The 228,952-nt window shown below is 47.2% G+C and overlaps 6 protein-coding genes across 11 annotated transcripts; 2 read left to right on the top strand and 4 right to left on the bottom strand.

Annotated features, from left to right (window-relative positions):
* Window positions 1-3,559: 3,559 nt before the first annotated feature.
* Window positions 3,560-80,857, bottom strand: ACACB (acetyl-CoA carboxylase beta). Its single transcript, XM_037510998.2, has 52 exons — window positions 80,205-80,857; window positions 65,078-65,210; window positions 63,586-63,724; window positions 60,726-60,839; window positions 60,449-60,526; window positions 59,147-59,245; window positions 58,062-58,171; window positions 57,833-57,943; window positions 56,505-56,714; window positions 56,025-56,195; window positions 54,887-55,048; window positions 53,289-53,452; window positions 51,494-51,644; window positions 51,295-51,398; window positions 50,257-50,338; window positions 47,788-47,933; window positions 45,916-46,066; window positions 44,209-44,343; window positions 43,584-43,730; window positions 42,107-42,295; window positions 40,065-40,165; window positions 38,254-38,342; window positions 38,036-38,160; window positions 34,971-35,084; window positions 34,691-34,804; window positions 34,136-34,225; window positions 32,363-32,481; window positions 29,518-29,655; window positions 28,983-29,082; window positions 28,780-28,887; window positions 26,642-26,698; window positions 26,358-26,399; window positions 25,147-25,362; window positions 23,673-23,828; window positions 22,358-22,561; window positions 21,409-21,564; window positions 19,322-19,444; window positions 18,957-19,226; window positions 18,468-18,565; window positions 17,520-17,640; window positions 17,108-17,218; window positions 16,191-16,334; window positions 14,656-14,776; window positions 12,922-13,018; window positions 10,918-11,014; window positions 10,156-10,291; window positions 9,044-9,221; window positions 8,569-8,681; window positions 6,841-7,004; window positions 6,057-6,227; window positions 5,813-5,949; window positions 3,560-5,120 (listed from the first exon to the last, which is right to left on the bottom strand). The coding sequence occupies exons 1-52, from the start codon at window positions 80,846-80,848 to the stop codon at window positions 4,994-4,996; spliced, it is 7,377 nt and encodes a 2,458-aa protein (XP_037366895.1). The 5' UTR covers window positions 80,849-80,857; the 3' UTR covers window positions 3,560-4,993.
* Window positions 80,858-99,566: 18,709 nt separating this feature from the next.
* UNG (uracil DNA glycosylase) lies at window positions 99,567-109,225 on the bottom strand. Its single transcript, XM_037510999.2, has 7 exons — window positions 109,035-109,225; window positions 108,239-108,445; window positions 107,577-107,672; window positions 105,121-105,218; window positions 104,631-104,719; window positions 103,753-103,931; window positions 99,567-100,867 (listed from the first exon to the last, which is right to left on the bottom strand). The coding sequence occupies exons 1-7, from the start codon at window positions 109,155-109,157 to the stop codon at window positions 100,727-100,729; spliced, it is 933 nt and encodes a 310-aa protein (XP_037366896.1). The 5' UTR covers window positions 109,158-109,225; the 3' UTR covers window positions 99,567-100,726.
* On the top strand, window positions 109,089-115,151 carry ALKBH2 (alkB homolog 2, alpha-ketoglutarate dependent dioxygenase). 3 transcript variants are annotated; one of them, XM_054695283.1, is made up of 6 exons: window positions 109,089-109,219; window positions 109,562-109,687; window positions 111,838-111,913; window positions 112,202-112,645; window positions 113,646-113,844; window positions 114,836-115,151. In XM_054695283.1, exons 4-6 carry the CDS (start codon window positions 112,369-112,371, stop codon window positions 115,140-115,142), a joined length of 783 nt encoding a protein of 260 aa, XP_054551258.1. In that variant the 5' UTR covers window positions 109,089-109,219; window positions 109,562-109,687; window positions 111,838-111,913; window positions 112,202-112,368; the 3' UTR covers window positions 115,143-115,151. The 3 variants fall into 3 exon arrangements, with proteins under 3 accessions (XP_054551258.1, XP_037366897.1, XP_054551259.1); XM_054695284.1 differs by lacking the exons at window positions 109,089-109,219; window positions 109,562-109,687 and adding an exon at window positions 111,685-111,706; XM_037511000.2 differs by lacking the exons at window positions 109,089-109,219; window positions 109,562-109,687 and having other exon boundaries at window positions 111,664-111,913.
* Window positions 115,152-116,967: 1,816 nt separating this feature from the next.
* USP30 (ubiquitin specific peptidase 30) lies at window positions 116,968-135,436 on the bottom strand. 3 transcript variants are annotated; one of them, XM_054695285.1, is made up of 14 exons: window positions 135,336-135,354; window positions 134,138-134,427; window positions 132,322-132,431; window positions 130,885-131,067; window positions 127,047-127,150; window positions 123,490-123,588; window positions 122,861-122,906; window positions 121,694-121,788; window positions 121,016-121,075; window positions 120,469-120,555; window positions 119,792-119,872; window positions 119,466-119,685; window positions 118,235-118,355; window positions 116,968-117,675 (listed from the first exon to the last, which is right to left on the bottom strand). In XM_054695285.1, exons 3-14 carry the CDS (start codon window positions 132,419-132,421, stop codon window positions 117,411-117,413), a joined length of 1,461 nt encoding a protein of 486 aa, XP_054551260.1. In that variant the 5' UTR covers window positions 132,422-132,431; window positions 134,138-134,427; window positions 135,336-135,354; the 3' UTR covers window positions 116,968-117,410. The 3 variants fall into 3 exon arrangements, with proteins under 3 accessions (XP_054551260.1, XP_037366899.1, XP_037366898.1); XM_037511002.2 differs by lacking the exon at window positions 134,138-134,427 and having other exon boundaries at window positions 122,861-122,903; window positions 135,336-135,436; XM_037511001.1 differs by lacking the exon at window positions 134,138-134,427 and having other exon boundaries at window positions 135,336-135,436.
* Window positions 135,437-154,198: 18,762 nt separating this feature from the next.
* SVOP (SV2 related protein) lies at window positions 154,199-205,879 on the top strand. The gene is made up of 16 exons (XM_037509860.1): window positions 154,199-154,233; window positions 167,488-167,648; window positions 170,001-170,086; window positions 171,155-171,253; window positions 173,816-173,887; window positions 178,714-178,838; window positions 186,551-186,614; window positions 188,348-188,473; window positions 190,509-190,637; window positions 192,705-192,778; window positions 194,557-194,633; window positions 198,296-198,403; window positions 199,041-199,152; window positions 200,039-200,120; window positions 204,536-204,625; window positions 205,673-205,879. Exons 1-16 carry the CDS (start codon window positions 154,199-154,201, stop codon window positions 205,877-205,879), a joined length of 1,647 nt encoding a protein of 548 aa, XP_037365757.1.
* Window positions 205,880-208,910: 3,031 nt separating this feature from the next.
* Window positions 208,911-226,923, bottom strand: DAO (D-amino acid oxidase). 2 transcript variants are annotated; one of them, XM_037511004.2, is made up of 11 exons: window positions 226,787-226,923; window positions 220,067-220,269; window positions 218,749-218,863; window positions 218,421-218,497; window positions 217,612-217,677; window positions 216,626-216,680; window positions 214,905-215,009; window positions 213,979-214,061; window positions 212,357-212,474; window positions 211,602-211,700; window positions 208,911-210,512 (listed from the first exon to the last, which is right to left on the bottom strand). In XM_037511004.2, the coding sequence occupies exons 1-11, from the start codon at window positions 226,844-226,846 to the stop codon at window positions 210,381-210,383; spliced, it is 1,113 nt and encodes a 370-aa protein (XP_037366901.1). In that variant the 5' UTR covers window positions 226,847-226,923; the 3' UTR covers window positions 208,911-210,380. The 2 variants fall into 2 exon arrangements, with proteins under 2 accessions (XP_037366901.1, XP_037366903.1); XM_037511006.1 differs by lacking the exon at window positions 226,787-226,923 and adding an exon at window positions 224,928-225,024.
* Window positions 226,924-228,952: the final 2,029 nt, after the last annotated feature.

Here is a 228,952-nt window from a genome sequence, read left to right on the forward strand (position 1 = left end):
CTTCAGCCCCCTGTGAAACTCTTTTCCCCGGGCTTTCTCTGGCGTCGTTCGTCCTCCCCTAACCGCGCCATCCCTGAGTATCGCCACCACTAATATCCCTGACTTCTAGGCGCAGGTGTGCACACTCGCACATGCGCACACACCCAAGCTCAGGTGTCTAGAGCCAGGCACACGTGCCCTCCACAGGAACAGGATCAAGGCCGCAGGTGATAGCCACAGAGGCCAATGGCGTAAATCCTGATCAACTTCGTTTACCCTGCAACAAAGGACTCCAGTGTCACCGTGTCTTCCTGCCGTCTTTTCTCAACTTTAGAGGGCCTGGCTCACACCCTCTAAAGCCTGCTGGTTCAAAGAGGAGCAAAAATTCCCTGAGTTTACACAGCTGGGATTCACTGATGATCTGCGGGTGCTCCTTCTATGCTAGACACCACCAGCCTCGCTCCTGAAGAGCAGTTGGTGGAGGTTTAGGGGAAGGAATACAAGGTCTGGTCAGAATTAGGAGATGAGGTGGTGGGGTCAGAGGTCACCTCCCGTGGACACTGCAAGTCATGCCAACTCTGCTTTTCCTGTGGGAATGCGTGCTGGAACTTCCACCTCACAAGTCACAGCCCCGAGTCCAGCTGGAACAGGACAAAAGCCAAACTGGCAGTGGAAACACAGACAACTTCTAAGCCAAAAGGAAGGAAGGCTTGGTCACCAGGGCAGGAGCAGCAGGGTGGACAAGGTGGAGGTGGAGGAATCACCCACCATGTTGGAAGGATGCAAGTCAAAATGTTCAATGACTTTTGAGTTAAAGTTACTTCTAGGCTCCACCCATTAGCTATTATAAAAGAATAAAATAAAAACAAATATTGGTAAGAATGTAAAGTCAGAATGCTTGTGTACTGTTGGTGGGATGTATAATGGCACAGCCACCGTGGACATTATAGAACTTCCTTGAAAATCAAAACAGAAATGCCATATGACCCAGCAAACCCACTTCCAAAAGTAGTACGGCAGGGACTTCAACAGATATCTGTACACCCATGTTCATAGCAGCACTACTCACAATATCAAAATGTAGACACAACCCAAGTGCCACTGACAGATGAATGGATCAATAAAAAGTAGTATATCCACACAGTGGAATATTATGCAGCCTTACAAAGGAAGGAAATTCTGACACCTGCTATAACGTGTATGAACCTTAAGAACCTGAGTGAAATATGCCTGTCACAGAAAGACAAACACTTATTATTCCCCTTACATGAGCTACTTTGAGCAGTCAAATCCATAGAGACAGAGAGTAGGTGGTGTTACCAGGGGCTAATGAAAGGGAGAAATGGGGAATGTTTTATGGGCCTAGAGTTTCAGTTTGAGGTGATGAAAATGCTCTGCAGATGGTGGTGACAGCTGCTCACTGTAAATGCACTTAATGCCGTTGAACTGTACACTTCACAATGGTTAAAATGGTCAATTTTATGTATATTTTACCATAATAAAAAAACTAAAAATTACTCCTAGGCCCTTGGCTTGTCTTCTGCAAAAGGCTGGAGACATACCACAGCATCAGTGCCTCATAAGGCAGAGAACATCATTAGAAGTGACCCTCACCTCACCTTCCAGAAAGGAGCCTCCTCTGCCAGATGGTTGCTCTCCACCTCCCTGCTTGGCTCGGCAACCAGAGGGATGGAGGGATCCCTAGGAATATAAGTGCTTATGACTGTATATATGCACAAAAGGGGGGAACACTGGGACTATGGAACCACAGAGGGGCATCCTCCAATCCACCAGAGGCAGCCAGGGAAGGTTGCCCAGAGGACGAACCATTTAAGCTGTGTTTTTTTGTTTTTCTTTTAAATATTTTATGTTTCCACTTTTTTTTTTAAGATTTATTTATTTATTTATACAAGCACTGGGTACAGTCAGAAGTGCGGGAGGGTGAGAGAATTCACCAGAGCCAGAGCAGAACAGGCAGACTGACGAAGTACACAGCTGAGGGGAGCAGCGGGCGGCAGGAGAGGTCTGAGCGCCATGTGGGACCCTCGCCGGCAGCCGGGGATCGAACCGGCACTGCAGAGGCTGCGGGCAGCTTCGCAACCCAGGGGTCAACCGCTGCGCCACCAGGGAGACCCGTAAACTGTGTTTTGAGCGGTGTGTAGGAGTCAGCTAGGCAAAGGCCTGGGGCAGCATGGTTCTGGCAGAATAGCCTGTGCTCATTGAGAGGTGAGAGATGAATGGATAGTTCAGTCTGGCTGGTGTGTGATGATAACAGACTGGGTAGGAGATGGGTGGGGGTAAGTTCTGGAATCACATGTCAAAATAAGATGGATTGACAGCTTGAGAGAGGGCTGGATGGACAGATGGACAGATAAGAGGTACAGGTTTCCCCTGCTCTTTGAAAGTGGACTGTTCCTACTTGGTATGATTTGGTAGGTTATTTTGGGGGAGTTTGAGAGCGCTCAAAAATGTTTCCAAATAAATGGTAATAGTGTTCCCAGACCCAAAAATAATCTACCAAATCATAGCAAATGGGAACAGTCCACTGTTGGAGAACAGAGAAAATCTGGGAAGCAGCTGTACATGCAGGCAAGCATGCATGATGACACCAAGTGTGGGTAATTGGGAGTTTTCTGTGAATTAACTTTTTGGTGTTTGGAAATTTTTCATAACAAAAAGTCACCCCAAAAATGACCCTGGAGGGAAAAAGATCCATTGGCTTTTCAAACTGAGGCAGAAATAAAGTGTGTGTGCAGGGGAAAGGGAGAGAAGCTGGGAGGAGTCAAACAGAATGCCAGGTTTGGGCACCTTACATTCATAAGGTGGATAAGCCTGAGGTTTCATGCAGGAAGACAGGGTTCATCCAGAGGTTTTAGGGGTCCCCAGAATCTACCCATCCTGCGAGGGATTGGTTTCAATGATGATGTGAGGACTGGGGTTCATGAGTATCCTCGTGATGCCCTTTGGCTGAATTAGCCAGGGAAGGAAAAAAGAAGCCCATTTGGGGCAGTGTTCTCACCTTGCAGGAGAAAATCCACACAGGGGTTCCGGAAGCATGAAGGAATACACAGTGGACTGGGTGAGGTCGGACTTCCTGGCTGTGTGACCTCTGCTCATCTGTTAGCTCCTCTCTGAGCTAGGCTTTCTCATCTATAAAAATGAGAGAGGAGCCACATCTCAAAGGCTCATGGGAGCTGCATGGGCGAGGCCAGCATGGCAAGGAGCCAGGGACCACCATCTTGAGCCTTCCGCTTGCACCTGCCCTGCCTACCTGGGCCTCCATCTACAGTCAGTCCTCCCCAGAGTAGGGATATGCCAAGTCCCCAGAGAGAGGAAAGCTGGTGGCACAGGGAAGCTACTTCCAGCTGACTGTCAATGGGCAGAGCTCGGCCTTGGCTACCCACCCATAGCAGCCCGTGTCCATTTTGGAAATCTAGGGGAAAAGACTCTGCACCCCACCTGCAGCCTTGGGGATAATACTCAATCAGAGCTGTGTCCGCCTGCAAGGGGAGCTCGCTTGGGAAGATGAGAACTCCAGGGAATGGTCCAGGGAGGCAGCCTGCCTCTTCGGGTCCCAGTAATAAGTCAAGGCCAAGTGCTTCCTTCAAAAAATAATTTATTCCACATATTTCCTGGTAGGTTCCTCTGCCCCCATTCCTGGGGAGCAGTTAGTCATCAAACTGTCTCTCCCTTCAAAACCAAGGGGGCCTCCCCCACCCAGGAAACACTCAGTTCCCAAAGCAATGTGGATCCTGTCCACCCACCTTGAGGGGTCAACGGACAGTTTGTCCTGCTCCCGCCCTCCGCGGCCCCGGCACCACCTGCACTTCCAGGGCCGTCACTGCTGGTGGCAGACGAGGAGACATTCTCAGGCAACCCCGCGGTGGGGCTTCCCCGGTCGTTGGCCTCCAAGTTGGCGTAACATTTGCTCTCCTCAAACTGCCCAACACAGGAGTGGGGGTAGCCAACTCCTTCCTTGGCCAACACCCTGGGGCACAGCGATGGGCCAGACCGAACGTGGGCCCGGGTGTTGCGCCGCCTTCAGAGCCCAGTGCTTGCGGGCACTGTGCAGAGACCCCCCTGTGCAATGGTGTGGTCCCTGTGATCCAGTGCTTGGGGTCCAAAAGCTCTGCCCCCTCCGGCTTGATCCCGCCAGAGACTTCATGGCAACTGGTGAGGGGGTGACAGTGACTTCCAGGGGCTGTCCGAGGAGGGCGGCAGCAATCACAGTGGTGAGCAAGCTGGCTTCCCAGGGCCTCTGTCCTCCCGGCCCAGGCCAGGGGGTCAGGCCAGGGGTCCAGGCTAGTCCTGTAGTTGGGGAGGGACTAGTCCTTGTTCTTTCTGGAGGGGACAGGCAGGCAAATGCCCCAGAGCAGTGGCCACACAGCTCTTTTGCTTTCCCAGCTCAAAAAAGGTCTGCTAGTAAGCAAGGCCGGCCAATGGGGAGTGCCTGGGACTCATAGGTGCCCTTTGGGGAACAAAATACCATTTTCTTCTCAATATAAAATCACCCCTACTCTTTCCTGGGCAACTTGATAGAAGTGGAATAAGCATCGTTACAAAAATAGATTTTCTCCTGTCTTGTCTTTACATTTCTTTCCTTCATATACTTATTCTGCTGGGATACAGAAGATGCTAATACCAGGAGCTGGTCTCAGATTAAAAAAATAAAAGATTCCATGATCTGATATAAAAGGAGCCTAAAAGAACACCTGGGTCCCACCTGCCAGGTCCCAGAAAGCAAAAGGAAGCTGGGGTGTTTGGGTTCAATTCATTGATGCAGCAAAAATTTTGTCTCAAGGGACAAAACAAAGAGAACTTTCTGACACGGAGCAGAGGCTACTTCTGCTTGGAAGGGACACTCCTGAGCCTTTTATTGAGATAGGAGTGAGTTTTGGGCTCACAGCCCTGCAGAAATGCCCAGGATTGTTTTAAAGCAAACCCCCAAATTCCTGGGGAGAGCCTGCAGTTGGTGGATCAGCCTGTGGTCCTGGGAGAGGCGGCTGGGCTGGGGTCAGGTGGAGGCCGGGTTATCCATGGTGGACAGGAGGTGGGCCACCTGGGCCCGCTCGGCCGGGCTGATGTGCTGGCTCATGTGCATCATGCAGTCGACAGCCACGTCAGGGTTTTCTTGAATCAGGCTGCAGGGGAGGGGCAGGAGGGGGGATTCATTCCCGTCATGTAGTTCATTGAGCCCCAGGCAGTGCCTGGAATCACTGGGCAGGGCTGGGCCACGTGGCTGAGCAGGGACAACCCAGGGCTCCCATGTCACTTCCCAACGTGGTCACCATGCGAAGGACAGACCTCTGGGGCAGGAGGGAATAGGGCTTGGGGGCTGGGGTGCCTGGAGGAGCAACAGCTGACCTGGCTGTTACGAGCTATGTGACCTGAGCCGTGGCACTTGCCCTGAAACTCAGCTTCATCCTCCAAAGGGGGAGGTGCTCCACTACCTACTTCACAGGGGACCCCAGGGGACTAGGGGGAAGCAAATCCTCCAGAAAGACTGGCAGAGAATGGGACCCAGCAGCCCAAGGCCTAGTAGTTCAGAATGTGGGTTTCCTACCAAACATGCTCTCGCTGTGACCCTGGACTAGTCACCCTACATATGCCAGCAAGAATCCTGAATCACAACCATCCCACACCCTCCTCATAGCATCCCAGGCCCTATGCTGGGGAGCAGCCGCCTCAGCACCTGTGGTTGTGCCGAGGCCGGGGAACCATGGGGTGCAGTGGATCCAGCAGCTACTCTGGGGTCAGGCAGCTGGTGGCCTATCCTGGCCCCAGCCTTGGAGGTGCCCAGCGGGTGGGTAGGCACGGGTGGGCAGCCACTCACCTGCGGATGGTCTTGAGGACAGAGTCGCGCTTCAGGTACTTGATATTCTCGTGGATGGCGGAGCGCAGGCCGTCCTCCACCTGCCAGTGCTGCTCCAGCCACTGCACCACCATCTGGTTGTTGTCCCACAGGTAGGCCTGGGGAGTGGCAGACGTTGCTTCAGAGAGGGACCCGCTGCTGGGTGGGCTGGCACCCTGTCCCACGGTACCTGCTGCCCCCCACCCCCGCCCTGTCCCGGGCCCACCTTGACGGCACCCTCTGTCTCCACAAACCAGCGACGCAGCATGGACTGGATGTGCACGTGGCTCAGGTCGCTGCTGACCCGCAGGATCTCCTGCTTGACCTGGTCCTCTAGTAGGAGGCGGCGCAGGCGCCAGTACAGGAAGGTGCGGGCTGTCTTCCACTCCAGGATGTCCTGCGGACACACCCAGGTCTGAGTCCCTCGGGAAGGGCCAGCAGGGTGGCCCTCTGCTGGACATAGACTTTGTGATCATCCCATCTGACAGCCAGGAAGCTGTGGTTCAGGGAGGTGGGGGCACCTGCCCAGGGGAGGCAGGGCCAGGATTCACCAGGGCTCTGGACTGGCTGGCCAGAGGCAGCTGAGGCAGGCTGAGGCCAACTGGGAAGCAGCACAGGACACAGGCAGGGGTGGGGGTAGGGGAGTAGGTGACTGTGGGGTGTCTTTTTGGGGGAAGGGTTGATAGAGTGGGGATGCAATGGTCAGTGGTGGGTGAATACTGGTTCCCAAATCTGCCCTAGCAGTTAAAAACACACGCAGAGATTAGACTGCTGGTCCCCGACCTTCCCTGCTTATAGGACTCTCCTGGGGATGTGACAAAACACCGATGCCTGCCATTCACCCCAGATATTCTGATTTAATTGGTCTGGAGAGCCACCAGGGCACTGGGGTCTTTTGAAGCTCCCCAGCTGATTCGACCCATCCTGAGGCCACATCCCCCCACTTGTTGGAAACCTGGCGACCTCAGGGTGGGTCATTCACACCCAGGTGGGCAGCTGCAGGCGCTTACAGAGATGACACCCTTCTCCAGCATCCGGCCCGGGGTGTCGTGCAGGTCGGCAAACTGCACCGCCACCTGGTGGTAGATGGGCAGCAGCAGCTCCTCCCGGGCCTTCACCCGGCCCTCCAGGTCCTTGCGGTCCATGTCTGAGAGCTCCGATGATGATGCTGATCCTGTGGGCAGCATACAAGCAGGTCAGGCCTTTGCGAGGGTAGAAGTAGGGGTGCTTTTTTTTTTTTTTTTTATAGAGGCATGCTTTATTTATTTATTTGTTTGTTTGTTTGTTTTGTTTACACATGCACTGGGCACAGTCAGAAGCGCGGGAGGGTGAGAGAATTCACCAGAGCCAGAGCGGGGAGCAGAGCAGGCAGAAGGACCGAAGTACACTGCTGAGGGGAGCAGCGGGCGGCAGGAGAGGTCTGCGCGCCATGTGGGACCCTCCTCCGGTGGCCGGGGAGCAGCCGGGGATCGAACCGGCGCTGCAGAGGCCGCGGGCAGCTTCGCAACCCAGCGCTCAACCGCTGCGCCACCGGGGAGGCCCAGGGGTGCTTTTTTTTAAAGGGGGCACAAAGCACAGTTTTCAGGACAGCCTCGGCTTCAACTCTAATAGTACCCCTGAATCAAGCTGCAATTTCAGCAAGAAACTGGGCTCACAGTTGCAAGACAGTATTCAACATGCGACTTTAAATCTTCCCCCTTTGGCTAAACCCCCGCCTGTGCCAGTAGACGACCGGTTACTATTGTCAATACGTATTTTGAAATATAATGAGGGAGACTGAGACCAAATATAAGTGTGCCTCATTTTAGTGTGTGTGGCAGATACTGCTTTTTTTTTTTTTTTAAACAAACTGAAGGTTTGAGGCAGCCCTGCCTTGAACAGGGGATCGGCTTCACTTTCCAACAGCACACGCTCACTCTGTCTCTGTGCCTCATTTAAAGTCTGTGCATTGTTGTTCTTTTTATTCACATAATGCTACTGCGCGCTTAGACTACACAATAGTGTAAACACAACATTTATATGCACTGGGAAGCCAGAAACTTCACATGACTCTCTTTATTGCAGGGCTCTTCAACCGAACTTGCAATCTCTGTTGTGCTGATAGACAAATTCATTCAAATATGCAAACTAGCAAAGCTCACCCAAGAGGAAGCAGATAGCTTGAATAGTCCTATATATATTAAAGACTAGATATTATTTGGTCCTGTATGCACTATTTGTAGTTAGGAACCTTCTATCAAAGATTCAGAGAAATCAGGCATTATCTTGACACCAAATGAGGTAAAGAAATTGCACACCTACACCCACCCACCCATCCCCTCCACAGACATAGTAATAAATCTAGTGAATGATATAGTAAAAAAGACTTTGCCACCTAATATGGACATTTAAAGAGAATTACATCTAAGGTCATAATCGTGAAACAAAACCATCCCTCAAAATTGATAAAATAAAAAAAAACTTATCTCTGGAAACTCTAAAGTGACATTTTGCTACCAAGATTTTGAAGTTTCTTATCAGCCCTAAATACCTCAATTGTCATGCCTTGTGTGTGCTGAGAGGAATTCGCTGTTGTATAAATATTTTAATGCTAACGGGGTGAACGTTTAAAATATCTCACAGTTCTTATAGCTGTGTTTGCTTGGTATGCATTTATTTGTAACACACTGGAGCTCCCCAGGATGGAGAGGCTGGTCTCATTTGACCCCTGAGAGGTGATACAATTTGGACCTTCTCACCTAGCTGTTCCACGAGCTTCTTGTAAACTGGGTCGATCCTTCTCATGGCCTTCATCAGGTCTTTCTTTCGGAACTTAATCTCCACTGTTCCCTCAGGCTCCAGAACACCCCCCCTAAAAAAAAGAAGAGGCAGGGGTGGGGTTGGTGAGGTATCTCCCAACAAGCAATAGCCAGGAAATGTGGGGTAGAGGCAAGAGAGCCAGGAAATCTGGGATTCAGTTATCAGCTCTTTCACAGACTCACTGTGTAACCTTGGACAAGTCACTGGCCCTCTAGTCATCTGGTTCTGTATACATCACGAGAGGGACTGAATCAACTTTTTAAAAGTGGATGCTCATTTCAGATTAGTAAAACTGTAGGCTCTCTATCCTTCACCACACCCCGACGACCCCGGTCAGTGGCTCAAAGTTGAGGGGGCCTCAGGATTGGGAGTGAGAACAAGAAAGGCTAAGCCAGATGAGGGGGAGACACACACCTGCTCTCTTTGTCTGCATACATCTCGATGCACAGGGGGTTGATGGTGGAGTCCACCACCACCCAGGAGCCACCCCGGAGCTCCGCATAGGGTGGGATATAGATCAGGATGGGTTGCTTGTACTGCCTCAGGCCATCCACAATGTAGGCTCCGAACTTCAGCACCTGGTCGTACATGTCTGAAAAGCAAAGCAGCCACCAGAGAGTCCACCAGTGACTTTATACCCAGCACGCGCCCATGCAAACCCCACAGTCTTCATGTCCTGGGTCCCGAGAGCATGCTCAGCTGGGAGCCTTCCCAGCACCGAGGAAAGAGGACTGGGCTGTGAGGCAGGAGCCAGTCTGGGCTCTGACCATTCCCTAAGTGTCTGTGTGACCTTGGACAAGTGACCGTCCCTGCCTGGGCCTCAGCGTCATAGCGCACAAGCAATCTCAAAGATTCCTTCCAGCTCTGACTCTGAGATGCCATCACTCATGACTGCACCCACCCTACTGTTCCTACCTCACAAACCTTCCTCTCCCAGCAACACCACGGCCCTTCCCTCCGGCCCAGAGGCAGTGTGCCCCTCATTTTCCACCAAGATGCAACCCTCCAAGCACCGGGCACCCTTGGTGGTAACAATAAAGGAAAATCAACCACGATCACACAAGAGCTAATGCCAGCAGCACACGAATGGCTCATAGAATCCTTCCCTTGGTCCTCTGAGGCCTGTTTGGTAGCCTTAATCCCTTCACAAAGGAGGGAAACTGAGGCTGGGAGAGGTCACCTGGCTAACAAGGGTCCCCACAGAGGGCCAGCCTCTTGAAATGTGCTAGGCAGCTTGAGTAGCACTTGGACGAGGTCAGGTCACAGCAGCCTCTAGGAAGGCAGGGCACGTGCGCCCTCTCGTCTCACCATAGGGAGGTGGCCACATGGGAACCGGCTGTGTCCTGGGGTGCCCCTGCTCTCCCTGCCCCTTGTGATGTGACCTCCAGCAAGTCACCCCAGGAGCCCTCAGTTCCTCCTTTGTAAAATGTGCCATTACCGGAACTCCTGGCTGTTGGGAGCTCAGCTAAGACAGTGGGATCCTATATTTGCCTGCAGCTTCAGGCACCATGGAGAGGTGGCCTTACCTTTCATGCCACCAGAGAAGCCCCTCCAGTTGGCAAAGATCATCAAGGGTAACTTCTCGCGGTTGAAATCCTTAATGGCCTGGGCTGTCTTGTAGGCTGAATCTGGGAACCACACCTGGCCCGCCTGCTGAATTATCTGGAACGCAGAGCCACCCGGGTCAGATCCTCTGTGCAAAGTGGCTCAGGACACGAGGGCAGTTGCTCGAGTCCAGCACTGGCATTGGCACCAACATGGAGCCAGGGCTCAGCTACTACTGGCCTTGCTGGACCTTGCACAGCAGCCCCTGGAGGTTCCTGTTGCCCCATGTACAGGTTCATGGCACCAACGGTAGAATCAGCCACAAAGCCAGGCCTAGGAACTGCCCTCGGACTTCTGAGCTCCTCTCAGCATGCGTCATGTTCCCCCCACAGCAGCCCCCGGAGGTTCCTGTTGCCCCATGTACAGGTTCATGGCGCCAATGGTGGAATCAGACACAAAGCCAGGTCTAGGAACTGCCCTCGGACTTCTGAGCTCCTCTCAGCATGCATCATGTTCCCCCCACAACAGTGACAGGGCCCAGGGCATGAGATGGGAGGCATTTCCAGAAACCTCTATCATCCTCTGAGGAAGAAGCATTCCACAGAGAGTGCTGCAAAATGGGTACCGAGCCTCTAGAGCCAAGGACCCCCTGACTCTGCAGCCAAGGCAGTCAGGCAGCCACCAAGGCACACTCTCGAGAGCTGAGTCTGCTGAAACAGCAGCCCAGAAACCCTTCCTCTCACCTTGGCCTCAGAATCCAGGTTGGCAGGGTCTGCGGGCACAGCCACCTCCACTGTCCGTGTCTCCACAGCGATCACTCCAACAGGGATCCCCCCCAGCCTGCAAGGTGGGGCACAGGTGAGCCAAGTGCTGATAGCACTGCCAGGTGGATTCGGGGCCAGTCGGGGCCACTCAGCCCTGGCTGACATTCTATGGGTTTTCTGGGAATGGGTAGCCATGGCTGGACTGGGGGTATACGGAGGACACCCCTCTTTCACTCTGGCAGGTAATTTTACTAGAAGGCAAAGAAGCAGCTCCAAAGCATTTAGGCCTCACACATTACAGGCTGGAAAGGTACTGTCAATGCTCTTGTTGGGGTGCTAGATTTTGTGGGTGGGGAGGGTTAAGCCAGGTCAGTCCACTAGAACTTTCCATGATAGTCATGTTCTACGACTACATTGGCCAGTACGACAGCCCTGAACGTTATGTGCCTGTTGAGCACTTGAAACATGGTGAGTATGTCTAAGGAACTGAACATGTATCCTCTCATTTTAATTCATTAACATTCAATTGTCATATGCAGCCAGCAGCTACCACAATGGACAGCACAGATCTAGAGGCCAAGTCACAGCTGGAAAGGGTCAAGGGATGTGAAAGCTGAAAGAGATTTAGCTTAGGGGAAGCCATGATGGCAGAAACCACCCCTGCTTGCTATGGGCTGGCCCATGTTGTGTGCATCAGTGGATTATTCTCATTTAGTCATTCAACAACCCTACAGAACTGGGGGATACGGAAGAGCAGACTTTACATAAAGAAAAGGCTGCCATATGAAAGAAGGAATAGATTTAATCTCAGTTTTAAAATAGCTTTTATTTATTTTTTACCCAGTTTCTCGGTTTATTGTAGCCTAGAGTGCTGCTGTGCCGCTTTCTCAGTTCATCCGTCTCTGATGCAAAAGTGCCTTTAAGTGACAACGCTGGGACACACATCTTTAATGACCCCATTTTTCTAAACTATGCTTACAAATTAAGCACAAGTGTGGATTTCAGAATCATCCCTCCAAGAGTCTCTTTATTCTGTGATGAGAGAGCTGTATAGAGCCTATGACTTGGCTCTAACGTGCTCCACCCTCTTGCTGTCAGTTTGGATCTCACAGGAAGTGGGATGCTTATATTATATTATCTGTACTTCTACAGAAAATATGTTTTAAAAACTAACGCTTGAGGAGAAGTGGCTCAGGGCAGATGGAGGCTCAGCTGTACTGAGGTCCCTAACAATAGTGACAGTGACAATCGCCTTAACCACATGTCAACACTCATCACCTTGTAAGTGTCTGACGTATATTATCACTTCTACTCCTCACAACAATTCCCTGGGGATAAATCATCACCCCTACTTTACACATGAGGATGCGAAGGCCCAGAGCACACTTGACCTCAGGTTTGATGTGGCAGCTAGGACTTGCAGCAATTACCTCATGCCAGGACTCTGAGGGGTCAACTCTGAGGCTGCTGCTGTGACCTTCACAACAGGAGGAACTTTCGGGCAGAGGGAGCTGTCCACAGAGGTGGAGGAGTGAGCTGCTCGGCTCTGAAAGCTTTGAGCATCTGAGCATCCCGCCCATTGTGCACACACCAGCTTCCACTGCTTGCACCCCTGCTGAAATGGGGGTCACAGTTGTATGTGCAGTTTTTTGGGGTGACACACAAATTCTGATCCCCAAAGAGATACAAGGCTGCTGGGGCTAGGAAGCCCTGCCCCAGGAGTGGACACCAGGGGTAGGGGTGCCAGCCCCCAGCCAGAAGTTGGTTGAGGGGGCTTCTATGGCCACAGACGCATCTAGGTTTTATGACGTTCATCTTCCAGAAAACCATGTCCCAAATTGCTTTTCCTTTCAGAAAATCCTGAGGCCAAGAAGAAAGTGTTCCTGGGGGTGATCTGGAAGGAAAGACTTTCCAGCCCAGTACCTGGGGGTCCCAAGATCTGGTAGGCCAGGTGCATGCAGCAGGCCCTGTCCTCAGGCTTACCTTGCTCGCCCTGTCACCACAGTCTGGGCCCAGGGTGCCATGATTTCCTTGAAACTGCCCTGGTCAAAGAACCCGCTCTGCCAGGATCCCTTCAGAGCTGTGGGTAGAAGGACAGAAGGCCAGGTCAGGGGGCTGGGTTGATGAGGGTTTCTGGGCTACCTGGCAGGGCATATTGCCCCATAGTCTAAGATAAGGAAAGCTGCTTTCCTGGGAAAATTGCACTACCCTACACCCCAGTCAAAACAACCATACCAAAAACAAAGAAGAAAAGGCAAAACCCAGGGCAGCAAGAAACACACCAAGTCAGGAACTCAATCCACATGGAACCTCCAAATACATGGGTTCCCACCAAACACACCAGAATCCTGACAAAAGCCTCTGCCTCCCTTGGTGGCAAGGGGAGCAGATGGACACCTGGGAAGGCGGGGCTGCAGGAAGAGGTGGCCCGCCTGGGGAAAGTCATTCCTGACCTGGCTGGCTGCCTGCCACTTAACAGGCACTTAATTTCATTTCCCAGAGAGAAAGAGAGAATATGAGGACGTCAGCTGCAGCTGTCCCTGGAGGAAATGGAGCCTTCAGTTCCTAGCATGGTGGAAGCGACCATCCTGCAGACAAGAAGGGCCAGGCCGCCTGAGGGTCTCAAGTTGCAGGAGCGGCTGGCTCCTGGGACTGAAGCAGCCCAACTTCAATGTCAGGGCTGGTCCGACAAGATGGAGAAAACTGTCAAGATCAAACCAGCACCTTCATGGTCACAGGCAAGAAAGCCCACGAGAAATGGGAGACAGAGAAGCCACAGGGCCACCCTGGAGGGCAGAGTCTGGCATGGTCCTGGCGGCCACCTCTACTGCACCATGTGGCTGGATGAAAAGGCTGAGGCTAACGGTGGTTGGTAGCACGTGAAATTCTAGCCTAGGGATTATAGTAACAGGGGTAGCTCAGCTTTCCTGTTCTGTTTGCTCAGAATATAACCATACACCTCCAGGAGGCAAGCCAGCCCCTTTCAGAGAGAGACAGAGAGGAGATACTGTCAGTGTGGATGTGCATGTGTGCATGGATGTGGAACAAGCTAACCTGCCCATCCCAGGTGAACTCACTTATGATTTACAAGAGCACCCTTGAAAAGGGTTAGCCAGATAGAAAAGGATGAAGGAAACAGAGAGGCAGTCTTCCATGTGAAGTTTCGACACTGGATTTTCCACATATGCAATCACGGTGTACTTTAGAAAAGGAAGCCGTGGGGCCTCCCTGGTGGCGCAGGCGTTGAACGCAGCACTGTGAAACTGTCCAGTCTCTGCAGTGCGGGTTTGATCCCGGTCAGCCAGGGAGATACATACATGGCGTGGCAGATCTCTCCTGTCTCACCCGCTGTTCCCCTCAGCAGAATATTTCTGTCAGTCTGCCTCTTCTGTTCCTCGCTCTGTCTCTGATGAATCCTCTCACCCTCCCACACCTCTGGCCTGTACCCCGGTTCTTGTATAAATAAAAATAAATCTTCTTTTAAAAAAGAGGAAGCCATGGCCTCTGCTGCACCTCTGTCAACTCCAGACCAGAGGCTGTTTCCATTCTTTCTTGTCAATAGTTCAGGAAAAGCAAAGAGTTACTGCCCCTGAAATTTATCTCAAGTGTACCTGTCTGAGATGAGTGACCATCAGCACTTCCACCTAATGTTCTTCTGTCCAGGACCAGACAAGAAACCCAAGACCCAAGCATCAGGCAAAATGCATTACAACTTACTTGGGTGAGGTCTTCCTGAAAGCATCCATCGGGGGTCGTAGGGAGCTCTGGATGGGATGAATTCAATTTCTCTGTCAATGGGGTCAGTGGCTGTGGTGATAGGGACTGGACTGTGGTTATCCTAGGAAAGAAAAACCAGGTCTTCAACTCAGTCTCCCTTGCCATCAACAGTGCCTGTGATCTGCTCCTTGCCCAGCCTCTTCTGACTGCTATGCCTGGATACAGCAGTAACCCCTCTCTAGGATTTCTAAAGCCACCGTTCTGGTTGAAAAATGTCAGACAAGGACTGGCCATCCCAGAGAGTCTCTTGAAATCTAGTTTATGGACTCCTGGACTCACTTCAGGGTGCAGATAGACTCCATGATGCTAGGAAGTAAAAAAGAAGGCACAAAGGCATTGTTACAGCTACACAAAGCCAGATTAAGAGGGAAGGTGGGGGAAAGAGGCTGGCTGCAGACAGTGATGAGCTGGCAGGCAATGGGAAAACCCACCGCAAGGGAGTGGGAACGGACATTTATGATATTTAGACTTGGGGTTCTTTTTTTTAAAGATTTATTTATTTATTTATTCAAGCACTGGGTACAGTCAGAAGCGCGGGAGGGTGAGAGAATTCACCAGAGCCAGACCAGGGAGCAGAGCAGGCAGACCAACGAAATACACTGCTGAGCGGAACAGCAGGCAGCAGGAGAGGTCTGCGCACCATGTAGGACCCTCCTCCGGTGGCCGGGGAGCAGCCAGGGATTGAACCGGCGCTGCAGAGGCTGCGGACAGCTTCGCAGCCCAGCGCTCAACCGCTGCGCCACCAGGGGTGGCCCTAGACTTGAGGTTCTTGACAGAGATGTAAGATAATCTGGTCTCTGGAAACTACCTTTTAGAAATAATTATCATGAAGACCGACAGCCTCTCTCACTGTACAGACCGTGTGAGTCAAGTTAATCAAGAACCATGTTCGTTAGTTTCTCTTCTTAAGCTGCTGGTCAGTAGATGCCCCGTGAGCCAGAGAGGATGAGGATCACCCTCACTGAGCAGTCAAAAAAAGGACTCAAGCATCACGTAGGTGACACCTTGTTAAAGAAGCCCGGCCCGAGGCAGCTAACGTCCACATTCATGAGTAGCATCCGGACTATCACTCCACTTACTCATCATGAAAACACCACAGGGGAGTGCCAGTTATGCCACCTTACAGATGAGAAACCAAGGCTCAAAAGATTAAGAGACTCCCTAGGAGACACTGCTACTGAGGAGGAAGCCAGAGATCAAAGCCAGGCCAACCACAAAGCTTGAGGGATCACTATGGTCAAGAGGCAAATCACCCCTTCCTAAAGGCTCGACCAATCATATCCTGATGACTGAATTTTCTAAAAAGTAAAGTACAGCTGTGCAGGGCTGGGTGTCAGTAAGAGAAGAAGAAAGAAAAATGAATCCCAGCGACCTATGCATTGCTCCCTGCTCCCTACCCTACCAGCCCACACTGCAAATGAACTTGGTGGCAGAAGTTGCTGGGATTGTGTGCATTGGGGTGGGGGGCACTGCACCTTTGGCATGTAGGACAGCCACTCCAGGATGGTGTAGACGCCCTCGAAGTCATCTGGTACGGTGATGTGGGAGACGCCGTTGTAATGCATGATCTGCACTCCACCCAGCTGGTTGTTGGACGTGTAGACCTCTCTGCCCAGGACCTGCTCTGACACAGCATGGTTAGCAAGGTCCCGCCTGGCCCGGGCCTTCTGCCACTTGGAAATCACCTCCTGGGTGCTGCTCAGCCCAGGTGGCACATAAGCGTGGCTGGGGAGCTTTCAGAAACCCTGCGGTTGGGCTGCACCCAGACCCATGACATTAGGATCTTTGCTTTCTTTTGCTATTATAGATAATTCCAATGTGCAGCCCAATTTGAAAATCAGTGATCCAGCAAAGTCCCCCAGGTGTTTCTGATGCAGCAGGTCTGCAGTGGGGCCTGAGAACACACACTGCTGGCAAGTTCCCAGGTGCTGCTGCTGCGGCTGGCTCAGACTTTTGAGACCCTGGGTGGGGTGGGGGTGGGAGGGCGGATCTTAGCAGATATCATATGACACAAGCTTTAGAACACGTTTCCATACAGTGAAAAAGAACACCAAGTAGCACATTCACTAAGTGTCTACCACGAAAAGACCGGAGAGGGAAACAGTAGACCAAGTTACATTCGGAGCAACAGTCCTTTTTCTTTGGTCTTTTTAAAATTTTCTGCAATGTGCAATGCCATCTTAATACATTTTTAATTGAATGATTTAAATTTGCTTAAAAAATGTAATGCAGAAAGTTAGTTCTATCAAAAGAGCTTAACATATAGATAGATGTATATACACACACATGCTGCAAACTGGATAAATAGTAGGACTGAAACAGGTTTCCTTTGAGGAACCCACCCCCGCCAATCAGGAGACAATGGGAATGTTAAATGACCCCTGGCCCGCACCTTGTTGAGAGCACTGGCTCCTGTGAGGATGATGTGGGAGTTTTCCACCTGGATCACCCGCTGGCCCAGCCTCACCAGGTAGGCCCCGATCCCAAGGGCTCGGCAGGTCACCTGGGGAGACAGGATCCTTTCTGAATTCCCGAGGATAGCCCAGGAACCCGCTGGGCACACATGGAAGTCAGAGCTTGGCCACGGCAATTGATTCGGGGCCAAACAACAAAGGCAAAAAGCCTGATCCTCAGGCTCGCCTGGCCTTGGCCTCCTGTCCAAGAAGTGTTTCGAAGAAGTGTTTAAAGATAGAGCAGACAATGGCTCATTACAAAGGGCTCATTATCTCTTTACTTTTGTAACTATTTTGAAGTTTCATAATATAAAAGGTTGAGGTATAAAAGAAAAACTAGGGGAAACTCACCAAGCTGATAGTGACGATCTCTTCATACGCCAGGGAAGACTCCCCCGCAATCATGCCTGAGCCCCTCAGATTCTCCACGCCCAGGCCATCATCCTTCCCAATGATATCCGTGACCACATACCTTCAAGAACCAAAGACTGAGGTCTAGTCGAGAAAAATCCAAGAGGGATGCATAGCCCAAGACCAAAGGCAGAAGGAAGAGAAAGGTGAGGGTAGGAAGGTGACAGCAGGTACAGGCAAAGGGAAAGCAGGGGTCTAGGGCTTTCATGATTGGCCCAAAAGTTGCCAGAAAGGCAGGTATGGCACCCCCATTCGTCACCTTCCAACCACAGACGTCTGTTTGGAGGTTGTTTTATTGAAATGTCACCCCACCTAGCATTCCTCCAAAGCAACCTAGGATCCTGTTAGATCACATTAAACAGTGTTTCTCAAGCTAGCTTGGTCATGGAAAATTTTCTCTCTACCTCTCACTTCTCATATCACCAAGTAACCAGAAAACTTAGCCTAGGAAATTCTGATTTACTCACTAAAAAAAACGAAAACAAAAACAAAAAAAAGGCAATATTCCCTGGAAAAGATAATCTTTGGCATTCTTACCAGGCAGAGCCCTCACCCTGCCCACACCTGCACAGCTTGCCAAATGACAGTGGCATCACTTTGGCTAATTCAGAGATAGGCCGTGAGCCTGCAGCTTCTGGGACATGGTGGGGGAGAACCTAACTCTGGTTTTGTGCAAGGGGTGACTCATTATGGACTGACAAGGATGGGCTCACCCTGGCCAACACCCCAGGTGTCTAAGTCACCTGTGCCCACCATGGAGTGCCACAGGGCAGCGCCACCATCCCACTTAAAAAGATCATCCCAAACCCAGAGACAGAGACGATTCCCCATTCACTGCTGAAATTCCCTGCAGGGGAAATGAGTTCCCCCGCCCGGTGAGTTCTTTACCTGGACTCTCCTCCTTCCTCGATGTGTGTACAGTGGATGGAGTTCAGAGAGCTGATTTTGGTGTAGTCTTGAGGGGTCAGGTAGAGGTATTTAAATCCCTTAAGAAAAAAACAGACTTCAGTGAGGTTCTGAGTCTAACCCCTGCTTTTAAAAATGTCATGTTAGCAAACGGCATGTTTACCACAGCATGTTAGGAACCTGTTACCTTGGTGAATGTTAACACCACTGAGTCACAGGTGGAAACTGGAGGTCTGTGCTGTGGGAAACGCTAGCCACTCATCCTCACCACACAACCTCACGGGTTTGCCCTGACCCAGGGTTTCTCAATTAGTTTCCTAATTACCACCCTCTCCTAGGATGCCCGTTTATGTGCTGTATGTGTATCTGTGTTGAAGAAATAAAACGTAGGATTCTTTCTACCCCCACCCCCACCCCAAAATACAATGCTAGGTAAGGGGAATCACACCCCTCCCTGGTGCTGTGACGTACTTTGAGGGGGTCTTCTGGGTCCACCCAGGCCACCTGGAACATGTGTTTGATCTCCTCCGCGAGGCCAATGCGGGCCCCACTGTTGGCTGCGAGGTAGATTCTGGGGATGCCCTCTGCCCGGGCCATCTGCGATGCCCGCACATACAGAAGGTCTTCCCCGGGGCCGAAGGACCCGATGCGGAAGGTGATATCGTTGCTGATGACGATCACGTCTCGCCCTTCTGGATATTCTCGGGTCTTAAACCTCATTTTGAAGGCCACCATGCCCACCTGGGGAGGAGGCGGGCACACGGGAGAAGGGGTTCGTTCTCTCAGGTGGGGAGTTTGGGGAAGGGCCATTCCAGCTCGGCTGGCTGTGTTCTCACCTCGTTTCCTCCGGGAAGCCGGTTCATCTCCACCAGCTGGCCCTGTGGGTCCAGCACCAGCTCTGTGTACGTCAAGATGTCTTTGGGGTACTGGTCCGGGGAGCCCCACAGTTTAAAGAGAGCCTGGAGAGAGGGAAGGAAAGAAAAACCTGAAGTCATCAGTAGGGAGGTATATTTTCTAGTTCTGTTTCTTTTATCAATTATTAAAAGTGCACAAAAATTCAGGATAATAAATATATGAGCTCTCATCTCATGTTTTTGTCAAATCACAATTTTTTTTCATAGATGCTTAAGTGTGGTGAAGCTCCTGGTGTACCCCTCCCAACCCACTCCCAGCCTCCTTCCCACCAACCCCCAGGTACCCATCTTCCTGAATTTGCTCTCTCTGCATGCTGTTGTGTTTTAATTTCACCCTATATACATCCATTAAAAAAATAAAATGTTGGGGCCTCCCTGGTGGCGCAGGGGTTAAAGTCAGCGCTATCAGGCTATCTGCAGCCACTGCAGCATAGTTTGATCCCTGGCCAGGGAGCGACATGGCACAGCAGATCTCTCCTGTCTCACCTGCTGCTCCCCTCAGCAGTGCATTTCAGTAAGGGAATTCTTATAGGGGAATTCTCTGTTCCTTGAAAGTTTACAAAAATTGTTATAAAGTCACCAGAACCCAATTTTAGTGGTGAGATTTTTTTAAATTATTATTTCAATACTTATAATGCTTATAATCTATTTAGATGTTTCACTTATGCTTGTGTCAGCTTTGATAAGATATGCTTTTCTAGGAAATTTTCCATTTTAAGTTTTCAGATTATGGGTTTCCTAAAATATTCTGCTTCCTTATCTAAATGAAAGGGGACAAGCAGCTCTTTCTGAGACAAGCAGCGCTTGTGTCTATGCAAATGTCCTTTATTCGTCTCTCCCTTTTTTTTAAATAATAAACCTGCACTTTCGGATGTTAAAAAAAAAAAGAAAAGAAAAGAAAGGAAACGAACTTACTCCTAGTTTGTCTGTTTCTTGCCCTGTGGCCCTTGAGTTCAGAGGACACAGACAATGACGTTCTTAGTCATAAAAGCTCCCATTTATTAAGCACCGACTAAATACATATATTTCTTATAACAACTTGCAAGATGAGTATTATTATTATCCTCGCTTTACAGAAGAGAAACTGAGACCCAGAGAGGTGAAGGGACTTGCCCAGGGACAGATATAAAGCACAGGGAGACCCAGGAGACAAGCCCAGGTCTGGGGGACCCTAGACAGCAGCTTTTCCTACTATTCTGCAGCTCCTATGCTGAAGGCCACTGTCACCTTCTTGTCTACAGTGGAAGGTCCACGACCTGTTTCATAAACATCATTCACCAGCAAGGGACAGGGATGTAAACAGCCCTCCAATGCCAGTGTGTTCAGTCTCCTTCAAAGGCCCTACCATGTTTGAAAAACAAACAAACAAACAAACAAACAGCTGGCCTCCCCTGGTGGCGCAGCAGTTGAGCGCTGGGCTGTGAAGCTGCCCGCAGCCTCTGCAGCACCAGTTCGATCCCCAGCCACCAGCAAGGGTCCCACATGGCACGACAGACCTCTCCTGCTGTGTCCACTGCTCCCCTTAGCAGTGTACTTCATCAGTCTACCTGTTCTGTTCCCCGCTCTGGCTCTGGTGAATTCTCTCACCCTCCCACGCTTCTGACTGTACCCAGTGCTTGTATAAATAAATAAATCTTTAAAAAAAAAAAACAACCAAAGGCATAGAAAAGGCAGTTGAAGGAAATATACTAAACTGTTATTGTAGTCATCAATGGCAGAGAGATTAATTACACATGGGAGAAATTTCATTTGCTTACTCCTACTTTTTTGAATTTCCCAAGTCTACCTTAATAATCTTCCCAATTTTCTTTATTTTCCTCTATTTCTATACCATTATTGGAATAAAATCTGGTTTGTTTAGAAAAAAATACCAGGAACTCATCCCCAGTATTAATTTCTCTCTTGACGAGGACCTAGTTCTGTAGCCGGGGCCGGGGGGCGGGGGCGTGCAGTGCTGGCGGCCCCCAGAGAGGACCCAGGTGGTGGTGCACCTGAGCTGCTGGACTTGCCTGCCTGAACATCTCCGGGAAGTCGTACACGTAGGTGGTCCCCAAGGACTGGGCCTGGAACCGCTTGGCCTGCAGCAGGTCCTTGGTGACGTAGGGAGTGTTGATCAACATCCCGTGCTGGGGCCCCTGCTTGTTGCCAAAGGAGTGAAACATGATCTGGACCAGAAGGAAAGAAAGACAGACAGTAAGGAAGACCAGCCTCAGAGAAGCAGTCTCTAGCCCCAGTGATTTCTCCCCTCGCCTCAGTGAAAACGCCACGGTGGCGGGTGGGGGAGGCAAGCAGGTCTCATCACACAGCCGAGTGCCAATCTCCTCCCCTTTGCCACGGTGGTCCACCAGCACCAGGGGCGAGTGTGGTGACGTGGCTCCAAAAATGTATTAGAGTACAACACACCCAAACAAGACTGGGCGTGAAAGTTGGCGAAATCTGAATGAAGTCTGCATTTGAGTGAGCGTGACTGTACCAGTGTCAAATTTCCTGTTTCCACAAGGTCCTGAGTTATGTAAGATGCAATCACTGCACACTGTTACTATTTTTTTTTTCTCTCTACTATTTTTGCAGCTTCTAGAGAGTCTTTCAAAATAAAACGACATATGTGACTGCCAGTGGGAAATTTAATTCTCTTTTTCAAAGTCTGTTCTTAAAACCTGATTGGGGTAAATATCCATTTCCCTCAGTGAACCAATCTGAGAAATTGATTATAATCAACCACGCTACTCCACATTTTATCTCAAATGTAGTCCTAGAATGGATTAAACTTTGCATGCATCCTCCCTGGGAGATTGCGCTGGGATTTGGAAGCTAACACGTTTATCATAAAACGCAGAGGAGCGACCCCACCCCAACACAGCAGGTGACATGGGCACGGTCATCCCTTAAACCTATGGCTCGCTCTCCCCAGCAGCGGGCCTCCCTTGGACCTGCGCTTGGGGGCCCGCCCCGCCTTACGTTTCCGGATCTGGGGTCAGTCACTTCTTCGTAGAGGCTGATGTCCAGGTAGTAGCCTGACTCGTTGGTGATGAAGAGGCGGATGGGGATAGCATTGCCGGCTGTGGACTGGCGGATGTTGATCTTGACCTCGGCCTGCAGCACACGGAGCTTCCACAAGCGGCTGCCGTAGCGCATGACCATGGAGCGCACTGACTCCTCGATCTGCCCCATCACAGCGAATGCAATTTCAGAGCCTGCTCTGCACATACCTGCTGTCATCCTGGCACTTAGAATAGTGACACAAGCTACCTACTGCATACAAAATGGCTGGGACAGGGCCTCCCTGGTGGCGCAGGGGTTAAAGACAGCACTATCAAGCTGTCGCCAGCCACTACAGCAGGAGTTGGATCCCCGGCCGGCCAGGGAGGTGACCTACATGGCATAGCAGACCTCTCCTGTCTCCCCGCTGCTCCCCTCAGCAGTGTATTTCAGTAGATCTGCCTGTTCTGCTCCCCACTCTGTCTCTGGTGAATCCTCTCACTCCGCCCCCACCCCACCTCTAGTTTATACCCCAGTTCTTGCATGCATAAATAAATAAATCTTAAAAACAAAAAACAAAAGGCCTGGGACATAGTATGTATCCCACAACTATTCTCTAATGATAACCAAAGGCATCTAAAGCTCATTGTGTCATTCCAGCCTCAGTTTCTCAGAGAGGTGAGGTTCATATCTCTCTTTACAGATGAGGGAAGTGAGGCTGGTATATGAGAGCGAGTGCCTCCACGTAACACCATTTCTCTCTCCCACACATCTTAAGCATTTTCATCTCTGGGAACTATATGCTCTGATGGAGTTGGGGTATCCACATGGGGCATCTGCACCCACAGACGCCAAGCTGATGTACCAGGACTTTATCCCAGAATCACTACCATGCACTCTCTCTCTCTTGTGAAGACCCAGCCAATGGAGAAGGCCCAGGTTCTCACTCCCCTCCCACCCACACACCCAGGTTCTCACTCCCCTCCCACCCACCCACAGGGCCTAGAATCAGGAGGGGACATTTCGTTTTGCAGCATCTGCACTGCCCTGAGGGCAGCGTGGCTGTGAAGGGTGAATACCAGAGCACTGTCTCATGGGCAGTGGCTAAAACGTGCTCTGGAAATAAACCATGGAAGGTTATTCTCCACCTGAGCACCTGGGCTCCAACAGGCACATGCCCGTCCTGTAAGTCAGGTCGCGGGTGCCAGGAGGTACAGCCCACAGCAGCAGGTCACAGAGTGCCCCGGGGCCCTGTGAAGTGACACCCAGAGCCCGGCAAGAGCCCTGGTGAGACCTTGGAGGGGTCCATGATGACAGTGGGCACGAAGTTGAGGAAGATGTGGTTGCAGTCGGTGCGCACGCTGGTGTTGTTGAACGCCACTTCCAGCTCATCCATGGCTTCCAGCAATAGCCGCTCACCCTCGTTCTGCAGGTACTCAAAGGACGCTTCCTGCCAAGGAGGAGGAGCAGCCGCTGAGGCGGGAGGCAGAGCCCACCCCCTCTGTTCAGTGTCTCTCCCCACCCCACCACCCGCCTGGGCATGCCAGCCGAGGATGGCAGAGCCTGCCAGAGGCAAAGGGACAGCAAAGACTGTCTGGGGTAGTCACCGTGTCCTCTACTTTCCATGTTACGCTTTGACATCTGTAGCCCGGTGGACCCTGGAGGGGCGGCCCCTCCCAGAAACAGTAAGTGACCCTCCCATGAACACACTTTGCAATGCAAACTGGCCACCCCAGAGCACACGTCTTCTGTCTAAGGCTCACAGGCTCTAGGCCCTATCCGCACAATCCGCCCACCTGCCCTAAGCACCGCAGTGCCAAGTACCAGCCAACTAGAGATGGCACCTGTGCTCCAGAGCTGGCTGGAATCGCTCCAGCCACCCCTTCTAAGCCTGCTTACCCTGCCTCATCCATTCCTTCCCACAGAAGCCACAATAAAGGCTCTTGTCCAGTGTCCCCCTCTTCCTTTGCTTCTGGGGGCACCTTGGTGCTTCCTCTGTGACAGGGCATGTGCCCTCCTCTTGGGCACTGTGCGTACTGACCTCTCCTTTCAATGATAACTGTCTCTCATGTGTCGGCCTCCCCCTACCTGAATAATTTTTTAAAAAACCTATTAAGGTATCTAGTAGACTGAGGCAGCAAAAAGCCGAGATCAGCTTAACATCCACCCACAGGGCGTTAAAGCTTTCCACCCATGCTACGTCCACGCCAGGAAATAGCCTGGACCGTCTGCATTAGCATGGAAAGTAGCCTGCGAGTAACTGGACAGCAAAAATCAAGTCTTCAAATGATCCACCCACCCTGAGCTCCCAACAGTAATGTGACGTCTACAGTTCCTCATATAGAATTAGGCCTAGAAGAGTCTCCACCAAGGCTGACCCCTGACAGCCAGGCTTCTGGGTCCTTCTTGATTTTTAAAATTACTACTTAAAACCACTTTTACATACCAAGTATTGCTTGAGATTTTCACAATGTAATCATGGCTTATTTTTTTTAATGCAAGAAATAATAAAAATGATCACACAACCAGCAAACAGAAGAAAGCCCCTGAACAGTATCTCTCAATCCTCTTGCACTAAGATACACATGACACCAGCAGGGACTTGAAAATAACAACCAAAGGCACAGTCTGACTCCCCCCTACCCCCTTGTGGGTACAAGGGGAGGATGGTGTATATCCAGAACATCCTGCCTGCAGCCCAGGGCATGGCACAAAGTGGAGGGGGAAGGCCAGTGCAGGAGAGGACAGCCCTCCCTGGGACATTTTACCTTCGTTATCAGGTCCGAGTGCCTGATGATGGCGCGGATGAAGAATCTGTGGTCCGTGACTTCAGTACCTTCCTTCACCCTGGCAGCGCCCAGATAAAGGTGCATCTTGTGGTTGGCACAGGGCACAGCGGTCAGATCGAAGTTCCGCATCCGGTTGAGCTCCAGCTGGAACGCCAGGGCTGGCTCCAAGTGGCGGTAAATACGATCTTCTGCAAACTGCAGACCAACCAGAGAGTGGAGACACAGGACACATGTGAGATTTGATGTTGAGGCCACCCGCATGCCTGCCTGACCCTCGCCCCGTCCTGCAGACCCTTGGAGGTCTCGGGTATAGCACCTGATTGTGAGCAAGCCCCAGGGCTCAAGAGCTTCAGGGGTTTGCTAATGTAGGGCAGTCCTGAGCACTGCAATTTGGGGGTACAGCCTAATGCTCCGAGCTCATCCTCAGCACCTGCCAGCACTGCCAGCCTGTTCTGGAACAGCTCAGAGTATTTCTTGAGCAGTCGCTCAAGCCTATATCTCTTTGTGGAAGAGGAAGCAACTGACAGTGCTGGAGACGTGAAGAGAAAATGAAGCATCTAGAGAAAGGATGGGTCTTAGCTACACATCAGGCATTGGAGGAATTAAAATCCCAATCTCTGAATTTGGTGAAGGCTTGAATCTATGTTGGGAATAAGCCCTCTGATTCCAGAAGAGGGGTCAGAAAATTCTTAAAGGGCTAGAGAGGAGATGTGTTAGGCAGATGGACCACATGCTCTCCTCAGTCATGTTGATGGTGCAACAAAGCCCCCCAGATGATCGGTGATCAAATGGGGCGGTCGAGTTCTGATAAAATTTGGATTATAGAAACAGGTGGCCAGTCTACAAGCCCTAGTTTGCCAACCAGTGTTTGAGAAGAACCTAAGAAAGAGAGGTTGGGAGCACCATCTTACTGAATACACCAGCAAGTAAAAAGTGGTCCGTTTAGCTATTCCCTGAACGAGAGAGAAACCTGTAGCAAAGGCTGAAAGTTTGGGAAGCACAAGGTCCTGAGCTCCAGGGAGGAAACAAGAGGTTGTCATTGGAAACGTAGTCCCAGAGGAAGGCTGGAGTTCACACAAACATTGCTGTGTTCTAGAATGTGGGGGTTCCCAAAGGACCAGGAACTCTGCTCCTCGTGAACATCAAAGATAGCAGGAAAGAGGGAGCAATACTCCAGCATCTGCTCATACCTCGTCTCGTGCTCTGAATGTGAAAAACTTGGGAAATTCTTTCTGTAAAAAAGATATTCATACAAAAGACAATTAGAGCAAGCAAGACTCACTTAAATATCTGTGTACTTGTTCTGCGATTTCTAAGGCTAACCCTAGGTGCTTCTAGATGAAGCCTTTGAAAGCCTTCTCTTCTCCAGCCACTGATCTCTTCCACCCCACGCTGCAGGACAGACATCAAATCAGTGGCATGGAAGCTGGGGAATGGAAAAGCCTCGCAGAGATGGGCTGAGATTTGGACTGACCTCTTGGGCAATCAGGAATGTGAGTCTCCGGAGTCCATAATCCACGAGGATGTTTTTCTGCATTAAAAATGAAACACACAAAATAATAGTCATCCGTGTAAAGGAGGGACATTCTGATATGTATTCCCCATGGACAAACTTTGAAAATATGCCGGGTGAAAAGATCTCAGGCTGTAGGATTCCATTTGTGTGATATAATGAGCAAATTCATAGAAAGTGGATTAGTGGTAGTCCGGGTTGGCAAGGTGAGGGAGGTGAGAGAGGACACAAAGGTTCTTTTGTGGGTCAGGGGTGGTGAAAATGTCCTAAATATAATCCTCACAGTGATGGTGACACAACTCTGGGAATACACCAAAAAGCAGTGAATCATATATTTTAAATGGGGGAACAGTGTGGTATGTGAATCATAGTTAATAAAGCTGCATTTATTAACTATGATTTAACATAATTAATATATGTACACTCAACCTATATTTAATATATAATATCTATTTAATATATACATTAATATATTTAATAAATATAACTACACTTAATAACTTATATACACCATGTTTTTAAAACTATTTCATACCATCTTCAATCAAACTTGGAGAAAGGAAACTATTAAGTATTTTTTTAAAAGACAAGTTGAACCAAAAAAAGCCAAGAGATTACAGACCCGATGATTTCATTCTTAGGGAATTTAACAACAGAGGAAACGAACCCATGTTATTAGAAGTCAGGACAATGGTCAGTTATTGCTGGGGGTAAGGAAAAATATCAGGGGAAATAAATGGTCTTGGCCCATTTCAGAATGAGGCTCAACGACACACAGAAGACTCCTGAGAGACTGCAGGCTGGAAAGAGAGCAGGGTCAAGGGCACGGTGAAGTGGGGTCTGATGGGGGACAACCAGCCTGCTCACCGGAGCCTGATTTTTGGTTCTCAACTATCAAAGGATGTGTGTGTGTGAATGTAAGTGTATGTGCAAATGTGGATGTATGTGTTTGTGCAAATGTGTACACACAGATCTGCTTTAAGTAAAAAATGTTAAATCATATAGAAATGTATAATGTAAAAAAATATCTCATTAGACAGGGGCCAAGCTGCAGATCCAGTAGGGACACCAGCCGTGTCCAGGAGAAACAGGATGAAGGGACGCAGGCCAAGACCTCCACAGTGGGTGCTGTGGCTATGGGTTTTGTTTTAAAACCTACTTTTAAGCTTCATCTGTTCCTTAAATATTTTTCAGAATGAATATCATTACATAGTTGATTAAGGAAATGCTAAGTTACAGATAGCAATGTCCTAAGCTTTCAAGACATTACTTGTGACTGGTCATCATTCTCCTAACATCATCTATCCAGAGAGCACCAGGCCAGGTCCTCTGAGGGATGCAAAGGGGTGTCCCTTCCATGGTAGGAACACACAAAGAAGCAACTGAAAATTCCTACATGTTCTTGAAGTTCAGACCGAGAGAGGCTGGTAAAGGCAGGTAAAGGACTAAGAGCTAGACAGGAAGCCCACAGATTTGATTAACTTATGAGCTACAAATGTCAGTATTTCATTTTACAGATGGGAAAACTCACAATCAGAGAGGTCAAGTAACCTGCCCAAAGTCTCACAGCATCTGTTTCTACTACCCACCAAGCTGCTCCACATCTATTTGTAGCTGAGGTCCTGGAGCACACATAATAGCTGCCCCACTGCCAGGGTGAGAATATGCTGGCAGTGGTCACCACGTGTTTATACAAGCAACTTGTGGTTATTTGCATACATGATTGGTTGTTAATAAACTCAGTTAATAAAACTGAGTTTTCTGGGTTAGTAAAACAAAAAACTCCCCCTAAATCTAAAACTATTTATTGAGTGTCTGATGTATTGGTGGTGTGTTCATCCTTTGTCATTTAATCACTGCAACACCCTGGGGGAGAGAAATGCCATCCTGTTAGTGGGAAGACGTGGAGGCCTGCCAGTGGGCCAGCTCTGCCCACCGTCACCGTGACGAGTGGCAGCAGCTCGAGGATGGGAAGCCAGGGCTGCACACGGAAGAACTCAGCAGGACTGCCTCCCCAAGACCACTTGGGGGCATGGGACACCTCTCTTTTCAAGAGGCACCCCTTCCTCCAGGGGCCAAACCAGGCCACACGAACCTACCTTGGACTGCACGAAGGTCCGCAAAATCGGCACCAGCTTTTCATCCTCTAGGTGGTCTGAGCACTGGATCGCGACGTTCAGGATGTGAATCGGCTCCTCTCTGAGGTTCTGGGAGAAAAAAACAGGGGCGGGCAGTAGAAAGGTTTGGGGGTACCAGCCCATGCCCATCCCCTCCTAGGCTTGCTTCCTGCTCAGATACTTACCTTGCTGTCATCCTCAGAAAAGAGGGAATTGCGGACCTTGCTGAAGAGGGGAGTGTCCCTGGGCACGTTGGCGAAGCAGGAGATGACCTCATCAAAGTTTCTGGGGGGTAGAGGGCAGAAGGGAGGGTGAGGGGGACTGTCCCACATGGTTGCAGGTCAGCCCCATCCCTCCCTTTTCCCCAGCTACCCTCTGGGGGCTCATCCAGCTCTGCAGAGCTGTGTGGCTCCAGACTAGGTCCCAGGATCTCTGATGGCACATCCCCAAGAGGCAAGAAGATGGCACAGCTGGACACTCCCCTTTACTGGCTGGGAGACCCTCACTATGTCGCCTCATCTCCCAGTCAAAAGAGGAGACTAAAAGTAACCGCTGCACCTCCTAGGGCTGCTGTGAAGTGGCACAGGTAGGAAGCATGTGGCCAGGATCCAAATGCAGGGAGGCTCATACAAGAGCCTGCCTGCGTGGGAAGGCTGACTATTCACTAGCTTCCCCACCCATGTCAGCCGCTCTGCTCCGGGTATTTGGGAGACTCAGTACCTGGTGAAATCCTCAAATCTCCTGAAGGCAACCATGGCCCCCATCCGTTGGCACAGAGGGGAGAAGCCGCTGTCCATGAAAAGCTCGGTGCTGTGCCTCACCAGGTCAGGGTTGGTGATGCTGATGGGCACAGTCATCCTGCAGGGGACGGAAGGGGGGATGAAGCCTGTTCACACATGTGGCTCCAGGAATGATCCTGCCCCAGAAGCTTCCAGGAGTCACACCAGCATAAGAGACCCACCGCAAAGGGGTTTAAAGTAGGGGATGGAGGTGCCTGGGGTCAGGGCCAGGGACTGAGGAGTCTCATCTGATTCCTCAGGACCTGTTGTGGACTCCACAGTGAAAGATGCATACAAACACGGTCCCCCAACATGGTCCCCCAACAGTGCCAAGGTGTGATGTTGTGAGGTCTAGTGAGAAATATGTATCTGACCTCCGTCCCCATTCCTGGCACAGAGCTCCTACGCCCCTTGGGATTTCCTAAACCATGAGAGGACTAAAGGTGTCTTCTGTTAGATGGATGAGGGGATTTCTGCAAATCACTTAAGGATGGGGGTTGGTTGCCAAGGGAACTGATAGTGATTTGAGGCTAGAACTTTCAGCCCAACTCCTGATTTCTAGGAAGGGGAGAGGGCTGGAGGTTGAATCAGTCACCATCCCTTGGCGTTGGACCTAAGTCCCAACTACCCAAAACCTGGCTGGCCTCTCATCTGACCTCCCCTGGCCAAATTCACCACATGCCTGGCTCTACAGGCACGGGTGGTACAGCCTATGGTGTGGCCCAGCCAGGCTCTCCCAGAAGGGAAGACTTCCCTCTGTGTGGCCCTTCCAAAGGGCGGGGTGGTGGAGTCAGATGCAGGCAGAGTCCCGTCTGAGGCACTGGCCCTGACTATGCTTCTGATGCTCCCTGACACTCCCACCGGGAAGACCCAAGGTGGTCAGGAAAACCCTCCAGGATGTTCCCCTGGGTGAAACAGGATGCTGTGTCCACTCTGAGGGACACAATCAACAACCTGCTACACATGTGGGTCTTCCTAACCAATCAGGCAGGGCCCACAGGCTGGGCAGATGCCAACTGACAGCTGAGAAAGGAAAGGAATTCTTCCTCAGGGGCAATTTCAAGAATCTTTACAGTGCCCCTCCCACAGCACCCAAAATGGTTCCAGGCCACAAGCAGTCCACTCTTCTCTCAATTGGGCAAAATGTAATAATTCTTTTGTGGCTAGAAAATAGGGTAGAAATCGATGATGAGCAGGAAAAGAAGGGACTGATCAGAAAGCTGTCCTCTTCCTCATCCTTAACAGAATCCCTTCTTTCTTCTTAAAACCAATGGAGAGACAAACAGAGTTTTTAAATCCCAACAGACCAGAAAATTCCCTGTTGCCCGAGTAGGTGTAAGTTTTGATCAACTAAATGCCCAAATCACAATAAGACTGTTTTAGTCACAAGCAAGGCCTTTGAGACACCCGGGAGAACCAGAAACAGGGACAAGGAAGAGGAAGAGCAGGCGCCAAACCCCAGGGAGACAGAATTACTCCAGGAGGCGGTATTGCACTCTACCTGACCAGATAGGGACTTCGGGCCCTGGAATAAAATGGGTTAAAAAAAAAAAGTGAGTGAGCATGGAGACACACCAGGGCGTCCCCAGCTGAGAATATCATGGGGATTCGATTTTGGATGTGGAGAGGCCAATGCGAGCCCCTGCTACTGGCTGTCGGGTTCTCTCCCTGCTGTGGAAAGATCTCTGGGGTGAAAGAGGTAACTGCCCTTGTGAATTTCCCCATGCCCATTCCTTATACTTTGATATTCATGTATAACTCAAAAATAGATAGTGAAGCTTCTAAGCAGTGTTTGTGAGCTCATATTTATGAATTCTTCTACCAGATTTTTCACTCAATATTGTACGGGTCACTCCTGTATACTGAGCAGCTGAGGTTTGTTTCTTTTCATGGCAGTAGGGTATTCCATTACCTGGCCATATCACAATTACTGATTCATTATCTTTCTGAAGAATAATGAGGTCCTTTCCAGTTTTTGATACTACAAACAATAGTGTAGTGAACAATCTTGTATGTGCCTCCTCGTGCTAGTGTATGAGTTTCTTGAAGGTAAAGAGCGAGGAATAAAACTGCTCAGTCATGAGGGAGAAAAAAGAATTCGGCAGTGAAGGTATCACCAGGGATCAAGTGGGCAGCTCAGCCCATGTCAAATAAAAGGCCCCAGGGCTCGTCATCTGTGAAACAGAGATGAGAACAGTTTTGGCTGATACATAGTGAGGGCTGAATCAAGCAGTGGAATGTGGAGGCACTTATCACAGCACCCAACCAACAGCGTGCTGATGGACAGCAGTAAGAGTACCAGTCACACTGTTCACAGAGCTCCCCAATACTCATCAACAACTTTCTGTGTGCCAGCCACTGCCCTAAACACAGGGAATGGCTTATCTCATTCACTGGTCCTAATGGTCTAGGACTATACCCGCCAATCGAACTGTCCGTGGTGATGGAATATTCTAGAACTGCACTGTTCAACACGGCAGCCGCTGCACACTTTAAATGTAGCTGGTATGACCGAGGAGCTGTATTTTTTCATTTAATTTTTGCTTGCATTCATAGTCCGCATGCTGGTAGTGCTTACCACACTGGACAGTGCAGTGTATGAGGCAGGCACTAGTTTCTCTCTACTTTATAGATGAGAGACTAAAAATGTGGGGAGACCCTACATGGGGAGTATAGTATCCCTGATGTCCCCCCATCAGTGTAGCGCTAGGTCCCTCCAGAGACAGGAGCACAGCAGTCAGGGGGAGAAAAAACACAAGCCGCCTCCGCCTTGTGCCACTTCCTACCGGTTTGGGTGGGAGGAGGGCAGCATGAACTGGAATTCCACCACGCAGGTGCCGTCCGGGAGCTGCCGGTGCTGCAGGCTGTTCAGCTCATAGGCGATGTAGGCCCTCCGCACATAAACCTAAGGAAGCAGCACAACGAACACACTCTTAGGGGCAGCGTCCTCAAAACTGGAGGGAATCAGACAGAAGGGATCCCAGGAAGGACCCCAAGGTCTCTATGCAGAAGTTAACAGTAAATGTGCCTGCTGAACGAGGACCAGATCGTGAAGATGTGGTCCATCCCCCCCAGGGACACTATTCGCCACAGGAAAGACCAAGTGTCACCACTTACAGCAAAATGGAAGGTGCTCAAGGGGATTAGGTGGAGGAAGGCAAGTCCGAAAGGTAAAGATGAATTTTAGATGTTTTCGAATGTAAGAGTACAAGGGATCACAGCAGATAAATTAACAAAGCAAACTAAAAACTAGTGGACACTCAGAAATGAACTGAGGTTTCTGAGGCTAAAAGGGAGGAAGAAGGAGAAAGGGTCAGAGGGTTATAAGGGATGGTGGTTGGGAAAAGAAGAACGTAATTATAGATGTTAAAAACATAAATTTAAAAGTTTAAAATATTTTTAAAAAGCAAGTTTGCTCCCATTTCAGAATGTTACTGTCTCTGCAAAGGGCTAGATGGTAAGTATTTTAAGCTTTGTGGCATTTATCATTTCTATTGCCACTATTCCTTTCTGCTGTTGCAGCACAGAAGCAGCCACAGACAACATGGAAATGAAATTGGAACACAGCTGTGTTCCAATAAAACTTTATTTACAAAAGCAGTGGGCCAGATGTAGCCTGCAGCTATAGTTTGCTGAGTCCTGCAAGGCTGTCCAATAGAAATGGAACAGAAGCGGGCACCCTGGTGGTGCAGTGGGTTGAGTGCAGGGCTGTGAAACTATCCGCAGCCTCTGCAGTGCAGGTTCGATTCCCGGCCGGCCAGGGCGATTCCCAAGGGGGAAAACTGCAGGCTCACAAGCCCAAAATGGTCTCCATGGAGACACAGTCAGGATGGGTGACTCACAGGGTCTACAAGACAGCAGGAGAGTGAGTGGGGGACACAAGGGAACAGAGACCCTAAAGTCAGAGGGTGAAGAGATAGAAAAACCACCAGAGTCAGTCAAGTTGAAAGCACCAGACGTGACCCCATATTTTCCTGAAAGGTTTCTGAAAGTGCAGATTAAACACTCTTGACTCCTGAAACTAACTCATACCTCTCTGGCTTGAATTCAGCAAGACTGCCTAGCTCTACTCTGGGTTTGGCTGCTGGTGCCAGCCTTCCCTGCCCCTGGCACAAACTCACCAAGGTTCCACTCAGCTCCCTAGTGCCAAGCAGAAAAGGTCAATCAAAGGTCCCTAGGACAGGTGAGCAGGAACGCATGGACAAGGTGCCTCAGACTTGGCTCCCGGGGGTTAGTATTTAACTGGGCCCTGCCGCATGAGACTGGAACACCACATGAGATAGCAGTGCTTACTGGCAAAGACTCTGCCCTAGACAGACCTATTGTGAACACTGGCGCTGCCACTTCCTGGCTGTGTGACCTTGAGCAAGTGGCTTCACCTCTCTGAGCCTCAGTTCCCTCCTCTGGAAAACAAGGACAGTGACAGTCCCTGTCTCATGGAGAGAATGAGATCACGTTGGCAGGGCATGTGGGCCGGGGTCAGGCGGCATCAAACAACAGGGGATGCTGGAACTGGCCTGCACAGTCCTGGTGCTATCCTGTGGGCTTCTCCTGCTTACCTCCAAGGATGCCATGCACACGACTTTGTTAGTGTGATAGAAGAATGTGGGCAGGACGTCAAATATGGTTGTTTCCGAAAGGATTAATTTCTACAGGAAATGAAAAGGGAAAAATATATGGTAGAGAATTTTAACCAGAAGAGCAGAGGGCTGGGGGCAGGTAGGAAAGCCCCAGGCCCAGCGACTTGGAAGTGGGAACAGCTCTGAGAGACAACACCTGGGCCTAGCAGCTTGTCAATGAGCCAGAGTCAGGCCCGGTTAGACTGGAGGCTTTGGTTAGACTGGGCCAGGTGAAAGCACAAAGCTTCCCAATATGCTCCATCACACCCGAATGTTTTAAATTGTACCCACCAGACGAGCCTTGCTGCCTGGCATCTGTCCAGCCTGCAGGCTGAGTTCCCCACCCACCTCTCTGGGGGCCTCCCTGGAAGTGCCCCTCGGGTAGCCCTGACCATCCTGGGTTCTGTGGCTGCACCAAGTGTGAGCACACGAGGGCATGGGCACCTGCCCCCAATCTGTGCTCCGTGGAAGGTGGAGCGGAGGAGATGGCCTCACCTTGAGGTTTTCTGGGCAGAACTGGTGGCCGTACATGTCGATGGCAGACAGGAAAATGGACTCCACCTGGTTGTGCCTCAGCTCGTAGGAGGGGAGATGGGAGGCAATCAGGACCTGCAGGGAGGGGGGGAGGGAGGGGTCAGGTGAGCCAAACTCACAGGGGAAGCCAAGGGCCTGGGATGACAACAGGGTGCTGCGTGTGCTGTGGGATGTTCACAGGTGAAGGATGGCCCCCCAGGCTCCCCTCATGCACAGTGGGAACACAGCCCCATGCCCCTACCTGTCTGGCTCTCAGGGCCACTTTGCAGTGCTCACTTTTGCTCAGCTGCGTGAGCTCATTGAGGATGGAGGTCAGCTCGTCCGACAGGGAAGGGTCTGGGCCACAGAGTTCATCCTTTGGGGGACAAAAAGTGACCCCAAATGGCTTTTCTCCACCAGATGGAAACAAGCCAGCATTCAGCCTCGGCCAGGGCACCTCACACACTGGGCATGGCCTGATACACATTCCCTTACAGATGTCCTCATTCATTCATTCAAGCACCCAGTCACCCACCCCAAACACACCCTGAAGCCCTGGTAAGAAGAAAGACACAACTAAGCCTCTGCCTGCAACACTCTAAACAGTGCTATCAGGTGACTCCTATGTGATACCCAGTTCTCCCAACCCTCTGAGGAGTAGAGTGCATGATCCCCATTTTACAGATGAGGAAACTGAGGATCAGAGAGGCAACACACTTTGCCCCAAGGCCATCTAGCAAGTGCAAGGCAGAGCCAGGTTCCAGCCAGGGTTATTCTGTCCCCTAGGCCTCTGCTCTTTGCCTCATACGCTGCTGCCTGACTTAAGGGTTCACAGCTTCAGAGAAACTGTTTAGTCAAATCCCAACAGAATAAGGACCACACAGGAGGCTCAGGGTAAGATGCTCAGAGGGGAAGCCACTCCCTGGCAGCCCCAGGCTGCAGGGAGCATCTGGGTCTGAAGGGGTCAAGGGTGGTTTTTTGTGGGAGAAGCGGAATCTGCCAGAAGTAAAATGATGGCTTCTATGTGTGTCCTCTATCTCTGCTTCTGAACCAGGCAGGGACCTTGCTGCTGGAGACCAGGGCTCTGTGCCACCAGCCTCTGCATCTCCCCTTACGCCCAAATGCAAGAGGAGCTCAGGACTGAGCGGCTGGGACCTAGGATGCCCGAGCACCAGGCCTGCCGCCCTCACCACCCCCCCATGTCAGTTGGGACAGGAATTCTCCAGGTGGCGGGGCTGTGAGTCATTTATTCCACACTTGCTTCTGCCTTTCCCTGATTAGAAGGAGCCCACCCTGTTCTTATGCTCACAGACTTTTCAACATATCATCTGGCCTGTACCCCAGTTCTTGTGTAAATGAATAAATTAATCTTTAAAAAAAACAAAACAAAACAAAACAAACTTCATCCAAAGGAGGAATTTTGCAAAAGGTTATATTATTTTCACAATGAAATTCCCTCCCAAGCCACTATCTACTTGGGACTAAGTTTCCGATCCTGGATGTGTACTGCCATCACTTGGAGAGGATTTCACAACTACAGAAGAATTCAAAGTCAGTACCTTGAAAACCCCTACAGTAATCATTCCAATTCACCAACCAATTGTTACACTTTTGCCATGTTACCATGTTTGATTTTATGCATATGTGCACACACACATATACGCACACTGTTTCTGAATGTCAGTGACAGACACCAGGGTCCTTCCCACTATTTTAGAAGTTACCTCCTTGAGAAAACAGATCTCCTAGCTAAGTAGAGAACCATTAAAACACCCAAGAACCTGAACAATAATGTAATAATATTATCAAATATACAGACCACATTTAAGTTTCCCGTTGGGGATGCTGTCAGGCACTGTGAGTCCCTGGGCCCCACCCCCAGAGACCCTGATTTAAATGACCAAGGGGGGGGCCTGGTGTTTGTAAACCACCCCCCTCCCCCAACCCCAGGGGATTCTCAAGGCAGCTGGGATCCAGAGTAGCTGCAACAGAGATTTTAAAATGCTTCTTTATAAAATACACTATTTATGAATCCACTGTATTAGAGTGTTAACTGTCCTATGAGCCAGGCCCAAATTCGGTCCAAGTCTGTTGTTATAAACATTGTTTCAGAGGACACAGCCATCCTTACTGGTTTGCCAGTTGTCCACTGCCGCTGCCAAGCTGCCCAGGCAGAGCTGAGAAACTGTGCCAGACATGTGGCTACAAGCCCTGATGCTTACTGTCTAAGCCTTGACAGAAAAAACATCTGCCAACCCCTTCCTGCTAAAAGGCAAGGCCAAGTCTCTCCCACTAGCTGCTGATCCTACATTTTCCAAGCCACATATGTGACCCCAGATCAAGAGGAAAACTCTTTAGCTGTGAAAGTCTGTTAATTGAGGAGGAGAAAAAAGAGCAAAGAAATTCCACACCTGTCCAAGAAGGCCAAATGGTAGCCCCACCACAAGACTGAGACTCCAACATCCTGACTAATAGCTGTGCCAGTCTGTGGGCTCGAACTGCAGCTCTGCCTTTACAAGCTGGTGGGCACGTGACTTGGACCTGTGACTTTACCTCTCTGTGGGCTGCCAAAGGGAGGTGAGAGCTGAAACCACCTCCCAGGGTTGCTGTGAGACTTACATGAGTTAATATTTGTAAAGCAAATCAGGAGCACCTGGCACACAGTAGGTGCTCTGTGAATGGTACACATGATCTCCTAGACAGCAGGCAAGCCATTGAGGGTAGCTAAAACAGCCTGGACCAAATTTGGGCCTGGCTCATACCACTCACACCTTGGTACTAGTAACAATTTTTTCTTTTTTAATACAAGAACTGGGGTACAGGCCAGACTCACAGGATGGTGAGAGGATTCACCAGAGACAGAGCAGGGAGCAGAACAGGCAGAAGGCCCAAAAACACTACTGGGGGGAGCAGCAGGTGAGACAGGAGAGGTCTGCCGTGCCTGCCGTGCCATGTGGGACCTCCCTGGCCAGCCAGGAATTGAAACGGTGCTGCAGAGGCTGCGGACAGCTTCACAGCGCTGCGCTCAACATGCTGCAACACCGGGGAGGCCCTCTAGTAAAATTTTATTGGGACACTTGCTGACATTGTACAAGGGCTATGTAAATAGCTATAAAACCACCCAAGAACCTGGTAATAGTGTAATAATATTATCTAATATACAGACCTAATTTAAGCTTCCCATTGGAGATGCTTTCAGAACGTGCAGTTGGTCAGAGATTTATGATGGACAAATACTAAAATATTTACTCTCTGGGCCTTTTCAGAATAAGTATGCTGGCCCCTGAGCACCCCACGCTCTGGGTCAAGGGGCCCCTTTCTGCTTACAATCAACATGATCACCAGCTGGTTCTTCTTGGCCACCTGCGCGTGGGAGAAGATGCAGTCCAGCACCTGGGACATGTCCGGCTTCAGCTGCTCCCTGAGGTTAATCACACACTTGTCGTAGTGGGCTGGAGGAAGACAAAAGGCAGGCCATGCAGGGGTGAGGTCTGGGTCCCCTCCTGCCCGGTGGGCTGGTTACCAGTGCCAATGGTGACCCTCACCTTGTTGGAAATGGTGCTCGACGTGGAGATACCTCCTCAGGAGATCCAACACCACAGCCTTCATGTAGCCGCGGGTTCCGCTGCGGTACCTGGAGAGGGAGGGAAGGGACCTAGTGATCAACCTGCTGCCTGGCACACCCCAACATCTCCAGCCGAGGTTTTCATGATTTCCAAGTGGAGAAAACAGTAAGAAAGGGCTTGGGGGCTGCACCCGCTTGTCCTTGGCCAAGGGAGGAAGGTGCTAGGGAGCTCATGGGCAGCAACTCTGCAGGCCAAAGAGGGCAGTGACCTGCCCGAGTCAGGCACCAACCACAGGTCAAGCCTGAGCCTCTGGGTGGGCCTGGCAACCCCAGAGAGCAGGGCGGCCCTGGCTGGGGTGCTCACGGTGGGGCTGCCTGCACACGAGGTCACAGATAGCTTTCGGCTAACCGTGCAATGCAGACAATTTGGGAACAAGGCAAAACTTGAAAGACATTTACCAAAAGATTCCTGTCTGAGTTTCACTTCCCTTTTAAAACCAGATTCTAAGGTGGTCTGTTGCCCCTGCCAGCAACATAGGGGGAGCCGGAGGGGCTGGTGTGTAGCGAAGCAGGTCAGAATGACAAAGACGAGTATCTGACATCTACAGAGCCTTGGGCACGACAACGCAAAAATACTTACAAAAACTAGCGGACACTGATGAATGAAGTCAGGTTTCCGAGGCCCAGGGGGCGGGGGTAAGGGAGAGAGGGACAGAGGGATGGTGGTGGGAAAAGCTGAACCAACCATGGTAAAAAATAAAAGAAAATAAAAAATGAAAGAAAATAAAACCAAATTTTCTATCCTGGATGTTCCCCCAAGCATTTCCTCTTCCAAATCACTGCTGAACCCACAGGCGTGAATTTCGTGGGCGATGTGACACCAAGTTTTAGGGACACAGAAACCGGCTTACCCCACCATCACTAAGTGACGACAGGGAAGAATAGGAACCTAAAACACTCGGGTCCTCAAATGTGACTTCAATTTAATAAAACCACAACACAGAACTCAGATATCTGAATTTGATGCATGACTCATTTGTTCATTTCTCCTAGGCGTTTCTCTGAAGCCACAGATGGGTTTAAGGTGAGCCACTGCGTGTTCTGGGGAGGGGCACCCTTCCCAACCGTGAGCTGTGAAACTCTCTTTGTGGGGAACCCTCACAAAAATCTCCCCCTGCAGAGGTGGGCCTTGTGCCAGTCCCCATGAGCTAGAGGAGCCCCCACTCCCTGCGCCTCTGATCATGGCACCTGGCAGAGTCCACCTGTCTCCATCCAGAAGGTCTCCGTCCTGTCTTTATAAGCACAGCTTCCTCGCTAGGTGAGATTTGCACACAGAGTGGCTGTTCTTTTTATCATCAGAGTAAATGTCCTGCCTACTTGCTACTTAAGATACAGTACCAATCCCTTATCAGCTTTCCGCAATGACCCCCCCCCAAAGCCACCATGGAAACCCACAGAGTCCCTGGGACAGACAAAGCCCTTTCCTCCATAGTCTCACTTCTCACTGCATCAGCACTTAACAAGGAGCCCGCTCCAGCTCAGGACAACCTGTGTGTGGCAAGTGCCTTTATTTCTAGTTTTAAAACAGGCAAAATGAGATTCTCAGACATTCGGTGCCTTGCTGGGGATCTGCTCTTAGGAACAGTCATGGTGGGACACTCATAGGGGTCTTTGGATCCCATGCCCTGTCTCTTGTCCTGCTCTGAGAGCCCCAGGGTGCCACCTGGCCCAGCACAGGGAATAGTTCCGTGTGAGAACCCCACCCCACCCCCAAGGGCCCAGGACTGGTACCTCTGGACCAGCTGCACGATGCTCTGGGTGTTCATGAAGAAGGCCTCCCGGTCAGCCTTGCGCTGCAGCGTGGCTGCATGGCAGTCCAGGATGGTGGCTATCTGGACAGGAGGACAGGACAGGTATGGTCACACACACCCCCTCCCCGTACAGTTCAGCTGCCACACACCGTCACCGGGAGGCCTCACCACGGGCTCCCATCCAAGAGGCTCATTCAAAGACCAAAATTCCCAGCCTGCAGTCCTCTAAGCCACCCAGAATAGCCCTGGTCACCCCACTCGACAAATTGCTTGAGGAATTCAAGAGCTCAGAATGATAACAATCACATTAAAATGCACAGAACTCTTTTTATCATCGCAAATTACAATGATACCTCTTCACAGATCTGGATTCTTTGGGGAAAGAGCAGGGAATTTCCAACCCCAGCGAGAATGAAGACATTGAGTAGGGAAGGTCCTATTTTTATGTCATTTTAATGTCATTAACATGCTGTTTATGACAACAAAGTATTTAAAATCTTTTTTGTTTAATTTTTTTTTAAAGATTTATTAATTTATTTATACAAGCACTGGGTACAGTCAGAAGTGTGGGAGGGTGAGAGAATTCACCAGAGCCAGAGCGGGGAACAGAACAGGCAGAACAACAAAATACACTGCTGAGGGGAGCAGCGGGCACGGCAGGAGAGGTCTGCGTGCCATGTGGGACCCTCGCTGGTGGCTGGGGATCGAACCGGCGCTGCAGAGGCTGGGGGCAGCTTCACAGCCCAGCACTCAACCGCTGTGCCACCAGGGGAGTCCCTAGTTTAATATTTTTAAAGAAAAAACATGTGTCGGTGTAAGTTCCTGGAAGGTACTTTTCTCAAACTGGGGTCCTGGAGAGATTTGTTCTTAGTACTTTAAAGTTGAAATATAATTCACATACCATAATATTCTCGCCATTTTCAAGTATACAATCAATTCAGTGGTTTTCTGTATCTCTACAGACCTGTGCAATCACCACTATCTAACTTAGGAGACTTTTTATCACCCCAGAAAGAAACCCTATTACCAGGTGCAGCCACTCCCCATCTCTCCCAACCCCCAGTTGCTGGCAACTACCCATCTACTTTCTTTCTCATGGATTTGCCTGTTCAGGACATTTCATGGCAATGGAATCCACAAGGTTCCACTGCTGTCAGGCTTCATTCACTCAGCTTCCTGCCTTCGAGGTTCTTCCACGTGGCACACAGATCAGTACCATTGTCTGGAGTGGCTGAGCTCTGGGAACAACCTGACCTCCACTGACCACTGACCCCCAAATCACTCACATGTGGGAGGCGTGAGAGCATGGTGGCAGCCTTTCCACCCAGACATAACAGGAAGTGAGCGGCAGAGGGGGCACTTCCAAATGCCCGACACCTTTAAAATGCTTGCTAACTTTCTTTTCACAAACCCTTCCCTTTTGCAAAGCAGCAGCGGCAGCTCTTCTGCCCGCGTGTGACTATGCAGGCGCCTCTCTTTTTCTTTCTCCTTTTCCTAATAAACCTATTCTTTTAAAATGTAAAAAATAAAATAAAATGCTTGATGAAAAGCAAGCCACCTCCCCCCAAAAGAACAAGTCAATGTCGAATGACTAGAGATATTTTCTACTACCCTGGAATGACTCCTGTTCGTAAAAATATTACCTAGACCTTATGGGTGCAAGTGATCACCTATAAAATCAGGAGAGGACCAAAGCTACCAGTTAGAAAGAAAAACTCACTATGGTTTCCGATTATTTTGGCCAGTACGTGTTTGGGAAACGCTTGCTGTCTTGCACCAACGGCTCACTCCTCTTCCAAACCTGAGTTTGATGCAGTGAGGAACAGCAGCTGTGTTCATCTAAGCAACTGCTGTTGGGGGGATGTGATTCTCCAGAAAAGGAGGGAAAGAAAGCTCCTGACCCCCAACCATCTCTGGCTGTAAGTGGTCTCACAAAGGCTGACTGGACTGGTGGCCGAAAGTAGAGACTGATGGGTGCTGAGCACCCAGCAAGGCACCCGGCCTGGCTGGGGGGGCACCTACCTGCTGGCTGGGGAACTGGCACAGCACCGAGGTGATGTTACTGGCATACTGGGCCATCACCCTGCGGACCGCCTTCTCGACAGGGGCGGGGATGCGGCCCGACACGCTGGTCATGATCTCCTGCAGCTCCAGCAGTGGCAGTGATGGGTGCCGGAGGGTCATCATGAGCTTCTGCACCCACTCCTTCAGCTGCAGCAGGGACCAGAGCATCAGCCTGAGGGCTTAGCACCTAGCCTGATAGCTGCTGGAGCCTCAGGGGGTGGGTACGGCCACCCACTGCTGGCATCTGACCAACACATTCAAGCTACCCAAGCCCTATGTGCTCAAGTAGTCCGAGATCTACCCCCCAGCAGCCTTGGGAACTATCCAGAGTGGAACAGCCCCCTGACCACCTGGGGATGCCCAACTACCCCACCCATCTCCCTTTCCATGCATTCAGAGAGCCTGTGTGCTGTGAGGGTGTAACAGGAGGGCTGGTGAAGAGCTAAGCTTTGTAGGGCTGTTCGCTTACTGCTACACCCTGTTCTAAGACCTTTACATGTTCATATTGGAGCCTCAAACCCCATGAAGTAGATATAAATATGACCTCATTTTGTCGAGGAATACAGAAAGGTTACTTAAGTGACCCAAAGTCATCCAACTGGCAAGAAGCAAAACCAGAGAGCAAACCCCAGCTATTTTGCTCCAGAGACACTTAACAGCTGTGCCACACGGCTTCTGGGCACTCAGATGGCCGACATGCTGGCCCCTGAATGAGGAGGATAATGTGCCAACTCCATAGGGTAGTTGTGAGGTTAAAAGTGAAATGATGCAACACTAGCAAGTGCAAAGACTAACTCCATATTGCCACTAGAGCAATCACACTTAGGCAACACAGCATAGGGGTTACGAGCAGACTCTGAAGACAAATGGTTATGATTCAAATCCTATCTTTCTCTCTCCTTGTGTGAAATAAGGCAAATTTCTTAGCTGCCCTCTGCCTCCATTTCATCAACTATAAAATGAAAATATCAGCTCCTATTCCATAGGTTGTTGGGAGCATTAAATGAGTTAATGATTGTTTAGTGTTTAGAGCAGTACTTGGCACACAGCAGGCACTAGACAAAGGGCGGCCATTACCATCAGCACCATCACTGTGATTTGCTATTCTGAGATGGAATGTGATGCCACAGTATTATCCATATTGGTGTCAGGTTTGAGGTCACAGGTCTTTGGCAGGTGTCTGCAAATTTGAGAACTTACAGGTTTCCCCCAAAGACAGATTATCAGGATTGTAGCTGATGTGATTACCAATTTGAAGTACTTATTTGGTAAGATTTAGTAGGCACTATTTTAGGGTCTGCTCAAAACTTTTCCATCTAAGTGGGCTGACTGTTCCTGACACAGACCTCTGATCGCTCAGAGTTAACCCTTCTGGCTCTTCACAAGGGCCTACACATGTGTGTGGAGGACACCCCCACCCTGCACAGGAACCTACCTTTATGCTAAAAATAGGCTCCGGCAGACAGTAGCCACTCATGATGTTGGTCAGGTTTTCCAAGACATTGTGGAAGACCTGGTGCAGTTTCTGCCCAAGGATGGGCAGGGTCTGCTGGGGAGGGAGCTCTCCTGTGAATGGCTTGGCCTGAGGAGACAGAACAAGAGACCTATACAATCTTCTCAAATTTTTCCATAAATCTAAAACTGCCCTAAAATAAAATCTAGTAAAAAATTTTAAAAGGTCAAAGAAGACCTGCTAGGTCAGATGACATGAGTCAAAGCTCGCAGGAGGTAAGGTAGGAGGCTGATAAACGTCCACGGGAAGGTCCTTCCAGGGAGAGGGAACAGGCTGTGGAGTGGAAGATTCTGGAATATTCAGTTAAGCAGGAGAGAGGATGAAGCCAGAGAAGGAAATGGGAGACAGCCCATCTGGGGTCTTGTCAGTGATCAGAAGAGCTTAGTTTTACTCTAAGTGGGATGGAGTGCTGCTGAGAGCTGAGCTGGGCGCATTTCTGCACCCATCCCGCTAGCTGCTAGAGCCTCAGGTCGGCTCAGCTCACTGCACAGGTGGAGGCCCTGAGCTCACCTGAGCAGTTGGGGAGGCTGTGCCTGGTGCTACGTACCGAGTGCACTTTAGAAGGGTCATCAAGTTCCAGCCGGGCCACCATGCAGCCAGCTTCTAGCACGGCCCCCGGGCGCTTGATGTACTGCACCCGGCCACTTTCCTGCACATTCAGAGTCATGATCATCTTCATCACCTGTTTTGCGGAAAGAAGCAATAAGAAAGAGCCTACTAGGGCTGGCCTGTGTATGTGACACCCAGAGTGACCCAGAACTAGCCGCTCTGGAGCACAGACTGTCATTTAGATAGAATGACTCCCCAGGCAGAGTCCAAGCGGGAGTTGGAGGAAACTGGCAATTGCTGGAAGCCTGCTGTGTGCCAGGCACAGTACTTGTCACAAATCAGCACCACCTGCACTACCAGCCAGGGAGGGAGGGGTTTATCGTGCCCATTCTAAAGACATGAAAACTGATGTTTATTTCTAAAGAAAGGGCCCTGTCTGAGAAATACACACTGGCCTAAAGGGTAGTGCATTTTGAGAATGGCTCCTTTTTTTTTTTTTTAAAGAATTATTTATTTAGGGCCTCCCCTGGTGGTGCAGCGGTTGAGCGCTGGGCTGCTAGGCTGCCCGCAGCCTCTGCAGTGCCGGTTCGTTCACCAGCCACCGGTGAGGGTCCCACCAAAAAAAAAAAAAAAAGAATTATTTATTTATACAAGCACTGGGGTACAGGGCAGAGGCATGGGAGGGTGAGAGAATTCACCAGAGACAGAGCAGGGAGCAGAACAGGCAGAAGGACCAAAAATACACTGCTGAGGGGAGCAGCAGGCGAGACAGGAGAGGTCTGCTGCATCATGTGGGAATCTCCCTGGCTGGCCGGAAATCAAACCGGCGCTGCAGAGCCTGAGTGGACAGCTTCACATCATGGCTTTCAACCCACTGCACCACCAGGGAGGCCCGAGAATGGCTCCTTTTTTAAAGGCAGACTGCAAACCCTCTGAGGGTGCTTGGTGAAATGAACAGGCTCTGGGTACAGCCATCAGTCCCTCCCTGGCCGGAGCCTGTATATGGATGTGTGAGTGTGGACTGCAGACAGGACAGTGTTCCTTTTGTTCAGAAGCCCACAGCTTTGGTACACAAGGCAGCCAGGCCTGGGCTGGGACCCCAGGAACACCCCCGCCCCTATTACTTTGTGGTCTCCAGAAAATGCCTTTCCCTCTCTGAGCTTCAGTCTACCTCTCTTGTAAAGTGGGGAATAAGAGCAGGAAGCAGAAGACTAACCAGCATTAGCTCCTGCTCTTGCTGTATTTTTACTGCCTGTATCATTATGGTGTTCCTGGGCAGCATGGAAAGGCAGGCTTAGCCCTGGCTTTATGTGACCTGCAGAGAATTCTTGGCCTGCCTGGGGATCACATCTATGCCTATCTCCTGTGGTTACCTGGAAGATAAAAGGAGGCAAGACATAAAATGCTTCCATCAGAGTCTGCCACAAGGTGTTGGCAAAAACACTTTTTAATCTTTGCTATCACTGTTATTTTATCAGTGCTTGTTCATCCTGCAGGAAGTATATAGATTTTTGAAGTTTTCTATTTAAATACTGCAGGGAATTTGAGCTGAACCCCACATCTGGCTCCCTTAGGGATTTGCAGGCAGTGGCCCAGGTGAAGGGTCAGGCCCATTTGCTTAGGTGCAGAAGCAATGCCAAAGGCCCTCCTTGGGGAGCGGTGCTGAAGGAGGCCCGGCCCCAGCCCCACCCCCATGAGCAGTCACCTCCATCTCAGCATAGCTTTGCCCCGCCTCCACATGGCCTCCGTCCTCCACCATGTACTGCATCAGCTTCCCAGCTGAGGTTGCTCTCAGAACTGTGGGGTCGTTCTCCTTCTCAAACACGCATGTCCTGTTGCCGATGGTAATTCGGTAACTGGGAGAGAGGAAGAGCAGGGAGGAAGGGAGATTGGAGAACCCAGCGGGCCCGAGTCAGGCTTTTGACAGTACTTTCCCTTCCTAAAGGTGGCCGTGAGTGTGCCCCTGCGTGAGGTTTGAGGGTCTCCATCTCCCAAACCGTGGCACTTGACTGTCATCACAGAGATTGGGAATAAGTCAGATGAACCAATGGTTGGACACTTTTCTGGAGGAAAACTAGCACTGGGAAAGCAATCAATAAATCTTATTCAATAAATACTGCAGGGAGGGGTCTGTACTAGGGATGAGCAGCAAGAGGGGGACAGATGACTCTGCGAACAGACTCAGGAAAGCTGTTAAAAAGCTGAGAAAACGCCCAGGGGTTCTCATCAAAGGAGCAATGTTTTTCCCTTTCTCTTGTCTTCTTACGGCATCTATCTGAGGAGACAGGTCTCAGCTGGACCTCCTGTGGCCATCACTGCACCACACATGGGAATCAAACCTTCACACTGTCCTAACTTAGTGCATGTTAATTATTTCTTAGTAAATCTGGGAGGAGGTGGAAAGGGGAACCTTAAAAAAATAAAAAAACATACAAATTGGGCCTCCCCAGTGGCGCAGCGGTTGAGCACTGGGTTGCGAAGCTGCCCGCGGCCTCTGCGGCGCCGGTTCGATCCCCGGCTGCTCCCCGGCCACCTGAGGAGGGTCCCACATGGCGTGCAGACCTCTCCTGCCGCCCGCTGCTCCCCTCAGCAGTGTACTTCGGTCCTTCTGCCTGCTCTGCTCCCCGCTCTGGCTCTGGTGAATTCTCTCACCCTCCCGCGCTTCTGACTGTACCCAGTGCATGTATAAACAAAACAAACAAACAAACCAGCAAACAAATAAATAAAGCATGCCTCTATAAAAAAAAAAAAAAAAAAACCATACAAATTTACTGACTGAAAGTCTGCACCTTAACATTGAACTGGGGAGAGCTTGTCCCATGCCTGAGCCTATAAGGATCTTGCATGTTCTTACCAACAGAAAATGGCTTCCAAGGAGGCCATAAAACCCTGTCCTGGGATGCTCTAGTCCACCTTCTTCAAAAGATCAAGGACTGGGCAGGGACTAGCCACTCCCCAACTGCAGTTTTCTCAGGCCTGGGGCCTCTGAGTAACCCCAGGCCCACCCTCCCTGCCGTGTCCTTGGTGGGGGTCTGTGCTGCCTGCTCAGCCAGATGCTCTACATTTTTCTTGTTTAAGCTCCATGTGTCAGATACACTCCAGTGGGGCTTTCGGGTCTTTCTGGTGAAGCCTCTGTGCTAAGACCATCCTGTGTCTCTCCCATCCAAGCACATGGCAGCGTTCCTGCCCCTGTCCACTTGTTTGCTGTGACATCTTCCCTGATAGGCCCCATGGTCCTGACCAGAGTTCTAGCCCAACACCTAGCCCAGCGCTGGGACAAGCAGATGCTCAATAAATAGGGACAGGAAGGTCTCTCCTGAGCCTTGCTCAGATGACTCAGACACCAAGCAGCTGGCACCTCACCACAGCCTGGCAGGCTGCAGAGCCGGGAGCCAGGTCCCATTCAGCTCCATATATTCCCTGGTTTCTAGAAAAGGGCCTCCTGGAGCCTCCTGTGGCTGCCTGCCAGCTGCATGAAATCCCAGCCAAGAGTGTCTCCCTGAAAAGCAGTGGGATTTACAGGTGCCTTGGACTGCAAACAGACCCCCAAGGGCTAGCTGGCCCTGCACCCACATACCTGTCCACCTCTTCTTTGATGTAGGTGGTGTAGCTGTTCCCGTTGTAGGACAGCAGCAGCCCACCATCCGTCAGCCGATGCGCGTCGATCTCAATGTGACAGCCATTCATGATGAGGACGAACATGGTCAGGGACTGCCGGGCCACCTGGGGGGACAGCCTTCATGTCCCCACCTGAATTCAGGAAGCCAGTTTGTCCCTGTGCCCCTGGGCCCCCCAACCATGAACAAGGTCAGTGTCGTGCATGTTGGGAGTGCCTGAGTGGACACCTCGCCTCTCCAGTGCCAGCCCTCGCTCACCCAAGGGAGCAGCTGACAACAGAGAGAGTCTAGAGTCAGCGCCACACCAGCCCTGGGGAGGCTAGTGGTCTCTGGCCCCAGCCTGCCCATCTCCTGCCATGGCATGCCCTCAGGTGCTGGGGGCTCACTTCTGATTCCCTTCTCCAAGCATCAGCCCCAAGCAGGGTCATCCTCGGGGACAAGAAGTGGTGTCTCACACCAGGCAAGGCAGCCCTGTTCTACACCAGTGCCCTGGATATGGACTAGGGCTCTTTCCAAGGGCAGAAAAAAGCCCTCAACATTAGAGACAGACATGCGGGCTGAACCCCAACCTGGACTCTGCATTTCAGCGGGAAGTACTGGCAGCATCTGGCCCTCAGTTCAGTCTATGTTCTCACTCATAAAAATAACACCCTAAAGAGCCCTCACCTTCATGAATACATATATTGTGACAAAAGATGGCAAGATAGTTTCAATTAATGCAACATTCATATGTCAAGGTAACTTCACTTCTAAAGTAACACTTAGGACCAATCTAGCGCTCCAATAACCTTACAATAGAATACTCTAGACCTGCCCCCATCAAATATGGGAGTGCCCAGCGGCATGTGGCTATTTAAATGTAAATTCACTAAAGTTCAATAAACTGTGAAATTCATCTCCTCAGTTACACTTGCCACATGTCAAGTACTCAACAGCCACAGGTGGTCCCATACTGGACAGCAAGACACAGCACATTTCCATGGAACGTTCTAGAGGCAGTGCTACAGACCAATCTGAAGTTGAAGAAAATTTGTTAATAACATAAGAAACTTTATGCCACAATAATATCAAAGCATTTGTACCAGAACCTCAACTTCGTCAAGGTTGAGGCATCAGGAAAAATGAGTAGCTGGTGGGCCTCCCTGGTGGCGCAGGGGTTAAGTCTGAGCTATCACCACCATTGCCTGAATTTGGTCCCCAGCCAGGGAGCTACCCACATGGCACAGCAGACCTCTCCCGTCTCGCCCGCTGCTCCCCTCAGCAGTGTATTTCAGTAGATCTGCCTGTTCTGCTCTCCACTCTGGTGAATCCTCTCACCCCCGCGCACCTTTGGTTACACTCCAGTTCTTGTATGCATAAATAAATAAATCTTTTTAAAAATGTAACCCTGAAGTTACATGGTTATGTAAATAACTGGCAAAGTTTGAAAAAGGAAACCTGCCTCAGAAGCAAACTTGAGCTCTCCTCCCTCCACAGAACATGAGATTAGGAAAGTGACCCAGCGGATGGAGGCTTGCTGGGGAGACTGCCCCACGGGCCACCCTGACTGCACCCATCCTCCCTCTATGCCCACACAGCTCAGATACTCCCTGACATGCTCTGCTAAATTGACACTGGATGCTCAGGAAGAGTAACCACCCACTTCTGATGGAGAAAGTGACCCTGGGTCAGCTCCAGGGGCACCAGCAGAGGACCAGGAAGAGATCAGAAACCTACACATTGATTCCTGGTGCAGACAGGGCAAACCAAGCTCATGGCCCTGGGAAGCTGGCCCAGACACTCCGCCAGTTCAGCATCCTGCTGACCTCTGTGCTGGATCAGTGTCCCCTCAAATTCATGTCCTTCCCAGAACTCCAGAGCATGACCCTGTTAGGCAGTAGGGTCCTTGCAGATGTAAATAGTGAGATGAGTCACACTGGACTAGGTGGGCCCTAAATCTACTGACTGGTGTCCTTCTAAGAGGAGAAGAGACCACAGACACAGTCACAGAAGGAAGACCACGTGAAGACATATCCAGAGAGGTGTCCACAAGCCAGGGGACGCCAGGACTGCCCACAAGCACCAGGAGTCAGGAAAGCATGGAGCAGATTCTTCCCTGAGCCTGCAAGAGACCAGGCCCAGCCCGCACCTTGCTTTTGGACTTCTGGCCTCCAGAACTGGGAGGATAAAATGCTGTTGCTGGAAACCAGCAGTGGGTGGGGACTTGGTTACAGCAGCACAGGAAACCCACATATGCCTTGTGTGAACTGTATGTTCGGGTCTACATGCTATGAGACCCCAAGGGTTTAGTCTCAAGGTCACAATGGAAACGCATGGGGAGGGCTGGGACCCAAGCACAGAAAACGCCTTCCAGGGATGGCTCACTTCAGAAATTAAAATCCCCTCACCCTGCAGAGCGTCGGAGACATCCTAAAATCACCAGGCCTTACCTTGAGAATATACTTAACGCCTCCGTAAATTAACTCCACGTCCACAATGTTCAGCAGAGAGTCTGCGGGGAGGACTTGGCCCCTGAAACAGAAGACAGGGCTGCGGTCAGCCTTGGGAGAAATAGAGGACTCCGTGGCTATACCCTGGACTTTAACACTCGTCCTTCCTAAGCACTATCACACCTGGCTGGGCTGAAAAAACTCAATCTAATGAAAAGGCAGGGAATATGGACAATGCCAAGAAACTGACATTCTTTGGAATCCCTGGTGAGGGATGGGAAACCTTTAAAGGACGTCTCAGGAGGCAAAATCTACAATGGGTTCATCTCAGAAATAAGTCATGGGAGAATCCTGCTACCCGCTTAAGAACTAAGCCAGCATGCAGGCTGCCCTTCCATGCACCCAAAAGCTTGACAGTCAAGGGCCAAAAGCTTTGATCCTGTTATTTCTTTTTGGTAGTTCTTTTGCCTTCCCCAATGGTGCTCAACTGGGGGTGATTCTGCCCCCACCCCAAGACATTTGGCAATGTGTGGAGATAGATTTGGTTGTGAAGACTTCTGGGGAGGAGAGAGGGTGCTGTGGATGGGGTCCCAAAATGCACAGGACGGGCCCCACAAATAATTATGCTGCCAAAGACGTCAGTGTGCTGAAGCTGAGAAAGCCTGCCCTGACCTCAGAGTGTTCTGGTCCAGCTCACCAGTCACTCTGATTCAGGCGAGGGTTTGGGAAAGGAAAATTTGTAGGCAGGACCTATGACGTACATCGCCTCCTCTCAGAAGGACTGATGTCGGGACGGACCTCACGCTCACTGGCACAAGCGCACGACTGTGTCTGTATGTTGACTGCTGCCTTGGTCTTCAAATGCCTCCCTAGGGATCTTCCTAGCCAGCTGGGATTAACCCAAGAAATTTCACAGGCAAGCACATATAGGATTCACTAACTACCTGGGGACTGATTTGCCCCCAAATAAAGCACTTTCTGCCTTGCCCGCCACTGACACACACCCTGAGAGGGAAGAAGCAGCACCTGCCCACCTACCTTTCCAGCGAGTGTAAGAAATCCGTCATGCAGGTTCTGAACATGGCATCGGCCACGTTCAAGGCTCCACACACCACCCCGAGCATGATATCTGGCTTCTCGGCCTAGGAAAGACTCTGAGCTTCAGCATCCACGCTGGCCAAGCCCAAGGGGAGCTGGGAACCCCCACCACCCCAAAGGGAGACATGCAGCTCCCCACCTGCACTTTCTGGGCAATGAGGTGATCCAACCACCCAGTGTCGATGTCGTTGCTCTGGAAGCTCTCGGTCTCCAGGAGGTTGATGAGATACTCCACCGTGGTCCTGAAGTCGCCTCGGATGGACAGCTCCTTCAGAGCCACCACCATGTTCCTGGGGAGAAGGCAATGGATTAATTTCCAGTTCAACAGAGGTATCAACACAACATGATTAAAAAGAATTATTTGAAGCAGGCAAAGAAAGTCCACTCATCAAAATCACCAAGCTCACTTTAGTTCATCGCCAAGGGCCCCGGCTCAGACAGACTTTAATGCCTTTTAAAGGCAGTGTTCTCAACATCCTTGGGCTTTTTTCATTCCAAAGGACAGTTAACTACCCATACAGGAATGTTTCATGACAAGGTGAACTGGCTTTTACCTTTCTATGCCCAAGTTCAGGCAGGAGAAATGGAAGAAATGGGTGTTATGGAATTTAGGCACCCCTTTGTCAGTGTGGGTTTCTCCAGGAACTATATATGAGGTTCAAATTTATTTATTTATTTATTTATTTATTTATTTATTTATTTTAAGATTTATTTAAGATTTATTTAATTTATACAAGAGCTGGGGTACAGGCCAGATGCACAGGAGGGTAAGAGGATTCACCAGAGACAGAGTGGGGAACCGAAAGGCAAACTGATGAAATACACTGCTGAGGGGAGCAGCGGGCGAGACAGGAGAGGTCTGCCCACCACGTGGGTTGCTCCAAGGCCGGTGGGGATCAAATCGGCACTGCAGAGGCCGCAGACAGCTTCACAGTGCCATGCTCAACCTCCTGCACCGACAGGGAGGCCCCTCAAATTTATTTATTTGAAGATTTATTTATACAAGAACTGGGGTACAGACCAGATGTGCGGGAGGGTGAGAGGATTCACCAGAGACAGAGTGGGGAACAGAACAGGCAGACTGACCGAAATACACTGCTGAGGGGAGCAGTGGGCGAGACAGGAGAGGTCTGCTGAGCCATGTGGGTATCTCCATGGCTGGCGGGGATCGAGCCGGCACTGTGGAGGCTGTGGACAACTTCACAGTGCTGCACTCAACCACCTGCGCCACCAGAGAGGCCCTGAGGTTCAAATTTAAAGGAGTACCCTGAGCACATACCTTTTTATTTTTAAAGCTATGATACTCTATATCTTTATTTATTTTAAATTTTATTTTTATATTCCCCATATAATTACAACCCCCTTATTTTGACCCAAATCCCTCATTTCCCCGTCCCCCACCCCTATAGAGTGTCTCTGGTTCATAGTTGTTTGTTGATTTTGATATTTTCTTTCCTACAGTTATTCTTTTTCCTGGTCCCTTATTTAAGTTTTCTAGATTCCTGCTACGAGTGAGACCATCCGGTATTTTTCTTTTTCTTTCTGGCTTATTTTGCTGAACATGATCCCTTCCAGCTCCATCCATGTTACTGCAAATTGCATGTGTTTATCTTTTTTGAATGCTGGATACTCTATATCTTTAAACCTTTGTAATCAACTGGAACATTCTTTGGAGCTACTTTGGTTGACCTATAATAAGCTCAGAACCAAATAGCTTTAGTGAGCTCATTCTAACTCATGGCTCTCATACAGGGGGAAAGGGCAGAATGTTCTTGGACTTCAGCATCGAGTGTTTGTAACAGGGTCTGCTCTGTGATTCACCTCCTGTGAGCTCCTCTGCTGCTGCATCCGAAGCCGCAGGCTTCAGGAGGGAAAGAGGGAGGAGAGGAGGAAGACAGACAGGAGGAAGAGAGGAAAGAGGCTGAGATACTAACGAAATGGCCTCTTCCCGGTTCTCTCCCCAGGAGAAGCAGTGCCCAAACTGGGAATCAGCAAATTCGTGTAAGCCACCAGTAGCAGCCACGCTAAAATAACCCCACACATTCTTGTTGCTGCGGAAATTCAGTTCTTGGACCGTTCCAGAGCTTGGCTTAAACCCCTGGAAGTGGAGACAGAAAATGCAACATGCAAGAAATTGTTAGCCCAGATACATTTTCATCAGAATTAAGTTCCAGGAACCCCCACAAACAAAAGTTTTGTATGATCAATAAAAGCTTGACACTTCTCATTAGTGTGGGTGTATCTCTCGGTGAGTGTGGCCATGTGAGCATGTCAGTTTCTATAATTTGTACTAAAACAAACTTTAAAGAAACCACCACCGAGTTGGGGTGGGGTGTACAGACAAAATATGGGCAAGTGTTGATCACTTTTGAACGGGGTGAAGGTATACATTCTGACTTTATATGCTTGCTATTTTCAATTATAAAATGTATACATAAAAGGGCACAGAGGCTGGATTTCCAATTGTGGATTATGAGAAGCAGGTCAAGACATCCGTGTCAGTGCCTGCTGCTGCTAACGCACACCTGACTCCCTTTTTTTGGCCAGGGAAGTGACCTCCTGTTAGCCTCAAAGCATAATTTTGTGAAAGGAGGGGTGGGTAAAGACCCCCTCTCTGGAATTAGGTTCTTTTTTTTTTTTGTGGGACCCTCGCTGGTGGCCGGGGAACGAACTGGCACTGCAGAGGCTGTGGGCAGCTTCGTAGCCCAGCGCTCAACTGCTGTGCCACCAGGGGAGGCCCTGGAATTAGGTTCTGAAAGTGAGTGATGGAGGCATTTGTTTGACAGAGGTGCCTAGAGAGATGGAAGGTTCCAAGTGCCCAGTTCATGTCCACACCTGGTCCTCTGTCCTCCCAGGCATGGGTGAATGAATCATTATCCCTTTGAGAAATTGCTATTTTGCTTGTCCACCAACCACAGCTGGCTGATTGTTTGCAACCAAACATCCCAAACTAATACAGATCCCACAGCTCACAATTCTTTCATTAAAAGGGGGAGGGAAAAAACAACCAAGCTCTCTTATCCCCAGTTTCTTGATGGTAATCATGAAATAATTAAATTATGCCAGTCGATGGTGATTATATGATAACCACCCACTAGTAAGCATGTAAGCTGTGATCAAAGCCTATTGGATGGATTTTGAGACACAAATAAGAATGAATCCCAAAGAGATTCCTGATAAGAGACCAGACTGCATTAATGTTACAGCAAAACATTCCTGAGGCCAGATTTTTAAGGACCTGGACTCTGGACCCTGTAGCTCATCCCAAAGATCAATGCGACCTTTACAACCCACCAATGAGGGGGCAGCAGGTCCCAGGGGGAAGGCAGGCAGGTAACCCCAACATCCTGACCTCTCATATAGGGTGGTGTGGCCATGTAAGTAACTGAGGAGGTGTGTGGGGACTGGCCTGGTGCCTGGCACACACGACTCATCAGTAAGCTCCAGGTTCCCATGCAAGCTTAACACTGGGGGTCTGTCCCACACTGGGGAGACTGGAGATGGCTGAAGCCCAGGGACCCCCACAACTTGCCTCATCTGGGTTTTCACTGGTGATTCTGGCTGCGATTACGTGTCCTCGGGCGAGGGGAGGGTTGGCAGGGCTTTCAAAAGAAATGGGCGTCACCCCCCACGGTGACTCTCCATACAGGAGCCGTATGTCCTTCAGCCGGTGCAGTGGCACCCCCATGGCGATCTGGAATCAAGAAAGCCGTCCCCGTGTCAGTCCCACAAGAACCCGGCCCCGACCCCCAGGACAACGCCACGTGCTGTGAAGGAAGGGGTGCAGCACGTGATGTCAGACACACTGGGCCCCTAATGTGCACGCAACTGTGCCATATGGTAGAGGGAGAGACAAAGAAAGAAAAAGGCAGGAGGCTCGACTCTGCCCCACAAATAGTGTCACTGGGAAAAGAAGTGACATTTGCAAAACATCAAAGGACAAGCAGACACAGTCAAGCACCCACAACAATGACTGGGTCAAGAACGGCCCAATTATGCAACAGTGGTCCTGCCACCAGGGAGCCTGGCATGCAGTGCGCTGTGCCATGGAGGCCCGTGCAGCTACTCCATGGTGTTCCATGACAAGATCGCCCAAGCACGCACATCACAGAGCACAGGCTCCTTGTGTGTCAATCAAGAACCAAGATTCTTAGTGCTTAGGAGGTAAGGAGGAACCCCAGGCACCTGCATAATCGTGGCTTTGTGAAGGATGCAGGGCAAGATGGGCTTGAGGCATAAGTGAGAAAAATGATGAGCACCAGCTTGGCCACAGGCTCAGATTTGACAAGCAGCGTTGTCTTATGTGGCCCACTGGAAGGACCCAGCATCCCTGGGTGATGGCCAAAATGCTGGAGTGACACTAATCAGGAGGAAACAACCAGATCAATCCACACAGAAGGACATGCTGTCTGAACTCTTTACAAATGCCAAGGTCAGGGATGAAAGAACAAGGCTGAGGAACTGTTGCCAAAGAAAGACTAAGGTGTCAAGACTGTGAAATGGAAGATGCCTGCAGTCCTGGATTTAACAAGCAAACAGCCTGAGCTGACCGGTCTCAAAGCACTCACACACCACCAGGCCTCCCTAGGGACAGCCACCACGAGATGGGCAGGACAGGGGACCCCACCCTGAATGGAAGAAGCCCTGGGGCCTGGAGCCCGTCTCCTCGCCTGAAGCTGGGCGGCCGGCAGATTGACGTCTGCGATCATCTCTGTGCAGGGATGTTCCACCTGCAGGCGGGGGTTGAGCTCCAAGAAGTGGAAGCTGCCATCCTCGCTATAGAGGTATTCCACGGTTCCCGCGCTCACATAGCCCACGGTCTTGGCCAGGCGAACGGCACACTGCAAAGGAACAGAGATGGAGGGTTTCCGCTGGTTTTCTCAGGCAGTGGTGATGGCTTATGAGTTTCCTAGCCAGATACAGACTGAGGACAAGTGGGTGTCAATTACCTTAGGACCACAGAGATCATACGCGGATAAACCATGACAGCAGAAACTGTCTCTGTGAAAGGCCTCCAGAAGCTTCTTGGTCACCCACCCCATGTTGGCAAGGCAAGACCGCAGAAGCTCTTGCTGGCCCTGAGCTGAGATGTCCTCTCGTCTGAAAGCTGCCTGCCCCTTACCCCTGATTCCTGGCTCTGCAGGACCCACCTGCTCCATGAACTCGAACACGGCTGGCGTGGCAATGGTGGCTGGAGCCTCCTCGATGATCTTCTGATGCCGCCGCTGGATGGAACAGTCTCGTCCAAACAGGGATACAGCATTCCCGTACTGGTCGGCGAGGATCTGGACCTCCAGGTGGCGGGCGTGCTGGGCCAGCTTCATGAGAAAGACAGGGGAGCCCGGGATCTCGCTCTGCACCTGGAGGGAGGCAGAGTGGCTACTTGCCTGGGAACCAGGGCTGGGCAGGAGCAAAGTGATGACGTCCACGAACTCACTGTCCTTTTAGTTTTTTGTCCCTCTCTCGTGACATTATATTCTCATTGTTGTTTTAGGTCAATATTGTGAATATACATAATGCAGAAAGTGAATCTCCCCCGTAACCCCATCTCATAAAGATAATGCATCATTAAGAGTTGGGGATAAACTAGTTTTCTAACAATATACAGCTTCCTTCTACATTTTTTGTAGAAGAAAATATAGAAGAAACAAAGTGTGTAGCCTGAATGCAAGTCTTTAAAATATATATGTGAACAATACATATATGGGAGAAAACCTAGACATAGTAAAATAGATGGATTAAGAATGGGAAACTAGCCAGTGTAAATTTTTTTTAGACATGGCTAATAATAGATCCAATGTTTTTAAAGTGAAAAATCAGCTACAAATAAGTGGGTATAAATTATTTCCTACAATAAAAAAACTGATCTTCTAGAAATGTTAAAAATACCAAGGTTATTAAAATTGCAAAATATTTTATCTCTTGGGGTGTCCCTGGTAGCCCAGGGGTTAAGTCTCAGTGCTGTCACCACTATGGCCTGAGTTCAATGCCTGGCCAGGGAGCTAACCCACATATGGTATAACAGATCTTTCCTGTGTTACCCACTGCTCAGCTTAGCAGTGTATTTCAGTAGATCCCCCTATTCTGCTCCCCAATCTGTCTCTGGTGAATCCTCTCACACACCCCTGCCCCACACCTCTGGCCTACACCCCAATTCTTCCAAGCAAAAATAAATAAAATTTAAAAAAAATTTCATCTCTTGATTGGCAAAGAGAGATGCTGGCCCTTCTACCTGTGAGATCAGTTAGAGCCAGAATGATTCAGAGAACTGACCATCTAAGGAAATGGCGTCCATATCAATACAAACAATGGAATTCTCAGAGTGAAAATGCACATTTACGACAGCAACATTCCAACTCCCACAAATGTCCTCTCAATTCTGATAGAATCATGCTGATGGAAATAATCTGGTGGCCAACAACTGAAGAAAAAGAATTTCCAGAGACAAAGGGAGAAACAGACAACAAGAATGGCTCACTTGTCTGAAAAGGATTGGGAAGTCCTCAGCACCCTTGGCCTTCCGGATTCCTTTTCCTCCACCACCCTCAGAAGCTTTGATCATCAATGGAAAGCCAATTTTTTCTGCTGCCTGTGGAGCAAAGGACACAGAGATCTCATTAGAGGGAAGACAGCTTCCGCTCAGACCAGGACAATGAAAGCTTCTGGCACCCTGCCCCCCACTACCGCCCACCCCAGAGTACATTTACCTCCAAGCCCTCATCTATGTCTTTCACACAACCCTGGTCATAAACATCTTCCGGGACACTGATTATTTTCCCCTGCTTCAGATCATCTTCTGACCACTCCACAATCAGACCTAGAGAGTCAAAAAGAGAGCTGAATCCTCCCAGGGAAGGCACAGACACATTACAGAGCCATCAGGCCTCTCCTCAACCAGGCTGCCCTTGCAAGATCCAGCCGCCACACCGACAGAACACAGCATACAGACACCACCCTTCAGTTTCCTGCTGCAGCTTTTAATTTGGGGGACTAAACTTTGAATCGGAAATCAAGCTTAAGAAATTCAGAGTTTATAAAAAAATTGGATTCTACCCTAAGAAGTCATTTATATATGAAACATTATTTTCTAAGACCCTGTGAAGAGTCAAAAAATAACCTTTCCATTCCAAATTTAAAATTCACTCTTTAGAGGAAAAAAAAATCAACATGAATAAGAAATTCCTAAATCTTTTTCCCATTTACTTTAAAATTTATCCTGGAAATTCCACTCTTTGAAATTTATCCTAAGAAAATGATTAAAATATACATAGAAATTTAGCTATAAGATTATTAAGGCTCAGTTACTTTCAATGTTTTAAAAATTAGAACAAAATTAATGGAAACAACCTAAATGTATAACTGCAGAGAACTGGTAAATAAATCATGGTACATCCATATAACCTTTCCATTCCAATCATATGTAGGTACTGTAAATGCGGTAAACTATACTTATTGACTAAGGAAGATTAGAGAGGAAAAAAAGCACAAACAATTCAATAGTAAATATAAGATCTCTGATTTTTTTAAAGGGTGTGCCCAGAGAAAAGGCTAGAAAGGCAAGGCGCCTAAAATATAACAAACATTGAACACCTGGTCATAGGATTATGGATGATTTCTATCTCTTTTTTTAATTCTCATATTTTCTAAGTTGACTACAGCAACATTCTATTACTTTTCCAATAATTAAAAAGAATTTAAATGAAAGAATAAAAAAGCATGTTCCCCCCTACCCCCCACATTAAGCAAGAGTAGGCTGAATAGTTCCCCCAGACCGAAGCTCAGGGTCCCTTACCACTCCCACTCCAGGGCAGCGTTGGAATCTGCAGCGTCTGAGCCACGATGGTGGAGGCGATTTTATCTCCCAGGGCCCACATGGCTTCACTGGGAGGGCCTGAGATGGCAGGGACATGGCAGGAAGCAGAATCAAGTGAGCAAGAAGACCCTCACAGTCAAAGAAAGTACTCAGGTCCCAGCTCTCAAGGCATTTAACATTAGGTTGGGGAAGAAAAGAATCTGCCTGTCTGTTACTTCATCTCTGTCAACTCCCAATACGTGTGGATTGTAAACAGGGCCTGAGTTAAAACCTAAGCTACTGTGGTATACACAAAATTTACTTTAAGGGAGAAGGCAAAAGGTTAGACCAAGGAGTCAAACTATCTCCTCAAAAAACTACACCACAGGTTAGCAAGTTTTCTAGAACAACCCAGACAGGAAACATTTTCAACACCACGATCTTACTCTCATTGATACTTAGCTTTGCCAGTATAGGGAGAAGCAGCCATTGGCATTACATAAGTGAATGATCAGGACCATGTTTCAATAAAACTTTATTTATAAAAGCAGGTAGTGAGTAGGATATGGCCTGTGGGCTGTAGTTTATCAGTTCCTGGGCTAGACCCTCAACCTCCCCAGGAGTTAAAAACAAGAATTATGAGAGTCCATATCACAGCCAATCAGTGAATATTAACAGAGACATCAGCAGGCCCAGGTAACTACAGTAAGGTGAGTACTGGGTGTTGAATTGCACTGAGCTACTTCACACATGTGTGTATTGTGGCCCAGAGGTAAGGAACAACAAGATTTACTATGGTAAATGATGTCCCTAAACTATGCAAGGATGTCAGATAGCACAACTGCACCAAGTTTATAAATACAAAGACAAATCCCGAAATAGATATCGTAGACAATGAGTATCACTTTACCAAATAAGTAGCAGAGATGAGGGTCTCTTGTCCCAAGGGGTTAGGATATCCTACAGGTCTGAGACACCCCAAACACAGCTATGACCTTATCAGAAATATGACCTCTGATCCTGGTTAGAAATCTGAACATGGCTGGCATTTCATGCTGGGGGGTTCTACTTATCCCAGCATCATTCCACCATGGGACCATGGCAATGGCTCCTATTTCCCTGAGCTGACAGACCGACTTGTGCCCTCCCACTCCTAGATTTGCTCTTCTGACCATGAAACTGTGAGGTGGGAATATCAAACTGACCCCCACTTTACAGGGCTGCTAGAGGAAGAGAATCTGACCCAGCAGAGTATCCCATCAACACCCCAACCCCCACATATCTGATAAAGATGCACTCTACCTAAGAAAGCAATCTCATGCTTGTGCAGGAGCTCTGGCAGCTTGGGGTTCTCGGAAGCGTGGCCCCAGCCAGCCCACACTGCCTGCAAACACAGAGAGGTGTGAACAGAGGTCTTCCTTCCAGCATCACCTCCCAACACACACTGGGAGCTCTTCACTGGGTCATGTCAGTTCTGGACTTTCCAGTCTCAGAAGATCCAGCACCCCACCCCTCTGAACTGGGTGCTCAAGTTGCTTCAGAGCTCAGGGCATCAGGTGACTGGGGAGCCCCATCCAACATGCCTGCACTGGGATTCGCTTGGCGATGTCCACAATCAGCTCCACATTGGCATAGTTGTTGTTGTTAGGTCCTCCTGGGACGGGGACGTACTGATCTGCCATCTTGATATACTCTGGTATGAAACAGGAGAGGAAGGAAAAGGGAGGCCTGAGAGCCCGAAGTGGATGGCAGGGTGTCTGCAGGGTGCAACTGCGTAGCGCCACGGAAAGGCTAGCGAGGAAGATTCTATGGCAGCAATGGACACAAGCACAATAATTGAAGAAAACCGAATGTGACTTTAATTATGTGAAAATACACATGCATCTGGACTAGACCTAGGAGGGACAAAAAGAGAAAGCAAACTCACGGGGTAGTGGGATTAGCGGTGGGTTTTTGTTTTCAATTCCTATCTCAAGTCTATCTTCATACCGTTTTGCCATTAAAAGAATATAATGTTACCTGTCGAGGTGTGAATCTGTATGCTCAAAATTTTATAGTTTTGTTAATGAATGGTAAATCAACCAAATTTGATTTTAAAAATATAAAATTTGAAAAATATGCTGTGGGGAAAAAAACCATAAATGTTTTTGAATTGTGGTGAAAAATACCTAACCTAAGAGTTACCATCTAAATTATTTCCTGAGGGTATAGTTCAACAGTGTGAATCATATCCTGTTGTGAAACAAGAAATTTTCATCTCGTGAATCTGAAACTCTCTATCCACGAAACAACTCCTCGCCCTCTCCATAAGGTCCTGTGATTTCTCTCCAGCACCCTGACTGCCCTGGGTTACCCCCAGACAGGGAATCACACAGAATTTGTCTTTTTATCATATCTTCAAGGTCCCCCAGGTGGCAGCAGGTGACAGAACTTCCTTCCTTTTTAAGGCTGAATGCAATACAATGTTTTATTTTAAAATATTCAAGCTGGGCCCTCCTGGTGGCACAGGGGTTGAGTCTCAGCACCATTAAGCTATCAGCAGCCACTGGGGCCTAAGTTTGATCCCCAGCCAGGGAGCTAACCCACATGGCGCAGCAGACCTCTGTCTTGTCTGCTGCTCCCCTCAGCAGTGCACATCAGTCAGTCCACCTATTCTGCTCCATACTCTGTCTCTAGTGAGTCCTCTCTCACCCCCCACACCTCTGGCCTGCACCCCAGTTCTTTTTTTTTAAACATTTTATTTATTCATGTATACAAAAACCCGGGGTACAGGCCAGATGCACAGGAGGGTGAGAGGATTCACCAGAGACAGAGCGGGGAACAGAACAGGCAGACTGACTGAAATACACTGCTGAGGGGAGCAGCAGGAGAGACAGGAGACGTTTGTCCCCCACGTGGGATTCTCACCGATCAGCCGGGATCAAACCCGTGCTGCAGAAGGTGCGGACAGCTTCACAGCGCTGTGCTCAACCGCCTGCGCCACCAGGGGAGGCCCACCCCAGTTCTTGTATGCATAAAAATAAATCTTTAAAAAAAAAACAAATAAATAAAAAATAAAGCAAAATATTCATGCTCCTCAAGGCAGACATTCGGCATCAGCTAGGCAAAGCGTGAAAGTGTTCCCGGGACAGTGTACGGGCCTGTGAATCCTTTGGCTCAATCCCAGGTCGAGTGTGGGCGCCTCTGTACCATGGAATCCTCTAAGGTCCCGAGAAGGAACAATGAGGGGTTTTGTGTGAGGACCTGGACAGAAACCCAAGGGTGACTTATCCCCCGCCCGCCTGCCTCTGGTGTTTCTGTACCACATGCTGGCAACAGGGGAGATGTGCGATTATATTACAAAGTGAGGAGTCAGAGGAACTCCTTCTCTTTAATGTTGGATTAATAAGAAAACAGACGTGCTAACACGGACTACATCATGCCAGGACTCAGAGAGATGTACAGGAGTGGAGACCTAGAGTTTGGGGTGAGGCCTGCTCTGCAGAGTTCAGGGATGGTAATAGGGGTGCAGGAGCACTATCAGTAGAAAGCCCAGCACATTCCAAGCCTCTGTGACAAGCCCAGGAGCCACGGAGGCCAGTGTGACCCAGACCCAGGATGGAGCGTGAGAGACACAAGGTGGGAGAAGGAGGTCAGCAGGGCCTGAGTAGGGGTCTGGAATTTCAGCTGAGCATGATGGGGGACGCCAAGGGATAACTAAGGCTGTGGACTCAGGACAGAGTTCTATACTTACCTAGGCCCCAGATGGGTGGTAAGACCCCTGTCCTGTTTGTCTTGAATGAAAAGACAGAATGACTTCTGTCCCCATGCCTCAACAACCTCACCTATAAAGCCTGTCCTGATTGTCTTGAATGAAAAGGCGGCCAAGGCTGAGCAGGGCAGTGCCCAGGGCCTGCACACCAGAAGGATTCAGGGAATAGGGCTGGAGGCAGCACTGCAGCTCTGACACGTTTAAGGAGGGGTTGACGGGACCTGAGTTGTATTTTATAAGATCATGTTGGCTGCTATGTAGACACAGTCTGTGAAGGGACAAGGCTGCTCAGTGGGTAGGGGCCGGGAAGGAAAGCATTTATAGAATGATCTATGTCAATACCCACAGATAAGTACATGAATGAATGATTGATATACAGTATATACAGTTGTGAGAAAAAACAGCTGGAGGCAAAGACACCCATCTGCTGTAATACAGACATTTCTCAAAGGGGGATTTTCACTTTTCACATTAACCATCTGCATTTTTCTAAGGCACATAGGTTGTTCCCGTATCAGCAGACATTTTGATTAAACAAAGAAGCAAAGGCAAATAAACATGGGCTCATAAGAGAACCCTGGGACTATGTCTGGAGTCCAGGATGGACTTGCCCAGGTGGTGTGGAGGAGGTGAGGCCTGGTAAGGATGGGGTGCGGGGGGTCAGGGGGACGGGAACCAATGTATGTACCTGCGTTGGCCTTGAGGTCCTCGGGAGTCACCATGACCACAAACCGGACAGCCCTCTCATTCCGGAACATCTCATAGGCCCACCTGCGGATGGACCGCATGCACTTCACAGCAGCAATGCCATTGTTGGCGATGAGCACCTGGGCAGGGAAAGTGAAAAGGGGCGGGGGCTGCACATCTGCCTGTACTGGAGGCTGAGTGCTGTGACCCATATCACTGATGCAGAGCCTCCTTTGATACCTGGAGCACATCATTTCTCTTTGTATTCCTACAGCACATAGCCCTGCACAGAGCAGGTATTCAATGCTGGTTACATAATGAGTGACTGGATGGACAGATGGATGGATGGATGGATGGATGGATGGATGGATGGATGGATGCAAAAATGGGAAGGATGGATGATGGCTGGATGGGATGGGATGGGATGGATGGATGGGTGATTGGGATTGATGTATGGATGATGGGAATGGATGGATGGATGGAAGGGTGGGTGGGTGGGTGGGTGGATTATAGGGGTTGATGGATGGATGGATGATGGATGGATGGATGGATGGATGAATGGATGGATGGATGAATGGATTATAGGGGTTGATGTATGGAAGATGGGAATAGATGGATGGCAGGGATGGATGGATGAGCAACTGTTTATTCCTTTGTTGATGACATGATATATCTATAACTGTACCAATCTGCAGTATAATGTATTTTACCACCATAATTTCAGTCCATCCTCATAACAGCCCTTTAAAAGAGGTTCTATTATTATTCCTACTTGGGGTTAAAGACATTAAAACTCCAAGGAGTTAATGTCCTTGGAGAACGTGGCAGAGCTGAGCCTCTTCCATGTTCTTGCCTGTTTTCTGATCCGCCCCTGTGGCTGCCTCCACATCCTATAAGTTAAAGGTCCCAGATTTGGTATGGAGGAACAAAGAAGCAACAAAGAAGAAGGGACGCTGGCATTAATTCTCATTCTGTCATGAGACAGTATGACTTCGGGCACATCCCTTCCCACAAGCTTCATCTTCACATGAGGGGCTCACACTGGCCAATCTCCTGGCTTAGTTTCTAAGAAACAAAACCAAGCTCTACTTTTCTTGCTTAAAAAAAAAAGCTTCTGAGGCCTCCCTGGTGGTGCAAGGGGTTAAGCTCTCCTCAAAGGAGCTATACACCCCAGACATCAGGGCTGGGTTTTATGATTCCCTCCAACTACCTAGAAAGGTTCCTCGGGGTCCTTGCAGGAGGCTCTCGGGCTCTCTGAGGCACCTCTGTGAAACAGAGGGAAGAACTTGCTGCTCCCTTAGGGTGACACGCTCATGAGATCAAGCACCCAACTCGCAGCAGGTGTTCACAAAAGTGCTCGCAGCAGGTGCTCACTCAGCAGGTGCTCACAGGACCTTTCTCTGCAGCATGAAGATTGAATCTGAAGCTGCGCCTGCACCTCCAGCTGGGAGGAGGGACCCACCCCACCTAGATCCCTAGGACCTCATCTATACCTTCTCGATGACCCGATCCCCGCCAAAGCGCGTGACAAACTCAGCTGGGGAGGCCACGGTAAAGTCTCTGTGCAGGTCCAGCTTCTTCTGTTCTCGGCCCCTCTTCACCAGGTGGAGTCCTGACATGCTGGGCCTGTAGAGGGAACAGGACAGAACCTGAGTGAGGAAGCCTGGGGTGCTTGAGGGTCTAGAGCTGGACAGCTAGGAAATCGACACCCTAGAGAAGCCAAGGCCTGTCAGAGCCTTTCGGTTCTGCCCTCCCTTTCAGAGACCCCAAGGCATCTCACAGGGAAACTCAAGAGGCCAAAGCAGGAATGAAGCAGGGGCCAGCCCAACATGCCCCATGCAGATTCTTAATCTTAAATTCACACTCATTTTATATACTCATGATTCAGGACCTCAAATAAAACTAAAAGGCTGCAACAGGAAGTTTCAAACCAGGGAGGAAGTTCACATGTTCCAGTACTTTAGACTTGCTATACAGTATTAGTATCTTTCATGTACTTTTCTGTATGCCTATATGAAATATTCCAGCAATTCCACTCCTAGGTATTTACCCAAAGGACACAGAAACATCAATTCCAAAGAACACCTGCACCCCTATGTTTATAGCAGCACTGTTTACAATAGCTAAGCTTTGGAAACAGCCCAAATGCCCAAAAATAGATGACTGGATCAAGAAGATGTGGTACATATATACCATGGAATATTACTCAGCATTCAAAAAAGATAAACACATGCCATTTGCAGCAACATGGATGGCGCTGGAAGGGATCATGCTCAGTGAAATAAGCCAAAAAGAAAAAGAAAAATACCGGATGGTCTCACTCATAGCAGGGATCTAGAAAACTTAAATAAGGGACCAGGAAAATGAATAACTATAAGAAAGTGAAAATCAAAATCAACAAAAACTATGAACCAGAGACACTTTTTGGGGGGTGGGGGGCGGGAGGGGAGGGATTGGGGTCAGAATGGGGGGATTGCAATTGTATGGGGAATATAAAAATAAAATTTATTAATTAAAAAAAAATAAAGTAAACCCATTTGGACAATAAAAAAAAATAAATAAAAAATAAATATAAAAAAAAAATAAAAAAAAAAAAACTGAAAACACACCAATGTATAACAGTAAATAGAAAAGTTCTTGCTCCACTCCTCTCCAGAAACCCACACCAGAGGACACCCCTGGGTCTCTCTCTGGCATTCACACACCTCCACGGTTCTGAACAATGTGTGAATTATCTTGGGAGTCTTCCACCCAAGACACCGTGGTGTCCTTCCCATCTGGAGAGGTGAGGAACTAGCAATCTCATGCAGCCATCCCATCCACTCCCTCCCCCGACTGTTCAATAGAGGGAGAGCTGATCCTGGACACCACAGCTTTCAATCTGCAGAGTCTATTTATATGTGGATTCATCTTATAAACAGATGACATAAATTTACAGTTAATCAATACCCTCCAGCACTGTAAGTATTTTCTCTCCCTTCTGAGACTGTTAATAACATTTCCTTTTCTCTAAATTGCTTTATTATAAAAATACAGTGTATACATACGACATACCCAGTACTTGTCAATCAACTGTTTATCAATAAGACTTGTAGTCAACAGAATGCTATTGTTTTCGGATCATCAAAAATTATACATAGGGCCTCCCTGGTGGCGCAAGGGATTAAGCACAGGACCGTGAAGGAGCTACCCACATGGTGCAGCAGACCTCTCCTGTCTCACCCGCTGCTCCCTTCAGCAGTGTATTTCCGTCCTTCTGCCTGTTCTGCTCCCCACTCTGTCTCTGGTGAATCCTCTCACCCCCCACACCTCTGGCCTGTACCCCAGTTCTTGTATGCATAAATAAATAAATATTTTTTAAAATTACACACAGGTTTTTCACTATGGATGGCAGGGAGAGTTGATCGGCATCCCAATTCCTGCGTTGTTCAAGAGTTAATTGTATACTGCAATTTGGTATTGTTAGTAAATGGGTGCTTTGTTCATTTGTGATCAGTATTCACATAAGAGTTATAATATACATGATTTTCTTCTTTCTTAGTGTTTTTTCCTGGAATTAATGATTTTTTTCATTTGCTTGGTTTTCCTCAAATCTATTAGTAACTCATCCCACTCCTAATAGCCTCCCAGTACACATCAGACAATCAATGATTTCCGTTATTTCTCCATCAACAACACCCCTCCTGAAGACCTTAGTTCTCCTTGAACCCGACTGGCTGTCATTCTCTAGACTTCATATCCAACCATTATTCTGGGGTTTCCCCTTACTGAAATCCTTAGTGTTCCCCTTTGCCTTTTCCTGGGGCTTGATCCCTAATTTGGGAAATCACCTCGCTCTTTTTCTTGGTGGACTCCCTTGTTTTGCTGGGGCATATTCTCTGGTGGTTTCATCTGGCTAAGAGGTGGTACAGTGGCAGTGGAAGAAAAGGTCACAATGATGCCCTCAACACACCTGCCCTGGTCCTGGCAGTACTGGGCTCCCTCATCACTATCACCCTGGAGATTCTCTTTCATTCTATTTTGGATTTCTGTTTCCTGTCTTCCACATGTAGTTGTTCTTTGGTTTATTCTCTTGTTTCAGTGGAAGACATCCTCTAGTAGCTTTCTAAGAAAAGGTATGGGGAGGTGGGGAGGAGGCAGAGGGTAAATGTTTTTTAGCCTTACATGTTTTAAAACTGTCTTTCTTCTGGCCTCACATTTGACCCTGTCATTGTGTACGGAATTCTGGAAGCGAAAACCTTCTCCTTCAGAGTGTTAGAAGACTTGCATCATTTTGTTGTGGCTGCAAAGACCCTCTGATCTTGATCCTTTGTGAGTAATCCCCTTTCTAATATCCTGAAGCTTACAGGATCTTTTGTCTTCTACAATTTCACAGGAGTGTGGCAGGTAAGTGTCTGCTTCCATCAAAGAGCCTGGGAACCTGTCAGACTCCTTCAATTGTAAACATACTCAGGAATTTGTCTTCAAATATCTCCTTGGTGGCAGGGACTTGGTCCCAGGTCTTGCAGGTATCTTCTCTCCTTCCCGGCCAAGGCCTCTCAAGCAACTGTGCATTGTCGGATCCTCAGTCTGGCCAAAAGGCATCCTCGCTTGAGTCCCCTCTTTGTATTTATCGGAGCTGGAGGTGCTGGAGCTGCTCTCTGTATCACATGTCTGGCTTTGTTCAATCCTGGTGTCAGCTGGATAGAAAGAATAACCCAGAACCCTGGCACAGACTGGGTCCCAATGATCACCAGCAGTTCTACTCAGTGAATATAGATGACAGCAAACTAGAGAAATGTTTGAGAAGCCTTAGTTACTTCCTCGTGACCAAGAGCAGGAACTAAGAGCTGATAAGCAGCTGGTAAGGCTGGCTGGCCCTCAACTCCACTCGGGGTGACCTGGGAGGGTTGTGTGTTAGGGGATCCCCAAGCATCACTAGAGTCTCCTCCCTTGCTGGTTCAGTTCCCCTGAGAGAAGTCTTTGGGTTTCTGCCTGGTGATAAAGATTGGCTGGAGCCTGGGGAGGGGAAGGAGGAAGAGAAACTGGGTGGGATGGGTATGGGGGGCAGGGCAGGCTTCAGGATTCAGCAGCCTCGCAGACCTTTTTCTTCCTCTCACCCTCCACCAAGGCTTGCCTCTCTTCTGAGAATAAACTGCCTGCTTTCCTTTGGGGGAGAAATGGGCAGCCTCCAGAGTAGGTGAGAAATCTGGGAGCGTCTTACCCAATCCTTCTCATTTTGGCACCCCCACTTTCAAGGCTGCCACTCCCCACATCTCTTGGGTGCATATCCAGCAGGTTCTCACTCTCTTCATCGGTCCTCTTGGTCCTGTTAAGCCAGTTATTTCCTGTCCATCTGCTCTTTGGCTTCCAAAATGCTATTGCTGATCTTCCTTCCTGTTCTGGGGTTTTATTTCTTTAAAAAAAAATCTCTTGTCTGTCATTTGGTGTGGCTTAAACAGGAGCAGAAGCAGGTATGCACATTCAGTCCACTCTCAATCTGGCAATGGGGTACGAACCTGCCAGGGCCACCTGCCAGCAATTAGCCTAGAACGCCTGTGTCCAGCAACTGTGTGATCAGGCACCTTGGAAAGCCGGAATGGCTTTGAATGGCTTGTGACCCTTGAATGGCTCAAGGGGTCAGAAGTTTCAATGAGAGGGACCTCCCTGGTGGTACAGGGGTTAAGTCTCAGCAATATGAAGCGATCTGCAGCCAAAGAAGCATGAGTTCTATCCCTGGCCAGGGAGCTACCCACATGGCATAGTAGACCTCTCCTGTCTCGCCCGCTGCTCCCCTCAGCAGTGTACTTCAGTGGATCTGCCTGTTCTGCTCCCCACTCTGTCTCTGGTGGGTCCTCACACCCCCCACACCTCTGGCTGTACCCCAGTTCTTGTATGCATAAATAAATAAATCTTTAAAATGTTAACAGCAATTATCTCAGGGTGGTTGAATTATGGGTGGTCTCTGTTTTCTTTCTTTGTTTGTATTTGTTAAATTTTCTGCAATGATATAGTATTTTCAAGAAGTAAAAGACAATCACTAATTTTGCAATGAGCATGCTGAAAGCTGCAGTCATTCTGGTCTCCACTGGGCATTCAGTAGCCTCATCTAGAAAACGGAGACGGTGACATGACACTGGGTTGTGAGGATTAAATAAGCTAGTACATGGAAAGTTTTCTGGAACACAGCAAACTCTATGTTGTTGTTTCAATGCAGTGTTACCAGGATGACCAGGCTGCTGATCTCCCAACTCAACCAAGAAAGTCATCAGGCCAGTCCTCTGCTCAGGGCCTGCTCCCTGTCGTCCACCATCCCCACCTTGTCCAGGCCTTCCCCCAATGGCTGGCTTGATCCTTAGGCTTCAAAAAGTGTAAGATGTCTCATTCCATATACACAAATGTTAAAACTTTAGCAAACACAAAAAAGCCACAACAGAAAACTCAACCAGTCAGGGGGCCTCCCTGGTGGCGCAAGAGGTTAAGACGCAGCACTGTGGAACTGTCCGCAGACACTGTAGCATGAGTTCGATTCCCTGATTGGCCAGGGAGCTGCCCACATGGTGTAGCAGACCTCTCCTGTCTCACCCGCTGCTCCCCTCAGCAGTGTATTTCAGTACTTCTGCCTGTTCTGCTCCCACTCTGTCTCTGGTGAGTCCTCTCATCCCCCACATCTCTTGCCTGCACCCCAGCTCTTGTATGCATAAATAAATCTTTAAAAAAAAAAAAAAAAGAAAAAGAAAACTCAACCATTCAAAACGTACCATTACTTGACCTGGGAAATACCATTCATGGCCGCCATTTTAATTCCCGAACCAGTGATGGAGACCCAGCAACGGGAGGGTCACAAACCCTCAACAACAAGGTAGGAGGATGACACACAAGCTGCTGCAATGACCCGTTTTGTCCCTGGGCTAGTGGCTATTTTTATTTGTTTTTGACAAGGTTGGAGGCCAGCCAACCTCGGCTCTTGAGGTCTGACCTTCTGCCAGCATTTGCTGCAAGGTAAGTGTGGAGGCTGAATGTTCCATCGTGACATTGGGAGTATGGTATGATGTTAGCCAAACACCAAACGCGTCCGTTGTCCAGGCACGAGACCAGGCAGAGCAGCACTGGGAAGGAGGGAGGGTCAGGATTCTCCCACGTTCCTAGGGATGGGGCACGGAGGACTTCTCACTGAATCCCCACAGCCCTGTGCAGGGGAGGTCATAGCCTCCAACTCATGATGAGGAAACCAAGTCTCGGAGAGGCAAAAAGATAACTGAGATAAATGGAAGAACCTCTTTAAAAAACAAGTGCTAACTTTTGAGAGACAATATGTATAATGGGGGGAGAGAAGATTTTGCTCCCCAAGGAACAGACAACAATATTTACAGGCATTTTTGGGTCATCATATGGGCGGGGGGTGGGGGTGGGGAACAGGGATGCTACTAGCATTCAATGGGTACAGGCCAGAGCTGCTGCTGCTAAACATCCCACAATATGCAGGACAGGCCCCACCACAAAACATCAGAGGGTCCCAAAAGTCAACAGTGCCAAATGTCAACCAGCTGAGAAACCCTCAGAGACGAGACTCATCCTTCCAGGCTCTGAATGCACAATTTACTACTTATGACCTGTGTATTCTTGGGTAAGGTGCTTCACTACTCTGTGCCCTACCTTCCACATATGGAAGGCATATGGAAATCATATTAACAGGATCTGCCTCATAGAGCACATGTCCAGGCTTCCACATGGGGCCTGGTCCACAGAGCTCTGGACACTCTAGAGCCACTGGAGAGCTGTTATAAGAGCCCCAGAGTGGGGCACTGGGCTATGGCCCTGGCATTAACCCACCCTCAGGTCCCTTAGCCTCCCCTTTCTTTGGTAAGGCTGAGAGCCAATGAGCTGCTGGAAACGGAGGCTGTACTGTCACCCCAAGCACGTGAGCAAGAAAGGACATTGCACAGTCTAGGAAAAGGTGGTAACCTAGAACTCATCTTTGGGCTCCAAATAAATGGACCGCTGGAAATTTCTCAGGCCACCATGTCCTTGGTGCCTCTTGAGACGGCCACTTTGGCGAGGCTGGGTGTCAGCAAACCAGGTCCATGGGCCTGATCCAGACTGCCATTTACTTTCGTACCTCCCAGAAGAAAATAATGGTTTTCCCATTTTTTAATGGTTGAAAAAAAATCCAAAGAATGTTATTTTGTGACACTTGAGAATTATATGAAATTCAAATTTCAGGGTCAGTAAATAAAGTGTGGTTGGAAGAGAGGCCCATTCGATCACACCAACAGTGGCTGCCAGTGCAGTTGACAGCAGAGCTGAGTCATGGTGACAGAAACCATAGCCATAAGCTGAAAACACCGTCTACCTGGCCAGTTAAGCAATGAGTGTGTGGACTTCAAGTTAGGCAATGGTTTCCAAGTCTGACAGTACACTCCATTGCACGCAGAGCTGTAAAAGACACTGAGGCCTGGGACCTACCTGAACTAATTAATCAGCATCTCTAAGGGGGAGGGGACCAGGCATCTACATTTTTGAAAAGCCCTCCAGGAAATTCAAAGGTGCTGCAGGACTGAACCACCCAGAGAATCAACAACCAGGATTTCCACACAAACAGCAAAATTCCCACTCAAATGGGGCATCCAGGGCTCCCTGAAAACCAGGTTCTCCACGCTGCCTCTTCCTTCCTAAATTGATTCCTCCCCATTCAACTCAAGTATCTTCAGAGAAGCTCTTCTCCAGTTCCGACCCCCCTTTCTTTTTCCCTTCTCTTAAGCCAAGTCCAGTGTGCACTCCGAGGGATGTGGGCATCATGTGACCTTGCCTTTCTATGCATTCTGGCTCCTCAGGAGACTGTCCAGGCTTTTAGGACCAGAAGGCAAATGTGTCTTGACTCTGGAGGTTTCGTTTGCAACAGAAATTTGTCATCACCGTAATCAGCTTTGAGAATGTTTATGCTGACCCAGGACAGTGCTCAAGGCCAGTACCTGCTGAGCGCTAGACTCTGGCGCTGAACTTGTTAGGACCCTGCTAGGACCAGCCCCACTGACAGATGGGGAAACCAAGATTCAGAAATTGATGCACTTGCCCAAGGTCAGGCACATGGCTGGGTTACAGAGTGGAGCTAATTCCATCTGTGTGACAACTTTCAGCTAAAAGAAGCAGCATGTGGTCACCCAATCAAGCATCTTCATAAATATGGTGGCTGCCAGACCTCAACTTGCTCAGAAAATTGCAATTTTTTGAAAGTTTATTCTTTGGGATTAAAATGGTTTGGGAAAAGTATTCTCGTGGAGGAAAATGTATGATTAAATGTGATTCAAGATTTATATGCTAAACTTTTTGTGTAAATAGCTTTATAGATGAGGAAACCCTGTACTCTTTGTCAGCCCCTTGGACTACTGTGGGCATACCCTATGACTTCGCCTGTTTTTGCCAGGGGAGTTAGATTAGGGATCCACACATGGAAGAAATGTGACCTCTACGCTCCATGAAAAACACCACACATAAGAAAGACTGATTCAGACATGGGACTCCTGCCCCCTGCACACCATGGAGGGCCCCCCATCAGCTGTCAGTCTCCTCTGCAGAAGAACCAAAGAAGTGGAAGGTCAGCCTTCCTCCTGGCGGTCTGGCTGCACGTCTAGGACTTGTCCCTTGCCTTCTGTGAACCCCCATTTATGGAATGAAACAACCAGTGAGGCCCTTCCAGTCCCAAGAGTCCTCACCTTTCTGGCATGTTCATGAGCCTCAGTAACTAGTGACCAGCCGAGTCCTTTTGTCTTTCGACTAGTCCTACATTAGGAGAGGCCTCTTATTTTTGAAGGAGTCTATTGGAGCAGGTTGTGCTCCTAAAGTAGAGAGTCTGCATATGAATTCTGGACCTGCTTTCACCAGCACTTTCCTCATCTTCCAAGGAAAACACCCACTTAGTGCCCCATGGTGGTGATGCAAAGGTGGCATGAATTCCCCCACAAAATATTCAGCCTGGAATACTGAAAGTATCCCACCAATGGTAGCAATTATTGCTGTTACCACCTATGGGCTTTGAATTTGAATTACCAAGAAAACACCTAGCTCTCCCACTGGATCAAGAGTTGCCGAAGGCCAGAGGTCATGTTTCCCAAAATTTTGCATGTGCCTTCCTGCTACAGATTCAGGTCATATACATGGGAGGTGTGCAGGAAATGTTTATGGACCAGGTGAATATATCCTGACAGGAGAAAAACAGATGGAGACAGACTTAGCTACAAGGCTGCTCTTCACTGTGCTATTGTGTTAGCAAAGGGGGAGAAACAACCCAAATATCCACTATTTATAGGGGGTTACTTCTACATTTTAAGGTGTATCCTGTCATAGGAACACTGTGGGCTCAGTGAAAACCATGTTGTAGAACCAAATGTTTTCTATAAAGAATCAGGAATTTAAAACTTTAGGCTTTACAGCTAGGACAGTCTCTGTCCCACTACTTTATTCTGCCACTGAAGCCTGAAGGCAGCCAGAGATAATACATAAGTGATGAGCATGGCTATGTTCCAATAAAACTTTATTTGTGATAGACAATGACATTTTGTGTCATTTTCATGCCACCATATAGTACTCTTCTTTTGCTTTTCCCCCAACCATTTAGAAGGAAAATCCAGGCTTTACTCACAGGTCATATATAAACAGGCAACAGGCCTTTGAGCCAGATGGTGAAAAATGTTGAGTCAAAATAGAAGTTACAAAGTGTTCCCTATGCAGCAGGTCTGTAAATTAAAACACCACACTCACAAGGCTGCAAGGATATACAGCAAGTGTTCAATATCACACAGGTGGGGAGATTACAGGAGATTGCTGTTGCTTTTTGATTATCTAAAATTGTCTGCATTTTCTACAACAAACTTTGCATCATTTTGGCAACTTTTTTTCCATGCAGTAAAATGAAGACCAAAAAGAAAATGAGCAAAATCACACAGGTGGGGCCAAGAAGCGCTGGGGCAGGGAAATGCCTACACACTACCCTGCTCAGAACATAACCTTAAGTTTGTTGCCTGCTCAGATCCACACTGATTCGACCCCCTCTTCTCAATCACTAGACTTCAGACACTTGCCTTCCAGGACGATCACTTTTATCCAGGGGGAGTAAGAGTGGCAAAGAGGGGCCCCCTTCAACCCTGAGGTACCTGCATGCTCCTGCTTCTTCCTCCCATCAACACCACAGCCTAATCCGGTCTCCTCTTCCACCGCCTAGGGTTTGCAAGGCGCGGGCTCCATGCCCCCAAAAGGCTGCATTTCTTTGGGTGCGAGCGGAAAGAGAGAGGGTGGTGCTAAAAGGACAGAGAATTTGCGCTGCCAAAGTTTGTAAGATAACTGTAACCGTCATTAAAACTGCAGGCTTACTTACTTTACGATCAGGGAAACAGACCTTGCACTTGGCAGGACTCATGTTGACCGTCCCGCCGGCCCATCCCAGCAGACTCCTGCTGGGGTACAGAGCATGCACCACCCGAGACCCCTGGAGCAGCCCCGGGGCCTGCGGCCCAGCGGGACCGCCAGGGAGCCGCCAGCTCCGCGCTGCGCTTCCTCCATCCCGAAACACGGCCTGCGCACTAGTGTCCAGGAGGGCGCGCCCGCCCAGGCCCCGCCCAGGCCCCGCCCCCCGCATTGCCCGCCCCTGTCCGGGCCCCGCCCCGCCCCCTCGTATGGCCCCGCCCCTGCCCGGGCCCCGCCCCGCCTCCTCGCATGGCCCCGCCCCTCCTGGCCCCGCCCCGGTCCTGGCCCCGCCCCTTGCCTGTCCCGCCTCCTGCCCCAGCGCTGGCTCCGGACCCGGCGAACTCCGACCCGATCCCGCCCCGCGGACCCACCAATTGCGGCTGACTTTGAGCACCCGGCAGTAGTGGCCCGACTTAAAAAACAAACAAACAAAACCCCCTTTTCGCTCCCCCCCGCCGGGTGCCGCCCCCTGGGCGCAGGAGAAGGTCCTGGGTGCGCACCCCATATATTGGCCGCTGGAAGAAACTCGCCATTAATTTGCTTGAACACACACAGTGTGAGGCGAGGGGAAACCCGGGTTACAGTGTGGGTCGGGTGTCAGCACCGTGCCTGGTGCAAAGCCCCGTAGTCGAGTTAACGTTTGTTTTGCACTTTCCAAGGTCCTGTTTGGGCTCGGCCTTTGGCCTGGGCTGCCAGAGAAAGGCTCGTTCCCTGCGCCCGGGGCGCGCGGCTGAGCAGCTCGGGGCCTCTCGTCACGGGAGCGCCTCCACGGCCCTTGTCACCCTAAATAAACTTTTTTCTGGTACGGCTAACAGTTACTGTTCTTTTGTGCCTTTGTCTCAATACTCAGGACAACCCTATTGGTTTTCTCCCCATAATACAGATAAGGGACCAGGATCCAGAAATGTGTGTGGTTGAAGGTGACAGGATGAATGAATAAATGCTTCTCGGTGTAGTTAAATTAAAAAGATCCAAAGAGGGCCTCCCCGGTGGCGCAAGGGGTGAAGATACAACCTATGACGCTATCCGCAGCCACTGCAGCACCAGTTTTGATCCCCGGCCAGGGAGCTACCCACATGGCGCAGCAGACTCTCCTGTCTGGCCCGCTGCTCCCCTCAGCAGTGTGTTTCAGTAGACCAGCCTGTTCTGCTCCCTACTCTATCTCTGGTAAATTCTCTCACCTCCCCACACCTCTGGCCCTCAAATTCTATGCAAAAATAAGTAAATAAAATCTTATTTTAAAAAGAGAAATAAAATAATCTCTTTCAATATAAGATGGGGAAATGCTACATTAAGTATAAAGCAGAAGAGGATGGTTTTCTAAAACAGGATACTGATGCTTAGAGGGGGGTAGTAGGAAGAATGTTTGGTCAGTCTTTACCCTGTATTCATTAAATAGCCAACCTCCCCCAAATCTCAACATCTAATCTCAAATGGAACATGGCAAAAGCAGGGACACCTCTCTTCCCAGCTCCCAGAAAACATCTTAGGAGTTAAGGAGATTTGAAAATGGGGTTTCTGCCAGTTCCTTCTTAAATTAATAAATGAATAAATAAAAGAAACCTTTATAAAAAGATTTGTGGCATTCCATTTAGGGACAAATAAAAATATAGCAGATTAAAGTTTTATCACCTGCTCACTATTTGGAACTGATGAGAATGGAACAGGAAGAAGCTGGGAGGTGGCCACTGAAAGTCATTACCAGGAAAGGGAGGGAGAGGCAATGTCCCAGGTGTCAGTTGGCTTTCCTGGTGTTCCATCCCCCCAAGGCAGGGCCTCTCCTTCATGCCCAACCCCTCATCAGCCTCTGAGGGCCAGGGGGAGGAGAGGCCCCTTTGAAGATTGCTACCAAAGAGCTTCCTCCCAAACCACAAAATTAAGCATGTGCATTTTCCATCAGTGCCCAGCTAGTCTCCCAGTTGGTGGCCTGGCAGGAAGAGGCCAGTGTGGGCCACAAGGTGACCTTGCAGGTAGCACAGAGGTATGTGGCTCCCAAGGAAACTGCCAAAGGCAGGGAAGAGTCACAGACCAACATCCCATCTTTGCTGTGGTGAGCATGGGGCCTTGGAACAAACATACCCAGGCCTTAGTTTTCTGTCTATGAAAAGGGGAAGGAGTTAGATCACGGCAGCAGGAACATCCCAAACCCCAACTCCCTGCTTCTATTTTATAGAAACTTGGCCTCAAAATGTAGGCGATTTGCCCGAGGATACAACCCTTCAGCAATATATCAGGAAAGAAAATAAGAACAAAGGAACTTCCTAGATTCTCAAAGGGACTCTTTCACCACATGTTTCCTTGTGGCCAGGTGGCAGGCACCTGGCCAGCCTGCCCCCTGGTACTCTATGACCCAAATATGCAACTGGCATTCCCCAAGGGCCCAGGATAAAGCAATGTCACCTTGCTTAAAAGAAAAAGCCCTCCTTAGTGTCCTCCTCAGTGACCTGGGGATTAAGTCTCAGCACTATCACCACCATGACCTGAGTTCGATCCCCAGCCAGGGAGCTGACCCACATATGGTGCAGTAGTTCTCTTCTGTCTCGCCCACTGCTCCCCTCAGCAGTGTATTTCAGTAGATCCACCTGTTCTGCTCCCCACTCTTGTCTCTGGTGAATCCTCTCACCTCTCTCCTACACCCCAGTTTTTCTACTAAAAAAACAAAACAAAACCCAGTAGTGGTGCTTCACAAAGCAACACTCAGAAGGGTCCAATTTTTTTTTTGGGGGGTACACAGAGGGGTCTCCCTAAACATCCCTTCAGAGAGGCGTCTCAAGTCTCTCCAGTGGGTGTGAGCAGAAGGCCCATGGGGGCCACAAAATACAAGGCAACTGAGACTCCCCAAAATGCTGAAAACTCAACAAGTTAAAAGAAGAACACCCCACCTAGTTTTGATATCATGAGTCCCTCAGGCTGGAAAGCATAGCTTCTGACATCATTTTTATTTAGGTACCACCAGAGGCACGGGCCTGAGAGTAAACATGTAAGCCTTGACTCCCTGGAGCTGTTTCTGCATGAGAGTATCATTCTGAATCATTGAGAAACAACAAACACATGTAGGTCCCGGAGAATCTGAGATCTCTGGTGTCTAGTAGGTTAAGTGTATTAAGTGCATTTTTGATTTACGATATTTTAAATTTAGTATGGGTTTATCAGGACATATCCCATCCTAAGTCAAGGAGCAATTATAGGCGCTGTGCCTAGTAGCTACCATATTGGACAACACAGTTCTAGAACATCCCATTCTAGAATATTCCATCATGGCAGAAAGTTTTGTTGGTCAGCTATGGTCTGGCTTAAAAGTTGCCTCTTTCAAGAAGAGTTTTTCCATGACCTGACCATATCTTTCTAAAATTGATCCCCTCAAGAAAAAAAAAAAATTAATCAAAAGAAAAAGAAGCAAATTTAAGCCCCAAAATAAAAAGAAACAAAACAAAATTAATAGATGCCCTCAGATATGTCCTCTCCTATACCATATCTCCTCCCTGGCATTGAACAAACTCAGAAACTATCCGATGCATTTACCCTGTTGATCTGTACATTTCCCGCCTCCCTGCTAGACCATGGGACTTACTTTCTGCTGCAGTAATTGTGCTAAATGTATCTCATTATCCCTCCTGTTAGAGACCACCCAGCAGCCCCACCTTAAACATCCATTTCAACACAACCTCTGATAGTCATCAATTTGGGTGAATTGGTTTAAGAAGCTGCTTTTCCCTAATTCCTGCCAAAACTGCCACATTGAAAGAAAGCTGTTAGGAAGGGAGAGGATGTTTGTGATCACTGGAGGGAGGACACTGTGGGGACTGCAGATATGGCCTTAAAACTGGGCTCCGCCACTTCCTTGCTGTGTGATCTTGGGAAAGGAACTTCACCTCTCTGAGCTGTGGTTTTCTCATCTATCAGCGGAGATCCACCATTATCCTGTGGTGCCTTGTGCCATTATTATAAGGAATAAATGTATGTAGAAGGGGGATGGAAAAGTGCTGAGTGACTTCGAGTGCTGGGTGAAGTGGGTGCTAGTGGGTGAAGGACAGGCCCAGGAAAGGAGCTGGGGAGGAGTCTGCTACTATTAGGCACCTACTGTGTACCACGCCTACTTTACAAGAACATTATCCCATTTCATCCCTTTACTGTTTTACAGATGAGGGCTTGAGGCAGGGAGAGGTGAGTGCCATGGCCAAAGTCACACAGCAGGGGGTGGCAGAGCCTGGATTGAACCCAACTCTGCCTGACTCCAAAGACTCTCTGTACCAGAGTCTGAAGCCTTCTTGTACATTAACCCTTCTAGAAACTCAAAGGATGAGTTTGATGGTAGTCAGTATACAGAATACTTGGCTGTTCTTTCGACCCTCTCTCCTACTTCTGCTCAGAAGGGTTAAGATTAAGCTCACCTGGAACATGTGTCTACAGAAGAACCCACCTTCCAGTCCAGGTTTTCCTCACTTTGGCAGCCCAAGAGGTGCTTAAAAGAATAGCCAGTAAGATTCAGCCCCCAGGGAGGAAGATCAGTCAGGAAGGCTGGGAGCAGAGTTCTCATCGGCTGGCAAAGTTCTGGTAGGTGGCTCCCTCCCTCTCTCTGCTCTCCTGTATTCCCCAAGTTTTCTACCTTTCCCTGTAACACAGGAGTACATGTGGGAAAGGTGATAACAAACAAAGCCAACATCTGCATCCCTGGGACAGTCCCACCAGTAGGTATTTGCTCCCAATAATGAAATTGATAGAAGTGGTTACAGTGTGTTTCTCCTTTTTTAGGCATTCCTGGGGCAGGGGTGCCTTTCAATTGTTAATTACCTATTGAATAAATGCATAAAAGAATGAGTGAATGAATGAATAAAGGAATGTCCCTTCAGAAGGCAAGAAAAGTATCCTCTAGGCTCCCACCATCCCTACGGCTCTTGCCAGACTTAGCTCATTTGGCTTAAATTATCACTAGTTACATGCAGGGTCATCTCCCCCAAGTAGACAGTGATCTCCTGGAAAGGTGGGTTTTTGGCAAGGGACCCTGTAGATGCAGTAGATGCTCAATAATTGATTCTGAAAGCGGGGGAGAAGGGTATGTGTTCTGCTTTTCACATGGTTACCTTCAAAGTGTTGGCATAAGCTGAAGGCTTGACGGCATGGGGAAGGGTGCAGACCCCACCCAAACCCTGTGCCTCCCCATTACTACAAAGGATGTGTTACCTTATAGAGGGCATGGGCGTCTCAGACTCTCCTGGGGCTGGAGTGACCTCTATGGACAGGGCACCCAGGCTGGCCCGGCTACTCTTCCGGGAAGATACTCGAAAAGAGCCTGTGCTAGGGTCCTCATCAGAGGAGTTCTCTTCAAAGGATCCCAGGATGAAGTTGGTCATCAGCTGCCTCTTGATGTGTGCCTGCTTCTCATCTTCTTTGGAGAGGGATTTGGCTCGTTGGCCTTGGGGTCTGGCTGGGGAGGCCAGGCCATTGGTGTCTGGAAACTCCAGGCCTTCTGTCCCTGTGCCATTGGAGTGGCATGCTGGGGAGGCGTCATCAGGGGAAAGGGAGTTTCGTGGGGGCTTCTGGCGTGGGGGTGGCCGGGAGGGTCTTTGCCGACGGGCATCCTTAGGATCCTTGTGGGAGGTTAGTTCAGCCTGGTCAGGAGTCTTTGACAGAGACCTGTTGTCCTCATTTTTCTGCAGCGGCTCCCCTGAGTTTTCTGAGACGACAGAGGGCTCCTGGCTTGGGATAAAGTTCACTTCCGGTTTACTCTTGGCAACTGGTGTGGAGTCTGTCATTTTCCCCCAGATTTTTAACCAGGAAATGGTCAGGCAGCAGAAAATCAGACAAGACAGAAAAAGCAGGATCATTCAAAAAATCTGTAAGGAGGAGAAGAGTGACATTTTAGAGTCTATGTGATAGAGTGATTTTTGTCTTGAAGGAGATACTGAGGTGAGGGGCGGTCGGGGCTATGTGTATTCAGCTAAGAGAGCTGGGGGGTGAGCACTGGACAGAGTAGAGAAGGGATTCTCCTCCTGGTCCTGCCCATGACATGCTCTGTGGTCTTGTGCATTTTCCTTAACTTTTCTGAATCTAAATTTCTCACCTCTAATTTAGGTATACTAACAGATGCTCAGGAGAAATCATAAACATGCATGTGAGAGAGAAGTGAAATTATGTATTTAAAGAACTCTGGCCTGGCATCATCATTTAAAATATCCAAAAAATGGGGTGTCCCTGGTGGCTTAGGGGTTAAGTCTCAGAGCTATCACCATGACAACCTCAGTTCAATCCCCAGCTCTCTTAGCTGAATACACACAATCCTGACCGCCCCTCACCTCAGTATTTCCTTCAAGACAAAAATCATGTGGGAGCTGACCCACAGGGCGTGGCCGACCTCTCCTGTCTAGCATGCTGCTACCCTCAGCAGTGTATTTCAGTGGCTCTGCCTGTTCTGCTGCCCACTCTATCTGTCTCTGGTGAATCTTCTCACCCCCCCCCCACACACACACCTCTGGCCTGCACCCCCGTTCTTCCACACAAAGTTAAATAAATAAAATCTTAAAAAGAAAACCCAAAATATTCAAAAAATGGCAATAATCCAAAAGTCCATTAACTGATGAATGGGTCAACAAAATGTAGTACATCTGTACAATGGAATATTATTCAGCCATAAAAAGGGACCAAAGTACTGATCCATGCTACCACATGGAGGAATCTTGAATACATGATGCTGAGTGAAAAAAGTCAAACAAAAGATCACATACCATATGAGGCCACACCATGGATTCCATGAAATATCCACAATGGGCAAATTCATTGAAATAGAATGGTTGCCTTGGGCTATGGGATGTGGGTGATGGCTAAAGGATACAGAATTTCTTTTGGGGGGGTGATGAAAACATGTTCATGATCCTGTAATGCTGTGACTATACTAAAAACCATTTAATTGTAAACTTTACATGAATGAATTCCATGGAATGTGAATTATATCTTTAAAAATCTGCCATGTATAAAGACTAATCTCAGGGCCTCCCTGGTGGTACAGGGATTAAAGATGGCATTATCAAGCTATCGCCAGCCACTGCAGCACGAGTTCGATCCCCGGCCGGCCAGGGAGCTGACCCACACGGCACAGCAGACCTTTCCTGTCTTGCCCGCTGCTCCCCTCAGCAGTGTATTTCAGTAGATCCTCCTGTTCTGCTCCCCACTCTCTCTGGTGAATCCTCTCACACATACACCCCCACACCTCTGGCCTACCTAGACCCCAGTTCTTGTATAAACAAATAAATCTTTAAAAAAAAAAAGACTAATCTCTCACCAAATTTATATGAATAAAGGATCTGTTGCTTCTGTTATGATCTTCATCATTATCACCAGCATCATTGTATTATAGAATTATTATCATGATCTATTATCATAACCCTCATTGTGGACTATGACAGGAGAAGGGGTGCCTTAGGTTACTTTCTCCACAGAGCTGGCACAGCCGACGACGGGCATACCGACACCTAAGCTTAACAAGACCAAAGAAAGTATTTTGATCCAGGGTCTACAGCAGTGGCTACTAGAGTAAGAGTATAACCATGGACAAAATTCTTTTTTTTTAAGATTTATTTATTTATACAAGAACCGGGGTACAGGCCAGATGTGTGGAAGGGTGAGAGGATTCACCAGAGACAGAGCGGGGAACAGAACAGGCAGACTGACTAAAATACACTGCTGAGGGGAGCAACAGGCGAGACAGGAGAGGTCTGCTGCACCGTGTAGGTTGTGCCAGGGCTGGCAGGGATCTAACGGGCACAGCAGAGGCTGCAGACAGCTTCACAGCACTGCACTCAACCTCCTGTGCCACCAAGGAGGCCCCCAAAATTCTTTTTTTGGATAAGTAAGTCCAGATTGATTTCTAACCCATGCCTCTTCCCTATTAATGAATAATTGTTATTTAAAGAAAATATTATTATAAAGCAAACAAACAAGAATACAATAGTGTATATGAAAATTTCTGAACGAAATTTGCATAAATATATTCTAGAAACATTGAAGAGGCAGGGCCACAAAGCCAAAGCATGTTAATTTAGTATCTTAAAGGTATTTTTGTTTAAAATTTCAACACAATGCTCTTATGGGAAGTTGGAAAGTCCTCAAGATTTCCCAGAACTACAGGATCCAAGTACTTCTTGCACAGTTTGGGCAACAGAATTTGCTGGAATGTTATCAAGAGTATTTTCTAGGTAATACACAGTGTCAGGAAGATTTTTTTCCTTTTAATGTCATCGAGTTTATTTTTAAAGGAAAGCAGTCAGTCAGGGGTGGTTCAATGTCAATCAATTAACCAAACCACATTAATAAAGAGGAAAAAGCCATATGATTATCTCAACAGATACAAAAAAGCCATTTGATAAAAATCCAATATCCTTTCATGATTAAAAAGAAAATTCAGAAAACTAGGAATTGAAAGTAACTTTAACACAAATCATTGTTATGAAATTTATGAAAAATCTACAGGGGCTTCCCTGGTGGCCTAGGGGTTAAGTCTCAGTGCTATCACCACCATGACCTGAGTTCGATCCCTGGCCAGGGAGCTGACCCACATAATGGCACAGCAGACCTCTCTGTCTCGCCTGCTGCTCCCCTCAGCAGTGTATTTCAGTAGATCTGCCTGTTCTACTCCCCACTCTGTCTCTGGTGAATCCTCTCAACCCCCCAAACCTCAGGCCTACACCCCAGATCTTCTACACACACACATATACACACAATCTACAGCTCACATATATTTAATCGTGAAAAACTGAATGCTTTTCCCCTAAGATCAGGAACAAGACAAAAATGCCCGCTTTCATCACTGCTATTTAACACTGAAAGTTCTAGCCAGGGCAATTAGGTAAGAAAAAGAAATAAAAGGCATCCAAACTGGAAAAGAAGAGGTAAAATCATCCCTATCTGCAGATGACATGATTCTATATATACAAAATTCAAATAATAAACAAAAAGAAGCCCACTAGAAGTAATAGACAAATTAAGCAAAATTGTAGGGTACTCAACCAATTTGCAAAAGCAGTTTTGTTTCTATACACCAGCAATACACAATCTGAAGAAGCAGTTAGGGAAACAATTGCATCCAAAAGCATAAAGGAATTAATCTAGGAATAAATTTAACCAAGGAAGGTGAAAGACCTGTACACTCAATACAAAACATTGCTGAAATAAATTAAAGAAGACCTAAATGAACAGAAAGGCCTTCCATATTCATGAATAGGAAGACTGACTATTGCTAAGAAGGTCATACTACCCAAAGTGATTCACAGATCCATATGGAACTGTAAGGGATCCTAAAAAAGCCAAAATTTTTTAAAAAGAAAAAGAAAAACAAAGACATACCCTCCAGTTTCAAAACTTACTTGAAACTGCAGCAATCAAGACAGTGTGATACTAACATATATACATAAAGATATAACAATATACATACACCCAAAGAACAGAATTTGCAGAAAGGAAGAAAATACCTGCAAGGCACATATCTGATAAAGGCCTAGTATTCTACATATATAAAGAACACTTACAACTCAACAACAAAAAGACAAACAACTGGATTTTAAAATGACACAGGTCTGGCATAGATATTTCTCCAAATAAAATACACAAATGGCTAATAGTTTATGATAAAATACTCGACATCCTTAGTCACTATGAAAATGCAAATCAAAATGACAAAATGCCACCTCACACTCAGTCGGAAGACTATAATCAGAGAGAGAGGGAAGAAGGGAGAAAGAAGAAAAGTAGAGAGAGAGGGGGGCAGAGAAGGGGAAGCAGAAAAGGACGGAAAAGAAGGGTTGAAGTAGTGATCAGAGGGAAGGGAAAGAAGGAGAAAAGGGCAGGAGGGAGGGAAGGAGAGTAGGAGGGAGGGTGAGTATATCTCAAAGGAACCCCAAAAAGAGATGAACACATGTTCATAGCAGCACCTCAACTTTCTAATGCTTAAGCCTTGTTCTTGATGTTTGGGGTTCAAGAATTCTTGGGGGGGGGGGCTGTTCCTGGCGCTGTGGGATGTTGAGCAGCATCCCTGACCTCCCCCACTGATGGCAGCAGTACACGCCCCAGCCCCACCCTCAGTTGGGACAAGCCATCATCTCTCCAACGTTGCCAAATGTCTCTGGGAGACAAAACTGCCCTGGAGTGGGAACCACTGGTCTTAATTCTTATATCTATTTCTCCTGCTCTTCCTGCTCCTGCCTGCTTCTAGATGGTGAAGTGGGAGTTTTGGGGGACAGGGTCTTTTTCTTACTCTTCTCTTGCACAGAAAATCCTCAAGAAACATTTTTTAAAATAGCAAGAAAGGTTAGAGTCTTGACACTGCTGGCTCATATATGGCTTCAGGACAAATTTTGAAATTAGTAATTGGCAGACAGCAATGCTAAAAATGTTGCAAAGGCAACCCCGGCTTCCACAGAGATGCCAACAGGTCACAGAAAATGGCCTATTCACTGTTCCCCCCGGGATTCAGAGACCCTGGAGACATACACCAAGTGCCATTCATTTCTGGATCCACGTGTCCAACTTGGTGTCTGCAACATGTAGGCATTCAAATGTGTGCATCAAATGAGTGAAGAATCCATGCACATGCCTTGAGCACCCACTGACAGCTTGAGCCAAAGTGGAATTTTGAGTTCAGGCCTCATTTATGAATCTGCAGTCAGCAAGGCGAGGGGAACAAGCAGTGTATCCACGGCCGTTCTGAAGTAGGCCCAGCAGAGCGCCTTGCATGAATGTGGCAGTTTTAGGCTAGTCTTTTTTTTTTTTTTTAAATATTTATTCATTCATGCATACAAGACTGGGGTACAGGCCAAAGGTACGGAGGGTGAGAGGATTCACCAGAGACAGAGCAGGGAGCAGAACAGGCAGACAGACTGAAATACACTGCTGAGGGGAGCAGCAGGGAGACAGGAGAGGTCTGCTGTGCCATGTGGGTAGCTCCCTGGCCAGCCGGGGATCAAACTCATGCTGCAGAGGCTGCGGACAGCTTCACAGTGCTGTGCTTAACCCTTTGCTCCACTAGGCAGGCTCTAGGCTAGTCTTAAATACGCACATTTGAGATTGTAAGATATGTGAAAGAGTAAATGCATAAAATTGGAATGCTGGGCATCACTCTATCCCAACTTGAGCCCCTACTGCTGAGAGAATAAAAGAACATCAAGGCAAAAACATGCTACCATGGATTGGGGTATAAGAAACCAATTGAACTAATCAATTTTTGCATTATGGTGACTTGCTTAGGAAACCCCAGAGGGCTGGGGCAACGATGGCTGATTAGAAATGTGGACAGGAGAGACAAGCGGTGCATGGAGAGGGATCAGAGGCACGCAAGGCGGATGGGAGACCTTTAGGCTGGTGGAGGAAGCTCTCATTAGAAGTCCTATGAAAGCGGTAACCAGCAATCCTCTCTGATTTGGCCCCCTCTGGATCTCTGCAGATTCTCTAAGATCTGCTATTATTCTGATAGGGCCAGTGGCTCTAACACCCAAACCTGACCTAGCAGGGGTCACTGGCACAGAAAACCTCAGGTCTTTCCCTCTTCTTTGCAGAGTAATGACCTCAGACTCAAAGACATTAGATGAGAACTTCTCCCAAGTACGTAGGGACAAAGAGGAAGTGCTTGAAAAAGCTCCCCAAAAAACTCTGGGCCTGTGTCCTCATCTGTAAAATGGGGATACTAACTCTTGACCCGGGTACCTCCCTTGGGGTTGCTCTTAGAATAACTTACATACATATATAGCACGTGCATTCACAAATCACCCAGAGAGCAGACTGCCTTCAAGTTTCCAGTCCTCACCAATCCTCAGAACCACTTGGCAGATATTATTATTGTTGTCGTCTTTATTTTACTCCCACTTCATTGTTTGGTACTGAGGCTCAGCGATAGTTTTCAATAGATTTCATTCAAATCCAGGCCCAACAGCTTTCCCCACCACTGAAACGGAGCACAAACACATTCTGTAAAGCAGAAGGCATCACAACGAGCATGTGGATACAATCTCTCAACCGGACACCTGACCAACAGAGCAGCAGAACAAGGTGTCAACTGCAAAGGCAGACACGCAGGATTATCTAGAAGGAACACTGGGCATGAGGCTCCATGCCGTGAGCAGAAAAGACCAGAGAAGCCCTTCCTGTGATCCTCTGGGACCATGTCATGCTGAGCTGTTGCCCTTTGCTCAAATAACCCAGCTGACCCAAAAACCAAGTGCCGGCCAAAACTATTTTTATTTCTTGCAAACCGAACCCAAGCAGCAGCTGCCTGGTGCCAGAGCAATCTTGGTCCAGGCCATAAAGAATACAGGAAACTGCAGGGCTCCACAAGTGCTGGCGAGCGGCCAATCGAATGCTAGAGAAGGAGGGGGCCACGAGTTGGTTTCTAGCTCCCCTGCCCCACCCCCCCTCATGCCTGGCAAGGTCTTCTAGGGACAAGGGGGCAGAATGTCAATGTTAAACCAGCAACCCCATTCCACACTCAGATTTCCCCCCACCAAGAGCAGCTCACAGTTGCCTGAGCCACTTACCGTCACTGGAGATACCAGCACCGGCTCCATTCTCATGTGGGTCTGACAGGCACCCACAGGGTGACTAAGGGAACCCAGCCCACGGAGTGTCACCTTTCAGTAGGAGGCTGGTGTCATGCATCAGGCCACGGGAGGAGGAGTTTGGACGGGACTGTGCTCCAATACGGGTGAGTGAGTTCTCCCTCAAGCTGGCAAGCAACACGCCCTTATCTGTCACCCGCAAACATAAGTTATTCTCAAAGGTCCTCGCTTGGCCCTCCCCTGACCTCAAGTTCAGGTCCTTAAGAGCCTACCCACACTCTCAGGGACTCACTGGCCCACAGGGCGGCCTCCCCCAACTTGCCACATGCTTGTACTTAGGTCTACTTGGCTGCTCAAGCAATCTTCCCCTTGCCCAATGTTATGCTTCCAGAATATGTTTTAAATGCTCCTGAATCACAACAGCCTCCTGTTCCTCTGTGTAAATCTGGCAGGTGCCTGCCTGCAGGGGAGAGGACATCCCCTTAGAACCTGGAGGCAGGACAGAAACAGAAGCAAAAGTGTCAGCACAAAGAATGGGTGGCCAAGGACCCACCAGCTGGCAGGTGGATGATGCAATATCTTTTTGCAAGTTCAGAAATCTTAAGTATGATAGAAGCAGCCACCTGTGCCTGCCAGGACATCCAAAGCTATCTGGTAGACATGTTTAAAAAAAAAAAGATTTATTTTTATTTATTTATGCATACAAGAACTGGGGGTATAGGCCAGAGGTATGGGGGTGAGAGGATTCACCAGAGACAGAGCGGGGAACAGAACAGGCAGATTGACTGAAATACACTGCTGAGGGGAGCAGCGGGTGAGACAGGAGAGGTCTGCTGTGCCACGTGGGTCAGCTCCCTGGCCGGGGATTGAACTTGTGCTGCAGTGGCTGCCCATAGCTTCATAGTACTGAAACTTAACCCCTTGTGCCATCAAGGTGGCCAGTCTGGTAGACATCTTAACTTGTGCTCCAGGAGACGGGGCTGGGGTTATCACAGGTCACAGTGTTCCCCCAAAAGTCTTCTGCTCCCACTGCTAGACTAAGGGGTGTGGGGACACTTGGGGATGGGCAAATCCCATGTCTCTGTTTTATAGGTAAGCAGAGGTCAGGGGTCCCATGTGAAATCAGTGACCCAGTCATGACTAACACCAACAACACCAGCTCCTGCCCAGGGTGACTTCTGTACTGAGGCATCATTCACTGCAACTCCCCTGTTCTTGAACACCTTGCTGGGGGACTCTGAAATTAGCTGGGTTCACATCTTGGCTCTGCCACCTACAAATGGAGTGAGTCTTAGGCAAGTCCAATGCCCCCTCTGGACCTCACACTGCTCATCTGCAGAGCAGGGCAAGGTTATATCTACAGGAAAGAGTTGTCGAGAGTCCAGTGTACCCAGGCGGGGCATGGAGCACAGAGCTGGGTGCACTTCACATGCTCATCACCTTAGAGATCGCCAACGGTGATCTGCGTAAGGGTATCAGAGTCAGAAAAAGCCCCGTCTGGAAGGCAGTTCAGGGAGAACTCCGGGAGAGAGCTAAGAACAGGAGATGTCTGCTCTGGGCTTTTGAAAGTTGAGGAGTAGTTGACCAGGCCCCTAAGGGGCAGAACAGCTCAAGCTGAATTTGCTCTTTGTACTCTTAGATAGTGAGTGTATAAAGCTACTGGCTGCAGATGGGAGTCCTGCCAGTCGCTAAGCCAGGAGCAGAGATAAGCAAATTGGTTGTATTATGAAAGATAATCACTTGTTTTCTTCAATATTTTTACATCTGAAGACATGTAACAACCCTCAGATAATGGGGTAGGAGGTGCAGCCTCCCCCGCTGGGAACGCTTGAAAAGCAAGCTCACACCTTGGTGTCACCCAAGTACCTGCCTTCCATGGTGGCTGTGACTGGGGATGCAGGTGCCAAGTCAGGCTTTCTTGCCCCAGAGGAAAGAAAGTTCAAGGAGAGCACAGGAATTGCAACTCAGCTCTCAGGAGAGGCCCTGCTCTGTTATGCTACTACTGACTGACTGATTATACTAACTAAGCGCCTTATGCTAATAAGAGCAACACCACCGCCTCCTGTTTTAACATCTCAGCTTCAAGCTCTCAGGCCTCACAGAGCCCTATGAGTGAAGTGTAAGTTATCCCTATGCCACTTCACAGTATTATTAGCCCATTTTGCAGATTGAGGTGCAAAGTCTTTGTCCCTGCCTGCCTGAATCCAGACCCCAGCTTTGCGAGATGAGCAGGCTGTTGATTCAATGCATTGATTGGCCACCCTCGTGGGTGGGTGAAATCAGAAGCCCCGAAGGGAGGTCAGCAGTTCTCAAACTTTGCACATGTCAGAACACCTAGACTTTCAAAGGTCCCAGCAATCCAGCTGGAGTAAGCACAAAATAGCTGTTTCTGTGATTTTTGTGCCAAATCCCACCACCTGACTCTAGTGTGGAGGAGGTGTGCATATCAGGGGCTGTGATTTGGGAACTTTTTAAGAAAAGTTTGTGGACTTCAGTTTTTTTCCCCTAGTCAGGAAAAGGCACAGATGATGCAAAGTCACAGGGTCTCCATCGACTGCATCTGCAGTGGACTGAAATACATCAAATATATTTTAAAATATCATGAGGTCATGATGTTATTCAAAGCAAAGCCATACAACCTGGTCAACAACACCTTGGGAGATTGCTCTGGTAACACTCATTATCCTGCACGGTGACTTTCCAAAAAGAAAAAGAAAAAGACTATAATGGAGCATTTACTCTGCCTTTCCTGTATTTCAAAGTCACCAAATGGTTGAAGAAAAACCTTTTTTTCTCTAAAGAAAGTCATCTATTAAAGAACAGTGACAACTAAAAAGATGCAGAAAGATAGTGGAAGTAGAAGACGACCTTAGCAACTGTGACGAAATAATAACCATCTAGGCGCAGATCAATGGCTCGGAAAACCATTTAGTGGCAGTTGTCAGGGAACTTACAATGGAGTGCATGCTGACACCCCCAAACTCACTGAAAAGTCAGCATGGCCATGGGTGGAATAACCTGACAAATTCTTGTTCTTGAGGGGAGCGTAGAAAGCACACAGCAACACCTTCAGTGTTCTTGACAAGGATTTGCAGCAGGATTAACTCAAGTCTCTGGACCTAAATTGGTGGCCTAGGGGGTTGAGTCTCAGCACTATCACTGCTATGACCTGAGTTCAATCCCTGACCAGAGTTATACACATGGCGCAGCAGATCTCTCCTGTCCCCTTAGAGTGTATGTCAGTAAAAAAAAAAAAAAATAAAAATGAAAAAAGCAAAGTGCTAAATTATTTATTTTATGGAGCAGGAAATGGGTACTAGATTAAGGACTCATCAGTAACTGTGTTGGTGATAATCGTGGCAGTGGTTTTTTTGTTTGTTTGTTTTTAAGTTCTCAACGTTTTTTAGAGATAGGCACTAAAGTCTTTATCTTGCTCTGGGATTTGTTTGAAAAATACTCCAAAAACCCAGAATTCTAGTTTAGGGGGAAGTCTTTAGGGGGAACAGGGACAGATGTCTACAATTTATATGAAGTACATAAAAAAAAAACTAAGATAGCTAGGAGGACAGACAGATGACAGAGCAAATGCAATAAAATGGTAGAGCCCAAGGGGTAAATATAGGTGCACTTGCCGTAAAATTCTTTCAACTTTGTTGTATATCTGAAAGTTTTTATAATAAAATGTTGTGGTAAAACACTGGATAAAGGGGTGTGTGGGTAACTGAAAATAGAAGAGCAAAGTTATTGAAGGTGGGGAGTGATTACATAGGGGTCAGTGCTAGTCATTCTCCCTCTGAATTGTTTTATAGGTTAGCCTTTTTTAATATACAGTTGTTTTTTTAAATACAAAAGGCAAAATGTAAGGCACCCTGCCTGCTGATGAAAACCTCAATGTTAATAGTAAATATTCATTAGTTACTATCTTCCCGGCAGGCTCTGTATTATACAATTTATAATCATTATCTCATCCCACTCTATGAGATCAGTATCATCAGAAATCTAACTTTATTGAAGACGCTTAGGGTTTGAAAAGTTAAACTTGAGCCCTCCCTTGTGGCACAAGGGGTTAAGACACAGCATTATGAAGCTGTCCTCAGCAGCATGAGTTCGATCCCCGCCCAGGGAGCTATCCACATGGTGCAGCAGACCTCTCCTGCCTCGCCCGCTGCTCCCCTCAGCAGTGTATTTCAGTACATCCCCCTGTTCTGTTTCCTACTCAGTCTCTGGTGAATCCTGTCACTCCCCCGCATTTCTGGCCTGCACCCCAGCTCTTGTATGCATAAGTAAATTTTTAAAAAAAAGTTAAACTTGCCCCAAGCCACCCTTGCAGTGAGCATTTGGCGTCTCGCTGTACTCCTTCCTGAGGCCCACGTGGCCGAGGTGATGTGGCCCGTTCCTTTTCTGGTCATCTAAGACCCTTCAGTCCTTCTGCACTTGCTGCCCCATGTTCTGGAATGTTCCTCTCATCTCTAGCACTTATACACTCTGCCCCCAAGCATGATTATCTTTTGCTCCTCTGTCTTTGGCTCCCATATTCCCAGCTCTCATCCACCCGACACCTTTTGGGAGGCATCTCTACGACACGTCCTTCCCTTCATGGGGCTTATACATGCTGCTACCACGCCGTTTTCTCCCCACTCTGCTCACCCATCTCCCCCGAGGGAATGTAAGCTAGCTGAGGGCCGGGGCTGGCTCCACCTTGCTCTTGGCTCCCCAATACAGTGTCTAGCACACAGCAGGGTCCTTAAATCTGATGGATACACTGAGGTCAGCGCTGAGCTCAGGTGCACCAGACTGCCCAGTCCAACGCCCCTATCTCTCAGGAGTGTCCTCCTACCCCAAGGAAGTGTCAAGGTGAGGCACCGGGCAAGCACCTGTATGGGCAGTTAAGCCCATCAATGTCCTACTCCCCCTACGGTGATATATAAGGGGTGTCTGGAGATGTCACCCAGAAGGCCCGGGTTCCTGCTCTGTGCCGTCATGGCTCCCTGTTTCATCCCTCCCAGGGCTCATCACAGGGTGTCAAGTGCGAGGTCGTTATCACAGGCATCCATGTCTCCTCTGCCGAAAGTCAAGTCTGTGAGGGTAGATGGGGCTTAAAACCCAGTTCTACCCAGATTGGTTCCCGCCCCCACCCCCTTTCCCAACAAGTAGATGTAGCTTAAACCCTGGTAATTGACTTTTCCTAATGAAAAGCAACGTGCCTGACTGAGGGTTCGTCGCAAAGGCAGTCACTTCAGAGAAGGCAGCTTGGATAAACAACTATGCAGCTAAGAGCCAGGCAGCTTCCACCACTGAGGTTCCCTTGTTTTAATTGATTTTGATAACCATTTGGGGACTAGCTTTTTTTCCCCCTTCTTCTATTCTTTCTCTTCCCCACTGTTTATTTCTGTTCTAATGCTTTAAATTCACCAGTAAAGTGATCCCCTAAAGCCCCAGGCCCCTACCCTCAACTCCAATAAAACAGAAGCCAAGCAAGGGCTCTCTCTGGAACTCACTGTGGCCCAGATGTGCTGTGTAATTTCCAGGTCTTACTTCCAGTTAAATAAGCTTTTTTTGGTTCAAAGTTTCCTTCTGGTTATTGCTGAAGGACATCTTGTAATCATAACAAGAACCACAAGGACTAGTTCAACTACAACATCGGTTGCTGATAGGCTGAGACCTGAACTAAAGAGCAGGCTTTTGAAAACAAATGACTCTGGAAATAGGGGTCTTTTGTAAATCCAGTTCAGACAGTGGGAGATATGTGGCAATCTTCTAACAAACCAAGGAGATTACTGAATAATAAAGATTAATTTTATTGAGTACTCACTACACACCAGTCTTCGCTGTGTGTTTTATGTCCATTATCCCTTTAATTGTTCACAAAACTATTAAGTATGTGATCCCATTCTGCAAACGAGAGATGAGGTGAAGGGGAATTCTGTTGCCCAAGGGAAGTGACAAGGCAAGGAGGTGAGTTGGGATGGCTAAGGGGTGTGCTTGTGTGCACACACATGTGCACCTAATTTCCTTACCTCTTCTATATACACCACCTCCAAGGCTGAGTTAGTGCAATTTTCTAAGTTAGTGGGTCTCCCTCCTCTAGAACCCTCTGCTACTCACTCTTCTGCTACAATCCACCCAGAACCCTGGAAACCTGAGCCCTATTTTACGTGTTTATGCACGAGTGTGTGGGCAGAAATACACACACACCTATAGAGTCCTGCTTCTTCCAAGATTCAGCCTCCCTAGATTCTTAAGGGAAATGAGGATGACACAAAGTGAAAAAAATTGTTCCATATTTCCCAGTAGTGTCTGGAGGATTCCAGTCCGAGAGATGGTCCCCATCCTTGCCACATTCCAAAATCACATCTCGGAGTCCCACTGCAAGTTAGCACATCACCACCTGGGAAATCCTTCTGGAAAGGGACATTTTCTCACCATGCAGCTAATGTCTCCCTAACTAATGGGTGCCAGAGCCCGCGTCCACCTCCCATGGCTGGGATTGTGAAAAGGTCACCTCCTTGCTTGTAATAGAGAGGGAAATACCTGCCAACAGGGTCTTTCCAGCAACTCTACTCTATTGAGCCCCAGAGATCAAAGTTGTCTTCTGCTCTCCCTCTGACTCAGGATTTAATTTGATTTGAAAAGGCAGAGTTGTAGTTAGTTCACAGAAGGGCACAAACCCCAGGCTGTTTGAGTGTGGTTGTTTTCTGGGACCCCAGCAGGGAAGGGAGCTGTTTGGCCCAGGTCTTCATCCTGGGACTGACTTGGATGGAGGCTCTGCCATTCATCCTTGACCCTGGAAATTCTCCAACCTTTGGTTTCCTGGTCTGTGAAATGGAGTAATAACAGTTCCCTCCACGGACTGTTCTGGGGTGGAATCAAACATCTGGAGCATGCCAACTACTCAATAATCCATATTCTCCAGTGCAAGGAGCCCAAAAACCCTAGAAACGAGCACAGTCTGCCTTCTGGAGAACTGCCTTTCTCTCTGCAATATGCGTACTATTAGCACAGAGAGAGCAATTAGAATAGAATGTGAAACAGGCACAAACATTTAAGTAAAATGCTAGATTTCTGCCCATGCTTCCAAGCTTCTCCAGGTCAGATGCACACTCCTCTGAAATAAGGAGTCTCTGAGTCAAAGTTCAGAGGGAGTTTTAGAATAAGTTATGCCAAAGTTCCCACAAAGATAACACTGAAACCTCCATTTCAAAAGATTTAAAATATTTCCCTACAGAGAAAGCACATCTCATGTGATACTCTAATTTGTCTCAGCCCTAAAGATGATACAAGTACCAGTTTACACAACCTCTGAGCAGGAGCAAAGCCACCTCCTTTGTATAAACATTAAATACCTCACCTGACTCCTCAAATAAAGACCGACATTAGGGATATTTCCAGCATTGGGTACGGGCTTTAGGAATTGACCGGCTCTTTCCGTGTAAAACTTGAGAAGTTGCTGAAGAAATGTTTTGAAAAATCTCGTAAGAAACTGTCAGAGGGAGGAAAAGTCCATTTATAAAACTTTGTTTTTAAATGGAAAGTGCAGGTACTCCCTTAGTCCTAGGCACACCTGGGTGGTCAGTCACTTTAGCTACAGAATAGTCCCCTCATAGTCAAATAACACTAATGACCGTCATGAGAGATAGAACTATGTCTCCGGTGAATGCACAGAATAAACGGTCTTGGAAGAGCAAGGGTCTGGGAATTTTTACACCAATGTGTGCCCAGCAGCTCCTCAAGGAGGGGGATCAACAAATGGCTGATGCAGGGAGACTCAACCCTATTTTCTGCTATTGACTTCTACTTTTTAAAAGTTGAAAATCACATCTTCCTAGAATGCAGGATCACTATCAAGGCCGTAGTCCTGGAGTCTGCTTATAAAACATGAACAATAGTTTCAGAGCTCGGACAGTTAAGGTATTTTTCTGTAAGACAAGTTTGGAGGGAGGCAATCACAGAACTGCTTTTAAGTAAACTGAAAAATTCAATCTACCATTTCGGTTTATGTAACTGAGGAAAAGAGCTCGCAAAGGGATTCCTAGCAACATAACCATTTACAGAAGCAGACAGGCCTTCTCCTTCATCTACAGCATATTTCCAGCCTTTGGATCAGCTTCTCTCAAACAACTAGGACTGTTGTTCCCCTGGAGACCCAGCCAGCAGCCTTTGCGTCAGTGCCATTCTCTGCATTAAATGTCCATTCACAGGACTCCGTTTCTATTGACCCCAGGCAGGGGCGGGCTCACTTACCACCGTCTCTCCACTTTGTTTTTTCCATGTCCTCCGGGTTACATTTTCCAGGTTCCTTGTTTTGCTAAAGGCCAGAATCTAAGCCGGCTAACTGCTCACTCCTGTGGCTTGTAAATGTCACTTTTAGATTAACTGGCCTCTGCTGTTTAAAAATATCCCAGAGCACTTAACCTTCCAGGACAGCAGGGAGGAAGCCAGCACCAAGCCAGTGGCCGGGCCCTGTCCCACCAGGAAGGGCTCTACTTCTCACGGGCAACCCCGTAACTCACTTCATTTCAAAATTCTTAGATATCTAAGCCATGAGGTGTTTAAAGTCCACGTTGTCGTGAGCAACAAAAACAAAGTTGTTTTGGTATTCCTATGTACATGCTGGAAATTAACTGCATATGGAATGTTGGGCTGTTTGAGAAATGGCTCCTGGAACCAGCCCCCAGTTTAGGTTTGGATGGTTTAAGTTGATTGCTATCAGATTATCTGGCTTTCTTTCCTTTTTTTTTTAAAGATTTATTTATTTATACAAGCACTGGGCACAGTCAGAAGCGCGGGAGGGTGAGAGAATTCACCAGAGCCGGAGCGGGGAGCAGAGCAGGCAGAGGGTCTGCGCGCCAGGTGGGACTCTCCTCCGGTGGCTGGGGAGCAGCCGGGGATCGAACTGGTGCTGCGGGCAGCTTCGCAACCCAGTGCTTAACCGCTGCGCCACCGGGGAGGCCCTATCTGGCTTCTTTCTGCAGAAAGGGTTTGGTAGAAACCTCTCAATGGAAACGCTACTCCAAGAATGCTTCCTAGTTCTTGTGACTGGGGGGAGGGGAGTTGTTTGATGCCCATTCTGGGCTGCTGGCTCTTGCTAGAGCTGAGTGGAGACCAACGGAAACCAGTACACCCAGCCGTTACAGTGTGTTCTGCCACTGGGGAGGGTTGGAGCATATAGGACAAAGGTCACCTCCAGGTCCAAACAGGAGCTGGTGTTGGCTGCAGGAAAGCAGAGGCCACACAAAAGGGCATTGTGTGCTCAGACAAAAGGTAAGAGTTTCAGCAACTTGGTGGCCCCATTTTGCTAAGCCAGAAAGCACCTTACAAAATAGCCAGAGCACTGAATCTGTGTAAAAGTGGTTTAAATGGCAGCCATGACAGGTGTGGCCTTCCCCTGCCCACACCCCCACATCTGCCAGCTTGTCGCCAGTCTGCTTCTTGGAAATTTTCCCACTGGACTTGCAAGCAGAACACACACTCACTACCTGTTCCCTGTGGTCCCTGGAGGCCTCGGTATCATCGGCTGTAACCTGAGATATTCAAGTATTTTACATAGGAGTTGGAGGATGAAATAACCCAGGTGGAGCGCTCAGCACAATATCTGCCCTCTAAATTGTCGACAAGCCACAGCCCCATGCAGATGTTGACTGTTACATGCTTCTACCCAGAGTAGCATGAGCCATTCTCCTTTAAATGGGGCCTCTTTCAGAGACAGACCTGGCCTTCCATGTTTCTGGGAACTTATAAAATCCTTCCTTGATGACTACAATTAATTCTGATCCTGGCGGACTGTCAACTATTGGGCTTTGAAATCAGGTTGACATGAGTTCAAATTCTAGCTGTTTCCTGTGGTTTTGGGCAAGTGGTTGTTTCCTCATCTAACTTCATCATATGGTGGAGAAAATCCAATGATATGGCATATACTGAGCTCCTAACATAGTGGTATGGGGGAAGAGGCATTTAATAATATCTTTCTCATAAAATTCATTAGTTTCAACGAGACCACACACACACACGGAGAATTTCTGGTGGCTTAATTTCTACTGACACACTCCTATTTTTACAAGTGTTTTCTAGAGGTCAATGGAAGGCTTGAAACTATTCATAAACTTTTCCCACCAAATACCAGAATAGAAAAATACATTTCTTCACACAGATTGAGAAAGTCATCCATGTCAAGATAACCTCCTCCTTCCCCCATTAAGTGACCACGTGGCCTAAGGAGTGCTAACTTGTTAAGGAAACCTGAACCCCCCCCCCCCCCAAATAGTGACATGAGGACACAGGAAAACACTCCACAGAGAAGCAAAGAATACAAAGCACTGCCCTCCTGGTCTGCCCTACTCACCAGTATTTGCATTCCCAAACATACTTCAAAAATTTAAAAACTGCTTCCAGCTGAGATCATCATCATAGTCACTTCAGGTTGTGAGACCCAGATTAAGTGTCAGAAGAACTCTAAATGGGAAGAGGCTGTCTCCAGCAGGCACAAGTTCCAGTCTCTTCTTAGCTTGAGTTACTGCCAGCTCTCACGCCAGGACCCTCTAACATAGCCCAGAGCCTCTACCTATGTTTTCTTGCTCATTGTTATGGTCTGACAAGGATGAAAAGGCACTGTCTCGCACGTACACCACAAAGCTTGCTTCTTCAGCCCCAAACCCTAAGACTTTTTATGCCAGGAGTAAAGCACGGCAGGAAGCAAATTTTAAGAGAATTTAGTCTAATGGTAGCTCGTCTGACCTCGCCCCCCTGGATTCAGACCAAAAACAGATAGTGACTTTCATGCGATTAATTATTTAACAACTTGAGGTCTCTGGGACATTTTGCATAACTGACTTCCTTGTGTTATCATTTCCGAAAGTCCTCAGCAGATGCCCTCCCTGACAAGGAAGGAGACAGGAATTATTTTTGGCTGGATTCTCACAGGTTCCCACAGGGAGAACTGCCCAGTGAGGAAAGATGGGCAGTCAGAGTTGACTTCTGGGTGGAAGCACCTAGAACAGGGGTCCACATAGTGGCTCCCAGGCTGGGAGAGGTTTTTACATGTTAAAAGCTTGAAAAAAAATTCAAGGATTTCATGACACATGACAATCTTACTAAGTTCCAACTTCAGTCCACAGTTTCAATGAACACAGCTATTCTGCTTATTTACATTTTGCATGCAGCTGTTTCCTCTACACTGCAGAGTTGAGTAGTTCCCACAGACAGAATGACTGCAAAGCCTAAAATATTTACTATCTGAGCCTTTATAGAAAAAGGTCAGGGTTAGAATCATAGCAAACTTTAGTGTTAAGAAAATGACAACTACATAACCAAGAGTCCATCAAAACAAGGGGTCCCTTTTAGAAATTTGGTGATTAAGTTTGCTTCTTTCTTGGGGGTGGCTCATGGGCCATGAGATGCTGTTCCGTGTCCTCTGCACTTCTGAAGTTCTATATATGACTCAAAAAACACACATTAGTTTGCTTTTGGCATTATTTAAGGCAATTCAGAGCTGTTTCCTAGAAGTGGCAAAGCCTGACAAATATTTCCTCATTTCTCCCTGGAATGTGTCCATTCTCCCCAAACTCACCTGAGGGCAATTAAGGATAGATTTTTGTCTGCATCTTCACTTGGTGAGAGCCTGCCTGCTGATGGCACAATGTGACCCCCTTTTCAAACCTTAAGAACATTAGGGCCTGGAGAAGCAACATCTCAAGTCAAAAGTTTTCATCTTGACAGTCCACCCCAGCTCTAGAGCCGAGTGCCCGGCCATTGGGCACCTATCTTCCCAGTGTCCTTGCCCCATACATAGTCTGGAAACACCAGCAGTAGAAACAGGGTCTGGCAGGCAGGACACACAGCCACAAAGGACATGCAAAGATCCCGATACTTCCTAGTTCAAAGTGGCCCCTTTAGGGTCTCAGCAGACCCTGACCCCATCTAGACACCTTGTAGCCTTTGGGAATCAGAGCCACCCCATCATGCCCTATAGGTGCCTCTCCCAGGGAACAGGCTCAGGGCTTACCAAGGTAGAGGGGTGGGTGGTTCCATCAAAGGGAAAGGCAAGGAAGACCTGGGGCTGGTTCTTTCCCATACAATGGTTACCAGGCAACCCCTGTCCCATGGGGGGCGTCCAGGGCAGCCCAAACACTTCTGCAGACGCCAGGGCCCAGAGAGGAAGCCCAGGAAGAGCACTTGGCACAAAGTGAAACACCAACAATCTTTATTACCAAACAGGCAGGTTTAACTCTCACTCAGCTAAGAGCAAAAACTATTACTACCAGGATCTAGGAGAGGTACAGAATAAAGATTGTCTCTTAAACAAGGGACTAAACAAATATATACATCTAATTAAAGGAAAAAATTCTCCAGTGTTCCAAAAGCAATTTCAGTTTATAAAACATTTCGCAATCAACGCTGCCTTAAAAACCCCAAGTCAGGATAAACCTAAGAGAAAACATTTCCTCTTTAAAAAAAACAATAAAACCCTTTCTCATTCCTGTTAAACTTTCACAAATTATTCCTAGAAACACCCACAGTAAAGCGTAAACATAAGCCAGCTCACCTCCGCCTGCTCATCCTTTAGGATCATTCCTTGGGAATGTTCTTCTCGACTACAACCAGGTGGCTGATCCCCCAATTTCAGGGCTAGATTTTTTGAAGCTTTCAAAAAAAAAAAAAAAAAGTCCCCATGATGCTTCCTTCTGGAGGCCTGTGGCTGTGTGGAAGACCAAGGGAAGCTGTGGACTTGGCTGGCTTCAAAGACCATCCTGGGGCCAAGGGAGGCCTTTCCAAATAAAAAAACTTAGCCCCTTATAATCTAAGTCTGATCTAATAGGTAAAAATGAGTAGCAACAGGCACCAAAAGGGGCTCCCCTCATCCCACTTTTGCTATTATGCAGGCTAACAGAGGGGAGAAAGAGTATCTGACCTCATCTCCTTTCTGAGGAGCTCAACTGATGGCTTGTGTAGGCCAAAGCCATGCTGCACAGACACAGGCGCGTGCTGCCATCTTTGTTTTTTTTGGCTGGATGAAGCCGCTGCTGCTGGGCAGCCTGGCTCACGGCTGCGGAACTGAAGCTTTCCCTTTTATACAAGAGTGCTTAAGAATTACCAGGGAAATCATTTTTTTCAACTCAACATCTTAACTGGCAAATACTTCAACACCAGTGGAGGCCCCGACTTGGTGCAGGGTCACAGATCCTTCCAGTTGATGGGTTCCTTGCCAGACTTCCGCAGCAGCTCATTGGTCTTAGAGAAATGTCTACACCCAAAGAACCCCCTGTACACAGACAACGGGGAGGGGTGAGCTGTCTGCAGCACGTGGTGCCGCTTCTGAAAGAGAACAAAAGAGAGAAAGGTGACATATTTGGAATTTTTTTTTTTAAGATTTATTTATACAAGAACTGGGGTACAGGCCAGATGTACAGGAGGCTGAGAGGATTCACCAGAGACAGAGTGGGGAACGGAACAGGCAGACTGATGATATACACTGCTAAGGGGAGCAGCAGGCGAGACAGGAGAGGTCTGCTGCGCCATGTGGTTTCTCCCCAGCCGGCCAGGATCGAACCCACACAGAGGCTGCGGACAGCTTCACAGTGAGGTGCTCAACCACACTTGTATTTTAAAGAGTAGCTACCTCTGCTGGGTTCTGAGGATGCAGAGCCCCAGGCTCAGCTTCACGTAAGCAATTTTTAAGAGTTCGTATGTTATAACTCAGCACCAAGCTGGCATTTGCTACAGGATGCAGGCAGATAAGGGGCTCACTATTGTACCACTTTCATCAGATAAAATTTACTGTTAAGTCCCGGGCTATAGAAACCACCTAACAAATCCGTTTTCCAAAACATCCCTGCCTTCAAGGAGTTTAGTCCAGGAGGGACCCTGATTGAAGCCAGCAGCGCAGTGTGGTGAATATCATAGTCTAGCATTTGAGTCCTGACCCTGCCACTCAGCTGTGTAGCTGCCACTCCGCTACCAAGGGGAAGTCACTGAACCTCAGCAAGCTGCACTTCATTTCTCATTGGGAAACCGGGAACCTCAGTAGAGCCTCACTGGTGTCACTTGTGAATTACTGTTCAAGAATCAATGATGCAGTGTCTGAGAAATGGCAGTCTGGCAGGCAGTACAGGCCCCTGGAGATGTGAGCTGTGCTGAGCTCTGAAGGATGTTAGTCACCTCTGAAGGAGGAAAGGACCTCCACCCACTGGGCAGAGGAAGAAGGATGTTCAAAGGCAGGCAGGGGCGACATCTGGGGGTTCTGCCAGTCTGGAGTTAAGGGTAGAGAGAAGGAACTGTGGCTTTCCTTAGTCCAAGCTTGTCAGCCTCAGCCATGGCCTTCCAGGGAGAAGGATGAACACTTTGGGCCAGATGAGATGATGGAATGAAGCAGGCAAAAGCAGCCAGGCGGGGGTTGGTCTGAGAAGACTACGGATGAGTGACTGGGGGAGTGGGGGACGGAACAAGGTGGGAAGGATAAAGGAAGAGCAGAGGTGTAGAATGACATCTTCTTTCTGGTTGGACAACTGGTAGACAGTGGTACAGAGGAACAAGTTTAGGGGGCAATGGAGGAGGAAAGGTGACTTTCACTGGAGAAATGTTAGGTCTAATGTACTTATGTGTTACCAGGGGGCTGAATACCCAGATCCTGTGCTCAGGCAACGCACTGGGCTGAACGCGTCGCTTGTTTTAACCATCAAGATAGTTTAATGGCTGTTGACTTTCAGCCCAAACCATGTTGAGAATAATAATAAAGATTATGAATATACTAACTAGCTAGGAGCTATGAATATACTGAATATGACCATGACCCGTAAGGCAGAGACCTGCGATTACTCCTGCACAGACTTCTTAGATAATCGGCTCTCCGCATATGTGCATTCACGCCAGACCTTCTTTCTTTTTCTCTTCTTTGGGAAAAGAAAAACACCTGGAATTACCTTGTCCATTCACACAGTACATTCAACTCAACGGAGAAAGCTGAATTTGACCAACACACTACACTGCTGTTTGCTTGTATGAGCATAAAAAAGCAGTATCTTAGCATAGACATCATGCCTTGTTTTTGAACAAGTGAATCTACAACCTTAAGAAAAAATACCCAAGTTAAAAAAATGAAGACAACTCCATCTAAGAGAGTGAGTCAAGTCTGTAGACCTGAACTGCATCACTGGCTTAGAGGCCTCATACTCCTGGGGGCCAACCTGGCAGGCAAGTTCTATCCCATCTCCACTATCACTGTAGCTTTGGGCAAGGAACTTCATCTCCAGGAGGTCCAGTAGAAAAGGGGGTCCGTTGCGTGCCTACTCTTACTGTCTTTGCGAATATGAACCAGATGCTTGCATGCAAAGTGCTTAACTGGGTGCATGAGTCAGGCGAGAGCCTCACTATACTTGCATTTTCCGATAACTAGTTACCTCCTGCTGATACACAAGAACCTGCCAGCCCACTTCAGTCCACCCCTTCAACTCCACTTAGTGAAGGGCTTCCTCTGGAGTTCCCCCCAACCCCCCTTCACTCTACCATTCTCCACCAAACCACCACCATCTCTAACCTGTCCCTGTCACCCAGAGAGAAAGGACAGTGGTTCACCCCAGAGTGGCAGCAGCTAACTGTGAAGAGGACTGGGATTTTTTAGGAGGCAAGGTGACAAGATTTACTGGTGACTTTTTGGTCCTTCACAAAGCAACCAGCTATGTAAATGCTTTTCAGTACATGAATGGAGGAGGTGGGAGGAGGTTGGGGGAGGACGCAGGGAGGGCAGTTATGAAGGTGAAGGAATTGGTTCGGTGGTGCTGGGCATAGGCTGGCAGAGCTCACTGCCAGCATTCTTGTGGGCACGTCACTTTTGTAATTAAACTAAATACTCCGAGTTTTCTATATACCCCCAAATTTCTGAGAAACCATTAATTTTGTTCATTACTTATTGCACAGTTTGCTAAATGAATGGTACCTGGGGCCTGTGCATCTTACTAAGTGGGGCAAGTTTATCTCCCCCTTACTAATAGCATTAAATCAGAAAACAGCTGTTTTCTTACACAACTAGTCATTCTTGTTATCTGTCTGAATTTTGCTCAATTTTCAATGGGAATTCTAACCCTAACTGCAGTATTCTTAAAGGAAACTAAGATTCATTTAATGATATGGATTTTCCAGGACCACATTGCCAAGGATTCCTAGAATTCTCTTAGCTGGTTTCAAGTGTCAAAAAACAAACCTACCCTATCGATGGCACTGCCCTTCTTCTGAGCATATGAGCCCCAGAGCAAAAAGACGAGGCCACTGGAGTTCTGATTCAGCCAGGACACAACTGCATCAGTAAACTGCTCCCAGCCTCTCTCCTTATGAGAGTTGGCTTGATGTGCCCGGACAGTGAGGACAGCGTTGAGCAGGAGAACACCTACGAACACACACGAAGAAACAGGTTAAAGGTAAGCGGAAATTAGTAGGTCCAAACACCTGGCGGCGGGCGGGTGTCACCATGTGACGAAACCACGCTGGTGTAGGCAACTGAAATTAGGTCAGAAAGAAAAAGCCTGACAACACGACCAGCGGTTCACCTCTGGGTGAGATTAGTGGGCTTTTTATGTTCACCTCTGCCCTTTTAGCATGTTCTGGAATTACAACAGCGATATACATTCTATGCATAGTCAGAAAAAATTTTCCTTAAGCGGTATTAAATAACCTCAGAAAATAACAAAAGGAGGCCATAAATGTCTCACTGACACAAAAACCTGACAGCAAGAAACTGAAGAGTAAATACTCTTCCTCTATCCTGGCATAGTTTACTTGCTAAAGAATATTCTGCAGGTAGGTATTAAACACATAAACCTCTTGTGTGTTGAAATGAACAGAATGAGGCCACTGTACGAATGGCCCGGAGTTCAGGGAAGTGAATAAACATGAAAGAGTAACAACGAATCATGAGAGAGCACTGGCTGCAGGATAAAAAAAATCTGATGTTTTCTGACTCGCATAAATCCAGCCTTTTTATTGGTGCTCTCAAATTCTTTATGACCATCTTTTACAAATAGGAGGCTGGAAAAGACAAAACTGTTGACAACCCACCCAAAACGTACCCAACCACACGGTGGTTTACCTTGCTTGGCCCACCCAGATAAATCTCCGTGACCAGGATGAACGAAACCATCTATGTCTGTAGACAGCTCTTTATAAATGTTTTCCAGACTGAAAGCAAACAGGGAGAATAATACAAAAAATAATTTAAAGCACAATTGTGGAAGCAGTAACCTCCAACACGATGTGAACCACAGCCTGTAAAGACGGTCTGAGAGAGGGCACTAATTCATGAGCAAGTGCCATGTTCCTCCCCACAGGTAAACCTGCCCAAGACCTTGACAGCTACTGGCATGGAGTGGGCAGGGGTCAAGTATGCTGGCCCCTACCTACAGTGCACAGGACAAGCCCTTTCCCCCACAAAGATCCAGCCCCAAATATCTACAGTGCCAACATTGAGAATCTTGTTTGAAAGGCTAGCGGAAGTTCCCCTAAGTTGTACTTATAATCTGTAAAGTCTGCATCTGAAAGTAATCACAATTGGCACTGAGCCATGTGTAAAGCAATCATACCTGGGTGGAGGTGGAACAGGTCTTTGAACACTAAAGCAAAGCCCATGAGCTTGACTGGGTCCATGATAGGGATCCTGTCCCAGGATGACAACTTTTACCTGTGAATACCAGGTGGCAAGAAATTAAAACAATTCCATGGTGTAAGCTGTTTAAACGAACACCTGGCTTACCCTAACCTTGATAGGCTATACAAAGGGACATGCTAAGGGCAGCCCCCACCCCCCCAAGGGAGCAACTCAGGCATCATTTGTAATTATCTTTCACTCAAGCAACCTGTGGCACAGCCCTAACGCATAACACAGGTGTTTGAAACAGGCTGGGGCCGACTTTGCTTTTACCCTCTTCATTTTCCAAATTCCCGAAGTGCAGCCACCAGCAAGATACAAAATGGTTAATCGCTTCCCAGGCACCCCATTCCATTCAGGCTCAACCATTTTAATTACCTACACATTTGCTCATCACCCTACTTTTGCTTTTTTTTTAAAGATTTGTTTATACAAGAACTGGGGTACAGGTCAGAAGCACGTGGAAAGGTGTGAGAATTCACCAGAGACAGTGGGGAGCAGAATAGGCAGATGGACCGAAGACACTGCTGAGGGGAGCAGCGGGTGAGGCAGTAGAGGCCTGCCACGCCATATGGGTTTCTCCCTGGCCGGCCAGGAATCGAACCCGCATTGCAGAGGTTGCGGACAGCCTCACAGCACAGCGCTCAACCTGCTGCGCCACTGGGGAGGCCCTACTTTTGCTTTTCATGTTATATATTTGGCACATCCTTCACACCACTCACTGCAGCTTAAGTACTGATGGGCAGTGACCTTGTTTCCCAATTTTTTCCAGTACAAAAAACAATGCTGTCAACACCCTATTTCATATGCCCTCATATATGGTTGTTTTTATTTCTGTGAAAGACATCATAGTGGGGTTGCTGGTCAAGGATAAGTGCATCTTACATTTTCACATGCATGTGCCAAGTTACTTTTCAATGCATTGAAGCAATTCAAATTCCTAACCAGGAGCATATATAGATGCCTACTTCCCCTTAGGGCTGAAACTAGAAGAGAATGAGGTCAGGTCAAAGGGCCGTGGGAGTAGGTGGCAGTGAAAATTAATGAGGTGCTATCATGGCAACCTTAAGCAAGTTCTTTAGACCTATGTCAGCCACCTCTTGTTCATTCTCCTGCTTCTGTCCATGGTGCTCCTTCTTAAGATGTTCTCTCATACACATTATCCTTCAAAATCCAGCTTCAGGGGACATCTATTCAGTCGTGGGTGCTCACACCACCCCCAGCACACTGTCTACTGTCCCAGCAGGGAAGCTTTTGGGCTCAGGGTCAGGTTCCCTGGTCCTGGACAAGCCTCCAACGGCTCACTTGCAAAGAAGTCTCACTGGGCCATCTGTCCTCAGAAGTTTGACGTCCCTTTCTTATTCTTCCCGGTTCTGTGGATTATGGGCAAGTTCAAAGCAGAACATACTATTCAAGTAGGGCACAAAATAGTACTGAGTTTAATCGGAGTCAGTTTTGTTTTTTTCCCCCTTAACATTGAAAACAAAGCCATATTCAAAGTTCTGGCTCTAAAATGAAAAATTGAGGTTTTGCTCTATGTTATCCTTTTCAAGATGGCTTACTCACCTATTTAATTTCTATTTGATTCAACAGATATTTATTACGTTGCAGGACTCCTACCTTCAGGTTAGAAAACAGGTGAGGGAAAAGGCTAAGAACAAATGTGAAAACCTCCAGTGCAAGCAGAGGCCAAACTCATCAAGGGTTTTAGAGGAAAACCAGATCACAATGGTGTGGGGATCAGGCTTCAGGGTGCTGGATGGTTTTCAAAAAGACAGAAGTGAGGACAGAGCACTGCCCAACTCTGAGGTGGGAGAAGGGGAGGGAGGCAGGGAAGTATGATGTGGCCATACAGTTCACACAGCCTGAGCCGTCAACAAGCTTCCGGACATGCCCAGCTGCCAGTCAGCAGCCAGGGTGTGGAGTGAACCAAAGCAAAGGGATCTGGCCACAGGAGAACAAAACTGTTCAGGCCAGGTCAAGAGCCTGAAAACTCAATGAGTCAGAAAGAATAAAAAAATGACAAGAACAAAAAGAACAAAAACCAACAACTTGCGGTAGATACCCGCAAGGTAAAAAGACTCAATAGCTGCATACCCATCACCACCACCCCCTCCAAGCCTGGCATGTAACTGGTTTCAGGACTGACTAGAAATGGGGACAGAGACACATGGTCTGTGTACACGACTTTCTTTCTAGCTGCCTAAACAGTGCATAGTAATGGTTTGAAAGAGTAAAGATAGGCCCAGCCAAACTTTGCAATGAATTTTATTCATTCCTGAATTATGGACAGTGGCCCTCACTAAGGAATGACTCAGTGTCCCTAATTAAGAAATACTATTTGATCCTCTCCTCCTCCTTTAATGAAACCCATCCACAACCTGTACTTACATCTCTTATGTCACACATCTGAGTCCAGGTGAAGACTTGGTGGGGGGGTGGATACACAGTGTGGTGCTTTCTTTCTTCTGCAACAAATCCCATGAGCTGATTTAAAGATAAACCAGATTTAAAATCAGATACTCAGAAGGTCTAAGAATCCAGCCTTTTAATCGCACACTCTACTTGCAAGCCAAAGAATTCTGTCTGAAGTGTGAGCCAGAGCTAGGACTTCGCGATTTTATATCCATATTCTTTTGAAATAAAAAACAACAAACAAAAACTACCTGTGCCCCACCCAGATGGATCAACCCCTTCAATTCCCTGCCCCCCTCTTTGGGCGGGGTCAAAGTTGATGGACCCTTTGGTATCCGGTTGGCGCCAGCCCCTCCCTCCCTCCTTTCTCAGGCTCGGCCCGGCTTCCTCCAGTCGGGCTTGCGGGGGGGGGGGGGGGGGGGCCAGGCCAGTCTTCCCCCGCAGCAGTCTAACAAGAACGGCTCAGGGGAGTCGCGACGTCTTCCAGGCCTTTTATAAAGTTCAGCAAATATAAAGGTGCGAATTTAAAGCACCGAGGCGCTGCCCCCGGAAGCAAGGCGAGCATGGAAGCCATCGCCTGCAAGCATGAACGCGGGCTCGGCCTGCCGTGCTCACAAACACGGGGCTCGGAGCCTTACCTTGATGAAGTACGGCTTCCCGAACTCCCCGCTGAGCTGCTTCTTCCAGCTCTCGCCCAGCCCCACGGGCACGTTGCGCGCGGCGAGCCTCAGCAGGGCGGCGGCCTTGTTCCTCTGGATGCGCACCAGCTGCTCGGGGCTGAGCGGCGACGAGGGCGGCGTGCCGGGGTCCTCCTGCGCGGCCCGGGGCCTCTTGGCCGGGCTGGCCTGCAAGGGGCCCCCGCAGAAGAGGGTCGCGGGCTGCAGCGGGCCTCCCGCGGGCGCCCGCAGCTGCCCGGCCCAGCGCCCAGCGCGCGGCACAGCACCCCCATCCCCGCGGCTTCGGGCCCGGCGGGCGGGTCTCCGCACGGCCGCGCTCCAGGAGCCAGGGGCGGAGCCCCAGCCCGGGACTCGCGGCCCCAGAGTCCGCGTTTGCGGCTCGCAGGGCGGGCGGGCGCGCGCGGGCTCGCGGGAGAGGCGGCCGCGGCCCCAGCGCCCCGCCCCGGACGCGCCGCAGCTGCGGCCCCACGAGGCCTTTTCGCGGCAAAACCCTCCCCTGAGGCCCCGCCCCTCCCTCCGCTGATTGGCTCCGCCGGGCCCGAGGCGCGTCCCCATTGGCCGGCGGCGCAGCATGGCCGCCGGTGGCGCGCCGAGGCGCCTGTTTTGAACACGTGTGGGCATCACGCCGCCGGCGCGCCGTCCCCCCGGCTGAGGCGCGGCCCGCCGTCCCCCAGACGCGCGGGGCGCGGGGCCCGCCGCCCTCGCCCGCCCCCCTGCCCTCACCCCGGCCCCGCCAACGGTCCCCGCCGCGCCTCACCGCCGCATCCCCGCTCTCCTCAGTTACCGCCGCCACGCCGGCCCCCGGCTCGGGGCTGCGGGAGCACCGCTTCCTGACGGGCCCCGGGGAGAAGAAGGAGTACAGCGTCTTCTGGCCGATCATCCCGGTGCCGAGGAGGGAGCGCCGCCCGGGACCCGCAAGGCTGGCAGCCGCTGCCCAGTCAGGTATTGGCGCGAAACGCCCCGCGCATGCTCCGACGCGGGGTCTGGGCGGGGGCGGCGGGGGCCTAGTGCGCATGTGCGGGAGGGGCCGCCGGGCGACGCCCCCCGCGCCAGGTGGGGCTTGGGGGCTGAGGGGGCGGGCGGGGGACGCTCATCTGTTGATTTTCATTCATTTTACGTGTCAGGTCTCAGCCTGGGAGCTACCCCCCCCCACACACCTCTCCGCTGTACAAGGAAGATTAAAATACCAACCCCCCCGGGAGGCTGTGGGGGTGAAATTAGCGTTAGGCTGGTATTTGCTGCTTAGATGATCTCATCGAATTTTCACTACCTGTTTCACTGAAGGCAAACTAACATGAGGAGCAGTCGGACATTTTGTCCAACCTGTGAAGTCTGAGGAAGACTTGAACTGCCGCCATGAAGGTTAAACTCTCAACTACTGATCCTGCAAAAGACAGCGCCGCACCCCGAGTACGTCCACCCAGGATCCCCCCACCTTGAACCCCACATCCAAAGCATCAGTAGGTCCCCTAGGTCCTGGCCCCAAAGGGAAACCCCCGTTCAACTGGTGCTCTCCATCTCCCGGCCACAATCCCAACTCGTCTTTTTCCTATATAGTCAATTTTTTTGAACTGTGAATTACATCCTACAGCTGAAGTCCAGGTTTCCTAACCCCCAGCTTCTTGCCATGCCCTCCGGCCGCTTTCCTCTCTGCGAAGCCCCTACTCTATTGCTTTGACTCAGCCTGGGCCTCAGCTCGACACTGGATGCGTCTGTATGTCCCTCCTCATGTCTCTGCATCGTTGCTCGATTGTCTCCCTGCCTGGGAAACTTCTCAGCCCCAGACTCTTCCTCTCAAAGGCCTTCCTCTCCTGCCCCACTTTCTGGCCGGTCATTCTATAGCTTATGTACTACTTAAAATTATCTGTTTATTCTTGTCTATTTCGGTCTCCATCTCCAGAATGTAACCTGGGTGAGAGCAGGGACTTCATCCTTCTTGTTACTGTTGCATTAGCACCTAGGACAAGGAGCTTGTTGTGTAAGGGGAAAAGCTCATAATTTAAAATCATTTGCTCTTCCAGCCACTTTGAAAAACATTTCAGTTTTGTAGAAAGTGAAACGTGCACTTACCATGTGCCCCAGCAGGCCCACTCCTAGGTATTTTCTCAAGTGAATGAAAATCTGTAATCACAAAAGCTTGTAGATGAATGGCTACAGTGACTTTTTTTTCAATGAAGTTTTTAAAAATTTTTAATTTTTTAAATTTTTTTTACTGGATACAGTGACTTTATTTGTGATTGCTCAACACTTGAAACAACCCAAATCCATGGGTGGAATACTACTCGGCCATAAAAAGTAACAAACCACTGGGCCTCTCCTGGTGGCGCAGCGGTTGAGCGCTGGGCTGCGAAGCTGCCCTCAGCCTCTGCAGCACCGGTTCGATCCCCAGCTGGCGAGGGTCCCACAAGGCGGGCAGACCACTCCTGCTGTGCCCGCTGTTCCCCTCAGCAGTGTGTTTCCTGGGTCTTCCTGTTCTGTTCCCCGCTCTGGCTCTGGTGAATTCTCTCACCCTCCTGCGCTTCTGACTGTACCCAGTGCTTGTATAAATAAAAAAAAAAAACTTAAAAAAAAGTAACAAACCATTGATACAAAAAACATGGATACATGCCAAAAGCATTATGCTAAGTGAAAGAAGCTAGACACAAAATAAATACCCGACGATTTCATTGATAAGAAATTCTGGAAAAAGCAAAACTTTAAGGGGAAAAAAAAAAAATCAGTGGTTGCCAGGGACACCATACCAGAGAATTGTTAATAGCTAAGAGGCTTGGGGGAATTTTGTGGGGTGGTAGAGCTTTTGCATCTTGATTGCAGTGGTCACACAGCTGGATACATTTGTCAAAATTCTCAGAATTATACACTAAGAAGATTCAGCACAAAGCCCTCTATCTCAGAGCTTTCATTCCGTCGAGGGTAACAAACAAAACATTATGAATAATAATATAACTCAACATGTATTTGCAGCATATACACACTTCACATGAATCCTCTGGTTTAGCCCTCATGGAGCTCCCTGGGGTGAAAGTTTTGTAAATGCTCACTGTAGAGATGGGTATGTCAAGCCCAGCGAGGTTAGCTGACCTTCAGGAGATCACACAGGGGGAAGAGGAGACAGAGATGGAAGCCAGGGAGTTTGACGACAGGACTTATGCTCCACCTGAGATGATATGCAGGTGGCTCAACTCCCTGTCAAGACACCAAGTTAATTCTCCGGGAGACACGACACCAAGCAGCAGGTGAAATTGAACACACCTGCTGCTTGCCATGCGCCCAGAGGGCGGAAGGTGGCGCCCGAGGCCGCCCAGAGCTGGCTGTGCGCGGGGCCTGCTCCCCGGCGGGCGGGCGGGAGGCCCCGGAAGCAGAGCCGCCTGCAGGGGCGTGTTTCCCTCCGCCCCTTCCCGGGGTGTAGCGGGGTTCAGAGCAGAGCAGGTGCTGAGATTTGAAAGGGAACCTTCTCCACCCCGACCCCCTGCTCGTTACGGGTCTTATTTTCTGCCAGTCCATTCGTGCGTATGTATGAGCGCGTGTATATTTAGCTTTTGACTCAAGCCCGCTTGCAGGTTGCTGTACTTCACCTATTTTAATGCTGGCGTGAAAAGGCGCTGCAGACACGGATCCTTCTTCACGGGGTGAAAGGTAGAGACGCCGCCTTTCTGCGTGACTTTGGGCAAACCCTTGCCCCTCTCCGGCTTCAGTTTCGCCATCTGTAGAGTGAGGGTTTGGGTTGTAGTTTCCAAATTTGCTCTGGCACGCGAAATCCCGGGGTGGGGGGGGTTCTTTAAAAATTCAATTGCTGGGGGTGGAAGGCAGGCATTTGGGGTTTTTTGGCGCCAGCAGTTGATTCTGATGCAAAGCCACCCTGGGAGCAGGACCAGACCTACCTCCCGAGGGGCACTTCCAGTTTAACTTCTACTTCCGTCCTAGGACGTGGGGTCAAACTTTTAAAAGGAAACTTAAAAGAGTGAAAAGGAGTTTTGCTGTTGAACACTGTGCTGAACAGAGATCTTTGCAACTGGAAGCTTCGCATCGACCTGAGCAGCCTCTCTCCTGCCCCCTCACTGGCTCCCAGGTCTTTGTTTTGTGGAGACAGAATGGACAGATTCCTGGTGAAGGGGGCTCTTGGGGGCCCTTTGGGAAAAGAGGAGCAAGAGCAGAGGGCAGAAGGCCCAGGTGAGTTGGCAGGCCGCGAAGAGTGTGGCAGGAAGAGGCTCAGGAGAGAAGCCCCTGGGAGTGGAGCTGACGGGGCAGCGCCCAGCTGGCGGCACATTCGAGCCCAGGGTCTGGACTGTGACTATACTGTCCTGTTTGGCAAAACCCAAGCCGATGAGATTTTCCGAGAGTTGGAGAAAGAAGTGGAGTATTTCACAGGTAAGGGATGGCGGTGTGTGTGTGGAGATTGGGCAGGAATGTTGGAAGTTTATTTGATAAAACCAGTGGGAGAATCTGACTCGGGAGCCTTTAGATACTGATGATCTGGTTCATGGAGTTACCTCAAATTATCTGGGCCAAGCACGTTAATAGGTGCTTAGGATATGACCTTGGGAAAAAAACATATGATAACCTCCGGGAGTTGACAGATAGCTGGAGTGCATCACTACCTGGCTACTGATTAGACTCATCTGGAATGGTTGGGGAAAAAAAGAGACTGGATTCTACCCAAGACCAGTTGAATCAAATTAGAAAGGGGGTGCAGGCTGGGTATCTGTGTTTTTTAGAAAGCTTCCAGGTAATTCTAACGTGCAGTCAGGGCTGAGATTACTACACTAGCAGGAGAGATGGCAAATAACCAGCGAATTCCTCCAGAGGGTGTTCAGGGCATCACCAGCCTGGAGGACTGGTGTGAGAACTCAGACTGCTGGGCCCCACTTATCCCCATAGCCAAGTATCTGAGGAGTTTGAGTGACATTGATGATGCAGGTCCAGGAACCACGAGAGGGGGCAGGGCACTTGAGGGCATACAGAATCACCCGAGACTCAGCCTGTAGCCTGAGTGGCTCACTCCACCTTGCAGCCCTGTGCTGAGTCCCCTAAGTTGGCAAAGTCACCCTGGTGTACGACTGACAATCTTGTTGGCACTTCAGTCTTTTTATTTTGCTCCTGCTGTACTTAAGGCAATTACAGTGTTAAACACACATATATACTCGCATATACACACACACACACTTGACCCAGAACCTGGTTTCTCTAAGTGTGAGATGGGAATCCCTGTTTTCACATGGAAATTTGAGGTGGCCACATTGATTTTTGAGGAAGAGGTTCTCAGGGCATCAAATACTATTCCCGTTTTATTTCCCTCTGGCCCCCAATCCCTGGGATGTTGGGCACTCACCCACCTGCTTTTCTGAGCAGCCGTGTCTCCTGTGCGCAGGTGCGCTGACCAGGGTGCAGGTGTTCGGGAAGTGGCACCCCGTGCCCAGGAAGCAGGCCACGTATGGCGATGCCGGGCTGACCTACACGTTTTCTGGACTTACTCTGTCTCCCAAGCCCTGGATCCCAGTTCTGGAGCGAGTCCGGGATCGTGTTTCTTTGGTGACTGGACAGACCTTCAACTTTGTGCTTGTCAACAGGTGATACCCTACCTACTTTTGACTTTTTTTCCCTAGGCCATGGACTGTCTTTGACACATCATCTGTCTGCCCCCAGAGGAAGAGTAGGAGTCCACCCAGTTTTATTCATTTGTACGATGAGACGTCTTTAAGCACTGGGGAAGTTGTGGTGGAGCAGCAGGGTCTTCAGGGAGTTCATGGTGATCGACTGGTGAACAAGCAATTGAACAAGATAATTGACATTGATCAGTGACTTGGAGAAAATTAGACAGGTTGATTTGACTAAGAATGGCCAGGAGGAAAGGATCTGGGTTTTGGGCAGGATTACTAGTGACATGTTGGGTTGGTTGACGGTTTTCAGGGCTGCCCTGAGCATTGTAGGGTTTGGAGCAGCATCCCTGACTGCCACCCCCTGGATGCCAGCAGCAGCCCCTCCTCTAGTCATAGCAGCCCAAATGATACCAGACATCACCCAGGCCCCTGGGGAGAACTCTGGGTTTAGGGGAAGGTGGGTAGAAGAGGGCTGACTGAGGTGGTGACCCAGGAGCTGGTAATCGAATGGAGAGAGTGAGCCATGCAGACACGTGGAGGGAGAGGAGCAAGAGCTGAGAGTATCTGTGGAGTAGAAATCCCACTGAAATCGTTGGAAAGCAGCCAACGAGGAAAAGGGGGGGTATGGGATGAGCTCAGAGGTGGGCATGGTAGGACTGTGCATGAGTATGGATTTTATTCTAGATGTAAGGAGAAACTGTGCTAAAGGTTTGCATATGCAAACCAGGACTAGATGTTTTTGGCTTCCTTTGGTGTGTTAGGCTTTAAAATATATATTCAGACAGGGCTTGATTAAGTGAATTGCTTCAGGCCCAGCTCATCTGTAGAACTAGAAGGTCCCTCCAGTCCAGGCAGCAGCACAGCAGGGACAGCGCACCTGGAGCGCCACATCATACGGTGAGAAAGCAGGGATTCTGGGTGTTGGTGCATCTCAGGAGCTGTGCTCGCTCTCTTGTTGCAGGTATAAAGACGGTTGTGACCACATTGGTGAGCACCGAGATGATGAAAGAGAACTAGCCCCAGGAAGCTCCATCGCCTCGGTCTCCTTTGGGGCCTGCAGAGACTTCTTCTTCCGGCACAAGGATTCTCGAGGGAAGAGCCCCTCCCGGAAGATGGAGGCTGTCAGGCTTCAGCTGGCCCATGGAAGTCTACTTATGATGAACCCCCCAACCAACACCCATTGGTACCACAGTCTGCCCATCCGAAAGAAGATTCTGGCTCCGCGGGTCAACTTGACATTTCGTAAAATTTTGCCTAATAAAAAGTAAAAACATTTTAAGTGTTTGCATTTTTCATCTCTTCCTTCTCTGCTTGGAGGAGCTGGCATTTACGTTGCCAACAGGGCACACAAAATAGGTTTAATCAAGATTCAGGGCTTATTGTATAGCTGTGCAGAACTTGGGAGAATATATCAAATAGGTAAATGATGAAAGAATACCAGTTGATTTTTTTCCTAACAAAATGATTCTTTTATTGCTATGTTACACGGCAGATACAAAAGGGAGCTTTAGCAAATACATAAATCAGCAGTTATTATGGCATAAACTACTAACCGGTTTTTGTCAAAAAAAACCAAAACCCTACTTTGCAAATAACTTAAAACCAGAAATAAGATTATCTGGCTATATATAATGTCTAATAATTTACAAAATGAGGAAGTCAGCTTTAAGGTCAGGTTAAGAGACTTTACACATCATTCACATTTACAACCTTGACCCAGACCCTGGCCCCCTGACCAAAAATCTGCTTACAGGGAGACACTCGCGCTCCTTTCATGCTGGCATCTGTCTTTCATGGGGATTTCAAAGAGCAAGCAGTGGCCGAACAGCAATCATTCAAAGCTACAGCTTTGTGATGCAGTTTACAGTCACGGGACTGGACATTAGCTCCACCAGTCTCAGGCAAAACGGGTATACTCGCTCCAACATCAAAGCCAGGATCTGAAACGGAATCCGAAGGGCGTCAGGCAGGACTGGCTCGGACAGTTCCGCTGCTCCTTGCATTCTGACACCCAGCCTTGTGCAGAACCTTCCCAGCACATCCTGGGGCGGATGATGCGGGCTCAGGACACAAGCTGGGAGTGGCTGCCACCTGGGCCTCTGCACTTTTTGCTGCCACCAAGGAGCTGTCAAGAAGTGTCCATGGGCTCACCCCACCAGAGGAAGCGCGGCTCCCCACTCCCTCCGGTGACTTTTTGGATTAGTGTGATTCCAAATCTCTTGGAAGAGTCTTTGAATTTGATATCTTTTAATTAAAAATCTAGCTAATAGATGCTACAGTGTCATCAAAATTCTTTGACCTCGGGCTGTGTTATGCAACTGATCTGAAGAGGGAAGAGACTGCTCAGTACTGTCTTTGTATCAGGCTGCTGGAAACCAGTACATTGAGAACATGGACCCACAGCAAAATGAATTAGAAGTCAGCAGTAGTTTTATGTTTTAAAAAAAAATCAAAAACTTTCTTTTGGTAGAAAGGGTTGGACTTTGATGGTCATCAAATCTAACCCTTTCCTTTATACAAATGAGGAAATTGGTCCAGAGAGACGGCAGCCCTGAGGTCCCACCATCCTTCTGAATCAGCTCTCACAGCAGGGCAGGGATCATCTGCGTCGCCCCCTGCTCCAACCTGTAAACCTTAAGAACTCTGCACAGGCAATAAATAAATAGCTGAGAATAACCATTATGATGGATCTTAGTGTAAGAAAGGGGTGTCTAAGAGCAGAGGTGTTGTGGGCATTGCAGATGGGTTCAATTCTGGCGACTCACAGTTTTTATAATAAATTATAATCACATCAGCCCAGTACACAAAAGAGAAAAGCGACAAGCCGCGTGTCACAAATGACAGAGTGGTGAAAGAATTTCCCAAAGGGGCAGATTTGGCAGGATAGCTTTTACTGCCTACAAAGAATTAAAAGGTTAGAAAAAGACATATAAAAAGGGAAGGCGTGTTCTTCAGGCATCTTGTAACTGTACTTTGCCACTCATTGAGTAATGTGGAAGGAACAGAGCTTCTGAAAAACTGTTTCTATGACAGTCAAGTCATGTAATATTCCAGAATGTAGGTGCTATAAAAGCAATCAAAAGTGAAAGGCACTTTTTCTTCTAAATTGTTGCCTTTAATAATTTCATTCTTTTTATGGATCTGCTTATTCAAAATAAAACATCTATGCTGAAACATCAGGATTAGATGGCTAACTCCCCTCTAAGAACACCTAACATTAGAATGTAAAAAAAAGTGGCTTCTGGAGACTGATTTAATTTCCTGTATCAGGTGATTAAAAAGACACTCCAGACATAGTAAATGCTTTTCTAAGAGGACGCTGATACTCTCCAAAGCATGCTAGCAGAGCTGCTCAGGGAGCCTGATTTGGTTTGCGTTGGGGCCTTGGGCTCCTATGTGGGGTCTGCTCTTAGAACACACCAGAAGGCTGCAGGATTCTAGTGGGGCTGCTTGCACACACACACATGAGATCTGAGTTTGCCTTTTTCCGGCCAGTTTTGACAGTGCCATCATCTCTAGCTTTGGGGCCACAGCAGTCATTCTTCAGACTTGTACTCCCGACTCTGGTGCTGCATCTTGGAGAGAACTCGCTCGTAGAACAGCAGGTATGCGCTGGAGGACAGCACCTCCTGCAGGCTAGCCTTGCGGACAGTGTCATCGGAAACCCACAGCCACTGGTTGCTGGTCGAGAGAGGGTTCTTTGCTGAAGGTGGGGACCGTCGGTAAGTCACAAAGTGTCCAGAGTGCATGTCTCCGTGGTGGACGACAACTGCCATCAACCGAAAGAGGTACATGGAGGAGCTGAACGGGAGGAGCAAAGGCCAGTGGCTTACAAATACGACAAAGGTTTATAGGCAAAAACAAAAAGAATCACAGCTGTCCAAAGATGGATGGTAAATGGTATGTCCATACAAATCAGGACTTGATAAACCAATAGAATACAGGCCTATATCTACTGGCATGGCAAGATGTCCTGTGAGTGTGTCCTGTGCATATGTGTACACTTGTGCGCTGGTGCACACACGCCTTTACAGAGTAGACCTGAGAGACTGAACTGGAAATCTCCAAGTAGTATCCCCAGAAATTTAAAACTTTCTTATTCATTCTTGATATATACGTCAATACATGTGTACACACATACGTATTACACATATGTATATTTATGTACTTTTATAGTTGTTTTTAAGATGATGTCCATTTTAGACAAAAATAAACAGGAATGCATAATGGTGAAATCCCACCTTAAACCAAAACAAAAAAAAATGCGATCTAGATTTCCATTCATTTCTGAAAAAAAGCTAATTTTGGAAACCAAGAGAAACAGCAGCCAACAAGCAAATAAGTTTCTAAAGAGCCTCACCTGTGGTCTGGAACAACAGGAAGGCGGAAGGGCATCGGGGTTGGCAGGGTAGGCAATAAAGATGGGGAGCAGGAACCATTCATAAAAATTGGTGTTTTGGGCGCCCCCGGCTGATTCAGAACTGCAAGAGAAAAAAACAATTAAAATTAGCAGTGGCTTTGGGTAAACAAAACTTTGAAATTTAACTCCCCAGAAAGGCTAGAAAGAGAAGACAAATAGTTTGCTACTGGCCCTTAACCACAGCCAACATACTCCCAACACAAACAGACCTGCACCCCAGCCGAGACAACTTGGGGCAAGGGCAAAGGTCCTTGATTTAAAACAGTGGCCAAGGACTGAGCCCGCTCCTGACCCCAGCTGTTGCCAGCGTTAATCTAGTGACCTGCTGAGAAAGGGCAAAAGTCTCTCCGTGAATAATGTCCGGCCAGGTCCTAACGGTGGATGCCAAACTGGGAAAACAGGAAGATAGTACTAACTTGACTGGGAGCAGCTGAAGGTGGTGAGTTTAGTTTTGGAAATCTTCAAGTCAAGTGGGTGATCCTCATTCATTCAGAAGACACCTTTACAAAACTGTTCCGACGCTACAGCCCAGAGTTTTTCTCCCATGGGCTGTTTGCCCCTGGACTAGTCATTTAACCTCTTGGGGCCTGTGTTTTCTCATCAGTGGGACTGAGGGTGGTGGTAGCTACCTTGCTTCACTGGGTTTAACCTCACATGAGGACAGTAATGGAATTAGGTACATAAGTAATTCTGTGCAGAAGTATAGGCACAAATATGATGCTCAGTGACCTTTGTTCAGTGATAATTAGCCCAGACATTTCCTCCCCACCTTTCCTATATAAAGAGATGACTATTGGGAGCCGGGGGAGGGAAAAAGAGAAGAAACTCAGTGGAATGGAGGGAGCCAGCTGCTGAGTCAACAGACCGGAAAACAAGACTGTTTGCTATCTTAAGCTTTTCTTCCTATATATTTGCATCTGTTTTTGAAAACGATATATACTTTCATTTTTAACTATGTAAGCAATAGTTTTTAAAACTATACATCTCATTACTGAATGATTTTATAACTTCCTTTAAGAAATCATCCCTCTCCTGCCCCCAATTCTGTTCTCCGGAACAAATGTGACTCCTGAACAGGCCTCGCTCTCGTGGCCTGAGGGACCGGAGGTAGTGGCGCCCCGTTCCATCTCTCTGTGTGGGTCCTCCCGCCTCAATCCTGGGGGGCACACACCTGACTTGGGGGCTGCGGGCCGCTCCTGCAGTCCCAGCGCAGGGCCCGTGTTCTCGTTTAGCTTAGGGCTGTGTTGCCCGGGCTTGTGCCCGAGGAGGTGATACTTGTAGATGTCCATCATCAGGAATTCATTAAACTGCACGTGTTCGTGCCGCTTCAGCGGCGTGCCGTGGCTGGACCAGCTCAGCCGCTGCAGATGGATGCATAAGCACTGAGGGAGCTGTGAGGGCCGGGGTGGGGGGGAAGACCAGAAAGAGCTGTGTGTCAGGAGTGGGACACTTGGGGTCCTCAAAAGCCAACCCGCCCCGGGATGTGCTGGGACTCACCTTCCCTAGTTTTAACTGTTTAACAAAAGTGGTCCTCTGGTGTTCCACCTTCTCCCCATTCAATGTCCCTCTGGCTTCAATCTGAAATAGAAGAAATGACATCTCTCTGTAGCAATTCTTAAACAGGGACAGCTATGGAGAGCTGCAGGTCAGGCTGGGGTTACACCTGTATTCACCTGGCACTTGACTTCTACCTGCTGAAATGAACAGAGCTGCCCAATTATTTATGAGTTGTTTCCATTCATTCCTTTTAGTCATTAACATAAGCAGTAGAAGGAAGATAAATGAAGATTCACTGAAACTTTGGCACTGGCATGTAACCTATTCTGTGTCTTTAAAAATTCTGTTGCACACAGTTCCTTTGATTCAGAGGGTGAAATCCATTTGCTGCAGGGAGTCAGGCAGGCAGTGTAGGCAAAAAGGCAGGATGTGAGCAGGTGGGCACAGAGGGGATTGTAGCAAAGCCTCCAAATTTTTTCTTCAAACACTCTGTGGATCAAAGAAGTTCATCTGGGAAAGACACTGGATGGCTGGGTTCTCAGCCAAGTTAGGCAGAGGTGGCGGTGGCTGAAATGACCCTCCAGGTACAGTCAGAAGAGCATAGGGCCGCGGTATGGGAAGCGCTATGTCAGGAGACACAGGTAAGCTGGGGGTGGAGGGGCGGGGTGAAAGCATACCTTTGTACAGTTGTCACAAACAACATCCCGCACTGACTCTGATGAGATGAAGTGGTGAAGGCAGTGGTCCAGGGTCAGTGGATGACCCTACGGCACCAAAGAAGAAAGTTCACGATGACAAAGGAGCAGCAGACCCAAGCTATTCAACGACGGCAGTGAGAATCAGAGTTTTATTTTTGCTTACACAGCTTATAAAGTTTCACACACACAACTGAATGTTTCCTGAACAAACGGGAGCTCCAGAAACCCTAGCCTTGCCACTGGGGACAGATTCAAGAGTATGAGCACATAACACTGCAGAAAATAATGGACTTCCATACTGTTTTAGATAGTTTTGAGTGTGAGATTTGTGTGTGTTCAAAAAAGTCAAAATTCTGCAGCGGAGAAAAACCTTCCACCTTCCTTTCAACCCCCAAATCAGGCCATGGCATCCCACATTAAAACTAAGATGGGCTAGCTATGTCTGAGTACTATAAAATGCCTCCAAGCCCTTTCAAGCTCAAATGTTCCCAAACAGACCCCAAACAAGACCTCAGTCAGTACATACCCACGTGGCAGCCGGGATACTGAGTGACAGGCTATCAAAGGTATCAAATCGAACTGGACTCTGAAACAGATATTGCAGAAAATCCAGAAAGGAACTTAGTTTCAATTCAAAACTTTGTAGATGGGAAGATACATGCCTATGAAACAGCTTGAGTATTTAGATGCTTGACATTAACACAATGACATGATATACTTACCTAGAAGCAAATTCTATTAAAAACAACTTTGTATAGGGCATCCCTGGTGGCCTAAGGATTACGTCTCAGCACTATCACCTCAACAGCCCACCACCATGGCCTGAATTTGATCCCCAGCCAGGGAGCTACCCACATGGTGCAGCAGACCTCTCCTGTCTCTCCTGCTGCTCCCCTCAGCAATGTATTTCAGTCAGTCCACCTGTTCTTTTCCCTACTCTGTCTCTGGTGAGCCCTTTCACCCCCACCCCCACACCTCTGGCCTACACTCTAGTTCTTCTACACAAAAAATTAATAAAATCTTAAAAAAAAAAAAGTTAAAATAAATAAAAACAACCTGGTAAACCTAAGAGGCACAATAACACTAAGGGGTGCAGAGCCCAGGCAGTCACAAACCCAACACCCATCTACTCTTTCTAGATCTCTTTCATGAAACTCAAAAGGAAACCTCACTAGAAAATCGCCAGTATTGGTATTGTGTTTACCTGGTGTTCACAGTGTTTGCAGACCATATTACTAGTAAGTCTTCCATGGAAAGGATGCTGAGACTTCCAGTGATTGGACGTGGGATGAGGTGAACCTGGAATACAAAGCATCTTTTGATGTGCCACCAACCTCAAAAGTTACCCTCCTTCTTAGTAGGTGTAGAAACTCCCTCTTCACAAAAAAAAAGTTCCTGAAAAGTAAACTGAAATAGCTTTCCTTACTGACTTCCACACAAAAACACAACCCATTCCCTCCACATGAGTATTTACACCAGGTCCTTAAGTGCGTTTTTTTTGTATCATGGGTGGTGAAGCCATATTTTGAAAAGAAATTAGTGTTTAATAATGTCTTTTTTTAAAAATTCCCCATCCACCTTATAAACATAAGCTTAAAATGTTTGAGATGTGAAAGGAAGGATATCATGAGTGACTATTTCTTCAAGATAAACTCCTGGAAAAATCAGAATAAACAAGTTCTAGAAAATGGGATTTTCTTTGGAGGGTGATATGCTAGTTAGAAACAAGGCCCTTGAGTGGGGCAGTGAAGGGCTCCAACTCGGTTTTGCTGCTTCTTAGCGATGTGCCTCGGAAGTCTTCCTCTTCCTAAGGCTTGGCTGCTGGAAATGGGGAGAATTATCCCATTGTCCCCAAAGCCACCAACTTCATAGAATTGTCATGAAGCTTAAATGCAATATTACGGTGCCTCGCACAGAGCATAGGCTGCAAAGGTAAGTGTTCTTATCACTAGTGATACACAAAGGATATATCCTTTTGTAATGCGTTAAGTCTTAAGAAAACAGTTATTCCCTTTCAAGGAAGACTGTGACCATTGGTGGTGAAAGTGGGCCAGAGTGGAAATGCTGAGGACGCGAGAGTTTCGGCTTAAGTTCCTCACAGGATCACTTCAAGGTGGCAAAAAGAAAGCCCTTGTTTGAAGTATAAATAAGATCATTTAGGGAAAACTGAGCAAGGCTGTGGTGTGAGGGAACAACTGATGCTGTTTGCCAAGGGAATCATTTAAAGCTGTTTCTAAAACACAAGTTCCTTTGCAAGGACACACAGTTCAAGTGGGACTGGATGTCACTAGGAAAAAACCCTTTTAAACAAGCAAGCCTGTCATATCTAAAGAGCATACGCTTATGTGTCCCAGTGCGTGGGAAGGGCTACCTCTTGTGCGGCAGGTTATTTCTTGGGGGATGACTTCAGACTGCTGCTGTAGGGAAGAAAAGAAACAGACTAAAAACCCTACTGCAATTCCTTTTACCCCCCAAGCCCCAATCTGAACTCTGACAAGTTTCTGTGCTAATTGTGCCACTAAAAACCCACTTTAAACAGATTTCCAAAAGCAGCTTTAATGATCCCCTCTGGTTGGCTACTATGCCTGTTTCTTCATCAAATGCAACTGAAACACATTTCTCTCTGGAACACTCCCCCCTTCACTGGTTAATTAGTCAACTCTCTGAGATTTATACTGTTCCAAGGAAACAAGGATTCAGTTAGCATTCCTGAGGCTCCTTGCTCCCCTGTATTAAGCACGGGGGAAATGACATTCTTTCTTCTCAAAGCCAACACAAATTGCAGGAGTGAATTGTTTTCGAGAGCCTTGAGATCCACAACCTGAGTCACTTGCTACAAGGCATGGAATCTAAGCCACACCCCCTGCTCCGCTCCCACTACTGAATTTTATGGAACCCGTCTTTGGAGTTTACAGTTGTATAAAGATTCTACTTGCGCTTCCTAGACCTATGAGACATGCACAAACTACCTAAAATGTATTGGAAATATTAATGATTTACCTCCAGGAAATGCACATCAAACAAATGTGTAACCCGGGGCTGCCGGTCCCGCTCATCTTCCAGTGAGGAGGTGATGACGTGGAATAATTCATGAGCATCCTGTCAAAGGGCAAAGCATTCTTCAGAGAGGCCTGAAGAGGCCAGGGCAGCATCAGAACCCCTGGTAGGGACCCCTAGGCAGACCAGCATGGCTAATGAGGGCACCTCCTCAAGGCCCAGCTCATCATACAGAAACAGTCACGTCGTAGATGATTTCACAGTAAAGACCCTGGATTGAGAGTCCTGGGGAGAGAGCAGGTAAGAAAGCTGGGTGCACTGCCCCCTGCCAGCTGTTCTAAGCTGTTTTAATTTTACTGAGACGGCCCTGACCTTCACTCCACCTGCCTACTCTTTTGTGTGAGAAGATCTGCCATAGTAACTGTTTTGAAGGGCACAGTTCCGGCGTTAAATCCATTCAGATTACTGTGCAGCCATCACATCATCTCCAGAACACTTTCATTGTCCTCAACTGAAACTCCAGGTCCCAGCTCCCTTCCCAGCCCTGGCAGCCATGTGCTCTTTCTGCCTCTAGCCTGACTCCCCAGGGTGGACTCAAGCCACTGGCTGACTGTCCTTGAGGTTTGTCCAAGTGTAGTAGGTAGCAACATTTCCTTCCCTTCCTCCTAGGCCAAATGTTATTTCATTGTGCGCGCGCGCATCCACACACACACACACACACACACACACCACATTTGCTTATCAGTTCATCTGTTGATGGACACTTGCATTGCCTCCATCTCCGGCTGCTGTGACTCGTGCTGCTGTGAACGTGGGGGTTCACCTGCCTGCTCCCCGCTCTCTCAGGCATACACCCAGAGTGGAGCTGCTGCATCAGGTAGCGGGGGACTACTCTTCACAGACCCCTAAAATGCCCTCTCCAAAGAGCCAAAGCTACAGCTCACTTGCCCGCCATGGGCAGGTCTCTGAAGGTGTCCATCCTGGCCTGGTCTCCACCCAGGGTCACCAGGGTGACCTCTGATAAGGGAAATGACTACTCTTCTGCTCTCCACCCCTCTAAAGGCTTTCACACCTAGAGCAAGCCCCTCTGAGCTGGCCTACAAAGGCTGACCCCCATCTTCCCTCAGTGCTTTCCCTCACACACTGGGCTGGGGCCCCACGCCTCTTGGCCCAGTGAACACAACAAGCCTTCCTGTCTCAGTATCTGCATCCTTTATGCACTCTTGGCCTGGGATGCTCTGCCTTCCTGGGGGCCTCTGCAGATCTCTGTGGAAAAAGCACCTGCTCCCTGAACCCCTCTCCTCCACTGTTCTCAGGCCAGGCCCAGCCAGGAGCCCTTCTTCCCGGCTTCCAAATGCTGCACCGCTGTAGCTGTTTTAAGGCTGTTGCCTGGCTTGTTCCTCTGGAACACTCTTCATAGGCCTCCCTCCTTGTAGGTGTCACATCTCAGCTGACCCCTCACATTTCTAGAAGAGTTGTTCTTATCTAAAGTAGTGCCCCCTGCCCCCAGCTCTCTGACACTCACATCTGTCCCATCACCACATTTATTTTGTTAACACATCTTGAAATGACCTGCTTACATTGTCACAGGAATTCCAGTTCCGTAAGAGCAGAACTCTCAAGTCAAGTTTGCTGCCTCAACTCCAATGCCCTCGAGTGCCCAAGGCAAGTAGTGAACAAGTATTTGCTGCAAATATAAATCAATCTCCTCCTAGGCTATGAAAGGGGGTTGGCCAGAGAGAAATGGAGGTCTGAGGATAAACCAGGCAAGACTCTTACTCTCTAGGGACTCACAATGCAGGGGGTAGAAGAGGCAGCCCACCTATTATCTAGCAGCACAAGGCCACACCCTCTCGAGACCAGCAAGCCCTGGGGGTCCGGAAAGGGAGGCTGAAAGAGGAACAGCCCAACCTTGGAAGCTCTGGGAGCTTTCCCAGACAAGGCACCTGGGCCAATCCCAGAAACAAGCAGGGTTTCACCAGGGAGAAAAATCCCAAAGAGAATAGAGTCAAATCCAAGCCCTATTCTGTCACAGTCAGCTAATTACTTGGCCTTGGAAAAAGGAACCGTCCAGCAGAAGGGGGTGTAGCTGGAGAGGACACACTTTTCTCACTTGTAACCTGAAGGGGCATGTGAGGATTAAATGAGACCATTCACAGAAAGCAAGCATTCAGCCCCGTGCGCTCCTGCCCTCCACAGCTAGACTCTCCGGAGTGGCTGAGAGTGGGACACTAAGGTCCATTGATTAGAACAATGGTAGTGAGTAACAGTGAAGACAGGGCTCCGGGCTAGATGCTCTGATGCCTTCACAGGGAGGAAGTTGAGACACCCCGTCTCTTTTGCACACACATTAGAGCACAAGGGGGCTCAGGGAGAGCTGCCTCTGGACCAAAGACAATGGAAATACCTTCAAGGAGTAACTGGGGCTTAAGAGGGTCTTGGCTGAAAGACAGGAATTAGAAAAGGCATCTGATGGCCATGGGGACTTAGACCTCAGTCACTCAGTTTAGAGAAGAGCAAAATGCCACTAATTATTTCTGGTTCTAGAGGAGGATTTGAAAATGATTTTCTAAATGGAAAAATATTTCAACATACAATTGAGATTGTATTAGATTTATCAAGATGCATTGTAATATGGTATAAATATGCTTAAAAAGTAACACATGCATGGCTTCAGATAGTGTGATAATAGGTAATTGTTTAAAATAAGGGGAGCGAGAAAGCCTTCCCCCTACACTTGCCAGTTTTTAAGTGCCTCACTTCAGCACCACAGTTTGGGGAGCCCAAGGGCTGTCTCCCACTGCTCTGATCCAGTGTCTGGATGGTGGAGGCAGAAGCAGCCCCCACAAGGCTGGAGGAGGCCTTCCTGGAAGTGCTGCTGGGGCAAATATACCATTAACCTATGGAAGATACATTGTCTCTAGAACTTCACTCTGGCCCCAGTCTCAGTCTTGCTGCTGGGCACAGCCACCTGAGGAGGATGGGCCAGTACCAAAGAGGGCAATGAAGCCAGAATTGTAGAAAATGGGGTGGTTGGGGGGCTGGAATAGAGCCCTGGAGTTGCACATGATGGCTGCTGGAGGTTTGAAGCCACTTTAAGCTAGCCTCTGATGGCTGTTTTTGCTTTTTTTTTTTTTTAATCAGGGTGTGGTCCAAAAAAAGGGTCTCACCTGAATATCACTGCCTCTGAGGTGAAATCACCTGCCTCTCCCTCCAGAACAAGTGTCCCTATCATCCACTGAAATGCAAAGTTGCCCTCTGGCAGCTATGAGTATGCTCTACCCTGCTAATCCTCCATCCACTGGGTGAAAAGGAGCTGTGTTTCACCTCTGACAAGAGTAGGAACTTAGTTCACGATCTGGTCCCAGAACACTCAGGCTATCCAGACATCAAGTAGCAGGAGTGAACACTCAGGTCAGGAAACTACAAGGTCAATCCTGGGGGTTATTCTTCCTGAGATGATAACAGGGTTGATTTTCCGCCATCACTGGAGGCCTGCGCCCCAAGTCATCAGCGGGAGAGGTTCTCCATACGAAGCCCGTTTTGAATATTGTGTTCACCTGTTCTTCAAATGAAGAGATCTGCCATCTGTACATTCTTAGAACATCCAATAAGCAGCTTGCATCCAAGACCTCATCATCAGTAACTTCTTGGCAGGACAAAGCTGGAAGCAAGAAACGTTAACAAGATTATTAAATTCACCAGCATAACAACCAGCCAGAAAGCCTGCACAGCGTGACATGCCACGCTGCATAGGTGTGGGGATCTTTCAAACTGCTTACTACCAGTGTCACAAATGTCAGTGTGAAGAAAGGGAGTACTACTGGGTTCCACTGATGGTGTGTGTGCTTTTTAACTAATAACTTTCAGGCCCCCCTGGTGGCCCAGGAGTTAAGTCAGCATTATCAGTAAATCTGCCTGTTCTGCTCCCCACTGTCTCTGGTGAATCCTCTCACCCCTGCACCTCTGGCCTAAACCCTAGTTCTTTGCCCCCCCAAAAAACCAAACTAATTTCTTACAAGGAGTTCAAACACGAGCACGGGCACCACGGAGGAGGCCCAAGCCACGGAGGAGGCCCATGCAGCATTCCTGACTAGATGACCTTCCTCACCAGCACTCCTGAATCCTTCCGTAGCCTGCCCAAGAACACCTGATAAAAGGTGACCAGTGAACATTAAAAATTAAAAAAATGAAGTATGGTAGCGTGCATACTATCCAGACACGCAGTTTGTGACATGGGGAACCCCTACTCTCACCTCAGAACTTGGTGATCAGGGCACTAGAAAGAGTGGTTATCAGGATCTGGGGGTAGTATTGAATGGGCAGTGTTTCAATACAGGGTGGTGAGAATGTTCTGGAGATGAAGAGTGGGATGGTTACACAACAATGAGAAAATGCCCAGTTATTCAATGTTATAGAGCTGTACACTTAGTGAAGAAAATGGTAAATTGTGTTATGGTTATTTTACCACAATTCTTAAAAAGAGGAAAGGGCTATGATCATGCAATTCACAGAAGACAAAATTCAGTAGACCAATAAACTCTAAAAAAAGACAAAAAGGGGGCCTCCTTAATGGTGCAATGGGTTCAGTCACAGCACTATGAAGCTATCAGCAGTTACTGTGGCACCAGTTCAATCCCCAGCCAGGGAGCTACCCACATGGCACAGCAGACCTCTCCTGTCTCATGCACTGCTCCCCTCAGCACTGTATTTCAGCCTCTGGTGAATCCTCTCTCTTTCTTTCTTTCTCTCTCTCTCTCTTTCTCTCTCTCTCTCTCTCTCACACATGCACACACACACACACACACACACAACCCCACATCTCTGGTCTGTACCCCAGTTCTTGTATGCATAAATAAACAAAATCTTTAAAAAAAAAAAAAGCGAAAGGGGTAGCGTTCTGTATACCAAAATGGGCATTTCTCGGTTACATATTATTATGTGGATATGAAAAAACAAACCAAACAACACAGAACTCCTCAGATATATACACTTAGAAACAGATTTAAGTGCACAGAAAACAGCCAGGAAGTCACTTACACCTGACTTTTGGGAAGGAAGGAGAGGACTGGGGGGCTGGGCACTCCAGCAAAGGGCCTCCTGTAATGCCTTTTTTTTTTTTTAACAAGGAGAATGTATTCATGCATTACTTGCATAATTAAAAATTATTTCTACAAGCCAAATTAAAAGACACCGAGAAGTGGAAGCAGAGAGGGGAGCGCGTCCAGTCGGGGCAGCTTGGCTCCGCTGGGTCACAGAGGTGGGGTCAGTGAGGGGCTCGGCTGTGGTGGTGACAGCTCCCAAGCCTGCACCCCGACACCTGTGCACGCGGTCCAGCTTTTCACACAGCCTCTGGGATGCTATTATTTTTTACAGGGTAGTAAAAGAAATTATTTTCTAATTGCTTCATCCAGAAGAGCAGAAATTGCTTGATAAAAATTTCTGGGTCAAGCTAAGATCACCTGGGAAACACCTCAGTGAAGCAATACATAACTGAGTATTTTTTAAATCCAAATTTCTTCTAACCTTGAGAGTAATGTATTCTTCATGGTGAAAGTTTCAGAAGTATAGTTTGTCTGTTTTTATTTTATTTATTTTTTTAAAGATTTATTTATTTATGCATACAAGAACTGGGGTACAGGTCAGAGGAGTGGGGCGTGAGAGGACTCACCAGAGACAGAGTGGGGAACAGAACAGGGAGATTGACCGAAGCACACCACTGAGGGGAGCAGCGGGTGAGTCAGGAGAGGTCTGCTGGCAGGCTGACTGGCTGGGGATGTGGCTGAGGACAGCTTCATAGGTTGCGTCTTAACCCCTTATGCTATCAGGAAGGCCCTGTTTCAGTTTTTTAATGTTCTTGAACTATCGACTATATAATACCTGAGTAGCAACTGCTAACATTCAGATCTTTCTCAGTCCAGCCTATATCTGTGGAAGTTTTTGCTTCGCTGTTGTCAAATTATATTATTCTGTGAATCCTGTTCTTTTAAGCTTAATATGACAGCCTATGCCCTCTTTCAAATGCAGACACATCACAAAGATGATTCTTAAGAGCTCTGCAATATTACCTTTGTTGCGTAAGCATTCTATTGCTGAACGACTTACATTCTTTCCATCTTTTCCTGATTAGAACTAGCCATCTGGGCCGCCCTGGTGGCCTAGGGGCTAAGTCTCAGCGCTATCACCTCCATGGCCTGCGTTGGATGCCCAGCCAGGGAGCTACCCACATAGGATGCAGCAGATCTCTCCTGCCTCGCCCGCTGCTCCCCTCAGCAGTGTATTTCAGTACATAAGCCTGTTCTGCTTCCCACTCTGTCTCTGGTGAATCCTCTCATCCTCCACATCTCTGGCCTGTACCCCAGTTCTTTTACTAAAAAAAAAACTAGGCATCAGAGATCTTTGTGCACCCAATACTGTTTCTCAAATCTTGTTTTGTGGTATGGTGTTGGGTTATTAACAATGTTATGGAGGGGAAAAAACAGTTCTGTGGTCCAAAAATGTGGTTAATAAAGCTAGGTGACTTCTTAAAACCTTATCAACCTCTCCAGGTTGTGCCTCTCCAGGTTGAGAGGCAGGCTTCCGCCACTCCTGGACTTGTTTGTAGAACTTGCATTTCAGGCCAGTAAAATGACCATACACATTTCTAACTATTTCCATAAGACAGGCTGACACACACGGAATTTCTAGGTCAAATAGGACTGAACATTTTGCAAGCTATTATGATGTTGCTCCAAACTGCCCTCCAGAAAGAGTGGCCTAAGTTACACCCCAGCAGCAGTGACAATCACAGCCTATGATCAGGTCAGGATTGTGGATTTGATTGTCAACCTTTACTGACAGGCCAAAAAAAAAAAAAAAAAAAAAAATTCTACTATGTTACCTATAGTTCTTTGATTATGGTCATACTGAGTACTTGAATTATCTCAATATCATTTGTATTATTTCTTTTGTAAATTACTTTATTCCCTAAATGAGGACACTTTTTAATGTTTTTGAACTCAAAGTACCTCAATCAAAATGCTTAAGAGACATATTTTTTTTTTGTTCCTAAAAAGTTGTTACTGGGGCCACCCTGGTGGTGCAAGGGATTAAGTCTCAGCATTATGGAGCTATAGGCAGCCACTGCAGCACGAGTTCGATCCCCAGCCAGGGAGCCAACCCAAGGGCGCAGCAGACCACTGCTGTCTCGCCCACTGCTCCCTTCAGCAGTGTACTTCAGTGGATCCACCTGTTCTGCTCCCTACTCTACCTCTGGTGAATCCTCTCACCGCCCCTGCACCTCTGGCCTACACTCCAGCTCTTCTACAGAAAAATAAATCAAATCTTAAAAAACAACAACAACAAAAAGAAATAAAAGAAAATGCGTGCACAATCCCCTTTAAGTTCCCAACTAGATACCTTTCAGGAGGTGCAGCAGTGTTAAGGATAAATACTGGTGTGGCGGAGGCTCCTTCTGATCCTTGCTGTACTGTGTGGTAAACTCTTCCAGCCACTTGATGAAAGCTGGGCAGGCAGACAAGCCTTGCAGGAGAGAGTTCATGAAGCAGGTGTTCCCTAAGTTGACGAGGCCAGGCACAAGCCCTAAATAAAAGCAGGGGTGGGGAGGACAGAGGAAGAGAACAGCACATCACATTGGACCAGCTCTCTCTAATTTCAGACCCAGAAGTTTCACATGGGAGCCTTGAATCTGAAATCCCAGTGTGAAAGGTCCTTCTCCACAGGGCCGGGGCCAGGCACTCTGCCCACGCAGGGCCGGTCCTACTGCTGCTCCTTCAGGAGACTGTAAGGACAGGGCCCTGTCGTGGGTTAAGTTTGAAACCCAGCACAGTGCCTGCCAGCATGGTTTGCAGTGAATGTGCAGAAACACTTAGTAACACTGCTCTCTCATTCTCTTTCTCTCCTTTGATAAAAAAGCACTGTTTTTCAGGAGCAAGGAAAACAATTGTTCTTTTGTTGCTCCCTGTGACAGCAATTTTGTTTTTATAATTGGTGGGAAAGCCACCACGATAGCAATTCTGCAGAGATCAACAGAGTCTGACAGACTTTCTTCTTCTACTTTCTTATAACTGTTTACCATTAAGTTGTCAACCATGTGCAAAAGAAGAGAGGCTATACATGAATCCCGATCACAAACATTGCCAGATTTTACTATGATCAACATTTATTACATTTATTTCCCCCCCCATCTTTGTTATGGAATTTTAATCAATATAAATAGAGAAACATTTAGAAAAGGGAGTTTTTTTAAAAAGAAGGAACTAGGGGGCCTCCCTGGTGGCCTAGGAGTTAAGTCTCCATGCTAGCACTGCTGCTGTGGCCTGAGTTCAATCCCTGGCCAGGAAGCTGACCCACATGGCACAGCAGACCTCTCCTGACTCTCCCACTGCTCCCCTCAGCAGTGTATCTCAGTAGATAAGCCTGTTCTGCTCCCCGCTCTGTCTCTTGTGAATCCCCTCACCACCCACACCTCTGGCCTACACCCCAGCTCTTCTATGCAAAAATAAATAAGTAAAATCTTCAAAAAAAAAAAAAAGGAATAGATTTTTGTGTTAATGAAGAAACTAACCTGAAACTTACTAGTGACTAGTAGCTAGTCCGGAAAACCACAATGTAACAGTCAAGCTGCCCCACTTTCCTAGTAAGACACAACTGTCATATTAATGACAGCACTCAGACAATAAAAATAACATTAAAATTAACTTATGTTTAAAATAAAGTACTACTTCAAAAACTGAGGAATAAGAAACAAAAAATTCTCCCTCCCCCCTTGTACTGTTTTGGGATGACAGGGTTTGTGTCAAGTCTGCAGACTGTGATGCCATGGCTCATTCTTACCTTTTCTCCGCTTCTTTCTTTCTGTGATGGGGCCCCAAATAACATATATCCCTGCTGCAAGAGCAGCAGCAATTCCACCTATAACACCCCAGTTCTTCATGACTTTGTATCTGAAAAAGAAAGTAAGTTTACTGTCATCCCTCATCCAAACACAGCATGTGTATAAACAGACTGGGGGAGAGAAGTGCCATTTTGTCCAAGTAACCCAATGACCCACCAAATACCTAAGCTCCAAGTTAGAGTAATCAGCAGTAACAGGATTATGTCTTGAAAATCAGCATCTTATAGACATTAGGTTTCACTGAGTCAGGGCACAACCTTCCAATGCCCCTCGCGCTCAGAGAAGAAGCCAGAGTTTTCCTCCTGCTCTGCCATGCACAGTGCTGCCACACTGGCCACCACCGTAGGGCCTTTGATGGCTGCTCTCTCTGCTTGGAATGCTCTTCTTCCAGGTCACCACTTGGCTCCCTCCCTCATCAAGGAGACCTGCTCTAAATGGATTAGTAGAACCTGCACTTTATCCCCTTTAACCATGGCATCTGCCAACTTCTAACACGACACTTACTCACAGCGCTTGCCTGTCTCCCTCAACTAGAACGCAAAGTCCCAGATGGCATGGATCTTGGTTTTGCTGACATATCCCAAGTATCTCAATGATGCCTGGCACGTAGTGGTCCTCACAGTATTTACTGAATGATGGGATACCAATGAAAACATATAAAAGTTGATTTATCCTTTAGAATATTAAATAGGGAGGGGGCATATGATAGTATAAAATGTCTACTATTTGAAAATGTTTGAATTTCTTAATTTTAGACTTGATGAACACTGAATTTAATTTTTTACTACAAAAGAAATTTTACCGGCAATTAAAACAATTTTATACAAAATTAATGTATTTCCACTGAATAGGGCCAACCATGTATGTGTTGATGTGTGATATATTCCTGTACAGACATGTTACATGTATATGTATGCAATATTCTTATTTGGATCATGTTAATATGTGATCTTAGGTCAGTCAACATTAACTCAGCAAAGAGTCACTGATGATGACTCAACCAACATTTGAGGGTCTTACAACAACCAACATTTTCATAACTGATATGCTACCTAACTGGTAATGAATTTCAAATAAACCTTTGTTCTCCTAAGACAGAGACAATAAAATGTGAACATAACTTGGTTAAGAGATTGGAATCACATCCAACTTGTTTAATACTGGCTTTGCTAGCCCCTAGGGCATCATTTCAGCAACTAAGCCTCAGTTTCCTCATCTGTGTAACAGGAACTATCACAAGTCCTGTCCCAAAGGGTTGTCGTGAGGATGAAGTAAGTGCTACTGGACAAAGAGCATAGTGCTAGTTGCTATGATTATAAGTTTCATCTTAGTGTCACTCATGAAAGTTATTCTTGAAGTTTCTCAATGCACCCTTGTATAGATGTATACACAACAGGATAGCCACAAAAGTGCCTGGAAAGACAGAAAAGAACCATCACTGAAATGCTTAGCACTTTATAAGTGCTTTAAAATTCCCCCCATCAAACACTAATATTTAAGGAGCATGACTCTTTGCCAGGCACTGTGATAATCTGATCTCATCCTCAAATCAATCCTAGGGACATACATCCTACAGTCATTTTTTTTTTTTTATGGGTTAGGAAATCAGGAGACACAGCCAACAAGGTCAAAGTGCACAAGGCAGCGTGGATCTGAACTCATGCCTACTGAGCTGCCAAGTCTGTGCTTAAATCCACAAAGCTCATGAGAGAAAGTGAAGGACAGAGTGTTGAAGGAATGGAAAAAAGGACCTACCTAGGTCCTGAGCAGGGCGTGGACAAAAGAATCCCAGGGCAAGTGGTTAATCTGGGAACCCCATTACTCTGCAAAATGACAACATAAGGAGAGCAGTGGGGCCTGGGATTGAAAAGATCTGGCTTCTCTTCCCACTTCTGCTATCAGGTCAGGTGCAGCATTATGGGCAAGGATGACTTCAGGCCCATCTCTCATCTACAGATCAGGGCGTTGGACAGGAGCGCCACTGAAGACTTCCAGCTCTGCCTTAATAAGCTCTTTACACCTGCTCCAGTTCCAGAGGAAAGAAGCTGACACGAACAACAGGTCTGGGTCATTTAGGGTCAGTAATGAGGGGTGGGGGTGATGCTTAGCTGTGAAGCCTAGAACCCAGAGGGAAGGCACATAAGAGGATGGAAATATGGCCCCTCATCAGAATGGGGACCCACACAATAAGGGGTTCTAGCAGGAACAGGTGAGCCTTAGCAAGACTGGAGCCTTAACAGGTTAAGAGATCCTGACTGGTTTAGGGGCCCCTGCAAGGTAAGGAGTCACTAGTAGAATAGGGGACCCATAAAGAATAGGGGATCCCTGGCATTACTGGGGGTGGGGCTGACAGGAACAGGCATACTGGCAAAATGGGATGGGCAAGTGGAGGCAGTAGGCCCAGGGCACTCACAGCATTGTGAGAAACACTGCAGGATTAATTAAGCTTGGCAAGATGGGGGACCCCTGACAGGTCGGGAGCTGACGTGACTGGGGGATCCCAGAAGAACCTGGGGCATTCTAAAAGGATTAAGGAATCCTAGAAAGATTCTCCTGGAAGGTCTGCAAGGCACTAAGAGGAGGTGGGGGGGCCTTAAGTGGGAGGTGGGGGCTCTGAGGGAATTCGGGACACTGACACGCCTGAGGGTCCCGGGAAGTTCTGGGAACAATGCGAGGACTGGAGGCGGCACCGGCAGGCAGCGGGGGGCGGTCGGGTGCAGTGACAGAATTTGGGGAGTGCAGACAGCATTGGCATTGCAGAAGAACTGGAGGCCCTAGAGGTCCGTCGCCCTCCCGCCTCACGCCCTGGGCCTCCACGCGCCCGGGACGCACAAGTCACGGGAACCTCCCCCCGGCCCTGAGGACGCCGACTGGGGCGCGAAGAGGCCGCCCCAGGCCCAGGTTGGGGCTCCTGGTCCTGGCCTCTCCGGCCGCCCCGCCCCCCAGAGCTCACCTGACGGCCGCTCCGGTCCGCAGGAAGCGCTGGATGGCCCTGTCTGCCGCGGTCACCGCCGCCTGGGCCCGGGAGCTCAGCATTGCGGCCGCGCGGGAAGCCCGCACCGCCCCGCCGCTGCCCTAGAGCACCGGCCCGGGCCCTGCAAGCTCCAGAGGCGGCGGAACCCACGGCCAGAGTCCCGGCTGCCAAGGGGAAGATAGGGCGAAGGACGGGCTCCCGGCGAGACCGGAAGCAGTCGCTGCCGGAGAGCAACAGCCGCCGGACCACATCTTGTGTTTCCTGTTCCTCCTTAGCAATGGGCGCCAGCGTCAGTTGCTAAGGGTCGTCATGTGACCTGTGGCCGCTTAGTTTTCCTGTTTTTTCCTGGGCTCTGTTAATACAGATACCCCGACTCCCAGGAGGGAACCTAGGTCATTTTAATTTTTCGGTGTGAGGAGGGCGGCCCCCCTCGAAAGAGTAATCAGGCGCTGGCTACCGTTTGTTATTATTGTCGTCAGAATGGAAATAGGTCGCAGAGGAAGGGCCTCTAATAACCAATGTTGCCCAGCGCTGACGGTATCAATAGAGAAACCGTGGCCTCCAGTAAATAGCAGGCACCATACTTACTGTCTATTTCAGTGCATTGCTAAGTAGTTACAAGAATTATTCACAATCTTCTCATCTACCCCAATACTACCCACATTTTACAATCCAGGAAACACGGACTTTTAGAAAAGCAGTAGGTCACCTGACGAGACTTGTAAATGGTGGAAACAAAAATTGGCAGTCAAGTCTGGTGTATCCAGAATAGTTGCTGTCCAAACAGAAACATAATGGGAGCTACATTTAAACTTTTCTAGTAGCTACTGTGGAACCAAGCATAAGTATTCTTAGCATTGCTTTGTGTAACTGCCATTTTAGAATTTTAGGTTTTGATGGGAAAAGACTGCATTCCAGAGATAGTTTGGACCCTCACTCCACCCTTACTCTCCGGTCACCAATGAGGGCAAGCTTGCTGTAATTGGAGCTGCAGGTTGGAGCTGCATCTTGGCCTGGCCAGTCAGCTTAGAATGATAGCCTGGCAAAGTTGGAGAACGCATCCTTGTAGCCAATGAGTAACTGCCAGCACAATTTAACCTTATTAAAAGACCCCTGCTTCCTTTGTTCGGGGCTCTCAATATCTGCCACTGTGTTGGTAGGTGCCTTGAATCCGGACTCGAGTCTGAAATAAACTCCCTTTTGTGTTTGCATCAGCTGTCTTTGGGTTCTTGGAAGCTATGCTCGCGGAGTCTGCTGACCTTGGGCACAACAGCTACCTTAAAATAAAAAGCAGGAAATGAAATCAATTTTAATATCTTTTGCTTGACTTTATCACTATCTCTCAACGATTGTCATTTCCATCTAAAATTCATTAATGAAATAATTTACTTTTTAAAAAATATTTATTTATGTATAGAAGAAATGGGGTGTAGGCGGGCGAGACAGGAGAAGTCTGCTGCGCCATGTGGTTTAGCTCTCTGGGCTGGGATGGAATTCAGACCTCAGTGGTGATAGCACTGAGACTAACCCCTAGGCCACCGGGGTTTGAACCAGTGACTTTCTATGTGCTCAAAATTCACAGATGACCAGTTGTTACTGATGTCAGTTTGATGAGGTTTTGGGTATGATGGTTAAAAATATGCATTTAGTTACCTGGGCCACAGTGCCCAGATACTTGGTCAAACATTATTCTGAATGTGTCTGGGCGGATGGGTAAAGGAGAGTCCTGGAGCCCTGGGTGGATTTTACAGGACTTTAATGCTCTCTCTCACTTTAATGCAAATCTTTCCGGCCTCTCTCTGGCATTCTCTCAGTCTCCTGTCATCTCGTGGTCTTGCCTCAGAGTGGTCCTCCCATGTGGGAGTAGTTTTCTGAGAGGTCATTTTAGCCGTCTCTCTGGGCACAGGTGTGAGCATTTACACTTGTGCATACCCATGCTTTCTGGGTCCAAGTGCCCCAAGCCCATGCCTCTTGGCCTGGGCATCCACATAATGGTGAAAGGGTGGGGAAAAGCCCGATTTGTAACTCATTTACCCTACAAACAGTCTGTAGAAGTTGATGCGAAGTTTGAGCTGAGAAGGCTTCCCTCTTCCCTGGGGCATTCTAGAAATCTGGTGCTCCTCTCCTCAAATTTTCCTCTTACCCAACACCCTCCTCTCAAGCCCCGAGGGGAAGACTAGCCTGAACAACTGGTCCAGGTTGGCAACTCTCTCTCCACTTTGGGGAGCTCTTTGGGGCCTTTTGTAACCAGTGGCAACCCGTAGCTAAAGCCATAGACTATTATAGGTGGTGCCCCTTGGAGGGGGTTGCTGGTAAAGATAGATAGCCCCAAGGAAAATGCTGAAAGTGGGTGGAGCTACTGGTAAGTGATATAAATGACTGCAGAAGGGGGCTCCTGAGCAGACTTGATGGGACAGTGTTTGTAGCGTTTGGGGTTCACGGATTTGGGCCCCCGCCGCGCGGATCTTTTAAAAGGCTGTTGTGGCTGGCAGAGAAGACAGGAGACCCAGAGCCAGGCTCTTGCTGAGATGTGTAAGTGTGGCCCCTTGTAGGGTGGTTCAGCTGCTATTGTTTGCAGTGTCACTTGTCTGGTGCTGCGGTGAGGCATCCCACCACCTCATGGAACATCTCCTGTTGTGTTGGCTGCTGACTTCATGAGTTGGAACCTAATGTAGTCTGGCTGCCACGTGTCTGCAGTGGCAGGAAGACGCCATCTTAGACACGTGGCCTATTGTTCGGGAGAGGAGCTCTGTGTCCTCAGTGGCGGGAAGATGCCATTTTCACTGCTTTTGTGCAGGACTGGGAAACACTGGACACAGTTTTAGGTGAGGTAAAGGCCATTATTGGCCTCAGGAACTCTTTGTTTTCCCCTGGTTTGTTAAATAAACCCCTTTGTTGCTGTGCCCAAGGCCTGAGTAGCCTTGCAATTGTGTGCCCAGGTGAAGAACTCAGACAGTGACCGGTAAACTATTTGGGCAGTGTCCGTGGCCAGTTTAGTGCCCCTTGCTTCCCTGTATCACTTTGTCCTCGGCTTTGGGCCTGAGTGTCCCTGCTGGAAAAACCAGAGGATCCTTTCACATGTCTGACATGCCTGCTTGTGTTCCCAGGTGGGGAGAATAAAAACAGGAGGATTCTAGCACCGGCAGAATTTTTTTCCTTTTGTGGTTGTTTCGGAGATGAAAACAAAAAAATAACAAAATGGCTCAAAAATGATAAACTCTGCCTCACACAGCATTTCAGAACTCTCCTGGGTCCTCAGTTGCTGGTGGATTTTCCCACATCTTTCCTCTGACTTCACTGTTGACCCTAATCAACAACGTATTCTTGGCACAGGTTCACCCTCCTTCCCAGATAAAAGCTGGGATTGACCCCGGGACCAGAACAAGGTGAGGTGAAATGTTTAGAAATCTCTTCAATTTCTAAAGGTTGAGCAGTGGTGAGAAGGATTTCCTTGGTAAAAAAAAATGCCCACCTTCATTGTTCAAACTGGACCCTTTGGTGGAGTGAAAAGATGTGTTACTAATAATTGTTAGCTGGAACAACAGGACTGTCTCCACATATGGGGGTCACCCTGGTTACAGGGCTGAAATAAATAAATCCTTAGTTTTATATTGATATTAAACTTATAGCTGACTGGCCATTTAAATTTACGTAATTCATCTTTTTCCTTGGGCATGATGGTTAAAAATATGCATTTAGTTAACTGGGCCACAGTGCCCAGGTACTCAATCAAACATTATTCTGAATGTGTCTTTTAGGGTATTTTTAGATGAGATTAACATTTAAATAAATTTAATTGTTTAAATAAATGTAAAAGTTTAATTTTATCCAAACTTGTTAAAATTTAACATTTAAATTGAAATTCCTTTTTTTAAAAAAGTATTTATGTATTTATTTATACAAGCACTGGGTACAGTCAGAAGCGCGGGAGGGTGAGAGAATTCACCAGAGCCAGAGCCAGAGCCAGAGCAGGGAGCAGAGCAGGCAGAAGGACCAAAGTACACTGCTGAGGGGAGCAGCAGGCGGCAGGAGAGGTCTGCGCGCCATGCGGGACCCTCCTTTGGTGGCCGGGGAGCAGCCGGGGATCAAACCGGCGCTGCAGAGGCTGCGGGCAGCTTCGCAACCCAGCGCTCAACCGCTGCGCCACTGGGGAGGCCATAAATTGAAATTCCTTTTGAGGAAAGCAGCTTGCTCTCCCTGGTGTGGGTGGGCCTTATCCAGTCAGTTGGAGACCTGAATTAAAAAGACTGACCTCCTCCAAGCACAGGAAATTCTGCTAGCAGGACATTTGTTCTGGAACTGTAACATCACCTCTTGGATCTCTGGCTTGCTAGTCTACCTGCACATTTTTGACTTGCTAGCTTCCAGAGTCACATGAGCCAATTCTTCATAATAAAATAGACATGTATAGATTATACAGAGAGAGAGACAAAGAAATTTTATATCTACACAGAATCAATAGGAATTTATGTATAATATATGTAGGATTTTATAGGATATATGTATGTACCCACACACGCACACACACACACATCCTATAAAACCCTGGCCAGTTCACTGGATTTCACAATTGCCTTGCCAAGTACTTGCTTGTGGCTAGACCCAGAGCCTGTGCCAAGGACCTATGCCCCATATTATCCTCCCAACAACCCCATCATGTAGGCTGTGTTAAATTTTCTATTTCACAGAAGAGGAAACTGAAGCCCAGGGAACTGAAATGACTTGGCCAAGGTCACACATTGGGTTTGTGACCAGGCTGGCTATCGGGCAAGTTCTAAGGTCTCTGGTGGTCATGAGGCCTGTGTTGTAAGCTGAACAATTATTGCCCCCAGCTTGAGCCCATTGGGATGGGGCTATCACTGCTACCTTGGTCATCTCAGTTCACATTCCTCCCAGTTCAAGGGCTCACCTGGGCACATGGGGCAACCTAGCCCTGGCTCTAGTTGGGGTTCCGTTTATTCCAGAGAACTAAAGGAGAACTAAATGGTTCCGTTTATTCCAGAGGACTAAAGGAGTAGTTGTTAAAAAGGCATAGAGACTCTTACAACTTTTGAAAAGATGCTCAAACTGTTAGAGGGCAGGGTGAGGAGCACCTCAGGACCCCCAAACCTGTATGCTCTCAATGGATTCTGCCATCGGCCACATCAGGACAAAATATACTCTAGTGCTCAAGACCTTCAATGCAAAAGAACTTGAATATAATTAGTGTGCTATAAAGAGATGAGAAAGGAAAGAATAGATTAAAGAGTTTTCACACAGAACACCCAAAGTTACCCATCCCCTTGTAGGTAAATGCCCAGTCAAACAGGGCTGGCCTGAATCAGGAGAGCTGAGGCCCAAAAGCTTGCCACAAGTCTAAGGCACCTCTGGTGAGAACCCATAGAAAAGCAGCAGAAGGGGCCAGGCAGGTCTCGGACGAAAGGCTCAAAATCAAAATCAAGATAAAGGCTGCCATTGTCAGTCTCCCCACGGGTCTATTACCCACGTCTTTTTAAGTGTCTCCTTCCATGTCCTCAAAGTCCGTGATATCAGTCTAAGGCTGAGAAGCAAGCGCGGCTTCTTAATATGTTTCTCTGCAATATGTGCCTCTTCCAGGTCTCCTTGATCCTCTCCTTCCTCTCTTCTCCCAGTTTCCTCTCCAGCTTCTCCTCCTTGCTCAGCTGCACCCTTCCTTGGATGGGGCAGGGAACCTTGAACCTTCTCTTTCCCTGGGGACCGCCCTGTTAAAAAGCTTCTTTGCAATGAGATCCATGCAAATCAAAACTCCAATGAGAAAATTTTTCTCCAGTGAAAAAATATGATCCTACATAGTGATGATGAATATATAAGGAAACAGGCCCCCTTGGGCATCCCTGAATAGGTGGGTACCATTTCCATTTTGGAAAATTTGAAATTTCTTCATAAATTACAAATCTGCATGCTGTGGGACCTAAGTATTAATTGTGTATAAACAGATTCACTTCAGCACTGTTGCCAATACTGAAAGATTGGAAGCAATATAAATACCCAGCAAAATTATGGTAACTCTACTTAACAGAATACTATGTCCTTAATAATGAACCAGCTTTTTGTGTACCAATAAGGAAGATTCTAAGATGTATTATTAAGAGAAAACAGTAAGGTAGAGGCTGATGGGACAGAATGTAATGGTTTGTGTGAGAGGATAAAAGATTAAAGGTTTATGACTAGAGAGATCATCAAGAGACTAGGAACACTGCATACCTCTAGTAAGGGGACTGTGTGACTGAGGACAGGGAAAGGCATTCTTTTGTCCTTTGTGAATTTTGCACTGTGTGCATGCATTATTTATTTAAAAATAATTAAAAATTTAACACTTGGGAAACATGGCATCCAAATTGACATTCCTTCTGGTCAATGTGCTCATTAGAAGCTTATAAAAAGCGAAATCCGTGCCACCTATTAGGATAAATATGATCTCAGATTTGTAAAACAATACCTAAGTATGAGTATCCCTGCATCAAAAAAACAACTGTAAAGACGTATTTCCAAAGTGGTAATTCTTTATGGTAGATTAGTAGTGATTTTTATTTTCTTCTGAGTACTTTTCTAGATTATCTGAATTTCTGCAGTGATCATTTATTTCTTTTAAAATAAGAAAAGCCTGTTTTAAGAAAAGACTATATAAATTTGTTTTTCTTTATACAGTGGTTATAATTTGTTACAACCTTTGGGGCCTCCCCGGTGGCGCAGCCGTTGAGCGCTGGGTTGTGAAGCTGCCCGCAGCCTCTGCAGCGCCAGTTCGATCCCTGGCTGCTTCCCGGCCACCGGAGGAGGGTCCCACATGGCGCGCAGACCTCTCCTGCCGCCCGCTGCTCCCCTCAGCAGTGTACTTCGGTCCTTCTGCCTATTCTGCTCCCCGCTCTGGCTCTGGTGAATTCTCTCACCCTCCTATGCTTCTGACTGTACCCAGTGCTTGTATAAATAAATAAATAAATCTTTAAAAAAAATTGTTACAACCTTTGTAATTCAGATCCATGTTTTCTGGCTGATCTTCAGTTGACAGAGATATCCTAAAACGCAACTTTTCAACTCATCTTCTCTCAGATCCTCACAATAAGCCCAACTTTAGCAGCTCTTCAATATAAATCCTTCTTAAAAGTAATTAATTTGCAATAAGTAATTGCAGTGTTTGTTACCTAAATTCCATGATTAATCTGTTCATACTTTGCATGTATTCACTTTCTTAAATCAGCAAGCTCTTACAGCTTTTCAGGAACTTAGTTATGGTTAATGGAGCGTGCTTCCTCCTATTTGATTTTAATCTATGTGTTGTCAGGCAGTGACCGAGTTTCTTTTCTTTTGCACTTTAAGAATGGCATTGGCTTCAAAGTCCTCCTCTGTTCAAACAAAAGTCTTTAGCACATTGCTTAACATATGATCTTAAGGAATCACACAGTCTTGTAAGTCACAATTGTTTCCTTTTCTGATCAAGAAGGCTCTAAACTAAAGAGGACATCACAGGCCAATTCATTTGACTGATAAGGAAACAGACCCAGAGAAGTTAATTGAGGCAGAATTAATCTCTGCCATCAATCAAACAAGTAGTTCCATTTATTGGCAGAGACTCTGTGTTCTGTCTCTAAGTTCTTTTTTGAGATTTTGACAGTGTGGAATGATATGGAAGAGAAGCTAAGTGTGGTAGCCAGCCTCAAGATATCCCCAAACACATCTCATATCCTAATGCCCATTCCATATAGAATAAGGTTGACATGTGTAACCAAAAGATTGTGAGAATGATGGTGTGTGAATTTCAAGTCTAGGTGATAAAAGACTATGTTGTTCCCACTTTGATTTTTCTTGGACAATTCATTCTGGGAAAAGTCAGGTGCCATGGTGTGGAGGTAGTCAGGTGACCCTGTGGAGTAGTCCATTTGGCAAAGAATCTAGGCCTCTTGGCAACAGTCATCACCAACTTACCAACCATGTGAGTGTGCCATCTTGAAAGTGGATCCTCTTGGGGCCTCCCTGGTGGCATAGGAGTTAAGTCTCAGTGCTATCACTCCAACAGCCTGCGTTTGATCCAGCCAGGGAGCCAACCCACATATAGCACAGCAGCACTCTCCTGTCTTACTTGCTGCTCCCCTCAGCAGTGTATTTCAGTAAATCTGCCTGTTCTGCTCCCCGTTCTGTCTCTGGTGAATCCTCTGATCCCCTCCGTCGTGTCTCTGGCTTACACCCCAATTCTATGCAAAAATAAATAAAAATTAGAAAAAAAGAAAGTGGATCCTCTGGTCCCATTCAAGCTTTCAGATGAGACTGCAACCCTGACTGTATCTGACAGCAACTTACTGCGAGACCCTGAGTCCGAACCACCTAGCTAAATTGCTCTTGGATTCCTGGTCCACAGAAATTGTGTGTGATGATATACATTTATTTTTTTTTAAATGCTAAGAGTTGAAGTAACATATTGTGCAACATGAAATAATCAAAACAGTAGGAACAGTGCTCCTCAGACTATAGACATTAGATTATCTACCTTAAAATACCCCAAGTTGCTATTTAAATGTGCAGTTTCCTGGCCAAATGGAAGAGAATATATCAGCATGATGCATTTTGACATGCTTCCCTACTAGTTCTCATGGATTCTAAAGTTCTCCCAAATGTCAGCTATTTGGGTATTTAATACAACCTTAATATTTGTTGCCATATCCAGGTATCACCTTTACTATTTTAGTTTGTGTCATTTTAAAACCTACAACTTTTATTATCATTTACATATTTCAGGAAAAAGGAATGTAGCAAGACAAAGTTGCACTAACTTTTTTTGTTTGTTTTTGTTTTGCTTTTAACAATTTATGTGTACAAGAGCAGGGGTGTAGGCCAGAGGGGTATGTTGGGGGGAAAGGATTCACCAGAGACAGAGTGGGGAGCAGAACAGGTGGATCTATTGAAATACACTGCTGAAAGGAGCAGAGGGCAAGACAGGAGAGGTCTGCTGTGCCATGTGGGTCAGCTCCCTGGCCAGGCTGCCAGTAGCTTCATAGTGCTGCGTCTTAATCTCTTGTGCCACCACTTTTTTTTTAATGTACTAACTTTTTTTTTAATGTAGGTTTGTACATGTCACTCTATTTACACTTGGGAGCAGACTCCTTGGGAGGATTTTTGCATCTATGTTCATCAGAGATATTGACCTGTAGTTTTTTTGTTTGTTTGGTGTGCATGTGTGTGTGCGTGTGCGCGGGTGTGCGCACGCGCACACTTGCACGCTCAATGTCCTTGTCTGGTTTCAGAATCAGGTAATGTTGGCTTCATGTGGAAGAGTTTGAGAAGGATAGATATTAATTCTTCTGTGAAGGTATGGTAGAATTCACTATCATATGTCCAACAAGGGGTTAATATTCAAAGTATACAAGGAACTCATAAAACTCAACAGTAAAAAAGGAAACAACTCAATTAAAAAAATGAGCAGATGATCTGAATCAACACTTTTCCAAAGAAAACATACAGATGGCCAATAAGAACACAAAAAGATGTTCATCATCTCTCATTATTACAGAAATGCAAATCAAAACAACACTGAGATATCATCTCACACTGTGAGAATGGCTGTTATCCAAAAGACAAGAAAGAACAAGTGTTGGAGAGGAGGTGGAGAGAAGGGACTCTTCTACACTGTTCCTGAGATTGTAAATTGGTGCAGTCATTAGGAAAAGCAGTATGGAGAGTCCTCAAAAAATTAAGAATAGAAATTTCATATGATCCAGTTATCCTCCTTCTGGGTGTTTAGCCACCAAATTTTAAAAACCACTAATTCGAAGATATACACACACACACACACACACACACACACACTCATGTTTATTGCAACACTATAATAGCCAAGAGTTGTAAACAGGCTGGGTGCTCATCAACTGATGAATGGATAAAGAAGTTGTGGTACACACACACACAATGGAATAAGAAAATAACTCACAAATATATAATAAAAAATGACAAGGGAGGGCCACCCTTGGTGGCGCAGGCGGTTGAGCACAGCACTGTGAAGCTGTCCACAGCCTCTGCAGCACAGGTTCGATCCCGGCCAGCCGGCAAGAATCCCACATGGCACGCAGACCTCTCCTGTGTCACCCGCTGCTCCCCTCAGCAGTGTATTTCGGTCAGTCTGCCTGTTCTGTTCCCTGCTCTGTCTCTGGTGAATCTTCTCACCCTTCCATCTCTGGCCTGTACCCTGGTTCTTGTATGCATGAATAAATAAATCTTTAAAAAAAAATGACAAGGGAATGAAAAGGGCATACTATATATATTTAGCACCAAAGAAAGGAGTAATGAAATTTAAACAAGCATAAAACATACTGAAAACAAGGGAATATGGCAACAGTTTACAGGTGAAATGATGGCAGGAGAGCTATGGAAACTACAACAATGTAAGAAAAAAATTAATAATAAAAAAAATAAATTGAAAACAATAAAATGGCAATGCAATTTCTATATGATCAATGATTATATTAAATTTAAATGGATTAAAACCTCTTATCAAAAGCCAGAGATTAGCAGAATAGATTAAAAAAACATAATCCAACTACATTCTGTCTGCAAGAGCTTCATTTTAGATTCAGAGACACAAATAGTTTGAAAGTAAAAGAATGGAAAACATAAAAAAAAATGGAAAACATTTTGCCATGCAAACTGTGACCTAAGAGAGCTGGGGGCAACCATCCTAACATTAGATAAAATAGACTTTAAGACAAAAAAAGTTATTAAAGACAGAGAAGGACATTTTATAATTATAAAAGGGTCAACTCATCAAGAAAATGTAGCAATATGTGTAAGCATACATGCACCTAAGAGGACCCCAAAATATACCAAGAAGACCCCAAAATACACTGTGTAATTAAAGGAAGAAATAGACAATTTGACAATAAAGTTGAAGACTTCAGTCTCCCACTCACTCATGGCTAGAACAACGAGACAGAAGATCAGCAAGGAAACAGAAGAATTGAGCAATACTGTAAACCAACTGGATTTAACAGACATCTATAGGACTTTCAACCCAACAGCAGAATACACTTTCTCCTCAAGTGCACATGGAACATTCTTCAAAACAGACCATATGTTAGATCCTAAAACAAATCTCAATAATTCTTAAAAGATTGAAATCACACAAAGTATGTTCTCTGATCACAATGAAATGGAATTAGAAATCAACAGAAGGAAATTTGGGAAATTCATAAATACATGGAAATTCAACACATTTCTTCATCATCAATTGATAAAAGAAAAATGAACAAGGAAATTGGAAAATACTTTGAATGAAAACACAAATATCGTGGCGGGAAGGCCATCCTTTTATCCATGACTGTTCAGACACCTTAAACTGATTCTTCTTGAGAACCGCTTCCCAAGGTCTGGCCAGGAATACTGGCTGCTGACTCACTACTCCCTCTTGTTTATTCCCCCGGAAACACATCATCTGAGAGATCACAGTTTGATGAAGAGAGTTTGTCTTTTGAGTCAACTGCATGGGTGTTCTCTCTGCCCTCTTCAGGACTCTCTAGTTGCAATGAAGACATCTTGCAATTCATGGCAGTAAAAGACATAGAACCAGGGGACTTGGAAGTTGGGCACCTTTGCATATTTTAACAAGGGCTTAACCTATTAACCACGTCTCCCCTTCCTGCCAGCTTCTCTGGCAACCAGGGGGTAATTAAGAGTTGCCAGCACAATGCCAAGAACCTGGTAATGACTCGGGGGAGGTGTCATCCTATCAGCATGGATAGCAGAGCAGAGATCCACCACCCAAGATTAATCTTTCTCTTTTGGATTTTTATACAATTTCAGTTCCAAAGGAGAAAAGACCCCCTTTAAAATTTCTTTATGGTCAGAACTAGCAAGCTGGCCATAGAACTGAGGCATACAGCCAAGGAGGGGGTGGGGAGAGGCAAAACAGGTGAGGGATGAACACAAGGGAATATGGTGATTATTCATGGGTGATATGGTGGTAGGAGAACTGTGGGGACTATAATGATGTAAGAAATAAATGTAATAAAAATTAATTTCTTTATGCATTTAAATCCTTGGGTTTCCTTTTTAAGTGAAGTGCCATTCTTTTAACTAGTAGAATATTGTCTGGATGAAAATAGGATTTAGACCACAGTTGATTGAAGAATGCTTATACATAACGCAAGCTTTTTGTATTAAGTCTTTCAGGTTAAAGGGCAGCTCGTTACTCTATTCCAGCCTCTATTTTAAAATATTAACTTTTGTTTTAAGAATCCAAGGGGGGATATCATGATGCATTGTTGTCATATGAAATAAAACCCATCTGTCTTTTGATGTGCCCCCATTTTCCAGACAGATGGATGATATTAGCTGGAAGCAACTGCCTTTGTAATAACAGTTCTAGCTGCTCAGGATGTTTCCCAGATCAGAGGTACAAATACGGGCCAAATCTTTCTTGGCTGATAATCCCATCCAGATAACTTTAGATCTGGGGTTTTCAGAGTGCACATTTACGGCAAACTGATTTTTGTCACAAGTACAAAGCATCTCAATAGAAAAAGGATAGGATTTTCAATTGGAGGGCCTTCCTGGTGGCCCAGGGGTTAAAGTCTCAGAGCTATCAAGCTATCACCAGCCATTGTGGCCTGAGTTCAATCCTGGCCAGGGAGCTGACCCCATGGCGCAGCAGACCTCTCCTGTCTCGCCCACTGTTCCCCTCAGCAGTGTATTTCAGTAGATCTGCCTGTTCTGCTCCCCACTTTGTCTCTGGTAAATCCTTTCACACACACCCCCTGCACCTCTGGCCTATACTCCAGTTCTTGTATGCATAAATGGACAAAATGAATCTTTAAAAACAAAAAAGATTTTCAAGTGAAACTGGAATTATTGAATACTTGTAGTAATATTAACTTCAATTGGTACTCATACCTTACACCAAAATTGATGTAAGATGACTCATAGGCCAAAAATTTCAACCTAAAACTATAAAATTTACAAAAGAAAACAAGTTACAAAAATTTTTGTGACTTGGGTTGGGAAAGATTTCTTTCTATGCTACCAAAAGCATAATTCATAGAAGAAAAAAATGGTAAAGGTGACTTCATCAAAATTAAGACCTTTTCTTTGAAAGAGATTAAGGAAATGAAAACAAAAGCACGGACTGAGAGACGGTATTTACAGATTACATATTTGACGAAGAATTTGCCTGTACTGTGTGCTTCATGCAAATGTGTGATGTCCATAGAAAGGGGAAGTTCCAGGTCCCCTCCCAACCCTAAGCAAGGGGTAGCTGAGCAGTGTAGAAGAAGCTGGAAAAGACTGGGAAAAGGTCTTAGGAAGAGGAAGAAGAGAGAAGACCTAGAGGAGGCACATGGAGCAGAGAGACAGGTAAAGAAGCTGCACTTGCTTCTCAGCCTTGAACTTGTTACCAAGGACTTGGGGCACATGGAACACACATTGGTATGTAAGAGACCTGTGGGGAGGCTGACAATGGCAGTCTTTATCTTGGCTTGTATTTTAATTTTGTTCCTTTCCTTCCAGACATGCCTGGCCCTTTCTGCCCCTTCCCTAGAGTTCCCTACTAGAAGGTGCCTTAGACTTGTGGCATGATTTTGGGCCTCAGTGACCCAGCTGGGGCCATACCTCTTTAGCTGGGCATTTACCCATGAGGGGATGGGTAACTTCTAGTATTTAGGAAACTATTTTAATTATATTCTTTCTCTTTACTGCATACCAATTATGTTAAAGTGGTTTTCTATTGAAAGTCTTATTCACTAAGAGTATATTTGTCTTTATATGATAGATGGTGAACCCATTTAGAGCAGGTAGGTTTGAGGGTCCTGGTGTACCTCTCAGCCTGCCTGCTAACAAGTAGAATCATACAATACTTGCCTTTTTGTGCTTGGTTCATTTTATTTAGCATGCATGATGCTTTCTTTCTTTTTTAAAAAAGATTTATTATATTGGTTTATGCATTTAAGAGCTAGGGTGTAGGTCAGAGATGCAGGGAGGGTGAAATAATTCACCAAAGACAGAGTGGAGAGCAGAACAGGTGGATCTACTGAAACACACTGCTGAGGGGAGCAGCAGGTGAGACAGGAGAGGTCTGCTGTGCCATATGAGTTAGCTCCCTGCCTGGTATCAAACTGGAGCTGCAGTAACTGTGGATAGCCTCATAATGCTGACACTTAACCCCTTGCACCACCAGGGAGGCCCTAGATTAATGTTTCAAAGCATATTTTGTGTTGTGGCAGCTATCAGAATTTTACTCCCTTTCACGACTAAATTATATTCCATTGAATGGATATAGTACATTTATCCATTCTGTTAATGGGCAAGTGGATTGTTCTCAGCTTTATGCTATTATGAATAATGCTACTATGAATATTGGTGTATAAGTATTTGAGTTCCCGTTTTCAATCCTTTTGGGTCACATACCAAGAAGTGGAATTACCAGATTATAGGGTAATTCTATGTTTAACTTTTTAAGAAACCCAAGGCGGTCAATTTTTTTTAAAGATTTATTTATCCATGTATACAAGAGCTGGGGTACAGGCCAGAGATGTGGATGGTGAGAGGATTCACCGCAGACAGAACGGGGAACAGAACAGGCAGATTGAGCAAAGTACACTACTGAGGGGAGCAGCGGGCAAGCCAGGAGAGGTCTGCCGCACCATGTGGGTTGCTCCCCTGCCAGCTGGGGATTGAACTCGTGCTGCAGAGGCTGCAAACTGCCTCATAGTGAGGCGCTTAAACCCCTCCACCCCATGCCACCAGGGAGGCCCCAAAGTGGTCAATTTTTAAAAAGTGTTTTGTCTCAAACAAGTGGAGAAAAAGTGAAGATGTCATGTTCTGGAAAAATCTTACTTAAATGACTCAAAAAGATGGATGTAGGCATGACAAAGCCACTGCTTTTGAAGATGTCAGCCTAGAGTTTGGAAATACATGATCCATAAATATAATGGAGAAAAGTAACATTTTTAAATGAATTGCTTTGTGTAATATGATATAGACATTAGAACATTTTAATCTAGTTTTATAAAATAAACTATTAAATTGTCTCAAAAACTTATTTTTAAACCTTCTATTTAATATATTGCCTACAATGGGAGGTTGAGCATATATACAAATCATTGACCAAGCATAGGACTATCCATTACCTTGTTACAATATTGTGAATTATAGGAAAAATCATATTGGCCATTTAGAAGACCTAAATATATCTGTCAAATATACTTGATCTTTGTCCATAGTTCCTGGCTCACAGGTCTCAAAATTCTTGGAATTTCCTAAGTGTTGAGAGAAAGGTGTCTTTTATTATGTAGATGAGGAGACTTTTGGAAACATTTAAGGGGGCAAGGGTGGGGAGGGGGGTGGGCTGATGGCCAAGAGAACAAACCTACTTTCAGGTTCACCTTCCCTTCCCTGCCCACCCCACCTCCAGGGAGAGGAGAGGACCCAGCTCCTAAAGGTTTTGGGACCCAGCCCCGAAAGGATTGAAAACAGGACTCAGGCAATAAATGGCCAATGATTTAACTGATTGTGCCCATGTAATGAAGCTCCCTTAAGCCACCTAGCAGATGGAGTTCAGGAGATTTCCAGGTTGGGAAGCAGGTGGAACCACGGGACAGTGCGGTGCCTGGAGAGGGCCTGCAAGCTCCACACCCTTCCCTCCCCTTGTTCTGTGTAGTTCTCCTTCCATCTGGATGCCCCTCTGTATCCTTTAACGTCCTTTGTGATCACTCAGTAGTCTAGGGAGTGAACTGGTTTTCTGAGTTCTCTGAACCATTCTAACAAATTAATAGAACCTAAGGGAGATGGCAGAACTTCTGCTTATAGCCACTTGGTAAGAAGCCTGGGTAACAGCCTGGGCTTGGGTCTGGAGTCCGAAGCAGAGGGCAGTCTTGGGAGAGTGATTCCTTTACTTGTGGAATCTGAGACTGTCTCAGGTTTGTGATTTGAGTCCTCTGACACCTTGCCGGTATCCAGGAATTGCTTGATGTTGGGGGGAAGAAGCCTCCACACACCTCAGCTGTGTTTTGGGTTGAGGTATCTATTTACTTGTTAAAGTCTCACAACAGTTGGGTATCACGGTCGCATTTTACAGATGCAGCAAATGAGTCTGAAACCAGTAAATAACTTGGCTAGTTGATACAGGTAGAAAGTTCAAGATCCAACTCTATCAGATTTCAAAGCTGGTGCTCATTGTATGGTGGCCAGGGTTTTGCCAAGGTGATAGGCACTTGGTAGGGTAGGGAAAAATACATACACTGGAAAAAGCCACTGCCCCCCCACTTCTTCCCCCCTCCCCTTTTGCCACCTTCAGTCTTTTCAGCTACTGCTTTTGGTAGTTGGTGCCATCTTTTTAATTAAGTTGCTTATTTGGCTTTCTCAATTTTGGGTACTTTTCTGCAGATTTCCCTAAGTTTGATGATTATGTAGTTTTCTCCGATACCACTTCCCCTTCCTACCCTGCAAAGGCCAACTAATATATTGAGAGAGTACCAAAGGTATGAGTGGGGGAAGAGGAAAATCATGACAGTTAACACTGCTTACGCTTGGCCTAGATACTTATTCCTTTACCTATATTTTATCCTTTTCTCTCACTGCCACACCCCAAGTAGGCAGTTATGTATCCCTGTTCTGCTGATGGGGAGACTCAGGCATAGTCTCCTCTGGAGACTGTGGAGAGTTGGAAATCTACTCAGCGCCATCCAACTAGTGAGAGGCGCAGCTTGGAAAAGAACCCTTGGGGCTGATTCTGGTCTCACAAAGCTCCAGTTTCAGCTACAAACTTTCTTTTATCCAAGACAACTTGAATGGTCTGAAAAATCTGACTTGGCTAGAAGTATTGAGAAGTAAATGAGGGACAAGTAAAGTAAGAGCCTTCAGAGATATTTGTGTACCATCTGGACAAGGATCCAGAATGCCCACCACCTTTTCCCAGCTATGCAGCATCCAGTTACTGACAAGCATTTGGGCTGGATGTCTTCAGGTTAGTGCCCATCTTCTGAGCCAATCAGCTGTGCCAAGGAATCATGTGATACCAAGTGTAGTACTTACACTGCAGGGGTGGGGCAGACTTCCCTGGATACGAGTGTGGAGGAGCAAGCTGTGATTGACTCCCCATTATAAAGTCAGAAATACCCATGAATAAGTTGGTACTAAACTGTCATTGTCCCAGGCACATAGTTGTTGCTCAAATAATATTTTCTGGATGAATTATGGAGTTTTAGTATCATTGTATAGTTGGTTTTTTTGACATTCACATTGTTTCTAGTTATCCCATTGGATTATGTTTCAATCATTCAAATTACTCCTACTATTTCCACAATGGGTTGCTTTCTTTTGTGTATCTCCAAGAAAACCTAGCTCTTAAGAGTACGAGCTCTGGAGATAACACTGCTGGATTTTAATTCCAGGTCAACTCTTTGCTGTCTGAGTGACTCTTTGCATGTTATATGTCCTCTCTCTGAGCCACGTTTTTGTAACATGGGGATAATCTCACCTGCCTCATAGGGTTATTGCAAAGAGCAAGGGACAATGTTGGTGAAGCACTTTCCTGGGTGCCTGGCACACACTCAACCTTGGATTTTCAACAAATCCATTGGGTATCCATTCAGGGCCTATTAATCCCATGTATGCTTGACATGAGATTGTTTCCAGTCTGTTTTCTTGCACCCCCTCCTCTCACACACATCAACAATTAATTGAAGGGAATAAAAAAGTGTTCCCTCTTCTTTAACTGCCATGTGCCCTTGTAACCATTCTCACATTTCTTGCTGCTGCCATCACAGGTCATCTTTGTGGTTCTCTTTTCTCTGCCGCTGATGGATTTCTCTGCAATTCATTTGTTCACATGAGGCCAGAAATTCTCACTTTTGGCTGCTGGAGAGCTTTAAAAAAAATACCCAGGTCAGGCTCCCACCTTCAGATTGTAGGTTAAGTTCATCTGGGGGTGGAGTCAGCTCATTCTTATGCGCACCCTGAATTTAGAACCATTCATTCAACAAATATGTTTGGAGCTCCTTCTTTGTGCCTGACTCTGTTCTAGGCCCTTAGGGATACATCAGCAAACTTTTATGAGGCTTAAATTCTGAAGGGCAGCAGGCATTCCAGTGGGAGAGGGGTGTGAGAACCACTGAAAGAGAGGGCTAGGTCTTGAAGGCAGGGATTTTGTTTTATTCATTTCTGATTCCCCAGAGTCAGGGCTCAATAAGGCGTGCTTTCAACCTTCTCATACTTTGTTTACGTTTCTTTATTCATCTCTCTTGATATTCAGCTCCATGATGACAATGACATGTCCAACTTATTCTCTGTCCAATGGCCCATGCCTGTTCCAGTGCCTGGCACACACTAAGTGCTCCAACAGTACTACAATGTAGGAATACATAGAATTTTTTTTTTCTTCTCTATATTTGTTACAGCAGCCTGGGTCTCAAGAATGTTATAAGGAGAACAGCATTAATGAATCCCTACAAATAAACATTTAGAGAGGCGTCGTTAACCAAGGAGTACGTTACTGGTACCTCGACAGCCATTTCACAGGCGGCGTGCCCTATAGGCACCTCAGTAAAACACCACCAGCCACAGAGAGCCTGTAAATTCCTCTAACCAGAAGGGCTCTCCCCGCCCCCTCTCCCCGCGCAGCTTGCTCTGCCCTCCACCTCCTCCCTCCGCCCACTCTCCCCGCGGTCTCCTGGCGGCGGTGGCTTTGTCTCGTGGGCTGGTCCCTGACGGCTCCCTCCCCCGAACAGCTGCCACCCAAGGGAGGACGTGGTGCGGGAGCTGTCCAGCACCCCGGTGCTGAAACCCCGAGCGCTCGTCATCCACCAGCACCATGTAAGGGCCATGAAAAGGGCTCGTCCTGGCGCAGCGCGGACATGGAGGAGGACTTATTCCAGCTAAGGCAGCTGCCGTGAGTATCCTGGGGGCGAATGAGAGGCAGACAGGCTTTCCTTTAAAAAATGGAAAATCTGCAGGGGGGGCATCTCTGCATGGTTTCTTGAATTTAAAGGGGACCGTTTCAGAGGAGAGATTTAGGCCTGGAGGAGACAAGCCATTTTCCTACCCCAGCAGCCCAGCTTCTGTATCTCTGACTCAGTTCCATTTTTTCAGATCCGTCAGAATCTTATGGGGGAGCTACGGGTGTTAGGTTTTCCTTTTTAATTGCTCTCAATCCTGAAGGGATTTTGAGGTCTGTGTTTTAAGAAAGCCTTCGCTGCTGTTTTTGAAATGTGAACTGAATTGATGAGGCTGTGTGATGACATCGGTGCTTTCCAGCCTTTTTCCTGTGCTGTGAAATTCCTAATTTTTTGCAAGGTCTTTTGGAAGGTAAAGCTACTGATGTTGCAAACTGGTTTCTAAAAGCTTAGATTCCTTGCTAGAAGGGAAGCTTGGGCAAAGTCCTGTTGTTTATGAAGTGTGTGAATGAGAGGGCTGGGCACTGTCGCTGAAACCTCTTGCCTTCTTCTGAATGAAAGGTTTTTGTAACAGCTAGAGTGAAACGCGCTGTGGACAGCTCTCCTTGGGAAATGAGGACTATGCCGCTCAAAGGATGGGGATCTTTAAAGGATACTAAATTTGCTCCTAAAATCTTGGGAGAATACAACCCAGCGGTGGAAAGGACAGGGGCCTTAGAGAGAGGGGCTTATCGATTCCTCCTACCACAAGCCAATAGTGATTTGTTAAGCATATTCCAGTAGTATGAGATGGGGCATTAAAAGGAACATTTCTGGGGATTTTTTTGTTTCAGTTTTTAGAATCACTCGCCATTTGGTTAATAAAAGTAGACACCATTTGGATTTGTTGGCAAGGATAAATTATTGTTAGTATAAGTGTATTTCCTTGAATTACATTTTTATCCCCTCTCCAACCACTTAGGAATTCTCCCAAGCGACTTTTGGTGTGACTGATACAGCTCTCTGAGGCTGTGTGTACTGAAGGGTATTGTAATGTTTACTTCTCAATCAATGTAAAATGAATTTTCATTTAAAAATTTAATTAAAATTTATTTTTAAACTTTTATGAATTGGTCCACATGTAACATGGCTTATGTAATGTAGCACTATTTCACAATGCTAAAGGATGCTCAGTTATCATATCCAGAGGTGAATGTTTAAATACATAAAACTATAAATATCTGAGTATAAATCTCTAAAAGAAAACATATCACCTTCATTGAAAATAAGTGTGTTGAAAAACCATCCTATTCAAAATAAAAAAATAACTTAGAAAAAAAATAACTTAGAATGCGAAATATGCAATTCAGGACTCAGAGAATATAGATCCTTATTGGAACTGCAGATTTACTGAGATAAAATTTCAAATAATATGAGTATATATGAACTTTGAAAGTTACTCAAAGATTCACGTATATCTAAACCACTAACATACAGCCAGGCCGTAATTGTGACAATTCCTTCTTTAATAAAATGGTAAAAATAATATGATTGCAATTTAAAAAATAGCTTCGTTAATATATAACATGTAGTAACATGTACATAGGTTAAAGTTTAAAAAAAAAAGCACAAGAATGTAAGTGGATGTCTCTCCAACCCCTAGTGTTAAGTTTCTTGATTATTCTCTGATATTTTAAACACATAACTATGTGTAATCTCTATCAGAGGAGCCAAATTGTTTACTGGTTAGGAACAGTGACTCTTGAGTAAAACCAATTTGGGCTCAAATCCTGACTGTGCCCTTCCTGTCTGTGTGACTTTGAGCAAATGACAAATCTTTCTGAGACTCAGTTTCTCTGGCCAAGAAATCGTAATAATATTAGATTCATAGAACTACATAAAGATTAAATGAGACAATGTGTGCAAAAGTCCCGGTCGATACAAAGTACTCAACACACACTAGCTAATATTAGGATTACACTGAAAAATCATTTATAAATACAAATTAAATAGGCTCCCTATCCTGGACTCCCCACAATTTTAATCTGTAAACCCCAGATTCTATTTGAATGAAGTCAAATTTAGCCTTGAAATGTGTTGACCTTGATTTATAAAAAAGAGTAAAGTGAAAGGAACAGCCATGAGAATCTGAGTGGGTTACAAATCACGACTTAGATGTTTTTTAAACCACACCCTGCGTATATATGCACAGATTGCAGGCAGCAGGTTTTCTGAGAGCAATATGGTTTTTCAAAAAGAGTGCCTTGTAGGGCCTCCCCGGTGGCGCAGCAGTTGAGCGCTGGGTTGCGAAGCTGCCCGCGGCCTCTGCGGCGCCGGTTCGATCCCCGGCTGCTCCCCGGCCACTGGAGGAGGGTCCCACATGGCGCGCAGACCTCTTCTGCCGCCCGCTGCTCCCCTCAGCAGTGTACTTCGGTCCTTCTGCCTGCTCTGCTCCCCGCTCTGGCTCTGGTGAGTTCTCTCACCCTCCCGTGCTTCTGACTGTACCCAGTGCTTGTATAAACAAAACAAACAAATAAATAAATAAAAAACAAAACAAACAAAAAAAAAAAAAAAAAAAAAAAAAAGAGTGCCTTGTAGAGGGTTGGCAAGAATGGACGTTGGAACTGGCTCAGTCCCATGGGAGGCCAAGTGTTAATAGATTATAAGCCACTAAGTAGTTTACAGGGTCATAGGAGGGAGGAACGAGGATGAGGGTGACTAGGAAAACAATCCTCTCTTGAACTTGGGGGCATCTTCTCATAATTCTAGCACAGTTATTTGAGACCACAGGCAGCCTTTGCTTTTCACCTGCTGTCTACTCAGGCAAAGCACCATGTCCAGGAAATACGAAGATTTGGTATCTCGTTCTGCCTTATTATGTGACCTTGGGCAAGTCAGACTTCTGGGTCGCTCCTTTCTAGGATAATTTCTTCAAAGACTGTTTGCAGACTACTTTGGTTGCTCATTCATTCATTCAACAATTTACTTGGGATATTCTAGGTATAAGGGAGTCTCCAGTCGAATAAGATGGACATGATCCTTGACCTTGAGCAACTCACAATGTAGAGCTGCACTGGCCAATACAGCAGCTGCTCACCACATGTGGTTTATTTCAATGTAACCTTAAATGATGTAATTTGAATATGAAATAATTTATAGAAGATAAAATATAAAGTAGCTTTATAAATAAAATATGTGAAATTTGAAAAATTGTTCCCTTAGTGGCACTAATCACATTTCAAGTGCTCAATTGTTACATATGGGTAGTGGCTACCTTCTTGGATAGCACAGGTCTAAAACAGTTCCATCACGCAGAAGGTTCTAGTGGACAGCACCGGTCTGGTGGAAGAGGCAGACATTGAACGCATAATTGCACAAATAATTATGAGATTTGTCTTATGTGCTGAGAAGCACAAGTGCATGGCACAGAGAGACTAGTTCTAGACGGGGAGGGTGGGTCAGAGAGTTCCTTGATGAAGTGACATTGGAGTTGAGCCTCCCGGGATGTGTCGGAGTCATCCAGGAAAAAAGATGGGCTGTGAAGACTTCCAGGCAACTGCATGGGCAAAAGCCCTGAAGTAGAAAAGAGCTTGGTGTGCATCAAAATCAGGCCAGTGGCGCATAATGAACAAGTTACTCAAGGGAAGGCTACAAAGATTGACAGGGACCAGGCCATGGAAGATCTTGTAGTTTGTCACAGAATTGGAACTTCGTCCTGTGTTTGCTCAATTTACTCTGTCTCTCCTTTCTTACAAACCCTGAGCTTAAGTCTGTCACCTCCAAGAATCTTCCTCTGACTTCTGGCCTTAATCAGTAACAGGTGGAAAAAGTGTGGGTCCTTAGTCAAGCCGAGCTGGGTTGCAGCTCCACTCTGTCACTTACCATTTGAGTGACCTTGGACCTGAGGCTTCATCTCTGCAAGGCCCGGTGCTTCTCTGTGAAGTCAGGCCAGAGTCTGCATGGTGGCTGTTGCGAGGATCTGGGACACCATCACTGGGAAGCTCTCAGCACAGTGTCTGGGTTCTAGTAAGGGCTCAACTGGTGATGCCAGTGTTATTTGTCTTCCTCCACTCTGGTTTTGTTTCCCTTACCCTCCAACTTGTTCAGACAGCATCTGGAAGTCATGGTCTCCTTTTAGAACACTCAAATGTCCTAGGGAAAGCATGTGTTCAAGCTTCAGCTTCTGAACTTTCCCTCACCCAGCACCTCCTTCAGCCTCAGTCATCTCAGGCTATGGGAACTCCATCCATTGCATCTGCACCCAAAACTTTAAAGTCAACTTCGACTCGTCTTTCTCTTATATTTCACCTCAATCCATCAGGAAATGCTGACATGAAACCGCATCCAGACTCCCACCACTCTCTGCATCCTCTTCCACCTGGTTTGATTTCAGTGGTCGTCTTGCTGGTCCCCTTGCACTATTAAGGTTTAGCAGCTTAACAACTGAGTTCACCTCGAAAGCTCAGATTGCTCTTGTTTCATCACCTTTGTCTTTCTGCTTCCTGATGCCCTTCCATGAAATCAGGGAGGCTGGGAGAATGCCATCTGACTTACTGCTTACCTGACTTTAAATTGTCCCAGGTGGGGCCTCCCCTGGTGGCGCAGCGGTTGAGCGCTGGGCTGTGAGGCTGCCCACAGCCTCTGCAGCGCCGGTTTATTCCCCGGCCCCCGGTGAGGGTCCCACAAAAAAAAAAAATTGTCCCAGGTAAACTCTTTGGGTCTCTGGTAACCCTGGGAAGGATTGATTTTTGAGTTCTCAAAAAGTTAGAAGCGGGTTTTGTTTCCTCCAATGAGATGACCTCTGCATGGAGATATAGGACCAGAGTAGGTGGCTAAGACACATAAGAATTCCTGGCCAAGAAGGGATGGGGGTTGTTACCCTTTAGGGCAAAAAGTAGGACATTCTTGTAATAGCCCAGACTTCTGAGGGCTAAGTCATCAAATCCTTTTAAACCCCAAACTCAATGTTCCTTATACGCTATTATTTCTTTTTTTAAAAAAGATTTATTTTTATATATATATTTATTTTATGCATACAAGAACTGGGGTACAGGCCAGAGGTGTGGGGGGTGGTGGTGAGAGGATTCACCAGAGAGAGCGGGGAACAGAACAGGCAGATTGACTGAAATACACTGCTGAGGGGAGCAGCACGCAAGACAGGAGAGGTCAGCTGCACCATGTGTGTAGCTCCCTAGCCAAGGATCGAACTCGTGCTGCAGTGGCTGGCAATAGCTTGATAGTGCTGTCTTTAACTCCTGCTTCATCAGGGAGGCCCATATTTTCTGTATTCTGATATGTTGATGTTTTGGGGCCTAGCTGACCCTAGAGGGACTGCCATGCCCAGGGTTAACCAATCCTTAGAGATAGTAAAAGACCTGAGTGCTTTTCATGTGCAAACCAACACGCCAGAGACATTGCACCTGCCCTCACACCCCAAGGCCAGGCACCAGACACCTGGGGACAGTGCCCATGCCCCAGGGCCTCCTGAAATTATTCAAGACTGCCCATCACTGCCTGCTTACTACGCCTCACCTGTGCTTTTCGTGGACAGGAGAGTTGGAAGAGGAAATGTAGGCTCAGCTCTTCCCTACATTCCCCCCCATCTCTGCCTCCTGCTGACCTTGGTGCTCCCCCATATGGCCCGAGGTGTGGCGAGCCTCTCCCCTTGGGGTCTGTGAGTGGAGTGCAGCCTAACTTTTCAGCAGCAGGACAGTCATCTCCTGATCTTGCCAAGCCTAAATAATAATAAAGCCTATCTTTTGCTACACTCTCCTCAGTCTATTTCTCCTTTTATGAAAAAATATGCACGAGTGAACTCCCAAAACTCAACCCTGATGGCCTTGCACCCTTCCATCCCTCCTGAAACATGTCCCTGGCATCCCTTGGTCTCAGGATAGCAGAAAGTCCTCACTGTGGTTGCCAGAGCTCCGCGTGGCCTAGCCGGTCCCTCTGAGTGCCACCCTTTGGTCTTACCTCTAGGTCTTGGCACTAGGTGTTTGCTCCACTGTTGGCCCCACATCTGCATGGGGTGCGCCTTGTCTTCTTGACCTCAGCCTCCCCAGGGAGGTCTGACTATGCCTTCCTCCAATTATTCTTTGTCTTGGCACCCTTCCAGGTGCCATTCATTTGCATATGTATAATGATTTCTTTGTTTATTTGTATTTTGGCATCTCACCAACTAAGGCATCCACTTCCTGAGGGCAAGGGTAGTGTCTTCTTTAGTTTCCCTTTGCATCTTAGCACTCAGAGCATAATCAACACTTACTGAAATGCTAAATGACTGTGCCAGGCTCTGCAAGGTCAGATGCTGTCTCTCTAAGAGCTCCTTTAATCTCCATGGCAACCCGTGAGGTGAGGTAGGAATTCCCCTTTCCTTTCTACCTGGGAGGAAGCAGAGACTCAAAGAGGTAAAGTAACCTACCTGCGGTCACACAGCTACTCAAAGGGCATGGGCAGGGAGATTCAAATCCAGGTCAGCCTGTTTTTTTTTTAATATTTATTTTTATTTACTTATGCATACGATAACTAGGATGTAAGCCAGAGGTGGAGACAGGGGGTGAGAGTAATCACCAGAGAGAGTGGGGAGCAGAACAGGTGGATCTACTGAGATACACTGCTGAGGGGAGCAGCGGGCAGGATAGGAGAGGTCTGTTGTGCCATGTGAATTGTTAGCTCTCTGGCTGCTGGGCCATGTGAGTTGTTAGTTCCCTGGCCCAGGGATCCAACTCATGCTGCAGTGGCTGGTGATAGCTTGATAGCGCTGAGACTTTAACCCCTGCACCACCAGGAAGGCCCCAGGTCAGTCTGTTTGCCAGAACTGGGCTGTCTTCTTTGCTATGGCAGGTCTCCTCTGCATGCTGGACACTAAATACCACTTTGCAAACATCACCATTAGATTTAAACTTCCTTTCAGTCTAACAGATTCATGAACTTGGGAGAAAAGTTCTAAAAACTTAGATGAAGTGAGAAAAAAGCTTTCTTATCTAAAATAACATGGTCAAGTCTCAGACTCTAATTGAAGGTACTAAGGTAAATTACATGATGGTGCAAACAAGATCTTTAAGTTGACAGCTATTTCCCTCAAGCTTTTCTCTCCTTTAAATAGCAAAATTATGTAAAATAAATGTTCCCTGCTATTTTGGTAAATTATAAGCTATATATACACAACAAATGCCAAGAAATTGTGAGCCAGCCTGCTTCGAAGCCCTCTTATATTTAACACATGTCACTGCTATTTTCTTTTTCTTTCATATCCATTTTTTGTGCTTGGGAAATTTTGGCTCATGTAGTTGATAAATACTTTTAGGAACCCGACTGATTCAAAATGTAGTCTGGCTTTCTGAGCATAATTTGATGTCAGAGGTCTCTCTTTATATCTGTTTTAAAACAAGTTCTAATGAATAAAGGTGCCCTGGCTTCTAGTGGTTGGCCAGTGAAGGAATGTGAACAGATCCTGGTTTATAACTGCAGGGAGCTAAGCCACTTCCCTCAAAGTCACATTTCACAAAGGTCAGTGTACTCTGTGCTCAAGGCAGGCTTGAGTGAAGCTGAGCTGAAGGGAAGCTAATATTTACTCTAAACCCATGGTTTTCCTGTTCATCAACCCAGCTAATCTTCACCACAGTGCTGCAAACTATAGTTGTCTCCATTCATACACAGATGAGAGCCTGTATAACATGTTTGGCAGATGCTACAAGATCAGCTATCAATGCACATGTTAAAAACTGCAAACATTGCAGAAAGATCCAACTAGAAATGCAAAAAAAAAAAGAATACCTTCCCTTAAAACTTCTCAAACCCCCCTCCCAGAAGCAAACTTTCTTCTTTCTTTCTGGGCTTATTTCACTTATCATAATGTCTTCAAAGTCCATCCATGTTGTAGCATGTGTCAAAATGGCTTTCCTTTTTAAGGCTGCATAGTATTCCGCTGCATGGACAGACCACATTTTGTTTATCCTTTCATCCACAATGAACACTTGGATTGTTTCCACCTCTGGCTAGTAGATGCAGATCAACAGATCAACTTCAAAAGATTTTTTTTAACATTTCCTTAAATGAATGTGCCATCATTAATTATTTCTTTCCTGATGATTATTTCTAGTTTTGTATTATTTCATGCAAAGTTGCTAAGAGTATGCCAGCACCAGAAGGGAATATAGCAGAGTGGCTAGGAATGGGGACTCTGAAGGCAGGTGACTTTGCCAGTTTGGCTACTGTGTGACCTTGGACAAACTCCTAGCCCCTCTGTGCTTGAGTGTCCTCATCTGCAACATAGGGATAGTGAAAGTGAACATTAAATAAGATAATCGCTGTTAAGTGCAACCTAACAATCCATATTAGTTGTTATTTATAGGGTAAATCATTGCCTGCTTGTGTCTCTCCTTACAATGAGTTGTAGAAGAAGGCTTCAGGGTGGGAGCTCAAGACATTTAAAATTTTCAGATATGTCTTGATTACCTTCTAAAAAAGTTTGCAGTGGTTGCTATTAGGCACATAAGGAGGCATGCAGCCCTGGATGGTTGCTGAAGAGAGGTTATGATAAAAACAGAATTCAAGGAAGATTACCAGGCCACAGTCATTTCCTTCTATATTGTTTTGCTCAGAGTTAAGTGCAATCCATTGACCTTCTCTTCATCCCTGAAAATGAATTGATATTACAGATCTGTTTATTTCTTTTCTTCATGTAGGCATTTTTTAAAAACTTCTATGTATACTTTGGTGGGACTATTTGTGTTTTTAATTGAGGGGTGACTTCTGGGGGCCAGGGAGTCCTATTCCTTTCCAGTTCTCTCCCTTGAGCCCATTTTATACCACCCTTACTCAGTATGCTGTGGTTGAAATGTCACCACCCCTCTGGTTTCATTCACAGCATTTCCCGCACTGTTTGAGCCATCTAAATAGTGACACCCACAGGTGTCCCCCCTCCCAGTAGATACTGAGGTGCAGGAAGGAGCTGAATCTGTTCAACCCACCTTTGAAATCCTTCTGCATCCTTAGTCATGACACAAGTCAGGTGCTCAATAAATATTTGTTGAATAAATGAACAAACGGATTCCAGTATCATCTGTAGCAGAGCAAAAGGACCGGATGACAAAATACACGTAACATAAAATTTGCTATGTTAAGCAGGACTGTTCTGCGGCATTAAATACATTCACATTGATGTACGCACATTCATCACCATTCATGCCTAGTTTTGTCATCTTTCCCAATGGAAACTCTCCCCATTCAACCCCCCAGTTCCCTGCTTCCCTCAATATCTGGCAACCACCATTCTACTTTCTGTCTCTATGAATCTAAGTATCTCACACAAGTGGAATCCTACAGTAGGTGTCCTATTGCGATTGACTTATATAACTGAGTACGATGTCTTCAGGTTTTATCAATGTTGTGGCATGTGTCAGAATTCCCTTCTTTTTCAAGGCTGAGTAATATTCTGTTATATGGAATGATCACGTTTGTTTATCCTTTCATCCATGGATGGACATTGGGGTTGTTCCACTTTGGGGCTATTGTGAATAATATTGGTGCTGCTGTGAACATAGGGGTACATTCACTATAATGTGTAACCATTAACCATTACCTCCATCTAGTTCCAGAGCATTTCATCACCCTAAAAGGAAACCCTATACCCATTAGGTGGCCACTCTCCATTTGTCCCTCTCCCTGTCCTAGGCCACCACCAGCCTGCTTTCTGTCTCTATGACTTTGACTATTTTGGATGAATATGTGACTTTTGTGAGTGGCTTCTTTCACTCAGCATTGTGTTTCATCCCCATTCATGTGTTAGCATATGTCAGTGGCTTGAGAACTTTTTACAGTGGTGTGGAGATTCTCATACTAGATCTAGACAGCAGGTTGATTATTAAATATTCAGGAATTTTTGGAGCCTCTTATTTAACTGTTGATAGCTTGAAATCAGTCATGGTGGTAGTATTTACCCCCTGGCTTGGCAAATGCTACACTTCAGTATGGTTTGGAGGCTCTCATTTGAGAGTCAGTTTCTAAGCGCACCACTGGCTTTAAAGAACCCCCCAAATCTACCCAAAATAAACTCATACTCTAGTAAGATGGTGTTCTTTGTGGAAAGTGCTCCTTAAATGAAGCTTCAGGTCCCATCTTCAACCAGATTTCCTGGTTTATGGGAGTCTGTCTTGCTCCCAGGTGGAATCTGCCTTCCAGCTGCAGGGACGACATGGCCATTTGTCAGAATCCTGCTTCATGGGGGTTTTGGTCCTCTTGAGTGAGGAGGATGGGCTTCAGGCATCTTGTTCAGCCAATATAGATAGCAGCCAGGGTCTGCTTCATGATGAAGAGGAAATCATTTGTCTGACTCTGATGCTCTAATCAGTCTCCAGGTCAGCAGCAGCAGCAGCAGCAGCACCTGGGAACATGATAGAAATGCAAAATCTCACTTCCCCACTGAGTCCTTCTGAATCAGACTCTCTGGGAGGTGGGGCCCAACCTTGTGTGTTGTGGCTAGCTCTGTGGGGTTCTGAGGCTCCATCTAGTTCAAGATCCCCTGCACAACCACCCTGACCTGAAGAGTTGTCAGCCAGATTGGAAATGAGCTATGCTTTTTGATTCCTGCTCCAGAACACGCCACTTTCCACTGTCTGGCAAGGCCACCTACACAGCCAGTTCAGGCCTCACGTTCATTCCTCAGGCACATGTCAGTGCTGGGGAAGGAGAGACACTGATGCCCAGTAATAAGGACTCAGAGTTCTAATACCAAAGAGTAGCAGGCCAAAGCCTCAGCTCTAGCTGAAGTGTGACCTTAGACAAATGTTTTAACCTCTCTGAACAATTGTTTCCTCATTGCAAAGTGGGGGTAAATGACAGTATCTAATTCGTAGGTTGATTATCAGAATAATAGGAGTTAATGTAAAAAGCTTATTGCATAACTCTTAGCAGATAGCAAGTGCTCAGCGAAGAACTATGTGTTTTAAAGGCTATTGTCTAAGGAGTTTAAGAGAATGATTCGATGATTAATCAATCACAGTGGACAGAGCTTTAAAATGTTTGCATAACTCTTTTTTTGGTAGCAGGTATTATTGGTGCCCATCCTAAATCTCCTTTATCAGGTTGGTGCATCCCCTAGCTGTTGCCAGTCTTGGTTGCTTACAACTCAAAGCTGCAGTTGCCTCTAGAGGATTGCCCTTGGCTAAAGGAAGCTGCCTCACCTGGGGATGCCTAAAGGTTATGCCTTTTACCCCTGTGATGATGCAGTCAGTGACTGACTAATGCAAGCTCAACCCCCAGACCTCTTGGGACAGTCTTGCTGGTACAATGCATACCCCAGAGTCCCCCATGGGATTAGATTTCTACAGAAACCACATCCTTGCTTAGATTTTCCCCCTACCTTGTCCTGCTTCCCTCACTTCCCAATGGGTTTCTATAGAGAGTACTTCCTCAATAAATCACTGGCACAAGAACTCTCATCTAATATTTTGCAGAAGTAGAAAAATCCATCCTAAAATTCATATGTGGGGGGACCTCATATTGCCAAAACAACTTGAAAAATAAGAGTAAGATGGTCTCATAGTTCTTGCGTTCAAAACTTATTACAAAGGTACAGTAGTGAAAGCAGTGTGGCACTGGCCTAAGGAAAGACCTAGACCAATAGAATAGAAGAGAGAGCCCAGAAATGAACCCTCATATATATGGTCAAGAGATTTTTGACAAGAATGCCAGAGTTTTTAATGGGGAGATGATAGTCTTTTCAAAAGCAATGCTGGGAAAAATAGGATATCCACATGCAAAGACTGAAGTTGGAACCTTTCCTTATACCATATACAGAAATTAACTCAAAATGGGTCAAAGACCTAACTCTATAAAACTCCTAAAAGAAAACATAGGGGAAAAGCGTAATGACATTTAATTTGGCAGGTTTCTTGAATATGATACCGAAGCACAGGCAAAATTTAAAATAGATAAATGTCACTATATCAAAATTTAAGTTTTGTGCATCAAAGGACAATCAAAAGAATAAAATGGCAACCCACTGAATGGAAGAAAATGTTTGCAAACCATACATATGATAAGGGATGATAGCGAAAGTACAGAAAGTATTCCTAAAATTCAACAGCAAATAAAAAAAATCTGATTAAAATATGGACTTGAACAGATATTTCTCAAAAGAAGATATACAGATGGTAAACGAACATATATAAAGATTCTCATTGCTAGGGAAATGCAAATAGGAACCACGATGAGATACCATTTCATACCTGGTAGGATGACTGTTATCAAAAGTGGAAAATATTGTAATAAGTGTTTGTGAGGATGAAGAGAAATGGAAACCTTTGTGCATTGTCGGTAGGAATATAAAATGTGGGATACTTATGAAGATTCCTAAAAACAAAAACAAAAACAAAACATAGAATTACCATATGATCCAGCAATTCCACTTCTGGGTATATACCCAGAACAAGTGAAAGCAGGACTCAAATAGATTTTTAAAAAGATTTTATTTATTTATTTTTGCGTAGAACTGGAGTGTAGGCCAGGGGTGTGGGGGGTAAGAGAATTCACCAGAGACAGAGTAGGGAGCAGAGCAGGCAGACTGACTGAAATACATGGCTAAGGGGTGCTGCAGGCAAGACAGGAGAGGTCTGCTGTGCCATGTGGGTTAGCTCCCTGACCGGGGATCAAACTCAGGCTGTAGCAACTGATAGCAGTGAAACTTAACCCTTAGGCCAACAGGGAGGCCCCTCAAGTAGATATTTGTACACTTATATTCATAAGAACATTATTCACAGTAACCAAAGGGCGGAAGCAACCCAAGTGACCCTCAGTAGATAAATGCATTAGACAAATGTGGTATAGCCATACAATGAAATATTATTTACCCCTAAAAGGAAGGAAATTCTGATACTTGCTGCAACAAAAATGCCTTGAAGAGATTATATTAAGTGAAATAAGTCACAAAAGGGTAAATACTGTATGATTTCACTTTTATGATGTACCCGGTGTACTCTCAAGTTCATAGAGACAGAAAGTAGAATGATGATTTCCAGGGTTTGGGTAAAGGCAGATGGAGAGTTAGTATCTACTGGGTACAACATTTCAGTTTAGGAAGACAAAAAAGTTCTGGAGGTGATGGTGGTGATGGTAGTACATCAATGTGAATGTAATTAATGCCCCAGAATTGCACACTTAAAAATGGTTAAAATGGTAAACTTTATGATATGTATATTTTTACAATAATTGGGCACAGGGCTGTCACGAGGGGAAATTTGCCATCATGACAGATGTGCTCTGTCCTCTAGGGTGGTAAAGTTCCGGCGCACAGGCGAGAGTGCGAGGTCAGAGGACGACACGGCTTCAGGAGAGCATGAGGTCCAGATCGAAGGGGTCCGCACTGGCCTAGAGGCTGTCGAGCTGGATGATGGAGCTGCTGTGCCCAAGGAGTTTGCCAATCCCACTGATGGTGAGGGCGCATTGTAGTGGGGCCATTAGCTTGGGACGCACTCAGGGGTTCTGAAGTTCCAGCATTTCTTTCCCAAGTGGCTCTGTCAGAGGGAACTAGAGAGGCAGGTAGTAGGCCTGGGAGGCTCAGGGGTGGCCCTGGAAGAGTGAGCTGCTATGTAGCTTACTTCAGCAGCTGAGGGTCTGTTGCAATCCCTGCCAGTCAGCATCATTGCTTAACACTTGGCTGAGGATGGCAGCTACAGTGATGAGGACTATTACAATGGGGGTGGCAGTGGTGGTGGTGATGGTGGTGGTGGTGATGATGATGGTGGTGATGAAATGAGGATGGAGGTGGTGATGGGAATGATAATACTGATAGGAGCAGCTAACGGCTGAATACCTACCTGCTCTGTGTCAGACGCTGTGCTAGGCACTTTATACATATTACTCATTTATTCTTCACAACAATTGCAATAGCAGCTATTAGGATCACCCTCCCCAGTTTGCAAGAAAGGAAACTGAAGCACAAAATGCTGAAGTATCTTGCCCAGAGTCTCACAGTTAGAAATTAGCCAGGCTGAACTTACACCCAGGCACTCTGGCTCAGAGTCCACAATATTGCCCAGTGCCTTGTGTGCACTGAAGTGGAGCTAGTCAAGCAAGAGACCTGCAGCGGTGCTCTGGGACCTGGTCTCCTCTCACCATCTGGTGCCAGTGGGCAAAAACATTCCATGATCCCTGAAAGACCCCAGATTCCCATCATGAGAGGGTTAGGACTTGAACTCAAGGCTGTGGTTGGCAGAGCTGAGGAAGCAATGGAGCTAGAGAGGCAGTAGCTAGGAGCAATGGTTTTATTCTCAGGCCCTTCTGGGCTTAGCTCTGGAACCTTCAGCGTGCCAGCTGTGTGCCCCTGAGCAAGTCCATGCTCTCCTCTGCAAAAGGGGCTAAGGCTCGGCCTTAAATCACATGGCTGTGACAGACACTGAATGAGATAATGCCCATCAATCAGTGCAGTGCCCCAGTAAACCCTCACCCCAGTCTTTTTGCTGGAAGAAGCCAGGCCCTTCGGCTGTGGTTAACACCAGCTCACACTTCCAGATTAAATAGGTCTGTGCTTGAAATTCCCAAGTGGTGGTGACTCCCAACAGGGCTAACGAGAGTCTCTGAGGCAGCCCACAGAAGCACCCCACAAGACGCTCCTTTAGATAAATATTTATTTTTTAGTTGACTTTTTATCTTGGAATCCTTTTAGATTTACCAAAAAGTTGAGAAGATAGTTGAGAGCATTCCCCTGTGCCCTTCATGTAGCTTCCCCTAAAGTTAATATTTTACCTAACCCCGGGTCCATTTGTCAAAACTAAGAAATTCAGACGGCACAGTCCTGTTTACCAAACTCCAGACTTGATTCAGACAACTGTTCCAGGACAAGTTCCAACATAGCACATTGTATTTAATCTTTTAGAATTTTTTCAAAAACTCATTAGCTTATAAATTATATCCTTATTTTTTTCTGTGTTCATTTGGAAAGTATATCGACATTATTAAAATGTACAAAGTCAGAAAGGAGGTGTTATCCTCAAAGAGGACACTCTTCACAGTTTGCGGACACTCCCTATTCCTGCATACGTGTATAGAAATTTATCAGGGATACTGATCTTACGGCACACACCTCTCCCTGAATGGCCCTGTTCACCTAATAGAGCCTGGCCTCTTTCCATATGGTGTACATACAGTTTTACCTTTTAAAAAGTAGCTACTTTTCACCCTGACTATGGAGATTATTGTTAAAAGGAACTAAGTTAAAATCTCACGAGATTGCTCCCTCTTGTCTCCAAAGGCAACAATAATGAAACTATCATTTTAAGTTCTGTTGGCATCCTGTGCGTATATACAAATCCATAGCCACACACACACACACACACACACACACACATGCGCGCGCACACATTTTTAAGGATAGAACCATACAAAATATTTCGTTGTTCATCTTGCTTTGTTTTTGACATTTAATCAACAATATGCGGTGCACATCTTTCTATATCTGCAGATTCTATGTAACACTTGAATTATATTTCATAATGTGGCTATATAACAAGTTATATATGAATATAATAATTTATTTAATCTGCTCCCTGCCGGCAGGCATTCTGGTCTTCCAGTTTTCTCAGTAAACAATGATGCAGTGGATTTTGTAGCAATATATCTCTTCACACTTGCTGGAATGTTTTTCTAGGCTAAGTTCTAGAAGCTGTATGTGCTGCCTTTTATGAGCTTGACTAGGGATATCCCCCCCCCACACACACACACACGCCCACTAGGACAAGTGTAAGATATACTCACTCCTCCATCCCTCCCCCTTTCTCCTTCCCAGATACTTTCATGGTGGAAGATGCGGTGGAAGCCATTGGGTTTGGAAAATTTCAGTGGAAGCTGTCTGTTCTCACTGGCTTGGCATGGGCAAGTATTTCTGCGGGGCAGTGTGCTCGCCTTCAATTTCCGAGGAGCCTCCATGCTGCTTAGCCGGATTCCCATGTCTAGAAGGAAGGACAGTTAGAGCTTTTGCTTAAATCAAATTCATGTTGAGTGATCCTGGTGATAGTGAAGATCTGTGCTGGGGGGTGTGGGAGGAAGAGGTACCGAGTATGGCTGGAGATTGCCCTCAAGAAGGAGCCGAAGCTTCTGGCTAATTAAGTGGTTCTTAACTCTTTGGGGGCTCAGGCTACTATGAGACTATTATATCATCAGTGCAGCTCTCCCTAAAAAACATACATAGACAAAAAACGTGCCTTCTGCTTTAAGGGGCTCGGCATCTCAGTAAATCCCCTGATCTGCCTATAGCAAATTACATATCTAGATCATTAACACAAATGAAATTGACTTTTGTGAATAGTGCCAATGGCGATGTAACACTTATTTTTACAAATGGCTCAACAATATCCCTATTTCATTTTCCTCACTGATTTGAAAAGCCATCTTAATCTCCTGTCACATTCTCATGGCCTCTAGGATCTGCTTCTCAACTCTCGTTTCTGTTCCATTGTGTGTCTGTCTAGTCCCATAAAGGCCTTACTTACTGGGACTTCCTAATATGTCTTAACATATGAAAAGGTCTCACTTCTTAAATCTATTGGCAATTCTCCCTATAGAACCCTGACTTATAAACCAAAGACAAACTAGTCTTCAATGGAAGTAAAGGGAAAAGATCATTGTCTCTATCAAAATGATTTTCTCAGATTTTAGAGATAAGATGTTTTTCCACTTTATTCAAGAGTGTGCTAATCTTTTAAACATAGGAACACACACACATACACACAAAGAACATTAAACACCTGTCAGTTGCCACATGGTCCCACACTATTTGAACTACAAGAGCTTTCTGTCTGTTTCAATGTGTGGGCAGGACACTCAGCAGGTGGTTGAAGAGGGGTTTCCTCTCTATGCTGTCTGGGGCCATGGGCTTGGCCATGATCCATCCCAGGCACTGGGCAGCATCCTAGACTGATGATGTCTGCTTCCTCCCTGCAGATGGCCGATGCCATGGAAATGATGATCCTGAGCATCCTCGCGCCCCAGCTGCACTGCGAGTGGCGGCTGCCCAGCTGGCAGGTGGCATTGCTGACCTCGGTAGGCAGCAGGGAGCTTCTCCTGTTGTGCACAGTACTGGCCTCTGGGTTGTTCTGCTGGGTGTCTCCCTCTTCCTGTGGGTGCCGGGGGCTCAGCAGAAAAGAGTTAAGCCCTGCATAGAAATACCATGACCTCAGCTTCCCTTTCTCCCCTCCCTACCAGCCTTGCAGCCAACTCTGCTCCACACAGCGGGGGCAGCTACCTGGGGGTCCCAGCAATCCTGCTTAATCCTGGGGAGTTGGAACCCTTCTGTGCATACCACTGAATCTCACTTTCCTATTTGGAAGGACTGACGCCAGTCCTTCCACATGAGAGTGCTTTGAGGTTTGAGGACAACACAGCAGCTGGCACACAGGTGGTCAATAAATAAGACTTGAAGGTGAGTGAGGTAGAACCCTCAATTTTTGTCAGGAGTTCAGCGGCAACCTTCTAAGGGAAGACAATGGCCAGGCTGGAGAAGGGGGTTCTAATGATGATGCACCCAAAAGCTAATGCGTATTGAGCACTTAAAGATTTATTTATTTATTTATTTATTTATTTATTTATTTATTTATTTATTTATTTATTTATATAAGAACTGGGGTACAGGCCAGAGGCGTGGGAGGGTGAGAGAATTCACCAGAGACAGAGTGGGGAGCAGAACAGGTAGATGGATGGAAAACACTGCTGAGGGGAGCAGCGGGCGAGGCAGGAGAGGTCTGCCTTGCCATGTGGGTTGCTCCATGGTTGGTGGGGATCGAACCGGTTCTGCAGAGGCTGCAGACAGCGTCACAGGGCTGTGCTCAACCTGCTGCACCACTGGGGAGGTCCAACCTGGTCACTTTTTAAATGCACCTAACAGAGTTGAAATACTTTCTGATTCCCCTCCACCATCTGTTTAAAAATAATATCTCAGCTCTTCAGGGGCATCTTTTTTTTAACATTTAAGTCACATGTGTGTGATTTTATTTATTTAATGTTTGCATTGAAGAACTGGGGTGTAGGCCAGAGATGCAGGGGAGTAAGAGCATTCACCAGAGACAGAGTGGGAAAGATAACAGGCAGACTGACTGAAACACACTGCTGAGGGGAGCAGTGGGCGAGACAGGAGAGGTCTGCTATGCCATGTGGTCTGACCAGGGATTGAACTCAGAAAGTAGTGGTGATAGTGCAAAGACTTAACCCGTAGGCCACCAGGGAGGCCCTTTAGGGGCATTCGGAAACTTGCATTGTCTCATTTTCATCTTGGAAAGAAAAGTTTCTATTCTGTTTCTCCATGTGATTTTATCTCACAGTAATACTTCACTTTGCTGGAAAGCATTTCATTTGTCAGCTTGTGATACTTTTTTCTGTGTGACAAAGTATATCTGTCACAATCATTTTAAGTTATTGTTTTTAATTTTCTGAGATCAGAAGGCTCTAAACATTAAAATTTTTCTCCTTTATTGAGTCACCATGATAATTTTTAGCAATATGCAGTAGATCAAAACAAGATGTAATTCATTTTGATAAATCGTCAAGCAAAAGTAAATTTGTTTGAGTGGTATGGTATGTTTCCCGGTTCCATCATGAATTTTGGATGATTACTTATTACTAAAATAAGACAGCGTTCAACAGCAATCTATTCCTAGTTTTCATTTTTACTGAATGGACAGGACTATGAAAAGCTTTGCTCACATACAAAAAGTTTGGAGGGGAACTGAAGGAGTTTTGCAACGACTCAGTAAATAATGCCACTTGATTTTTTGCAACAGTTGCCAGAGAGCACTCAGCAGTCGCCTAGGAAAAGTGATTTTTGGTGATGTGATTTGCCCATGGAAAGGCTTGATTAGTCTTTCCTTCAATTTGCTTAAAAATAATCAAGTCCCAGTTTGGAGCCCACTTTTAGGCCGTGACTGCAGGAATGCACTGGGGCCAGGGTACTGTGTGTAAGTATTTAGAGTGATGTGGGCACGGGGTGGGTGCCCAGAGGAGGAGCGAGCACAGTAGTGGAAGCTCTAGGCTGCCTCCCTGGCTTACGACCTGACTCTGGCCTCTCTGCCCTGAAATACTGAGCAGTTCTCTTCACCCAGAGCCTCGGGCTCACCATATATAAAATGGGCATGATGAACCAATTGTTCAATGACTGTGCCTGGCACACAGTAGGCACTGCAGGAATGCTTCCTCTCATGAAGTGCCCATCCCTACCTCCTGTCTGCCTCTTTTCTTACTCCCCAAACTCCCTTGCAACCTTTGGTATTTCCTTAACAAAGGGGCGGACATATCAGTATGGTGAGAAATTGCTAAAATACTAGCACTACAGCCAGACGGGCTGATTTCCGTCTTCTACCTATGTACGCCTGGCCAGGTGACCTCACTGATACCCCGTTGGGAGTCTAGTTCCCTCATCAGAAAATGGGGATAATCACAGCCCCCGCCCCTTGGATTGCTGTGAGGTTTAAATGGCTCTGAGAACAGCCCTGGCCCTTCAGCAGGACCTCAGCAAATGTTGCCTCATTGTCATTAGGAGGGTGTGACACCTCATGTCTGATTTGCTGCAGCCTTTCCCTCCGTGCCACTAATGGAAACTGTCTTTCCACACAGGTGGTCTTTGTCGGCATGATGTCCAGCTCCACCCTCTGGGGAAACATCTCGGATCAGTATGGCCGGAAAACAGTAAGGCTTCTCCCCCACCTGCACATCGTCTGGGGGCGCGCTGTGATGCCGCAAGTAGTAAAACCAGAGCTGCCTGAACATTTGGGAGGCTTTATTATGAGCTGTGTTGACGTGTGAGGGGAAGAGCATTTGTGGGCTCTTAAAATCACCCAGCCCCAGGGGGGCCATGTGACGTGCATCTCAGAATATAGAAAACTCTAGTGGTGCCCACGCAGTCTCCTCGACACTCCCCTCCCCCTATACAAGGCTGGGGGCTGTGAGGGTTAGTGGAGAGAGACATCAGCTTTCTTGCCCTAAAGTGGCTCATCTTTCAGTCCCAGCAGGACTGAGCTTGGGGGCGGGGGTGATGCCATTCCCAGCCGGCTCTCTTGTTCTCTTCCTTGGACTCTCCTCATCAGCCTGTGGTTCCTCCAGAGACAGGCCATGTAGTGGTTAAGGGCTTAGGCTCTGAAGTCAGGTGGCCCCGGGTTCATTCCTGACTGTCATTCCTGCCTGAGTGACCTTGGGCAAGTGAACTGACCTCTCTGAGCATTCCTCTTCATATGTATAAAGAAAACAAAAAACGATCTACTCTGGAGGAGTCACCAAGGTCATGAGAGTAAAGGACTTTGGCAGTGCCAGGCACACCCCAGGCCCAGGACACGTGGCAGATGGCATTGCAACAATGGCGTCACTCACAAGTTCGCGGGTGATTCCTGTGCTGCTGGCCCAGGGGCCCCACTCTGGGAACTACTGGTTTATAGAGCTGAAACTCTACATTTGGAGCTGGCAATGGGGCAAAGTTTGCCCCATTAGATATCTAAGCAAACTTAGAATTCTGTTAGGCAGGAAAAAGAAAGATGTGGCTACTGGTCAAGGTCCACTGCAAATAGCAAGCCATGGACTGAAATAAAGCAGTGCCAGGTGTGTCAGTCACTCTGTCCAGCACCACGCAGACATCCGCTCACCCAGCTTGTGACCCCAACAGGGATGAATAGGCACCGTGGTCCCTCTGATGTCAGAGAAGAGGAAGCAGTCCCAGCAAGGGGTGACTTGCTCAAGGCCACCCCGTTTGCATGAGTCTAGTCTAATCATGATGCCAGCAGCTTGCGTCGTAGAGGCCATCTCAATCAATGAATGAATATTTGACAGTGCCGTGCAGGAAGTAGACTCCAGCTGCAGCTCATTCTCCTGGGATGGGACAGGAAACACATGGGCAGCAGGCCCTTGGGAGATGTTGACTAATAAGAGGCCAAGAAGTGGCTATGGCGGGGCTGGAGGCCGCAAGTTTGGGAAACTCACCAGAGCTGTAGAACCCAGAGGATCTTGGTTAGTTTTAGGGGCTGGAGAGATCAGTTGGGAAAGTCCTCTCTGGGCCTGGCAAAAAGGATGGAGCTGTTTCTCCTTCCTTCCTGTGAACCGACAGGGGATTTCTCTGGTCTTAGGTCTTGAACTCTCTAAACTCTGCCCCCATCCACCTTCCCACTCACTTCCTGTTTCTGGAAGGTGTGAGTCACTGCTTTAGCAATTATCTGGTTTGAAGAAAGAGCAGAGTGAGAATTGGAGAGAGGGGGAAAATGGAAGGAAAGACAGAAGGAAGGAAGGAGGGTAAGATGGAAGGAGGGAGCATTTCTGCCTCTCACGTGGCCCCCTGTCGCCCAGGACAGAGGCCAGTGCCTAGCAAACAGCAGGCAATTAATGCATGAATGGAGGAATAAATGGCTAAGACACATTAGTTTTGTGGTGGCTTTGAGTGAAGTTTGTGCACATAAGGAGGTGTGAAAATATGCCCTGAAGTTATATAGACTTGTAAACAACTGACATATTAGTTTAAAAAATAATAATATATATCAGGCATACAAAAAGTGCTCAATACATGCATATTGAACAAATGAATAAACAATGTCAGTACCTCTAGAGCTGAACACACAGCGGGTGTTCAATGTTTAGAAGATGAATAAATGAACGAATAGTATCTATCAGTGTATTTGGTGGCTGGCATACAGCAAACACTAAGTACATGCTTATTGTTAAATAAACAAGTCAATGAATATATAATGCCTATGCATCTGTCTCTAGAGTCTGGCATACAGGGGATGCTCTATAAATGAATGTAGACATGGAAGGGAGGGAGGAGACAAGAGAAGCAGGAGGAGAGGAAGGAGGAGGCTCACAACCTAAAAGGCAGAACAGGTGTTAGGCAGTATGACAAGTGTAGTTAATGAAAAGCCCAAAGGCTCGGGAGACATTTCTGGAGAGTCCCGGAGCTGTGTTTGGATGGGGCTTGCTGGCAGTGCGCGTGGCATTGTCATTGCCAGGCCAGTATGCTTACAGATGATTGCTGAGTCCTTGTTTTCTGGGCAGCTGGAGAGCCCTGGCATCAGCAGGCAAATGCAGAGCCAGCTGCAGTGTGCTGTGATGAATAGGACAGGTCAGTGCGTGCCTATCTGTGCTGCCTGGCGTGGGGTCACCCAGTGGTCTCACCGGGATAACTGACCTCCCTTGCAGGTCCCAGTCTGGGTATTCTCTCTCTCCCCTCTCCTCTTCTCCTGCTGTTTCCCTTCTTACCGTTTATTTTCTCTGCTGCTAATTATATCCTGTTTCTGATTCAAGACTCCTTGGGTTCCAAGGAAGAAAAATCTCTATTAAATTAAAAAAAAAACTATTAAATTAGCTAAATCCAATAGAAAGGATTTAAGTATATATGTGGCAGGTACTAATTTCCTTCCTTCCTCAGGGTGCAGAAATGTTGCTTTACTATTATTGCAGTATATCCTGTCCAGGGCTTCAAAATTTTTAATAATTCCTGCCCCAGCAGTTCTCTCATATACTTACTATCTTTCTTGATGTCAACCTGTTTGTTTTTTAATTTGCTAATTATTTTTCACTAGAATCTCTTCCTTGGCCCAAATATCCATGATTCACCGTTCAGGGATATAGGTCAGTGACAAACTTCCATGGAGTCAAGCCAAAGAAACTCTTTCTGTTCTAAAATCACTTTGCACTCTGAAAGATCCCAGCCTTCCTCATGTCTTCAACACCTTTCCCAGATTCATTGCTATAGAAATCCACCTTCTTCCTTGGTTCAGCTACAGCAGAGTTACAAAAAGCTGCCACCCCCAGGGATACCTCGAATGCATGAGTAATATGAAGTCGCAGGTGCCTGGTCAGAAGGTCTTGAATCTGAGGTTTCCTCAGGTCCAGGAAGGCCCTGGTCTCAAGATCTAAGTCATCATTCTCCTTAACACTGCCGCCCTTCCTCACTGAAGGAGAAGGGGATGGTGCATTGAACTATTTTTTTTTTTAACTTAAATGCATGCTTTTTGAAAAGGAACTTTTAAACTCCAAAAAGGGAAATCAGTAGCAATTGCCCTATGTAGGAAATGTCTGCAAAAATAAGTGCAATGAAAACAAGGCGATGTCTCTGGGGCCCCCATGGCTGCAGTTGCTCCCTGCAGCCATTAGGAAAAGAGGTTAGCAGGTGGTTTTGAAAGGGTGAAGATAGAGTAGCACCCTGTGGACACTTTCTCTTGGACACCACCAGCAGAACCAAGGTTGACATGAAAGAGAAATCACTTTCTTGCAAGAGGATGCAAAGTCATTTAAAATATCCTCTCTCCCACCTAAGACCATGTCCCCAAAGACTCCATAATCATCCGCTTGACCACCAGTCTTCCTCTTAAGCCCCTCTTAATTCAGTTTAAGTTTTTAAAACTGAAGTCAATATGTTTCACATTTATTCTCCAAAGTGTCCCCAGTAGGGCAGCGGACCAAATCCACCCTGGAGACCTAGGAGGTGTGTTCTCAGGAGGCAGGTCTAGAGCTCCTGTAAGATTTGAGTTCTACCCTATGAAATATTGTAAAATGAAAATAATATCTTTAATTATGTGCACCCTTAACTTTTTCTCAGTCTCTATGGCAGTTCACACTCTGGGAATGGGCTCCATGCTTGTCCTGCAGGCTTGTGTCCCTATGGTTCAAATGCAATGTCTCCTTACTTAAAATATGTTATAAAAATGTTAGCAGTGGCCCCTCAGTATCCAAAAATGATTTCAAAGATATAATAAAATAACCACTCATGTAATTAAAAAAAAAGAAACCCGTTATAATGTTCTAACTATGCTATGAGGGAGAAATTTTTAAAAGGAGGTAATGAATAAAATAAGATTTATTTTCAATATGCAAATGTTCATGCACAACAATTCCTAGATGATCAAAGGAAGGGATCAATATTGATCTCTGATTTTAAAAAGGTTTGGATTTAACAGAATATTTTGGATGCCTTTTCTTTACATTTGACATTTTGAAATGAGGTTTAGATCAGATTGTTCATACAGATCCATAGAAGCCCCTTGAATGGAAGGGTGTACTTAAGTGTCCCTTAGTGACTGAGACACAACACACAGGATTTCACTGATGTGTTGAACAATTTTGTAAAGTTATGGGTAAAACAGTACAATCTTCCTTTGATTTCCCTGGAAGATGCATTATTGAATGTGCCAGTAGAATCCAGTTTTCTTGCAAAATAGTGTGAAGGTCAAGGTGCAGATAATCCTGAACAGGATTTTCAGGTGCGTGACAGGCAGGCAGGAAGTTTGTTTGGGGATGCTACAGGACACAGGGTAAGTCTATGGGGTTTCATGCCTTGTGGGACTGCTGGCATCTCTGGGCCTTGGTTATTAAGTGCCAACAAGAATGTCCCACAATACCCCCACACCCACCCTAGGGCTGGCATCAACCAGCGCATTGCCCTTTCAGCACCACTGTATCAGTGGCTGTAACGTGCAGGGGCCATGGGGCCTGGGGTGCTGAGAAGTCCTGTGACTTGCGTCTTTGCTTCTCTGCAGGGGTTGAAGATCAGCGTGCTCTGGACCCTATACTACGGCATCCTCAGTGCTTTTGCGCCCGTGTACAGCTGGATCTTGGTGCTCCGGGGCCTGGTGGGCTTCGGGATTGGAGGGGTCCCTCAGTCGTAAGTAAAAACCCAGCTCTGGCCATGCAGCCAGGCAGCCAGTCAAGTGTGTTCCCGGTCTTGGAGGGAAGCAGAGAACCTCTAGGGCTTCGGTATCAGGGAGCCCTCGCGTAACCAGGGAAGGCATTGTTGTCAATATTGTGATGATTCAACAGCCACCAAAGCAAATCCATGGCCGGAAGGTTGTAAGTGTGAAACAGTAAAAATAAGAGCTTTGACATTGATCGGCCATTTCTCTTTGACACACGTGGGAGGTGTGTATCATTGTATTATTGGAATCTGTCTTTTACAGTTGAGGGAAGCTGAAACTCTGTGGGTGAAGTCATTGGCCCAGATCACACCATATGCAGCTGAAACTAAGAACCTGAGTTTCTCTGCCTGCAGCATCTGGGGGCTTAACCACTATATATGCTGCCTCGAACCCACCTCTGACCTGTGCATGAGGCAGGGGGTGGGGCTAACCCTGTGCCTTTTGGGTGTTATTTTGTTACTATTGTTGTTTCAGGTGCTGAGAGTAGTCAGAGTTGTAGGAAGAAGTAGCTCTGTCCTAGGAGATTGGGGACTCCTAAAGCAGGCATTGACAGGCTGTGGTATATGAAGCACTCCAACTTGCTGACTGGTTGTCTAAATAAAGTTTTATTGGCACCCAGCCAAAAAATAACCACTCATGTAATTAAAAACAAGTGTCCCTTAGTGACTGAGACACCACACACAGGGCTTCACTGACGTGTTGAACAATTTTGTAAAGTTATGGGTAAAACAGTACAATCTTTGTTTTTTCAGGCTTTAGTAATAGAGTTGAGTAGTCTCAGTCCAGAAAGGCTGAAATATTTATTATCGGACCCTTTCTAGAAAAAAGTGTGTTGAGCTCACGCTAAAGAATGATGATAATAACCAATACTTAGTGTTTATTAAGAGGCAGGTGCTATTTTTTAACTATTTACCCAGATTATTTCATTTAACTCTTGAAGTTTCCCTCTGAGGGAAATTTGAGTGTTAACCCTTATTATGTAGATAAAGAAACTGAGAGGTAAAGGAGACAGAGAGGGAAAGAAACTTACCCAACGAGGAAGAGACAGAGCTAGAAACTGCACCCAGGCCCTCCAGAGCCTGGTGCTTCTCATCATACATCTTGCTGCTACATCCGAATCCATGCATAGGCTTTGGAAAGACCCAGAAAGGGGGTTGAGGACGATGTAGGATATTTCACAGGATGGGAATTGCCTGTAAAAAGCAGGAAATGAGTGAGAGGGAGGCCAATGTTAGGCTGAGATACGTAAGAACTGAAAGCTGAGGTTGGATAGGTAAATCAGGTGCAAGCTTATCAGAGGCCTTGAATGCCAGACCAAAGGTGTGGTCTATGGGCAGTGGGGAACCACTGAGAGTTCTTGAGCAGGGGACATACTTTAGGAGTATTGATCTGACAGTGGTGGGTAGGATATGTTGGGGAGAAGGAATCCTATTGCAATAATTTAGGGAAATTTTGCACCAGGAGCAGGTAGTTGCCCTCTAGTATATTGAGCCTGTTGCGTGTCATGACTGGGCAGGACTGGCCGGGATGACCTAGGAGAGCAATGCAGGTGCTGAAGCACCGGGCTTCCATGGTGGGCTCTGATACCACCTCACCTGGGCTTGAATCCTGGCTCTGTCATTAATCGCCAGATGACCTTGGGCAAGTCACTAGGCCTTTCCACACTTCAGTTTCTTCATCTCTAAAATTGGGGTGATAATATACCTACTTCGTGGGGTCACTTAGAATATTAAATGACCATGCATGTGAAGGACTCAGGCCCATGCCTGGCAGAGTGGTCAGTACGCGTCAGCACAGACCTGGTAAGAAGCTCAGATGGACAGCGGACCCAGTGTGCAGTCGTTGACAGAATGGATGAGAGGGAGGCGGGGAGGGAGCTGTGACAGGGATTTAATACACAAGCAAATCCCCAGACTTCTGCCATGCAGAGGATGGAAGGACCAGGAGTGGCTCTCAGTTCTAGGCCTCTCCTCCCTTATTCATCAGAAATTCCTCCAGACTCTGCAGCGCAGGCATTTGACATGTTCTCCTTGATCAGGTATGAGCTGAAAAACCACTAGCGCTTGAAGCAGAGGCCATTAAGCCAAACCCATAAATCCAGGCTGGCAGGGGCTTGTGGCCAATGCACTACCTTCTGGCCCGGCCCCAGGAATTCCTGCAGACACAGCCACTTCCCCATTCATGAGCCATTCATTGACCGGGGGCAGCTTTCCCTGGTGGCTGCAATTCAGTGAGCATCTGAATTCCTTCCCCAGAGCTGCTCAGGTAGAGGACAGCACAGCCAGCCTCCAAGCAGACACCTGGGCTGTCTTCCCCAGGCAGGGAGGGAAAGCAGCACAGTGTTGAGAATGTCCATGGTGATGCTTCTTGGAGATGGTGGAATGAGAAGCGTTATTTCCTATGACTCTTTCCTCCAATTTTTTTTATGGAAATGACGTAAAAAGTAGAAGAAATAGAACACATCTTCAATGGTGCCGGAAAACAAGAAGAGGGTGCCATCAGCAGACCAGAAAATGTTGAGGGGCCTCTGCAAGATGATAAACAGATGGGATTGCAATGGCGGGGTAATAGAGGAGAAAAAAACCACCCCCTAACACAGCGAAAGGGAGAAGTCTCCAGGGAGAGAGGACAGGACCCTGAGGGCAGAGGAATAAAACACGAGTGACTGGGAGCAACACGAGGGTCCTTGGCTTGTCTACCTGCTCCCTTCTCCAGGCCCCCATGTCACACCTGTCCATTTAGCTGTCTTTTTATCAAACATTTACTGTAGCTTTCTGTTTATTTACTGAGTTACTGCTCTACTCCAGGTGCTTTATACACAGGATCACTTAAAATCTCACAAAACCTTAAGACATAGACACTATTCTCTCCATCTTACAGATAAGAAAATTGGAACTTTAAAGAAGTTAAGTAACTTGCCCAAGGTCCCACAGCTAGTTATTGGCAAAGCTGGGATTTAAACATCACTTAATTCACTTAGTATAATCCCTTCCTGTTTCATCCATGTTGTTGTGAATGGCAAGATTTTTTTGAAACTAAATGGTGTTCCCTTGTGTATCTGTACAACATTTCTTTATCCAGTCATCTTTTGTTGGGCACTTGTGTTGTTTCCATAGCCTGGGTATTGCAAATTGTAGTGCAATGAACACAGGAGTGCAGAGGAGTTCTTCGAATTAGTGTTTTTGCATTCTTTGGGTAGATACCGAGGAGTGGAATTGCTGGATCATGTGGTACGTCTATTTTTTAATATTTTAAGAAAACTCTATATTGTTTCCCATAGGGTCTGGACCAGTCTCCAGTCCGACCAACAATGTATGAGGGCTCTTTTTTCTCCAAACCCTTGCCAATACTTCTTTTTTCTGGCCTTTTGGGTACGGGTCATTCTTACAAGTAATTAAAAAAATTTTAAATTGCCAATAATTTAAAAATCAAAAAAAGCATCACTTAACCCTCCAAACCTAGTCTCTCACCTATTCTATAGTTCTTTAATCCATGAAGAGAGTAAGGCAAAACCCAAACGTCACAGAAATATGTAGCTATCCCAGAGACCCACTGGCTCCCAGCACTCCCAAGCCAGCCGTTACATGAAGATAATCGTATTTTCATCATGCCAGCTTATCATCTGGTTATAAAAATGACTCCCCTAAATGCATTGTTCAGAAACACTGAGTTGAAGATATTTTTATGTAATTAAAGGCAATGAAGAGTTTCTGTTCCTTTAGGAGAGCCCAGTCACTACCTTGTTTTACCGACAGTCCCCCTTTTACATATGAAAAAAACCTGATCATAAATTACTAGCTCAAGGTCCTAAACGGGTCAGTAAGTACTATGTGGGGTTGCCTTTTGCTTTGTAACAAACCACCCTGACACCTGCCATTTAAAACAACAATGATTTCTTTAACTCATGATGCTGCTACTTGGTGGTTTGATTCTTTTTCTGGTTTGGGGAGCTTGCTCACATGTCTTCTGTCAACAGGTGAGTTGGATGGGGGCTGGCTAGTCTAGCATGAGCACAGACTCACTTCTGCTCCATAAGCCTCTCGTCATCCAGCAGCCTAGCCTGAGCACATGAGACCCCTGGGCAGGGGTCCAAGACACCACACAGAAACTCTAAGCCTCTTGAGGCCCAAGCTTGGAACTGGCACAAAATCACATTTGATTGCTCAAAGCAAGTCACAGGCCAGCCCAGAATCAAGGGACATGGAATAGACTCTTGATGGAGTGAGCTGCAAAATCGCATCGCAAGGGCCCATAGACATGGGAGGGGAACAAGGGGGCAACTTATCTATTGCATGGAGAAATTGGGTTTAAATCCAGGTCTGTCTAACGCGAAACGTTCTTACACTTGAACAAATATTGCAAAGGGGTTCTGAATATTTAGTCAGAAGGTCCTGATAAATTATTTTTCAAAGAATTATTTATTTATGCATACAAGAGCTGGGGTACAGGCCAGAGGTGTGGGGGGTGAGAGGATTCACCAGAGACAAAGTGGGGAACAGAACAGGTAGATTGACTGAAGCACACTGCTGAGGGGAGCAGCGGGCAAGCCAGGAGAGGTCTGCTGCGCCATGTGGGTATCTCCCTGGCCAGCCAGGGGATCGAACTCGTGCTGCAGAGGCTGTGGACGGCTTCATAGGTTGCATCTTAACCCCTTGAGCCACCAGGGAGGCCCAGGTCCTAATAAATTATTAACGTCCACTGGGACTGACTTGGAGAAGATTCTAGAAATGGGGAGTGGCATTCTGAGCAGGCTCTATTCCCTTTAGTTAAGGTAGGAAAGAGGCATCACAAATAGGATGCCAGATAATCAACTACATTTCTGTCTATGGAGGAGAGTCAAGAAGAGACTTTCCTTCAAGCCAAGGAGTTAAATCTAACTCTGTTTTTATCATGAAAAACAACACATTTTTTTTTAATTTAGAAAATGCAAATAAACACCCAAAAATTGTTGATTGCCTCTAATACAAGAATCAACTATCACCTTGCAAAAATGTGTAAGAGGCAGGTTCGCACCAGGGCTGATGATTTACTCTTGATATTTCCAGTAGAGGGCGCTATGTGCTTCAGCAGAAAAGCTCCTTACCCAGAGGCTGCAAGGGAAGTGGCATCGTCTGGCACCCTAGTTGGGTTTTAGCTTCTCTTAATGATTAAAGTCCCAAGTAGCTCCCCACTTGTTCTACCCTGAAACCTGACTCAGAAGGTTCTTTAGATTGGTGTCTAGAATAAATTGCTCACAAGCCTGTTGTTGGCACTACCCTTTCCTCCAGGGGCCAAACAGAAATCCCAAATTGAGATCACAGGTCATTTCTGTGCAAGCCTATGATCCAAATGGCAAATCTCTAATTGCCAAGTTCTATAAATGCAATTATTTGCAGGGAGAATTTGTTTGTGCCAGAATCAGCTGCTTCTTGGCTGATTTCATCGCTCGTTCTTTTATTCTTCAATGTGATTGTAATAATCACCATCCTCTGGGTAAAGATCAAACAGCTCATTTTCATAATGAACTGCTATACATACTGGCCAAATGTAGGGCACCAGCAATTGTAGGAAAGAGGTTTCTCATGGCCTGGGATGCAAAAACAAGGAATCAAAAATTATCTAAATATTCATCAACAGGGTTACAGCTGTTAAAAAAAATAATGCAGTGGATCTACTTTTATTAACATGGGAAGATTTCCAAACTGTCTTAATGGAAGCAGATCCTGACCCAGAGATTCAAGAGCAAGTGGTTTTTACTGGAGACTGCAGCTCACACCTCCGAATTATCCCACTAAGGAACGAGGGAACTGTCATTTGTTGGGAGTTACCCCTGGGAAGTTTAAATTCTTTGGCATTTTGGGTGTTGCCTGGCTCAGTCAGCTAGGTTTTGTGACCAGAGAAGACTCGGGAAAGAGTTGCAGTTTTGGCCATGGGAAGTTGGATGGGCAGGTGGAGAAGTGGACAAGTCTGGGGGGTTTATGTGGGTGGAACATTGATAGGATGTTCATGTATTAAGAAAAGGAAGGAATAAGGCAAGGAGGGAGGAGGAGGGAAGATAAAGAGAGATGTTTAAATTCAGTTATTTATTTACATAAAGAGCAAGTTGGAAATGGCTGGTAGTTATGACTTCTGGGGCAGGGAATGAAAGCAGGGGGTAGGGAATGGAAAAAAGAATCATGTATCTTGTCTGTTTGCATATTGTTGCGTTGTTTTACAATGTGAATGCATTTATGTGCTACTTCTGAACAAAAAAATAAATAAATAAAACAGAACCAATCTTTGACATCTAAGGATAGGAATAGCTTTGCCAACTCAGAATGTGCTACTGTACAGTTTTGTGTCATTAGTAGTTTGACTTCAGTTTGGTGGAGGAAAGATTAACATGCTTCGTATTGTATTATGTTATTGTCATTGCTGATTTTTTAAAATAATAATAAGCACAACATGTGGAGGATATAATACAATTTTAAGAAATCACTATTACCTAGGTCCCCATTATCAGAGCTGAGTCAATAACATCATTAATGGTTTTTGTTGATGGTGGTGCTTATAGGAATGTAAATTAGAACTACATTTTTGGGAACTACATCAGTTATATTACAAAAACCTTCAAAATATACATGCCTTTTGACTCAAATTCTACTTGAAGGAGTCTAGCATTAGGAAACCCTATACAGACAAAGACTTCAGCTTAAAGATTTTTGTTGAATTATTGTTTATAATTGTGAGGCCTTTCAAGTAGGATAGTGATTAATGGGCTGTATAATGTAGATAGACTGGGGTGAAAATGTTGGCTCTTCTACTCATTAACTAACTAGCTGTGTGATCCTGGCCAACTAATAAGTTATCTGTCATATAGATATAAATGTAGATGACTTGCAATGTTGATTTAGTAGAAAGTTCGAGTAACACATCTAGAACAATGTTTGGCACACAGTAGGTTCTCAATAAAAGGTAGCTATTATTAAGGAAAATATGGTTTGTGCATATGATGAATTTTATGTGTAAAAGAATGAAAATGGCATGGAAATACTTATTTATAAATTGAATTTTTTAAATGGTGGTCAAAATCTTAAAATATGATCTCACGAGGTGTTCAAACAGAGAGAGATAAAGAGGGAGAGGGAGGAGGTTGGTGGGGGGAGGGAGAGAGACAGACAGACACCAGGACAGAGAGGAAATATACTAAAATATTTACACTGTGTGGTAAGACTTTCCCCCCATTGCTCAGAGAGGGTTGCAGGTATGAGCCATTAGCCGCAGCCAGGAGGTGGGCACCCTGATCTAGTGAGGGGATCCCAGGACATCTAGATGGGAAACCAGCATCATCTTCCTCTAGAGAGTTCATGGAAATCAGCCTCCCTCACCCAACCTTCCTTATGAGGACCCTGGAGAGCACCATGAAGTCATCTAAGAGCTCAAATGCCCAGCGAAGGTGGTAGATGTGGAGAAAGCAAACCTCCTCTTCCCAGCAAAATGAAAGTCAGCATATGGGAGTGGACAACAAGTCCACTTCTCTTCCCAGCATGCTGCCCCAGTACGGGAGGAGGAGTCGGAGGGTGGAGACAGTGGACAGAGGGTAGAGCAAGTGTGGTTCACAGATCACACCCAGAGGAGTGTTGATCTCGAAATTCAGAAAACTGCAGCGGTCTTCCCACCAAGTCCTGTCCTTAACCTCCTTTCTGTCTCTCGGCTTCCCCAGGGTGACACTGTATGCTGAGTTCCTGCCCATGAAAGCCAGAGCCAAGTGCATTTTGCTAATTGAGGTAAGGAGGGGGTCTGGGCTCTAGAGACGGATCACTCTCTGGTAGAAGATTCTCAGGTGTCTTGAGCCACAAGCAGACTCAGTATGCAAAGATCTCAAAGGATTGGTTCTGTCCATTTCAACATAGTTGCTTTGCAATCTGGATAAATTCAATCGGCCACGAAATTCAAGCTACCATCCTTTAAAAAAATGGTGGCGGGCAGGTGGCAGGTTGTGCTTGAACTGGAAATGGCTCTTAGCTGATGCTGAATGGTATGGCTTGAGGGGACCAAATTCTTACATCCCCCTTCATCCCTGTTTGCACCAGGACTCACTTGTGTCTTTTGCGAGATCTCCATTCATGGGCACCTCTACCGCCTTTGACTGTCTTAAAACTCTTGCTACAGCCAGTCCCTCTCAAGCCCTTCTTCTGCCAGGGTCTTGTGACCCATTTTTCAACCACAACCTGGAAGATACTCATCACTTATCAGCCCCTCTTCTATTCTGTGGCCAAAGAATTCACTTGCCCTGCTGGACACCGCTGTCCACAGTGATGACTGCGATGCCACTCTTACCTCCCCCGTTGCTATGTCCACATTGTCAATATCGACATTTTGATCCTATGACCCAACTTAACCATCCTGGATGCTTCTATCCCTGACCAATCACTCTGGTAGTCACCTGGTCCACACAGGTCTGGATGAACCCATTGTCTAAATTTCAAAATGCATCTGTGCCAGCTGACCCTGGTCCCTGTCCTCTCTTAGGACCCCTAGAACTCTCCATGATCCAGAAACTAAAGTATTAACTTTTCTTAAAGTTGTGGGGGGCAAGTGGGTCAATGACATGTCCGTTCTGGTTGGCCCATACTGTACCAGTTGCTACATATGCTGACTGTCATCCTGCTTGCCAGCAACAGAATTATACTATAGTTAATTTAAACAAAATGGGATTTTAGCAAGGCTCTCGGGGCCTTCCAGAATGGATGGGGAGATGGAATAGACAGTAGTTACAGAATTTGGACCTGTAGGAATCAGCATACTCACGCTAGGGTAATGTGACGTAGGTTGAATAAAGGAACTATTTATAAAGTCCCAGTCCTGAAGGGACAAAGGGAGAGAGTAATTAGCAGGCCAGGGGTCGGGCGTGGTTGTTGGACAGGAGTTGTGACCTCCAGCTCAGGGATGCAACCAGCCATGACCACCCCAAGTGAGGAAGCCAGGGGAATAAACACCACAGTTTCTCCTGTCTCCTGGAGGGCTCCCACTGACCGCACCCGTGGAAGCCAGAGGATAGTCTGGATGTAATTCTTGCAAAGAACAAGGTGGGAGGGATAGAAAGTGACTCCAAGAGACAAACAGAAGACATGCAGCTTGCAGAGAAGAGGCAATTCTGCTCAGATATTAAGGCATCTTTGGGCGGGGAGGTGGATGTCAGTAGACAAAAAAATCAATGTGTTGTCTACCATATTGACCTCATACAATAAGGACCATATCGATCTCCTTAACCGGAGCTGCCTCACAACTCCAGGAGGCACCCTGCAAATACCGCACAGTGTGGATGGAATCCTTGGGGGTTGAACAGCTTGGTGGCCCTGGCCCCGTATGGACCCCAGGGAAAGTGATGGCCTTGTTGACTCTGTTGAACCCAAGGGCCCCTATCCACATTGATAGCTTTGCCTACAAGGACCCAGAAATCACTCACTGTGTTGGCTAGTACATTCCCCCATCACTGACCCCCATTCTTTTCTGCCAGGTGTTCTGGGCCATCGGGACGGTGTTCGAGGTCATCCTGGCCGTGTTTGTGATGCCCAGCCTGGGCTGGCGCTGGCTGCTGCTCCTCTCGGCTGTCCCACTGCTTCTCTTTGCAGTCCTGTGTTTTGTAGGTATCCTTTCCTTGAGCTCACCTTCACTGCTTGGTCTCCTACTGTTCACTATATTTTGGTGGGGGGCTTCAGAGTCACGTTTTAAGATTATTTTTTAACATCAGGAAATAAAACAAAGGAACAGGAGTTGGGGAGGGCTCAGTATGGGCCACTGTGTTTCCTCCAGACAAATATTATTGGGATGTTCTTTAGGGAAATAGCAGGGCATGAGGGGGATGCCTTGAGCCCACTCCTACAAGACCTACCCTAAAGGTGACTGTATTAAAATAGTTTGGACTCTTAGGTTGCAAGTGACAGAAGCCCTATTCAAATGGCTTGAGTAAGAGGATTAAATATCTAGCTTCAGGTCTGTCTGGGTCCAGGGACTCAAATGATGTCTCTACCCCAGTTCTGTATAAACTGCATCCCCTAGCAAGATCACACCACAGTCTTATCACTTCATGTGTGTAAACCCAAGCACAGCTAGTGGGCCCCAAAATAAGCCTTTAGGTGGGTAGGTCTCATGTAATTCCTGACAGTGATAGAAGGAATTAATAATTACTGAGTCTGTGTAATATTGAAGCCGACATATTGAAGTGCCCACATTCAGTAACTCAACACAATAGGAGTTTATTTCTCAGCCACTTGACAGTCCAGAATGGCTACTCCTATTTGGCAAGTGTGATTATAGGGCCCAGGTTCCCTCCAGCTTCTAGCTCTGCCATCCTAAAGAGTTTTGGGGCCTTCTGTATGAAGACTGGGGAAGGATGTGGATATACACACTCTCTTCTTAAGTCCATTGGCCAAGGATGCTCTGCTCATTTGCCATTGGTGAGAGCATGTCACGTGGCCTCATCTAGATGCAAGAAGGGCTAGGAAATGTAGTTCCTGGCTGGGAGCCCTATCCAAGGACAACTCTGCACCATGGGAAGGGAAGCATGAATTTCAGTGGACAATAGCAATATCTGCTACATTCTTGTTTCGCTAATTAGGAAACAGATTTGGAGAGGGTGACTGGCTGTCAAAGGCCACACAGCAAGCAAGGGTGGGGGTGATGGGAGCAAGAGAACTGACCTGACCCGATGTTCTGAGTCCAAGCCTCACGCGCTCTCTCTGACACCAGCTGTTCATTACCATTGATTCATTGTACAGCAATTTATTATCTAGTCACTCGGGGTTGGGACCCCATTAGGCTTAAAGGGCTTTCTGATTTCTTTCTGTGTCTTGGACTGTGTTTGCAAGATGCTACTGCTGATCAGAGGCAGGATATCATTTCTTGAGAGATGGGGTGAGATTACTGACGATGGTGGGATGAGAGCGGCAGTCTTGATTTAATTCAACCCTCTTCTGGAGCTGTGACAGTAGCAAATAACAGTAACAGCAACACTACAACGATCCATTCCAACACACACTAACACTTTGGGTTATCCCACCTAATACTTTCAGCAACCCTAACAGGTCCTCTCCCCATTTTACAGATGAGGAAATGGAGGCACAGAGAGGTCAAGTAATTGCTCAAGGTCACACAACCAATATAATCAGTGGCAGAAACAGGATTTGAAGCCAGGCCTGTGGCTCCAGAGCCCCTGTTAGGGATAGAAAGTGATCTCGCACATGCTCCCCTCCCCCCCAAAGCACGGCTGCCTGTCTGCCATCCCACAACCCGCCTGGGACTATCGCTTGGTTTCAAGCACCAGATAAGGTCTGGCAGGTCTGGGAGGCCTGGGAAGAGTCTTTTAATTACAGATCCCACCCGATACACACTCTAAATGGAGGGAGGGGTGGCTACAATGTCGGAATCGGGGCAGTGATGGGAGCAAGGTAGGCATAACTAGGAGGGAGCCCTCCCCCTACTCAGAAAGGAAAAAGCCTTAAAACCCTGCTTGCTGCTCTACAGCTCAGGGCTGCTCCTCGCTCTGCTGAGGCTGCTCCTTGCTCCTGGCCCATGCCTTCCTAGTAAACTTTGCTGCTGCCTCATTCTGGTGCATGTGGCTGGGATCCTGTGTTCTGTTCTGCCCTCACTGGCCATGCCTGGCTCTCCTGTCCCCACAGTGGCTGCCGGAGAGTGCCAGGTACGACGTGCTGTCTGGGAACCAGGAAAAGGCCATCGCCACCTTAAAGAGGATAGCGACAGAAAATGGAGCCCCCATGCCACTGGGGAAGCTCATCATCTCCAGACAGGTTGGTGTATGGGCACCTGTGGGTTCAGGGTGCACACGGAGGGGGCGGGGCCCATGGGCAGAACCGGCAAAGGGAATTGGTGACTCTTGTCTCTATCTTTTCTTTCTTTTTTTTTTTTTAAATTTTTTTTTTTAATAGAGGCATGCTTTTATTTATTTATTTGTTTGTTTGTTTTGTTTATACATGCACTGGGTACAGTCAGAAGCACGGGAGGGTGGGAGAATTCACCAGAGCCAGAGCGGGGAGCAGAGCAGGCAGAAGGACCGAAGTACACTGCTGAGGGGAGCAGCGGGCGGCAGGAGAGGTCTGCGCGCCATGTGGGACCCTCCTCCGGTGGCCGGGGAGCAGCCGGGGATCGAACCGGCGCTGCAGAGGCCGCGGGCAGCTTCGCAACCCAGCGCTCAACCGCTGCGCCACAGGGGAGGCCCTTGTCTCTATCTTTTCAACACCAAGTCCTGAGAGTCCCGCCTGGAGAATTCAGCTAGTGATTAGAGAAATGGAATGTTTACTAATGGATCCCATAACCGTGCCTGCTTCGTTTCCCCTTCAGAGCCCGGTATTCTGATCAGCAAAGGGGATTGATCAGCAAAAGCTGGGCAGTGAGACCTAGTTAGAAATTGCTGCCGTGGGTTTAGATCCAAGGCACATTGCTCCTGGTGGTAACACCACCTGGGAACCCACCACCCTGAACATTTATGAGCGCCTACTGTATGCATAGGCACACAGCACACATAGACTTGGGTCCCTGCCCTCAAGAATTATACAACGGCCTTGCAGGAACATGATGAATACCCTTAAGCAAACAACAGACCCTATAAGGAAATCCTTTTTTAAAATAAAATGATATTTCTGATTATTTTTATATACGCTGCAAGAACTGAATGGCATTTCACCAGATTGAAGGGAGGTGTTTAACATAGTCTGATAACATAACTGATCAAATCTTTTTTTACCATGTTCTTTTCAAAAGTATATCTTCCGACTGATTATAGTCTTAGATCTGAACATATTTTTCCCCATAGCGGCTTAAGAAGTGCTAACTGAAGCAAGCACGCCAAAAGTGAGACTTACCCTGAATTTCTTTGGAGAGGGCAGGTGCAGGACAGGGAACCATCTGAAGATCCTGTTTTTTAAGAATTATCCTTTTTTAATATATTTAGTAAATAGGAATGTGTTGTTATGTATGTATTCATGCACCTATTCATAATATATTCTCTTTATAACCATTCCAAACTAGTCAACAAATATACACATTTGTTGTTTATAACCATTTTATAACCATTCCAAATTAGTCAACAAAATAGTCAACAAATATAAACATTCTCAGATATAGTCAATCAACGTATTTAATAAACACTATGTTTTTATTTGTGGATATATTGCAAAACATTTTATTCATGAAGACAATACTCATAGATAGACAAGACCACCTACGGCCTGTCATCTTTTTTTTTTTTCACTTCTGCATGCTTAAGTGAACATTTCTTAAATGCTACTATGAAAAATACGCTCATATCTAAGAAGACTATAATCAGTCATAGGATATACTATTGAAAAGAACATTGTAAAGCAAAGATTTGATAGATTAGTAAATTATACTAAACTGGCCAATGGGTCATTAATCAATCTTTTGGAAAATTGACTTTTGGTGAATTAATTTTCAGCATACTCATTTTTATCACCATTGACCTGGAGTTGGTTTTGGGTGAGGTTGAAATGCTTGGATACTCCTCAGACTGGGTTTCTGCTCTCTTTGTCCAAGAATCGGCCAAATGCCTCAGGGGAGCAAGCCTGGGGTTGCTGTAATCAGATCCAGAATTCCCTGTTGGGGTGAGGGGTGTGGGATGACCCCCACCCCCGTCCCCCACAATTGAGCCTCTGCACAGTACTTAGTCTTGGTGGGGGCGGGGGATCAGGGAGGCCTGAATGAACCTGGCTGGGATGAGTACTGTGGATTTGAGTCCTGGGTTCTCAAGCCTGATGTCCCGCTTGCCAGCGTCAGGCCAGAGCAGGTGCCCAAACATCTGGAAGGGGGAGAGTAAAGAGCTTGTACTTGTCTTGATACAGGAAGACCGAGGCCGAATGAGAGACCTTTTCTCACCCCATTTTAGATGGACCACCTTGTTGCTGTGGTTTATATGGTAAGAGCTGTTTGTGGACCACTCGGACCCCCTTTTACTTCATTTTCTTTGGATTTTGTTTGAATGTAACACATGAGAACCTCTGATCTGGGGCAGAACTTGGGCATTGCTTTCCTGATGCTGGGTCCAGGCATCTACTGTAATGTTATTCTCTGGCTCATCTACAATTTAACTCACTTTTTATTCAGATAGATACCTTTTTAAAAGGAAACGTTATATGTCTGCTTTAAGGAGGAAAACAGCCTTAATTGTGGACCATAGATAAAAGGAACTTTTAAAGATAAATACTTAAAAAGTAGCTAGATGATTTGCTAAGACACTGAGCCATTGTATTTAAGACATAGAGAGAAAGTGGGGGTCGGGGGCTTTTAAGGACTCGGCACATAAGGGAGCTGGACCTCCCGAAAGAATTGAAAGGAAACTTACAAGGGAATTTTTTTTATAACAGATTTAATACTTTTGCTATGTCAGTCTCTCTTCCCACCCATATCACCTTGGCACAGGGCCCAGATTTTAGGGACCACTGGTTTGGTCAACATGCCCATTCTTAGAACTTTCAGTTCTGATCCTGCTCAATTTTTCTTAATGAACAGCCATTGACAGAGGGCCGGAGTGGGGCATTGCGGAGAGCAATTACCTTAAATTCCACAACTCATCAACTGTCAGCTTTTCTTTCAACTCTTTCTGCCAAATCATGCATATAGCATTAACCAGACACAAAGTAGTCTGGCTAAGCATTTGTGTTCTTTTTTAGCCAGTTCTCATTTTTTTATATTTACCTTTGAGCAGAGGTGCTACTAGGGGAGAGGCCTGAAAAGGGTGACTTGCAGGGAAGAGGAGGGAAAGCTCTGAGAGTACACAGAACCGGGGTCGGGCTCTGCTCCTGCCTCCCTGAGAGCTGAATCCACTCACCAAGCATCTATTAAACACCTGCTGTGTGCCCAGTACAAGTGCGGAGTCTGCAGGATTTTTTAAAAGGAAGTAGTGGGTGTGGTAATGTGGGGGTGCTGTCAAGAGTACTTACCTTTGAGTGCATGGGGTTCAATTGGGCAGATCCTACTCAAATACAAAGCAATTAATTAGAAACTAATTTTAGCTCACTATTGAAAGCACATATTGTGACCCAAGAAAATCATCTGATTATAACTGAGCTCCCACATAACTGTGCCACAGGAGGAGAACATTCTGGTCCTACAGAATTATGTATTTTGGTTCCTGGGACAGCCAGGAATTCATTAACTATCTCATTCAGATCAGAAATTCTAGTGAAGTCTGCCAGCTCCACACCAGCACTAGGCACACAACACATGTTTAATACATGCTTGGTGAGTTGGGGCAAGAATATGGGGCAGAACTGGAGCCCAGTTCTGTATCTCTCAAAGCTTTCCCTCTTTCCCTATCCAAACTGACCAGTGAGATCTAAAAGCCCCAACAGATGTCAACGCTGACTGTTTTCTTCCAAATTTTGGTCTCCCCAACTTTCTTCCCCCTGTTGCCACTTGAGTAGACACCCCTGGGGTGGCATGTCTGTGATATTGTACAGGTTTTGGTCTTCCAGATGATGGATGATCACTTCCCTGATCTCATTGCTATGCTTTGCACCTGGCATCTTCCGAGTCAAGGGCCCTAGGAATGTCCCTGAAGTCCCAGTGTGAGTCATAGGCCCAGAGACTGGTCTCCACTGCTGTAAATGCCAGTCCTTCCCAAGTAGATGGGGTCAGGGGACTGGCATTTCTCTTTTCATTTCCTCCTTTCATTTCTTGCTTGCTTCCTGGCAGGTTTTCCAATGCATTTTCTTACTATGGATTAGTTCTGCTCACCACCGAGCTCTTTCAGGCAGGAGACGTCTGCAGCAGTGAGTATACAAGTACTCTTTCTCAGTTAACTACCTCACCCCAACACACACCGTCCTACACACATTCCCACCCCAGTTCTGCCCTTCTAGGACTTAGCCTGGTAAACACTCCAGTGATTTTCTCCCTAAAACTCCAGAGAGGTATGTCCTGAAAAATCTGCACATAGGAGATCTGAGCTGTGACTTCCAAGATGCCTTGTAAAAACCTGGACAACTCCATCATGATGGAGTTGGCACTTCCACGGTCACATCTTAGGTCCCCTACAGGCTCCAAGCCGCACAGCACTGAGTTTATGGCCATGGCCCTGGGCTGCTATTCTAAGTGCACCCTGCCTTGAGAACCCAAGAACCCTGGCCAACCACAGAAGCACCTGGGGGAGCTTTTTAACAATGCCAGCGCCATTTAAACAATGCCAGACCAGTTTAATTAGCATCTCTGGGGGTGGAGTCCAGGCATTAACGCATCTGGAAAAGTCCCTAGGTGACTCTATTGTGCAGTTGGAGGTGGGACCCACTGAACAAAAGGAGTGAATAAAAAGGGAGGTTGATGGACAGGGATCTGGCCTTGCAGGACAAGAATAGGTGCCTAATAGTAAACCAAGATGGGGGATGAAGGGATCAAGTTCTTGCTTATTTGCAGAACTGGCCCAATTATCTGTTTTGTATTAAGTGTCTAAAGTCTTAGTTAATAGTTTTGGTGATTGGTATAAGGATTTCATGAGCTAGCGGAATCACATCTCCCTGGAGGGTGGTAGAGCATCTAAATTAACTGCTTGAGGAAGCAACTTAATTATAGATTGGGGTTTGGTATTGATTGAGCATAAATCTCATCCCCTAACAGTGGAACTGCTTAAGGAAAGCAGAGGCTCCAGTGGAATGTTACGAAGCAGGGGCTCACCAGATTTTTCTATCAAGGGCCAGATAGTAAATATTTTAGGTTTTGTAGCAGAAAAGCAGTTTTGGAGAATAAGTAAACAATCAAGTGTTGCTTGTGTTCCAATAAAACATTATTTATCAATGCCAATTTCAATTTCATATAATTTTTACCATGAAATATGATTCTTTTTATTTTAAAAATCACTGAAAATATGAAACTCATTCTTACCATTTGAGCCAAGAAGAAGCAGGGAGGAGACCAGTTTTGACCCATAGGCAATTGTTTGCCAACTCCCATTGAAAGCTCTCTCACTCCTGGGTGGGAAAGTGATACCATTCAACAAGCCCACAGCTGGAAGTCAAGGAACCTGGGCTTTACACCAAGCAGCTGAGTGACCTTGGGCAGATCATTCATGCAATAATTATTTTCTATGTGCCAGGCACTTGTTGAAGTGTTAGGCTACATCAGTGAAAAACAAAAAAAATCCACAAATGTCTGCCCTATAACCTTATTTTTTCATGGGGCCTGGGGGTGGGGGAGAAAGAGAGCGAGAGAATAGGACACTAAGTAAGGAAATTATATAGTATGATAAAAGGTGATCGATGTATTTAAAAAATTAAGAAAAAGTAAAATATCTCTCATACAAAGATAAAATGAACACATGTGAAAGATTTTATTCTGTTGAACTCATTAATGAATGAATGAAAGCATTGTTAAGAACTGTGAAAAGTATGACATTTTATTTATTTTCAAGCTAACAAGTTATCCTTTCACAGTTTCCACAGATGTTGGCAAAAGTCACGACACTCTTGGGTCAGAGACAAAGGACTTGATCACTCACAATAATACTAATAGCTATAATATCAGCATTTTCTTACACAAGTTTCTTGAGCCCCAATTCCGACAGGGTGATATGAAGAGGGCAAAAGTAGTGGGTTATGTTACAAAGGCAGAACCCCAAACTTAGAGTCCCCAGATCTTTTATACTGGATTGTCCATGCTTTGCCATCGTGGGAGGCACTATATCTTCAAAGGCCATAAGCAAACCAGCCCTTTGCTCCAAAAAGAGAAACTCTGCATCTTTCAAGTCTGTTTAATAAATAAAAGTCCTTGAGGAGATAGTCTCAAACAAGGACAGCCCCTGCCATGCCGCTGCTCTTAAGATGTGGGAAACCTGAGAGACCCATGGAGAGGTTACTAATACCAGTAAGAGGTTCCATCTGATTTCAAAGGAGAATTCCAAACACACATGTATATGGACAATCAGAAATGCTGAGATGGATTTACAATTAGAGGTAAACTTGTTAGTATGCATAAGGCAATAATTGCATCACCACCAGACACAATTTGCATTTTGATGGACAAGACTCATTTGCATTAACATCAGTATTCTATAATGTGCAGAGTTATAAAATAGCTCAAAGACAACAAAAGGTATGAAAATCTATGAGGGTGTAATAGATAGGACATTTTTCCCATTTCAAAGGCTCTCATGCTATTTCCTAACAAATAAGATGGAACAGGGGGTAGGGTGTGTATCTAAGACAGCAAAGCAGGATAAGGTATGTGGGATAGAGCAAGAGGCTGTGGGAAGGCTGAAGTTTAAAATAGGGTGGTCAGAGTGGCTTCAATGAGAAGATGAGATATAAAAAAAGACAAGAAGGTAAAAAATTCATCATGGAGGTATATAAAGTGCAATCTAGGAAGAGGGAGCAGCCAGTGCAAAGGTCCTGGGGTAGAAGCATGCCTTGTTGAAGGCCACTGTGACTAGAGTTGAGTGAGCAGAGCAAAGGACAGAGAAGCAGAAGGCAGATCAAGGAAGCATTGAGGGCCAGATAACAAAGGTGGAGATTCTTGGGACCACCCTAAATTCTGTCTGCCACAGAGCACCTGGTATGTGCCAATTCCTGGCCCAGCATATTCAGATACATAGCTGCTTCCCTTCTTCCCACTACATTGCCCAGTGGTTTTATTGGCCCAGTTTTATGGGGAAACTGAGCCTCAGGGGATGAATCTATAGCACTGCTTTTTGGTGTTCTAACCTGAACTTTTCTGACTCCTGAGCAGACGTACTCTGTTAGTATGTGACCAAGGGCTACCCAGGACCCCTCCAAAACAGGGTGCACACTCTAAAACAGTCTAGCCACCTGCTACACAAAGACAAGGGATGCGCACTCTTAGTGTAGTAGATCTTTAATAGAACCAATAGGCATAGAGTGAGAAGAGAAGGCAGGATATTTTTCTCAATAAATCACCCCAAATTACCCATCCCCTCATGGTCAAATACCCAGCCAAACAGGGTCACCCCAAGGGGCCTGCTCTTGAGGCTCACAAGATTGCCATAAATCTCAGGTACCTTCTGGCAGGGAACGCAAGATGGGGCCAAAGAGGCCAGGCAAGTCTGGGACAAAGGGAGAGATGCAAAACTACAAATCAATGTAATGGCTGCCATTGTCAGCCTCCCCATGTGTCCCTCACCCACACAGCTCTTTCAAGTCCCCTTGCAACAGCACCAGGATGGAAGTTGGGACTGCAAAAGCAAGAACACACAGAGCCAACCTGCCTCCTGTGTTATGTAACTTCACCTGGCTGCTTAGCTCTGCCCTTGTTCCCAGTAGCTAGTCCAAGGCAACTGCTTGAAAGTGGGGGCAGGGAACCTGGTACTTCCCCTAGTATTTCTTGGCACCCCAGCTGGATCATACCCGGGGAAGGAGGTTTGGGGCACAGGCAGGTGTGATCAGGCTCTGTGTGCTTCCTCTCTTTCTCTCTGTCTCCCACTTCCCAGTCTCCAGCCGGAAGAAGGCAGTGGAGGCAAAATGCAGCCTAGCCTGTGAGTACCTGAGTGAGGAGGATTACATGGACCTGCTGTGGACGACCCTATCTGAGTTCCCAGGTGAGGGCCCTGCACAGCGGGGCTGGGGCTGGGGAGCCTGAGAATGTGGCAGCTGTTCAGCTGGTACCACCTAGAAGCAAATCCCATTTCTAGGGATTTGCTAGGTTGTTTCCCCAGCCCTTAGCTATAACTGTCAAGACTTGTGAAGGGACTGAGATTTTATTCTACCAGAAAACTGATAAATTAAGCTGCCTGGTTTTATGCCTGCTGGCAGAAGATACAAGATTCCCCGGGTCACAGACGAAAGACTATTATTCACGGTGCAGTGAGTGCCTCCACACTCACTCAGGTGGTTGTTGACAGGATTCAATTCCTTGAGGAACTTTGGAACAAGGGGCCTCCATTTCTCACCGGCTATTGGCCAGAAGTCACCTTCAGTTCCTTGCCAGGTGGCCTTCTCCATCAAGACAAGAACAGGAGAGGAGCCGGGGGAGAGAGAATGCTAGCACGACAGAAGTCACAGTCCCTTGTAACCTTATCCCATCACTTTTGCTGTATTCTAGTCTCTAGAAGCGAGTTACCCGGCCAGCCCATCTCAAGCGGAGAGGGCTAGACAGAGTGTGAATGCCAGGAGGTAGGGAGGTCCCCGGGAGTCATGTGAGAAGCTGCCCATCACAGTGTCCCCAAACCCTTGCAGGTGTCCTTGTGACTCTGTGGATCATTGACCGCCTGGGTCGCAAGAAGACCATGGCACTCTGCTTCATCGTCTTCTCCCTCTGCAGCCTCCTGCTGTTTATCTGTGTTGGAAGGTGGGTGTGACACCAGCGCTCTCTGGCCCGCAGGCCCATTTCTCAGGTCATAGTCAGTGGCTCTCTGGACTTGCAGGCTGTGTACTATACCCCCTGGGATCATCTAAAGGACCCTCCCCAACCCCAGCCCCTCACTAGGATGGAGGCTCCTGGTTGCCTGGCAACTAACCAAAAGATGAGGCTCAGAGATGTGGGGTTGCGGGGGGCGGGGGGACACTTGGGTTCAGGTTTTGCTCTAACAATCCTTTTGACATCCTCACCCAGCCATATCATGCAGGTAACTGTTTAATTTGTGTCTGGATTAAAAGAGTTCATTTGTTCGATGAGATATTTCAAACAGACCGTGTTCTGGAACCCCTTTTGGCATTTCTCCATTTTCCCCTCTCTCGAGGGTCTCAAAATACAGAAGTGGCCTTTGAGAGGCCTCAGACCAAACCTGATGAAGAATCTGTGGAAGGTCCATGATGTAGCTTAGACCCTGAAATGTTGGCATTCTGGGACACTGACAGCAACAATGGAACTGAGGTTTTGGGGCCAGGATGACCCTCAAAATACTACAGAATAGAACTTCCCTTTCCCTAGCTGAGTTGGCTTCTGACTCAATTTCTATCCCTACAAGGTCCTAAACTTGGTTTTATTTATATCACTTGTCACCATTTGGGGGAACCACAGATGTCCCCATCTCTTGGCCTCGTGCCCTGGGGATGAGCTTGTAAAGCAGGCCTTTATAGTGGGCCTGGGACATGCTGGCTGTGTGCCTCTGTGCGTTGTGTGGGGTGGACTTTGCAATTTCTAGGGTGTAAATTCTGTCTGGGCAGTTAGGACTTTGCTGATAAAAGCTGGCAGAAAAAATACCTACTCATCTGCTTTTTTATCTCTTTCTTAGAAATATGCTTACTCTGTTACTCTTCATTGCAAGAGCCTTTATTTCTGGTGGCTTCCAGGCGGCTTATGTTTACACACCTGAGGTAGGAGGGGTATCTGGGACCTGGTGGGGCAAGGAGGGTGGTGCTCTGCCTGCAGAAACTCCCCAGCTGGACCCCACGTGTGAGTGCAACTGGGAATCTTCTCATTCTTTCAGACTATGTTGCAATGATTCCCCTTCCCCCCACCCCACTTATAAGAGCTTATGTTCACTGTAAAAGTTCCAAATGTACAGAGCTGTATAAAGCCAAAAAGTAAAGAGCCCCCCACTCCCTCTTCCTGGAGACAACCTTCTTAATTAATTTAGTATATTTTCTTCTGGAGTTTTCTCTAAGCATATACCAATACATGTTAGTGCATGAGTCAAATCAAGTAACTGAGTAACTGGGAAGAGTTTAATGAAGGGATGAATTACATGGTGTGGGGCAGGCTTTAGGGAAACTAATAAGTGATAAACAGCACCCCAGAGCTTAGGATGGAGTGCGGGGGAGATGCCTGGGAACACTGCTGCTACGGAAGGTCAGTGGGATAAGGGAGGGGTGCTGGGCAGGTTCCTAGCAGAAAAGAGTGTGGAGAGGGTCACCTTGAGAGAAGCTTGACCTTCAGTTGAGCAGCACAGGTCGCCTGAGGCAACCTGGAGGGGAAGGAGTAGGAGGGTAAATACCTGTCCTCTCCCACCTCATCCATCTCCCTGGGGGGCTTCCATTGACTGGTCTGGAAGCCAGAGGAGGAGGAACCCTTTGTGGTTCTGGAGGAAGAGATGAGGGACAATGAGCAGCAGACAGATGGAGCTGCTTTGTACTTTGTAAACAGCTGCTATACTATACTCTAATTAGTCTGTCACAGGTGGTATATGTGTTATATCCATCCTTTACTATGCTGTGTAGTAAATATAAATACTAGATATGCATATACTGGGCAATGTATATTGTGTGAGTTACAGTATATGCACTCTAGATATCATACACTATTCTACATATCTGTGGTACAGACAAATCATAATTTTGTCATAGTTCTCCCATGTATGGATATTTGGATTGCTTTCCAACTTCTCACTAGCACAAGCAATGCCGAGGTGAACAGCTTTCTGTGTTCTTGTGCAATTTGTACTTCCTTTAGATGCAGAATAGCTGAGTTAAAGCCTGTAAACATTATCAAAGGGTGAAAGAAATGGAAAAAATCATCCTCTAAAATGTTGCGCCAACTTATACTGCACACAGTAGAGTCTGAGCCCTCCATTCTCCCACATTCAGGGATTGTGTGTTATTTCCTTTATTCTGTCTTATGATGTTACATATCATAAAGAAGGAGGAAAATATCATGCAGCAGACGCTGTGTAGGGAAGGAATAGGTCTGCACTGTCCCTCAGGCCCTCGGGTCTGCATGACACTCGAGAGCCCTCACTGAGTTATGGGCTGGAACCCCATCCCCCCCACTTTCCCTTCCAGGTCCAGCTCCAATCCTGCCTCCTCCAGGAAGCCCTCCCAGATCTCCCCCTCTTGACTTCTTTTCATCCTCCGTGTCTGCACCCCATTTTGGTATTTTCAGTCATGTCAGATAGCCTCTCCCCCAAAGGAGATTTCTCTAAGGCTCCATGTGAGCAGGACCTGGGCCTCCTGGTCTTCAGTCATCTCGTGGCCTTGTGTCCCCTCCACAAAGGTTTGTGGATTAATAGTTGGAGTCCTCCAGAAGGGCATCAGGAGACACTAGGAGGCTGCCCAGCCTGCAAGGATGGGCTCATGGTTCATAGTGGCCTGAGGCTACAACAGGAAGGAAATAAGGGAGGAACTGAGACAAACACAGGCTTTGAGCTGGGTAGCAGAGAATTCATTCTACCAGCCATACCGTCTCAGTCCATGCTCAAAATTCTCCACAGCGAAAGAACAAAAATCGAATTCTATCTAATTCATTATTCTACTTTAGGAGGAGTGTCAACCATATGTTGGACAATTACATGTATATAACAGTATATAATTATACATATATACATATGTATTGCATACATGCAAGTGCATATATTACATATCATAAGTGTACATGCAAATATATTTATATGCATTCTTATATACACACATGTCTATAGATGCATGTATTACTGTTTATATATATATGGAATTGCCAAACTCATAACTTTTTAACCAAATTATGCATATATTTGTATATGTATAACATAGTGTCTATAATATATATTGTGTATTGTGTGTTATCTATATAGTACATAGTATATATTATATTTATTTATAATTGCATTTGAATTTAACTCCTGCTAAGGGATATTTGAATTATTCTCCAACTCTCAACTATCACGTATAGTGCTAACATGACTATTTTCACAAATTATTGAGGATGTGCTTCCTTTAGAATAAATCTCAAACTCAGCATGGCCATTGACTGTTGAGTTTGGGGTAGTCTGGTAATGATTTGTTCACTTTAATAAAGACAGATTTTGATAAAGTAGGGGAAAAACAATGAATCTCAACATGTATAATTGCTGAGTTATATTTATTGTATATGATATATATAGTTATATATCAATATAATATCAATATATAACATGTGTAATATGTTATTATATATTGATATCAATGTGTTAATTATTAGTTGAAGTACTAGCATGTGTAACTATATGAATATAAACTTACATTCTATTACTACATAATAGAACATATATAAAATACACACATCCATATATATCATGTCCATAGTCTGTATTGAATTATAAACTGTGGCATATCCACTGTGGAATATACTGCAGCTGTAGATGTCTATATACTGATGTGGGTACGACTGTAAGACATGTTGCCGAATGGAAAAAGCTGGTTACCAGCTGATCATGTATGGTATGATCCCATTTGTATTTATTTTTAAAGCTCTGTCTTTTCCATGTGCATATTTTGGACCCATTTACTGTGGGGGGGTACATTTCAAACTTCATAATAATCAGATTGTATGAGGAGACTGTGGGAGAAGGAGTAAATCAAAGGGAATTTAGATGTTTTGATTTTTTTACAGGGGAAATACATGTCTCTATTGCTGTGCCATTGAGTGAATTAAAATATCATATACAAATATATATGATATACACTCAAAAGGTATTAGATGAACAGATCAATAAATGAACACGTGTATACACACGTGTGTATACAATCATAGAAAAACCTAGAAGAATATGCATGAAAGTGTGATGATGGTTTTTGCTAAGTGTTGGGGTCAAGCACGATTTAAGCCTTTCATTCTTTCCAAGCTTTCTGAGCAGTGTCCTTGTTAGAGATATGCCAGCTGCTATAACAAATAACCCCCAAATGGAATGCAATGACACCACAGAAGCTCCTTTCTTAGGAAATAGCCCAATAAAGTATTCCAGGTTGGCAGACAACTTCCATCCCCACAGTGATTAGGGACGCTGCGGCTTCCTCCAGTGCTGATTATTAAACAAGGGTAATTTTGTCCCCCAGGGACATTTGGCAACTCTGGAGATAGCTTGGATTGTCACAACTTGGGTGGGAGGTACAGAAGTGGTGGGAGGTGAGCCTCCCTGGTGGTGCAAGGGGTTAAGACACAACCTATGAGGCTGTCCACAGCCACTGCAGCACGGGTTCGATCCCTGGCCAGGGAGCAACCCACATGGCACAGCAGACCTCTCCTGACTCGCCTGCTACTCCCCTCAGCAGTGTATTTCAGTCAGTCTGCCTGTTCTGTTCCCCACTCTGTCTCTAGTGAATCCTCTCACCCCCCCCCCATGCCTCCGGCCTGTTCCCCAGTTCTTGTATGCATAAATAAATAAATCTTAAGGAAAAAAAGAAGTGGAGGGAGGTACAGAAATGCTACCGGCATCTCGAGGTCGAGGTGCTGCTAAACATCCTACAGGGCCCAGGACAGCCCCCTGCTCTGGAGAATGACCCGTCCCAACATGTCCATAGTCTGGGATGGAGAAGCCCTGCACAGGGCCTCCAAGTCCTCCTCCCAGCTACAGCCTGTGAGGGGATAGAGATGTGCCCACTTCTAAGTCCCTTGCCCAGTCCCATCTCATTTTGCCCAGGGGAGAAGTAGGCATCAGGCTCCTCCTGGGTATAAACCATGAAACTAAGTAAACATTTTCATCTCTTTTTATGAAATTCCTTGACAATCTATGGCCAGTGCTTCGAGGCGGCCAGTGGGACGGTGCCTGGACCCCGAATGTGTACCAGTTGCAAGCAGGGTCTTAGAGACTACCCCTTCTTGGGTTCTCACCCAGAACCTGTCCTCTTGCCCTTTCTCAGTAGAACTTCTTATCCCCTTTGGGGTGAGCATACCCAGCCTGGTCTCCCAACCCCTTCGTGTTATTTCACTCACACTCGAGGAACTCACCCTAACTTCAGGCCCACTGATGGGGGCCTAGCCTGTTACCTTGGAGCTGGAGAGAAGGGGTGGGGGGCCCTGTGTTTTCTCAAGCCCATGCAGGTGTGTGGCTGTGTTTCAGGTCTACCCCACGGCGACGCGCGCACTGGGCCTGGGTACCTGCAGTGGCATGGCCAGAGTAGGTGCGCTCATCACTCCGTTCATTGCCCAGGTAGGTGCCACCCCCAAACATGGAGGGGGTGACCATGATAAAAGCCAGTGTATGGTAAGCAGTGACTCTCTGCTGAGCCTTCCACCAAGTCCTCTTATTTGAGCCTGATGACCCATCCTATGAAAGAAATAGCTTCACACGCAATAGTATTACTTGCAGGCTTAGAAGGGTGAAGGGACTTGCCCAAGGTCACACATCTGGAAGCAGAGAAGCTGGTAATCAAACCCAAGTCTTTCCTGTGTAGAAGGCCACGGGGGTACCATATGACTTGGCCAAAACTGATTTGGATGGAAACAGATAGGCCAACATGATTTAGTGGAACGCAAACGCCCTAGCCCCTGGTTTCTGAATTGGATAATTAGGGGTTGTTGCAAAATTTTGCAATTCTTTGTGTGTCTTGAAGCATTTCTATTTTTAGAGGCAGGAGAGGTATTGCTGTATCAGTTCCAGAACATTTTCATCTCCCCCAAAAGAACTCCACCTCCATTACTCCCTCCCCCATCCCTAGAAAACTTCAACCGGATTCTGTCTGTGTGCATTTACTGCTTATTGGTAGTTTGTATAAAAAGAATTCCAACACATGTTTAAACAAAGTATTTCTGCCCTGTGCGTTCCTGTTTGGCCGTTGTATATTGCTACTAATACTGGTTGAGAGCTGACCATGTGCCTGCATGGTGCCAAGTATTCCTGAGAAATCCTCTCTGCCCTGTGCCCATTCACAGAGGAGGAAATGAGGTTCAGCATTGCTGTCTGATCTGTCCAGGCAATAAAGCCAGGAAATCAGCAGAGAAACTGCTCTAGGAAAATCCAGCCCCTTGAGCCTGATTCCTTATCTGTCTGAACTTGGGCATGTTACTTAATCCTCTTTAAGCCCCCATTTTTCCATCTGTAAAATGGGGACAAAGCATCTCGCTTCTAGAGCTGTCAAGAGGACTAAGCATCTCACGTTGCAAACAAAAGGGGCTCACGTTCTTGGCATTACCCAGCTGGTGGGGGTACCTGTGCTCCAGAAGGGCGGCTCTCACCTGCATGTGTCTCCCTCCCCAGGTGATGCTGGAATCCTCTGTGTACCTGTCGCTGGCAGTTTACAGTGGCTGCTGCCTCCTGGCGGCTGTGGCCTCCTGCTTTTTGCCCATAGAGACCAAAGGCCGCGGCCTGCAGGAGTCCAGCCACCGGGAGTGGGGCCAGGAGATGGTCGGCCGAGGCACGCACGGCGCCGGCGTCACCAGGTCGAACTCGGGCTCTCAAGAGTAGTGACCAGTGAGGGCAGAACTGGTCTTTGAGGCTGTAGAGCGCGGGGAGCTGGTGGAAGCCCAGCCGGGGCACCGACGTCACTGCCGACACCCAGAACTCACCCAAGGGTGCAACTGGATCAACAGGGTTTTGTGTCGTGACTCTGTTTGCTCATATTCATCGAGATCCACCCGGAGAGGGGGAGGTGTTTGCTCCGGGGGGTTCTTTCTATGTGGGGGGAGGTTTGTTCATAACCTGGGGTTCTGCATGGGAAAACTGCCACATTAGGAGTGTCTGGTGACCGGTCGCCAACCGGATGCCACCCAGAGATAGCGGCCACACCCTCCATGAATGACCACCAAAAGATCTGTGTAGATACTGTCCAGACCCAGACCCCTGCAAGTGGGCGCCTGACCCCCAGCTCCGGACCTCTTCAGAAGGTGCCTCCCATGGCTCCAGCCCAGGCTTTGAAATTGTGGGTGACCCAGGTATGGCCTAAAGAGTTTTTCCTTGGGCCTAAGAGATGCTTGCAAAAGAGGCCCCTTGGTTTGCCTCCCCAGGACCTAACTAGTGGAGACTGGCAGGTGGACATACATTTGAACTTGAGCCACATGCCCCCCAACCTCCTATAAAGCTGCTGTCCCTAGTTGCAGGGGATCCAGATGTATCCATGATGAGAGCTGGGTTTGCACCAGATGATACCTTCAGGACGCTGTTACCCCTGGGGACTGAGGCAGAAGGGAGGTGAGAACCAAGCTCAGCGCCAAAGCGGGGTCTCCCCTGTGGAAGCAGTAAAGGCCCCACTGGGGCTTCTTTTCTGGCCCCTCCTAGGTCAGGCTGACGGGCGACTCTCTGGGAAAGAACACAGTTAACTCAGGGTTTCCGTTCAGTGTTTGGTGCGTTGTGGATTTTGCACGTGGGTAGGTGGCTAACGGGGCAGAGAAAACAAGAGGACGTAATGTGAACCACCACCTCCTGCGGCGTCAGGGAGCGGGGACCCTGCCTCCCCGATTTCTCTGACACACTTGCTGTCAGGGGCAGGCTGGGTCTTTACACAGAGGCAGCTCCAGGGGCTTCTACTCAGGACCCCATGGCAGGAGCATCGCAGGGTGGGCCGGAATGGGAGGGCCCAGACGTGTGACCTGTGTCCATTTTCAAAGGAGGAGAAAGGAGGTCAGTGGGTTTGGGGTTGGCCTCTGTAAGAAGGGCTGGCGCTACGACCTCACAGGCAACTTCCACCTCAGGATTTGGTTTACACGAAGCCTCTTTCCCATCATGAAGGCAGGAGCCTAGAGAGGAAGAAGGAAGCTGCCAGGTCCCTTCAAAGGCCAGAGAAGACTGACCCTCTGCTTGAAGCAAACTTTTTCAGGAAGCCAAATGTGTATGTTCATCTCTTATTAAACATGTTGGTGATGGACATTGCAAGGTTGAAGTAAGTTCGTTTGTCATAACATCTGTGAGAGTTCGCGTAACGGCCAACACTGTTCATGGGGTCATCTCGATGCTGGATTCTGCGTTAATTTGATCACCTTCCCAACATGGGGAGAAAGTCGCGCAGCTGACCGCCAGCACTGTGAGTTTGAGTCTGTTGGCAGCACTTTTTGCTTATGGCATTGAGGTCCCTGCTTCTATGTGACTTCTTCAGCTTCAAGTTCTAGGTCAATGGTAGATAGACCCACATCCCTGAAATATGGGCTACAGCCCCCCTGAGCCAGGCAATCAGAGAGGAAGTGGCATGGTAGATCTGTTTTTCCTGGACACCAGCCTTTCCTTGAACCCAGAGTGGCTATCCCCTTCATTATTTCTGGGCTGCTAAACGCTCCTGGGTGACACAGAACCTTTGCTGTCTTTTTTGCCTTCCAGCTGGTCAGACACTGCTGGGTGAGCAAATCTACTCCTGCACCCTCAAATAATGGGGAGGAGTATCTGATGGGCAGGAATGTTTCCCAGGAGCTCAAGGGGCTTGCAGCTGAGGGTTTTTCTTCTTGAGAAAATAAAAGTTAAAAATTCTTTGCCTTCTAAATTGCCTGCCCTTTAAAGAGAATCAATATTATTGAATGATACAAGAGCTGCCCCAAGAGTTGGCCAAGCCTTTGAAATACGTGGGGACTTTCCTTGGAGACAGTTGTAGCTAATTTTGAACTTCCCCAAAGCTCCTGTTCCCATTAATGGGAATGTCATCTGTTTCCCTCAGTGTTAGGGAAGATTTCAGAAAATGGCAGAAGACATTCAGTGTAGTCTGGGTAGTATGTGTTCCCTAACTTCAAATATGCTCAGGAACACATAAATGACATGTGTTGAAAATGAGATGAAAGAGGATCTTCAAGTTTGATATTGAAATGAATATGGCTCTTTATTCTTTGTAAACAATGTTGAGCACCAGAGAGCCTTAAAGGATGGAGATCAAGTGTCTCCCTTGGTTATTACTAATAAACATCAAAGGATAGGGCTACTTTGAGCCACAAGCAATAGTAAAACCAGTGCATAGTTGCTTAAACCATTAGAGTATTAATTATTCATTTAACAAGAAGTTCAGAGTCAGATAGTTCCAGGGAGGGTAAGTAGCTCAATGATGTCATCAAGGACCCAACTACTTTTGCCTTTCCTCTCTAGCATCCTCTGCATGTTGGCTATTTGACCTTATGTGTGAAACCTCACAGTCACAAAATGGCTACCCATTTGCCAGCCATCACATTTATTTCCAAGGCTTAGAATGAAGAAGGAGTAGTCACAAAAATGTTTTCTTTCTATTGTTTTGAGTTGGACGGGGAAGTTCTTCAGCACATTGACCTTGATGACAAGGTCATTGGCCAGACCTGGGTCACATGCCCATCCCAGCCTGAGTCCTTCTCTAGGGCTGATGAAGGAAGGACATCCCCCAGGATGAAGGGATACCCACAGCCTCTTGAACACAAAACTGGCATTCTATTACCACATAAAAAGGAAGTCGATGGCGGTCAGATGAGGGGTAGCTGAGAGGAGCCTGCCTCACAGTTCTCAGGCTGTTCTAGTTGCAAGGAACAGAAATTATACTCAGGCGAATTCAGGTGAAGATGTGCAGCTTTATTATAAGAGGGATTGGTAGTTCATTTCCTACAGGGGATGGCCAGGGAGCGTGAGTGAGTGAACCAGAGCGGGAAGAGGAGGGGGTGGGGGATAGGGGCGCGGTGGAGGCGGGGGGAACACAAGCCCAGTCCCAGGTGGACGACGGCTACTCAGCTCTGAATAACTTGGTTGTATCATGGATGCTCCTGATTCTCAAGACAGGAATTTGGATTTTTTTTTTAAGTGAAAGCTCCAAATTTTAGTATGTTAGATCAAAATATTTTAGACATTCTATCCATTCCTAGCTGCTTACCTCATACTACGGTCTGCGCCTTGTTCTCCAAACCTAACTACTCATGACGGGGGGTGGGGGGGTGGAGGGATGAGGATTCAATGAATAATGTGCATAAGTTTTGCATAGAGCCTGGTACCCAGCCTGAATGCTACAAATGCTACGTCTACTTATTATTAAATGCTATTATTATTAGGACAAGAACTCTCTACCTTAGATCTTGGCTCTCTCACCCTGCTTAGCTTAGGGCTGGCCAAATTCAGGGCACATGCCTCATGAAGAAACCCTCAGGTGAACTGGCACAGGGAGGAGCAGACAGCTGTGGCTTGGACAGCACTTAGTGCTCTGGCCCCACAAACAAAGACTTCTGGTCTTTCACAGAGGCTGACAGGTAATAGGGATGAAGCTGTTCAGGTGACTTCTAGATCATTTAAGGCTTTCAAAACACCTGGGGGCCTGTTTGCATCTCAGGGGCTACCAACCAGGAGATAAGGAGGGGGGTTAAATCAGCCCCTGCCCCCAGCACAGAATATGCTTGGTGAGTTTATTCTCTACACAGAGGTTCCTTGTGGGATGGTCCCCGCAGTGGCTCCTTCTCAAGGGTCCCCCGGTGCCCGGGGGGCCACTCAAGTGGGCAGCTGATGCCATTTGGAATCCTGGACATGAAAATGGCATCAGATGTTCCTCACCTCTTCTGTGCCCTGCACACTCTAGCTCTACGTGAAGTAGAGCTATTTCTGCAGTGAAATCTGTTCCAGTCTTCGCGGCACTGGAGCTCTAATGGGCTTAGGAAGGCGTTAAACAAGGTCAGATCTGCATCCTGCAGTGGGACTTTTTAGACCCTTTCATATATAGGTGTGACTTCAATGATCTTCAGTTTTCTGCTGCCCCCTCTGATTTTCTGAGCTTTCCTTTCTTCTGAAGACTCACGGAATGACAGCCGTTCAGGTCAGGCCCACACAGGATGGGGCCTCAGCCCTCAGAGGGGACCCTAGCTGGGACTGGATTCAACCTTGCAGATTTGTCCACAGGAACTGACCTTGTGGTTTCCTCTCACCTCATGCTTTTTGTGGGAAGGAGCCAGGGGTGGGGTGGGGAGCAAGCATGGTTTATAGGGGAGCACACTAATTCATTGGCGAGGACAGCAGGGAGTCTGTATGGAGGAGGTGCAGGCCACTGGCATCATCAGAGGTGGGACGGAGGCATCCTGAGCAACTTCCTTTCTTCCAGGACTTGCCCAAAGAGCTTGACCACCTCCAGGGCACAGCCCCAGTGGATGGTGAGCCCGTAGCCTCCGTGGCCATAGTTGTGGATGACCTGGGAGAGGCAAGAGAGAAGGTGGCCGGGACTGCTCTGGGAGTCTCAGGAGCTCCCTGCAGAGTCCTGAGCAAAGCCCCTTGTCACTAGGGGTCCTCTCAGCACCCTGGAGGGATGGTGGGGCCCTAGGATTGTTTGGGGAGCTAGAAGATGACCCCCTAGCCTCCTCTTGCTTACAAGATGGACCTGCTTCTTGCACTCAGCACAGGAAAAGAAAAATCATCCAGAACTTGAGGCCAGAAGTTTCCCCTTGGCATCCAATTGCTCATAGTTCCTTAAATCACCTTCTTTGTACCCATCCTGCCCTGAAATGTTGGCTGTCCTGTGTTAACAGATGGGCCTTTCACCTCATCTCGGGAGGGAAGACAAGGGACAACACAGGGGGGTGCTCTGGATTGGGTGCTAACTCATCCTGGGGACAGAGGCCAGACCTGCAGGGTCCTAGCCATCAGCAGAGTTCAACTCTGTGTGTTACTCTCTACACTCAACTCACACACAGCTAAGCGAGGAGGTGACGCCTACTGGGGAGCATTGCATTCCTGGTGAGAGCCCAACCACCGCCAACCAGGTCAGCTCCTTGCATTCAGCCCAGGGCAACGCCCACCCTTTCAACAGCCCCACTCCTATCCTGAGAGAGAGGACAGAGAGGACCCCAGAGAGATGATGCGGAAGCCACAAAATGGACATCTGGGAAGTGGTTCTGAAGTCAAATCCAACCACATCCTGTCCTGCCCTCACGAGAGGGCTGATGGATACAAGTGACTTCCCCGCCCACAGCCCTGTTCCAAGGGAGACTCAGTAAGATCGTTTGTGTCATGGGCACAAAGTAGGTGCTTAAGAAGTGCCCGTTTTCCTTCTACTTGACCACAGCCTTTAGCAACTCAAGGTGCTGCCCTCTATGTGACCTTGAGCAGGTCTTTTGCCATCACTGAGCCTCAGTTTCCCCATTTATAGATGAGAGGGCATTATCCACCACCATGCCTCCTGCCAGGGAGCTGTGGGGAGCCCCAGGCCAGGCGTGACTTCCCTGAAAATTCCAGAGCCCTCTTGCGGAGGAGAGTCATTAATTTCCTTGCGGGGAGAGCATACCTCTGTCTTCGAAGGCCCAAAGCGAAGCTGTTCTCTTTCTAACCGAACCTCAGGGCGTACTGGCCTGAAGCCAGATGATTCACCAATAATTTTTGCATCCTAGAAAGAAAAATGTTAGTAATTCATCTCTGGATTTTATTTTTCTGCTGTTATTTTTAGGATGGAGAGTTCACTTTTGGAATCTCATTAAAATCATTGTCACCACCAACAACAACACCGTTCGTTTTACTAAGCACCACGTCACAGTCACCACTTTCATCAGCAACTGACATCATTCCTCTCACTATTCCTCACTCCAGTTCCATCAGCTACCCCACCTTCACCAGCCACCACCAGCCACCATGATAGTATCAAATCACCAACGCCTCTTCCTCATCACCATCCTCAGCATCTTCATCACCATCCATACCCACCATTACTCCCACCCCACCCTCACCACCACCCCATCACCATCACACTAGCAGGCAACTGTGAACACTGAGATTTCTGTAACAACTACATTGACTCCTTTGGAAGACAGAATAAGGCATTTGGGGGATTTTACCTCAAGAGAGAGCAACTCTTAGTCATGGCCAAGGTTTCATCAACCCACAGCAGAAGTCCCCTGTGCATAAGCAAACACTGGTCTATCCCACAGTTTCTTCTAGAGCTAATTTGCCTAATTATCCCAGTGGTGGTATCTTTCCATCCTCAAGTCTCCTAGTGAACACGCTGCCAGGACCCTGTGTAGGGCAATGGTGCCCTCCCCACCTTACCTTCAGTGTGGGCTCCAGGCTACAACAACCCTCCCAGATGGTGTTGTGGTCCTGGATATTGTTCACCTCACTCCAGTTCCCCAGCTGGAAGATGCCTCCGAGAGTTACTGTCTGGATCCTGTACAAAAGTGAGGCGGGTTGTGAATGAAGGAAAATGAAGCCTTTGAAATAACTGAGGGTCATTGTCACCATCACCCTTCATCACCATGTCTGTGTAAATCACAACTGCCACCAACGTGGCCATTCCTGCCAGCAATCCCATCAACACCATGGCAATTGCCCTTGTCATTACTGTCACCGTCACCTGCCATCTCTATCGGCACCATGAACATCGCTGTCAACACTCATCTCGTCTAATGGACAGCCTTGGGACTGGAGTTTAAGAAACTGTATTAAATGCTTGAAAGTTGCCAAGAGAGTAGACCTTAATTGTTCTCACCACACACAAAAAATTATAATCATGTGAGGTGATGTGTTCACTAACCTCATGGGGAGCATTTCACAATCTATACATCTAGCAAATCATCATGTTGTAACATTAAATGCACACAATGTTACATGTCAATTATATCTCAATAAAGCTGGAAAAAATATTGTCATCTCCATCATCAACATCACCTTCCTTCCGTGATGCGGTTAATACAGCATCACCACCACCCTGTTCATCATCTTCACCATCACTCTTCACAGCATCATTGATATTGTTATCTTTTCTATCCTGCTCTTATCAGAAGACAGTCAGCAAGTCATGCCATTAACACTGCCTTCGAGACTGTCATCTCTACCACCCTGTTAACATCATCATTGACAGTGTCATTTCCATCAGCACCAACAACCACCTCCACCCCCAGCCATCACCATCAACACTGCTGTCATCAGCACCACCCCATTAATGTCACCACTATATTATCCTTATCCCAGCCACCACCCCCATCAACTTTGACTTCCCTATCAATAGTCATACTATCTCTCCTGCCACCAGGATAATCATCCATGAACAACATAACCCTCTTCTCCAGCCTCGTCACCTCTACCATTAATATTATCATCACCATCAACCTCACTCACCATACCCACCACCACTCCCATTCATATCATGTCTGGCATCACTGCCATCATGTCCACTACCTTTGTCTACAGCATCACGACCAATGTCACCCAAAACCACATTCAAGATAGAGCCCAAACAAGGGCGGGCCCAGGGATTCAATGGCTCAACTACACTTCAAAAACACTGGAAGAGGGCCTCCCCGGTGGCTCAGCAGTTGAGCGCTGGGTCGTGAAGCTGCCTGCAACCTCTGCAGCACTGGTTCGATCCCTGGCTGCTCCCTGGCCACTGGAGGAGGGTCCCACATGGTGCACAGACCTCTCCTGCCACCCGCTACTCCCCTCAGCAGTGTCCTTCGGTCCTTCTGCCTGCTCTGCTCCCCGCTCTGGCTCTGGTGAATTCTCTCACCCTCCCACGCTTCTGACTGTACCCAGTGCTTGAATAAACAAACAAACAAACAAACAAATAAATCTTAAAAAAAAAAAACAACAACACTGGAAGAAAAGACCTGAAGGGCCTAAGCAAAGGCCCTGGGGCAGGCAGCAAGGGCATACAGAGGCTGAGAGATGTTTACCCCGGGATGATGTATGGGGACCTATAGATGCCTCTCCCTGGGTCATGGGTAAGGATGAAGTGTTTTATCCAAGGAGCATCCACCTGTGGATTGAGAAGAAAGCTGTCAGGAGATTGGATGGATGAAGCCCCCCTACCTGCTTCCCTCTAGGGAACAGTGGCAAGACCCATTCCTCAGCCCTCCCAGGACCCCTCAACCCTAAGTCTGCCCTGACTGTCTGCTCTTGCAGGAAGAGACCTCCGGGTTGAGGCCACCCCTGCTCCTTGAAGCATGGCACAGCCTCACCCCCAGGCCCACAGAATAGCCAACATGCATGGAAATGCACATACACAATAGCCCCAAACTAGAACATACTTGCTCACCTACAGACTTACACAGGCAGACATACACACATATGTGCACAAATAGGTGTGCTTCACACCCAAGCACCCTTAGAGGCGGACTTACAGATGCTGACACACTGTAAGCCAGGTTTCTGCCTTCCATTTCCAATTCCACCACATCATTATTCTGCGGACCTGTGCATGTTGTTGAACGTTCTGTGCCTCAGTTTCCCCATCTTAAGATGGCACTGGTGAGGTAAGGCCCCCATCTCCAAAGGTGGTGGTGAAGATCAAATCCCTTACTACAATGAGATGCCCGGCCTGTGCCTTCACTTAGCAAACACTCCACAAGAGCATTTTATCTGACTATGCTGGCGTATGTAGCTTCCACATAGGTGTAAGAAGAGAGCTACACGTGCTGCACTATTGAGAAGAAGCCCTCAAAGGAAAGGTTTGGGATGATTGATTTGGTCCTTTCTGCTTCATTAACACGTCAGTTCCCTGGAGTCTTGGGTGCTCCTTTAACAGACGGCCCTGACATGTTCTCTGTCCCTGGAGATGCACTAACAGGCATCACCAATCACCCCACTTCTTCACACTCACCTTAATGACCTGCCCCCGGCCTGGCTGCAGCTGGGGGTCTGGCTGCAGGGCCCCTGCCCACACTCCCGTGCAGTTGACAATCACATCGGCGCCTCCTCTCGCCACCTGACGTAACCAACAGGCAGGTTATGGGAGAGGGTGAGAGTCCTCTTTCCCTCCTCCTCCTCCAACTGATGGGGCTGGGGAGGGGGAGAAGACCGGGTGACACACTAAACTGGTATAGTGGGAAATCTGCACGAATATTGTTTATGGCCTGTGAGCTATGAGTTAATTTTCCAGCGCAAGGACACATCTTGGGGGTGGGGTGCGGGGTGCAAGTGCTTTCTGCGGACCAGCCTCAGCACAGTGGGATGAGCCTGAGGCCAGGGGTCCAGGAGGGCGATAAGGAGCTGCAGGGGCTGGACATCATAATCTCCTGGCAGTAGTGAAGGCTGCTTACTGCTGAACTGTCTTTGTTCAACTCACTATAAAAAACTAGCTAGAAATGAAATGGGAAGGCGGTTTCTTTAGGGTATTAACCCCCCTCTTCCAGGTTGCCGGCTGTCTGATTAAAGGACACTTTAAAGATTCAATTCCTGTCTCTACTTTGTTGGCATTCGGTGGTGACAGGTAGCCCGAATTTCTGTCTTCCAGTTACACAACCACAGTTCTTGGCTCCCTGTGGAGCAGTGGGGAGGAGACCCAGGGAGGAATCCATGGGCCTGCCTCCAAAGCTCCCCTCTGCCATTCACCCCTTGTGGGACCTCAAAAATGTCCCTTCCCCTCCTCGTGGCTCAGGCTTCTGGAAGCTTCCTTAGTTATCAAATGGGTAATACCCAATCACAGACTGCCGTGAGGATCCAAATGTGACTCTGGATATAAAAGTATGGAACAGAGTGCTGTGGAAGTGTTGGGAAATTTCTTGGAATCTTCCAGAAGAAATCAGAAAGGGAGCAGAAATAGTGCTCTCCCTCCTTCTCACTCCTTCTACTTTATTTTCTTGCCTTCTGCTCTGCTAGGCATCTGCAGAAGACATGCTGGAACCTCTGAGAGTCCATGGGATGCTCACTAGCTCAAGTATGTAGCCTGGTGGCACCCAAACTCCTGCTAGCCGGTCCCAAGGTCTCCCCACCATAGGGCAGTCATGGGACACACGCCTGCCCACGAACTGTTCACCAGCCGGTGTTGGCCACACTGGGCTGTGAGGGCTGTCAGAGTTCACTGAGTTTCTCAAGCACCGACCTGTCAGTGCTGGAAGCTGTATGTACTGAGTGCCTTCCCCATGCCAAGCACTGTTCTAGGAGCTGCGATTGAGTAAAGTCATGCAACAAAGTTCCCGGTACACAGCTCATGCCTGATGACACAGCTGCTACTCTCATTATTATGCATGGCAGTTATTCTGGAATGAGTCAGCTGAGAGCCTTGACTTTGCAGAAACATTAACCCAGGTGTTGGCAGGAAGTGAGCCAGTGTCTGGTACTTGGGGATGAGTGCGGCCGATACTGCAAGAGGTGGTAAGAGGCAGTGAACTTTCTGACCCGGAACCCTGAGGCTCCGATATAAGTTATTTCCCCTGGTCACAGCGTTCCTACTTCCCCTTTGCTTCTACAACCAACATCGAAGCAGAATGCCTGAGTCCTCACTCTGGGCGCCTGAAAAAGGAGCCCCTACCCCAGCAACAGGAAGCAGAAGCCACCCTTCTGTGCTCTTCCTCCCACATCCCCTTCCACCCCGAAGCTCACCTCCTCAAAAGACTCCACCTTCCGCTGGAAGAGTTTCACCCCCCTTTCAGTTAACCTGGGATCATCAAACACATAAAGAAAAAAAACAAGCAGGAGTCAATTGTCTGTCTTATCTCCCCAGTGGGGGCAGCTCACAAAGAACCTCCCGTGATGACTAGTCCCACAAAATGCTCTTTGAGAAAATGACAGTGTAGTCAAATCTGCTCACAGCACCTCAATGGGGCTACTGGTCCATGGAGTTTCTTTGAGTAACCTGAGGTGGCCAAGCCCCTTGCTGGGCAGGCAGAGATGGGAGTGGGGTCTCGCTGGAGATCAGAAAGTCAGTCAATGACTGACTAGCCCATATATATTGCGTCCTACTAGCCCATATATATTGCATCATATCATCAGAGGGTAAGAGATGCAGCATGGAAGAGGGGCAGGCCGGGTGGGGTGGGGTGGGGGGGAATTCCAAATGCCCCTTTCTCAGAAGCAGGACAAAAGGATGGAGGTGGGCTGGGGACTCCCAACCCTTCCATCTGAAAGCCCCAGAGTAAAAATATCTGTTACTATGAGAAACATCAAAGGAATAGGACTATGCCATCTAAAAAGTGTACCATAATCTCAGGATATTTTATCTATGCGAGGCAGAAAAACTGGGAGCTCTCTTAACTAGAAGAGGCTGAAAAGGAATCATAAGCATCCCATGATTAGGATTAATAAGTCCTTCTCAAACCTGACTGATCATAAGAGAATCACTTGGGAAACTCCTTAAAATCCAACATTCTGAGCCCTGCCCAGAGGTTCTGATTCAGGAGATATAAAGTGGGGTCCTGGAATCTAAACACTCTAGGCCATTTGCTCAAAGGCATTATTCATTCCAGATTTTTTAAAAGTTTTATTCACAGGTGGGGTTTGCCAGTACAGAGGTGAATTCCATAAACAATTATCCACAACCACCCTGTCCCTGGAGGATGCTTCCCTCACAGTGAAGCTGCAATTCTCACCTCGCTGTCAGCCACTGCAGATATCTCCTCCCCTCCAGAATCAGGCTTGTGTTGAACCATCCATAGCTAGCGTCACAGCAGGCAAAATGTCAAAATAAAGAATCAGAATCAGAGCTACATTGGAAGGGGACCAAGTGCAGGTGGGAGTAGTTGCCTACTTTGGGCTTTCAAAGGGTATATCGAGGCTCACTGATTGCAGTACAACAGAAGAGCCATTTCCAGCTTAAGTCAAGGAAGACTTTTCTGTCAGACAAAGCCATCCCTGACACTGGAGGTTGGATGTGCTTTTGTCCAGGAGACTCGGGTCTGGGGCGGGTTGAGGAGAGAACCAGAGACGCATGGGCGGTAGAGGAAAGAATAAATTTGGGATGACACCACTGGACTGACATGTCACAGTGGCTGTGTGACCTGGGGAAGTGACTTGACCTCTTTGAAGCTCAGTTTCCTCATCTGCAAAACAGAATAATGACATGGTGCCTCAGGGCATAAGAGCTGTGGCTCCATATCCCCTCCTCCCTACCCCATATCTCAGCTGGGTGGGTGGCCTCTCTGAAGGAACTGGAACAGAGCAACTGGAGACCACAGTTCTGGGGGCTCTGGCTCTGGCTGGGACAAGGAATTTGGTGCATCCGTCTCCTGCTGCCTTCTGCACTAGTCTGTCTGAAGTGTGAGGCCTCATCCCCTCTGTCACACAGGCCCATTGAGGATGATCAGAGAGGTTAAGTGACTTGTCTAAAGTCACACAGCTAATAAATGGTGCTGAGATTTGAGTCCACACAGTTTGGCTTCAGAGTGGATATAAAGCTTACCTATAATCTGGAAACATGTCCAACTCTCTGGGGGTCAGCTTCCGAAATCCCAGAACTGTGTTCTTCCAGAAAGGGTCCTATGGGGGAAGGAGTGAATAGGGCACAGGAATGGACAAAAGTCAATAATATCATTAATAACACATTTACATAATGTTTACTGTGTTTTAAGCTCTCTTGCAAGCATCTTACTTATACCACCCCATTCAATCTTCACAACCACCCGTTGAGGTAGATTCTTTTCTTAGCGCATTTTTATACCCCCCAGACCCAGGGCCCCAGCTCCTGTCTGTGACAAAGGGTCTCCCCAACGGGACAGACTCTCACTCACCGGAACAGCTTCCCGGAAGAGGTTGTAGCCTGAGACCAGAGCCAGGCCCATGTCTTCAGCCTTGGGAGAATTGATGTGGCCCAGGAGGTAGTCAAAGGTCTGCTGGTTCCAGTGCCTGGAAGCATTCCCCAGACTCTGGTCACCCCAAGTCTCTGTTACCCCAAGTTGAACAAAGAAGTTCTGAGAGTCAACTTGCATGAACCGTGTTCTCTCCTGCAGTACCCCAAGTGCCTACTGGTTTCCCCACACTGCCAGCTTTCCAATATGCCCCCATTAATAGGTTAGATAAGAGGGTGGAACAAAGGATGCTCCCTCTCCATGATTTGGAACCCAGCTTTGGCTTGGGATCACATAGCTAGTTGAGCTTTTTTTTTTTTTTTTTTTAAGATTTATTTATTTATGCATACAAGAACGGGGCTACAGGCCAGAGGTGTGTAAGGGTGGTGGTGAGAGGATTCACCAGAGACAGAGTGGGGAACAGAACAGGAAGACTGACTGAAATACACTGCTGAGGGGAGCAGCAGGAGAGACAGGAGGGGTCTGCTCGCCATATGGGTATCTCCCTGGCCGGGGATCAAACTCATGCTACAGTGGCTGCGGATAGCTTCAAAGGTTGCATCTTAACCCCTTGTGCCACCAGGGAGACCTGCTTGTTGAGTGTAAATGAAAGTCCTGAGTGACTCAGGGGACTAACTTTGGGGACCATAAGCCACAGGGTTTAGGCTCACTCTCTGGCATCACCCCTGTAAACTCGAGCGGGAACTAACCTACATTTCCCAGACTCTCTCGCATGTAGGTGTGGTCATGTGACTATGTTCTAGCCAATGAGTCCTAAATATTCTGCCCACATGTTCCTCCTACACGATGACGAAATCAGAAGGCTTGGTGAAGATGGCAGAGCCTGAGGAGGAAAGAGCCTGGGCCCCTGAACTGACACCCACTGCTCAGGAACATTGGTGTTTTAATTTATGGGCATGAAAATGAAACATCTGCCTGAGCCATTTTTCATTTGTGGCTTTTGTTGTTGAAACAACTGGCAGTTTCTAGATTAACATAAGAAATTTGCAACTTTTGGTAAACCTGAGCTTCCATCCACCCATTGGAAGTATTCACCCCTACATATGGCCTTGACCGTCACCCAGTTTAGGGGAGAAATGGAGAAAAACTCTATTGCCTGGCACATAGTAGGGCTTATTATGTATTAACATTTCTTTACGTCATGCCAGGTCAGAACTTTGACAGTAGCCTGTGCTTGTTGAGTGGGGGAATCCCCTCCGCAGACTCGGTTCCGGGCCACCTTCTGGGGCCCGCTACTCACACCTCCTGTGGGTTACTGGGGTTGGAGAGGTAGGGCTGCCATAGGCCGGCAGCCACGTCGGTGGTAGTGAGCGGGGTAAAGCGGTCTGCGTAGACCTTCAAATCCAGCGGCTGCAGGACTGAGTGGTAGTGATCATAGATGCAGAGAGCGGTGGACAGTCCAATAACCCCTCCTCCAATCACCACCACACGCATCGTGCCAGCCTGCAGGAAAGAAGGATTGAGACATACCATCATCACCATCGTCTCCGTCATCACGAACTCAGTCATCATCGCCACCATTGACTGAGGCTTAAAAAGTGGCCCACACTGCCCAGCCCTTTCTCTGCTTGACTCTGTGGATAACCCTCACCAATGGTAAAACTGAGCTATGAAGAAGCAAAGCCAACAGCCCAAGGTCCCCTAGGTGGTAAGTAATGCAGCTTTCGCTGGGGAGCCTCCCTGGACACCTGTCCTCACGCTGGGAATACAAATCGTCACAGCCAAGAGCCCAGCCAGCTGCAGGCTGGTGGCCTAGTGGTTTGGACCATGAGCTCTGGCTTCCAATCTCAGCTCTGCCACCTACTGGCCATTGACCTTGGACAAGATGCTTCCTGAGACTCAGCTTCTGGAAGATGAACAAAACAACTAATAACTCAGTCGAGGGAGATTTCACAAGATGGCAAGCGAAAAGCACCTACCACAGTGTCTAGTGCAATGGGAGTGATTTGCTGACATTTGTGGGCACCGACTGTGTGCCAGTCCCAGCTCTCAGTGTTTCCCACAGATTATTTCAGCTAAGTCCCTCCATGGTTTTATAGCATTTGGCCCCGTCTCACAGATGAGGAAACTGAGGCTCAGAAAGATGAAGTAACTTACCTGAGCTCACACAGCCAGTAAGTGGCATTTTTTTTTAATTTTTAAAAATTTTTTAAACAATTTTTTTAAAGATTATTTATTTATGCATACAAGAACTGGGGTGTAGGCCAGTGGTATGGGGGGTGAGGGGATTCACCAGAGACAGAGTGGGGAACAGAACAGGCAGATTGACCAAAGTACACTGCTAAGGGGAGAAGCGGGCAGCAGGAGAGGTCTGCACACCATGTGGGTTGCTCCCTGGCTGGTTGCTCCCATGCTGCAGTGGCTGCAGACATCTTCATAGGTTGCGTCTTAACTCCTTGTGCCACCTGGGAGGCCCCAGTAAGTGGAATTTAATTTTCAGTTAAAGTAAACTCACACACACTTATTGCACACCTACTGTGTGCCAAACTGGCAGCCACTGGATGCAGCTGCGAGCATGTCGGATGCCATATCTGCCCTCAGAACTCAGGTCTATGTCTTTTGGGCAACCCCTTAGTACCTGCTTTGGGGTGCCCAGTTGTCTGGGCCCTCAGAGTTTAGAAGGCGTAGAGGCTTTTGACCTTGAAGTTGCTTGGGCCCCACACAGCAGGGAAATATTAAGCCGGTTCCTGCTGAGGCAGAACAAGGGGACACTTTGTGCCCGCAAGGGCCAAATTCAACTTACCCTCTTCTTGACTCACAGCCCTTCTCCCTCCAACCTCGGCTCCTGGCAACTCAGGCCTGTGGCCCTGGACGGAGGACATTCTCAATATGGCCTAGTTTTGCAAAGTGGGGGAAATGGCTCCAGCCCACGAGAACTGGACTCCATTGGGCTTTCAGCAGCCAAGTTGGAGATAGAAGCAAACAACGGAAGGCATCGTTCCTCTGGGTGACTCTCCTTCCAGCCCTGAGCCTGAGCTTGGTTGCTGCCCAGCTGGAGGGTGAGGGGCAGACCCTCTCGGGGACCCCTCTTTTCCCTCCCCATCAGGAAAGACAACTCCCTCATCTGTAAAATAGGGGTAACCCCCATCCCAAGATTAAATGACAGCTGCTAAGATAGTGCTTGGCACAGGGTAGGCCCTCAATACACAGGAGCCACCTGTGTCCCCATGCAACAGTGGGAAGGACGTTGGGAGGAGAGAAGGAGCTAGGAACAAAGGGAGTTAGGCCTGGCTTCCCTTCTGGCTTGCTGTGTGACCTTGGCCAAGTCACTTCCCCTCTCTGGGGCTGCTGACTGCCCCTGCATAATCGCTAGAGTCTGACCACCTTTGTACATTAACAATAAGGAGGCCAGAGTACGAGGCTTTCCTATATTTCCCAAACTCCCTTTAATGAAACCAGGAGGCTGGTGGCATGGAGGCAGGTGGCAGGCACAAGCCCGACTAGGGTCAGAAACACCAGGCTCACAGCCTGGTCCTGCACACACCAGCTGTGACCCTGGACGGGTTTCTCAACTTGCCCAAACAAGCATGACCAGCCTCCCCAGTTTACCCAGGATGGAGGGGGTTCCCAGGACATGGACTTTGAGAGCTACTGCTGCGATAGTGCTGGGTAAGCTGGGGTGAATTGGTCGTTCTAGCTGAGCTTCAGTTTCCTGTCCTGTAAGCTTTTAAGGGCTAATAATGCTCCCGTAATATTGTCTCCCTACCAGGATATCAGCTCCAGAAGGGCTGGAGTTTGTCCAGTGCTCTCTCCCCGGAGCCTAAAATAGTCAATGAATGAGTGAATGAATGAATGAATGAGTTGAGTTCTTTAGAGGATCAAAAAAGAAAATTCCCATGGAGAGCTCAAGGGCTCATAATAAAGGACAGCGATGATGACCACTGCCCCGGTGCACGATGAGGGAGCTGAGGCTGGAGAGGAGCGAGGGAAATGATCAGAACACGAGGTACAGGAAGGGTTGTGAGCCCAGCTCTGCTTTTGCCAGGGCCCACTTTTTCCATTTTCCTGTCACCTAGAAAACCAGCAAAGGGTTGAGTTGGGGTGGGTGGCAGGGGAAGAGCTGCTTATATAATAGAAATGCGTGCGAGAGAGAAGATGAGTGTTTGAAAGCCCTTCAGGGTTTCTGGGCAGAGAGGACGCTCTTCAGCCACAGCCGTCTCTGCGAGCAAGGCTGGGAGGGATGGCAAAGTCTCTGCGAGCAGAGGCCAGGAGCCCAAGGGAAGAGCATAAGGGGGCCCCCAAGCAAGAGCTGGTTCCCACTGGCCAAAAAAAAAGAGGAACTAGTAACCGCACAGAGCTCAGTTTCTCCAGCGTGTGAAACTTGAAAGATGAGCTAGATGGCTTCAGGCAGACAGGAAAACAGGTCCAGGGAAGCAGAGTTGCTCATCCAAAATCTTGGGGTTTGGTTTCTGGGGCCTTGGGGTTAAAAGTTTCTGTGAGTGGCAAGAGTCCAGAAACAAAACTGGTAAATATGGAGGTAACAAGACTAGAAGAGCAGCTGCTGGTTTCTCACCACTGGTCCGCGTCAGCCGTCAGCCGTTGGTGTTGGGAACGTTCCCTGCGATATCTACTTAATCCACCACCCCTCGGGGCTATCGTCATGCCCATTTTATGGATGAAGCAACCAAGGCTCAGACCCCTCACTAGTGAGCAGCAGCCTTGACCGGCCTGACTTGCAAGTTCATGAGCTAAAATGTCACACTATTCCAGTTGGTCACACAATTTGACAAGCGGCGGATCAGGCAGGTGGGAAGAAGCAGTCAGTGTCTCAGGCCCATTTGACTTGAAAAAAGTCAAGTCTAACTTTGGTAGGAATTGAAATGCAAAGGAAAGGACATGTCCTACGTCAACTGTCTTAATAAATACACGAATCAAATTGATGGTGATTGTAGCAACTGTGGGGTGTGTGTGTGTGTGTGTGTGTGTGTGTGTGTGTGTGAATATAAATGTCTGAGGTTCTTCTTAGAAGCAGGAGCCAGACCCTATGGTCTGACAGATGCAGCCTTGTATAAAATCACGCACGCGCGTGGGTAATAAACTTCTGGGCTCGCAGACACACCCTTGAGTTATGGAACCAGCCATGTTCCTGTGGCTGTTGGTGTTTTTAGTAGCATTGTTGTTCTCCTGTGTTTTATGCCATTCCTTCAACTAAGCCTGCTTGGAGAGTGCACCCAGGAACATGCAAATGGCTGAGGTTATTACCTTGGGATGTGTGGGTGCATGCGGGTGTGTGTGGTGTGTGCATGTGTGCGTGCGTGAGTGCATGCGTGTGTGTGTGTACTGTGGCTGTCTGCCTCTTGTGGGATACATGTAGATGTGGTGTAAAATCCTCTCACTTAATCCTTTCAGCTGCCCTCCAAGGTTGTACAGATGTGGGACTAAGGCTCAGGGAAGGGAAGTCACTCTCCTAAGCCACGCAGCCAGGGTGGGATGACATTCTGGCTGACCCAGTTCTATCGGTGCTTTCTGCATTGCCTGGTGAAACTTTTCAGCCTGTGACAAGTTGCACCTGACTTTCTGTCTGTCTCTCAGCTTAGCATTTGTTTGCTTATACCCTCTCTTGTTCCTTGGAGGGTATTTGCAACAACTTATGTCTATGATTGCTACAGGCACAAGGAATGCGAATGTCTTGTTCTAAAAAAAAAATCCTCAAGGGGATGGAGTTCTGATAAGCATAATCAGCCTCCAGTTTACACCATATGGCTGCTTCTTATGAAGCTGATATTTTCAGAGTTTATCTTTAAAATGGAGCAGATTCTATAAATGCTTGACAAGTCAGCTACCAGCTCCCTGCCCCCCCAACAATAACAACTACCATTTATTGATTACTTGCTATGAGCCCAGTTCTGTGCTAAGTACTTGACATTCATTACCTCTTTCAATCCTCAGATTTACCCTGCAAGAGGTGAGCTAGGACCCTCGTCTTCCATAAGAGAAGACGGGCTTGGAGAGGTTGAAGGCGCTGACTTAGAGGGCTGCCGGACTCCTGGCTGTCACCTGCCTCCAGCTCTAAGGTGGAACTTTCTCTGTTGACTCAGAGAGACCTTGCATTCTGTTGCCCCCACCTCCAACCCCAGCTCGAAGGGGTGTGTGCCACTCACCTGACCCTGGAGTGCCAAACTTCGTAAGGCAAGCGGCAGCTACAGTGCACACCGGGTCCTAGCCCTGAGGGGAGGCTTCTGATTCTGGAGGACCTGTCCTCAGCCCTCTGCCCACCAGCCAGGGCTGGAACTCAGGGTCAAAGTCCGGAGTTATGGACAGGACACAGCGAGAGGTGGGGCTGGGCAGTGAGCTGCTCCCAGGAGCTGGACCCCAGCCAAGTCTCCAGACCTCCCTCCCCTTGCCCTGGTCCCTGAAAAGTTGCCTGACTTTTCTGGCGGATCCCAAGCACCCGTGGACAGGCCTCAGGGAAAGGAGGGAGGGAGGGAGGGCAGGGGCTCTTGGAGGGCTGATGGGCACAAGGAGGGCTGTCTCCAGGGCCAGCTGGAGACAATCCTCTTTCTTCCCTCTTCTGGCTGCCATCCTGGGGGAGGGGAGGGATGTTCCCTGGGCTGCTGTGGGCCTGGCCTGCGGGGTGGGGGTGGCCAGCCTGGCAGTCCCTGAGGAGAAGCCAGAGGTACAGAACAGGGGCTCCAGGGCCAAACAGCCAGTCCAGTGCCATTCTGGGACGCCGGGTGAACAAGGCCAAGGACAGACTCAAGGCAACGCCTGTTTGGGCTATGAGGATGCGTGGTCCTTTGCTTTCGTATCCCAGAGACACAAGCGGCAGGACTCCAGGTCCTTCTGCTGCCAGGGGTAGACCTGAAACTGTGCTTATTAGAGCCCAGTATCATTAGGGCTTTGCTTTGGATGGGGAGACTGAGGCCCAGAGAGCTGGACCAACTAGCCCAGGGTAAGACAGCCTTTACATCAATCAACTTTAAGGTCTAGCCTCCTCCTCCCCCACCTTAGCATCATCAAATAAAAAAAAAATGAAGTTAAAATAAGATGAAGGCAAAAACTTAGTGCTTATACTTTCTTTAACTATAAAAAAAAAAAGATAGGGTAATCTCCTTTTACTCTATATACTTCCATTTTGTTTGATTTTTTTTTTTTTTTTTTTTTTACAATAGTCACGTACCATTTTCATGTCCCTTTGGAAAATTTCTTGCACCTCTAGTTCATCATGGGAACACTTAAAGGTTAACAAAAGTTAATCAGATACCTTTGTGCACCCCTCACCCATCCTGTCAATGATTTGTGTTTTGTGAACACAAATACACCAAATGCCAGTTCTAAATACTTTACCTTGGATTATCTCATTTAATTTTTTCACAGCGCTATAAGGTAGATGCTCACTTTATAACTGAAATTCAAAAACTTGATTCTAGTGTCCCACTAATGTTGAATATATACCTAACCTAAAACCCAAGAGCCCTACCCTTATATATATTTCCAAGAGAAATAACAACACATATCAATTAAAAGGTTTATATAAGAACATTCATAACCTTGACCAAGAAACAAGCTAACTACAGAACGTACAAACAAGTTGTAGGATTTTCATAAAATTTCCACTGTGGAATATTATACAGCAGTGAAAAGGACAGATATTGCTGTACATAACAACCTGGATGAATTCCACAGTCATTATATTGAGCAGAAGAAGTCAGAAATGAAAGAGTCCATACTGTAGTCTTTCATTTATATGAAATTCAAGAACAGGCAAAACTAATCAACCATGATAGAGAATGTAGGACGTGACTACAGTCATCTGTCACTTAATGATGGGGATACTTTCTAGAAATGTGACACTAGGCAATGACTTCATTGTGCTGTTACTGTCATAGAGTATAACTACACAAATCTAGATGGTCCACCTCACTACACACCTAGGCTAGAAGGTATAGTGTATTGGGTCCCCTATCGTATATGTGGTTCATTGTTGACCGAAGCATTGCTGAGTGGTACCTGATCGTACCTCTGGGGAGGCACTGACTGGGAAGCAAGAGATGCTGGAAACATTGCTGTTAATCTGCATGGAGATTACGGGAGGGCATCCGTGAAAGAACTTCCATCAAGCTGCATATAAAAGTGAGATTAATGTGCTTGGCACAATTAGAGAGTGGCAGACGAGGGGGTGGAAATAAAGCAGGGGAGGAATGAAGAGTGGGAGAGAGAAAAATGAAGTAATTTGTCAACAGTAACTGTCTACATGCAGAAGCCCAAATGTGAATCCAGGTTAGGGTTGCCACATATAGTAAATAAAACCATTTAAGAGCAGGTCAAAACCAATTGATGGTGACAGAGGACACCCTATCTTTTATGCAGAATCCCTCACCATGGCCAGAGCTGAAATGCTTAACTACAGAGCTTACCAGAGAGGTGAGAAGCGGCTCAGGCACCAGGGATGCCGGGCACTGCAAGACTAGAGGGGTTGTGTCTCTTGCAAGTCCTGTGCTGTGCGCAGGAAGCATATTCAGTGTTATTATTTAATTTGGGGAAATGAAGTGGGGAGACACCTTTGGTTTTCATGATACAAACTACAAAAGAGGGAAGTCCTGCAGGATTTTTGGCTATTGGAATAAGAAGAAGGTATTTCCTGGGAGGGATGAAGACTTTGATCTTTATCAGAGAGGGGCGTCAGCTTAAAAAAGAAACAAAAAAGAAAAAGTTGAGGAAAATGGATCTGGTTGAATGAGTCCATTTTACAGTTGGATAAATTGAGGTCCAAGGAGCCAAAGGGACATGCTTCAGGGGTAATGGGCTCATTCTGGTCTGGTGATGACAAGGCCATTAAGAAACCTCTCTGAAATCCAAAACTCACTGATCAGCATGCTAAAAGGCCCTGAAGAACCTTTGGAAGCAATTTCTGTTTATTTGGCAGGAGTTGTAGGAGTTGAAGATCCTTTTGATGCACTGACTGGTTGATAAACAACATGGCCTCTTAGCTGCTCTGAAGTACACTCAGGCCAGGGCACAAGGGTCATTTACCTGAAAATTCTCTGCAGGAAGCAGAACTGGGTGAGGTGGGGGCATCACGTGGTATTATAGAATAACAGTTAACCCCCCATACTCTCTCTGATGAAATTTACTCTATCATTACTCTTCTAAGTATTGAAGTAAGCATACCCCCTGTGATTATACATACAACACAGAAGGTATAAAGAAGAAAGCACTAATCACCTGTAGCTAATTCCACCTCCTAATATCAATAGGGGCCATTGATATTTTTGAGTGTATATCCCCAATATTAACAGAAACACACCCAGGCGACAGAAATGGGCAGGTCTTCTCCCTTCTGTTCCCGTGTCATACATGGGGAGTACAGCACCACAGAACAGCTGCAGCCAGACACACAGGACACCTTGTCCCCCAGGTGGAATGATTTTTCAAGACAGTCCCTATGGGGGCTGTCCCTGTCATTTTCTGATATGACAAACAAATATCCAGCGAGTGTTTCTTGGCACACTTGTCTAGTTATTCCCTTGGGTACAATTTCTAAAAATGGAAATCTCTGTGCCAGAGAGTTCACACATTTTAAATGTAGATCCACACTTCAGATGGCCTGCCAGAATGACTCTCACCAATGACAAATTGAAGGGGGTTGTCTGCCCTCAGGTACTTGCACCTTCCTAAGAGAGCCTTCTTAAAATCTGCAAATGCACGATGCATGCGTGCACACACTCACACACACCTTACCCTAATGCCAGCTCTGTTAATGAGACTACAATTTTTTTCAGATAGTGATGGACCTTTGGGTTTCTTTTCTTATAAAGTGCCTTTTTTTGCCCATCATTTTGTTGCAAATATTTCCCCTAATTTGTTATATGACATTTTCAAAATATTTTTGCCATCAACTCTACTCCTTTTTTTCTCCCTTTAGGATTTCTGCCATTAATGTCATGTTTAGACATCTTGCTCCCCACCAATACCACCTCATGTTATAAAATACAAAGACTTTCTAGAGCCTTTGAGCCTTTTTTTTTTTACATTTAAATATTTGATTCATCTGGGATTAATTTTGGAGAATAAAAGGCAGGGTAGGGACCCAACTTTACTCACGAGCCAATGGCACCAAAACTCTTGGTTGAGTCACATTTTCTCTACCAATTTTGACCTGCTTTTATCATTCACTACACTTTCC

This window comes from Talpa occidentalis, unplaced genomic scaffold (genome assembly GCF_014898055.3).
Source record: "Talpa occidentalis isolate TD23 unplaced genomic scaffold, MPIMG_talOcc4v2.1 talOcc4.14, whole genome shotgun sequence".
Taxonomy (NCBI): domain Eukaryota; kingdom Metazoa; phylum Chordata; class Mammalia; order Eulipotyphla; family Talpidae; genus Talpa; species Talpa occidentalis.

What these genes read in the sequence shown, in the direction of transcription:
- ACACB (XM_037510998.2), bottom strand. Translation starts at nt 80,848, where the DNA reads ATGATCCTGCTTTTTCTGTCTTGTCTGATTTTCTGCTGCCTGACCATT. An exon ending in GCGAATCCCAGTGCAGGCAT is followed by an intron (nt 60,527 to 60,725) that starts GTTGGATGGGGC and finishes GTTTGCAGGCAG; the next exon opens with TGTGGGCTGGCTGGGGCCAC. An exon ending in GGCTTCCCGGAGGAAACGAG is followed by an intron (nt 19,227 to 19,321) that starts GTGAGAACACAG and finishes CCTCCTCCCCAG; the next exon opens with GTGGGCATGGTGGCCTTCAA.
- UNG (XM_037510999.2), bottom strand. Translation starts at nt 109,157, where the DNA reads ATGATCGGCCAGAAGACGCTGTACTCCTTCTTCTCCCCGGGGCCCGTC. An exon ending in AGGAGAGCGGGGATGCGGCG is followed by an intron (nt 108,446 to 109,034) that starts GTGAGGCGCGGC and finishes GGCCCCTTGCAG; the next exon opens with GCCAGCCCGGCCAAGAGGCC. An exon ending in AGATGTGTGACATAAGAGAT is followed by an intron (nt 105,219 to 107,576) that starts GTAAGTACAGGT and finishes TGGTATTCACAG; the next exon opens with GTAAAAGTTGTCATCCTGGG.
- ALKBH2 (XM_054695283.1), top strand. Translation starts at nt 112,369, where the DNA reads ATGGACAGATTCCTGGTGAAGGGGGCTCTTGGGGGCCCTTTGGGAAAA. An exon ending in AGAAGTGGAGTATTTCACAG is followed by an intron (nt 112,646 to 113,645) that starts GTAAGGGATGGC and finishes TCCTGTGCGCAG; the next exon opens with GTGCGCTGACCAGGGTGCAG. An exon ending in AACTTTGTGCTTGTCAACAG is followed by an intron (nt 113,845 to 114,835) that starts GTGATACCCTAC and finishes CTCTTGTTGCAG; the next exon opens with GTATAAAGACGGTTGTGACC.
- USP30 (XM_037511001.1), bottom strand. Translation starts at nt 135,418, where the DNA reads ATGCTGAGCTCCCGGGCCCAGGCGGCGGTGACCGCGGCAGACAGGGCC. An exon ending in AAGAAAGAAGCGGAGAAAAG is followed by an intron (nt 131,068 to 132,321) that starts GTAAGAATGAGC and finishes GCTTTTATTTAG; the next exon opens with GGCTTGTGCCTGGCCTCGTC. An exon ending in TTTGTGACAACTGTACAAAG is followed by an intron (nt 119,873 to 120,468) that starts GTATGCTTTCAC and finishes CTTCTATTTCAG; the next exon opens with ATTGAAGCCAGAGGGACATT.
- SVOP (XM_037509860.1), top strand. Translation starts at nt 154,199, where the DNA reads ATGGAGGAGGACTTATTCCAGCTAAGGCAGCTGCC. An exon ending in TTCTCACTGGCTTGGCATGG is followed by an intron (nt 170,087 to 171,154) that starts GCAAGTATTTCT and finishes TCCTCCCTGCAG; the next exon opens with ATGGCCGATGCCATGGAAAT. An exon ending in GACCCTATCTGAGTTCCCAG is followed by an intron (nt 198,404 to 199,040) that starts GTGAGGGCCCTG and finishes AAACCCTTGCAG; the next exon opens with GTGTCCTTGTGACTCTGTGG.
- DAO (XM_037511004.2), bottom strand. Translation starts at nt 226,846, where the DNA reads ATGCAGATTAACAGCAATGTTTCCAGCATCTCTTGCTTCCCAGTCAGT. An exon ending in CAGTCAGTGCCTCCCCAGAG is followed by an intron (nt 220,270 to 226,786) that starts GTACGATCAGGT and finishes TCTTTCCTGCAG; the next exon opens with GCTGGCACGATGCGTGTGGT. An exon ending in GCCTGGAGCCCACACTGAAG is followed by an intron (nt 211,701 to 212,356) that starts GTAAGGTGGGGA and finishes TTTTCTTTCTAG; the next exon opens with GATGCAAAAATTATTGGTGA.